General features: G+C 43.4%; 4 protein-coding genes across 13 annotated transcripts; 3 read left to right on the forward strand and 1 right to left on the reverse strand.

Annotated features, from left to right (window-relative positions):
• The first annotated feature begins 15,732 nt into the window (after nucleotides 1–15,732).
• LOC137325355 (retinoid isomerohydrolase-like) lies at nucleotides 15,733–48,040 on the forward strand. Its single transcript, XM_067990349.1, has 14 exons — nucleotides 15,733–15,743; nucleotides 15,882–15,964; nucleotides 19,979–20,129; nucleotides 22,778–22,885; nucleotides 25,663–25,804; nucleotides 31,470–31,617; nucleotides 33,227–33,308; nucleotides 35,733–35,869; nucleotides 36,676–36,823; nucleotides 37,477–37,606; nucleotides 38,450–38,564; nucleotides 38,657–38,751; nucleotides 38,842–38,953; nucleotides 43,267–48,040. Exons 1-14 carry the CDS (start codon nucleotides 15,733–15,735, stop codon nucleotides 43,413–43,415), a joined length of 1,611 nt encoding a protein of 536 aa, XP_067846450.1. The 3' UTR covers nucleotides 43,416–48,040.
• Nucleotides 47,502–103,792, reverse strand: si:ch211-198n5.11 (methylcrotonoyl-coenzyme A carboxylase 2). 2 transcript variants are annotated; one of them, XM_067990341.1, is made up of 13 exons: nucleotides 103,688–103,792; nucleotides 98,482–98,835; nucleotides 88,034–88,230; nucleotides 81,253–81,431; nucleotides 80,470–80,550; nucleotides 77,956–78,134; nucleotides 76,450–76,642; nucleotides 73,101–73,192; nucleotides 61,891–62,047; nucleotides 59,645–59,728; nucleotides 54,711–54,853; nucleotides 52,482–52,563; nucleotides 47,502–51,631 (listed from the first exon to the last, which is right to left on the reverse strand). In XM_067990341.1, the coding sequence occupies exons 1-13, from the start codon at nucleotides 103,705–103,707 to the stop codon at nucleotides 51,548–51,550; spliced, it is 1,845 nt and encodes a 614-aa protein (XP_067846442.1). In that variant the 5' UTR covers nucleotides 103,708–103,792; the 3' UTR covers nucleotides 47,502–51,547. The 2 variants fall into 2 exon arrangements, with proteins under 2 accessions (XP_067846442.1, XP_067846441.1); XM_067990340.1 differs by having other exon boundaries at nucleotides 59,606–59,728.
• On the forward strand, nucleotides 103,213–211,778 carry wls (Wnt ligand secretion mediator). Of its 7 annotated transcripts, none has more exons than XM_067990344.1 (16): nucleotides 103,213–103,445; nucleotides 115,883–116,042; nucleotides 116,158–116,310; nucleotides 121,071–121,180; nucleotides 131,113–131,158; nucleotides 172,932–173,207; nucleotides 186,033–186,157; nucleotides 187,223–187,384; nucleotides 188,453–188,589; nucleotides 189,569–189,737; nucleotides 193,219–193,316; nucleotides 193,804–193,867; nucleotides 198,753–198,896; nucleotides 202,491–202,574; nucleotides 207,470–207,626; nucleotides 209,584–211,778. In XM_067990344.1, exons 6-16 carry the CDS (start codon nucleotides 173,015–173,017, stop codon nucleotides 209,691–209,693), a joined length of 1,443 nt encoding a protein of 480 aa, XP_067846445.1. In that variant the 5' UTR covers nucleotides 103,213–103,445; nucleotides 115,883–116,042; nucleotides 116,158–116,310; nucleotides 121,071–121,180; nucleotides 131,113–131,158; nucleotides 172,932–173,014; the 3' UTR covers nucleotides 209,694–211,778. The 7 variants fall into 7 exon arrangements, with proteins under 7 accessions (XP_067846445.1, XP_067846449.1, XP_067846448.1 ...); XM_067990345.1 differs by lacking the exon at nucleotides 103,213–103,445 and adding an exon at nucleotides 103,839–103,960; XM_067990348.1 differs by lacking the exon at nucleotides 131,113–131,158.
• A 35,573-nt stretch (nucleotides 211,779–247,351) lies between these two features.
• On the forward strand, nucleotides 247,352–255,969 carry LOC137325015 (GTP-binding protein Di-Ras2-like). 3 transcript variants are annotated; one of them, XM_067989717.1, is made up of 3 exons: nucleotides 247,352–247,538; nucleotides 249,333–249,397; nucleotides 254,956–255,969. In XM_067989717.1, exon 3 carries the CDS (start codon nucleotides 255,066–255,068, stop codon nucleotides 255,660–255,662), a length of 597 nt encoding a protein of 198 aa, XP_067845818.1. In that variant the 5' UTR covers nucleotides 247,352–247,538; nucleotides 249,333–249,397; nucleotides 254,956–255,065; the 3' UTR covers nucleotides 255,663–255,969. The 3 variants fall into 3 exon arrangements, with proteins under 3 accessions (XP_067845818.1, XP_067845819.1, XP_067845820.1); XM_067989718.1 differs by lacking the exons at nucleotides 247,352–247,538; nucleotides 249,333–249,397 and adding an exon at nucleotides 251,209–251,338; XM_067989719.1 differs by lacking the exons at nucleotides 247,352–247,538; nucleotides 249,333–249,397 and adding an exon at nucleotides 251,450–251,825.
• The last annotated feature ends 30,207 nt before the right edge of the window (nucleotides 255,970–286,176 follow it).

Consider the following 286,176-nt stretch of genomic DNA (forward strand, 5'->3'; position numbering starts at 1 on the left):
CTATTTACCACCCTACCAATCTTTGTATCATCAGCGAACTTACTGATCATACCTTTTGCATTCATATCCAAGTCATTAATGTAGACCACAAACAGCAAGGGACCCAGCACTGATCCCTGTGGTACCCCACTGGCCACAGGCTTCCAGTCACAAAAACAACCTTCGACCATCACTAAGCCAATTTTGTATCCAAAGTGCCAAGGCACCCTGGATTCCATGGGCTCGTACCTTCTTGACCAGTCTCCTGTGGGGGACTTTATCGAAGGCCTTACTGAAATCCATGTATACCACATCCACTGCGTTACCCTCATCCACACGCCTAGTCACCCCCTCAAAAAATTCAATCAAATTAGTCAGACATGATCTTCCCTTGACAAAGCCATGTTGACTATCCCTGATTAATCCTTGCTTCTCCAAGTGGAGACTAATTTTGTCCTTCAGAATTTTTTCCAATAATTTTCCTACCACTGATGTTAGGCTCACTGGCCTGTAGTTCCCCGGTTTTTCCCTACTCCCCTTCTTGAATAATGGTATTACATTAGCAGTTCTCCAGTCCTCTGGCACATCCCCTGTGGCCAGAGAGGTTCTGAATATGTGTGTTAGAGCCCCCGCAATCTCCTCCTTTGCCTCACACAGTAGCCTGGGATACATTTCGTCCGGGCCTGGGGATTTATCCATTTTTAGGCCTGCTAAAACTGCCAATACCTCCTCCTGCTCGATGTTAATATGTTCGAGTATATCACAGTCCCCCTGCCGTATTTCTATGTCTACATCGTCCTTCTCCATAGTGAAAACAGATGCAAAAAATTCATTTAGAACCCCTCCTACATCTGCTGGCTCCACACACACATTGCCATTTTTGTCCCTAATGGGCCCTATTTTTTCCCTAGTCATCCTCTTACCCTTAATATACTTATAAAACATCTTAGGATTTTCCTTTATTTTGCTCGCCAGTGTTATTTCATGGCCCCTCCTTGATCTCCTAATTTCTTTTTTAAGTATCCCCCTGCACTTTTTGTACTCCTCTAGGGCTTCCTCCATCTTTAGCCTTTTGTATCTGCCAAAAGCCCTCCTTTTTTTCCTAATCCATTCCCGTATATCCCCTGACATCCAAAGTTCCCTGGAGTTCTTGGAACCACCCTTGACCTTTACGGGAACATGTTGCCATTGTATGGTCTCAATCTCCCTTCTGAAAGACTCCCATTGCTCCGATGCGGATTTTCCTACAAGCAGCTGATCCCAGTCCATTTTGGCCAGATCCTGCCTTATCCTATTAAAATCGGCCTTCCCCCAATTTAGAACCTTTATTTCCGGCCCCTCCCTGTCCTTTTCCATGACCACCTTAAATCTCACCGAATAATGGTCACTGTCACCAAAGTGCTCACCTACTAGCACTTCTTCCACTTGGCCGGCCACATTCCCTAGAATTAGGTCCAGTACCGCCCCCTCTCTTGTCGGACTTTCTACATGCTGGCTCAAAAAGCTCTCCTGGATGCACGTTAAGAATTTTGTACCCTCTAAGCCTTTTACACTCTGAGTATCCCAGTTAATTTTGGGGAAGTTGAAATCCCCCACTATTATTACCCTATTATTTGCACAATTTTCTGAGATTTGCCTACATATCTGTTCCTCTATCTCCCCCTGACTGTTTGGGGGCCTATAGTACACTCCCATCAAAGTGCTTGCCCCCTTTTTGTTTTTAAGCTCCACCCATATGGCCTCATTAGAGGAACCTGCTAATATATCATCCCTCCTTATGGCAGTAATTGATTCTTTAATTAATATTGCGACCCCCCCTCCTCTTATACCTCCCCCTCTGTCTCGCCTGAAGATTCTGTACCCCGGAATATTGAGCTGCCAGTCTTGCCCCTCCCTCAACCATGTCTCTGTGACAGCAACAATATCATACTCCCATGTGTTTATCAACACCTTCAGTTCATCCACCTTATTCGCAAGACTCCTTGCATTAAAATAGATGCCATCCAGCCTTACCCTCACATATTTGCCCTGTCTTCCAAGCTGACTTGTTTTTTTCTCTATATTTGGCTGCACATCACCCCCTATTGTAGCTCCACTCTGTATCCCATCCCCCTGCCAAGTTAGTTTAAACCCCCCCCCAACAGTGCTAGCAAACCTCCCCGCAAGGATATTTGTCCCGCTCTGGTTCAGGTGCAACCCGTCCGACTTGTACAAGTCCCACCTTCCCCAGAAGCAGGCCCAGTGATCCAGGAAACTGAAACCCTCCCTCCTGCACCAACTCTTTAGCCACGCATTCATCTGTTCTATCCTCCTATTTCTATACTCACTAGCCCGTGGCACTGGGAGTAATCCAGAGATTACAACCTTTGAGGTCCTGCTCTTTAATCTGCTACCTAGCTCCCTAAATTCTTGATGCAGGACCTCATCTCCCTTCCTACCTATGTCGTTGGTCCCAATGTGGACCACAACCTCTGCCTGCTCACCCTCCCCTTTGAGAATGCCCTGCTCACCCTCCCCCTTGAGAATGCCTTAAGCCAAAAGAAACCAACAGAACTGATTTCCTGGCTGCTATTACCATTTGTTGCCTGAAATTGGGGTGGTAACAAAATAGCAATGAGCCCCATGGTGTTTAGCACGATGGGGATAATTGTCAGGTGTGTAAAATAAATTGACCATAGGAAAAGGTATTATAAAGAACAATTACCGCACTTCATACATATTGAAATCAAAACCACATTTTCACTTTTTGCTACATATGCCAGGAAATTCAAATGAGTTGATTTGTTTAAATGAGTTAATGGGTTACCCAGCCAGGATATCACTGACAGTGGCCATGTGAATTGCTTTGACTGAGTGCTGTTAGATAGCTCCAGGTTGTCTTATATCCCATCTTGCTGGATTAGTAATATAGCTAAGGGATCCTGTGTGCACAGTTGTGTAGTCTGTGAGGTACACTTTACTTACAGCTATTTTTGTTCATGTGTTAAATGTATGTTCCTTAACAACCACACTGAGGAACATGAGGTCTAAACTAACCAATTTTAAATGGTCCTGAAGTTCCACCTATTTAATCTACAAACCCAAATTTTTTGTATTGCTTTGATATCATAATGTGCGATATCACCTTAATTTTCAGTAAATCTACCTCCATTTAATTCAGTTGGCAGACCTAGTATAATGTACTTTTTTTTTAAAAGAGTTTGTGGGTTGTTCAACCAGTCTGGCCACTAAGTAAATTGTTACGTATTACAATTTGCTGATTTATGTAGTCTGCTGCCACAGGGTGAAATTATTGCTTTACGCTGCATTCTAACTGCTACACCTTCATTTTTAACTATACAGCAACTTTTAGCTCTTAGGCCTAAATTTTGTGCCAAGTCACTATTGTAAGTTTTGGGTCTGCCTTAGATATCCTCTTGGAAATTACCAACGCTGCTGTACCTGTTAGTGGTCCAAGCATCTTGCGTTCAGGAGTGTGCCCTCACACGCTACTCAAATCTTCCTGACGGTACACTGAAACACTTTAGTGAGATGAGGCCAGATAAGAATTGTTAAGTTGCTTTATTTTGCAGACAGTTGTAAATAAATCTCATTTACTTCACTCAATCTTCACTTCTCTTTGAAAATTGAGAAAAAAAATACAATAAACCACACATGTTTTGTTCTTGGTCTGGTTGCCTTATTTTTGGCATTACCTTTCTATCTAAACAAAGTCTAACTGTGAAAACTGACCTCTTCATCTTAGCTTCCAGCTGCAGGTTCAGGCCTGCCCTTCACAGTCTCGTCTAAAAACTGTCTCCCTTCTATTTACTTTGTGCTCACAGGAACTGAAAAGGTGGTTCCCCTCTTGACTTCTTCCCTGTTCATTGATTTACCAATAGTCCTGGTAATAAAACCAGCTACCTCCCAGGCCAGGAATGAACTCTCACAAGACACCCCTTGCTGCGCTCAAATGAATAGCTCCTAATGATGAAAGGTGCAAATGTTCACTGGAATCTCTAAACTAGCTTTTTGATTGGCTATAGTACTCTGGTTCATATGCTCTACCTGAATCCTAATCTATATTTTCCTGTTCTGCTCTGAAATGAACAGATTAAGAGCTATATTTAACTTAATAGTAGCATTTTTAACATTATACCAAGATCCTCCTCTAGTGGCATAGTAAGAAATTCCAAAATGTGACTTGCTTTTGTTAGTCTCTGGAGTGTAATGTTTAAAATCTGCGCAGTTTGCAGGGTTTGTGCAGCTTGCAGGGTCTATGAGTTGATTGTGATGTTTTGTAAGAGGTCGAAGGGAAGGCTATGAAGCGTCTGATTCAGTTCTGCTCATCGGGCAAGGAAGGGGAGATTGATCCACAAGCAAGAAAGTGCGAAATTACAGCACAAATCTTCCTATAGCACTGTCCATTCTTCTGTTGACTTAGGGGCATTTAAAAAAATCAGTGAAACTATCTAACAAATTTCCCGAAGTTGCTTGTGAAGCCATATTCTTCTTGAAAGGGTAGGTGACTGATACTGAATATCAAAACGGTCCATTTTTATCTGGTTATCAGCTATTTGGTGTACAAAGTTAAAACCAAGGTACACTGGGTTCCATAACCTGCTAACCTTCGCTGTTACAGAAAGCTTGATGCTATAGAGTGTTGAGTTACACTGAAGAGCGCAGAACATGGTCAAATGGTCACATTCAATTTAATGAGCTAACTTTATACGGCGGGTAAATTGATGAATATCAATTTCACAGCATAGCAATTTCTATCATGGAGAATTTCCAACAGATAACTAATCTTCCATTATAAGGGATAGGCATTTCCTCAATGATGTGTTTGCTGCCAGAAGGTTTTGGGGCTGCACTTTCACTTGCTGCTGTCACCCCCCACTGACAGTCACATTTTCCAGGATCAGCTTAATTTTAGTATTGTGGGTGGACTTCTAGTGCTATTGTGATCTTGATTCTGTGGAGGGGGAGGGAATTAGTATGGCTAACATATTGAGGTGTCTGTCCATCTTTTGTCGATGTTTCCAGATGCCTGCTTAAAAAGGACCCACTGTTTCTTGAACTGTCATCTACCCAGCATCTTAAGCAGCTAGGTCTTCCTCCTATAAAGGAGTTATCTTATAAGTGTTGGCCACACGTTCCAGAGGATAACAAATGATGGTATAGTAGTCTTTATTCTTTGATGAAATCATTCTCCATGTACACTTCCTACCCTCCAGGATATTTTGGGATTCTGGTATATGTGTGTGCATGCATGTGGACAGGTATGCTTTTTTCACTCTTAATTGTAATATATTAGCAAATTGTTTTCAGAAATGAGATTATCATGGCTGACTTTATTCTTTGAGTACTTTGGAAGAAAAATATTCCTTTTTATTATTATTGGCCCTCTAATGGACTGATGGTTTTGGGATCTGGATAAAAGAAGGTCTGTGGGCTGCAACCAAAATGCATCTTCACAGTTGTCCTTTTGGCTATCTAATTTATGGCATATGGAGTTAAGAATAAGGACTATTGTACCTGAATGTGAAAAGTCAACTTTTAGTTGCTAATAGCTGCATTTAATGTGAGGTTGAATAAATCGAAATTACCATTTGGTTACATTTAAGCATTTTATATATTTAGCTTACTGTTAAATATATATTCTGTATATGGAATGTGAAGAACAGCATATTCAAACAAGCGTGCTTTTTGAGTCTCTTGTGTCCTTGTCAGGAGGCCTTAGAAAATATATTTCCTATTATTTATATATTTAATAATGTTTTAAATCCATTTGCAGTATATGAAATTTAGCACTCTTCAGTAATAGATCCCTAGATTAAATTATAATCACTGTATTTTGCAGTATTAAGTGCAAAGATGGGTATAATTTTTTTGTGTACTAGAGTCTTCATAAACACTTACTGCACTGTTGTAAAGTTAATGCAAAATATTTTTGTGTACTTTAACCTTGATTGCTTATTAAATCATAGTGGTGTACTTTGTATTTTTCAGCAAATATGTATTCTTTTTCACTTCATCTCAGCCTAGTTTTAGAGCAGCATATTTTCCTTGTACAGATTGGGTTCAACAATGTGCCAAAGAATTCTAACCTATAGAGCAATTACAATAAATTTTCCTGTGATTTAAGACTTTTGTCTAGTTTAAATGTAATTGTCATGCCTCCATTGTACTGGTTTTCAAGTAAGAGAAAGCTAGCTAGCAATATAAAAACAGATGGTAAGAGCTTCTAAAGGTATTTAAAAAGGAAAAGAGTAAGTAAAGTGAGCGTTGGTCCTCCAGAGGGTGAGTCTGGGGAATTAATAACGGAGAATAAGGAAATGGCGGATGCATTCGTCTTCACTGTAGAGGATACAAATACCATACCAGAAATAATTGTGAATCAAGAGGTGAAAGGGAGGGAGGAACTTAAAACATTTACAATCACCAGGGAAAGGGTTCTGAAAAAATAATGCATGCATAGGTGGGGCCTTACTATCTCATCCAAAAGGCAACATCTCTGAAAAGGCAGCATCTCTGACAATGCAGCACTCCCTCCATACTAGCCTGAGGTATTGGCCTGAATTACATGCTCAAATCCGGGAGTGGCTTTGAATCCACAACTTTCTGACTTGGAGCCAAGAGTGTCATCAACTGAGCCAAGCTGACACTTCAATTTCTGCATATCTAGATTTTTCTTCATCTTGGAATGATGGATCAGTTCTAAGCTGAATCTAGAATTATTATGATGGAATTATCGGAACAAGACCAATTCTCAAGTAAATTTGAGAGGAGTTACTCAGTCTTCAAAAGCTGAAAAAGGACAAACTTTAAATAATCTATTGCCTTTTTTTTTAAATGGAGAAAGAAATTTCTTTGCTATTTTTAAATCAGTGCAGTCACTTTGCATCATTGCTGTTGTTTTCCTGAAGTCTCATTGTTTCTAGTGTGCATTGGCAATATGTGCCGAGATGAGGGATCTTAATGCTGGAGAATAGAGTGTAGTCGTTTTCAGGGATCTAGCCAAGTGGCCTTTTCTCATCATTAATAAAAAAACACAAAACACAAAAAGTCAATGTATGTTCTCCTTCACTGCATTTTTTTGTGCCACATACTATCTACAGACCTCATCTCTGCAGTTAGCTGCTAGGAAGTACACAAGTAGTCCAGATAACTGACCACCACTATGGAGTAAGGGCTGTCCCTGCTCCAACAAGTGCATAGCTGAATTCTAAAATTCAGTAATGGAGGATTCTAAGTGAATTCATAGACCACTAACCCCCCCCCCCCCCTCCCACCTTTACTAAGTACTGTGCACTGAATTTCCCTGGACCATTCACTTTGTTATAGGCTTATTGGAATTACTCCTGGGTCAAAATCCTGGAACTCCCTACCTAACAGCACTACCTTCACCACATGGACTGCAGCGGTTCAAGGTGGCTCATCACCACCACCTTCTTAAGGGCAATTAGGGATGGGCAATAAATGCTGGCCTCGCCAGCGACGCCCATATCCCAAGAACAAAAAAAATCATGATCTTCAACCTCAACTCAACTATCCCACCCCATCCCCCTATCCCTTGATTCCCCTAGAGTCCAAAAATCTATCTATCGCAGCCTTGAACATACTCAACGACTCAGTATCCACAGCCCTCTGGGGTAGAAAATTCCAAAGATTTACAACCCTCTGAGTGAAGAAATTCCTCATCTCAGTCTTAAATGGCCGACCCCTTATCCTGAGACTATGCCCCCCTAGTTATAGACTCTCAAGCCAGGGGAAACAACTTCTCAGCATCTAACCTATCAAGTCCCCTTAGAATCTTGTATGTTTCAATGAGATCACCTCTCATTCTTCAAAACTCTAGAGAGTATTGGCCCATTTTGCTCAATCTCTCCTCATAGGACAACCCTCTCATCCCAGGAATCAATCTATTGAACCTTTGTTGCACTGTTTCTAAGGCAAGTATATCCTTCCTTGGATATGGAGACCAAAACTGTACACAGTACTTCAGGTGAGGTCTCACCAAAGCCCTGTACAATTGTAGTAAGACTTCTTTACTCTTGTACTCTAACCCCCTTGCAATAAAGGCCATCATGCCATTTGCCTTCCTAATTGCTTGCTGAGCCTGCATGCTAACTTTTTGTGTTTCTTGTACAAGGACATCCAAATCTCTCTGAACACCAACATTTAATAGTCTCTCACCATTTAAAAAAATATTGTGTTTTTCTATTCTTCCTACCAAAGTGAATAACCTCACATTTCCCCACATTACACTGCATCTGCCACCTTCTTGCCCGTTCACTTAACATGTCTATATCCATTTGCAGACCCTTTGGGGGAAAAATTTGATAAGGGACATTTTTGGGCGGGGGTAGCATGATGAGCTAGTACCCCGCACCCGATGGCCCCTATGTAGGCAGCATGTGAACTACGTGCTGCCTGCTACTTACCATTATATCTCCGTGCAGCCAGCGCTACCTGCGCTGCTGAGAGGCTGCACGGCGAATGAGGAGGTTGTAAATAAGGCGTGCACAGCGCACGTCATCAGCAGCCTGCACCTTGGCCATGAGGATAGCTGGACTGGCACGAAAGGGCTCCACACTTCGATGATGCACTGGAGGCCCTGGTGGAAGGGGTGGACAAAAGGAGGGCCAACATGTACCCGCAGAGTTGGAGGAGACCAACCAGACTTCAGCTCTGCAGGCATTGGCAGGCTGTGGCGCAGGAAGTCAACACCAGGAGCATTGCACCACACATGTGGGTGCAGTGCCAAAAGAAGTTCAATGATTTGACATGAGTGGTCAAGGTGAGTGAATGCAAGTGTCAAGTGACACATCCTGCCAACTGCTCCACGCATCACACCCCCCCGTCACCCACCCACCAACAAACACTGCTCATCCATACGCAATGCTGCACTCGGCTTGCTGCATCTCACCCGCACATAGTACCACACTTGCAGGCCACACAACCACCACTCACAGGTCACACAAACTGACAGCTATTCGACCATGACAGGCACATCACCCACACATCTTGCAGGATACTCAATGACACACTGTCCTCTGTCTTGCAGGAGAAGGTGGCGCATAACAGCCGCAGCAGGAGAGACCTGAGGGTGGACGGGGACGTTTACACGTCCTCACCCCTCAGAGGAGTCAGTGCTTCAGATCATCGGGTGGGCCATCGCTGCAGTCATGAACACATGCTGTGCTGGCCGTCCCGATGAAGGGGGCCTCTGCATATCCAGTGCTCCTTCTCCTTTCCCACATCTCCCTCCTCCCATAATCTTTTCTGACTCACATGCTGCAGATGCTGTCGGCACGCATCATACTTGCTCCTCTCCCCACTCCACAATGCAACCTGTTTCCCTTTGTCATTGCAGATACGCAAGAACACGTGGCAGCACCATCCGAGGAGGAGGAGGAGGAGGAGGGGGACACTGAAGCTATACCATCACTCGATCTGACACTTGCTTCCACCAGCTCAGAGACTGAAACTGCGCGTCCTTTAGAGGCTAGTTTAGAGGAGGGATCTGCATGTGGTGAGACATCGAGCACGAGTGCGCAGGAGCCGGGGCAGGGGGGACGGATACCACAGGTGCCAGCTCTCCCAAGGATGAGGTCACTCACTAGTTCTGCTGCAGAGGAGTTAGATGAGGATTTCGATGGGCCAGGGTAAAGAAGATGGCTGATGGGCGTACACCACCAAATGCTTGGGGCACTGGAAAGCCTGCCAGAAAGCTTGCGCACAATGAGAAGGGGCATGGAGGAGTCCAGCTCCAACTTGGCACAGGGCTTTGTGCAGAGCTTGGAGCCCATCCTTTCCAACATGGAACAGGTGGTCACCTCCATCAGCACACCTGTGGAACACACCATGATGCAGCGTCTGATGACTGATGTCACAACTTCCATTGCAGCACAAACATCTGCCATCCAAAGCCTGACTGCTGCATTTGCAGCTTAGACTGCTGCCTTGGAAGCTCAGACTGCTGCTTTGTGGGTCTAGGGACCACTGAGGAACGGTGCTTCGAGGGCGTCACAACACTCCAGCAATCCGTTCTCCAGCTGATCACCAGGATTGCTGAGGCACCACCCCGTGCGAGTGGCAGTGGGGCCATGACAGTCGGACCTGCTGTCCTCTCTCAGGATGACAGCCTTCCTGCTCCCACCCATGCCATTCTGTCAGTGCCCCTGTTGTTGCCTATCGGCCAGCCAGGCCAGACTGCTGCAGCCCATGCTGAGATGGTGCAGTCTGGAGCCGGGCTCTCCCGGCCCAGAGCTGCTCGAGGTCGTCCTCCAAGGCCATCTGCACGCTCCTCCATTGAAGGCCAGCAGCCTTCCACCACCCATGCTCCAGCCACTGGGGAAGCACCTCATTGGAGCACTAGGATAGATAAAGGCACTCGAACAACAGGCACTAAGGGAATGCACAAGGGTGAATAGTTCTGTTCTGTTTGCATAATTTCATTTATTCATTGATAAATGAGACTTTGAATTTGCATTTGGTGGTGGCTTTTATTTATGCAATGAACTGAGGGGGAAACTAATGTCCAATCAGATGGAGAGCGATTTGATTGTCTTGTGGGAGTGGAAAGGTGGGGAGTGTAAGACTGTTGGTGAGTTGGGGGATGTAGTTGACATTATTGACAGTGGGCACAGATCAGGCGAGCACGCAGAGCCCTTGCAGACAAGGCGTGTGGTTCCTGTTGCACCCTTGCATTTTCCTCCACTTCCTCTTCCGGCTCCACCCTCTCCTCCTCCTCCTCCTCCTCCTCCTCAGCCTTTCCTCCTCAGCATCCTCCTCCTCCACCTCTGGTTCAGAGTTTTCTCCAATCATTGGTGGCAAAGGCTGATCCCTCATGATGGCAAGGTTGGGAGTACTGCAGGGCTCCTCCAGACCGGTCCAGGCAGCAGAAGCATTGTTTGAAGAGGCTTATAGTGTGCTCCACGATGTTGCGTGTGGCAGCATGGGTCTCATTATAGGCCTGCTGTGTACGTCCCAAGGTAGCGGGCATCGACCATGATTTGATGCGTGTGGTCACACACCAGCTGCATGTTCAGAGAGTGGAAGCACTTTCAGTTGACGAAGACGGCTGAGTTGATGTGCGGGGCACGCAGGGCAATATGCGTGCAGTCAATGGCACCCTGCATCATAGGGAAGCCAGTAATGCGAGCGAACCCCCGTGCTCGCTCATTCTGCTTGTCTCTGTGGAGAGGGAAGGTGATGAACCTGTTCCCCGTGTGGTACAGTGCGTCTGTGACCTCCCTTATGCAGCAGTGCACTGCATACTGCGAGATGTTGCACATGTCGCCAGCAGAGGCCTGAAATGATCCTGAGCCATAGAAATTCAGCGCCACGGTGACCTTCAGAGCCACAGGCAGTGCTGTCCTTGCCCTGCTCTGAGGCTGCAGTTGTGGCTGCAACAGTTGACAGATTTCAGTGACGGCTTCCTTGGTGAACCTCAGGCGTCGGATGCAATCCTCCTCGGTCATGTTGAGGTAAGAGAATTGGCCCCAAGGGCCCTCATTGAGTAGGGCCTCCTGCTCAGTGCCCTGTGCCTCCTCGTCCTCCGTCTCCTCACAGCTTGAACTGCTATGCTTGGCCTCTCTGCATGCTCCCAGTCATGCTCGATGTCCAGCGGGAGCCCTAGCAGACTGCCCATGGTTGGCAGGAATGTTGTTCAACCAGGGTTGTAACTTTCCAAACCGTAAGGCAGTACCTGCCAAACCACTCTCAAAAGTAGTGTAGGAACTCTCAGTAAAAATAGGGAGCTTCAAAAAACACTTCTTAATCCACCAGCAGCCAGAAGCAATAATCTAGCAACTAACCTGCAACACCGCATGGCCCCTTTAAATAACACTGCTGGGGAGTTCTCCAGGCACTGTAAGACATGTTCAGATGGTCGGGGTTAAGACTGTGCGTTGGGTTGAGCGTTAAGTCCCAAAATGGTGTCTATTACTTTAAATCAGCGATGCACACTGATTGCATGCATTTTCTCCCGACTTTACATGCTTCCAGCGTTCGGTATTTGTGCCTGCACCAACTCCTATACCAAGATGGCATCCGGCGCACGTCACGCTGGAAACGTGCGTGTGCATCCAAGACGCCATCTTGGATATCAGAGAGGCCGTGTAGCGCTGAAATAACGGCTTCTACACAGCCTAATTTAGCGCCCTTTGTGTCCTCCTCACAGCTTACTTTCCACCTAGCTTTGTATTGTCAGCAAACTTGGATACATTACACTCGGTCCCTTCATCTAAGTCATTAATATGGATTGTAAATAGCTACGGCCCAAGCAACGATCCTTGCATCACTCCACTAGTTACAGCCTGCCAACCTGAAAATGACCCGTTTATCCCTACTCTCTGTTTTCTGTTCATTAACCAATCCTCTATCCATGCTAATATATTACCCCAACCCCATGAGTCCTTATCTTGCATAACAACCTTTTATATGGCACCTTATCGAATGCCTTTTGAAATCCAAATATACCATATCCACTGGTTCCCCTTTATCTACCCTGCTAGTTACAGGCTCAAAAACTCTAATAAATTTGTCAAACACGATTTCCCTTTCATAAAACCGTGTTGACTCTGCCATTCATATTATGATGTTCTAAGTACCCAGTTACCACTTCCTTAATAATGGATTCCAGCATTTTCCCAATGACTGATGTCAGGCTAACTGGCCTGTAGTTCCCCGCTTTCTCTCTCCCTCCTTTCTTGAATAGCGGGGTCACATTTGCTACCTTCCAATCCGCTGGGACCGTTCTAGAATCTGGGGAATTTTGCAAGATCGTAACCAATGCACCCACTATCTCTGCAGCCACCTCTTTTAGAACCCTAGGATGTAGGCCATCGGGTCCAGGGGACTTATCAGCTTTTAGTCTCTCCAGTACTTAGTTTCTCCAGTATTTTTCTCTACTGGTATTAATTACTTTAAGTTCCTCACTCTCATGAGACCCTTGGTTCTCCATTATTTCTGGTATGCTTTTCGTGTGAAAACAGATACAAATTATTTGTTTAACATCTCTGCCATTTCCATATTCCCCATTAAAATTTCTCCTGGCTCAGCCTCTAAGGAATCAATGTTTACTTTTACTACTCTCTTCCTTTTACGTACTTGTAGAAGCTCGTACAATCTGTTTTTATATTTCTTGCTAGTTTACTTTCATATTCTATTTTCTCCCTTTTTATCAATTTTTTGGTCATCCTTTGTTGGTTTCTAAAACTCTCCCAATCTCAGGCTTATTACACTTCTTCGCAACATGATAAGCCTCTTTTAATGTAATATTATCCTTAACTTCTTTAGCTGGCCACGGGTGAATCACTTTTCCCATGGAGTTTTTATTTCTCAATGGAATGTATATTCGTTGAGAATATTGAAATATTTCTTTAAATGTTTGCCATTGCTTATCTATCATCATACCTTTTAATCTAATTTCCCAATCTACCTTAGCCAGCTCGCTCTTCATACCTATGTAATTGGCTTTATTTAAGTTTAAGACTCTAGTTTCAGACGTAAGTATGCAGCAAGACCTGGACAACATCCAGGATTGGGCTCATAAGTGGCAAGTAACATTTGTGCCAGGCAATGACCATCTCCAACAAAAGAGAGTCTAACCACCTCCCCTTGACATTCAACGGCATTACCATCGCCGAATCCCCCACCATCAACATCCTGGGGGTCACCATTGACCAGAAACTTAACTGGACCAGCCACATAAATACCGTGGCTACAAGAGCAGGTCAGAGGCTGGGTGTTCTGTGGCGAGTGACTCACCTCCTGACTCCACAAAGCCTTTCCACCATCTACAAGGCACAAGTCAGGAGTGTGATGGAATACTCTCCGCTTGCCTGGATGAGTGCAGCTCCAACAACACTCAAGAAGCTCGACACCATCCAGGACAAAGCAACCCGCTTGATTGGCACCCCATCCATCACCCTAAACATTCACTCCCTTCACTACCGGCGCACTGTGGCTGCAGTGTGTACCATCCACAGGATGCACTGCAGCAACTCGCCAAGGCTTCTTCGACAGCACCTCCCAAACCAACGACCTCTACCATCTAGAAGCTCAAGGGCAGCAGGCACATGGGAACAACACCACATGCACGTTCCCCTCCAAGTCACACACCATCTTGACTTGGAAATATATCGCCGTTCCTTCATCGTCGCTGGGTCAAAATCCTGGAACTCCCTTCCTAACAGCACTGTGGGAGAATCTTCACCACACGGACTGCAGCAGTTCAAGAAGGTGGCTCACACCACCTTCTCAAGGGCAATTAGGGATGGGCAATAAATGCTGGCCTCACCAGCGACGCCCACATCCCACATGAATGAATTAAAACAAAACTCTCAAGCTCAATGTGAAATTCTATCATATTATGATCATTCTTGCTCAGAGGATCCTTCACTGTGAGACTACTAATTAACCCTCTCTCATTACACATTACAAGATTTAAAATAGCCTGTTTCCTGGTTGGTTCCATGAAATATTGTTCTAGGAAACTGTCTCAAATGCATTCCATGAACCCGTCCTCCAGACTGCCTTTGCCAATTTGATTTGCCCGGTCTATATGAAGATTAAAGTCCCCCACGATTATTGCATTACTTTTGTTACAAGCTCCTTTTATTTCTTGATTAATACTCTGTCCAACAGTATAGCAACTGCTAGGGGGCCTATAATCTACTCCCATCAGTATTTTTGGCCCCTTGTTATTTCTTATTTCTATCCATACTGATTCTACTTCCTGATTCTCCAAGCCAAGATCCTTTCTCACCACTGTCCTTATCTCATCCTTTATTATCAGGGCTACCCCTCCTCCTTTTCAATTTTGCCTATCTTTTCGAAATGTCATGTACCCTGGAATATTTAGTTCACAACCTTGGTCACCCTGCAACCACGTCTCTGTAATGGCTATTAAATCAAACCCATTTATCTCTATTTGTGCCATTAATTTGTCTACCATGTTATGAATACTTCATGCATTCAGATAAAGAGCCTTTAATATGAACTTTTTACCATTTTTCCCTGCTTTGACCTTATTTGCTGATGCACTATTACTGTTAAACTCTCTGTCCCTTCCTGCCACACTCTGCTTATCTTTACCCAAATCACTATTCCTTGTGCATGGTATGTTTCTTTAATTGTTGGTTTTTGAGATGTGAAATTTGAGTTTCATTAACTCTTCAAGGAAATCATCAAAATAAGCAGGTAACAGTAATAGCAAGTAGACAAGTTATTGCTTGATTTTAAGTAACATAACATAAATATGCAAGTAATGAAATGCGATAGGAAATTTTTTAATGTTCACCTTTCTCATCTTTGCTAAAATGCTTTATTATCTACAGCATTTTACCATTAAAAGAATTTTTAGTACTAGTCTAGGAAAAGTAAAAAGTGAATCATTGCTGACACAGTTTTTGAGATTTTAGATCTGTTTAGGAGCACGGCTGTGTTGACTTTATTGTTGTGGGAATGTGAACTGCTTTGTGACAACATACTTTGTGTAACTTTAATCTGAATGTGAAAAAATAAAGAATAGGTCTTTCAAGAAAATTCACATGGCTTCTTGTAAATAGTGAAATGAAACTTGTGGATTTGCAAGCTGAAAGCAGCTATTGTTTTCCTAAGAGTCCGTGGTTGGCCAAAATACTTGTCTAAACCTCTTAACTTTGCAATCCGATTGAGCATTGTTCTATATAATTCTTGTGAAATGCAAAAAACCACACTTGGTTTGCTGAAAGTGGAGTTGTCATCAACTGAGTATCTTCAATGGCAAATCGGTAAGTAACAGTTTTTATTAATTGCATTATATTGAAAGATTTTTTAACGGGACAATCTTCAATGTATAATTAGTTAATTGTAGTACAATAATTCAGTAATTAAAATATTTAATGCATTCAAACGTATGAACCTTTCAGAATCGAACATCCAAGTGGTGGGTATAGGAAGTTGTTTGAAACAGTGGAAGAAACTGCTCAGCCGCTGCCAACCTGTATTACAGGTTTGTTATTTATTATTTAATGTTGGTTTTAAGAATCGAATTTGCAAATTTGAAGTCAGATCGAAGAATCTGCTGTGCCATTGTGCTATAGCAGTTGCTATCAAAGCTAATTTGTATATTCCTTACCATCAGCCTAATTAACATTCATCAGCAATGCAGAAAGAAACTTCATATCAGTGATTTCTAGAAAAAAAATCTGTTTGCTTTCTAATATTGGCGTGGATTTAATCCAACAGAAGATTGATTTCATTTTCTAAATGCTTTCTTCAAGTATTTCTATAGAAAGTAGTGATCACTAATCATTTTCTTAATTATTATTTACAAACATTGTAAGACAAATCATAGTCATGTCTAATCTACTGGTATTTCTAGTGCAAATAGTCATTTTGCTAACAAATGGCTGACTGAAAAGGATCACATGAAGATATAGGACTAGAAATTCAAATGCACCTGAAAACGGGTGGAGACTACGTGAAATCGGTTCTGCCAGCTCAATACAATGACTCGGGTGCAGTTAGTGCTACCCATGCTATTCATTGACTGCACAATTGTTTGGGGGGAGGTGGAAGTCATGCATCTTTGATGCCCCGCAATGGCAACCAGCATCTCTTAAAGGGGCGGTGCACTCTGGCTGTAGACAGCAAAGAACTCTTGTAAGGAGAGAAATGGCTGCAAGACCTGCAGATTGGGCCCCCAGGTTTTCCGATGCTGCTTTGGAGGCCCTGGTCCAGATGGTGGACAGAAGGAGGGAGATCCTGTTCTTCCCAGGGGGCATGTCGCCCTGAGCAACATCTTTGCTGCCAGTGGGAAGAGGTCGCTGAGGAGGTCAATTCCAGGCTCTTAGCTTCCAGAACATGGCTACAATGCCGAAAGAAGTTCAATGATCTCATCAGAGTTGTCAAGGTAATAATCCTGCTCTCTTACTCTCTGCTCACACCATCACCACCATCTCCAGCCTCACTACTCACAATACTCGCCTCCCCTGCTTCCCTTCCCTCTCCTACAATCACTGCACCACATTTCACTCAACCTCCTTCTCATTTGCACACTCAACATTATTGTAACTCTTACTTCCCCACACCTCACATCTTACACACTGCATACAAACTATTCAACCAGGACAGGTATAGTCTCTATACACCTCTCAAGACTCTCACTAACACACTCCCTTCTTTCATGCAGGAGAAGCTCACATACAACTGTTTTGCCTAGGGAGGACCCTAGGCAAGACAGAGGGTCAGAGGGATCTTGGTGTGCAAGTTCACAGATCCCTGAAGGCGGCGGAACAGGTAGATAAGGTGGTAAAGAAGGCATATGGGATACTTGCCTTTATTAGCCGAGGCATAGAATATAAGAGCAAGGAGGTTATGATGGAGCTGTATAAAACACTGGTTAGGCCACAGCTGGAGTACTGTGTGCAGTTCTGGTCGCCACACTACAGGAAGGATGTGATCGCTTTGGAGAGGGTGCAGAGGAGATTCACCAGGATGTTACCAGGGCTGGAGCGCTTCAGCTATGAAGAGAGACTGGGAAGATTGGGTTTGTTTTCCTTGGAGCAGAGGAGGCTGAGGGGGGACATGATTGAGGTGTACAAAATTATGAGGGGCACAGATAGGATGGATACTAAGGAGCTTTTTCCCTTCGTTGAGGGTACTATAACAAGGGGACATAGATTCAAGGTAAAAGGCGGGAGGTTTAGAGGGGATTTGAGAAAGAACTTTTTCACCCAGAGGGTGGTTGGAGTCTGGAACTCACTGCCTGAAAGGGTTGTGGAGGCAGGAACCCTCACAACATTCAAGAAGCATTTGGATGAGCACTTGAAATGCCATAGCATACAAGGCTACGGACCAAATGCTGGAATATGGGATTAGAGTAGACAGGGCTTGATGGCCGGCGCGGACACGATGGGCCGAAGGGCCTCTATCCGTGCTGTATAACTCTATGACTATGACTCTAACTACGCCAGGAGACTGCCATCGGAGGAAGCTGAGCTTGGATGAACACTCTCGCCCATGGAAGAAAACGTGTTGGCCTTCTTGGGCAAGGGGAGAGTCATGGCCTTGGCGAGTGTCAACGCTGGAGGAGAAATCATTAAGGGTTTCTTCATACCTTATCCTCTTTCCCCTTCCTACTTCTATCGTATCATACACACTCTGCATGACAAACTGCAGCTGTTTTCACCAGCCACTTCTGTTTCTGCTCTCCCTTCACAATAAAAGCTAACTCTTGTCCCTCTCTTTCATTTCAAGTGCTGAAAATGTGGAAATATCTCTGCCATTTCAGGAAGAGGAGGCCAGTCTTCCTGAAGATGCATCGTCACTCGATCTGACCCTAGCAAGCACCAGCTCAGATATTGGTATCACGCATACTTTTAGAGGCTAGCCAGAGGATGTATTTTCATGTGGTGAATCACCAAGCAGAAGTGTGCAGGAGCTAGGGCAGGGGGATAGGATGCCATATGTGCCAGCTCGTTGGAGGGCGAGATCACATACTAGCTCTATTGTAGAGGATTCAGATGCATACTTTGAGGGCCCAGGCTATTGAAGAAGGCTGATGGACATACATATGATGGGCACTGGGCTTGCGCACAATAGCTTGAGAAAATGGAGGAGTCCAGCTCCAACTTGTGTCAAAGCTTCGTGCAGAGCATGGAGACGATTCTGTCCAACCTGGACTGAGTGGTCAGCTCCATGAACACAACAGCTGCTCTCTGAGCTCTGGCAGCTAGGGACAATGATGGCTGATGCTGCTCCTCCTCTTCCTCCTGCTTCTGCGGCACTTCTTGCTCCCCAGGTAGTGGTAAGGGCTGGTCCCTCATGATAGCAATGTTAGACAGCATGCAGCAGAGGACCACAAATCTGGTTTCCTGATCAGGGTTGTAGTGCAAGGCTCCTCTCAATGGTTCAGGCAGTGGAAGTGTTGCTTGAACACGCCAACTGTCTACTCAATGATGATTCTGGTGGCAGCAAGGCTCTCGTAGGCCAGCTGTGCAGCTGTACCCGGGTTCCTAACAGGAGTTGTGAGCCAAGTCTGAAGGAGATATCCCTTGTCGCCCACTAGCCAGCCTGTAACCTGGCGGCTTGGTTGGAACAAAGGCAGCACAGAGGACTGGCACAGGATAAAAGAATCATGACTGCTGCTAGGAAACTAGACACAGACCTGCATGATGCATTGCCTGTGGTCGCAAACAAGTTGAACGTGTGGAATCCTTTTTTATTCAGGAAGATGCCAGGCTGGTGATGGGGAGCATACAAGGCACCATGCACCCTGGAGGAGCCTGCAATGTAAAGCATTATTTAGAAACTTTTCCTAATGCTATGCATTTGTTATCATTGTGTCCATTTAGGGAAACTTATACAATCTTGTGAGGTTTCCATACTTCCTGATCTTGTGCTATTTGTATTCTGTGGTTCTTAGGCATCCTTGTACTATGTATATTCTTGTTTTTCCAACTACTTAGTCTAGGTTTTGTTGGTGCTTTAGAGAAACAAAAGAAAGAATTCGCTTTATATGGTGTGTTTTCTGTTGTAAAGTGCTTCGCAGCCAAGTATAGTCATTATTGTAGACAAATGTGACAGCCAATTGGCACACAGCAAAGGTACCACAAATGGTAAATAAAATAAAGCTGTTCTTGGTGAAGGGATAAATGTTGGCTAAGACACTGGAAGAATTCCTTGCAATTCCAATAGTGCCATGAAATTTTCTACTTTCACCTAACTAGGCAGACAGAACCTTGGTTTAATATTGTATGCAAAAGACAACACATTCCAACACTGCAGCACTCCTCTGCACTGTTTTGAAGTGTTGGCCTAGGTTATGTGCTAAGGACAGGAGTGGGGGTTGAACCCATTGGCCTGCTGACTCATAGGTGAGAATGCTAACACTGAGCCAAGCTGGCACTTTAAATGCAAGTTGTGTATATATAGTTAGCGGTAAAGCAACTAGTCTAATAAAACCATATAGGCCACTACATTACATGTTGTCCAATTCACACCAATTGTTCTTTCCTTCTAGGTGCAATTCCTTCATGGTTAAAGGGTAGCCTGCTACGATGTGGTCCTGGGTTATTTGAGGTAGGCTCGGAGCCATTCTATCATCTATTTGACGGACAAGCTCTCCTTCACAAGTTTGATTTCAAGAATGGAGAAGTCACCTATTACAGACGGTATTGTGCAACTTGTGCAATTCATTTTTTCCTATTTTAAGTACCTCTCCAAACAGAATTTTAGAAAGAATTATCCCACAGTAGAATCTGAAGGATGAACATGAGACTATCAAATATCACAAAAGCATGGGCTCCATTTTTGAATAAACATAAAAAATTTAATTATGACCCGTTCTGTAGAACAAAGTTACATTATTTCCTCCCGGAAGGGACAATATGCAATATTATTCATATTATGGAAAACCTCACCCTTCATAATTTTGCTGAAGACTTTTTTTAGGTTTCATTACCATTCTCTGCTGCATTCGCTGACCTCAGCCAGGAAGCATTTGGGGTGATACCACAGTGGGGGATAAAAATCAGTCAAGTTTCCTGCTCCTGATTGTTTATCCAGTGACGCCTGCTGGAAAGTGCATGTGTCCTTCAAAAGAGAATGGGATCGGGCTCAGCTGTGAGGTTCTCCATGATCACATTTGAGCAATACATGAGCAACTACTTGGATGAGGTAATGGAAGGATACCTCTGCAGCCACTGATATGTTGAACCACTCACTCATTTCCACCTTCTATGCCCTAATCATGGCAAAACCTTCATTGTCAACCATCCCTCTTGTTCTCCTTGGTACAATGCCCATCTTCACTCCCTCAACTCCAAGGGGCACAAACTTGAGTGAACCTGGTGCACAATTCGTTTAGCCATCCATCTCCAGATCTGATTAGACCACATCAAACTACTGGCCCTTATTCTCCTCTCCCATGCCCTTTGCGAGCTCATGTTGTCCATGAGACTTGCCTCCTATTCCCTCGATTCTGTTTCCACTAAACACCCAACGTCCCTTCCTGGCCCCTATGCCAGTTGACCTTGTAAATGGATCCCCTCCCTTTCAAAATTGCTGGCATCACCTTCTTCTCAAAAAACCCACCCTCCACCTCCTCTGTCCTTGCAAAGTACCACACCGTCTACAACGTCCCATTCCTCTCAAGTCCTTGAATATGTTATTGTCTCCCAGATCTATGCCAATCTTTCCCACAATTCTCTGTTCGAATCGTTGTTTGAATCCATCTAATCAGGTTTCTGACCCTCCCATTGTACTAAAATGACCCTAATCAAAGTCACAAATGACATTGTCTGTGATTGTGACCATGGTCCATTATCCCTCCTCATCCTCTTAACTTCTCTACAGCCTTTGACATGGTCAACACACCATCCTCCTCCAACACTTCTCCATTTATCCAGCTCAGTGGGACTGCCCTTGCTTGGTTCCACTTTTATGTATTCAACTGTAGCCAGTGCATCTCTAACAATGGTTTCTCTTTCCAATCTCACACCATCACCTTGGGAAGCTCCCAAGGATCCATCCTTGGCCCTCTCCTCTTCCTCGTTACATCAGGCCCCTTGATGACATTATCTGCAAACATAGGGTCAGCTTCCACATGAATGCTGATGACATACAGCTCTATCTCTCCATACCTCTCTCTATCTTTCCACTGTTTCTAATTATTCGACATCCAGTCTTGGATGAGCCAATTTCCTCCAACTAATCATCAGGTAGACTGAAGCCATCATCTTCAGTCACCACCACAAACTTCACATCCTTACCACTCTGTCCACTGTCTTGGGCAGAACCAGGCTGTTTGCAACCTCGGCATTCTATTTGACCCTGAGCCGAGCTTCCAACTCCAAATCAATCCTCTCTATCACAAAGACAATCTACTTCCACCTCTACAGTATTGCCTGCCTCCAACCCTGCCACAGCCCATCTGCTGCTGAAGCCTTCAACCATGCCTTTGTCATCTCTGGACTCAATTGCTCCAAAGCTCTCCTGGACAGCTTCCCATTAACTATCCTCCATAAACTTCAGTGTATCCTAAACTCTGCTATACCACACCAAGTCCTGCTCACCCACCACTCCTGACTTTGCTGTCCTGCATTGCCTCCTGGTCTCCCAGCGCCTCAAATTTTAAATTCTCAGCCTTGTGTTTAAATCCTTCCATGGCCTTGCTTCTCTATTTCTCTGTAACCTCCTTCAGTGATACAACCACCCTCCACCCCCGCCCCCCCCCATACCCCATCCCCTGAATTTTCCATTCCTCTGACTCCATCCTCTTGTATAACCGCCCCCCCTGCCCCCCCCCCCCCCCCCCATCCCAGCATAGGTGACATCAGTCAACTACGTCCCACTCTCTGGAATTTCTTCCCTAAAACTCTTTGATTCTCCCCCTCCATCTCTTCCTTAAAGGCCCTCCTTAAAACCCAACTCTTCGTCCAAGCTTTTGGTCATGGCCTCCTCAGATCTCATTCTTTGGCCTGGGTTCCATATTTTTCTTATGCCTCTGTGTAGTGCCTTGAAACATTTTTCTACATTAAAGGTGCTATATAAATGCAAGCTTTTGTTAGTGACAGTGCACACACACTTATTCCATTCACATGACATTCTGCTATCATAATAGAGTTGTTAGTCCATTTAAAACAAATGAGTTAACATCTGCATTAGAAAAGCAGACAAGATTATCATATGTGTTAAGCATTTGTTCACCCATATCATTAACAGTAATTTCTAGACTATTGCATTTATGTTCTTACCAATTACATGATTTGATAAATTGTAATTATTTAGGCTTCAACAGAGACCTTTTATTTCTTTGTAGGTTTGTTCAAACTGATTCCTATGTAAGGGCACTGACTGAGAAAAGAATTGTGATCACTGAATTTGGTACTTTTGGTTACCCTGACCCATGCAAGAACATCTTTTCCAGGTTATGAAAATACTTTTGTTACCATTTAAATAAGAATGCTTCTTTGTTGTAGAAATTAAGTTTGTGTTTAATTCAGCTTTTGTTGTATGAAATTAGATTTTTTTTGAACACACAGCCATTTGAAAAGAAAACAAAAATTCAAACCTAAGCTAAAAGGCCACTTACTATGTGTTTTTTATTAGCATAGTATTGAATCTTAATCTGTTAACTGTCTAATAATTATAGTTATTGTGATTGAAGTGCATAACAACATAAACTATGGAATGAGAAAAGGGGCTTTGGTCCATCAAGCTTCTTCCATTTAGTGGACTCTATTTTTATCCTCTGATTTTTCTCCCTAAGCTATAATCCCATCTATCTTGTCTTTGATGGAATGTTATACCACTCCGTATGCTCCAGGAATAAAAATCTGTCCAGGTAGCCTCTGTTCAAACAATATTTGAATCTGTGACCAATGTGATAATTCACTAATGCATTTATATCACATATGATATTTTTCCTACTTCAAATTTCATGGAAATGACAGCATGCTACAGTAATTATTAGAATTGTTTTGCCTTTCAAAAATTTATTTGTAGGTGATATTAACCATCAAAGCTTATAGCACAGAAGGAAGTATTCAGCCCATCATGTCTGTGCTGGTTTTTTGCTAGAACAATCCAAAACTAATACCATTGTACTGCTCTTTCCCCATAGTCTTATATCTACTCTGCTTCAAATCTAATTTTCCCTTAAAGAATGAGGATAAGGAATGGGAGTATAAAACGACCTGTAGTCATACTTTCAAGGAAGTATGTATTTGAACCCCTAGGTCTCTCTCTTCATCCATGCCTTCCAAGGTCTTTCTATTAAGTACATACTCCCGTTCCTTGTTTTTCCTCCCAAAAGGTACTACCTCACACTTAGCCACATTAAATTTAATTTGGCACATTTCTACCCATTCTGCTAATCTGTCTACACCTTCCTGATGTCTTTTACAGTCCTCTCTGTTTGTCAATCCTGCTACTTTTGTTATCAACAAATTTCAATATTGTGTTACCTGAGACACCTTATCGAATGTCTTCTGAAAATCTACATACACTCCATCTACTGCATTTCTTTTAATTATTCAATTGATCATTTCAAAAAAAACTCTATTAAATTTGTCAAATACGATAAGCCATTAACAAATCTGTGTTGTCTGTTCTTAACCCGTCCATTTCTAAATGCTCACTAATCTCTAAATTATGGACTCTAAGAGTTTTCCCATAACTGATGTTAGACTAACTGGTATATACTTACCTGGTTTGTCCTTTTCTCCCTTCTTGAACAAGGTTGTTAAATCAACTACTGTACTCTCAAGTCCCATGGTACAATTTGAATATCTAAGGAGGATAAAATTGTGGATATGACCTCTGATATCTCCTCTCTAACTTCATTCAACAGCCTAGAGTGCATACCATTAGGGCCTGCAGACTTAACCAGTGCTGCTAAAAAAAAATTACAAATAAGTTAATACAGAAGCAGAAAGATACAGTAAACAAAATTTCAGAAGTAGTGGAGTAATTAACTTACACAATGCACAATTTGTTTCAAAAGAAGAGTCTGAAATCTTTTCGTTATTTTCAGTAGCTTTTGACTAAATCTCTGACGTAAAATGATTCCACGGAGCCCCTCTTAGCCACCTCACGGAAAGACATAGAAGTTACAACATGGCATCAAGCCTCCCTCCTCCCTAACTTATCACTGCTGGCTGCTTATTCCCCATTGTCCGCATGCAATTGCTGTCAAGGGGTAGGGCCCGGATTCCCAGTCCATTTCCGTCTTATCAGCCCCTGTTCCCCCACACCAGGTAAAGTCTGGTACTAGTATGTGGGGTAGTGGTGGGAAGGCCTGAAGTGTCCTGATGGAGGGAGAGGGTCATATGGTGGCCATTTTTCCCTCCATTTCATCACCATCACTTACCTAGAGAAGACCTCAGTCTCAGCTGAGGCCTTCAGCAGGAGATTTGCTGTAGACTTCGGAGCTCTTCTGCCTCTTTAATATAGTTCCCACCTCTTTTGGTGCTGCAATGGCCAACCCGTCAGGATTTTGCTCGGGGTCATTGGTGGACTCCCAATTGCTGGGACTCCCATCACCTGTGTTTTTTCCAAGCTCTACTGGATCACTGTTACAAATTTCACGTGTCTACATATATATTCTTTTGTGTTCAGCATCACTGGCCATTCTCATAAGCAGACTTTGCATTCCCTACGACCTGGAGAGCACCTTTATTGCCCAATATCCAGTTAAATGATAGCGTGATATGGGGATCATAACAATAAACCCCTTGTTGTATGTATTGGACATTTTGATCTCACATGTGCCATTATATGCTATCCTGTCTTTTCAAAAGACGGACAGAAAAACATTCTAGTGAGATGGAGCCGATTAGAAACTGACAAACTGGCGTATTTTATGTAGAGTGCATGCATGAATGAACTGTTTTCTGGGGACATACATATATCACCTACCACTCCTCGTACTACAAAATAACAAGCCACATGCATTCTTAAACTTGCAAACTGAGATAAAAATTCCACTCTAGTATTTTACAACCCACAAAAGAATTTTTAATCTTGCATTTACTCTAATTGGTTCTTGCTGACAGGGCAGACCAGAATTCTCTGTATACACTCAGAGTACCGTATTGCAACAAGGCATTCCTGAGGTAAATAGGGCTTAATTTATAACTTTCTAACTGTGATGTCTTCCTTTGACATAGTTTTTTTTTAACTGTTTATTTCTGTTTATTTCAGATTTTTCTCCTATTTCGACGGTATAGAAATTACTGATAATGCTCTAGTAAATGTGTATCCCATTGGAGAAGATTACTATGCCTGCACTGAAACCAACTACATTACAAAGATCAACCCAGAAACACTGGAAACAATACAAAAGGTTCCTAAGTTCTGTATACATTGTTCTGATTGGTTGGTGCAAAAAACCATTAATAATGAAAGCTATAAGCATGAAATTCTGTTGTAGTTCAAGTCTTGCCAAGTACAGTACTACAAATGAATTGAACAATCATCACATAATTTGAAAATGGAATGGTTTTACTCCATACCTCCTTAAGTCTTTCCAGCAACTGAAGAGATGAGATAAGGCTGACAATAATTTTTATTTTATCACTGCACAAAATGAGTGAACTGACTTCTTTTACCTCTGGAACCTCGGTTCAAATCCAGCTGAGATGGATAGGATGAAAAATGTCTATTTCACCTGGTTGTGAGGGCCATATGTGAAATTGCTTGTCCAAGCCTAAAGCAGTTACCAATATGCATTGATTCACAGTATAAAGCTGTGCACATAATTACAAAGAGCAGCATGATTCATAACATTGCTACATTGTTCTTTGTGGCACTCTGCTACTATCTTCATGAGAACAATAGCATTGAACGTGCATATTCACTTTGAAAAAGATGAATTATTATGTGTATTGCCGTTGAAGAACCAGTCATTTTCAACTGAACAGGCTTGCTGTGAGAGCCATCGCATTTCCTATCTCACTCATGGAAAACATACAGGGGCTTAAATTCAACATCGTTGTGTCCGTAAAACAGGCATAATGAAAACCAATTTAGCATTGCAGCGTCCCGCACCCGATCTGCACGGGCATTCAGGCCATTGCTAAATTGGTTGGTGCCTTTTTTTAGACAGCCCTGGTGGCTGCCTGAAATGTGTGCAGGACGCATTGAAATGAGGCTTCTGCCCCCATTTCAGACCCAGACTCCTAAATTATTCGTTAGGACTAGTTGAAGCTCGTAATACACAAGCTCCAACTGGTTTGTCTGGTGTTGAGCTGTCTAATCAGCGGTCCTTAAAGGGACCACTGTGGGCCACTCCATAAAAAAGACCCCAAAACTTCAGAAATACTGTTTTTTGTGGAGTTGAAATATAATGGCATGCAAAATAAGCTTTTGTCTTCACTATGACTTTCCCTTTTTAGTTAGACAGTTGGTCTATTTCAAACAAATCAGAATAATAGTCAGAGCATATGTAATAGTTTCTTCCATCCACTTCATGTAAATGACACTTTATTTTCACCCAAGGCCTTTCAGGCACTTGGTGGCTAATAAATGGATCCTTTAGTTGCGTGGCTTGAAACTGCTTGTATGAATCAATTTGAAGGTGTAGAATAACTTCTGACTTCATTTCCTTTGAGAACATCCTAACAAATGGGCACTACATCTTGTTTTGTGAGCTTTGATGCACCATTCATCATCATAATATTGAATTGATTCACTGTCACAAGTTGCATATATTGAACATCTCTAGTACCTGGAATTGATTTACATTCACTTGATACTATTTGGAACTCAATGCTGTACTTGTTATTCATGGGGATTTTAACATTAACTCTTCTATTCTGCAATGGTTTCATTTATTTTTTGTAGAATCCTGATGTTCTCTGCCACTTGGATCATCAAACAATCCTAAGTGTTCGTTTTCATGTAGAATATTGATAGCACCATAATTAGCTGAAATCTGACTAGCTTGTTGTTTGGAACATAGGAACAGGTCAGCCCTTCGAGCCTGATCTGCTATTCTATTAGATCATGGCTGATCTGTACCTCAACTCCATTTACCCGGCTTTGATCCATATTCCTTGATATCATTACCTAATAAAAATCTGTCAATTGCAGACTTGACAATGTCACCATCCACAGCCTTTTGAGGGAAGAGAGTTCCAGATTTCCACTACCGTTTTTGAAAAAGAGCTTCCTAATTTCATTCCTGAATGACCTCTAATTTTAAGATTGTATCCCTTGTTCTGGATTCTCCCACCAGACTAAATAGTTTCTCTGTAGGTAATCAACCAAATCCATTTAAAAGCCTTAATTAGATCCTCCCTCAACTTTCATGTTAGCATATGTTTGTATATAATCTGTTAACATATTCATTTTTTACAGATCCAACAACCTTAGGAAGAGAATTTAATCTTCATTTACATTATATAGCCACTCTTTCTTCCCATTTCTGGACATTAAACACTTGGCTGAAAAATAGTTCAGTTCCTACATGTATTACACTTCCAATCTCAAGCTTCTTTCTTTCTGACATGACGATTTCATGAAATTTGTATTTTATTTCAGAAGCTTTCCCAAATTTCTTGGGCTTCACATCTGGAGTCATTTCCTTTCCTTTTTCCATGCTAAGTATTGTACTACTTTCTAGGTACCTATTTCTTCTAGTTGCCCAAGGTCTCAATATCAAGGCTTCAGGGATGTCTGACCCCAAAATAGAACCATTCCGCAGGTCTCTCATAAACCAAACTACTGTTTTTTGTAAGATTCTTTGTGCCTGGATCACGACAGAACCCACAAATGCAAATTGTTAAAACCTAAGCTAAAACAGAACAAGCCTATAGGGTCCATCAAGACTCAGCTGAACCCTTGTATAATACACCTGTCACAGATTCAATAGTTGTACTTTGGGCTCTCCTCCAGCATAGAAAATCCTATACTGAGCCTCCCGACTGAGAATCCAAATAAATTGGTGCACTTGCCCACCACATTTAGTAACAAGAGTTTAATCAGCCTACAGTGGTATGTCACCGTGCTGATTGGGTCAGACTTTGTTCATCAAAGGGCTACACAGCTCCAGGCATTCATTAAAACTGATTGGGGCATCTTTTAAACTCAGTTGCTGCCCCTGATTAAAGACCAAAATCAGGCTGCCACAATGCAGCAGCCTATGCCCTAGACTTCACAGTGAGAACCTGGCTTTCAGCGTATTGCTCCTCAGAATGACATTATTATCCTCCCCAAGGAAGCAGTTATTACAACTACCTTTTGATGGGAAAAATATTTTTGGGAGACAGATAAAGGATCTGCTGTAATATTTTTAAAGAAAAACTCAGCGGAAAACGCATCCTATTATGGGATTCCTTTTAAAAGCCCACATTACTCAACTGATAGGCTATAGGCTATGCCAAAGCCTAGGCCAACCCTAGCCTTTTTGTCACACTACCCAGGGTCCCGAAGCATCATATCCTAGAGTCCACCTGAGAAAGTTGGTTTAACAGAACCCCTGACACTGCAGCCACTGAGCCACGGCTGATGCTGCCTCACGGTGGGGGTGGGGGGGGGGGGGGGGTGAGGGGGGGAAGAGATCAAAGACCACAACCATTACATCATGATTAGTTCCTGCAAGACACCCACTATTAAGTCTTATAACACAAAATGAGTATCTCCTGGATTTGTTCAATATCGGGTTAAAACCTAGCTCTATTTGAGTTCATGTTGCAGCTACTTCAGTCTTTCATGACTAATTTGTATTTAGATTTTTGGATATCACCAATTTTAATTTATTCAATCAAGCAAAATTTGTGGTCGGTTTGACTTCCCTTCCATGGAAATCCACTTTTTTTTAAACTTAGTTATGGCGAGCAGAGTTTGTGAACTACAAGTCCTTGTTGTACACTAGATGTATTTGATTGGGCATTGTAACAGGGTGGTCCTTGGGACTCGCACAGAGTTTTTATCTGATGTCATTTTCCTGTTTCGTTTGGGCAAAATATTATCTCCTCATTTTATCTGTCATCGTACAAGTCAGAGCTAGAATGTCTTTTGTACTATGTAAATACTTGTGTAACCTGGGACCCTGGTCTTTGTGATTGCCAGTAGGGTGAACTCAACGGCAACTGATGTGGCCAGTAATTTCCTTGCCTTTCAGCTGAAGTCATAACCAAAGTGTTGGTAGACCTTGCTAGCTGCTCATCTAGTAAGAGGGTTTTGTAGAGGAGAGCTGTTAGATGAAAGAAGGCCCATAAACTTGTATTTGAAGCTCTTCGGAGCAATCAAGAGCCGCTGCAAAAGCGGATTATGATGCAGCACGCGATGAGGCTGAGGGTTGTTGAAGTAAGATTAGTGGATTGTGTTTGTTTTTGAAGGGTGCTTAATTATGTAAAGACAATCACAGGTTGATTTTCCTGTAGCTAAAGTCTGTCACTAGTGGTCAAAGGGGTTTAGTGCCAATGGCTGACAAGTCTAGTGTTCTCCAATAGACTGGTGAGGATATCCTTGGATTCTGGAGTGAATATTATACCGAGTTTGCATCTGACCCAATGGGCAGTAGTTAGGACCCATCTGCATGGAGGTTGGATAAGTGGTGGAATGTGCTGCACAGATTGAAGGCCCTAATGAATGTGAGGAAGTGGACTCTGCACTGCACCACCTAACTAATGGTAGGGCAACCGGTGTAGATGTTATCCATATCAGATTTCTAAAAGCTACCCACGCAAAGGGGAGGAATGGCAATGGTCTTAGAGAACAGTGCCAGTAACCACCAATCCACCATGGCGTTGCCTTTGAGGATTGTGCTTGAGATATATATACTTAAAGTATTCCAAGCATAATTGTGATGTCTAACCACAAGATGGGGATCTTAGGGAGCCTGAAAACTGGTGAGGAATCCATATGCTGTTTTGTTTTGCAATCATTACACCAGTTTTGAAATTGTAAAGTTGATATAAAAACAGAAAATTCTGCAAATACTCAGCAGGTCTGTCAGCATTTGTGGAAAGAACAGACATGTTAATGTTTCAGGTGAGACCCTCCATTTGCAGTTTTTTTGCTTTTTATTTATATTGTAAATTTTACTGTGGCCTTAATTTTCCACCATCCACACTCTTAGACAGTGTTGAAGAGGGTAGGTAAACCTCAATCAGGAGAAAAATATTTTACAAAATTTATGGAGTTGGAGAGAGGGTATATGTGAACTAAAGATCTCGTTATACATGAAGACATTGGGCAGAACTTGTGCAGAGTGGCGTGGCAACGATCGCAGCAGCTCCTGCGAAATAAATTTACGAATGTACTTACTGCGGGCTCTGTGGCGTCGACTTGCGTGATTTTGAACTTTTAAAGAATTGTGTGCAATCAACTCGGCCTCTGAACAGCATAGGTTGATTTGCATGGAAATGTCTGTGAGAATAGAAGACACACCCACAAAATCTGTCAGGTAGAGAAGTTCACACCCACAAGCAAGCAAGTAGACTTCATTCATTTAAAGTTAGTATTCTGAAAGTCATTGTAAACAACAAAAACATTTTTATTATAAAAAGCCAAAGAAATAATTGAATTAAATTAAAGAGACAGAAGGAACAGTTTTTAAAAAAAATATTTTAAATTTTAATAAGGAGTAAAATGAGACTTCACATTTTTAAAATTTAATTTTTAGTTGTTTGACAGTCATAAAGAGTTCTCGCACTTTTAAAACTTAGTTTATACCTGGTATCTACTAGCGTACCTTTTGGTGGTGTAATTAGTTACAATCCAGCTGGGCAGATGAGCAAGTTTGCGATTTTTCAGTGATTTCTATGATTGTAATGTGCGATGGCCCTTTAATTCGCAGCTGTCAAATCGCCGCCAAACCAATAGGAGCAAGTTCCACGCATTTGCAAATTCGGCAACTTGCTCCTTCCATTCGCCATAAAAAAGAGAGCGCTGTTGAGCTGTCCGTTATTTCGGGAGCAAGTTCTGCCCCCCTTATAATTTGTACAAGCAACTGGTTCAAATTTTACTGTACATTTTGTAATACAATTTTCCTTTTGGTGCAGGTGGATCTTTGCAACTACTGTGTAATCAATGGTGCGACTGCCCACCCTCACATTGAATGTGATGGAACTGTCTACAATATCGGCAATTGCTTTGGGAAAAGATTTGCATTTGCTTACAATATTATCAAAATACCTCCGCTGCAGCCAGGTATATATATTTTTAGAACTATTCCAGCCATAGAGATTATTAAAAACTTGGAGTGGGGAGGGGTGGTGATGGAGCAGATGCGTACGATTGACTCATCATTGCTGAAGTCACTGCGCTGTATTTTCACAGGTTGGTTTTGAGCATTTTTGTGAGTCTCCACCAAGCAGTAGCTGAAAACCCATGATGGGTTTTTAAACAGATCAATCCTGTAAACAGATGATATTGAAATTAGTATCTAGAGTTCAAAAGGACACAGCATCTTTTAGACTGTTTATATAGCCAGTGCAAAAGGTTCCTCATTAGACAGACAATCACAACTGCTTTAAATGAAAGCAAGCAGTTGATCAAAACCTTTAACAAAATCTTCTTCAATTCTGTATTGATTCCAGTTCCTAAAACAATGCACCTGCAGTGCATGGGCAGCCCATTGCTGGTAATGCTGCCTTCAGTTGCAGGTGTGCATTTCTTCAATACTGGAAAATCTAGTTGACCCTTTTGCAAAGACTCTCTCTTTCCCTCAGTGGCAGCTCCATCCTGACTAAAAAAGCAATTGTTAAAACCCAGTACAATGCTTCATTTCCAGATTCTTGACGTTAAGTTGTTTGCCTCTCCAAAGCAGAGGCAAGGTTTTGTGCTCGATGACCAGTTACTGTTTTTATGGGTTTTGAAACGCATTGACTACATATGGTTACCAATCAGAAATGTCCCTTCTCTTAAAGGAACAGATGCAGTAAGGCTTACCTATCATCAAAAAGACAGTATTCCATTTATTGTATTTTATTCACAATTTCCAAACTGGTTTGAAGCTTCAGTGACAAAAATGATGGTTTATTGTCCTTTCTTGTCTTTATTATATTTTTGAAGTTCAAATAGATTCTCTGGAATTTGTACATTTAGTAAGCCGGCACATTTGTCCCTAGAGTTAAACTGACCAGTCTACTGCAATAAGCTAAAGTGCCTTAATATGCTAACATCTTAATTGCAAAACTGTTGGTGTTACTGCCTCACCAGAGCACTTCCTGATAACCATCGATAGTAGGTAGTGTAGTAAGTAGGTGGTGCATCTGGCAGATTGCAATCTGTGCTAGGTTAGAATCTTGGAATTCCCTACCTAATGCCATTATAGAAGCACCATCATCTCAAGGACCACAGCAAAAATCTTAGAGCCAACTCCGAGCAGCACTGTAGCATAGTGGGATTCTAACCTTTGGAGAAAGTGTGATCCCTGGGCTACTCTTGCACAGCATCCTAGCAGCTAGTTTTACAACAGTTTTTCCTGAATGCTGTCAGCAGATTATGCAAACTTAAAGAGAGACATTAGTGATGGACAGTAGCGAACCAGTGGGTTTTTATGACAATCCGGCAGCTTTCATGGTCACTTTCCTGATGCCAGCCCATAAATTACCATATTTATAGGGTAATTGCTTATCTTTATGAGCGCTTATGCTTACACTAAAATTTCCTATCAAACAGGTAAGTGATCCACAATAAGCATTGTAGACCTAATATAATCAAATAAATAGCCTGTGAGAATGCTCATATTACAAATGGAACTTTTAAGGGTTAATGATTCTGCTTTGGCTCAAAATGCAACTGTTTACTATTACAGATAGGCAAGACCCATTGAAGAAAACAGAGGTGGTTGTGCAGTTTCCATGCAGTGACAGATTCAAGCCGTCCTACGTACACAGGTTTGTATTGTTTCTTTTCAAAGGAGCAATTTTTAATGTTTTATTCAATAATCCTAGATGCTTTTCGAAATCAAAACTGCCAGCACAGTACATTTAAAAAAAGTTACTGCTAATCCAGTAAAATCATATGATAACTCAAATTTTGAGAGAAAAAAGCTTTCTCAACAAAGATTTTTGCAGTGATTTTATTAGATAGAAATAGTTTGGATAAATCTGAAACGTAGGGTGCTAGATTGGGCCTTGTAGTGCCCGTTGTTTTGGCTCTACTCGGCCTCTCCGACATCCAAGATGGCGTCTTGGATGCGCACGCACGTTTCCTGCGTGACGTGTGCCAGACACCATCTTGGTATAGGAGTTAGCGCAGGCGCAGTTAACGAACATTGGAATCATGTAAAGTAGGAAGAAAATGGCTTCAATCAGTGTGCAATGCTGATTTAAAGTGATAGACACCATTTTGGGACGTAACGCTCAACTCAGCGCACAGTCTTAACCCCGACCATCTGAACGTGTCTTAAAGTGCCTGGTGGACCCCCCACCGGCGCTATTTAAAGGGATCATGCAGAATTTACAGGTTAGTGGCTGGATTATTGCTTCTGGATGCTGAGAGATTTGTAACTGTTTTTGGAGATCTCCTAGACTTCAATACTAGGACGCGGGGACATAGCCTAACATTTAGAGCCAGGGCGTGCAGGAGGGAAGTTAGGGGAAATGCTACTACACGCAAAGGGCGGGAGATGTTTGGAACGCTCTTCTGCAGATGGCAGTTGAGCTAGCTCACTGGGTATATGGAGTTAGGTCACAGGTCCACCATGATCTCATTGAATGGCAGAACAGGCTTGAGGGGCTAAATGCCGCGGCCACTTGCTGCCTCTTGATTATGCGCCACCTTCTCCTGCCAGAAAGTGGGACGTGTGCCTGGGTGATGTGCCTGTCATGGTTGAATAGCTGCCAGTGTGTGTGGCCTGTGAGTTGTGGGTGGGTGGCTTGAAACAATGGTAATGTGTGAGGGTGAGAGGAAGCATCTGATTGGAAGAGTTGAGTACTGATGGAAAGAGTTTGTTGGTATGTGGGTGATGGTGGGTGTAGAGCCTGGTGCAGTTGGTAGGAGACGCCACTTGACAGTTGACCTCACTCACCTTGACCACTCATGTCAAAGTATTGAACTTCTTCCTGCACTGCATCCATGTTCATGATGCTGTGTGCCTGGTATTGTCTTCGTCCCCTGCTGCCTCCCACTGCCTTTTGAATATATGTCTGGAGGGCCTCTTGCCCGCCCCTCCCCCCCCCCCCCCCCCCGATATAGGATGTCCCTCCTTCTGTCCACCTCTTGCACCCAAGGTCTCTAGTGCATCAGCAGAGAGCCTTGGTGCATGCACTCTCGCAGGCCTGGTACCAACTCAGATCGGCAGATTGGTGAGGTCTGGGGTGCAGATTGGAGGATGTGGGATTTAGTAGTGCGCAACCTTTATTCAATGTTTTAACATAATTCATCAGTGTGTAAACATAGGGATGGGTTCTGCATCTGTGTTTTACGTGTGCGATGTCTGATCTCTGTTCAGACTTCATGCAGACAGTGGACTGTTATTTTCAGCAAATAACAGGTACGAGATACCTTTAAGAGATTTCTAAGAAACATCCTCCCTTTAAGAGATTGTGTTCCCTCTGGTGGTGGAAAGTGTGAATTGCATTCATTCCACATGCAAGGCCTGGAAAGGAACACCGATTGCAGGTAAGTGCTCCCTTGGGTCCAAACTTGTGTCTTGCCTGCCCAGAGTCCGTCGGGCGGGGGGGCGGGGGTGTTAGCGCATCGCGCTACCATCGCCCACAATGGACCCTTATCCACATTTCCCCCCATGGTGTTCCTGGGCTGGAAAAGGAAACTATCAACCATGTTTTCTATTGGTGACCATTATCCCCTTGTGAAAAGTGTGTATGGATGTCAGATGAGGACAGGATTGGACTCGGTACTGATGCTATCCCCCCCCCCCACTCCCTCCATGGTCGTACAATCTGCCGATACTCTGCCATGAAAATGGTCACTTGGTAAGCTACCAGAAGACTATCGCTTTAAAACCTTTCACCTTCATAGCTAAAGCACACACTCTCCAGGAAACATTTTAGCAGCTCCATTATTTTAAATGTGGTCAAGAAGCTTTAACAGGGGGTTGCTCAGGGTTAATTCTAATTTGGCTCAAATTGTAATTATTTTCAGTTTTTAATATTCAAAAGGAATAGGTAGCAATTCATCATGGTCATAAAATTAGATTGCTTACCCTTTTAATGTAAACATAATGAGAGAATTCATTTGGATTCCACCTCCATGACGCACCTTGCAATGTCTTTCTCTGTTAAAGGTTCGCTATAAATGCAAGTTGTTATTGAATTCACTGTTAGTTTTGACCTTAAATCATCTTATCTATACAGTTTTGGTTTGTGTGAAAACTACATTGTATTTGTGGAACAACCAGTCAAAATTAACCTGTGGAAGTTTCTCTCATCATGGAGTATGCGAAGTGCTACCTACATGGACTGCTTTGAGTCAAATGATTCCATGGGAGTGAGTAACTGTTCATTACACAGAAAGCATTAACATTTTATTCCTGTAAGGATGGTTCTGAGTGGCTCTTTTCTAGTTAAAACTTTAACTGTTTAATACAATTTTTAAAAAAGTTCAAATATGATGAAACATTAAAATATGTACTTATCATTAATGGTCACATATGCAATAATATGATGCCATGGCACAATTCTGAATATTAGTTACAAACTGATATAAAAGTATAGACCCACTCAATGTATCTGACATGGGTAGGTGCCTAAAAGAAGCAAACAATAAGTCCCAGTTTGTTTGACTTAAGTAGTGGTGTACTTATAGATCAGTATATATTACAGCTTTGACATCATTCCTATTGTTAATGTAGTTCTGGTTATAAGCAATTCTGTGTGTTAATAGAACCAAAGAAGTTTACAGCACAGAAGGAAGCCATTCAGTTCATTGCTGGATCTATGCTAGAGCAATCCGAATCTAATTCTACTGCCCTGCTATCTCACCATAGCCCTGTATCTTCCTCTGCTTAAAATATTTATTCATATTTTTCTTAAAAGGCGCAATGGCCTCTGTTTCAGCCACTCCCTCTGGCAAAGCATTTGATGCTCCGCAATCCTCTATGTAAAGAAATTTCTCCTAACCCAATCCTCCTCTCTTAGTGATCATTTTAAATTGATCCTATCCATCCCAACATGGTGCATGTACAATGCTTATAACCCTCCTAACAAATGTAGAACGGCATTTGCCCTGATGGTATAGTTAAGGTTATGGTTGGACAGAAACCTTGCAAGAGTTCCAGCTTGTCATAAAGGCATGTGTTTTTACAGACATGGTTCCATGTTGCAAACAAGAAGACTGGTGAATACCATAAAATCAATTACAGGACTTCAGCATTTAATATTTTCCATCATATTAATACTTATGAAGACAGCGGCTTTATTATTGTTGATGTATGCTCCTGGAAGGGGTAGGTGCATATAGTAATTAATTATCTGATGTGTGTAAAGAAACAACATGTTAATGTTTATTTAAAAAGAATTGTTAAACTCTTACCCCATAACATTTTTCACCAATACTCTCCTTAAGTGCTGATTCACACTGGAGGACGCAGTCATTGGAGGCCCTCTGATTTCTCATTCAAGTGGCCAATTTTCATGTGTGAGTCCAGGAAATGAGTGTCAGCAAGCTATCCAACTGCAGTGGCATCACATCCAGGCAATAGAGAGCTGACAAGAATAAACTAGGGGCTAACTCGCCATTTGATTTTTTTTCCCCTTTGCCCTCTTTCCCCCCCCCCCCTCAGTCTCCATGGGAAAGTGCCAACTTTTCTCTGACTGCTTCCCAACTCTAATAAAATTAGGAACTTGGTGGTGCGGGGAAATAAACTAATTCTCACCACGTGTATCATTTATTCGTGCTATTACAAGCTGTACCACCACATCCTCCAGTATTAACATTTCTGCTAATAATCTTAAATGCCCAAATGATTTGCTAATGTACAGTACAAGAATCTAAACTTTATTAGATCATCTTTAAAATTACATTATTTTAGCAACCTTTTTGCCCAATCTCTATCTCATGTGAACTGTTTTATTGAATTTGGTATTACTTCCAATACAGGTTTGAGTTTATATATAATTACCTGTGGCTTGCCAATTTGCGTGAAAACTGGGAAGAACTTAAAGTGAATGCAAGAAAAGCTCCTCAACCAGAAGTTAGGAGATACGTTCTACCATTGGATATAAACAATGTGAGTTTTAATTACTGCGGAATATTAAGGGGAAAAGTCATTTACCTGATGAGCTCTTAAGTCTGAAACCATCACAGATTGATGTATCTATAAAGGCCATAAGTAAAATGAATTTGTTGAAGGCTTAAATTGTAATAATGGTCAGTGGTCCAAGGCATAAATCCACCAGTACAGCAGTAACTGAACTAAAAAGGGATAAATAAAAACTGTAAATGCTGAAAAGTTGAAATAAAAACATAAAATTCTGGAAATGCACACCAGGCCCATCAGCATCTGGAGAAAAAAGATGGGTTAAGATTTTGATGAAGCATCTATACATAAAGCATAAACCCATCTTCTATGTTTTAGGCGCTGAAGGGCTTGGTGTATATTTCCAACATTTTCTGTTTATATTTTAGCAATAATTAATAATGCTGTGTGTGGAGGCCAACAAGCTAACATGCAAAATAGAAAGTTTAAAGGGACATAGATTCTTTTTTTAAAAAAAACAATATACACAAGTGCATAAAAGGTTGGCCAAAATAAAATACTTGAGGGAGAGAATTATGATTGATGTAAACTTCAGTTACTAGATCACCCAATGGCTGGTACTGAGTCATGTGAAAGAGGAAGGTTTAAAATTTAATCGCAGGTTATCTGATTTTAGCTCGGGTGACAATTTGGGTGCCACCAATTAGCCTCAACATCAATAAGATAGGGAGAAAACCAACCAGGTTTTCTGTGGAACTTCAGGCCCATAAACTTCATTAAGAAGCCTTGAAATAAAGGATTCTTGTCCTCTCAGTCAATATTATATCAGACAGTGCATTTCATACAATAGCTTATTTTTTGTGTCTCATCCAGGTTGAACATGGCAAAAATTTAGTGTCTCTCAACACCACAACCGCCACTGCTACAGTTCGGCAAGATGGGACAATTTGGCTGGAACCAGAAGTGCTCTTTTCAGGGTCTCGACAAGGTCACACATCCTTATAATACAGGGATCTTACAGTAAAAGTTATTTGGAAAGAATGCTTGAAACTTACACAAAACATGTTTTCTATGTTACAGCATTTGAATTTCCTCAGATTAACTATAACAAGTTCAGTGGAAAGGACTACACATATGCTTACGGACTGGGACTGAACCATTTTATTCCAGATAGGGTAAAAACTGGGGAGGGGAGGAAATTATATCTAGTGGGCTAATTAAAAAATGAATCTGCTTTCACTTATACCCATTTTTCTCTTGTGCAGATATACAAGTTAAATGTGAAAACCAAGGAGCACTGGATGTGGCAGGAACCAGATACGTATCCATCAGAACCCATTTTTGTTCCACATCCAGAAGCAATGGACGAAGATGATGGTATAAAATAAATGTCACTCCAGGCAATATGGTTATAATGATGTGAGATGTCTTACGGTCTATGATTAAAACTTTGAAAGGCAGCAGTAGATTCCATTCTACAACAAAAGCAAAATACTGTGGCTGCTGGAAGTCTGAAATAAAAACAGCAAATGCTGGAAACACTCAGCAGGTCAGGCAGCACCTGTGGAGAGAGAAACAGAGTTAATGTTTCAGGTTGCTGACTTTTTGTCAGAACTGGAAGAAGTTAGGCAAGTTCAGAGCTAGGGAAAGGAGTGGGGGGGGTGGAGAAGAACAAAGGAGGTCTGTGATAGGGTGGAGGGCAGGAGTGATTAAATGAAAACAGAGATGATGGTGCAAGGCAAAAGGGGGTGGTAATGGGACAAGTAGAGAAACAAAAGATGGGTCTAGAGGAGCTGTAAAAGGCAATAGCAGAACCATTACCAGCACATATTGTCCGAAAAAACGGAAGCAGTGGTTATGATCTGAAGTTGTTGAAATGAATGTGGAAGGCGACATATATTGCCCGTCCCTAGTATGAAAACATATGTAATTTATCCCAGGTTCAGTACCTCCCATGATGGGTTTGCAGAGGGATAAGCAGCTGTTGCTAATCCCCTCCCTCCCAGAACTACAATAGGATCCCCCTTGCCCTCACCCTCCACCCTCCACCAGCCTCCACATTCAACAGATCATCCTCCACCATTTCCGCCACCTCCAATGCGATGCCACCACCAAATACATCTTCCCCTCCCCTCCCCTTTCAGCATTCCGAAGGGACCGTTCCGTCTGCGGCACCCTGGTCCACTCTTCCATCACCCCCAACACCCGCTCTCCTCCCCACGGCACCATCCCGTGCGAGCACAGGAAATGCAACACCTGCCCTTTCACCTCCTCCCTTCCCACCATCCAGGGCCCCAAACACTCCTTCCAGGTGAAACAGCGATTTACTTCTACTTCTCTCAATTTAGTGTATTCGCTGCTCACAATGCGATCCCCTCTACGTTGGGGAGACCAAATGCAGATTGGGTGATCACTTTGCTGAACACCTCCGCTCAGTCTGCAAGGGTGACCCTGAGCCTCCGGTCACTTACTATTTTAATTCTCCGCCCCGCTCCCACTCTGACCTCGGACTCCTACAATGTTCCAATGAAGCTCAACAGAAGTTCAAGGAACAGCACCTCATCTTTTGATTAGGCACTTTACAACCTCTGGACTCAATATTGATTTCAACAATTTCAGATCATAACCATTGTTTCTGTTTTTTTGGACTGCATGTGCTGGTAATGGTTCTGATATTGCCATTTACAGCACCTCTAGACCCATCTTTTGTTTCTTTACTTGTCCCATTACTACCCCCTTTTGCCTTGCACCATCATCCCTTTTGTCATTTAATTCCTGCCCTCCACCCTATCACAGGCCTTCCCCTTTGTTTTTCTTCCTCCCCGCCCCCTTTTCTCTGGATCTGTACTTGCTTATAAACTGTTTAATCTCTAACTCCTTCCAGTTCTAACAAAAGGCCATCGACCTGAAACGTTAACTCTGTTTCTCTCTCCACAGATGCTGCCTGACCTGTTGAGTATTTCCAGCATTTTCTGTTTCCATTCTACTTTGTTTTCCCTACATGTCAAAACAAGTGAAAGCACTAGGCAGGTAAGCCTGATATGCAGTACTCCACTTGGCTATCTAGGGCCTCAAGGTGTGGACGTGTTTTAAATTGTCCTGCATAGGAACTTCCACCATGCTGAAAGTGAATGTCCATCTTATAGCTGATGAGCAAACTCCAGATTTGGGCTGATGGCCTCTGGATGGCTTTACTTGGAAGCTGGATTTTTAATGTTTTTTTTAATTGTTCCTGGGATGTGGGTGCTGCTGTCAAGGCAACATCTATTGCCTGTCACTAGTATGAAAACATATGTCATTTATCCAAGATTCAGCACCTCCCATTATTGGTTTGCAGAGGGATAAGCAGCTGTTGCTAATCTTCACCTCTCCAACTGGTGCACCCACAGTTTGTTAGGATATTATTGTGTGTGTCTGTGCTGTGGTCAGGTGGATAATGGCAATGCACTCACATCTTCTATGGCGAGTTGTGCTGTTCACCACACAGCTCCTGGTACGTTGTTTACCTATTGAAGACTCAAACCTGTGCTTATCAGTTACCTAATGATAAAGTAGTGACTGCCCTCCTTTGAGACAGGGTGGGGAATAAGCAGAATCTATTTGGGGTGGAGCTGGTTCCAGCTGACACACTTGGCAACAGAAGATTAAACTGAGTAAACCTCCATGGCAGACTCAATAATCTGATATCTGAACCATGCAGTACTTCACAGCACTGTTGATGATTGACCAGCAGCCTGGCTAAGATATCAGCCTATCATTAAAATTTACAGGATATATTTTCCTCTCTTCACTAATGTTTGGAAAAAAGAGAGGGGGGAAGGGGTGGATCTGTCATTGTGACTTGGGAAGCTTTCCTTTTGGGCCCAGATAACCCTGCAAGAGGCAAAGTGATTCTAGTTGGACAAGAAGAGGGAAGCTTATGAGGACTAGTAAACTGCGCAGTTTTAGCTGGTTAAAAGCCACAGTACCTCTGCACACACTTAGGAGGTCCTAAATCTTGGCTCTTAGAATCATAGAATGATACAGCACAGAAGGAGGCTATTCAGCCCATCATGCCTGTGTTGGCTCTTTGGAAGAGCTACCCAATTAGTACCACTCCCCTGCTCTTTCCCCATAACCCTGCAAATTTTTCCCCTTCAAGTATTTATCCAATTCTCTTTTGAAAGTTATTATTGAATCTGTCTCCACCACCCTTTCAGGCAGTACAGTCCTGATCATAACAACTCACAGCGCAAAACATTTTTTCCTCATGTCGCCTCTTTTTTTGCCAATTACCGTAAATCTGTGTCCTCTGGTTACCAACCTGTCTGCCACTGGAAATAGTTTCTCCTTATTTACTCTATCAAAACCCTTCATGATTTTGAACACCTCTCAAACCTCTCCTTAACCTTCTCTGCTCTAAAGGAGAACAACTCCAGTTTTCCTAGTCTCTCCATGTAACTGAAATCTTTCATCCCTGGTACCATTCTAGTAAATCTCCTCTGTACCCTCTGTAAGGCCTTGACATCCTTCCTAAAGTGTGGTGCCCAGAATTGGCCACAATATTCCAGCTGGCACATAGCCAGTGTTTTCTAAAGATTTAGCATAACTTCTTTGCTTTTGCACTCTATGCCTTATTTATAAAGCAAGGATTCAGTATGCCTTTTTAACAGCCTTCTCAACCTGTCCTGCCACCTTCAAAGATTTGTGTACATACACCCCCAGGTCTCTCTGTTCCTTCACCTCCTTTAAAATTATATCATTTAGTTTATATTGCCTCTCCTCATTTTTCCTACCAAAATGAATCATTTCACACTTCTGTGTTAAATTTCACCTGCCATGTGTGCCCATTTCACCTGTCCGTCTAGGTCCCTCTGAAGTCTGTTACTATCCTCCTCACTGTTTACTACATTTCAGAGTTTTGTGTCATCTGCAAACTTTGACATTATGCCCTGTATACCCAAGTTCAGGTCATTAATATATATCAAAAACTTTCCCAACACCGACCCCTGGGGGGCACCACTGCAAATTTCACTCCAGTCTGAAAAACAACCGTTCACCACTACTCTCTGCTTTCTGTCCCTTATCTAATTTTGTATCCACACAGTCACTGCCCCTTTAATCCCATGGGCTTTAATTTTGTTAACAACTTTTGCTCTTGTCAACCTGCACCTAAACTCTCTGGACTTGGGTAAGTGGAACGTGTCCTTAAGGGAAAAGTGTGTGCTCTCCCACATGCGGACAAACAGAACTCAGTGTAGAGGTCTTGGTAGCTTGGTTTGGTGACTCTTGAGCTTGATGATAGACTTCCACATGTCAAACACCTGGCTGATGGGGAAAAAAATCCTGTTTATGAAGAGTTGGCAGTTTGCATCCAGGCTCCTAGATCACTTGCCCTACCTGGAGTCTGCTGCTATGGAGTCTTATACTTTCCAAGTCTCTTTTTAAAAAAAAAGCCCAACAAATGATCAGTGAAAATTGAAAACAAGCTCCCCAGTGGCTCATTGTGTGTGTTTATTGCCTATTTCTTGACCGGACCAATGTGATTCTCTGCACGAGGGCTTAGATTTCACACATGCATGCATGCAGGCAGGTGGGTGAGTTGTGAAAGGCATTGTGTTAAACACTAGGCTGAGGCTCCATGAGGCACTTGGTTGAGTTAAGAGGAGGAAAGCTATTGTGTTTAATGATTGTTTACTTTTCGTTAACAGGAGTGTTACTGACGTCAGTTGTAAGCCCAGGTTCAGGACAAAGACCTGCCTTCCTTCTGATTCTTGACGCCAAGGATCTCAGTGAGATAGCTAGGGCAGAGGTGGAGACCAACATCCCTGTTACCTTCCACGGGATGTACAAACCATGATGACCTGCTACCCAGCAATAACTTTATTATTATAGGTCATTCAAATCTACTGCAATGGAGAATAGAGCAAAAAAATCATGCTAACTCAGCATCACTTACTTTATCTTGTATGTTAGTATATCTGAAAATATATATTAATGTTTTAGTTCTTAACTTGCACATGTAGAATAGTTTTGAAGTACACAATACATCCTGATTAGATAATGCCAATAGTGGGTTTCTGCGTGAAGCCAAGCATTCAGTGTTTGACATTACAGCTGTATGGAACCAAAAGTTAATGTCTAAGATAGAAATGGCTAAAAAGTCAAAGCTGCTTTATTTTTAAGTTGTGATTAGTAAAACATTTTGACACGAGGATTCTGCGCCTCTCAAGGTATAATCTGTGTGTAATTTGTGATCTTCAACCTGAGATAATAGTAAATTTATCAGCAAACTGATGGTGCACTTATAGCAGTGTGACATGACTGTCGGTCTTCCTCTATTACCAACCTCACAAACCCCAGGCAGATTGTGGCACACCATTCCCACTCCACTAGATTTCAGCAGAACTGTGCAAGCTATATATGTGTTCCAGCTCTTGTCTGCAACGTCAGGCCTAATGGAGGAGGGAATAATTTTGTGCAATTTAGAAAATGGTCTCATACACCTCCAGAAAGGAACTTTTTAATATGTATTCCCTGTCATGGTCTCCATGTGCCATACACAACCTGCAGGTGAGAGACCAAGCGGGTAAAATTCTGGGGGATAATTTCCATGGGGTTCTCTTGACCTCCTCCCATGATGTCAGCGTAAATGTGAAAGAAATGGTGTAAATGCTTGTTTATGCCTTTTCTCCAGGGTTTTTGCTAAAGTTATGGCAAGAGATCGGGAGAACCCATATGGAAATTCTAGCCGCTGATTTTTATCATTGAGTTTGGATCAGTTCAACAATGGAATTTTCTGCTAACCAACCCTACTAGTTAGGGGAAGGGCAGAAATCCGACTACTTAAGCTATTGGTCTGTCTTTAGCATAAAACAAAGGAAACAATATTTTTTCTTTTGAGTGCTAACATTATTAATTACAAAATAACTACAGAAGGCATCATAATAGGTTAAATACTACAAAACCCAATGCAGACTACTGCACATTAGAATGTAAGGAGTCTTACATTCTAATGACTCACCTGTTGAAGGAGGAAAGCTCCGAAAGCTTGTGATTTCAAATAAAGCTGTTGGACTATAACCTGGTGTTGTAAGACCCCTTACATTTGTCCACCCCAGTCCATCACCTGCATCTCCACATCACATTAGAATGAGCATACCAATACTACAGCCCATTCCTTCATGTAGAATACTTGTGAGTAATAAATCTATAAGCCTACCTCAATGACTGAAAGATGAGTTCAGTTGGTAATGGTAATTCTATATGAGCTGGGTTTGGTACTGGACTGTCCTTAGTTAGCTAATCTAAGCCAGGGTGGCAATAAGTATGTTACAGCTGGCCTTAATACCCTTGGACTAGGAAGGAAAAATCAGCCAGTTTTCACGCTTGCATGCCATCTGCAATGCTCCCTTCATGGTCAGTATCCTGTCAACATTCACTCTGAGGCTCATATATCACGAATATCCACTTAGCTGAGGTTCACCACTGATTTTCACAAACCACTTACAGAAGCAATAAGCCCTGTGGGTGCCAAATGGGAACAGAAATATTAGATGCAGGACTAATTCCGTTAGTACTAATGGGCTATAAGCTCACTGAACAGATGTAGGTAGAATCCGTGGTGTTTATTAGCGTTTCCTGTATGAACTACAATACATTAGTTTATGGCTATGTAAACATTGAAGAGAAAACAGTTCCAATTTTCCACACTGTTCCTTCCACCCTCAGCTCTAACACTAAGTACAAGAAACTTATGGACTTTTTTAATCTTCAAAATCTATGCTGTTGCCACCTCTTCAACTCACTTCGTGTCCCCAACCCTCAGCACCTCACCTTTGAACCCTCATCACTCTGAAGTTTCTCTCCCATTATCTCCACTACCCTCTCCAAGCTCAACTCTTCCATGACAGCCACCTCCTGCTCCCTTGATCTCTTCCCCACTGCCTTCCTGAACGCTCAGTTACCTTTCTGTGTGCTCACTGACACTGTAAACAATTCCCTGCTCAACTTTCTCCTTGCCTTCCAAACTGCCATTATCACCCACTTCTCAAAAGGTGCACCCTCGACCCTTCCAATCTCTGCAACCTCTGCCTATCTCCAGCCTCTCTAAGGCTTTTGAACTTGTCTTCAACTCATGCACAATTCCCTGTTTGAATCCCATCAATCTGGTTTCCACCCCACCCACAAAAGTGAGACCACCCTGGTCAGAATCATCAATGTCTGTGACTGCGGCCATGCTGCATTATTCCTCCTTGTCCTGCTTCACTTCTCTGTAACATTTGACAAGGTTGATCATATCATCCTCCTCCATCTCTGCTCCTCCATGGTTTACCTCCATGGCACTGCTTTCCCATGGTTTCACTCCTACCTGTCCCAATGCAGCCAGCACATCTTCAGCAATGGCTTTACCTCCTGCTCCCTCATGGTCACCTCCATTATACGCAAGATTTCATCCTCAGCTCCTCCTCTTCCTCATTTACATGTTGTCTCTTGGTGACATCATCTGTGGGCATGGGGTCAGTCTCCAAATGTATGCTGTTGACACCCAGCTCTACTTCTCCACCATCTCCCTCAATTCTAAAACCACCTCTGCAGTGTCAAACCACCTGTCTGACATTAAAATGTGGATGAGCGAGTATTTGCTCAAATTGATCATTGGGAAGACTGAAGTCATTATGTCCTGCGCTCACCAAAAATTTTGTACTTTTGCCACTAATTCCATCTCCCTCCCCGGCTGCTCACTTGAGCTGCTCTGACTGGGCAGAAACCTTGTTGTCCTGCTTAACTCAGATCACAGCTTCATCTCCACATCCGAGGCACCACCAAGACAATTTACTTCCATTGGAAAATATTGCCTGCTGCAACCCCTACCTCATTCCCACTGCTGCTGAATTCCTTAACCATGCTTTAATCGCCTTGATTTCACTAATGCCCTTCTCATCACCCTACTGACTTCCACCTCCATAAATTCCAACTCATCCAAAATTCCATTTACCTGTTGCTCCAACCATCACCAACCTACACTGACTCCCTATTCTCCCAACACATTGATTTCAAAATCCCTGTTCTCTTCTTACCATATCCTCACTCCGTGACCTCCTCTTATTTCCTGTCCCAAATCATTTATTTCTCCATCTCTGGCCTCCTGTGCATCCACCACTCCCCCCCACCCCCGACCCCTTACCACCCCAACGTTGAGCGTAGAGCTTTTGAGTTGTCTTAGTCCTATTCTGTGGAACTCCTTCCCTAAACCCTACACCACTTCCTCGCTTTCTGCTTTTAAACACCTTCTCAAAATCTACATATCTGACTATACTTTTGTTCAGTGTCCATTTCTCTCCTCTTTGAAGCACCTTGGGATGTTTTTCTACACCAAAGATGTTAAGTAAATACAAGGCAGTTGTTGAAACATTTCTTCCTGTACAGTTAAGAGGATAAATGTGAACAGTGAATTCAAAGATACAGGTCGGGAGGATAAACACTTGAAAGAAACACATTAAGCATGTGATTTTAGAAACTTGGTAGTGTGCCAGAACAACATTTCTACTAAATACAGCTTTGACCAAGAGCCGAATAACTTTTGAATACCGTATCGAGTTTTAACTGATGAGTATCACAAAGGTTAGACTCTTCTTATGCTGATAGCGTACTGCTGGTTTCCACTGACCTACTTTTTTCTTTGTGTGCTATTATCTTGGTGAACAATGTTGCTTGTTTTGTAATTTGTTGGACAATCATTCTTTTCCTAAGGCCCAGCAGTCTTAAGAGGTCTTACAAAAGAATGTACTTTTCTTGTGTATTATGGCTCAGTAAATCTGGTCTTAAAAATAAAACTACTGAACCCATGACTTCCACTTAAGTGAAAAAGATCAGTAAATAAATTAAGGTTCACAATATAGTTTCCTTTCTGATTTTGTGCTGAGAATGAACATCTTTAAATTCATTAAAGCTAATAACAAATTTAATCAAGAATACAGAGTAATAGTTTAATTTAAACAAAATTAACATCTTGTATCTGCTTAACTGTGTTCTTTAAATGCAAATAAATAACATTTAAATTTTAGTGCAGGCCAGTCAGGACAGCAGTCGGAATGCTACAATTCACCTCAGGTGACCCTGCATTGGGGGAAAAGAACTAGCCAGGGTTCCTGCTTCTGATTGCTAGCTAGTGAGTGACCCCTGCTAGAATGTATGTGCAGATGTCGGTTGAGCACATGGTTGGGCGGAGACATGATTCAACTCATGTTTGATTAGCCTGTTTTTAATCAGTTTCTAGGCAGAAACATTAAGAATGACCCTCAGCCAGTAGCTGTGTAATTATTCCCCCTGAGTAAGAATCAACACCTTCAGGGAAGGAGCAGAGAAAAAGAGAGAAAACTTTATATGATGTAACAAAATTGTATCGTAGTGTGGTGGTTCTACAGTATATGATGGAAGTAGAACTGTAACTTATAATGCAGAATCCAATTTAAAAAAAATAAATCTGTAGTCTTTTTATATTCCACGTGCCTATAAATTGTCGTCATTGCACAATATGCATAACACAAATGTTTAAGAAGATGCTTGCTTTCAGTATTTTCAATGATCATTTAATCCTGTAAATCAGTTTTCAGACTACTGTGGATCTACTGTTATTGACAAAAAAAATTAGACTAGGGTATAGGGATCTGCAGGCAACTAACATTAATATAGTGAAGGGTAAATGAGAGATAACTGTGCCTTTTGAACCATGAGATTGGATTATTGCTAGTAATCTTCTACTACCCACTGTCATTGAGTGAAGAATTGGAACTTCACTATAGGCTACCAGTATAACAAAAATACATCTGAACAATGTCACAAAGCAACTTAGTACGAAATATGATTATACCTTACCGTGATTTGGGAATAGAATTATGATTTAGAAACAAGGCACAATCTAATCGAGGGATCTGGACGATATTTAACTCGATAGCAAAATGACACCCATCTGTCATTTGAATCATGAAACTGGATTACTGTTTATAATCTTCTGCTACATACTATCAATGGGTGTAACCTGGGATTTTACAGGGAGAAGTTGGCAGCACAAAACAGGTACACTTTGCTACATAGCATAGAGAAGGAAGACAAGATGGTCCATAGCAGGTAGGTGAAGGAGCCCTAGGAAACATGGAACTAGGTTTAGCTGAATAGACAAGCTTGTCATCAACTTGACTTCACATAATCACAAAGTTAAGGACATTTTAGCCTGTGGATAGGTGCGAATGTGCAAAAGTCTGCAGGTCTCGTATAACTTTTTCAGCATTAATCAGGTCCCAAAGGATTTTTATTCATTGTACTGGTGTATGTTATGTGTCGAGCAGTATTTTCAATAGGCACCTCACTCAATCTATTACTCACTGATGATTTATGTATAGCAAATCATACTTTCCTATTTATCCTGTAATTGATTGACTTGTGTCCGTACCTGATTCAGTTGTTTGATTATTGTCCCTACCATTGCTTGGTCTCCCATGCCATTCAAGATCACAATCCAAGGTTAGGCAAGTGATCGGCTCCCAGGCCACTGCTAATTCTGCTTTCAAACAGTTGCTGAAGTAGCCCAACAGTAGCTCAGATTGTCTTTGCTCCTTATAAGGGTCCTGCCTTCTGCCAGTGGTGTATAACTGAAACCACATCTCACACAATGGAACATTCCTCAAATGAATTTTGCGCTTCATGTCGGGGAATGGAACATTATTCATTTTGGACATCCATGTCAGTATCAAATGCTCCCTGGTTGAGGTACAGCACAATTAGATACGGAATAAAGTTGTCTCTATACTGCCTCCAACCAGAACTGGATAAGAGCACCGTACCATACCAGCACTCAAATTCTCACAACAACTATCTTATGCCCTCTGATGAAGATTGCCAATTACCACAAAGTTGTTTTGTGCTGTGGGCAATGGCCACTAGTAGCTGAATTGAAATTGCCCAAACTCACTTTTATGTAGGATACTTGCAACCAAAATAGAGAAAAGACTTTCATTCCGTCATACTAGATTCAAACACAGGTCCCAGGTATGAAGGCAAACGTCTTAACACAATTCAAGAACCAGCCCCTATTAAAAATACACGTTTAATTCGGCTTTAATTTCTGTTGTCATGATATTTATGGTGTACCTTGTTTACTTAAGACAAGTGCTCTTTCATATCTCAATATATAAGAGGTTAAAGGTCTTTCAGTGACAGTACATTATAGTAATTTATCAATAACAAATATTCCATATTGCACGAAAGTGAAAACAAGATACAAAATTAGCAATTAAGCACCATGTCCAGATTGACACTATAATAATAGTTATAGAAGTGACCAGTCAGGGCAAGTTTCACTTAGTTATGTTTACATTCGTTTCTATGCACTTTTGTCCCCCTACAATTTTCTCCCTTCAGGCTGGGGTAATCATCCATATGTGCTGGCTGCCCTCTAACACTTCATCTAAGATGTCATTCTATACGTGTGAACCTGAAAAGTGAGTGTTGGCAGACTATTCAATTGTAACACACACATGAGGGATAGGGTAGTGTAGTGGGGTTATGGTTACTCACCCAGAGGTTGTGAATTCAAATCCCGCCATGGCAAGATGTGAAACTGAATTCAATAAATCTGATAATATTGAGGGTTGCCACCAGCAAATATGACCATGAAAGTTTCCAGACTGTAGTAAAATCCCAAATGGTTCACTAATAACTTTCGGAAAAGGGAACCTACAACCCCTCTACACAGTATGACCTAAATGTAACTCCATTCCCACGTTGTGTGATTGACTGCAAGCCACTCAATCGTCAGTGCAACTGAGGATGCCTTGCCCACATTCAGAGATTTAATTTTAAAAATGAATGTCCAGTTGTAAGAGGCAACGGCTGCTATGAAATGGTACACTGAGTCAGTGCCTTCAGCAGAGAATGGGAGAAAATTGGAGGGGAAAAATAGCATGGTGGTTTGGCTGAAGCATTAGCAACTCATCTTTTAGAGGAATATTAGCCTCTCATGGATTCTGGCATTGAGCATTCCTTCCTCATTCAGTTCATCGGTCTTCACAGTTTTGAACTATACTGAAAAAAATGACTTAATTGTGAATACTTCAGGATGACTTCATAACTCTTCACTTTTGCACTGAAACAATGCAGGGTTAGTTCAAACCTGCCCTGGAATACTGGGTAAGGCACTTTACTAGGGTGGTGATATCACTTAGCATAATTTTGGAATCTTCAATGTTTGTAGCAACATTACAAATAATTAATTTAATAAACAAAGATAAGAAACGTTTGGAAAATGTTTGAAGACATTCAGACTGATAACCCTTGGACTGGGTTGCTCCACTGGCCTTTCATTCCTGGGACCCTGGTTCAAACTCAGCTCAGGCAAGTGATTGAAGGTCTCGCTGTTGCAACTGTCCTATTTGAAAGAAATCTGAGGCAATCTCAACCCAGTTCTGTGTGCTATTGACCCGCAACACAAACTGCTCATTTCATTTCGATCAGCAACCAGTAATTTGGTATGGGGATTGGAAGTGCCACACTGTGCAGCAGCAGCTTTTCTTCTGAGGTTGAGAATAAGATACATTGCTAATGCACATTTGTTGCAGCTGGATGCAGTTGTGCTATACCTGACATTGGGGTGATTGTTACCAACACCGCGTAGTCAACGTGGAAAATTACTCCATTCGCCAGCACGGAAACCTTGAACAGTCTGGACCACCCAGTACTCTGGTTGTTGCTGCACACCAGGCACATCTTTTCCAGGAAACAAATAGGAACCCTGTAGGATCAAGATGATTCATTTATTTTTAATTAGGCACTTAAGAACTTATTAACTGGAGTAAGGCATTTCAGCATATCGAGCCTGCTCTGCCATACTTAACCAACAGAAATAAAATTTCAGTCCATTCATTTTTTTCTTATTTTTACAGCAGATGGGTGATCTTTGGTGGTCGCGTTGATGGACTGTGCCAATTTCTGAGTTTACATTCTCAGTACAGCATGTTTTTCTGGTTGAGAATGCAGCCGAGGTTTCTGTTTGATGATATTTAAACACTGACCTATTACCTGTAATATACAGACAGATTACAATTAGATTCAGTGATCACCAACACATTTCTACATGTGTTTTGAAATCCTGCATTTGGTGATTTAGTCATGTAACTATTCTTTTCAAACTTGGTAGTGTCCTGCAATTGGAGCCTAGGCTTTACAATAATATTTATTTTCAAATATATACGGAATTGCAGAAAAGTATACAGTTAAATAAAACAGCTAGAGATAAAAAAAATCTGCAAATGCTGGAAATACACAATAGCATCGGAAAAGTATTGTGACGGAGGATCTACATCAGATCCATCTTTTCTCTTTTCAAGGTGTTGATCGACTGCTGTGTATTTCCAGCATTTGCAAATTTTTTAAAAAATAAAACAGCTATCCAGAAATTCACTTTATCCAATTCACAAATATATATACTTATACATATAAAAACAGTAGCATTGGATGCATAATAGATGGACAATAACACTGCTGAATTATGAAGAACACAGTTGATTAAAAGTTTACTACTCTTTCTGTGGGCCTTCCGAAAGTAAATCCTGCACTCCATGTTAGAACTAGCACTGGTCAGCTGAATGAAGGGCAAGATTTTGAAGCTTCACCACAGCACTGACAAGTTAACAGAAAGGAGTTTTCAGTCTGTTGCATGGGTACGACAACCACTACTGGTTATCTCTTCCTGCCGGGAAGTGTACGTGTGGGCGTTAAGTGAGAACAGGATCAGACTCAGCTTTGATACCTCTTATAATTGAATAGCTAGTTGACACTCACTATCTAGGTTGACATATGAAGAATGGCTACTAATAAAAACTTATCTCGATTGTAGTGCAAACAGAACTAAAATGAAGTGTGAGTTTACCATCCGAGTGTCTTTAGGCAGTATTACACCGTCATCCCAAATCCTGGAAGAGGAGTGAAAAGCAGAGCTCTCATTCTCCAGCCTGAAGAGAAAAATATTTGCTTTAAAGCTGCGCAAGCATTTAAATCAGAAATTTCTATATTGATTTGAACATTTCAGAGGACGCTGTGCTAAATGGGAATGTACTTAATGTATCGGAACAGGAGAGAGATATTGGGGTTTTAGTGGACAGATCACTAAACTCTTCAGCACAATGTTCCCAGGCTGTTAAAAAGAAAGCAAACAGAATGTTGGAATGAATAGCAAGGGGTATAACATATAAATCCAGAGAGGTCATTTTAAAATTGTATTTGGCCCTGGTGAGACCACATCTGGAGTACTGCGTGCAGTTTTGGTCTCCCTATTTCAGAAAGGATATTTGGTTATTGGAGGGGATACAGAGAATGGCTACACGGTTGATCCCAGAACTTAAGGGAATGACACATGAGGAAAGATCGGTTACCCTAGGTCTTTTCTCTCTTGAATAGAGAAGACTGTGAGTGAATGATAGGTGTTTAAAATTATGAAAGGTTTGGACAAATTAGATCCAAGTACTGCCTATGTTCCTATGTACATCATTTAAGCATAAGAGGTCATATTTACAAATTAAGGACAACAAAGGAAAATAGGAAATGCAGTAGGAACTTTTGTACTAAAAAGGTGGTATTGACTTCAATGGAAATAAAGATCGTGAGAGATGTAAAATGGGCTGCCAACTCGCTATCACCCGTTTTACACAATCATACCAAGTCAAAATGAGCCCCATGTGTTATTCTTCAATGGGCCAACACTCACTTCTAAGTTCATACATGAAGAATGTGCCTTGGGCAAGGTACTGATGGGTGCTAATGCCTTTGCAATTGTACACCAGTATCAGCCACCATTTCCAGGAAGAAAATTTGCACAGAAAAAACTACATGAAATACAGTACAGAGTGCATATTTTTTATCTCATCTATTAAGGGCTGAACCATTATTTCTAAAAATCTACAAATGTAGGACAAGATTATAGCTTCCTTTATTGTCAACTTGCAACTAATAGATGTTCCATATAGTTCAGACTTTAAGACCATTTACATGAAACCAAAATATGGCTTGTTGATCAGGTTAAATTTAGTTGATTAAAAATAAAATTGTAAGACTATCTTGTTTTCATGTAATTATGAAATCTATGTTATTGTTTTTGATGGCAAAATATGTTGACAAATCGAATTCACTAATAAACTTTCAGTCGGTTCTGCCGACATTGTGTAAACCCAGTAAGCCATTTTCTGTTGATTCATTCATAGAGAGTGTAGCAACAGGTAAATTGGTCGATTAACTCCAGATGTTAGCTTTAGGATAACAAATGAGGTTCCCGTGATGACTTAGTGAGTTTATCCAGTGAGCAGCTGTAATTATAGACCAGTTAGGCCTCCTATTTGATCCCCGATCTGTACGGAGCTAGTTGATCACCAGAGTCAGTGGCAGGCGCACAACATTCAGCCATAATGTCCATTTCTGATTGCCATCAAGTCACCTCAGCTAGTTGTGCATGTGTGGACATTGGGTGACCGTGATGTTCTTGTGCTCAGGTTGGTTGCTGACAGTCACTGTCGAGACTTACATATGAATAATAGTCATTTGGATGAGTAACAGTGGGTTCCATGGGACCCTACTCCAGGGAGGAGTCAATGCTTACAGGAGAGGAGGAGAGGGCAGCACAATTGGCAAGAAAAGAAAAAAAGAAAACAAATAAAGCTGATTTAGGAACATGACAACTGAAAACTGTGGTGGGGAATACACTGACTGAATATGACATCATGTGGTGTGTCTAGCTGTTGAGCAGCCTGCCCGCGCTGCATGTTTACCATAGAGCAGTTTCACCAGTTACCCTCCAGTGCCTTGCCTAACTCACCGTGCCAGTGAAGGGAATCTATGAGTAGTGATCAGGCTGATCGTTCTTCTCTCTAGCCTAAGGACGCTGAGGCAAATTGCAGCACCACAGCAGCTGGCCTGGGTGAATCAACTACCTCAGCATACACCAGGATTGAAGCCGAGACTAGAGTTTATATGTCATTTACTTACAAGTAGCATTTAATTACTTTATATCCACATCGGCTTTTCCAGTAAAACTAACAGTCACAGCAATTTCATCCCCTAGATGGTTAAAGAACCATTTTTTCTTTACTCAAGCAGCGCAGATACTGACGTTTCTTTCATGATCTTCAGCTGTGCTTCATCTTGGAACTCTCCATCGGTTTCCAGGAACTCAGAGCAGTAATTTGGACCAACTAGTCCAATCCTGGCATTAGGCCACAGAAAAAGGAAGTTTGGATCAAATGATCTACCACACTGAAAAATAAAAAAACTTCCCTTAAACATTATCCACACGAGTCTGATGTCTCATTAGCCGATGGCACCAGTACTATTTTTTCAAATGTTAATTTCCATTAGTTAATCTTCAACTTACACTGCCACAAAAAGAAGTGTAAAACAAAAAGATATTCCTACTGTATGGAACTCTGAGGCAGATGCAATCACATTTTGTGAAATACTTAGTATTGAAATGATGACCTGAAGTTTCCCCAAGGTTTCTCCCAATCTACTGCCGTAAGTTCGATGGAAGTTCAGCAGAATCCCTGGGGAACCAGTGTCCGTTTCTCCAGGGTTGCTGCCGAATTTACAGCGGGAGATCGGGAGAATCTCTGTGGAAATTCTCTGTAAATGTATTTAGCCATGAGAATCAGACAAGGGGGTTAAATTGGAGAACCCCTGAAAACGGGATCACTGTCCGCAATTGAACCGCATCTGTTCATAGCGATGCAGGCATTATGTTAAATTTGTGCAGTCTGCTGTTTTAAATGATTGCTGCGTGCAGCCAGCACTACCTGTGCTGTTGATTGGCTGCACGCATCAGCAGGGGACCCCACTATCGCTAGAGGCTCGTGCTTCTTAAAGGCAGCCTGCACCTTTTAAAGGGGAGGTGCACTGTAGCCGCAAGAAGTGGTGGGAGTTGTTTCAAAACTGAATCTGTGCTGTGATACTTTGAAGAATGGCTGTGCCTGAGAGACAGCGTGCACCAAGGTTCTCTGATAATGCACTGGAGGCCTTGGTGCAAGAGGTGAAGAGAAGGAGGGGCATCCTGTATCCGCAGGGGTTCAGGAGGCCCTCTGGACATATGCTGAAGAGGCAGTGGGAGGAAGTAGGGGAGGAGGTAAATGCCAGGAGCATAACTCCAAGAACGTGGATGCAGTGCAGGAAGAAGTTCAATGATTTAAAATGAGTTGTCAAGGTGAGTGAGTTCAAGCTTCAAGTGGCATATCCTACCAATTACACCACTAGCCTCATCCACTACTCAATTCACTACACCCCCATCACCCACCTACCAACATTCTCTTTCAGTCATTACTCAACCATTCAAATCATAGGCTTTATCTCACCCTCACACACTTAGCACAGTTGCAATCCTCACACTCACAACTCACAGTTCACACACACTGGCAGCCATGCAACTATGACAGCCATAATCAATCAAACATCTTGTAGGACACTCACTGACACACTTCTCTCTTTCTTGCAGGAGAAGGTGGTGCATAACAGGAGGCAGCAAGTGGCAGTGGCACCACTGAACCACCTCTCTCAGGATGACAGCATTCCTGCTCCTACCTCTGCCACTCCGCCAGTGCCCTTGCTGTTGCCAGTCAGTCAGCCAGCTCACTCCCTGTAGTGTATTGAAATTTTATCCAAGTATAGGAAACCTCCAAAAACACGTACAAATGCACCAAGAGCCAGAAGAAATAATCCAGCAATTAACCTGTAACTCCTACATGATCCCTTTAAATAGCACTGGTGGGGTTTCCTTCATGCCCTTTAAGTCATGTTCAGCTGTGAGAGGTTAAGACAGTGTGTTGGATGGAGTGTGGAGTTCCAAAATAGCAGCGGTCCCTTTAAATCAGCGTTGCACACTGATTCGCATCATAATTTCCCTACTCTACACGCTGTAGCGCTCGTTGGGGGGGGGCGCGCAAACCCATTTACCAAGATGGCAACCTGCGCACTTTCTGTCGGAACTGTGCGCCCGCATCTCGGACCCCATCTTCAAGGCTTAGTTGGCTGTGTAGCGCGTAAAAAACGGGTGCCAAACTGCCCAACTTCACCCCCATGACTCCTGTAAGCCCTTTTAAAAGAACCCAATATCTAAGGCTGCCACAGCGGTGCTTCGTATTACACTTATTGTAATAGACTAGGAATATCGCTTCTATCCCACCCTCCCTTACCATTTGATTCCCCTGGAGCTGCACCAGGTGGGAAAATGCCAGACGAAGGCTGAGGTATCTACCCGCAAGGGAGAAGGAAAATCCATTGGAGATGTCCTATCTGGGCAGTACCTTACGTGGCTTAGCTCTCCGCCAAAGGGGAGGACTGGCAGAGGTGTAGGGGCAATCTGCTCAGAGAAAATCAGAAAATAAAGAGACCCAACTGGAGGGAGCATGGTCAAAATCTGCACACCTTTAATTCAAAGATAAACCTCTACTTTTTCCTCATTCCCTGGACTGCATGATCAACTTAGCCAAGATGGCAAGTTGGCAACTCCACCCCCAGGCCCACAACGGTGTTCTGATCTGTCCACCAGGAGGTTCATCACAGCAGCCCAATTAGGTTTGTCCTACAGCTTCGCCTCCCTCCCCCCACTCCCTATGCAGGTGCCTGTCCAGTGGACAGTACATCCCTATAGTGACAAGGCCAAGATCAAGAACTCATCAGAGTGAGGGATTGTAGATGTAAGCACATTTCAACACTCTGTGGTATCACGTGTTGGTGCTCCAATGTGCTGCATCAATGACCCCCTCCCCAACCTAACATTGTTAACTGAATGAATTGCTCAACAGCTAGTCAATGCCTATAGGAGAGAAGGGAGGGCAGCACAGCTGGTGAGAGAATTTTAAAAAAATAAATCAGACTTTACCACAGCAGATTTGAAAATGTCACAACAGAAAACCATGGTGGCGAATACTTTCACTGAATGTATAATTATGTGGTGTCACTGGCAATCACGCAGCCTGACACCACTGCTTGTTTACTGTGGTACAGTTCCAGTAGCACCAGGTTTAAAAGCAGTAAACCAGTACAAGCAGCAATGAGTATCTACAGTTTGACTTTGGACCGTGTCCGCCGGGACACGATGTACAAATCTCCGGAGAAAGGGGGGAAAGGCGTGCCCAACATGGCCCTAATCCTGATGGCCACTTTCGTGTGTGGCTGCATCAAGCTTTGCGTAGACCCGTGGTACGCAAACACAAAGTGTCACTACGTGCTGAAGTTCTACCTATCCATGGTGTTGCGAAGGAGGGGTCTGGCCACGCTGCCAATGAACGCTCCGTCCAGTTGGACCGTTCTGCCCCACCTGTCCTTCGTCGAAAAGTTTATGCAAAAAAACACCTTCGATCACAAGGCGATCAGTGGCCCGCACGTAACGTCCTCGAGATGATGGATCCTGTCGGTTGGTTCCCCGAGCAGACTGTCAATGTCATTTGGCAGAATGCCTCCTCGCCAGAGCTTTCAAACAAGCACCAAGACATAGCTTGGCTGGTGGTGAGAAGGGCCCTTCCCGTCAGATCCTTCATGCACTCCCGGACTCTCAGCACCACCGCGTGCTGTCCCCGAGGAGGCTGCGGTGGAGACAAGACCCTCACCCATCTCCTTCTGGAATGTGCCTTTGCAAGGAAGGTCTGGAGAGAGATGCAGTGGTATCTGTCCAGGTTCGTCCTGAGCAGTTCCGTAACACAGGACTCTGTGCTCTGCGGGCTGTTCCCGGGGACGCACACCGAGACAGACATCAACTGCTGCTGGAAGACCATCAACTCGGTGAAAGACGCCCTTTGGTCTGCCCAAAACTTGCTGGTCTTCCAGTGCAAGGAGCTGTACTCGACCGAGTGTTGCAGATTGGCACATTCCAAGGTCCAGGACTACGTGCTCAGGGACGCACTGAGGCTGGGTGCGGCCGCTGCAAAGGCTCTGTGGGGAAAGGCAACCATTTAGAGCCTTCCCGCAATCAGGGAAAAACTCCCCCGGGCAGAATGTAAAATTCAAATTAATGTAATGTACCTGTAATGAATCTGTAATCAATAATCTATATTGAGTGTAATGCAATGAGGCACCCTAGAGTGTCATGAACTGTAATTATGTACAATGTGTTCAATGAACTGCACTTGATGTAACCTGCAAATTGTATAATCTGTATTGTGTACGTTTGGAATGTGATATGACAACTTATTGTATGTAATGCTGCAAATTTTATGAATAAAGTATATTTTATGAAAAAAAAAGTAAGCCGGCATGGGGGCCAGAAAGGGACATTGGGTGGTCAGCGGTATATTGTGAGTATTGATTTCCTCTTTGAGGCTCTTCCGCCCCTTTAAATGGCCAGCTGCCTTTTTGGGTGCTAAAGTGGCGGTCCCACTACAGTACCAGCAGCGGCAGGCTTCCTCCTGGTGGCAGGGATCCCACTAGAGCCCACCCTGCATACCAAATGACCCCTGATCCAGGACAATGGGCCTGTGTTATGGTGGGGCCACTGTGGTGGACAGTAGTCTTACCTCACCAATACCCTACCCAGAAGGGAAAAGTCCTGCCCTGAGAATGTTAGACTACCCAACCATCAAGGCATCACAGACAAGTCCAATCATTTTATCTGACATCTATACGTGTGCACTTTCCAGCAGGAATCACTGGATAATGATCAGGAACAAGAGCTCTGGCTCATTTTTACCTTCCTAGCCTAGGGGCACTGAGGCCAACTAAAGCAACCATACCACCACCAAAGAGCAGCTAACTGAGCACAGACCAGGCTTTGAACCTGAGATCTTTCTGTCCTGTAAAGCTCAGCCGTACATTGTGCACTGCCGTTCATCAATTGAGCCATTGGGGCACTAACTCCTATCTGACCAGCAACAGATAGAATTAATATATTAAACTAATTAGATTGTGCTATGTCTCTGCTTACTATTACAAGACAAAATAACTTAAAAAAAACAAGCAATTACTTTCATACAATAATTATCTTCAACAGTACAACGGTCATACAGTGAAATTTCTAGAATGTACCATAGCAAAACTTTCACCACCATAGCAGCCTCCAATTACCATGGTTATCTTGGGAACAGTGGCACATGCCACAGCCGACATCATGGAGGCCTGGGCCTTAAGTTGGTTCGAAACTTCTTCAGCCTACAAAGAAAACCATAGAGAGATTTGCTGTGTTATATTGTATACAAAAATCAATAGCACTCTTAAAACATGAAACAGGAGATGACATGTATATCATTTATTGTAAACCTGCAACAGGACACCAAGAACATGTATATTTTCCATACTGTGCAAAGGATCAAACCCTTTATCATTTTATTGATTAAATTATCCCTCAATTCAAAGGAAAACAAGCCTTGAAAATGTTGATTAAATTGATGCTTGAAATATGGCTATTCATTCCTTACATGCTGAAATGCTACCACGGAGCATACAACGAGCCCAGGTTTCTGCTGGCTTCCGACTGACCAGAAACTCAGTGCAGTCAGCCAAACACATGTTCACAATCAGAAGCTGCTGGTCACAGAGCTGTCCATCAAAGGGACTACAAAGAAATAATGGCCCAAGGTTCCACCTCCGACACAGCTGCCAATCAAACCAATTATCCCAAAAAGATCTCCAGCTCATTAATCACATAAGATCTTGATTCTCTCTTTGATCTGTGCCATATTTTCTGAATGATCTGCTAGACAGGTCCACATTAAGTCCAATGGCAGTGATCAAGCCATGCAAACTAAGGCCTTATCTGCTTTTGTACTGAGCTGGGAGAATTAGCCAGTCTGTAATGTATATTCTATGCAATTTGCAGGAACAGCTTCATAATTTGGCCTAAGCATTGTTGGGCAATGAAGGGGAGAAAAATGAGCCAGGATTCCCATTCCTGACTGATACATAAAGGGCAATTTTAATCCTACACGCTTGGCAGAAACAGAGCAGATAGGCAGTTAAAATCAACTGGATGACTTACCCGCTAATGTCCTACCTGAATCGTGCTGACTTGAATTTTAACCTGCTCTTTTGGGCAGGTGGAAAAGGCATCCACCTGCAGCCAGCGAGGTCCTCCTTTAAATATGTAGCTCAGGTTCTGATGACGTCATTGAGCCCGACTGTAATTTTAACTCTAGTCTGATTAAGGAAGCCGCTGCGGGTTTCCCACCAGGTGAAGACAGCAAGAAGAGGATCTGGGACCAGAAGAGGCTATTTTTTACTTTCTTTGTGGGCCCAGGAGGAGCAGGAAAGTTTAGTCCTCCCAAGCTTCGGGCTCCTCCTGTGAGACCCTCCAAAACCCCCTCTCTGTGACTTATGTTCTTGTTGGCGAGTCTCTCGCTGGCCAAATGCTGCTCTCTGCCCATTTCGCTGCTGAGGTTGGACGTGTTTGGCGCTCACTCCTCCCCAGCCCACTGGAAACCCACTCTCAGTTAAAATTCTCCCTATAGTGATGCTTGCTAGAAAGTGTATGCATGAACAGCATCTTCCTCATTTGTGATGCACTCCACTGTTGAATAGACCGCCAACACTCACAGTCTAGGGGCACGCATGAACACTAAAGGAGGGTTGCTGCCACACTTAAATTCATACCTAAGAAACCAATCTTAATTCTGCGTGTGCCATGTTCAGCAAGAAAGAATGATACTCGACATTGTCTATGATAAAGGAAAAATAGCTTCATTTTTCCCACCTAAAACACAAACCTGCCTTTCTCTTTCAGATACTATGCATTTTCTGCATTTATTCAAGTATTCTGCACCTGACAGAGGTGCAAGAAGATTATTTATAGAAAAGAAACAGAAGAGTGAGATGGAGGAAAAGTTACAACATTTTCAAGCTTGCACACAAACAGTAATACTTTTCATTACTTTACATTTTCTCCACCCAATTTTCTTCCCTCCTCTCCTGAAGGCACTGACTCCTGTAAAGTGCGGTTTGACAAGCACTGGCAGATCTCTGATACTTTGCCGAAGTGGCCATTGTTCAATTGTGAGCTTAGACAGTAAAGGTTGTCAGGTTATTCAACTGTGGAGGGAATTGCAACTACTCACACGAGTGCAATTTCCAGCAGGAGTCACTGAACGGCGAATTGGAGTAGGAAGCTCTACCCAGCCCAGAGACCAATTCTAGTGCTCTAATGTCACCCTAGCTGAGATCAGCTAAGTCAGTACAGACCAGTGATCAATCTGGGACCTTCCTGGTCTGTATGGTTCAGTTCTACACTGGGCTGTACATTTGAGTCATTGCAGCACATTATTTAGGATTTAATTCAGTGATGACATTGAACTACAATCCAGTTACATCAAACCTATTACCTTGGATAATGTTCCTGTCACAGTTACATTTGGTCTTGTGTTCTGAAGAAATACGATGGGAATGTCTCTCTGGTCACAAAGCTGCACAAAATGGCTGCCTTTTAGTGAGGCATTATGAGTGAGTTCTCCATTGTTAGCCACAATTCCAATAAGGTGACTGCAAAATAATTTTTTTTTAAAGTTAGATCATGTTTACAGTCTGTTGTCACATGTACAAGAGTTCAGCATAAGCAGTAATACCAATTAATACCCAGTTGTAAAATTTTAGAAATTAATTTCAGTGACATAATTACACCCCCTCCCAAACAACTGAGATATTCAGTGGTATAATCCCTGTTTATAGACATTATTAGCCTGATTTCTTTTCTCCTATTCAATAATCTCTCATATCTTCCCCTCCTATCATGAAGGCTGGCTCTTAGGTTTGATTCCAAGTGTGGCAGCAGCACTCCCCAAGTGGCCATTGTTCATGCATGTCCCTAGACAGTGAGTGTTGACAGCCGCTTTGACTGTGGAATGCATCACAAATAAGGAAGATACAGTTTGCACAAACATTTTCCAGCTAGCATCATTTTATATCAATCAGGAGTGGGAACCCTGGCTGATTTTACTCCCCTACTTAGACCATGGGTGCTTAGGCCAAATTATAAAGCCTCAGCTATTCACCAGCTGTGATCAGTTAGCTCAGTACAAATTGACGGGGGATCAAACCTCCGGTCTGTGCGGCTGAGTACCATACCATGCAGTACTTGTTCCTGCTGCTCCTCTTCGTCCTTCTCCTGGACTAGGATTCCTAGAAGGACCTCCATCAAGAAACAACGACATTGCCAGATGCCCCTCAACAGTTCAGAACCTACAATAGTGACTACAAACACTTTCAAATCCTTTAAGGTCAAAAAACCCACAAGCTACGGCAAGAAAAATGTTTCCAAAAGCTCTATGTAGTTTTACTTGAGAGCAGATGAAAATTAGAGCACAGAAACAAGCTATGCCTTCAAGTCTGCGCTGGTGTTTTGCTCCACAAGGGACCTAGTCTAATCCCACTCTCTTGTTCACTCCCCATAGCCTTTAACGTTCTTTTTTCAAGCAACTAGTTAATTTCCTTTTAAAAGAACTTACGGATTCTGCTTCAACAACTGTTTGAAGCTGAGGAATCAGAATGTACTGTCATGGACCAAGCCAGCAAATGTGGACATAAATCTACTATCACAAGTATGGCAGCAAGAAAAATCAGATAGTTTTTGTATTACATTTCACGTATAGAGCAGACCATAATTATATAAAATAGTGTGCAGCGGAATTTGCTTGTTCTAGTTTGGCACAAAAATAATTCAAAATGTTTTCTTCAGGGATTAATGGATTTACTTTACATGGTTTTTGGACTAAATACTTTGCCCGTTTTACTAGTTTCTTTCAATGGATATCTCTGCATTCTTATGCAAGCAAATTATGACTATCAGTAAGCAGCTCACCCAACAGCTGAGAAGAATGTTGTTACACATTAAGAATTAAGTTTCCACTAAATCACCTGGCGCCTGAAACAAGAAAGCATGTTCACTTGTGTTCATTTTTGGGAAACAGCTTCAACAGGCAAAAAAATACACAGACTTTTACAGCCATATAAGAAACTCTAGTAAAACACTTCCATCCAAAAGGATTGGGCTTTGCAGATGCAAAACACTGAGTAAAATACTACTCATACACACTTAATTGTGAGGTAGCTATGACTAAAAATGACAAAGGAATTCAAATCTCCTGGCACCTTTATATCAATAGTGCAATACTCTGGCCATTCGTGGCCCACAATAATATTAGAGATGAACTCTGCACTTCCAACAATGTCTGGGGCACTACTTTTCGAAGATCCTGAGTATGGTCATTTGAGGTGTGGTAAACGTATTGAAGTTCCAATAGGGATCGGTGGCCCACAGGTAAAAAGGGGATAGTTGGACTTGGAAGTTGCTGGTCTCCACTTGAGTGTCACTCTCCCAGAGAACCAGCACCAATATAAAAGTGCCTCCAGTGTTGTCTTGCATTGCAAACCTTTCACTACAAGGAAAAGTTTGCCTGAGCCTGCTCATCTGGAGGAGGATGGGCAAAAGATCCATCAACTGAGCTACTGTCATATTAAATAAAGAGTGGAACAGCAGATCATCCTGTTTGTCCCCATTGAAGAGTATAGTGTTGATGTGTAGAGCTAAATTGGGGCAAAAACAGGTACAAACATTAGATTCACTAAGGCTTAGGCCTAAAAGGACTTGTAGCCACCAGCCACATGTGTCAATGAAATCTCAGAGGCAATTAAATAATAATGTTTTATAGCTCGCTCATATAAAATATCACCAGCAGAGCTAACCTGCTGGCCTACTGGGTAACAACACTGTACCATACAAACAACATAACACCATTGTATTTATGTGTTTACTAATACAAAGAATTCCAGAGTGATTAAACAAAGCTTCTATCAGAAAATGGAGACTGAACTCAACACATGGTTGCTCTACACTGTAAACTTATCACCCACACAATAATTCCAGTGCTGTTAAGTCTGCACAAAATGTGGTTCTCATATTTTTGCCTTCAGAATCGCATGCTCCCAAAAATAGTGCACTGGGTGAAGAGAGGGCTGTGACAAATTGCTGGGAGTGCGTAGAGGGAGGTTTGCTTTACATCTGGCCATGCTATTCCTGGCCTGACTCGATAGCAATACTGGGTGACCAAAACAGAAAAATGTTCCTTATCCCAACTTTGACATCCCTCACCTCAACGAGCATAATAAATGAGAATTAACAAAAAAGCAAACAGAAAACTAAATTATTTGTCTAAGTTTAAGCAGTGACATAAACTGAGCTGAACCCAGAAGCATCAAGGAACAGCTGACATAAGGAGCACCTCTTGTAAAATCTAATTGAAATATCAGCTTTTCTGATCCTCATATATCTGCAAATCACCCTTTAAACTTGATTTTTCTAAAGAACATTTTGTTTGTTCACTTTTTGTACATAACAAGGACTTTAAAATATGAAATTATATTTTGTGGCTCTCCAGGGACTTTGTTCATTCTAGGTAGGATTAATTTCAGATGCATGCTTATTCCATACCTTCCTCCAGTGTACAGATTTAGGAAATTCTCCATTAAACCTAAAATCTTTAGCACTAAAATTTCAACACACTGAATGTTGAAAAAATGTTTCCTCTTTATACTTTTATATGCCTGCCAACTGTGATATCCTACATTTGGAAAGAAAGAACTTGCATTCAAATAGCACCTTTCACCCCCTCAGGTCATCCCTAAGTGCTTTACAGCCAATTGACCTCCTAATCCTGGGGAATCTTTATATTCATTTCACAGGCAGAAAAAAATACCAGCATTTCCAGAGTTAGTTCGCCTACTAGATAAACATATATTGTTCTCATTTTATCTCCATGTTAAAAAAATTACACAGATGTGTCATTAGTCCATTACTGCATTGTAGATTGTTTGGGAGCCACCATATGCTATCTATCAAGAAGCCTCAAGTCTCAAAATAATGGAACATACAGTAATTTTTTGTTCTACCGCACAAAGGTGCCCAGGACTTAGCATAAATTGGCACTCACATTCAGAGAGGCCTTAAGGGTCGCTGCAATGGGAATTGGAAAAAAATTGTAATCGTGCACTGGGTGAAAAGAGGGTTGCGGCAAATTCCTTACCCCAACTTTGACATCGGTCACCTCAATAAGCATAATAAATGAGCATTAACAAAAAACAAACAGAAAGCTAAATTATTTGTTCCTAAACTTCAAAAAACTCTCCTCTATTCCAATAGTTTGAAAGCTTCCATTTCTCAAAGCTGCTCTTGTAGTCTCACACTCTTAATTTGAGTTAAATTATAGCATTTTTGTTCTACACACTATAGAAACAGTATTTAGATTGTCCCAACTTCAATTCACTTGGGATCTGAGTCAGGTCAGAAAGATGATGATTAGTCCATCATTCTGCACTGAACTCAAGGCAAGGAACTAGAGGTGAAAGGTCAATGTGCCACCTCATCCCTTGATTTTTTTTCTCTTTTAAAATAATATTGATTAATGCACTGCCAAGAGTGCTACAAGCCAAGTTCTATTTCTGGTCTGTGTTGGTTTAGCTGATTTGGAGTGACAGTGTGGCCATTGTAATTACCTTCGTGCTTCAGAGCAAGGGAGGTGCAATATCAGATAGAGTCCTCTCTCCTGACAATGACCCACGCTGAAAAGTGAGCATATGTCGATGCAGAGTGAAGATGTAATCAGATTCTGCCGTAAAGCCCTCTCTGATTGAATAGCCTCCAGATGCTTATTATCTCAATTCACACTTGGTAAGGTACTGGAGGACGGTTATTGGATTGTACTCCAGCAAGAGTCAGCACTTTCAGGAGAGCATGGAAGAAAACAAACAAAATAATTGTCCTCATTGTTGATGTTAATGCATCCACCATGCACGAGGAGGTGAGGAATATTGTATTTTCTCACCACTAGAGCACTAATGAAATCGTATAATTAGCGTACAGCTTATACTACAAAAAAAATCAACGAGAAAAGGGATAAAACTTAAAATCAGAGATTTCCCTGTTGGTTGACCCATACAGGTAAGGAAGGACCCAGGCTTGATCCCCAGGCTCTCTTGAATCATATGTTCTAGGCTGAGCAATAGTAGATGTGCAAAAAGAAGTTAGGAAGGAGGAAATTAGCTAGTGTTCCCACTCCTGATCAGCATACATTGATTCCGGCTAAACGTGGTCATGTGGGGCCATCCGGTGAGGACAGGATTGAACTCAGCTCTGGTACCCCCCCCCATGATAGAATAACCTGCCGGCTCTCACTGCCAAGACTTGTGTGAATAATGGTGTGGCACTGGAGAGCGTTGTAGAATTATACCCTAGCAAGAAGTCAACACCTTAAGGAGGGAGGAAAATTGCTGTGGAAAAATATTTTTTATGACAAATATTTTAAAATGGTGACAGATTATGGTTGCTGATTATGCCATCAACACCTTTTAAGGAATATCCTCCATGAAGACTTGAATGACATTAATCACTGGAAATACCTAATATGAATTTAAATTAGGTGACAGATGTGCTCAAATTTACATCAGCTTTATCCAGTTCTATTTGTTTTCACCAAGGAAGCATTGTATTTGCTGTATACTTTGCTGTTAAAAGCCACCACAAAGAAAAGATAATGTAACACTAGAAGAAAGGTATTTGTTTGGGCATAATCCTATTCATCCACTTTGGAATTTTTTTCGATCTGTGCTTGTTTGCAACTGGAAACCATAATCAGTTTAAATTAATTAAATAAGGTTCATGGATTTTGGACTTAACTCTGGCGGCTAGATTCTCTGCTGGTTCTCAAAGGTCTAGTACCTTGGCATACATTTTCTTCTTATGGAACACATAATCCCAAACTATTACATAAGCTTTCAATTTACTGAGAAATCAAGGTGAAGGATCAAGCCCCACAGTGCATAAAAATGACAAGGTAAATAGAAAAAAGTGACCAGGTGATGCCAAACTTGAGTTTTAAAAGCCTGAGATTTAGAAAGAAAAAATGAGGGAAGTAAGGAGTTCCAGTTTTGAAATCCTTGAAAAAAAATTAGTCGCAGTAGGAGTCTGTGTAATGAGTCTGAAATTCAACCCAGGAAGGAGGAAGTGAGTGTAGCATGGTGTATTTTAAACTTACAGCAAGAAAAGAGGAATGGTCAAAGGAGCACTGACTATAGTAATACAGTAAAATAGGGAAAGACAATAACAGCTGCAACAAAAAGTGGGAGGTTGAGAGGGATGATTTTTCTGATAAGTTTTTTCTTGTATCCTGTCCAAAAGTGTATGACAGTGTTCCCAGGTAGGGGAATAATATTGAAGTTGTGGATGGAAACAAAGACCCCGATATTTATGGGGAGGTGGGGACGGTGCAGGGGATGCCGAAAACGGCCAAAGAACCTGGCAAGGCCAGGGACACGGAGGTTCTGCTGAACTTAACAGCAGGATCTCATTACCAATTTTTTGTTCTGTTTCCCGCCCGGCAGCCGGTCAAATTAACAGCCTGACCAGTGACCGGGAGGGGAAACCAGCAACAGGAGGCCACAGCCAGGGACTCTTGGGGACAGTCCCCAGCAATTGGGAGGGAGAAAGGTTGGCCATCAGGGCTTGGGTGGGGGGGAAGATCTGCCGTTGCGGCGGGGGAAAGAGTTCAGCCATCGCAGCAGAGGGGAGAGATCAGGGCTGGAGGGAGAGAGAGAGAGAGAGGCCCCGATCGGCAGGGGGGAGGCTGAAGGCTTCCTAGCAGGGCCGGGGTGGGTGGGGGGGGGAGGCGGGGGAGCACTCCTGCTCCTCCTGGCCCATAAGGAGTGCTGGCAAAGGCACTTACTTTGTGGAGCAGACAGCTTCCACCTCCCTTGCACTGCCAGGTTTCCCAACCCCTGAGAAACCCGTGCAGCAGCAGCAGTGATTTTTAAATCGGGCTCCCAATTGCACTGTGGAAGCCCAATTTAAAGGGGGACACTCAGACGCCACGATATCCGCCACCATAAAAATGGCGGTGGGCGCATGTGTGGCATGTGGGGGGCATGTTCCCCATATTTAAAACTTTAACCAACACCCCGCCCTGGACCTGTCGTGGGGGGGGTTAATATTGAAGCCAAAGTGTTTGGTGCAAAGGAGGAAATTAGGTTTCTTGGAACTCTTGTAACTCCTCCATTGTTAAAGCTTCCTCTATTTGAGGACCGAGAAGATAGTGTGGCTACAAGAGCAGGTCAGAGGCTGGGTATTCTGTGACTCATCTCCTGACTCCCCAAAGCCTTTCCACCATCTACAAGGCACAAGTCAGGAGTGTGATGGAATACTCTCCACTTGCCTGGATGAGTGCAGCTCCAGCAACACTCAAGAAGCTCCACACCATCCAGGACAAAGCAGCCCACTTGATTGGCACCCCATCCACCACCCTAAACAGCGCACCGTGGCTGCAGTGTGTACCATCCACAGGATGCACTGCAGCAACTCGCCAAGGCTTCTTCGACAGCACCTCCCAAACCCAAGACCTCTACCACCTAGAAGGACAAGGGCAGCAGGCATATGAGAACAACACCACCTGCATGTTCCTCTCCAAGTCATGCACCGTCCCGGCTTGGAAATATATTGCCGTTCCTTCATCGTCACTGGGTCAAAATCCTGGAACTCCCTACCTAACAACACTGTGAGAGAATCTTCACCAACTGCAGTGGTTCAAGAAGGCGGCTCACCATCACCTTCTCAAGGGCAATAAATGCTGGCCTTGCCAGCGACGCCCACATCCCATGAACGAATAAAAAAAAAGATAGGTGAAGAAGGACTAAGGCTGAAGCCGTTAAAGATAACATGTGAGCTGTTGGTTAGACTTGCAAGAGACATGAAGAAACTATGGTGTAGATTTTTAACTCCCAGCATGGAACGGACAGGCAGTGGGCGGAACATTCACCCGTTCCTGCCAGCAAGAGGCCCGGTCCATTTCGAGGGCCAGCGACCTGCACGGCCCGAACAGGTGTCTCGCTGGCTCCGGGCTGGCACAATATCGGGCGGCCCAGAGGCTGAGCCAGACGGCACCAAGGTAGGTTGGGGGAGGGAGGGGGGTTGATCACGGAGGGGAGGGTTGCCGGAGCGGCAGCCGCCCACATTATTCTTGTGAAGCCTGGAGCAGCACTCCTGCTCCTCCTGACCCTACAAATATAATTATTTATATATGTTTTTGGGAAGTCTTCTTCTTCATCTTCCCCACCAGGTTCAACTGAGCAGAGTGTGCATGGCATGCCCAGTTGTCCCTCTAAATTGAAATGAGGTCCTATGTACGTTGTAGGACCCCATAGTAGAGGCTCCCACCTGATTCAGGCAGGTGCTTGGGCTGCCCAGCAGAAGGCCCCAGTAAATATGGCAGCGGAGCGGGAAGGGAGCGTTAAGTAGTGCCCAGCGTTTTTATTTCCACTATTGCCCTATTCCCACCAGGCGGGCTGAGTTAAAATCGACCCTTGTGTCTTTGAACAATTGAAAGAAACAAGATTATCGCTGCTTCATTTAAGTGATAATCTTGTTTCTTTCAATTGTAGTGGCTCAGCCGTTGCACTGAGAGGAGTGGAAGTCTTGACCACTAAAAGTGATTTATTTAACGGAATGTGATGAATGTGGACTGAAATCATCAACAAAATAGTGGATAAGGTCAGATGATAAGAAGATATAATGAAAGAACAAAAAGAGACCCAGAGCCGTCGGACACCTCTGAGTTAATAGAAAAAGAATCAGAGGATGAGCCATCAATTACAACACAGATGGAACTTTTGAAAAGGAACCAGACAGTCATGAACATGGCTTTGTGGGAGCCTGTTTGATGGTAAGTGCATAATGTCAAAGGCTTTGTAGATGTCCAAAGCAATGATAGATGATTCAGCAAACTGTTCAAGAGCAGCGTTACAATGGAGAATGACACAGGCAACAGGATCAGCAGTGGAGTGGCGATGCTGAAAACCATACTGACAATCATGGATTACACTAGAACTTTACAGGTGATGAACAATTTGAAAGTTATCAGCATTTTTCATAACTTTGGAAAATACCAATGTAAAGGCAATAGGGTGGTAGTTGAAGATGTCAGCATTTGGAAGATTAAAGCAGGAACTCATGAAAATACAATGAGTAAACTAACATCTATACATGCTCACAGAAAAACATAAACGTAGACTATGCTATTTAGTTATTTTCAGTCATTTCCTTTTTCTGATCTCCCCATGCCATATATATACAAAAACCCACACATGCTGGCATTCGCAGCTTTGTTACAGAAGACTTCAAATGATTTTAATGCTGCTTGATTAATAAGAGCCCTGTGCCATGAGGTGGTGGGTTGCAGCTGAATTCCCAATCTCATACCACCACCTGAGGGAGACACAAAGCAAATTATCTTTGGTAGGGACAGAAAGCAACTGCAGAGAGACTTCAACATCTTCAGCTGAGCGCGTGAGCAGGCATTCAGCTCCTTGCTGTCCACCAATGCTGCTCTGGAACCAGCCACCAGGAGACAACTCAGAATGACTCTCTCTCTCTTTCTTAGTCCCTTTTTCCCTCTGATGTTCTCGGGGAGTGTCTGGCTTTGCTATGCGTCTCCTTCAGGTGCAGGCATGAGATTGGGAATTCAGCTGCATCCCTCCACCTCATGGCACAGGGCTCTTATTAATCATGCAGCATTAAAATAATTTCAAGTTTTCTGTTAGAAAGCTCCATATCCCGCCAATAGAATTTTTAAAAATTCGTTCCTGGGATGTGGGCGTCACTGGCGAGGCCAGCATTTATTGCCCATCCCTAATTGCCCTTGAGAAGGTGGTGGTGAACCTCTGCAGTCCGTGCGGTGAAGATTCTCCCACAGTGCTGCTAGGAAGGGAGTTCCAGGATTCTGACCCAGTGACGATGAAGGAACGGCGATATATTTCCAAGTCAGGATGGTGTGTGACTTGGAGAGGAACGTGCAGGTGGTGGTGTTCCCATGCGCCTGCTGCCCTTGTCCTTCTAGGTGGTAGAGGTCTTGGGTTTGGGAGATGCTGTCGAAGAAGCCTTGGCGAGTTGCTCCTTGGGGATTGTGCAGAGAAGCGGGAACTTGAGTCTTGCCTATACAACATTGCCACCAAACCCCATATTGGCAACACTTTAGTGTTCTTTATGTATGGAAGGATGAAGGTCTGGGGAAATATTCCTCACCAGTAAGATCCTTCGCTTCCATGAGGGTAAAATTTCTCGATAAATTTTTAGCTAAAAGGAGTTACAAAAGCAATTAGGAACATAGGAACAGGAGTAGGCCATTCAGCCCCTCGTGCCTGCTCCGCCATTTGATAAGATCATGGCTGATCTGTGACCTAGTGAGATTGTGCCCACCAGCGCTGACCCCGCAGGAGTTTGCGGGTTTAGTAGAAGGATATCTAATTTACATAGATCTGATTGGTGTCCGCACCACTACAGGGCTGCCTGCCATCGGGAGGGAGCAGAGTTGCCCAGATCCCTCAAAACCCCCATAGTGCCCACCAACCCCACAGTGCCCATCTGGAAGCTGGTACACTTCACCACACTAACTATCCAACCTCCAGCCAGGTCCCTACTGAGCTGGGGATATGGGAATTCCCAGCATAGGGAGCCCCCACCTCTGGGGCCACCCTCTGTCATCACTGGCCTTGTAAGGGGTGGGTGAAGGTTCTGCCCCTTACAAGGCTGACTGGGAAATCCCGGAATTGGTGGGGATCTAATGCAGCCGCGCTCTTGCTGATTTTCCGTCAGTTCTGCCGAACTCCCTCTGGAACTACAGAGGAAAGTTGGTGGAACACCTGAAGAAATTCAATTTCTCATCTACTCTGGTGAAGACGCTGACTCTAGTGGTTACATGGGCACCAGTGCCTCATCGAAGTAGTCATTTCCAAACCCACGACCTCCACCACCTAGAGCAGCCAACACATGGGAACACCATCACCTCCAAGTTCCTCTTCAAGTCACACACCATCCTGACTTGCATACATATTGCCATTTCTTCATTGTCGCTGGGTCAAAATCCTGGAACTCCCGACTTAACAGCACTGTGGGAGCACAATCACCACACAGACTGCAACAGTTCAAGAAGAAGGCTCACCACCACTTTCTCAAGGGCAACTAGAGATGGGCAATAAATGTTGGCCTTGCTAGCGATGCCCATAACCCAAGAACGATTTTTTAAAAAATCCTCCACTGTGAGCCCAGGCAGTGAGTGCTGGCAGCCTATTTCATATTTAGCTGTGTGAGGCAACCCTGCTGAACCCAATCCTGTGCTCACTCAACATCTACACATACATACTTTCCAGTGGGAATCACTGGATGAATCCCCCCACCACCCCTCCTCTCCGTCTGTGGTGATAAGTTCAACTGTACTGACCCTAAACACTGGCCAGGCTGACATTAGCTAACTGAGCACGCACCTTGGATCAAACCTCATACCTTCCTGGTCTGTGTGGCTCAGTAGAAGGGGCGATGCATTTACCCAAAAAGACATTTATTGTTAATAAAATAATTAGAAAGAGGAATACAAAATACAAGTAAAATCACAGTGTTTATCAAGTTTCAATATCACTTATTAGAATATAAGTAAACTGATTTAGTTAAATTCTGTCATATTTTTAAAAAAAGGAAAATAATGTGAAATCCACTATTTCTCACCCTTTAATCTGAGCAAAGCCAGTTACCAGCGTGGTCCCATATAAAGCTTTGAACTCCAGGAACCTACTTCCATCTGTCAATCGACTCAGAACCTGTAAAATATTAAATATATTTAAGATGTAATGTTTAATTCTACAAAGACACGGGATGGCAAAGTTGAAAGTACAAGGGACTAGATTTTAACTGATCAAAATTAATAGTAGAAAACTAGACCATTTTATTGTATTAATTAGTTTTAAGATGCAGAAGACAAATCAAAAATGGTGGTAATACGTAATTAGCAAAATTTCAGCATTTTTCAAGAAATCACTGACCCCTGCTGGATAAAGTGTGTGCATGTAGATGTCAGATGAGGAGATCCCTATGAATAAAAAACAGAATGGCCACATTGTTTCAAGGCTCAATACTCAGTATTTTTCCACTTAGTTCCGGCACACTAGAACACAACTTTGTTTTCAGCGCACCAAAAGTTCACAGAAGAACTTAAAACTGTTGCCAACCTTTTCAGGATGTGCATCTTGAGCAAAAAATGTCAACACATGCTTCCCGGAATGGCTAATGTCCTTTTGCTGTTCCTAAAAAAAGAAATCCCTGACCCCTGCTGGATAAAGTGTGTATATGTAGCTGTCAGATGAGGACAAGATCAACCTCAGCTACGATGGCTTCCATGGTTAAAAAGTCTGCCGACACTCAATTTTTAGGCTCGCTCACAAGTTAAGAATGAGCACTTAAGCAAGATACTAGTCTATTCTAGGTTTACTCAACTTTGCAGGTCAGATTGCCAGGGCTCGGGCTGCAGGTTGGACACCCCTCCTCTACTGTTCTACCTATAAAAGAGACTTGGATTTATCTGGTGGACCAATTACTTGTCAAAACATTTTAAAAGTGTTTCACACAAAGAACTATTTTTTTACTTGTCGTAATTTAAATAGGCAAATTTATATACCAAACATTCTATTTGCTTTTATAAATATTTCCCTACATGATCCAGACATTGAAAGTATTGACTCGAAAACTCCCAGTTCCCCTTCTAAATTTTCCTGTACTGATTCAATGCCCCCCCACCCCCACCCCACCGCCACTGCATACTTACTTTTTGTCAGCTCTGTACATTTAAAAAGGTTTGCAATTTGCCTCATTCTTGCACCCTGGTTGGTTTAAGCTAAGTGTTTCCACGGGTCCTTTGTTTGTTTCCCTTCCTGCAGTATTTTATGACATCAGGACTAAAAGCTGACTGACTAACACTGCCTAGGAGTGCAGGTGAATTCAGTTAGTGGTAGGACTGGCAATACAGTTATAGACCTGGGATGCAAGCTTCAATATGCTAAATTTAGATTTATGTATTATGTATAACCTGCTATTCTCATTGGGGACTGTTTGTGTTTTGGTTAGAAGCCAAACATTACTACCTGCATTAGATTCCTTGATGTTTTTTTTATTCGTTCATGGGATGTGGGCATCGCTGGCAAGGCCAGCATTTTATTGCCCATCCCTAATTGCCCTTGAGAAGGTGGTGGTAAGCCGCCTTCTTGAACCGCTGCAGACCATATGATGAAGGCTCTCCCAAAGTGCTGTTAGGTAGGGAGTTCCAGGGATATTGTCTCATTCTAGGAAGGAATATATTAGAAATAGAAACCATTTGTGTTAAGGAACACTAAATAACAGGATGTACATACATAGAGTAAAAAAACAAGAAAAGTTTTTTCCAATTTAAGATAAGAATTTCTACGTGTACTTTTGCTTAACGTTAAAAGATGACCAAACAAACAGGACCCCATGCAGTAAATGGGGTGGGTCTGTGCCCCAGCAGTGATCTCAGTCCATGACTGCACCAAGTGAAGTGGAAGCAGCCGAAAGGTTAGCAGCTCCACGAGAAGCCTGGATGCCGAGTGGCTGTGCTCAGTGAATGACTGACTGATTCAAACCCACCATTTCTGCTCACAGTCCCCGCTCCTCGAATCCTATATGCAATGGGGGCCGGGCCTCTTGTCACCTGTGAGCAGAAAAAGGAGTACTGAATGCTAGACTTGATGCAGGTGGGACACTGAATCGTGCCTCTTTGTTACAGCCATCGGTCTTGCATGTGCGCCTCACTACTTCCCTGCCTGCCACCATGATGGTGAGCAAAGGGTCATTAAAATCGTGAAATCAGCTAATCTTGATGTCTCTGCACAGATAGCATGAACGTAAGGAGAACTGCTGATTCTTCTTTCAGAATGCAAACAGTTGGCAACTATGGTTAATGATTATATCCTACATTACAACAGTGACTACACTTCAAAAAAAGTACTTCTTTGGCTGCAAAGTGCTTTGGATGTCCTGAGGTTTTCAAAAGCGCTATATAGGTGCAAGTCTTTCTTCATCTATCTGTCTTTTTTTCCATATTTTTCTTCCCCCCTTCCTTCCCCTACCTGTTGTGGTGAAAATGAAGCACTGCTTACAGGATTTTCTCCTGTAGTCAAGTAGCAACAAATGAAAGAAAAGAAGATAGTATCAAGGTGTTAATCTTAATTCTTTGTAACAGTTTGATTATTAAAGCGATCTCTCATCGGATGGCTCCCTTTGTAACTCACCCTGTTGACACTGTTTTTTAATCTTTGCTGAGTACGTTTCCAGTTTATCCAGGTGAAGACAACTGAAGAAAAAAATCATGAACTGGACTCATTTGCAGTCTTGAAAATATCACTGGAAGATTTTTTAAAAAGAACCAAAAACGAAACAATTTACTTATCCTAATGTACACTTCTTTCAAGCCGTAGAAGACTTTTCCATTATCTCCTCCCTTCCTCTCCTAAAGTTGGTGACTCATGCTAAGTTACAGTTTTGTAGGCACTGGCAGCCTTTTTGAGACTTAGACATCAGGAGGATGAATTTCCATGGGGGTTCTCCCACTGGTCTGCCATTTTTCTGGGGTTTTTGCGGCTCTTGTGCTGGAGTTACGATGGGACAACCCCTGTGGAAATGCAACCCCTGATGTCAGCAGGCTATTCAACTGCAGAGAGCATCACCATCATGACGAATTCTGTTCTCACCAACCATCTATGCACATACTTTTCAGCAGAGGGTCACTAAATACTAATCAGGAGCACAAACTCTTGCTGATTTTTCCACTTCCTAGTCCAGGGCATTGATGCCAATTGAAGTGTTCAAAGTGTTAATCTAGCCTAGTTCAACTAACTCAGCACAGACCAGGAATTGAACCTGGCACCCTCTAGTCTTTGTGTATCAGTACACATCATGTAGTGCAGTATCTATGACAACAGGGGAAGACACCTCTCACCCTCCTCCACTAGGGCTTTGAAGTCTTATGTGACTGAGCATTTGGACATTACAGGTATTAAAAACTAACCAGTTTGATATTTAAGGTATGTGCATAATCCCTTGGGGCAAGACCACTCAGTTCTTCAGCCGTGTAGAGAGGCTCTTCAAAGTCAGTCATCTTGTTTGATGGAAGCTCAAGGTTTAAAGTGGCTATGATATTCCTGGCACATACATATGCTTCTTCCTCTGTAGCAGCAAAATGATCAATGCATCCGCTAACCCTGAAAAACAGAAAACTCACCAGTTGTACAATATGCTATATAAACGTTGGGGGGAGGGGGAAGAAGTACTTGGATCCAAAATACTGCACCAGAAAGCACAGGGGAAAGGGAGGGGGATAGATTGTAAAATAAACTTCTCTGCCATGATATAAAATAATCTCCATTTTGTAAGTCAAAATACAATTTCACCCAGACCTCTACAATTTTTTAATCATGATTTTATACCAGAGTGTGTTTAATCTCGTGCTATTACAATTTATATACATATATAAAACACACAAATACACACACAGTATTAAAGTTAATGGTCACTTCTTTATGTTATTTTCTCCTATTTCGTTAATTAGGTTCCACCATGACACGAATCTTGAAAAGTTGCCAGGGTGGGCAGGTGATCTTCTTCCAGCCTCCTCTGATAACACCCCAAAACCAATCGCAGGGAGACAGCCAAATGCAGCCTCGCAGTAACACAGTCTCCTTCCATTTAGGGGAGTACCTGGGCTCTGCACATGGCCTCCCCACAGGGAGGTAACCAACCCATTGTTTGGGCTGCATTCAAACCCTGCGACAGTGGTGAAAGTAATGCACACCAGCCAGTCCCCTTGCGGAGTCAGACTTTAGTAAAATTGCACAGACAATTCTAAAGTGCAGAGAAAACACAGATCAGCAAACAAAGTACTGCAGGATTTAATTATTAAAATCATTACCATTGGGTCAGTAGTTCTTCCAAATTATTTGTTCACCTGAATAATATTTATCAATAGATTTTTTTTTTAGCAGGTACAACTAGATGTGTTAATTTTTGTTTCAATTTTCTCCCATCTCTCCTGAAGACCCTCCGGCCCCTCGTGTGAGTTGACTGTTCTTCATGTGTGAACTTCAACACTAATTGTCAGATCAGGAATTGAACCTGGGACTCAAGTATCTCTTTATGCATTTCCACAGGACCTTCAGGTCTGTGTGGTTTATTACCATAATTACCTGGTGCGCTGGGAAGTTGCAAACAGATGTTACTGAAATTAAGACATTATTTTGTCAGGGTGATTGAACTGAGAAATCTCGCAGTTCACCACAAAATCACCTAGCAATTTCCCTGGAAATTATGACCACTCTGTGTGTGGTTTTGTAATATGATTTTGACAAGAAATTGATATTTGAAAATCTGGTGTATAGTGAACACTTGAATTAGCAATTAAAGTTATCGACCCAAACCTCAAAGAATGCCTGCAGACTCATAAATAATTGTTCATTTTTAGAGCCATTTAGAATAACTACTCCTACCCCACATGATAAAATACATTTCCAGTACTCACTTAGCATGTAGCATTGCACCTCCCAGCTCTTCAGGGCTAACATCTTCCCCTGTTGCTGCTTTAACAAGTGGGGGTCCAGCAAGGAATATTGTCCCAATCCTGTCCACTATCACTGTCTCATCTGCCATTGTTGGGATATATGCCCCACCAGCTGTGCATGAACCACACACAACTGCCACCTATAGGGTACATTGAGACATTGAAATTACAGCATTGATTCTCCAGTACATTCAATGAATACCTAATACAGCAAATAAATACTTCTCAATTTTCCCCTTTTACTTCCTTCTTTTCTGAATATGTTTTCTTCCTTCCTTTCCTGAGGGGGTGAAATTGATTTTTGGCAGTAGCTCAAAGTAGGCGATAGCGATTCGGCAGCCCATTTAACACGCAGCCTGATTTTTTTTTCCATTGAGGTCAGTGAAAAAGAAAATCAGAAGGGGTGTAAAAAGGGCTGCCGATTCGTTATTGCCCACTTTGCGCTACTACCAAAGATCAATTTCACCCCCACAGAGTCTTACTGCAATATTGGCCTCGATTTTAACTCCAACCCCAACCTCCCCCCGACAGGCAGGAAAGGATCAGGTGAGGGGTTAAAATCTTGATAATTGTGATCTGGCCGCATTCCTGGCAGCCGTAATATTAACACCGGCGATTCAAGCCATCGATAAGTCTCCCGCTAAAGGCAGACAGGCGCCTACTTAACATGGAAAAGTCGTGGCCCGATGACGTCATCGGCGCCACAATGTAATATTAAAGTCAAGCCCGGGGGAGTCAAGCACTGTTTGCTGCCTGGCAGCAGAACCATGGTGGGAGGAGCCAACTGGCCAGAAAAGGCCATGCTAATTGTAAGAAATTTCCTTCCGTTTGAACTCCTTGTGGGCCAGGAAGAGCTGGAGTGCTCTCCTCAAGTTCCTCAACTTCCCAGCCCCGGCCTTCCCCTGATCTCGAGGGAATCCCTGGCCCTTGATCTTGAAAGAACCCCCACCAAATGATTGCCGATCCACGATCGCCCTGGATCCCCTCTTCCCACTGACTGCTTGGGACCGTTCCCACGGGTCCCCGGCAGCGGCCTCCTATTGCCAAATTCCCGCTCCGTCCTCTGGCCAGGTAGCGAATCTGGCCGGGTGTCGGGCAGGACTCTGGAAACTTTTATCTAAATGAGGCCCTGCCAGTAAGATCGGCAGAGCTTCTATATCCCCGCTACCATGTTCCTGGCCCCAATGATCATTCCTCATGTTTGACCCCAGTAAGTTTTGGCTGGTTATTCAATCATAGAGAACGTCAAGCTCGATCCTGCACTCACTCAACAGTCCTACAGGTGCACTCTGCAGTAACAGTCACTGCATTGTGATCAGGAGTGGGAGGGGGCGGGTGGGGAGGGAGGCAAGAATAAAAGATCAGCCAGGCTCAAACTGCAGTGACCTCTGCTGGAAATGCATATGTGGATATCAGTAAAGAACAACATTTGGCTCAGCTTCCCAATAAAATAGCCTCTGATGTGCACTGTTCAGCCTTGCACATGAAGAATGGCAAATTGGATAGGGTACTGGAGGACTGCTGCTCATGGAACTGTGCTCAGGAGAAGACGGGCAAGGAGAGAAACTGTGGTAAAATTAGTGGGGAAAATATATGTAGCGTACTTCTTGCAGTACGGCAAACTCAAAATACTTGTTGGAGATGCACAGTAATGACACTATAATAGAGGACTGTATTCAACTACCTGGAGGTCCTCTAATGGCTCAATAGATTTAGCTAGATAGTAGCTGACCTATACAGACCAGCTTTGGAACAGAGGATTTAATTGAGGTGTATAAAATTATGAGGGGCCTAGACTGCGTGTATAGGAAGGACCTATTTCCCTTAGCAGAGAGGTCAATAACCAGGGGGCATGAATTTAAAGTAATTGGTAGAAGGATTGGAGAGGAGTAGAGGAGAATTTTTTCACCCAGAGGGTGGTGGGGGTCTGAAACTCACAGCCTGAAAGGGTGGTCGAAGCAGAAACCTTCATCGCATTTAAAAAGTACTTGGATATGCACTCTAAGTGCCATAACCTACAAGGTTACGGACCAAAAGCTGGAAAGTGGGATTAGGCTGGATAGCTCTTTTTCAGCTGGCACAGACATGATGGGCTGAATGGCCTCCTTCTGTGCCGTAAATTTCTATGTTTCTCTGATGGTCCAAAGTTCAATCCTTGGTCTGTGCTACGTTAGCGGATCTGAGTTAAAGAGATGAATATCAGCCACAGTTTCTGCTTCTGAACACTATACAGCAACTATTGATAGCTACATGTATGTAAACATTGGGTGAGTACAGGATCAGGATTGCTTTCACTTTAATGATCTCACAAGTGAACAGCCTGCAAATACTGTCAAGGCGCACACATGAACAGTGGGCACCTTGGTTGAAATATCGGAGGGTGAATGGTGCTTGTGGAATCATAGTTCAGCAAGGAGTCGACACCTTCAGAATAGAAGGACAGGGGAGATAAATGATAAGAAAAATATCAGTTACCTGAGGAATGCCCACTGCAGACATCATTGCCTCATTGTAGAACATTCTTCCTCCTTGGTTCTTGTCAGGAAATATCTCTGCCTGAAAGAGACGCAAATACAATTTTTTGAATATGTACATGCTCCAATGCACAGTTCTAATAAATGTCATCATACTTTCAATTCATTATAAAGAACACACTCCAGAACAGTGGAAGCTAAAATACAGCCCAAAGGCTATTTGTGGTCTGATTCATCTGTGGGCCTCAACAGGTTTGCTGATCTATGTGTCTCTGGACTTCCATCCAGCTGTGAGATGTTGCCAGAATTCAGCACTATTCCCTCTTCTCATCTTGCTGTTGAGGGAAAGCAAGGGGATGTCATTAGGGGCAGGATTATTTCTGAACCATAAAGTGAAAGTATTCTACTCAGACTTTATGACCAATAGTCTTAATGGAACTATCAGTTCTGAATGCATATCTTTCCTCTGTATAATAGTTACTTTTTTGCTAACGTTGGCACTATATCCCATTGTTTTTCCCCCCTGGTTAACTGTGAGGAATTGGCTGGCCTCCACTTGACAACTGCCAAGAGGGCACATTTGGGACTTATGGGTGCAGCACCACATCCTAGCACTCTGTGGTGCAGTGACCTATGACAAAAAAGTTAGTTCTTTAGAGTATGTTACAAAGAAGTAACAAGTCTTAGGTAACTTCAGTAAAGTGCACGAGATAGTATCTTAATCTTGTTACTGCCTTGCAAAGGCTGCTGACTGTGTGCTATCCATGAAGGACTCTGCTATTACCTGAAGTGGCAAAAATGCTCCCCCACTGTCCACTAAGTATATGCAAGGCAGTCCATTTTGAATCGCAATGTCCTGAGCTCTCAGCTGCTTCTTCACTGTAATTGGGTAAGCTGTCCCTCCTTTGACCGTTGCATCATTCGCAATGAATACACACCAAACTCCACTGATTTTCCCTATCCCTAAATGAAACAGAAACAGTATAAAAGATAACAAATAAAACTGAATTAGGCAATGAAGGTTTGTGGGCCAATCAGTTCAATCATGATCATTATTCTAAATTATTCACTAGTTCAATTCTAAAATCAATTTGCGATAATGAAATCCTGGGCTAAAGAAAGAGAAAATAAAATCAGCCAAGCGCCCAGTGCTGTTCGTTATTCAGCGACCCCCGGTACAAATGTAAGCGTGTGAATGTCAAATAAAGGCTGAATTGTGATGCCCCCACACTGCCCCCCACACTCCAAAAGTCTACTGATGCCCACTATCCAGGTTCACACATGAAGAATATCCTCTTAGACAAGGCATTTAATATGAATCAGCACCTTCAGGTGAGAAAATTGAGAGGAAAAAAGAAAAAAAAAGTCCTCTGGTTTTATGTTTAAGTTCAACACCACTACTGCAAAGTTCAAAGAGTTAAGAAGATTCAGTTAAACAATCACAGTGAATCATTTTGTTGCAACAGCGGAACTTGTCTGTACATGTAGTACATGTTTTAGTAAGAAGGACAGCGTCTCTTTTTAGTTTAACCTTCACAGATCAAATAGCAAGCAAATTTTTATTTTCAGAGAGATAAGCCTACTCATCGATCCACAGAGTACATTAGTTTCTCTCAAGATCACTCTGACATATACTGATTGCTCATAGCTTAGTAAGGACACTGGAAAGTTAGTTCTCTTTGAATTGTTAGACTTTGCACTTTGGTCCCAGGAGCAGCCCGATATATGTTGGCTCAGTCCAGCCCATTGGTTACTCCTATCTTCATGCGTTCCTGATGTACAGGAATCTAAAAACTATTGTTTATTTTGGAAAGATCTTGTGCTTTATCAGATTTTGTCTCTCATATTGATAATACCAAAACTGAATGTTTGTAATTGCACCTGTCAACACTGGGAATAGCTGAGGTTTTTTTTACCGTTTATTGTTCTGGTTTGCATCATCCCAACTTTATTTTGACATTCAAATCTTTAAAATTTAATTTAATTCTCAGCATTGTAAACTAAAGTTCTGTGAGTGCATTACTCTTACTATCTTTTGCCAAATTGATATCTTAAAGAGAGTCCCATTATCATGGGGGCATCATAGCTCAGCCCAGTCGTGTCCATATATGCACACTTTCCAGCAGGGGTCCATGGATAGGAAACAGAAGCAGGATTGCTGAATCTTTCTCCTCCTTAGTTTGAAGGTGCACAGGCCAACTGTAGCATCTCTAACACCGCCTGCCTAAGATCAGCTAACTCAGCACAGACCAGGAACTGAACAGGGGGCCTTCTTGGTCTAACAACTGAACACACTGAGCAATGCCCACTAAGGCACTGGAAAAGACGTATCACAGCCTTTTTTAAAAATATCAACAGTTACAAAGGATTACAAATATAATTTGTCCTGACAATTTTTGATTATTTTCTGTTTAAACAGCGAGTGATGATATCATCTGCGTACTGGCTTGACGAAGTTACTGAGGCCGTCTATTATTCAACTGAGCTAACCCCTGTGAGATAGCGATCATAAACCCAGAAATAATTCTGCATCAACTGCATGGTAATTCAATTCCCTCACACTGTCAGAGCTCAGTAACCTTTTCAGACCAGAACTCCCAGGTTACTATTAAACAAAAATGTTTTTTAGGTTGACAGAAATGGACAGAAGAAAATGGAAGTGTTAATATTTATTATTCTCTATAACGGAATTGTGAGACTCAACAATAACAACAACAACGTGTGTTTATATGGCGCCTCTATCATAGAAAATGTCCCAAGGTACTTCATGGAAGCGTAATCAGACAAAAAAGGATGCGAGCCAAAAGACGGAGATATTAGGACGAGTGACTAAAAACTCAGTCAAAGAAGTGGGTTTTAAAGAGTATAGAACCGAGACGGCTCAAGGCATGGTCACCAATGGTGTGGCATGGGGAAGGGGGAATGCACAAGAGACTAGAGTTGGGGGAATTCAAGAGTTTTTGGAGGGCTTAGGGCCATGAAATGATTTGAAAACAAAAATGAGAATTTTAAATTTGAGGTGTTGGGGGACCAAGAGCCAATATAAATCAGCGAGGATGGGGTGACGGGTGTGCAAGATTTGGTGGAGGATAGGATATGGACAGCAGAGTTTTGGATAAGTTGAAGTTTATCTGGGGGAGAATGGAAGGCTGGTCAGGAGAACATTGGAATAGTTGAGTTTGGAAGTGACAAAGGCATGGATGAGATTTTCAACAGCAGATGAGCTGAGGCAGGGGCGGAGATGGGCGGAGTTACAGAGCAGCAAGTGGGTGGTTTTTGTGATGGAGAAGATATGGGGTCAGAAGCTCAGCTCAAGTTCAAATAGGACGCCAAGATTCGAACAGTCTGGTTCAACCTGTCCACTTTAGCTGGTTGCAGGGGCAGGAAGAGAGGCCAAGAAAGACAAGGAAGGATAGTGCACTATGGTCATAGTCACAGAGGTTTCCTACATTACAACAGTGAATACACTGCAAAAATACTTAATTGGCTGTAAAGTGATTTGGGACATCCTGAGGTTGTGAAAGGTGCTATATAAATGCAAGTCTTTCTTTTTTTTTCTTTAGGATGTTATTTGTGACTTTGATTAGGTGCATTTCAGTGCTAAGGCAAAGGCGGAAAGCTGACTGGGGAGATTCAAACATAAAGTTGCAAGACACTTTGCATCTGTCTTCACTCTTGAAGACGATACTCGACTGTTAGAATTTAACAATGTCAATAATAAAACTAGTAATATTAACATAGATGAACACATTGTTTTAGACAGAATTAAGAAATTAGAACTAGGGGGCATAATCTTAGAATAAGGGGCTGCTCTTTCAAAACTGAGATGAGGAGAAACTTCTTCACTCAGAGGGTAGTAGGTCTGTGGAATTTGCTGCCCCAGGAAGCTGTGGAAGCTACATCATTAAATAAATTTAAAACAGAAATAGACAGTTTCCTAGAAGTAAAGGGAATTAGGGGTTACGGGGAGCGGGCAGGAAATTGGACATGAATTTAGATTTGAGGTTAGGATCAGATCAGCCATGATCTTATTGAATGGCGGAGCAGGCTCGAGGGGCCGATTGGCCTACTCCTGCTCCTATTTCTTATGTTCTTATGTTCTTAAATAGATAGAGCAGCCGGGCTGGATGATATCCACCCGAGGGTCCTCAGAGAGATGGGATACGTGATGTGTGGGCCCCTTGCCCAAATTTTTAACAGCTCACTGCATTCTGGGACTGTTCCCATAGACTGGAAGGAGGCTAATGTAGTCCTCATCTTTAAAAAAGGAAACAAGACAAGGCAAGGGCAATTAGGGATGGGCAATAAATGCTGGCCTTGCCAGCGACATCCACATCCCATGAATGAATTAAAAAAAAGACGGACCCGGGTAACTATAGGCCCATTAGTTTGACATCAGTAATAGGAAAGATGCTTGAGTGAATCATTAGAGATGCAATATATGATTACTTGGACAGAGAGGGACATATTAGGAACACCCAACATGGCTTCAAAAAAAGGTCATGTCTTACAAATTTGACTATATTTTTTGAAGAAGTCACCAAGATGGTGGATGAGGGAAGTCCAATAGACATTGTCTACTTAAGACTTCCAAAAAGCTTTTGACAAGGTACCGCACAAGAAGCTTTTCTACAAGATTGAAGCCTCCGATACTAGTGGTAATATATTGAGCTGGATTAAGAACTGGCTGGGAGACCGTAGGCAGAAAATAGTTATAGATGGATTTGGATCTGTTTGGAGATAGGTCACCCGTAGTGTCCTGCAGGGATCGGTGTTGCTTTTTACTATTTTTATTAATGATGTAGGTGTTAGGGGCACTATCTGCAAATTTGCAGATGAGAGTTAGAACTGTAGATGATGCTCAACTGCTTCAGGCGAATCTTGATGCGTTGGGGGATTGGGCTTGTGACTGGCAAATTGTTTAATTTGGAAAAGTGCACTGTTATGCATGTGGGCAGGGCGAATGTTCAACATACATACACCCTTCAGGGAAAAGCATTAAAGAAGGTGGAGAAAGAAAGAGATCTGGGTGTTCTAGTGCATGGATCTTTGAAGGTTCATGAGCAATGCCGTGAAGCGATTGCTACAGTGAATAGGGTGTTGGGTGTATTTATAGGACAATTGGCTATTAGACAAAGCACACTATTTGTTGTTGTACAAGACCTTGGTCAGGCCTCAGTTAGAATACTGTGTCCAGTTTTTGTCTCCTCACATGGTGGTTGATATTGAGGCTTTGGATAGGGTGCAGAGGAGAGGCACTAGACTAATTATTTTTTTTATTCGTTCACGGGATGTGGGCATCACTGGTGAGGCCGGCATTTATTGCCCATCCCTAATTGCCCTTGAGAAGTTGGTGGTGAGCCGCCTTCTTGAACCGCTGCAGTCCGTGTGGTGACGGTTCTCCCACAGTGTTGTTAGGAAGGGAGTTCCAGGATTTTGACCCAGCGACAATGAAGGAATGGCGATATATTTCCAAGTCGGGATGGTGCGTGACTTGGAGGGGAACATGCAGGTGGTGTTGTTCCCATGTGCCTGCTGCTCTTGTCCTTCTAGATGGTAGAGGTCGCGGGTTTGGGAGGTGCTGTCGAAGAAGCCTTGGCGAGTTGCTGCAGTGCATCCTGTGGATGGTACACACTGCAGCCACAGTGCGCCGGTGGTGAAGGGAGTGAACGTTTAGGGTGGTGGATGGGGTGCCAATCAAGCGGGCTGCTTTATCTTGGATGGTGTCGAGCTTCTTGAGTGTTGTTGGAGCTGCACTCATCCAAGCAAGTGGAGAGTATTCCATCATAAGCGGCATAGTTATCAAGGTAGGCTAAAAGAGCTTTCGAGAATCATAGACTTAGGGGTGATCTGATCGAGATTTATAAGATAATGAAGGGAATTGATTGTGTTCGATTGGAAAATTTGTTCCAATTAAATACATTAGGGAGGACCAGGGGTCACAATTTTAAGTTGTACAAGGCCAGATCTAGGTTAGATGTCAGGAGGTGGTTCTTTTCCCAGAGAATAGTGGACCTTTGGAACATGCTGCCAGCTCGTGCAGTGGACACCGATTCGCTGGAGAACTGGACCTGTTTCTTTCTGGGGCAGAGATCGCCTCTTACAAAAGGTAGGTAACGTAATGCACAGAATTCAGGGGCAGAGTGATCTTCTGGACTACTTTCCTTGGTGGGGGGGGGGGGCGGAAAGGAATTTCCCAGATATTTTCCCCCCAAATTAGCCTGGGTTTTTATCTTATTTTTCACCTCTCCCGGAGATCACATGTTTTGGGTGGGGTGGAGAGTGTATATATTGTGATACACAAGGTATCATAATTGTGTGGGGCAGGCTGGATGGACCAGAGGGTCTTTTCCTGTCCGTCTTTGTTCGTATGTACGTATGGAAGATGGATGCCGATTTGGGAGGCAACAACACGTTCAAGGACTTTGAAGAGGAAAAGGAGGTTGGAAATGAGATGGTAGTTTGCTGGACAGAGGATAGGAGGGTGGACTTTTTGAGGAGGAGGGTGATGACGGCAATTTTGAAAGGGTGGGGGACAGTACCTGCGAAGAGGGAACCATTTACAATGTCAGCTAGCATGGGGACAAGGAAGGGAAGTCAGGTAATTAGCAGTTTTGTGGGAATCAGGTCAAAGTAGCAGAAGGTGGGTTTCATGAAGAAGATGAGCTCAGAGAGGGCATAAGGAGAGACAGGAGAGAAACTAGAGAAAGAAATGGGTTCAGGGCTAGGGCAGGGGGGAACCTTGGGGAGATTTGGGCAAGGGAACCAGCAGAGGCAGTTGAGACTCTATTTCGGTAACAATGAAATCCATTAGTTCCTCACACTTGTTGTTGGAGGTAACGGTGGAAGGCCGGGGAAGAGGGGGTTAAGGAGATGGCTGTAAGTGGAGAAAAGAAGCCGGGGATTACCTTTGCTCTCCAGGATGATCCTGGAGAAGTGAGTGGTTTTGGCAGAGCAGAGCAAGGTCTGATAGTGCTTGATGTGGTCCAGCCAGATCTGGCGATGGCTGGCTAAACCAGATGTGTGCTAGATACATGCAAGTGTGGGCCCCTTGGACTTGAGGGAGCAAAGATGGGTCCCATAGCAGGGGAAAGGACCAGGTGCGGGAGAGAGTAAGAGTTTTACTAGGGACAAGGATATCAAAGATTGAGGTGAGGGAGTGGTTGAGCTGATGGACAGCTGCAGAAGTATCATGGTGAATTGAGTGACAAAGGCTACACAGTTGGGAGTTTAAAAGCGCAGTTGTAAGTAACTCGCCCTTTACGGTTAAACCAAATGCACAGTGATTGATGTTAATCTATAATGTATCCCTAAGAGTAAATATTATTTCTCAAAATCAATATAAAATAATTGGTGCACCATTAATACTGTAGAATTCATATTAAAGTTGGTAGAAATAAATGTTATGACAAAGCCAGAAATCAACAATACTAAATGTTATTGGTGGAGAAACTAATATTCTTTTAAAATCCATGACAAAGTGATTTCCAAGAGAGATGCCCTTTCAATATCTGACTAATATTTACAATACTCCTTTGAAAAAAAGTAGACCTGTACATTAATACCAGTTAAGCAGCCTGCAGCAGGAATATCGCCATATGGCATTCCCAGACCAGCAAAAGGAGACAGTTCCAGGATCTCCTCTTTGTCCAGAAGCAGCTGTAAACGCTCTCGGACCAACAGCTTTTTATTCCTCTGGGTGTGCCTCAGAATTCCTTGTTCACCTCCACCCTTCCGTACCTGTTCCATCAGCTCCAAATACCTGTTTCAAGAAACATATTAATGATGCAGAGATTCACCCAAAATCATTTATGTCAGAATAGATAGTGCAAGAGAGAAGGGGGGGGTTGGGGGGTGGGTGATTGGCCAGGGTTCCCATTCTTGATTTCTGTCCACTTTCCAGCAGAGTCATTGGATATCGAGTGTGGGTAAATTCAGACTCAACTGTGATGCCCCCATGTTTGAATAGCTTGCCAACACTCACTGTATAGACACGAGAATGAAGAATGGCCATTTTTTCAAGTTCTGAAGTGCTTCAGGCATCCATGAGAGAAAAGAAAATAAGGGTACAATTGCAAATGGCTCCGAGAAAAGAAATCAGTAAGACATTCATTGCAAATTAAGTTTTTTGAGTCTCCCAATGGCTAAGTTGCTTATGTCACCAAATAGCAAAACCACAGAGACCAAGAGGCCTCTGATTTGATCCCCTATCTGTGCCAAATTACCTAATGACGGCCAGGGTGGTCCTACTACTGGCTTTAACATCCTTGGGCTACAGAAGTAAAAACCAGCCAGGGTTCCTGCTCCTGTTCACTATCCAGTGATCCCTATTGGATGTGTGCGCATGCGGATGACAAGTAAGGAGAGGATGGAATACCTCCCAGCTGTGAATAACATCATTCACTGTCTGGGCGCCTACATGAAGAATGGCTACTTTGGTATGATCGCTGAGGGAGGTGAGCACTTGGGACCAGTACCTAGCAAGGAAAAATACCTTCAGGAGAGCAGGAGGGGAGGGAAGAAAGTATGGCAGGAGAAGGAGGAAAATCAATATTCAACATCAACAAATACATGGCCGTTTTTTGCTGATTAGTATCAACCATAGTGTCCTATTTCATCCGGAGTTCAAGCTCCATACCTCATCCATCACCAAAAACACCTATTTCCATTTCCACATAATTCTTCTATCCCACCACTGCTGAAGCCCTCAACCATGCATTCTTCACCATCAAACACGATTATCCAACATTCTCTTTGCTGTTCTCATACTATATTTATTATTTATTTAGCATATGCAGACTCAGCATATAATTCCAGCTATCTTAGAGTACTGTCATCACGTAGGTTGCCAGATAGTTTATTAGTGGGCATAATTCAGCAACGTGGGACATGGTTTATATTGTCCGCAAGGATATTTACCATCATTACGAAGGCCCCAATGGCAGGGAGCTGTAAAGGCAGGAATGAGTGCCAGAGGCCACAACCAGACTACAGGCCAGTGATAAATCATGAGGAGAAGGTTTGAGGGCAAACAGTGATGGTATTGGGAGCACGAGCTGTGGCAGAAGCCATGCTACTCACAAAAGAGCGGGGAGGAGGACAATAAAACAAACAAAGTTATGAAATATATTTTAAGACAAGTAACTGCAAGTGCCAGCCTTTGATGTTAAAAAGAATGTTTGTGCCTGCAGGTGCTGAAAAAAACTAAAATTCTTTTATTCTTCTACCTCAGATTTAGGTTGAGAAGTAATAATATTTAAAATCCTACCAGTACTAGGGTTCATTTCTAGACGGTTAGAATTGAAAACCAAAGAAGTTATGTTAAATTTGTACAGAACCTTGGTTAGACCATACGGAGTATTGTGCACAGTTCTGGTCTCCATATTATAGAAAGGATATAGAGGCATTGGAGAAGGTGCAAAAAAGATTCACAAGGATGATATCAGAACTGAGAGGATATACTTATCAGGAAAGGCTGAACAGGCTGGGGCTCTTTTCTCTAGAAAAGAGAAGGCTGAGGGGTGACCTGATAGAGATCTTTAAGATAATGATGGGGTAGACAGAGAAAATGCTTCCACTTGTGGGGAAGTCCAAAACTAGAGGTCATAAATATAAAATAGCAGCTAATAAATCCAATAGGGAATTCAGGAGAAACTTCTTTACCCAGAGAGTGCTAAGAATGTGGAACATGCTACCACAAGGAGTAGTTGAGGCAAATAGCATAGATACATTTAAAAGGAAGCTAGATAAGCACATGAGGGAGAAAGGAAATAGAAGGGTATCCTGATAGGGATACATGAAAAGGAGGAGGTAGTTGAGATACTGGATGGGCTAAAAATTGATAAAGAGGAGGTACTAGAAAGGTTGGCTTTACTTAAAGTAGATAAGTCACCAGGTCCGGATGGGTTGCATCCTAGGTTGCTGAGGGAAGTACGGGTGGAAATTGCGGAGGTACTGGCCATAATCTTCCAATCATCCTTAAATACTGGGGTGGTGCCGGAGGACTGGAGGACTGCAGGACTGCAAATGTTACACCCTTGTTCAAAAAAGGGCATATGGATAAACCCAGCAACTACAAGCCAGTCAGTTTAACCTCAGTGGGGAAGCTTTTAGAAACAATAATCTGGGACAAAATTAACAGTCACCTGGACAAGAATGGATTAATTAAGGAAAGCCAGCACAAGTTTTTTGATGAGGTAACAGAGTTGATGAGGGAAATGCGGTTGACATGGTATATATGGACTTCCAAAAGGCGTTTGATAAAGTACCACATAGTCGGCTTGTCAGCAAAGTTGAAGCCCATAGAATAAAAGGGGCAGTGGCAGCATGGATACGAAATTGGCTAAGTGACAGGAAAGAGAGAGTAGTGGTGAACGGTTGTTTTTCAGACTGGAGGGAGGTGTACAGTGGTTCCCCAGGGGTCGGTACTAGGACCACTGCTTTTCTTGATATATATTAATGACCTGGACTGGGGTGCACAGGGCAAAATTTCAAAATTTGCAGATGACACAAAACTTGGAAGAGTAGTGAACAATGAGGAGAATAGTGAGAGACTTTACGAGGACATAGACAGGCTGGTGGAACGGGAGGACATGTGGCAGATGAAATTTAGAATAGAGAAGTGCGAGTGATACATTTTGGTAGGATGAACGAGGAGAGGCAATATAAACTAAAGGGTACAAATCTAAAGGAGGTGCATGAACAGAGAGACCAGGGGTATGTGTGCACAGGTCGTTGAAGGTGGCAGGGCAGGTTGAGAAAGCGGTTTAAAAAGCATACGGGATCCTGGGCTTTATAAATAGAGGCATAGAGTACAAAAGCAAGGAGGTTATGATGAACTTTTATAAAACGCTGGTTTGGCCACAACTGGAGTATTGTGTCCAATTCTGGGCACTGCACTTTAGGAGGGATGTGAAGGCTTTGGACAGGGTGCAGAAAAGATTTACTAGACTGGTTCCAGGGATGAGGGACTTCAGTTACGTGGATAGACTGGAGAAGCTGGGGTTGTTCTCCTTAGAGCAGAGAATGTTGAGAGGAGATTTGATAGAGGTATTCAAAATTATGAGGGGGTCTAGGCAGAGTAGATAGAGAGAAACTGTTCCCATTAGCGGAAGGGTCGAGAACCAGAGGACACAGATTTAAGGTGATTGGCAAAAGAACCATAGGGGACATGAGGAAAAACTTTTTTACACAGCGTGTGGTTATGATCTGGAATGCACTGCCTGAAAGGGTGGTGGTGGTAGATTCAATTGTGGCTTTAAAAAGGGAATTGGATAAGTACTTGAAACAAAAAAATTTGCAGGGCTACAGGGAATGGGCGAGGGAGTGGGACCAGCTGGATTGCTCTTGCAGAAAGCTGGCACGGACTCGACGGGCTGAATGGCCTCCTTCTGTGCTGTAACCATTCTTTGATTCTAAATAGGGAGGGAGGAAGCTCGTGTGGGACATAAACACCGGCATAGACCTATTGGGCCGAATGGCCTGTTTCTGTGCTGTAGTTTCGATGAAACTTGATGATGTGAAGCGTATTCACTGATCTTGTGCGGGCGCAAGGCTGGGTGAGTGTGTGACAGGCAAGGTGTGACACCCTGCATACTCCTATCACAGCACCAGCTACAAGCGTAACTGATACTACAGACAGCATAATGGGTCTACACAGAAGGGCAAGGCTATCATGAAAGTTTTCAATGGAATGCCTGCTCCACATACCATATTTAATACATAATAGATATTACCAATAGATTATACAATCTGGACACTGCATTCCCATAAATCGTTCAAAATGCTTTCTGAAAATGTTTTCGGTAAATGTTTTCAGCCACTATATTTTTTTCAGTAACTGAAATTTCTAATATCCAAAATAAGGGTGTAAACAAAATTTTTACATTTACATATTTCAGAATAACATGCTTAAATTTATCCATTCAATTATCTTTGATGTCTTTCACTTGAAGGCCTCAGCCTATCTCAAAACCCTGGGCTTTGATTGAATATTTATACTCCACAACAGTTAAGAGAGAGCTTTCAATCACTTCTATGAATTCTGGGCATGTGCAGCTTGCCAAATTTCCCACCCTCCAATCTGTACATCAACAGGAGTTTAAAGGTAGAAAGGTCTGTCCCCTCATCCTGTGAGAATCTGAGTTTCTTAACTTTTTCCAAAAGAATATGAAAGAAACTGGAGATAGAATTTTATTTCAGGCAAGTAATGAATTTATATAACTATATTATCATTGTTTTCTATTACGAACACCTCGCCACGAAACAAAAGTAGCACTGTGAAGACAAACAGCTATCACGTGAGAGACAGCAGTAGGAGTAACAACAGCTCTTTTTGTTGATGCTGAGAAAGGATATTAAGATTGTTATAGAGAATAGACTTTTATGTCAAACATTGCTTTTGGTTTTATTTTTGAGGTTTAACTTTTTTTATGCATATAAACTTGAAAACTGCATAAACAATAAATTTTAAGTATTCAATGTGGTGATTTTCATTTGTTTATGGAAATTTTTGTTTATTAAAGACTGTATAAGTCAGCAAACTCACTAATAGTGTACTCCTGTGCATGCCAGGAGCGAATATCAGGATATTGAACACACCCAGTCCATGATTTTCTGTTCGTTAATTTTAACAAGCAGAAAATGTACACTTAAATGCTTAAGGAAAGAACATAATGATAGGAACCAGCTGACGATGGTAAAAGTGGTACTGGGGATCCTGACATGTGGGAACACATGGGGGTTGTGGCCTTACAGTTTGAAAGGCATTGTTTGGGTCCCATTCCCCTGTGCCCTCTCCCTCACAAGGGTGTTAGAATCCGTTCTACCCAAATCTCAGCAACCCTCAATACTCCAAAATCTCTTTTCATGTTCTCAGGATCACTCCTCAGACTTCTTCCCCTCCACATTCCTAGGTCTTGCAACCTTCTCAGTGCTCATAAACCCCTCGACCACATTACCAATGATCTCTAATCCCATAACCACTCCACTGCTTCTACACCTGTGGAGTCGAAGGCAATGATGCTGTCCGTTGGCCTCATACCTGACTGCCATCTTTCCCGCATCTCCATATTTGAACCCCTCCGATCAGGTTTCGGCCCTAATCAAAGTCAAAAGTGAAATCCTCTGTGACAGTGGCGCACCATCACTCCTCATCTTTATTTTAGTAGTTTTTAAACATGATTAACCACACCATCTTTCTCCAACGCCTCTCCAACATCTAGTCTTGGATGAACTGCAAATTCCTCCAATTAAACATTGGGAAGACCAAAGACAGTGGGCTCAATTTTGAAATGGTGGTGGGTTGGCAGCTGTGGGGGGGGGGGGGGGGGGAAGTGAAGGTGCGCGTGGCAAATCCGAATAAAAAAATTTACCGTTTCCGACGTGATCGCGATGTAATTGATCGTGATTAAAGTTCTTTCCGGGTTTCGCGCCTGGCAGCCCCTGATTGACAGGCTGGCTGCCGACAGGAGCTGCAATGCCGAGGGGGGGGGGGGGGGAGGGGAGAGAAAGAGAGAGAGAGCGAGACGTCATCCGGCGCTGGAATGGAAGATCGGGGGGGGGGGGGGGAGGGGGGGGGGGGGAAGAGTGGAAGATCGGGAGGGAGGGGGAAAGGGGAAGATCGGGTGGACATGGGGGGGGAAGAGGGCAAGATCGGGGGCGGAGAGGGGAAGATCGGGGGCGGAGAGGGGAAGATCGGGGGCGGAGAGGGGAAGATCGGGGGCGGAGAGGGGAAGATCGGGGGCGGAGAGGGGAAGATCGGGGGCGGAGAGGGGAAGATCGGGGGCGGAGAGGGGAAGATCGGGGGCGGAGAGGGGAAGATCGGGGGCGGAGAGGGGAAGATCGGGGGCGGAGAGGGGAAGATCGGGGGCGGAGAGGGGAAGATCGGGGGCGGAGAGGGGAAGATCGGGGGCGGAGAGGGGAAGATCGGGGGCGGAGAGGGGAAGATCGGGGGCGGAGAGGGGAAGATCGGGGGCGGAGAGGGGAAGATCAGGGCGCCATCGGGGTGGGGTGAAGACATCAGACATCGGAGCAGGGTGGAAAGATAGGTTGATTTTGTGTTTGTACTTTGTGCAATGGTTTGTTATTTAATTTATTGTGTTTCCTTTTGCCTGATCGGGCCTCTCATGCCTGGTTTCACCAGGAGTGAATACGAAGCCCTGGAAAGTTGCCCAGGTAAGTTAAAAATCGTTCTAACTACCTAATATGCCACAAGTAAAGTGCCTTAAGTACCTCAATGAGGTACATTTGGTTCTTTAACGATCATCCCGCCAGCTTTAATTGTGGGCAAGACTTCCGGATTCGCGACGCCCGCGCCCACACAGGTGTGTCTGTGGGAAACTCAGAAGTCGGCAGGTTGCAGCCGGCTTCCAAACCCGCTCTGCACTTCTGCAATTTTCGCAGCCCCCCCACCCCACCCCCGCAATTTAAGTTTAAAATTGAGCCCATCGTCTTTGGTCCCCGCCACAAACTCCATTCCCTTGCTACTGATTCCGCCCTCCTCCCTGGCTCAGGCTGAAATAGACTGCTCACAAACTCGGCATCCTAACTGACCCTGAGCTGAGCTTCCGACCCCATATTTTCTCCATCACAGGGACCACCTAATTCCACCTCCACAACATTGCCAGTCTCAGCCCCTGCCTCAGCCCATCTGCTGCTGAAAGCCTCATCCATGTCTTTGTTACCTCCAGACTCAACTATTCCAATGGTCTCCTGGCCGGCCTCCCATCTTCCACCCTCAATATATTTAAGCTCATCCAAAACACTGCTGCACGAATCCTAACTCACAACATGTCTCGTTCACCCATCACCCCTGTGCTCTCTGACCTACATTGGCTCCCAGTCCACTAACACCTTGATTTTAAAATTCTCATCCTCATGTTGAAATCCCTCCATGGCCTCACACCTTCCTACCTGAACTCGCTAATGTCAGCGCTGTGCATTCTCTGAACTCGGTAGTGTCAGCACTGTGCGTTCTCTGAAATCAGTAGTGTCAGCGCTGTGCGTTCTCTGAACCCGGTAGTGTGAGTGCTGTGCATTCCCTGAACTCGGTAGTGTGAGAGCTGTGCGTTCTCTGAACTCGGTAGTGTGAGAGCTGTGCGTTCTCTGAACTCGGTAGTGTAAGCACTGTCTGTTCTCTCAAATCAGTAGTGTTAGCACTGTGCCTTGTCTGAACTCTGTAGCCTGCCTGACAATGACTGGATCAAATTACACATTCCAGACAAACGGTTGGGTGAGTATTGTCTTCCCACATATTGTCAGTAGCAATAGCAGAATATGTTACTGCCACCATGGTGTTGGCAATAGACGTGCCCCTATTTTATAGTAAGAGTATATTATCCTATACTGTGCAATCTTTTCTTCATCCAGCACTTTTTACTAGTAATTAAAATATGTAATGCCCAAAATAAGGGTTTAAACAAAATGAAAAACTCAAAAAATTACATATTTCACAATAACGTGATTAAATTTATCAGTTGAATTGTCCTTTGTGTCTTTTAATGCCTTCATTCAAGTTTTTACTTGAAGGCCATGGCCTCTCCCAAAAGCCTGGGCTTGGATTTAATATTTTTGCCCTGAGCTTTGGAAGCTGAATTTGGATTGTGCATCTGAGCATGTGGCGTGTACCTAATTTCGCAGAATGAATTAATGAAACCAGAACACCTCCAAAAAAAGGACAGCTGCAAAAAAACGAGCACTCATTGATAGTCCCAAATAACTTACATTGTAAAATATACAAGCTGCACCTAGTAACAATGGACACTTGCAAATTACGAACTACAAACAGCTTTCGACATGCAGGTAACTGCGAGGCAGCAACGGGTGAAAAAAACAGCTTTTGCGTAATGGAGATCTCTTTACTCAACATTGTGGACGGGCGGGGGGGGTTGCTTGAAATTCCAGGGTGGGGGGGCCCTGAAATCGCAGGGGTGCCTGAAATCGTGAGTGGCTCAAGTGTTGGGGGAAAAGGAAGACTGGGAATGTGAGCCTGGGGGGGGGGGGGGGGGAAACCGGGGGCTGAGATGGAGAGAATGGTGGTATCCCCTTTTCCCGCTCTCAGTTTCCCCTTTTCCCTGCCTTCAGTTTCCCCTCTTTGCCTGCTGGTGGCCTCCTGATTCTTGAAACCTTTCACACAATGATCTCCCAGGCACTCGGACCCTACAGCAGCCTCCTCGCCCTGTGCAGGTTGCCAAAGTAGCAGATCCCAGGATCAGGATATCCCTCTCTCAATGGAAAAGGACCCCGGGACGGTAATGAACTGGGAAACCCAACGAACAGAAAATGAACTGAAATAGGCATGATCCCAGGTGAGGGCAAAAAAAAAGGAACGCTGCAGGAGATACAGCCATTCCCGGGATATATGGCTTATCCGGTTTACCATACATATAATGATCATTTTGAAAATAAGGACTCCTGCAAATAAAAGACACCTGATGCAAGTCCCTTAGGTTTCCCTAATTTACAGGGTTCACTGTAATACTATTCATTGAGCACTACTGATGGAATATTTTTATAAATATATTTATGTCCAAAAAAGGGCAAAATTCAAAAGCTTTACTAAGGTAATTTTTGTTTGAAGAAAAGAGAGAAGTTACTTGTGTATTTTTCTGTGGGTGAAAAGAATAACAGTATTATAACAATGCATCTGCTGTAGCTTTTGTCTTGTGCTCTGTAAACTTTAAAAAGTGTATTAAGCTTTGGGAAAGTGAATTTTTTTTCATTTTCAATACTTTAATTTTAAAAAAATCAATTGAATTTTGAAGCCAACCAAATCATCTGTGTTTTGCTAACAGTTAGAAAATGTTAATGCTAATTGCATACACCTGTGAGACAGAGATGAGACGGGGGGAGGGAGAGAGAGAGAGAGAGAGAGAGAGACAGCACCACAGTGCGTGTGCAAGTCAGTGTGAGGAAGGATGGATGAAGAAGCATGGATAATGTGAGTGATAGTAGAGCAAGGGAGAGAGGAGGATGTAGGGATTGAATAGGTGGTTTAAAGGGGAAATGTGGGAGGGAGGGAGGGAGGGAGGGAGGGAGGGAGGATGGATGTAATGGGAAGGTGAAGAGAGGATGTAATGGGAAGGTGAAGAGGTAGGGCTGCGATTGGAGTGAGGGGTGGAAGGAACTGAGGGTCACATTTTCCCCACAACGCCCAGCCCATATGCAGCCTATAGCCATTGGTGGCGTCTTTCCCTGCCACACCATTCAATACCACACGTCATCTTCCACCTGAAAGGAAAGTAGAAAAGGACAGAGGACAAAAGCAAAAAGAAGTGTTAAGGGAACAGAAGCAGCAGAAAAGAGACAGAAGCAGAAGAGAAAAGGTGAGACTGGGAGAAACAGCAACACGAAGACATCAGACCACATTCTCTGACTTACCGAGTGCAATGTTATAGGAGATCGACTAGTTATTACTGAAAGTTAAGAATATGTTTCACCATTTGAAATAGTACTTTCCAAAATAATGAACGTGAAATGTGATTTTCTCTGCTGAAGTATTCAATTATTATTGATTTACATCAAAGGGACCGATTCCTCCCCTGCCAGCCCATTTTCTCCCTGCTTCTTCTGAAGGCAGTGACTGATTTTGTTTAAACTGAGAAACCTAGGAGAACCAAAGCCCAAAAATGAGATAAAATTGCACAGGCACTGCCAGCCTTTATACAAATGGTCACGTGTGAGTCTAAATAAGTTACTTGACTATAAGGTTTTCATGGCAAAGGCTAATTATTTCACACACACTTACTCACTCACTTTCTAGCAGGGATCAATGGGTCGAGATCAGGAGTAGCAGCCCTGACTAATCTTTTCCCTTCTCTTGCCAAGAAATACAAAACCAATTGTAGTGAGACCACCGTTGCCCTGGTTAAGATCAGCTAATTTAGCACTGTTCAAGGAACAAGCCTGGGATCTCGTGGCCTGTATAGCTCAGTATAATACCATGGGGGATTTACCCATGGACCATCATTTGACATTTTCAATAAAACCTATGTTTAACAAAACGCAGCCTTACCTTTTACTATAGACCATACTGTTGCGTAAATTAGATTCAAAAACATGTTGATGAATTGGCTGAAGATTTCCATTTAAAACAGGATATGATTTCATAAGATAAGTTCTTACCAAACTGTTCCATATTAAACAGTAAGGTAAGCGAAGTACATTCTTCCATGGAATTATCTTCCCAAGAATTTGTTTCTTGCGATAACTGTGGTCTGTCCATAATGTTCTCACAGCATGAACACAATTGGGATGTTTTCTTTTGTAGCTGGTGCATGTCTTCTGCTGTCTCTCCAGATATTCTTGGAATATGAAGTTAGGGTTTAGTCTGGATCCTGAACCCAGTCGACCAGCAACCCACTTGGAACTATTAACAAGTAGAAAAGTCTTAATAAACTATACTTACATTTTTCAATTCAATAGTAAAAATAATACTGTTCAAGAAATCATTAGATTTATAAACATACAAAGTCTGTTACAAGCAATGTTTCTAATGCAGCACATGTCTTTTTATGCGGACTTTTGATTTTTGTGTTTAATTTTGTTTCATTGCCAGTTATCCCCCTGCCTAGCCTTTTTGCCTTTCTGCTGAGAGGATGATCCATGTCTTATCACTCAGTGAGAAACTGTAAGATTCTGGACAGTAAGAAGTCAATACAGAATAAACAATTAATACTGAATATTATTTTTCACCATTAGAAAAGTACTTTCCAAAATAACAAACATGAAATATGCCCTTTTCTGTTAAAGTATCCAATTGATTACTGCCAATACCTGTCAGTATTCTTCCAGTGCTATAATGCATAGCATTGAGAAAATTGGGCTTAAAGGTATTAATTGCTCAGGAATCATCTAGTATGTGTTCTGATAGAAAAGCTACTGGTTTACAGGAACAGTTTAGACTGGGGTTGCTACTTCATAATCAGGATCCTTAATTCATATTGTAAATGATTAGCTACCGGATGCACAAAATAACTATTAATATAAAAGCAACTGGAGACTGCATGATTCTTTCATTAGAGTCTGACCTTAAATCCAGCCCAGGCTGGCTTTAACAGTCCTATCTTAAATGAGTTTGACCATCTTAACCCAGTTCATAGTGGGGGTGGTCTCACTGTGCAAAATTAACATTAATTTGCAGTAGATTGACAATAGCAATTGGAGAGGTCATTAGGATGGTTAATGTGATAAATTATGTGTCATGCTTCCAGTAAGTGGTGAACTTCTGAGGCTGGGCTAAGGTACACTGGGAGTAGGACGGCTCTGGTTGCTATGTGTACAGATATTATAAATGCATTCAAATAGAACGTGCTTATGATAGTGACCAGAGCAATTCATTCTCCATTGCTGATGCAGGGTAGAGGGAGCTTTGCTCTGTACTGGCATGTGCTATACCCGATCTAGGAGTGCTCAATATTGACAATGGGAGATAAAAATGGAAAGTTGTTTTACTTCCCAGCTCTAACATCCTTCATCTTAATGAGCGAAACAAAAATCACCAAAAGTATAATGAAATATAACACTCAAGACTGAACTTGTGGTGTTCTCGTTACTTTTTTTCCTCTGTTGATGGGGTAGATCCAAAGAATGCATGTATGAAAAACTAATTTTCACAAAATGAAAATCATATTTCTGGCTAACCTCAAAAATAATATTACTAATGTGCAACGTGCAAATATTTGGATTTTGTAGAAGAGATTGAAGAGGTTTGTGTACTTACAGCACTGGCCCTGATTCTCAAACGCCTCAGGTGTTATACATTTTGCAAAATGCTTCACATTTCAGACATCAATTTCTTCCCTCTCCCACTACACAATGACATTACATATTCCATACATTGTTTCTATCAGATTATTTTATTTCCATTATTTAAAATTTTGCAAATTTTGGTCATGGAGATTGATTAAGAGGGGAAAAATAGGGTATGAGAGTAAACTTGCAAGGAACATAAAAGCGGACTGTAAAAGCTTCTACAAGCATGTAAAAAGAAAAAGATTAGTGAAGACAAATGTAGGTCCCTTACAGTCAGAAATGGGAGAATTTATAATGGGGAACAAGGAAATGGCAGAACAAATACTTTGGTTCTGTCTTCATGGAAGAGGACACAAATTACTTCCCAGAAATGCTAGGGAACTAAGGATCTAGTGAGAAAGAGGAATTAAAGGGAATTAGTATTAGTAAAAAAATAGTGCTGGAGAAATGAATGGGGCTGAAAGCTGATAAATCTTCAGGGCCTGATAATCTGCATCCCAGGGTACTAAAAGAGGTAGCCATGGAAATAGTGGATGCATTGGTTGTCGTCTTCCAAAATTCTATAGATTATGGAACAGTTCCTGCAGATTGGAGGGCGGCAAATGTAACCCCACTATTTAAAAAAAGGAGGGAGAGAAAACAGGGAACTGCAGACCAGTTAGCCTAACATCAGTAGTAGGGAAAATGCTAGAGTCTATTATAAAGGATGTGATAACAGGACACTTAGAAAATATCAACGGGATTAGACAAAGTCAACACGGATTTATGAAAGGGAAATCAAGTTTGACAAATCTACTGGAGTTTTTTGAGGATGTAACTGGTAGAATAGATAAGGGAGGACCAGTGGATGTGGTGTATTTAGATTTTCAGAAGGCCTTTGATAAAGTCCCACATAAGAGGTTAGTGTGCAAAATTAAAGCACATGGGATTGGGGGTAATAAACTGGCATAGATTGAAAATTGGTTAACAGGCAGGAAACAGAGAATAGGAATAAATGGGTCTTTTTCGGGGTGGCAGGCAATGACTGGTGGGGTACCGCAGGGATCAATGCTTGGGCCCCAGCTATTCACAATATATATCGATGATTTGAATGAGGGAACCAAATGTAATATTTCCAAGTTTGATGACAACACTAAACTAGGTGGGATTGTGAGTTGTGAGGAGGATGCAAAGAGGCTTCAAGGTGATTTAGACAAGTTGAGAGAGTGGGCAAATACTTGGCAGGTACAGTATAACGTGGATAAATGTGAAGTTATCCACTTCGGAAGGAAAAACAGAAAGGCAGAATATTATTTAAATGGTGATAGATTGGGAAATGTTGATGTACAAAGGGACCTGGGTACACTTGTACACCAGTCACTGAAAGCAAACATGCAGGTGCAGCAAGCAGTTAGGAAGGCAAATGGTATGTTGGACTTCACTGCAAGAGGATTTGAGTATAGGAGCAAGGATGTTTTACTGCAGTTATACAGGGCCTTGGTGCGACCACACCTGGAGTACTGTGTGCAGTTTTGGTCTCCTTACCTAAGAAAGGATATACTTGCCTTAGAGGGAGTGCAGCAAAGGTTCACCAGACTGATTCCTGGGATGGCAGGACTGTCGTATGAGGAGAGATTGGGTCGACTCAACCTGTAATTACTAGCATTTAGAAGAATGAGAGGGGATCTCATTGAAACGTATAAAATTCTGACACGGCTAGACAGACTGGATGCAGGGAGAATGTTTCCGCTGGCTGGGGGCTCTAGAACGAGGGACCACAGTCTCATGATACAGGGTAGGACATTTAGGACTGAGATGAGGAGAGATTTCTTCACTCAGAGGGTGGTGAACCTGTGGAATTCTCTACTACAGAAGGCTGTGGAGGCCAAGTCACTGAATATATTTAAGGAGATAGATAGATTTCTAGACACAGAAGACATCAAGGGGTATGGGGGGAGAGCGGGAATATGGTATTGAGATAGAGGATCAGCCATGATCATATTGAATGGCGGAGCAGGCTCGAAGGGCCAAATACTCCAGCTCCTATTTTCTATGTTTCTATGTGCTAGTTTTTGCAAGTCACAGAACCAGAAGTTAGGGCTAAGGAGTGACTGCGATACAAAATGCTTGCTTCTAGTGATTGGTGATGGCTACAAAATTCCACATGCATTTGTTACCAATAACACTGTGAATGTGATTCTCTCTTCTCACTTACTGATACAATCACACACATATATAAAAAATTCTTTAGGTCTCCTTTGTTTGCACAAAACAATTCTCGAACCCTTTTTTCCATTCTTCATTCTTTTTCTGCTAGCTTTCTCCCCTCTCCCTCAGGCATTGACTCATCCTGTGATACAGTACCAAGTGTCTGCCACCTTTCTATGCCTCACCCAAACAGCCATTCTTCATGTATGAGTCTGGGCAGTGAGCATTCAAGGCTATTGTGGAGGCAGCACATCCAGTCACAAACATGTACTTTCCAAGCAGTGTTCACTGGAGGGTAACCAAGGGCAAAAATTCTGGCAATTTTCCACTTCCAAACCCAGAGTTACTGGAGTCATTTGTAGTGGTGGGCTGTCATTCTGGCTGAGATCAACTAACTAACCATAAATCAAACTAGCACCTTCCTGATCTGTATGACTCAACTACTAACTGATTTAACCAACCAGCCATCATGGGCAAGTTTAAAAACAATCAGATTAACAGTAAGCAGATACCTCGCCTAACATTTGTGTGTATATATATATCTTCCCAGTTACTCTCCCACAATGGGCCAGTTTTTCATCCTCTTCTTAAAAATACTGTATATGTGATGTTTTTTGCAGTGCAGGCATCATCAATTGTATGTGGCATCAATGTGACAAACAGCTTTCCCAAAATGAAGAAGAAGAAATAATCCCATTTTTGTTTTCTCGCGTTGATAGTAAAGATTCACATTAAATCAACAGAATCACCACTGCAGTAAATGATTACATAGCCCAAACAGTACTGCTTCAAAAAATACATGGATGACAAGTCGAACAGAAAAAAATTAAGAAAACCTCGAGAAAAAAAAGGAATGTAAAAGCAAAAAAGAATTAAACTGACTGACTTTTCAAGTGTTTTGTTCCTTCACTTTGCACAAGACAGATGTTAAAAGCCAGGTTATATACAGGAGCTGACAGCGAGCTGGGAGAGACGATGATGAAAAAGTGACACTGACTGTAAAGACCAATTTAAACACGGAGCATTTTCAGAATTAAAGTAAGTTATATTTGTATTATATATATATATGTATGATCCTAGGATATTTTTAAATCGAATCGATTGGCAATGAGGAGGTTTTGTTGAACGTTTACAATCAGTCAGGCCGCTCTGCTCCGATTTAGGCCGATCTCCGTGGCCCGGTTACCCTAGCACAGCCCCCGGGCACAGACCCTGCCCTAGGCCGAGGTCTGAAGACTCAGTCAACGCGGAGACTGGGCTGGAGTCCACACGCCACTTACGCTGCGAATTCTCGGTACATTTCAACCGTCCTCCGACAGATTTCCGCCGCAATTACCGTCCGTCACAGGAAATTTCCCCGGAGCAGCGTGCGTGTAGCCGGAAGTAGGCTCGGGGCTTTGGGACACAGTTCAAAGCTCACCGTGTCAGAGCTGTCAACAGTCAATTGTTTCACTGATTCTTCCTGGTCAAATAACAATGTAAATGTCTGTACGTGCAGGATCATTATAAACTAATGGATACAATAACTCAGCAGGTCATTCTACAGAGAAGAGGTAAGTTGTCACAACAGGAGACAACTGCAGGGCTGCTGGACTCTGTTCCTCCATCTCTCAGCTTCTCCTATTTCCATTTCAAACCATTCCTATCCCCCCCCCCCAAAAAACGATTAACACATTCTCTTTGTCTCTTAAATGTCTTTAATTATACTTATTTCTATTATGTCAGTTGTGGCTCAGTTGGTAACGCTTTTCTCTGAGTCAGAAGGTTGTGGGTTCAAGTCCTACTCCAGAGATTTGAGCACATAATTCAGGCTGACACTCCAGTGAGGGAGTGCTGCACTGTCAGAGATGCCGTCTTTCGGATGAGATGTTAAACCCAAGGTCCGGTCTGCCCTCTCAAATTAACATAAAAGATCCCACAGCACTATTTCAAAGAAGAGCAGGGAGTTTTCCCTTGTGTCCTGGTCAATATTTATGGCCCAACCAACATCACTAAAACAAATTCATTACTCATTGAGTGTGATAATCACTCATTTTAGTTTTTAAAAAGTTACCTATGGTTGCCCTATGACTTAGTGGGTTAATGATTCTGGTACAGAACCACACTCCAGGTATGTCACAGGTTTGATTCCATTCAGTGTTGAGTTAGCTAAAGAAAGAACTTGCATTTGTCAAGTGCCTTTCACGACCTCAGGATATCACAAAATGCTTCATAGCCAATTAAGTACTTTTTTTTGAAGTGTAATCGCTGTAGTAGAGAAATTGCAGTATGTGAGCACAGCAGATACATGCTAATCTAGAAAACTAGCAAAAGCTGATACACCCCCAAAAAAGCTGACAACTTAAAAATGGCTCTGATTAATGTTATGATGTGAAAATAAATAGTTATACTTAAACTGTAGGTATGTGCAACATGGACAATTTTTGTCTTCAGGTTTAAGTCGGTCCTAATTTAGTTAGCACTGCTTTAAGACCATCTGAATCTCAAATGTAAATACCACTGAATTTTCTAGTGTAATATAATTTGCATAATTATTTGCAACTCATGGATCTAGTGATGACATCACTGGAAGAAGAGAAAAATGCTGTGATGTAAAGGGATGTGGACAATTAAAAGGAGTGTCACAAGGAAGGAAACAAATATTTAGAAGGCATCTTAACCCATCAGCAGCCTTTAGCAAGGCTGAAGAGGGAGGAGATTAGGAAGTAATAGGCCAAGATGAAGGAAAAGAGACCCCTAGGTGCAAAGAAAAGTCTGTAGACAAGTGATGGCGTAGCTCAGCACCCAGCCTCCTCTTTGATGGCTGCTGAACTTGAAGTGATGATGCACGAGATGCTTGCAATCCATCCCATAGGTTAGCACTGCAGCATGCCTGCAAGTAGGTGCAGCCAAGCTTCAGGCCATAGCTGACTGTTATTGTCCCTGCACATGTGCAGTCTCTATGCTGCAGGTGTACTTGCAGTAGATAGCACTGCTTGGAATCTGACCCAGACCCTCCAAAGGCAGGTTCCGAGGGTCATTCCCAGCTAGGTTTTCCGAGGCCTGCAAAAATGATTGGTGGCATCGTCCAGCTCCTTTTAATAGTTAGTTCATTTGATTTTATTACTCTACTCCATATCCCTCTTGTTGAATTGTTTTCTGCATGAATGTAATCCTCACATATTTCTCCCTTCTCTATTAGCTGATCCTGGTTGGTTTTATTTTCCCAGCCGGTAGTTTAAGTAGCTTGTCACTTCCTTATTTAACCATTTTTCCAGTACATTAGCATCCTGCCTGTTCAGATGTAGTGTGTCTTTAATGGAATAGCTTCCATCTGTCCTAGAACTGGTGCTAATACCCAACGACACAGAATCCCTCTTCTTGGTACCACACCTTTAGCCATACATTTATTTATCTAATCTTTCTGTTCTTCCCTATTCTAGCACATGACTGTGGAAGTAATCCTGAGATTACCACCCATGAAGTTCTGCTCGTAAACTTGTTTCCTAATCTCCTAAAATCATCTTGCACGATTTAAGGCCTTTATTGACATAATTGGCTCCCACAAGGACCATGACAACTGGTTCCTCTCTTTCCACTTGCACAATCTCTTCTATTGAAACAATTTTAGTAATGTCCCCATTTCCCCGCCCCGACACACACACACTGTAGCATCATCTTCAACAGTGAAAACTGATGCAAAGTATCCATGTAGCAGTTAAGCTATATCCTGATCCTCAAACCTCGCCTGGTCTGCTAAATCCTTCAAAGGATCAATAACATCTTTAATCATTTCCTGACATAACTGAAACAAACTTTACTCTCTCTTCCATAATTTTTTTTATGCCTTCTTAGCATTTCTAATAGCAGTTTTTGTTATCCTCAACTTTATCTCATACCTTTCCATAACTCTCTTGACAATTACTTGCTTAATACTTAGCAATGGAAAGGAAAATTGTGCGGGGTGTACAACCGGTGGCCGATCCGCTATTTTCCGCCCAGTGGTAAAAGTTAAAATCTACACTGAAGTTTTCCTGCCCATGAGTATCAATTTAAATAAACTCAACTTTTCTTCCGTATCACAGTTATTTCTACCTACAGCATACCCCAATCTATCTTCCCCAAATCTCCCCTCATACTTGAAAATTGAGCCCTGTGAAAACTAACATTAAATTATTTGCCGTAGTAGAAATCTGACGATACAGTGATCACTATTGACCAAAAGCTCCCCATCATGGGGTTCAGGTATCATCCCTGGGCCATTGCTATGGAATAGATTATTTTCCCAACATGTTGAGTAAGGAAGCAATCATTGACAGCAAATACATGTTAAAGTATATATACTAAAGTATATATGTGTCTTGGCAATGCAAGTGTGTAGATATTGGGTGAGAATTTTGCTCAGCTCTGATGCCACTTACCAGTTGACTGAGCAGAGACTGAGGTGTCTTCCCGAAATATGGAGAAAAAAATTGTCCCTGGGTGGTTTGCAGTGCCTTCTTGAAGCTACAATGTGTCGCAGAGGCAGCAGCCAGGGAGCAGGCTATGAATCTTCACTCTCAGCTACAGAGCTGTCAGGTCAGCCAGACAAATAAAGTGACAAGCTTATCAAAGAAATACCCACCTATAAAAATGTAAATTAAAGCGAGTCTCTTTACACCTGTACATGATAGTTGCTTTGGGCTTTTCTCATGTAACAAATGATTACATTGTTTGTGCCTCTGTCATAAAGTTGGTCAAAGTCTCTGGTCTGGAACTAAAACTTTACAATTGCTGAAGACTTTGTATAATTACATTTATTCAATAAGTTTTTTAATTTAGTGTTCCATAATATTTGCAAAACCTGTTGCCGGAACTTTCAACTTTGGAAAGGAAAGAAAAGGTGAATCGGGCGGGTTGTAGAACGGGTGGCCGATCTGATACTGCCCATTTTATGCATATGTGGAAGAGGTTGAAAATTTCGCCCTGTGGGATCGATTTTAAGTTTTGGACAGCCTACCAGTGGAGCGTGTGAGCAGCCCGCCCATTCTGGGGGCAGAGGCCACTGGGCTGCAGCAAGTTTAGTCCGGGGTGGGGGTGCACATTATTTTGTGGGGCCTAGAGGAGCACTCCTGATTCCTCCTCGACCCACAAAAATAATTAAAATAATAAGATATATAGGACCCTATATATATTAATTGTATATTGTAGGTGATTGGCTGGTAAGTATAATAGCTTTTTTTCCTCTGAGTTAGGGAAGGAGGTAAAATTAAATTAAAAGCTGGGAGCATAAAACTGTTTGTTTATTAAATTTAATAACAACCTAGTTTATTAACTAGATTAATGAAACTATCGATAATTGATTGAATAAAAACCATTTATCATCGGTTCGCTGGAGAGAATAAAGAGTGAGGTAAGAAAACCTAAAGTGAGGTCAGCACTAGGGAAGGAGCTGATTGGTTGGTATCTGGTGAGTGTTGCTTTTTCTGGTGAGTGCTTTTTTTAAGGCTTAGTTTATTTCTGTTAAGTTAGTAAATAATCTAATAAATCGAGGCATGGCAGGGCAGCTCAGACCCGTCGAATGCACGGCCTGTGCCATGTGGGAACTCCAGGACGCTTCCTGTGTCCTGAACAATCACAGGTGCAGGAAGTGTCGTCAGCTGGAGGAGCTCGAGCTCTGGGTTTTGGAGCTTGAGCAACAGCTGCCGTGACTGCAGTGCATCCGCGAGGCTGAGAGTTTTGTGGATAGCACGTTTCAGGAGATGGTCACCCCGCAGCTTAAGAAAGTGAAGGCAGAGAGGAACTGGGTGACCGCCAGATAGACAAGGAGGACCAGGCAAGTAGTGCAGGAGTCTCCTGGGGGCATCTTGCTCTCTAATCAGTACTGGTGAGGGAAAGGGTTCCTCTAGAGAGTGCAGCCAGAGCCCGGACCAAAGCACTGGCTCAGCTGTACGGGGGGGAGGAGAAAGGTCAGGAGATCAATAGTGATAGGGGATTCTACAGTTAGGGGAGCAGACAGGCGTTTCTGCAGACGCGATTCCAGGATGGTATGTTGCCTCCCTGGTACCAGGGTCAAGGATGTCACTGAGCGGCTGCACAACATTCTGGAGGGGAAGGGTGAACAGCCAGAGGTCATGGTCCATATCAGTACCAACGAAATAGGTAGAAAGAGGGATGAGGTCCTGCAGGCAGATTTTAGGGAGTTAGGAAAGAGATTAAAAAGCAGGACCTCAAAGGTAATAATCTCCGGATTACTCCCAGTGCCATGTGCTAGCGAGTATAGAAAAAGGAGGATACAGCAGATGAACGTGTGGCTGGAGAGATGGTGCAGGAGGGAGGGCTTTAGATTCCTGGGGCAATGGGACCAGTTCTGGGGGAGATGGGACCTGTACAGGCCAGACGGGTTGCACCTCAACGGAGCTGGGACCAATGTCCTTGTGGGGAGGTTTGCTAGTGCTGTGGGGGAGGGTTTAAACTAATTTGTCAGGGAGATAGGCACCAGGATGTAGCATTGGAAAAGAGAAACAAAGTGCACAAAGGATTGGGAGAGTATGATAGCACTAGAATAAGAAATAGTACAGTATTAAGTGGGATCAGACTAAGAGAGGGTTCAAGAAAGTCTAAGATTGGTTTACAGTGCATGTGTGTAAACGCACGAAGCGTGGTAAACAAGGTTGGTGAGCTGCAGATGCAAATAACCACATGGGAATATGATGTCAAGGAAGCATTTGACCGAGTGTGGCACGAAAAGAGCCCTAATAAAATTGAAGTCAATGGGAATCAGGGAGAAAACTCTTCAGTGGCTGGAGTCATACCTAGCACAAAGTAGATGGTAGTGGTTGTTGAAGGCCAATCATCTCAGCCCCAGGACATCGCTGCAGGAGTTCCTTAGGGCAGTGTCCTTGGCCCAACCATTTTCAGCTGCTTCACAATGACCTTCCCTCCATCATAAGGTCAGAAATGGGGATGTTCGCTTATGATTGCACTGTGTTCAGTTCCATTCGCAACCTCTCAGATAATGAAGTAGTCCGTGCCCGCATGCAGCAAGACCTGGACAACATCCAGGCTGATAAGTGGAAGTAACAATCGTGCCAGGCAATGACCGTCTCCACCAAGAGAGAGTCTAACCACCTCCCCTTGACATTCAATGGCATTACCATCGCCGAATCCCCCACCATCAACATCCTGGGGGTCGCCATTGACCAGAAACTTAACTGGACCAGCCATATAAATACTGTGGCTACAAGAGCAGGTCAGAGACTGGGTATTCTGCGGCGAGTGACTCACCTCCTGACTCCCCAAAGCCTTTCCACCATCTACAAGGCACAAGTCAGGAGTGTGATGGAATACTCTCCACTTGCCTGAATGAGTGCTGCTCCAACAACACTCAAGAAGCTCAACACTATCCAGGATAAAGCAGCCCACTTGATTAGTACTCCATTCATCACCCTGAACATTCACTCCCTTCACCACCGGCGCACCGTGGCTACAGTGTGTACTATCTACAGGATGCACTGCAGTAACTCGCCAAGGCTTCTTCGACAGCACCTCCCAAACCTGCGACCTCTACCACCTAGAAGGACAAGAGCAGCAGGCACAGGGGAACACCACCACCTGCATGTTCCCCTCCAAGTCACACACCATCCTGACTTGGAAATATATCGCCGTTCCTTCATTGTCGCTGGGTCAAAACCTGGAACTCCCGAACTAAAAGCACTGTGGGAGAACCTTCACCACACGGACTGCAGCGGTTCAAGAAGGCGGCTCACCACCACTTTCTCAAGGCCAATTAGGAATGGGCAATAAATGCTGGCCTTGCCAGGAAAGCCCACATCCCATGAATGAATAAAAAAAAGATAACAGAGACCTGGCTCAAAGAAGGGCAGGATTGAGTACTAAATATTCCTGGATACAAGGTGTTCAGGAAAGATAGGGAAGGAAAGAAAGGAGGGGGGGGAGGTGGCTGTTTTGATTAAGGAGAATATTGCATTGCTGGAGAGAGAGAATGTCCTGGAAGGGTCAAGGACAGAATCTATTTGGTTAGGGTTAAGAAAGGGTGTAAGGATAAACCCAGCAACTACAGGCCAATCAGTTTAACCTCAGTGTGGCAACTTTTAGAAACAATAATCCGGGACAGAATTAACAGTCACTTGGATGAGTGTGGATTGATTAGGGAAAGCCAGCAAGGATTTGTTAAAGGCAAATCGTGTCTAACTAACCTGATAGAGTTTTTTTGATGAGGTAACAGAGAGGGTAGATGAGGGCAATGCAGTTGATGTGGTGTATATGGACTTTCAAAAGGTGTTTGATAAAGTGCCACATGGTAGGCTTATCATCAAGATTGCAGCCTATGGAATAAAGGGGGCAGTAGCAACATGGATACAGAATTGGCTAAGAGAGAGGAAACAGAGAGTAGTGGTGAACGGTTGTTTTTCGGACTGGAGGGAGGTGTACAGTGGTGATCCCCAGGGGTCGGTGCTGGGACCACTGCTTTTCTTGATATATATTAATGACTTGGGTATACAGGGCACAATTTCAAAATTTGAAGATGACACAAAACTTGGAAGGGTAGTAAACAGTGAGAAGGATAGTGATGGACTTCAAGAGGATATAGACAGGCTGGTGGCAGGGGCGGACACGTGGCAGATGAAATTTAATGCAGAAAACTATGAAGTGATACATTTTGGTAGGAAGAAGGAAGAGAGGCAATATAAATTAGAGGGCACAACTCTAAAAGGGGTACAGGAACAGAGAGATCTGGGAGTATATGTACACAAATCATTGAAGGTGGCGGGGCAGGTTGAGAAAGCAGTTAAAAAAGCTTACTGGATCCCCTGGGCTTTATAATAGAGGCATAAGTACAAAAACAAGGAAGTGGTGATGAACCTTCATAAAACACTGGTTCGGCCACAGCTGGAGTATTGTATCCATTTCTGGGCACTGCACTTTAGGAAAGATGTGAAGGCCTTAGAGAGGGTGCAGAAGAGATTTACTAGAATGATTCCAGGGATGAGGGACTTTAATTATGTGGATAGTCTGGAGAAGCTGGGGTTGTTCTCCTTAGAACAGAGAAGGTTGAGAGGAGATTTAATAGAGGTACTCAAAATCATGAAGGGTCTAGACAGAAACTGTTCCCATCGGCTGAAGGGTCAAGAACCAGAGGACATAGGTTTAAGGTGATTGGCCAAAGAACCAAAGGTGACATGAGGAAAAGCTTTTTTACACAGCGAATGGTTAGGATCTGGAATGCATTGCCCGAGGGGGTGGTGGAGGCAGATTTAATCATGGCCTTCAAAAGGGAACTGGATAAGTACTTGAAAGGAAAAAATTTGCAGGGCTACGGGGATAGGGCGGGGGAGTGGGACTGGCTGGATTGCTCTTGCATAGAGCCGGCACAGACTCATTGGGCCGAATGGCCTCCTTCCATGCTGTAACCTTTCTATATTCTAAAAGGGGCCGACCACCTGAAACAGGCAGGAGATTCGGCTGCCCAGCGATAAGCCCCTGTAAAAATGGCAGCGGGCCGATAGTCGTCATTAACGGGGCGATCAGTCTATTGACCCCATTTGAGGCCGTTACCGATCCCATTTTGAATGCCAATTTTGGCAAGTTAAAATCGACCCCTATGTGTACCTTAAGTACAAGCCTCTATGATCTTTAGATGGCGCTATTTGTTTATTTAAAAAAAACAGACCAGCATTTACCAAGATTAACAAAGTTCTGAGCTGATTTAATTCACTGCAATTTTTAAATTATTTTCTTCATCCAGTTTTCTCCCTGAACTCTTCTCTTTCCTGTACTGTTCATGGGTGCTGGCAACCCTCCAATAGTTTGACTGGATAATTCATGTATGTGCAGACTATTCAACCAAAGACGGTGGAACCATTGACCCTGATCCTGTGTTCACCCGATAACAAAACACATGCAGTTTCAATTCACTACATAGCAATTAGGAGCATAAACCATGGCAGATTTGTCCCCCTCCCCAGTCTGGAGACGTCGAGGTCAGCTAACTCTGCACAGACCAGGCTGGAACTTCTTAGACTTTATGGGATCGGTACGATACTAATTCATTTATCAATGAGCCACCTGGGGGAGTTCAACATGTGTCTGTGCTGCTTTGCAACCGTGACATTATCTGAGTTCCCCGAATGGCTGAATTGGTAAGTGTACTCAGTACAAAACTGAAACCAGTAAAGTCCCACGTTTGATTCCCAGTAGTACTGAGTTGCCTGAACTCAACTGGGGGCTGGTTTAGGCAATAACATTAGCCTCATTGCCAATGAACTAGGGAGAGTAAATCTTCTGATTGCTATCCAGTGACTCCTGCCAGAAAGTATGGATGTCAAGTTATTAGGCTCAACTGTGATGGCATTCCCAGTTGAATAGTCCACCAACACTCCTGTCTTGGCTCACACATGAATGATGGGGAACTGTCGCCTAAGAAGTGCCAGCCCATCAGGGAAATAAAATAGAAAATTGAGGGGAAAAAAAGAGCAAGCAGTTTGTCTCCTGTCATAAGTACGCAGTGCACTGAAGGGATGTTAGCTAGAAAGTATAATTAGGGAAACTTTAATGATAACATGCATGCTAAACAGCGGAAGCAACATTCTGTAGACAGAGCTAAGCGATTCCACAACCAACGGCTCAGATCAAAGCTCTGCCGTCCTGCCACATCCAGTCATGAATGGTGGTGGACAATTAAACAACTAACGGGAGGAGGAGGCTCTGTAAACATCCCCATCCTCAATGTTGGCGGAGTCCAGCACGTGAGTTCAAAAGACAAGGCTGAAGCGTTTGCAACCATCTTCAGCCAGAAGTGCCAAGTGGATGATCCATCTCGGCCTCCCCCCCGATATCCCCACCATCACAGAAGCCAGTCTTCAGCCAATTCGATTCACTCCACGTGATAATCAAGAAACGGCTGAGTGCACTGGATACAGCAAAGACTATGGGCCCCGACAGCATCCCGGCTGTAGTGCTGAAGACTTGTGCTCCAGAACTAGCTACGCCTCTAGCCAAGCTGTTCCAGTGCAGCTACAACACTGGCATCTACCCGACAATGTGAAAAATTGCCCAGGTATGTCCTGTCCACAAAAAGCAGGACAAATCCAATCCGGCCAATTACCGTCCCATCAGCCTACTCTCAATTATCAGCAAAGTGATGGAAGGTGTCATCGAAAGTGCTATCAAGCGGCACTTACTCACCAATAACCTGCTCACTGATGCTTATTTTGGGTTCCGCCAGGACCACTCGGCTCCAGACCTCATTACAGCCTTGGTCCAAACATGGATGAAAGAGCTGAATTCCAGAGGTGAGGTGAGAGTGACTGCCCTTGACATCAAGGCAGCATTTGACCGAGTGTGGCACCAAGGAGCCCAAGTAAAATTTAAGTCAGTGGGAATTAAGGGGAAAACTCTCCAGTGGCTGGAGTCATACCTAGCACAAAGGAAGATGGTAGTGGTTGTTGGAGGCCAATCCTCTCAGCCCCAGGGCATTGCTGCAGGAGTTCCTCAGGGCAGTGTCCTAGGCCCAACCATCTTCAGCTGCTTCATCAATGACCTTCCCTCCATCATAAGGTCAGAAATGGAGATGTTCGCTAATGATCCCACAGTTTTCAGTTGCATTCGCGACCCCTCAGATAATGAAGCAGTCCGAGCCCGCATGCAGCAAGACCTGGACAATATCCAGGCTTGGGCTGATAAGTGGCAAGTAACATTCGTGCCAGACAAGTGCCAGGCAATGACCATCTCCACCAAGAGAGAGTCTAACCACCTCCCCTTGACATTCAACGGCATTACCATCGCCGAATCCCCCACCATCAACATCCTGGGGGTCACCATTGACCAGAAACTTAACTGGACCAGCCATTTAAATACTGTGGCTACAAGAGCAGGTCAGAGACTGGGTATTCTGTGGCGAGTGACTCATCTCCTGACTCCCCAAAGCCTTTCCACCATCTACAAGGCACAAGTCAGGAGTGTGATGGAATACTCTCCACTTGCCTGGATGATTGCAGCTCCAACAACACTGAAGAAGCTCAACACCATCCAGGACAAAGCAGCCCGCTTGATTGGCACCTCATCCACCACCTTAACATTCACTCCCTTCACCACCGGCGCACTGTGGCTGCAGTGTGTACCATCCACAGGATGCACTGCAGCAACTCGCCAAGGCTTCTGCGACAGCACCGCCCAAACCCGCGACCTCTACCACCTAGAAGGACAAGGGCAGCAGGCACATGGGAACAACACCACCTGCATGTTCCCCTTCAAGTCACACACCATCCCGACTTGGAAATATATCGCCCTTCCTTCATCGTCACTGGGTCAAAATCCTGGAACTCCCTTCCTAACAGCACCGTGGGAGAACCTTCACCACACGGACTGCAGCGGTTCAAGAAGGCGGCTCACCACCACCTTCTCAATGGCAATTAGGGATGGGCAATAAATGCTGGCCTACCAGCGATGCCCACATCCCATGAACGAATTTAAAAAAAAACAAGGAGTGATTTGTGGAGACCGAAATATGTCTAAATGGTGAGGGTGTTTCTGCCTATATGACACACCAGTAGCTGTAACCAGTGACGACCAAATCCGAGTTTGCACATCTGGACCACCCCAGAGTCTTGATGACAGGTGTTAAATATCAAACTTTATAATAACCCAGCAGAACGATTAAGAATCAAACCAACATAAATATATTGGCCTAGAAATTCCATGCAGTAAGTTACACCACTTTGAAACCAATGGCAAGATGTTTACACCAGTGTTTTCCAATAGGAAATTGCTGACTCGTCACAAATGTGCCTGCGACGACACCGCTTTATTCACATGCACTAATTTTAATAGAGAACACCTTACATACACTCATTGCCCTCGTAATTCGAGTCTGCCCATTTTTCATTGATCAATCCCTGCGCCTGAATGGATTGGCCCGAGGCGCACCCGATATTGGGCCTCGGGCCTCATTATCATCGAGCTGGCGAGCTGCAGACACTTAATAGGTGTCCCCAGGCAGTGAAGAAGAATGGAACATCGGGCTGCTGCCCTGCCAGAAGCAGCCATCAGGTGAGTGTTTAAAGGCAACCAGGAAGGAGTCGATCAGGAAGTGGAGCGAATGGGAAGGGGAGTGATCGAGAAATGTTGGGTGTGGGTGTACGTTGGGGTTGATGTTTAGTTCGGGAGGGTAGGTGATCAGATTGGTCAGGGGAGGCAGAAGCTTGGATCGGGTTGGGGGGGTTAGCGTTGGCCGGCACAGGCCTGCGTACCGGGTTTGGGAGGAGCACTCCTGATTTTTTTTTTCCTATACCAATATGGCAGGCGACACACTTCTGACTCATAATGGGTGTGCACTTCTGCCTGCCATATTGGAGGTACAAGAGGCCATTTAGAGCCTGAAAAACAGGTGCTACATTTGCATCTCCCTCACGGTCACCCCCACCCACATCAATGCATGCAACGGTTCACTATGCAACCATCACTCAATCACGCCTCTCTGTGTTTTGCCTTGATAGGAGAAGAGATGCCAGAATGCCTGGGAGAGGGCAAGGACCGGAGGGGGCCCGCCACACCAGGTGGTCTTAACAGATGCGGAGCATCAGGCATTGGAAGTAAGCCGGACGCTGGAGTGCCTGTCCGTGGCGGACGCCGAGACTAGGGGCGCACAAGCGGCTGGTGACAGAAATCTAACACTCAGCACTCATGATAGCGAACGATCTTAGCACCATTGGCATCTGCAGCACCTCAACATCTGTCCACCTGCTTAATATTGCTTTGTGTTCTCTTGCAGGGCTATCTGCGAGCGCCGTGACTGCGGAGGACGATTCCTCAGACGACCTGCCGGCCTCTAAGGGTGCATCGTCACATCTGAGCCAGCCATCCACCAGCGCAGATACACACACCTCGGTGCGTCCCCGTCCTCACTTAGTTGGGCTTGCACATGGTGAGTCACCACACACATGTGAGCACGAGCAGATCCTGGTGGCAGGGGCAGCCGCGGAGAGTCCACGTCGGTGGGAGCACTCTTCTCCAGGCTTTGCTCAGCTGGACCCAGATGCTGAACCCTGGGGGCCAGCCATGAAAAGGAGAGTCATCGAGGGCCAGCAGCACATTGCTGAGGTACTGGAACAGTTGCCACGCGCACTCTCCACAATCGCGCAGTGGATGGAGGAGTCCAACTCCTGCATGAGTGGAATACTGTCACACGGACGTGAAGGCATCTCTGAGATAGTGTCACGGGTAGGTGCGGGAATGTCTGCGATGGAGGAAAGACTAGCCTCCATCGAGCTTCAAGCATGGCTCAACAATGAGTCCATTCAGGGTGAGCAACATTCTGCCACCTTAAACAGGCTGACAGATACCTTACAACTGGCCTTCCAAGACTTCACACAAGTCCTCCAAACTGTCGTCCAGCAGGGTGGAAGGAGTGATGTGGGCCTGGGCCAGGAGAGGGATGATGGTGAAAGGGGACATGGAAGTGGGGACGCCACTCAAAGTGCTCCCACGTCTCACCTATTGACCCCCTCTCAACCAGTACCCGCAATGCTGCCCCCTCTCCAGGTGGCTGAGTCTGCCCCTGCACAGGTGCAGGTGGAGCAGTCTTTGGAAGGGCCCTCACGGTCACCGAAACCCAGAGGCCATCCACGCAAAGCATCTCATCGCTCAGAGCATGGACAAGAGCAATCTGCCACTACCTCTGCTGAAGCCACAGGGGTAACACCACGTAGGGGTTCCCGTAAACGTAAGGCGAAGGTTTTGTGAGCACAAAGGGGATGCACAAGGGTGTAAGACAAAATGTCATGTTTTTGATTTACTTTCGTTTGTTTTGCAAAAAAACATAAAAATTTGTTATCACCACAACTGCCAAACCGCAAATCTTGTCTGGCTTGTGCAATAATTCCCTTTCCAGAGGATCACCATGAAGACCCACACCTGATGCCACCCATTGTGTCACTGCAGAGTGGTGTAGGTGTATTTGCAGGGGTCTTTTATGCAGACGACTGAGAGACGCCAGCGATGTCCCCGGTGGCACCTTGGAAGGATCTGGAAGAGAAGTTGTTGAGGGCAGTGGTGACTTTGACAGGTAAGAAGATGGTGCTTGTGCCAGCCGGGAGCAGCTCGGCATCAAGGAGGCTGCAGATGTCCACGACTACACGTTGAGTGACTGTGAGCCTCCGTGTGCACTGCTCCTCAGAGAGGTCCAGGAAGCTGAGCCTCGGTCTGTGGATCCTGTCACAAGGGTATCACCTTCTGCGACGCATCTCTCTCTGTGGTTGCCCTCCCTCCTGCTGTGCAGGTGAATGTGTCACAGCACTGTGTTGTGCAGCTCCAGGTGTCAGAGGTGGACGGTGAGGCTGCTGATGCTGTTCGTCCTTCGAGGGAGGTCATGACTGCAGCTACGGCGGCCCCATCCGGAAGATGTACGTTTGAGGGGGTCCGCAAGGTAGGTAAATTTGTCTGCACACTGGGGTTGAGGTTGCAAGTTGATGATTTTTAGTGTTAGGAGGAGGGTGGTGGAGGCCAAACTTTGTCCAAAGTGACAGAGTGGCCTCCTGCAATGAGTGAGGGTCTCCCCACCCACCTGTCAAATGGACCTTTGCAGTTGCCAAAGGCTGGTGGCTGCAACACGTCCATTTCAACTGGGAGTGTTTCCCCCAGTATGGGAAACACACTCAGTTTGGATGAAAATCCCACCCCTCCTAAAATATCCTCCAGATCAGGTCTCCTGACAACCTGAAGTATCAAATTAATTGCTTTAAGTTGGATCCCGCCGGCTTTAATTGCCGGTGGGAGTCCCGTGTGCGGGAGCTGCGAGCGCATCTAAGCGCATCATTGGGGAACCCGGAAATGGGCGGGTTGGAGCTGGGCTCCGGACCCATCCCGGGAATCCCCAATTTTCGGAGCCCCCCCACCACGAATTCACCCGCTCGGTCATCCTAAAATCGACCCCCAAATGTTGTGACCCCATTGTTTACTTGGCTAAGATCGGTCAACTCAGCAGAGACCAGGGATCTTCCTGCTCTAAATGCTTGGTACCACACCAGACAGTGCATTTATCCATTGAACCATGAAAGAGCTCAACAATTGAATTTTATAATGTCGAAAAGAAGCAGATTCCAATCTTCAAATGATTGCAAAAAGCAAAACCAAAAGTAGTATGTCTTCTTGTATTCCTCATGCATTTCTAGGCAGAAAAAAAAAGCTTGTCACCTAATGGCAATCTTCTCTCACCTCTATCCTCCAGCCATTTTCTTCCCATTGCAACCTTTCTTGTTTCTATTTTAGTGATTATGGTAGTTGCTCCACTGAACTTTCTTCTCTTGTTCCACCTAAACTTCAAATTCTCCATTCTACATGCCCGTCTTCTATAACTCTGGTGGCAGTCCAGTGGAATTCGGAAAAAGGTCGGGGATCAGATACACCAGGTCCCGACCAAAACTGGGATTTCCCGTTTGACCTTGTAAGAGGCAGGATCTCCTTCCTCTCCTTACAAGGCCAGTGATGTGGAGGGGGTAAAGGATACCCTACATTGGGAGTTTCCACTTTTACAGCCCTTATGCGACTTAATATATGACTGCAAGCCAGTACATCCAGTGAAATGAAGCATACCAGCTTCCAAAAGGTTGCAGTGGGTCCCACCAGGGCGGCCAGGACACAGAAGTGGCCTGAATTCCAAAGATTAAAAAATGAAAAAAATTCTAGTACCAACCCCCTCTGTAAGGGGCAAAAGAAGGCTGTGATTCGGGTCTCCGGCAATGGGGGTCAGGGGGCAGATATCCCCAACTGGATATCAAATGGTCCTTGGAGTTTCCAGCAGTATTGGGCAGGTGGAGCTAAAGTTGTGCCGTACTGGCGCAAGGCCCTCTGGCCCCGTGCAAATCTGGTTCCACCCGACAGATCCTGCATTCTCCACTAGGGTCAGCACTGGAGGACTGCAGGAGCAATCCCTACCTAACTCCTGGGAGCGGATGTTGTGTATTTTCTGTGCCACCATCTCCTATTCAAGCTCATTTTTCAAGCCTTCAGACTGTGGGACTCCTTACGTCCATCAGTCTTCCTTTCTTCTACAAGCTTTCAAAACCTTAGATTGACATAATCTTCCCACTATTCCTTGATTTAACTCAACTTCTACTGTTTTCATCCAATGGATCTTGGGCTTCAACCTAGATCTTGCAAGGAAAAGCTATATATAACCAGACTTACAGATAATTTAACAGACTATAGTATCTCTGACTGAAAACTCAAACATAGAAACTACAGATCACAGCATTGCCAGCAGGATTGATTTGAGTATCAGTAATATACTGTATGGATCCAGAAGGCTGCAGTTTCCCGCATTTTTATTTTTCAACACTTTAAACCGACTCTTAAAATACTTTCTGTATAGAGCTAGTTCATACATGAAATACTTTCAGCAGAAATTAATAACACATTACCACAAAAAGCACCACGCAACGTTGGTGAATCTTGACTTTACGTTTGACCTGCTGCCTGCATATGTGAGAAACTACAGATCAATTTTTCGTTGGGTAATGGAACATGTAATTAATCTGACATCATCTCTCCACTAACAGGCAGGTGAGACTGACTCCTTTAGATGAGAGCTGACAGCTCATTTCTTTCAGTGAGTAGCTGCTCTGCTAGTTGTCTGGCTGTTGATTTACCTGCAATGGTACCACTTCTTTCCTGCTGACTTTGAATTCCCCAGAAGTATTTTTTCCCCTGTAATATTTTCTCGTCTCCTCTTCTAAAGATACTGACTCATATTAGGGTACAGTACCATGGCCGTCAATTACCTTTCTGGTAATTACCCAAGTAATCATTCTATGTGTATGAACCTACACAGTAAGGGATAGAGTTTACACGGGGGTTCCACCATCTCACACCGTAACATCGGCTAAAGACATCAATTCACTGGGGTTTCCGCTGAAGCTTCACTGGTTTGTGGGAGTTTGGGAGAATCTCTGTGGAAATTACTGGCATAAATGTTTGCAGTTTATTTGAGCGTGGGGTGCGGAGATATGACAGCCAATCCTTCTGGCTGTCACCCCCGCATCTCTTGCATACAACTTATATGCTCCCATATTGTAGCTTACCTGACTTCTACACACTTTCCAGTAGGGGTCACTGGATAGCAATTGGAAACAGGAACTCTAGCTGATATTTTAAATTTCACCAGCTCAAGCTGAGATCTATTAAATTGAGCTAACTCGGGGTTAGAATCTAGGACCTTCAGGGTCTGAATAGCTCAAGAACATATCAGATACTCCATTTACCCACTGAGTCATAGGAGGGGCTCATTTTCAAATAATTATCTTGACCACTAAGAACACTAACTTCTACAAAATAAAATAGTTTGTGATCAACTTGAAAGTGTTTTAGCAATGCCAAATAACTACAGCAGGAAATCAAGCACTGTAATACAGCTATACATCATATGTATTGCAAAGTTTGGATTGAATCTTGTCATCCAAAAGCAGACATTGTGGCTTTTTCATCACTTACATCTGTCTGGTAATTGGTTAGACAGACCCAGAATGGAATTAAGATTGTTTAAAAAAAAAACTCCACCAAAACCACCCGTATTCATGTGTGAATTATGAAAACCATCAGCCTGAGTATAAATAAATGTCTGACATTGATTTTATTTTCTCCCCTTTTGCTCTCCTAATGCATCAACTTTTCCTGGAATTTCATCCTCAGGCACTTCAGCCAAGTGGCCATTCTTGCTGCATCATTAGAAAGAGATCCCAGTCTTCATTACTACCGGTGTCCCCTTCTAGAATGTGCATGTGTGTGCACATGACTGCCAGGTGAGGACAGAGTCCGGTTTATCTATGATGATCTCCATGCTCAAAAGTCTTGCCAACACTAACTGTCAAGGCTTATGTATTAAGAACAGCTACTTTGAAGAGGCAATGGGAGGTGTCTGATGTCTGTATAACTGTACCCCAGCATAACATAACAACATAGGAACTTAGGAATTGTGAGACCAAAAAAGACCAAGGTCCATCTAGTTGGCCTTCTACCATCCTGGTAATTGCATGATGCAATGATGATGAGTCGCGTCTACTGCCACCACTATGGCGGCAGTAACACATTTTGGTATTGCCACCGACAGGATGTGGGAGGACAATACTTACCCAACCCTGTGTCAGGAATATGTAATTTGATCACTCCTGCTGCAGAGTAATTCAGGTTCTCTGGAATGTATAATTTGATCCAGTCATTGTCAGGCAGGCTATAGAGTTCAGACAAGGCACAGTGCTAACACTGCCGAGTTCAGGGAATAGACAGCGCTAACCCTAACGAGTTCAGAGAATGCACACCGCTGATTCTACCGAGTTCAGAGCACACACAGCGCTGATTCTACCGAGTTCAGAGCACACACAGCGCTGACACTACCGAGTTCAGAGAACACACAGCGCTGTCACTGCTGAGTTCAGAGAACACACAGCGCTAACACTACCGAGTTCAGAGAACGCACAGGGCTAACGCTACTGAGTTCAGAGAACACACAGGGCTAACGCTACTGAGTTCAGAGAACACACAGGGCTAACGCTACTGAGTTCAGAGAACACACAGGGCTAACGCTACTGAGTTCAGAGAACACACAGGGCTAACGCTACTGAGTTCAGAGAACACACAGGGCTAACGCTACTGAGTTCAGAGAACACACAGGGCTAACGCTACTGAGTTCAGAGAACACACAGGGCTAACGCTACTGAGTTCAGAGAACACACAGGGCTAACGCTACTGAATTCAGAGAACACACAGCGCTAACACTACAGAATTCAGAGCACGCACAGCGCTCATGCTACCGAGTTCAGAGAACACATAGGGCTAACGCTACTGAGTTCAGAGAATAACACAGAGCTAATACTACCGAGTTCAGAGCACGCACAGCGCTAATGCTACCGAGTTCAGAGAATGCACGTGCTGACACTACCGAGTTCAGAGCACGCACAGCGCTAACACTACCGAGTTCAGAGCACGCACAGCGCTGACGCTACCGAGTTCAGAGAATGCACGTGCTGACACTACCGAGTTCAGAGCACGCACAGCGCCGATGATACCGAGTTCAGAGAAAGCACAGAGAATGCACACGCTGACACTACTGAGTTGAGAGAACACACAGCGCTGACACAACCGAATTCAGAGAACACACAGCGCTAACACTACCGAGTTCAGAGAATGCACGGCGCTAGTGCTACCGAGTTCAGAGAACACACAGTGCTGACACTACCGAGTTCAGAGAACACACAGCGCTAACACTACCGAGTTCAGAGAATGCACGGCGCTGATGCTACCGAGTTCAGAGAATGCACACACTGACACTACCGAGTTCAGAGCACACACGTGCTGACAATACCGAGTTCAGAGAATGCACAGCGCTAATGCTACCGAGTTCAGAGAACACACAGGGCTAACAGCACCGATTTCAGAGAACGCAAGAGCTGACACTACCAATTTCAGAGAATGCACAGCACTGACACTACTAAGTTCAGACAAGGCATAACTCTAACATTCACAAGTTTAGAGAACGCACAGGGCTGACATTATCATGTTCAGATAGGAAGGTGTGAGGCCATGGTGGGATTTCATCATGAGAATGAGAATTTTAAAATCAAAGTGTTGGTGGACCGGGAGCCAATGTAGGTCAGAGAGCACAGGGGTGAAGGGTGAACAAGACTTGGTGCGAGTTAGGATACGGGCAGCAGATGGACGAGCTGAAGTATATTGAGGGTGGAAGATGAGAGGCCGGCCAGGAGAGCATTGGAATAATCAAGTCTAGAGGTAACAAAGGCATGGATGAGGATTTCAGCAGCAGATGAGCTGAGGCACGGGTGGAAATGCGTGATGTTGCGGAGGTGGAAGTAGGCGGTCTTGGTGATTGAACGTATATGTGGTCAGAAGCTCATCTCAGGGTCAAATAGGACGCCAAGGTTGCGAATGGTCTGATTCAGACAATAGTCGAGGGAGGGATGGAGTCAGTGGCTAGGGAACGGAGTTTGTGGTGGGGGCCGAAGACAATGGCTTGACAACAGGAGAGAGCAGCTTTGAAGGGGTAAAGAGACAAGAAGAAAAAAGGGGAAATAGAAGTGATGGGCTCGGGTCCAGTATGGCAGCCAAAACGTGCAAGTGAATGGACACGGAAACTCGAGTTACATAGGCATGGATACATAGCAAGATTGGGATAGATATGTCCTGGTAATAAACAGGGAATAGAGAGGAGACAATAGGAGGGAGTCCTAAGTTAAAGTCAGAGGTCCCATGGTGGGATAAGGTTGACGTAGATAGGGTGGAGTCAGCTTGGAGCTTCAACGAACTGATGTCCAGGTTTGGAGACAGGTGTGGAGGGCAAGCCTCCAATTTCACGTGTTTTCATTTTTGTTAACAGTCTCTTATGTGGAACCTTGTTGAATGCCATCAGCATGATCTGATAAAAACACCCACCAAACTCCCCTGTCTGCTGGAGGAGTGAGGCCTCCACATTGAGCAGCCCCCCACCTTGCTTTGACTCTGAAAACACTCCATGCCAGGCCAACCCAGCAATTGTCTAGTGGGTCCCATCAAATATGTGGCCCTTGAACAGGCACTGCAAGATCATGTGGGGGGCTGTAGCCATTTCTCTGTGAGGCTGAATTTGACAAATCCATGGCATTGATTATTTTACATAATTTGAGCTGCAAGGTTGGTTTAGTGAGGGCACATTTCATTTAACGAGAACGGATAAAGGTGACGTCATTGAAAGTGACTAGCAGAGCTGTAGGTTTTTAGCATGCGCTGGATGACCTGGCACATGCGCAGGACGAGGAGGTCACTGGTCAATCGAAAACTGGAAGTACCCACACTGTCACTAATCACTTCCAGCAAACTAAACACTCTGGGAGAGGGCTGCGGTGACTGATGGGGCATTGTGTGCGGGTCATGGATTGTTTTCAGGTTTATTGGGTAGAAATTGAGGGCGGGGGAGTCACCTTTTACATTACAAAGTGAATAGTGAACACTACGTCCGATGACATCACTTACCGCACATGCGCCGGGCTTTCCGAGAAATCAACTTGCTACCATTCATGCTCAGGAGTGTGATCCATCTTCCCATTTTTTTTTATTATTCATTCATGGGATGTGGGTGTCGCTGGCGAGGCCGGCATTTATTGCCCGTCCCTAATTGCCCTTGAGAAGGTGGTGGTGAGCCAACTTCTTGAACAGCTGCAGTCCGTGTGGTGAAGCTTCTCCCACAGTGCTGTTAGGAAGGGAGTTCCAGAATTTTGACCCAGTGACGATGAAGGAACGGCGATATATTTCCAAGTCGGGATGGTGTGTGACTTGGAGGGGAACGTGCAGGTGGTGTTGTTCCCATGTATCTGCTGCTCTTGTCCTTCTAGGTGGTAGAGGTCGCGGGTTTGGGAGGTGCTGTCGAAGGAGCCTTGGCGAGTTGCTGCAGTGCATCCTGTGAATGGTACACACTGCAGCCACTGTGCGCCGATGGGGAAGGGAGTGAATGTTTGGCGTGGTGGATGGGGTGCCAATCAAGCGGGCTGCTTTGTCCTGGATGGTGCCGAGCTTCTTGAGTGTTGTTGGAGCTGCACTCATCCAAGCAAGTGGAGAGTATTCCATCACACTCCTGACTTGTGCCTTGCAGAAAAGCTTTGGGGAGTCAGGAGGTGAGTCACTCGCCGCAGAATACCCAGCCCCTGACCTGCTCTTGTAGCCACAGTATTTATATGGCTGGTCCAGTTAAGTTTCTGGTCAATGTTGACCCCCCGGATGTTGATGGTGGGGGATTCAGTGATGGTAATGCCGTTGAATGTCAAGGGGAGGTGGTTAGACTCTCTCTTGTTGGAGATGGTCATTGCCTGGCACTTGTCTGGCGTGAATACTACTTGCCACTTATCAGCCCAAGCCTGGGTGTTGTCCAGGTCTTGCTGCATGTGGGCTCGGACTGCTTCATTATCTGGACTGCGTTCTCTCCCTTTTACCCCCCCCCCCTCCTTAGACCTGGATCACATTCTCTCCCCTCCCCTCCACCTTGCTCTACTCCCTCGGGGCTCCCCCCTTCCCCTGCTGCTTCTGCTTACCCTCACTGATTTTGCTTCCTCTTCCCCCCCACTTCTTCCCTTCCCCTCTGCTTCTCCCCACCCCTGCTTCTGCTCCCTGCTTCTCCCCCTCCGCCTTGCTTCTGCTTCTCCCCTTCTTCTGCTCTCCCCTTCCGCCCAGCTTCTCCCCTTCCTCCGGGCTCTGCTGTCCTCCTCTTTATGACTACCTGCATCAGCTGCATTTTTGGTGCTCGGCCTCTGGTCCGGGCTTTTAGTGAACGCCAGCGAGGACAGTTGGTGACCTACAATGCGCATGCACTGCCCAACACGCTCCAGGCCCAAGTGCGCAGGCACTAGTCCCTGGCACTAGTCACAGTGATGATAATGGAGTTGTTGACTAATCGTGGTAATCACTCTCTTTCAATTAGTCTACGACAGACCCAGACATGAGAGGAAAAATCTCAGTGGTGGAAAGCTTTGGGAACCATAGGTCCAAAGTAACATGTTGCTCCTAAGCATGCTACACTTACCATATGTCATGTCTTAAATTACTCACATACTGTAGCCCAAAATATTATTTTCTGAAAGAAATCAATCTAATTTGCATTTGAATAAATCAATTCTATCTCCTTGCACCGTCTCCCGAGGGAGCATGTTCCATAGATTTGCCATTCATTCACTGAACTAATCATAGAAAGTCATCATAGAAAGTTATGGCACAGAAGGAGACCATTCGGCCCATCATGTCCGTGCCGGTGGTAATGTGATAATGGTGGTAATTTTAACCCCCGCATGATGCACTTCCATTAGGGGTTGCTGTTTAATGGTCAGTAGTTAATGGTCATGTTATAAGCAATGATTATGTAAATTGGGCATGTTCTCACTGGAAAAGAGAAGGTTGAAAGTTAATATAATTGCTCTTTTTCGGTTTCTAAAGGGACTAGAATCATAGAATCATAGAATCATAGAAGTTACAACATGGAAACAGGCCCTTCGGCCCAACATGTCCATGTCGCCCAGTTTATACCACTAAGCTAGTCCCAATTGCCTGCACTTGGCCCATATCCCTCTATACCCATCTTACCCATGTAACTGTCCAAATGCTTTTTAAAAGACAAAATTGTACCCGCCTCTACTACTGCCTCTGGCAGCTCGTTCCAGACACTCACCACCCTTTGAGTGAAAAAATTGCCCCTCTGGACCCTTTTGTATCTCTCCCCTCTCACCTTAAATCTATGCCCCCTCGTTATAGACTCCCCTACCTTTGGGAAAAGATTTTGACTATCGACCTTATCTATGCCCCTCATTATTTTATAGACTTCTATAAGATCACCCCTTAACCTCCTACTCTCCAGGGAAACAAGTCCCAGTCTGTCTAACCTCTCCCTATAAGTCAAACCATCAAGTCCCGGTAGCATCCTAGTAAATCTTTTCTGCACTCTTTCTAGTTTAATAATATCCTTTCTATAATAGGGTGACCAGAACTGTACACAGTACTCCAATTGTGGCCTCACCAATGCCCTGTACAACTTCAACAAGACATCCCAACTCCTGCATTCAATGTTCTGACCAATGAAACCAAGCATGCCGAATGCCTTCTTCACCACCCTATCCACCTGTGACTCCACTTTCAAGGAGCTATGAATCTGTACTCCTAGATCTCTTTGTTCTATAACTCTCCCCAACGCCCTACCATTAACGGAGTAGGTCCTGGCCCAATTCGATCTACCAAAATGCATCACCTCACATTTATCTAAATTAAACTCCATCTGCCATTCATCGGCCCACTGGCCCAATTGATCAAGATCCCGTTGCAATCCCAGATAACCTTCTTCACTGTCCACAATGCCACCAATCTTGGTGTCATCTGCAAACTTACTAACCATGCCTCCTAAATTCTCATCCAAATCATTAATATAAATAACAAATAACAGCGGACCCAGCACCGATCTCTGAGGCACACCGCTGGACACAGGCATCCAGTTTGAAAAACAACCCTCTACAACCACCCTCTGTCTTCTGTCGTCAAGCCAATTTTGTATCCAATTGGCTACCTCACCTTGGATCCCATGAGATTTAACCTTATGTAACAACCTACCATGCGGTACCTTGTCAAATGCTTTGCTGAAGTCCATGTAGACCACGTCTACTGCACAGCCCTCATCTATCTTCTTGGTTACCCCTTCAAAAAACTCAATCAAATTCGTGAGACATGATTTTCCTCTCACAAAACCATGCTGACTGTTCCTAATTAGTCCCTGCCTCTCCAAATGCCTGTAGATCCTGTCCCTCAGAATACCCTCTAACAACTTACCCACTACAGATGTCAGGCTCACTGGTCTGTAGTTCCCAGGCTTTTCCCTGCCGCCCTTCTTAAACAAAGGCACAACATTTGCTACCCTCCAATCTTCAGGCACCTCACCTGTAGCGGTGGATGATTCAAATATCTCTGCTAGGGGACCCGCAATTTCCTCCCTAACCTCCCATAACGTCCTGGGATACATTTCATCAGGTCCCGGAGATTTATCTACCTTGATGCGCGTTAAGACTTCCAGCACCTCCCTCTCTGTAATATGTACACTCCTCAAGACATCACTATTTATTTCCCCAAGTTCCCTAACATCCATGCCTTTCTCAACCGTAAATACCGATGTGAAATATTCATTCAGGATCTCACCCATTTCTTGTGGTTCCGCACATAGATGACCTTGTTGATCCTTAAGAGGCCCTACTCTCTCCCTAGTTACCCTTTTGCCCTTTATGTATTTGTAGAAGCTCTTTGGATTCACCTTTGCCTGATCTGCCAAAGCAATCTCATATCCCCTTTTTGCCCTCCTGATTTCTCTCTTAACTCTACTCCGGCAATCTCTATACTCTTCAAGGGATCCACTTGATCCCAGCTGTCTATGCATGTCATATGCCTCCTTCTTCTTTTTGACAAGGGCCTCAATCTCCCGAGTCATCCAAGGTTCCCTACTTCTACCAGCCTTGCCCTTCACTTTATAAGGAATGTGCTTACCCTGAACCCTGGTTAACACACTTTTGAAAGCCTCCCACTTACCAGACGTCCCTTTGCCTGCCAACAGACTCTCCCAATCAACTTCTGAAAGTTCCTGTCTAATACCATCAAAATTGGCCTTTCCCCAATTTAGAATTTTAACTTTTGGGCCAGACCTATCATTCTCCATAGCTATCTTAAAACTAATGAAATTATGATCACTGGTCCCAAAGTGATCCCTCACCAACACTTCTGTCACCTGCCCTTCCTTATTTCCCAAGAGGAGGTCAAGTTTTGCCCCCTCTCTCGTCGGGCCATCCACATACTGAATGAGAAATTCCTCCTGAATACACTCAACAAATTTCTCTCCATCCAAGCCCCTAATGCTATGGCTGTCCCAGTCAATGTTGGGAAAGTTAAAGTCCCCTACTATTACCACCCTATTTTTCTTGCAGCTGTCTGTAATCTCCTTACATATTTGCTCCTCAATTTCCCGTTGACTATTTGGGGGTCTGTAGTACAATCCTATCAAAGTGATCTCTCCCTTCTTATTTTTCAGTTCTACCCATATAGACTCAGTGGGCGAACCCTCGGATATATCCCCTCTCACTACTGCCGTGATGTTCTCCCTAATCAAGAACGCAACTCCCCCTCCTCTCTTACCTCCTGCTCTATCTTTCCTATAGCATCTGTACCCTGGAACATTGAGCTGCTAGATAACATAGACCACAACAACAACAATTTGCATTTATATATCGCCTTTAACATAGTAAAATGTCCCAAGGCACCTCACAGGAGCATTATCAAAACAAAATTAACACTGAGCCACGTAAGGAGATATTAGGACAGGTGATCAAAAGCTTGGTCAAAGATGTAGGTTTTAAGGAGCACTTTAAACAGAAGTTGATGGATGGGAGGCTGACCTGGAGTGCATTGGAGTAATCGATTGGAGATCATAAAGGCCACAGTCATCACCTCTCCCCATTTAAAAAAAACACCTTTGACCCCTTTGTTTTTGTAAATTACCACCCCATCTCCAACCTTCCTTTCATCTCCAAAGTCCTTGAATGAGTTGTCACATATTGTCTAAGAGACATTCAAGCTTGGGATGGTGACAGAAGAGTGGGATGGCAGAGCAGTAATGATAGGATAGGGATGGGGGGGTGCAAAGTACCTGAGAGGGGAAAATGAAAGGAGGCACGGCTGGGTGATAGAAAGGGGAGGAAAGAGGAGGGACCGACTGGAGAGGGGCTGAGAGAGAAAAAGGGAGAAGTAATGGGCCAAGTATCAGCCAAGGCACCGATGGATGTTGTCCAGTGGAATTAGAAGGTCAAGGAGGAGTGGAGAGTCAACACGAGCCAGCAGAGGTTGATCCTGGGGCCCAGCAGAAGTGCATAGTGGCCTTAGGTGTCAACGGTATGCACCGATAGATCCAGTCAACCAGCAGAGGAATGAACAGTGCAAGGGAAACCCAAGGACCAAGAGCAGTGAAGACCAGGAGCCAGGGAAGTCACCCAAGGATGGTGATGACGAAGTTTGAGATATTGCAGGTATTATTTTGTGAGTACAATTATATCAAGCTATTGCTTAACTAATATGTGGGACTTTTCTCCTAACCTGGGCACGAGTTCCCAAATATTAGTGAGGAGGACTTTGCAGGTTGACTGAGCTGACATTGCCTAAGTTTTGTCCTGATATGATGCCTGGTAGTTGCTGATAGGTCTGTGCCATTTTTTCTTTATTTTTGAACTTTGCAGTATTTGTTTACAGCTTGCTAGGCCACATCAGAGGGCATTAACAGTCAACCTCATAGTGTGGAGCAGGAGTCACGTGTAGGCCAGAACAGGTAGGGGTGGCAGGTTTCCTTCCCTGAAGTATATCAGTAAACCAGATGGGTTTTTAACCAATACCAGCCCACAAATTCCTAGCTTTATTAAATTCAATTTCACAACTTACCATGGTGGGATTTGAACTCATAAATTCAGTAATGAACTGAAACCTGCCTACATCATAACCACTACACTACTATAACCTTTATACAAATAGGAGGGGATTGTCTGGCAAGATTAATAAGTCCCTTTAAATAAATGGTAAATGTTAAAATGGTGATGGACTTATCATTTATCATTGTAACTTCAATGACCGAGCTGAGTCTGCCTCAGTCAGGAATTATGCAAAGGCAGTGTCTGACAATCAGGTGACCAATGTGTTACTACTGTAGCTCTCCTGATGGTCTGTTGGGTAAATTCAATGTGTTACTAAGCCACACAGATCAGAGAAGGTCCAACATTCAATTCCTGATATCTGCTGAATAAACTGGTCACAGCTTGGATGCTTGTACGGGTGCTACAATTGAAACTGACCTCAGTATTACTGGGCTAGGGAAGGGTAAGATAAACTAGATATTGGCTCCTGCTTTAAAGTGAATGATTGTGAACTTTGGCTGAGGACGGGACTGCTTTTATGTCCCTGTGGCCAAATAGCCTTTCACAGCTCACATGGCGAATATATAAGACACAAAGTGCTATATGAGTCAGCACCTTCAGTGGGGGAGGGTGGGGGGGGGACAAAATAACTTTATCCTGCAGGTCAATAAAACTCTGGTTGTTAATGTTTAAGTGGCTAATCTATTTGTTATTTGAATACATTTTATATATATAAAGGAGCAGCCTAATTAATGTGATATGCCTTCCTTTTCTTCCAGTTTTCCCCACTGCTGTCCTGAAGCTGAAGGCGTGACTCTTGCTGGGGTATGTTCCTATGAGCATCAACAGATCTCTGGTCTCTTGCCCAAGTGATCATTTTTCATGCCTGAGCCTAAACAGTGAGTATTGCGAGGCGATTTGACCACTGGAACATCACAACCTAGCATGACTATGGCCTCAGCTGATGCTCACCAACACACAAACTTTAGGCAGGAGTTGCTGGATAAGAATCAGGAGCAGGAACCCTGGCAGAATTTTCTTCTCCCTGGGCCAGGGGACTGATTCCCACTGTATTGCTCCCTCCTGCCACCCTTGCTGAGATCAGCTATCTCAACACTGACCAGGGATCAAACCTGGGACTTTCCTGCTCTGTGTGCCTCAGTTGCAACTGCCTTCACCAACTGAGTTTAAGTTACAACAATCGTTTACAATATTTAAGAATTCTCAGATTGCATATAGTGATCATTTTGATGGTGCATATTGTGCACTAAACACTTAATGTACTTACCGCACATTTCTTTCTGAACCAAAAAGAGTTAAAACCCAATGATTACAAGCACTGCTGATAATTTGCAATTGGAAGAAAGGAGATTCCTCAAACAATGAATGTTTGGCATTAAGAAGCTGAGTTCTTTCCGAGCCTTAAAAGCTCACGGCAGGTCTCTCTTCACTACAACACTATATTTAACTGTGTAATGGTTGTTTGTCCTGTGTATCATGTGCCCTTAGGGGCTTCACAGAAATCAGCAAATTTCTCCCTCACCCCCAATCAAATCTACAAGTACCAAATACAATTAATTTACACACAACAGGAAAACTGTGGATTAATCAACTGAATGTTGTAAGTTCCAGAGGTTTTTTTTCTCTCAGGCCCACCCCATCCCCCCCCCCCTCCATCTCACAGCTGGTGCCAAGGGATATTGCCACATGAAAGCATCGCTGTCAGCATCAATCACCATTACTCGCATTGCTACATTCCAGACACTCCAATGGCCTCATTTAGTTACTTTGCTGCTGGAAGGTGCTCCCCTGTTTAGTCACACTTCTGGATAGGTCTTCTGATTTTATGGTAAGCCCGATTAAACACAATAATTACCTTGAAAGTTGAGTTCCAAAATTACGGTCAAACTGAATAAAATGGAAACATAAATATGGACATATTGCAGTTCTTGTATGACACACGCAGCCACTTTACCCGTTTGGGCAGAGACCACTACTGTGTTCTCTCCGTAGTGATGGGCAGCACTGACAAAGAGTGGATGGACCTTCAGTCGCCTGCATCATGTACAGATAGTTGAACAAAGTTCCATGGGGAGGAGGCATTGTGGATGTGTGCATGTCGATTCCTTTTAGCATTATACTTTGTGAAGACACTTTTAAGCATTTATTAGTTAAAAGTATTTTGTTTGGTTTTTTTTCTAAATTTCTTTTAGTTATTAAGCCTAAAGCTTTCTGATTACGTTAACTTTAACATTACCTTTGCTGGCTCTCCGATGGCTTAGTGTATGAATGCACTTATATGGCATGGTACTAAATCATTCAGACCAGCTTTGATCCCCTGTGTATGCTGAGTTACCTTACCTCAGTCAGGGCAATATTTAGCATCTACAGTTCACCGTAGCACTCTGGAGCAGGGGGCGATTCTCCCTCCATTCTAACTATGCAGAGACTCCTAGAAAGTCGATGTGTGTGTGAATGCTGGGTGAGGACAGGGTTAAAGAAAGACTTGCATTTATATAGCGCCTTTCACAATCTCAGGACTTCCCAAAGTGCTTTACAGCCAATTAAGTACTTTTGAAGTGTAGTCACTGTTGTAGTTTAGGATTAGGCTTGGTTCTGACACCCCGTGGTTGAATAGCCTGCTAACGCTCACTGTCTAGGCACACACATGAAGTATGGCTATTTGAGCAAGGTAATGGTGGACTGCCAGCTAACTTAGAATTATACCCAGTCAGTGCTTTTAAGAGAGAAAGTTGAAATAGCCTTTTCATCTCTGTTGCAACATTCATCTTTAACAGAAGGCATAAATGCAAATTTGGCAAGCTATTATTATCATGAAACTCATGCAAAGGTCCAAGGCTCATAATGCAGGACACCACTAAGGTGGAAAAATGTAAGATAGAAATCAAGGGAAATTAAGAAGTAGGGATTAGGTGACACAAAGTTTTGGTTTTAACATTTGTAGAATACAGGGGGATATAAGGAGTTCTACAGTTTTGAGGTCCTGGGAAAAAATGAGTTAGAATAAGTGAGAGTACAATCAATCTTCAGTTTTCACAGAGAGGATGCAGGAAGAAGAATGTGTAGAATGGCATATTTGGAGCTGAAGATAGAAGAAAGTTCAGAGGAAAAATGGCCATAATAGCATCAATAAACTGGACAGAGACAAGAAAGGTTTTGATGGAGAGTGAATTTATAAGCTAAAGTTGAAAGAATAATTGTCTATTAGATGAGAAACTTGAAACAGACTTCCATGAAAAGCGTGTTATGAACTGACTAGTTCGTCATTCTATGATTCAATTGGTAAAGATAGTAGGTAGCTATCCAGAGAGGCGTTAAAGGTTCCAGGTTTGTTTCCTGGTCTATGCTCAGTTGGTTGTAGTAGCAGGCGATGCTACAACTGGCCACAGCACCCATAGGCTAGGGAAGGGAAAATGAACCACAGTTCCCGCTCCTGATTGCTATCTAGTGACTTCTGGTGGAGGAGGGATAATGTGTCTATAACAGTCTACCCACTCCATTACTATTGTTCCAGGATTGAATCCCTCTTGAACAAGCTTTTGGCTTCCCTTTGCTCACTTCCCTTGGCATACGTGGTCCCTGAGCAGTCAATCTCTCCAACCTCCTCTCTATCCCACTCACTTCTTCTATTACTGTCCCCCGACCCTGCTGACAGATCAACAGTCACCAACCCTCTTCATATACCCCTCCAGAACATTCACTGATTCATGAACAAGGTTCTTGTCAATCATATGCTCATTGTGAATGATTCAATTGACATCTAACACTTACGGAAACATTGATCTTGAGTGGCAACTGTACCTTCCTTATAGAAACCTCCCTGCCTGGCTATACTTTCCACCATCAACCCTGCCAAAACCACTATCATTGCAGTGCAGCCCTTATCATCAAGTCTCACCTTGATCTCTCCTCTCACTCCTCTAGCACCTTTTCCTCATTTGAGCCATTCATCTTCTGCCATCCCTCATGTCTCTTTCTAAAAAAATATTAGACATTTACTGCTTCCTGAAGCGTCATGTTGGTCTCATTACTAAGGTTCCTCCCTTTTCTCTTTCCTCAGCCTCTGCACCGAGTAACCCTTCATCCTTGATGATTCCAACATACATCTAAACTTCCTCAACCCCCTTTCCTCTGACTGCACTGTCCTCCTGTTTTTCCCCAATCTCACCTTTCAAGGAAACTGCCCCACCCAGATATTTGGCCATCATCTCTCCTGGCATATCTACATTCAAGATCTCGATCACTGACAAGACAATTCCCACAATCTCCTCCAGCCCTACATCCCTTCACAAATGCTCCATTCCTCTGACTGCAGCCTTCTGTGCATTTCCCTTCCCTATGCCCTACTATTGGTAGCAGAGCCTTCAGCCATCTCAGTCCTACTACATGGAACCGCCTCCCTGGCTCAGCACCCATTTTTCTTACACTTGATTTTGAAGCACCAAGGCACATTTCTTTTCATTAAAGGGACTATTTAAAGCATGTAATAGTTGTAATAGGAGTAGCACTAGTAGTAGCAGCAGCAGCAGTAGTAGTTGTAGGTGTGGTAGTTGTAGTGTGCTCATGTGCGGATATCAGGTGATACTAGGGTCAGACTTGGCTGTGTTTCCTCCCACGGTCAAGTATTTATTGGTTGGGAATTTCTTTGGAGCTTCTCCCGCTCCGCTGCCATAACTTTACCAGAAGTGCGGCGATGGAAACCCCATTTACGTGCATAAATTGACTTTCTTCCAAAATGTTACCGTGGCAAAATTGGATCAGCTCCAAGGAAATTCCTGGCCATTATCTAGGCTCTCACATGAAGAACTTTGACAAGCTACTGAAGGGCATCAGGAGTGTGTGGAACCATACTGCAACATGAGTCAAATTCTTCAAGAGTGGAGGAAGGAATACAAGTGAAACTATTGGGGGAAAGAAATGAATGGGGTTGAAGGTTATTTCAATAGCAAAGACACAGTTGATAAAAAGGTCTACGGAATACTACGATTTCAACACTAAAGTGATAATGGGATGCACATTTGGAACCTCAACTAGTCAGGGTAAATAATTCAAGCTATAATATTAGATTGAGATACTGAATTCTTGGAGGATGATCTACAGTGCTCAGGAAGAAATTTCATGGTTTTAACTTCTTGTAAGTTTTACCTATGGATATTTAAGAAGAGTCCACAACAGTGCAAATTGCACATAGCATTTTCGAACAAACATATTTAGAATGACCTTTTCTAGTTCCATACATTTTTAAAATTATCTTTTTCTCCCTTACTGGCTCTCCTGTAGGCATTAACTCCTCACTGAGTACAATGCCATGGACTTCTGCTGTCCTCTGGTACCTCATTCAAGTGACCATTAGCCATGTGTGAACCTTGACAGTGAATGTTGGCAGGCTATTGATTGTTGGAATGCGGACGGATCATTCCTGACACCAATCATTAGCTCGAGTGTAGTGTCCTACCATCATCCCACCCGAGGACAGCAAACTCAGCATACACTAGGGACCAAACCTGGGATCTTCCTGATTTGCATGGCTTAGCTGTCATTGATGAATTGTTGATTCACTGGGGAACTGTTTGGTCTATAATTGGTGTACTTTTGGTAATATCATAGGAATAAATTAACACAACATTAGGTTGAACAGTTATCAGGAAAATTCTTTTTCAATTTATTGGCCTCCTCTCCTGAAGATATAGACTCATTTTAGAGTCATAGAGTCATAGAGTTATACAGCACGGATAGAGGCCCTTCGGCCCATCGTGTCTGCGCCGGCCATCAAGCCCAGTCTAATCTAATCCCATATTCCAGCATTTGGTCCGTAGCCTTGTATGCTATGGCATTTCAAGTGCTCATCCAAATGCTTCTTGAATGTTGTGAGGGTTCCTGCCTCCACAACCCTCTCAGGCAGTGAGTTCCAGACTCCAACCACCCTCTGGGTGAAAAAGTTCTTTCTCAAATCCCCTCTAAACCTCCCGCCTTTTACCTTGAATCTATGCCCCCTTGTTATAGAACCCTCAACAAAGGGAAAAAGCTCCTTAGTATCCATCCTATCTGTGCCCCTCATAATTTTGTACACCTCAATCATGTCCCCCCTCAGCCTCCTCTGCTCCAAGGAAAACAAACCCAATCTTCCCAGTCTCTCTTCATAACTGAAGCGCTCCAGCCCTGGTAACATCCTGGTGAATCTCCTCTGCACCCTCTCCAAAGCGATCACATCCTTCCTGTAGTGCGGCGACCAGAACTGCACACAGTACTCCAGCTGTGGCCTAACCAGTGTTTTATACAGCTCCATCATAACCTCCTTGCTCTTATATTCTATGCCTCGGCTAATAAAGGCAAGTATCCCATATGCCTTCTTTACCACCTTATCTACCTGTTCTGCCGCCTTCAGGGATCTGTGAACTTGCACACCAAGATCCCTCTGACCCTCTGTCTTGCCTAGGGTCTTCCCATTCATTGTGTATTCCCTTGCCTTGTTAGTCCCTCCAAAGTGCATCACCTTGCACTTTTCCGGGTTAAATTCCATTTGCCACTGTTCCGCCCATCTGACCAACCCATCTATATCGTCCTGCAGACTGAGGCTATCCTCCTCGCTATTTACCACCCTACATGGAACCATTTTGAGTATGGTTCCATGTACATTGGCATCTTGCCCAGGTGGCCATTCTTCATACGTGCAAAAGTGACCTAGCAATCTACAGACTAGTGAGTTTGGCATCCATTGTGAGTAAAATTTATTAAACCTTATTTAAATAAGATCATAAAGCATCTGGCTAGAAATAAAATCATAAAAGATAGCCAATATAGGGTTCATGATGGGGAGGTCTTACTAACCTAGTTTACTGGTTTTCTTTGAGGGTGTGACAAAGGAGCTTGATAGGGGTAGAGCAATGAATGTGGTGTACCTGAACCTCAGCAAGGCCTTTGATATAGTTTTTTCTGGAAAGCATGGCACTGAAAATAAAGGAAGTGGGAATCAGTGGAAATATTTTACAGTGGATTGGCTGATAGAATCCGGAGGGTGGTGGTACAGAGGTTGCAAAACTGAAGGATAAGCTACAGGAGGATTTGAATATAATTGGGAATTGGGCAGACAGGTGACAGATGAACATAGGAACAGGAGTAGGCCATTTAGCCCCTCGAGCCTGTTCTGCCATTCAATGAGATCATGGCTGATCTGTGACCTAACTCCGTGTTCATGAAATTCAAAACAGAAAAATGCTAAGTGTTTCAGATGGGGTCAAAAAATCCAGGAAAGGACTATTATTTAAATGGAAAGAAAATTATGTGCATGGAAAATGAAAGAGATCTGGGAGTCCTGATTGACAATAATTTGAAGCTATCGTGACAATGCTCGGTGGCAGTGAATAAAGAAAATCAGATGTTGTGAAGTATTAAAAGGTCAATATTGAGCCAAAATAGTGAGGTAATCCTGTTACTTTATAAAGCATTGGTGCGACTGCACTTAGAATACTGTGTACATTTCCAGTCGCCACTGTACGAAAAGGATATTGCAGCATTGAGAGGATACAGAAAAGAGTAACCAGAATGATTGAGGGGATGGAGGGATTGGATTATGAGGAGCGATTATATAAATTGGGCATGTTCTCACTGGAATAGAGAAGGTTGAGAGGTGCTATGATTGCATCTGTGGAGAGAGAAGCAGAGTTAACATTTCAGGTCGATGACCTTTGATCAGAACTGGAAGATGTTAGAGATTAACAGCTTTTAAGCAAGTACAGAGCCAGGGAAAAGGGAGGTGGGGGTGCGGGGCAGGAAACTATAACTAGATATAGTCCCTAACTATAAGCTTATGACATATGAAAACAAGTAGTTTCATTGGCCTTGTAACTTAAGCTATAGAGATAACTAACATTCATTCACTTGTAGTAAAGGAAAAAAACCTAAGTACATGAAAGCTTGAAGCGGAAATCCAGATGTTGACTGCATAAAATTGGTGATACGTAACTAGGAGGACAATAATATTGTCCCCTGGAAAAATTTGAATTTTAAAATTAAAATGATGCATGTGATTATACTTCTCATTTGATAGATTTTTAATCTAAACAAGAAAAACATAGTGATATTTGGATTTTCAACAGACCAACCAGATCTTCTCTTCCACAAAAATGACCTCGATAGTCACTCTCCTACGTTCACCCCCCATCCCAGTTCACAGAGGCACTCTACCCCCTCCAGACCCAGGTCACACCATCCACAACACGAAAGTCAGCACAGACCAAAGATTGAATCTAGGACCTTCCTGGTCTCTATGGCTCAATACCACCCCTAAAGCATCGCAAGGGCGTTTTGCTAAACATTTTGAAGTGTCGTCTGCTTCAGTTGATGACTTATGACCACATACTTGATTCATCAAAGACTTTTGCAACGTCAGTTGTCGCATAAGAGAAATCAGTCAAAAGGCTACGACAAATATCTCCTTTCATTTAAAAAAGACATTTTTTGTCCCTTAATAGTTAGGACTACTAAATGACAACAGTTAACGATGTGATTATTAAATTGGTATATGTTTTGCATGATGTTAATTCAGTGTTGAATTTAAATGAAAATTTCTGAGCCATTGAACATCATTGGGTATATCTTGGCCTGGCAGCTTTCCCAGTGTAGTTAATTTAACTTGAGTCACATTGTAGTTCTGAAATCAGATTAAACTGAACCTTTTGATGGAGCTGGACTCTGGCAGGTGCCAACCTGCCAACCACTCAGCCTGAGTGCAACCCAAGCTGCCTCCAGTAAGATTTAAAAATTGATAATGTATTTAATTTTAGATGAGCCTACATCACAAACCTTTTACATGCTGTATTTAAGATGGAGGAGACTCTAGATTAAAGACTTGAAATTGAAAGGCTCACCATGATTTTAAAGATAACAGAAGCATTGGGCACGTCTGAAGCTGTGGCATGGATCTGTAATTTTTTTTTAGAATTTTCTTTTAAAGGCTGTATATAGTGACACCATAAATCCTGGCCAAAATGGAGATGATTGGGTAATTCCCCCATCAATCACACCTGGATACCACGCTGCAATAAGTAACTGGATTGATTTTACACACATAATTTGTTTTATGTAACTATCCTCCACTCACTGCATTTTGCTGGAGAAATAATCCTGCTGTAATTGGGAGACTCTGTTTGCAGTAGTTTTGGTCATGAGTTCGGTAAATTAGAACCACAAGTCCCATCTCACATCCAACTCATTGGCTAACACAGTGGTGTCAATATTCACTCCATTTTTTTTTTTAATTCCAATTTTCTCCTCTGCTAAATATACTGATCCACAGGCATCAGCAGCCCTCCAGTAACTCATTACAATGCTCATTCTTCATGCTTGAGATTAGACAATGAGGGTGAATAGATTATTCGACCATGCAGGGACAGGGAGTTCACGGCTGACCTAATCATGTTCTTATGAACATCCACACATCTGCATTTGCAGCACAAGCCAATGAATAGTGATCAGATGGAGAATTAAGACTTGTTTTTTCACTCTCTCCAACTCATGGAAGCTGATGCTCCAGCTGAGATCATCTAACTCAGCACAGGCCACTTAGTGTTTTCTGGATGTTGGATGAGAATAGGATTGAACCCCACAGTCAAATAAACTCACTGTTACATTCAGAAATGAAGAATGACCATTTGGGAGGAGAATGGAAAGCCAGCTGACAACTGTAGAATCGTACCTTAGCATTAAACAGTGCATTCAGGACAGGAAATTGGAGGCAAAAATAAACCAATCTTAAAAGATATTGACTCCTGCTATAGTATTCTTTGATATCCTTCAGTTGGCCTCAGCTAACTGGCCCATATGCCTATTCTTGATGAGTGAACATGACAGTGTGTATTGACAGGCTATTTGACTATGGAACTGAGCCCGATCCTGTGTTCACTCAACATCCAAACACAGATTTTCCTGAAAGGGTTGCTGGATAATGATCAGGAGTGGGAATCCTGTCTGATTTTCTTCATCTATATCAAGAATGCTGAAGTGAATTGTAGCACCCCCCACTGACACCATGGCTGAGATCATCTGACTAAACATAGACCAGTAAGTGGGCCTGGAACCTTCTGGTCTGTACGGCCAAGTTACATTCTGCCTTTACCAACCGAGTCATGTTTTAATAATTATGAAGAGGACTAATAATGTTGACCCAGATAAATTGTTCACGTTGATGAATGGTTCAAAGACTAAGGACATGATATAAAAATCAGTAATTAAGAATAAATACAGGCAGAATAATTCAACACAAAATGTAATAGAAATATAGAAAACTGGAGAGATACAGGGCTGATTTTGTTTAGACTTTCACTCTTTCCTCAATGGCTAGGTGAACGAATTGCCCTGCGATAGTATTGAGCCAAACAGACCAAAAAGTTCACTCCCAGAGTGTGTTTAGTTAACTGAACTCAGCAAGTGCAGCAGTTGGGAGATATAATTCAGTACCTTGGGGGGAAAAGAATCAACCAGGGTTTCCACTCCTGATTGCTATCCAAGTTGGAAAGTGAATACCGGATGAGGACAGGATTGACCTTGATTGTGATGATTTCCTCAGTCGAATACCCTGCCAACAGTCACTGTCTGGGCTCATGCATGAAGAATGGCCACTTGGGAGAGTACCAGATGGCAGCTATGCCTATGAAACAGCATCTTGGCATGAGTCGAGTCAGTGCTCTAAAGGTAACAGGGTAGAAAATTGGAGGGAAAGAAAATAAAATCCTCATTCTTCCTATTCAGCGAACTGTGTACATGAATTGGACCATAAAGATAATGTCCTAAGAAATAGCAATCAAGTTCAAATCTTCAAACGCACCACAAATGTTTAAAAAGAGCATATGAGAATATTATTTTTTCTCTGCTTGAAATTTTCATGGTTTTCTCTGCTTAACCATTCTCTCCTGAAGGGTTATACCCAATAGCATGCTAGCTGATAGCAGTTAGCTCAGCATAGACTGCAAATTGAATCTGGGATCATGTCGGTCTGTTTGGCTCAGTACCATACGAGGTGGGCAATTAATCCACTAAGCAATCGGTGATAGAGCGAGGGTTTAAAAAAGAGTGAGATCTTTGTGGTCTGTATGGCTCACGTATTCACTTGATAAACTTGCTGGAGCCATCGGGGAACTTTTTCAGCGTTCCTTTAAATTTTGCTAGAACATAGTACACTTGGAGGATCTGAAAGCAAACTGATGACAGTGACTACAGTAATAAACAGATCTGAGATCTGTGCTCTGAGGTAATCTGCTTGGATCACATCACCTCAGTGTGTCCAGTCTAATGTTTTGCCTGATCTAATTGATCAATATGCAGCTTCCCAGAAGATGCTATTTTAAACATAATTGTTTGTTGCATGGAATTAATCCATTGATGAATTGCCATCCCCCTTTCTTTTGCAATGTACTGGGGACCCTGCCCCTTTGGTATCTGACCCATTTACGTTGTGAGATGGATTTCTGAACCCAAATGATAATGGGGAAACAACAGGGTTTTCCAAAGTCATAATTGCAACTTTCATTTTCCAGTTGTGTGTCAGCTGCGAACTCCTTTGTATTGGGGAAATCAATGGTGGCCATTGGCGGTTGTACACATTCACCACCAGTGGCGGTTGTACACATTCACCACCAGTGGCGGTTGTACACATTCACCACCAGTGGAAGTTGTACACATTCACCACCAGTGGAAGTTGTACACATTCACCACCAGTGGCGGTTGTACACATTCACCACCAGTGGCGGTTGTACACATTCACCACCAGTGGCGGTTGTACACATTCACCACCAGTGGAAGTTGTACACATTCACCACCAGTGGAAGTTGTACACATTCACCACCAGTGGCGGTTGTACACATTCACCACCAGTGGAAGTTGTACACATTCACCACCAGTGGCGGTTGTACACATTCACCACCAGTGGAGGTTGTACACGTTCACCACCAGTGGAGGTTGTACACGTTCACCACCAGTGGAGGTTGTACACGTTCACCACCAGTGGAGGTTGTACACGTTCACCACCAGTGGCGGTTGTACACGTTCACCACCAGTGGAGGTTGTACACGTTCACCACCAGTGGAGGTTGTACACGTTCACCACCAGTGGCGGTTGTACACGTTCACCACCAGTGGAGGTTGTACACGTTCACCACCAGTGGAGGTTGTACACGTTCACCACCAGTGGAGGTTGTACACGTTCACCACCAGTGGCGGTTGTACACGTTCACCACCAGTGGAGGTTGTACACGTTCACCACCAGTGGAGGTTGTACACGTTCACCACCAGTGGCGGTTGTACACGTTCACCACCAGTGGAGGTTGTACACGTTCACCACCAGTGGAGGTTGTACACGTTCACCACCAGTGGAGGTTGTACACGTTCACCACCAGTGGCGGTTGTACACGTTCACCACCAGTGGAGGTTGTACACGTTCACCACCAGTGGCGATTGTACACGTTCACCACCAGTGGCGGTTGTACACGTTCACCACCAGTGGCGGTTGTACACGTTCACCACCAGTGGCGGTTGTACACGTTCACCACCAGTGGCGATTGTACACGTTCACCACCAGTGGCGGTTGTAAATATTCACCACCAGTGGCGATTGTACGCATTCACCACCAGTGGCGGTTGTAAATATTCACCACCAGTGGCGATTGTACGCATTCACCACCAGTGGAGGTTGTACACATTCACCACCAGTGGCGGTTGTACACGTTCACCACCAGTGGCGGTTGTAAATATTCACCACCATTGGAGGTTGGACACATTCACCACCAGTGGCGGTTGTACACATTCACCACCAGTGGCGGTTGTACACATTCACCACCAGTGGCGGTTGTACACATTCACCACCATTGGAGGTTGTACACATTCACCACCAGTGGCGGTTGTACACATTCACCACCAGTGGCGATTGTAAATATTCACCACCAGTGGAGGTTGTACGCATTCACCACCAGTGGCGGTTGTACACATTCACCACCAGTGGCGATTGTAAATATTCACCACCAGTGGCGATTGTACACATTCACCACCATTGGAGGTTACACTCATCACCGCCAGTGGAGGTTGTACACATTCACCACCAGTGGCGGATGTAAATATTCACCACCAGTGGAGGTTGTACGCATTCACCACCAGTGGCGATTGTACACGTTCACCACCAGTGGAGGTTGTACACGTTCACCACCAGTGGAGGTTGTACACGTTCACCACCAGTGGAGGTTGTACACGTTCACCACCAGTGGAGGTTGTACACGTTCACCACCAGTGGCGGTTGTAAATATTCACCACCAGTGGCGGTTGTACACATTCACCACCAGTGGCGATTGTACACATTCACCACCAGTGGAGGTTGTAAATATTCACCACCAGTGGCGATTGTACGCATTCACCACCATTGGAGGTTACACTCATCACCGCCAGTGGCGGTTGTACACATTCACCGCCAGTGGCGGTTGTACACATTCACCACCAGTGGCGGTTGTACACATTCACCACCAGTGGCGGTTGTACACATTCACCACCAGTGGCGGTTGTACACATTCACCACCATTGGAGGTTACACTCATCACCGCCAGTGGCGGTTGTACACATTCACCACCAGTGGCGGTTGTACACATTCACCACCATTGGAGGTTACACTCATCACCACCAGTGGCGGTTGTACACATTCACCGCCAGTGGCGGTTGTACACATTCACCACCAGTGGCGGTTGTACACATTCACCACCAGTGCTGGTTGTACACATTCACCACCAATGGAGGTTGTAAACTTTCACCACCAGTGGAGGTTGTAAATATTCACCACCAGTGGCGGTTGTACACATTCACCACCAGTGGCGGTTGTAAATATTCACCACCAGTGGCGGTTGTACACATTCACCACCAGTGGCGGTTGTACACATTCACCACCAGTGGAGGTTGTAAATATTCACCACCAGTGGCGATTGTACGCATTCACCACCAGTGGAGGTTGTACACATTCACCACCAGTGGCGGTTGTACACGTTCACCACCAGTGGCGGTTGTAAATATTCACCACCATTGGAGGTTGGACACATTCACCACCAGTGGCGGTTGTACACATTCACCACCAGTGGCGGTTGTACACATTCACCACCAGTGGCGGTTGTACACATTCACCACCATTGGAGGTTGTACACATTCACCACCAGTGGCGGTTGTACACATTCACCACCAGTGGCGATTGTAAATATTCACCACCAGTGGAGGTTGTACGCATTCACCACCAGTGGCGGTTGTACACATTCACCACCAGTGGCGATTGTAAATATTCACCACCAGTGGCGATTGTACACATTCACCACCATTGGAGGTTACACTCATCACCGCCAGTGGAGGTTGTACACATTCACCACCAGTGGCGGATGTAAATATTCACCACCAGTGGAGGTTGTACGCATTCACCACCAGTGGCGATTGTACACGTTCACCACCAGTGGAGGTTGTACACGTTCACCACCAGTGGAGGTTGTACACGTTCACCACCAGTGGAGGTTGTACACGTTCACCACCAGTGGAGGTTGTACACGTTCACCACCAGTGGCGGTTGTAAATATTCACCACCAGTGGCGGTTGTACACATTCACCACCAGTGGCGATTGTACACATTCACCACCAGTGGAGGTTGTAAATATTCACCACCAGTGGCGATTGTACGCATTCACCACCATTGGAGGTTACACTCATCACCGCCAGTGGCGGTTGTACACATTCACCGCCAGTGGCGGTTGTACACATTCACCACCAGTGGCGGTTGTACACATTCACCACCAGTGGCGGTTGTACACATTCACCACCAGTGGCGGTTGTACACATTCACCACCATTGGAGGTTACACTCATCACCGCCAGTGGCGGTTGTACACATTCACCACCAGTGGCGGTTGTACACATTCACCACCATTGGAGGTTACACTCATCACCACCAGTGGCGGTTGTACACATTCACCGCCAGTGGCGGTTGTACACATTCACCACCAGTGGCGGTTGTACACATTCACCACCAGTGCTGGTTGTACACATTCACCACCAATGGAGGTTGTAAACTTTCACCACCAGTGGAGGTTGTAAATATTCACCACCAGTGGCGGTTGTACACATTCACCACCAGTGGCGGTTGTAAATATTCACCACCAGTGGCGGTTGTACACATTCACCACCAGTGGCGGTTGTACACATTCACCACCAGTGGAGGTTGTAAATATTCACCACCAGTGGCGATTGTACGCATTCACCACCAGTGGAGGTTGTACGCATTCACCACCATTGGAGGTTACACTCATCACCACCAGTGGCGGTTGTACACATTCACCGCCAGTGGCGGTTGTACACATTCACCGCCAGTGGCGGATGTAAATATTCACCACCAGTGGAGGTTGTACGCATTCACCACCAGTGGCGATTGTACACGTTCACCACCAGTGGAGGTTGTACACGTTCACCACCAGTGGAGGTTGTACACGTTCACCACCAGTGGAGGTTGTACACGTTCACCACCAGTGGCGGTTGTAAATATTCACCACCAGTGGCGGTTGTACACATTCACCACCAGTGGCGATTGTACACATTCACCACCAGTGGAGGTTGTAAATATTCACCACCAGTGGCGATTGTACGCATTCACCACCAGTGGAGGTTGTACGCATTCACCACCATTGGAGGTTACACTCATCACCGCCAGTGGCGGTTGTACACATTCACCGCCAGTGGCGGTTGTACACATTCACCACCAGTGGCGGTTGTACACATTCACCACCAGTGGCGGTTGTACACATTCACCACCAGTGGCGGTTGTACACATTCACCACCAGTGGCGGTTGTACACATTCACCACCAGTGGCGGTTGTACACATTCACCACCATTGGAGGTTACACTCATCACCGCCAGTGGCGGTTGTACACATTCACCGCCAGTGGCGGTTGTACACATTCACCACCAGTGGCGGTTGTACACATTCACCGCCAGTGGCGGTTGTACACATTCACCACCAGTGGCGGTTGTACACATTCACCACCAGTGGCGGTTGTACACATTCACCACCAGTGGAGGTTGTACACGTTCACCACCAGTGGCGGTTGTAAATATTCACCACCAGTGGCGGTTGTACACATTCACCACCAGTGGCGGTTGTACACATTCACCACCAGTGGAGGTTGTAAATATTCACCACCAGTGGCGATTGTACGCATTCACCACCAGTGGAGGTTGTACGCATTCACCACCATTGGAGGTTACACTCATCACCACCAGTGGCGGTTGTACACATTCACCGCCAGTGGCGGTTGTACACATTCACCACCAGTGGCGGTTGTACACATTCACCACCAGTGGCGGTTGTACACATTCACCACCAATGGAGGTTGTAAACTTTCACCACTAGTGGAGGTTGTACACGTTCACCACCAGTGGCGGTTGTAAATATTCACCACCAGTGGCGGTTGTACACATTCACCACCAGTGGCGGTTGTACACATTCACCACCATTGGAGGTTACACTCATCACCACCAGTGGCGGTTGTACACATTCACCACCATTGGAGGTTACACTCATCACCACCAGTGGCGGTTGTACACATTCACCACCAGTGGCGATTGTACGCATTCACCACCAGTGGAGGTTGTACACGTTCACCACCAGTGGAGGTTGTACACATTCACCACCAGTGGAGGTTGTACACGTTCACCACCAGTGGAGGTTGTACACGTTCACCACCAGTGGAGGTTGTACACGTTCACCACCAGTGGCGGTTGTAAATATTCACCACCAGTGGCGGTTGTACACATTCACCACCAGTGGAGGTTGTAAATATTCACCACCAGTGGCGATTGTACGCATTCACCACCAGTGGCGGTTGTACGCATTCACCACCAGTGGAGGTTGTACGCATTCACCACCAGTGGCGATTGTACAAATTCACCACCATTGGAGGTTACACTCATCACCGCCAGTGGCGGTTGTACACATTCACCACCAGTGGCGGTTGTACACATTCACCACCATTGGAGGTTACACTCATCACCGCCAGTGGAGGTTGTACACGTTCACCACCAGTGGAGGTTGTACACGTTCACCACCAGTGGCGGTTGTACACGTTCACCACCAGTGGCGGATGTAAATATTCACCACCAGTGGCGATTGTACGCATTCACCACCAGTGGAGGTTGTACGCATTCACCACCAGTGGCGATTGTACACGTTCACCACCAGTGGAGGTTGTACACGTTCACCACCAGTGGAGGTTGTACACGTTCACCACCAGTGGCGGTTGTAAATATTCACCACCAGTGGCGGTTGTACACATTCACCACCAGTGGAGGTTGTAAATATTCACCACCAGTGGCGATTGTACGCATTCACCACCAGTGGAGGTTGTACGCATTCACCACCAGTGGCGATTGTACACATTCACCACCATTGGAGGTTACACTCATCACCGCCAGTGGCGGTTGTACACGTTCACCACCAGTGGCGGATGTAAATATTCACCACCAGTGGCGGTTGTACACATTCACCACCTTTGGAGGTTACACTCATCACCGCCAGTGGCGGTTGTACACATTCACCACCAGTGGCGGTTGTACACATTCACCACAATTGGAGGTTACACTCATCACCGCCAGTGGCGGTTGTACACATTCACCACCAGTGGCGGTTGTACACATTCACCGCCAGTGGCGGTTGTACACATTCACCACCAGTGGCGGTTGTACACATTCACCACCAGTGGCGGTTGTACACATTCACCACCAGTGGCGGTTGTACACATTCACCACCAATGGAGATTGTAAACTTTCACCACCAGTGGAGGTTGTACACGTTCACCACCAGTGGCGGTTGTAAATATTCACCACCAGTGGCGGTTGTACACATTCACCACCAGTGGCGGTTGTACACATTCACCACCAGTGGAGGTTGTAAATATTCACCACCAGTGGCGATTGTACGCATTCACCACCAGTGGAGGTTGTACACATTCACCACCAGTGGCGGTTGTACGCATTCACCACCATTGGAGGTTACACTCATCACCACCAGTGGCGGTTGTACACGTTCACCGCCAGTGGCGGTTGTACACATTCACCACCAGTGGCGGTTGTACACATTCACCACCAGTGGCGGTTGTACACGTTCACCACCATTGGAGGTTACACTCATCACCACCAGTGGCGGTTGTACACATTCACCGCCAGTGGAGGTTGTACACGTTCACCACCAGTGGCGGTTGTAAATATTCACCACCAGTGGCGGTTGTACACATTCACCACCAGTGGCGGTTGTACACATTCACCACCATTGGAGGTTACACTCATCACCGCCAGTGGCGGTTGTACACATTCACCACCATTGGAGGTTACACTCATCACCACCAGTGGCGATTGTACGCATTCACCACCAGTGGAGGTTGTAAATATTCACCACCAGTGGCGGTTGTACACATTCACCACCAGTGGAGGTTGTACACATTCACCACCAGTGGCGATTGTACACATTCACCACCAGTGGCGATTGTACACATTCACCACCATTGGAGGTTACACTCATCACCGCCAGTGGCGGTTGTACACGTTCACCACCAGTGGCGGATGTAAATATTCACCACCAGTGGAGGTTGTACGCATTCACCACCAGTGGCGATTGTACACGTTCACCACCAGTGGAGGTTGTACACGTTCACCACCAGTGGAGGTTGTACACGTTCACCACCAGTGGAGGTTGTACACGTTCACCACCAGTGGAGGTTGTACACGTTCACCACCAGTGGCGGTTGTAAATATTCACCACCAGTGGCGGTTGTACACATTCACCACCAGTGGAGGTTGTAAATATTCACCACCAGTGGCGATTGTACGCATTCACCACCAGTGGAGGTTGTACGCATTCACCACCAGTGGCGATTGTACACATTCACCACCATTGGAGGTTACACTCATCACCGCCAGTGGCGGTTGTACACATTCACCACCAGTGGCGGTTGTACACATTCACCACCATTGGAGGTTACACTCATCACCGCCAGTGGAGGTTGTACACGTTCACCACCAGTGGAGGTTGTACACGTTCACCACCAGTGGCGGTTGTACACGTTCACCACCAGTGGCGGATGTAAATATTCACCACCAGTGGCGATTGTACGCATTCACCACCAGTGGAGGTTGTACGCATTCACCACCAGTGGCGATTGTACACATTCACCACCATTGGAGGTTACACTCATCACCGCCAGTGGCGCTTGTACACATTCACCACCAGTGGCGGTTGTACACATTCACCACCATTGGAGGTTACACTCATCACCGCCAGTGGAGGTTGTACACGTTCACCACCAGTGGCGGTTGTACACGTTCACCACCAGTGGCGGATGTAAATATTCACCACCAGTGGCGATTGTACGCATTCACCACCAGTGGAGGTTGTACGCATTCACCACCAGTGGCGATTGTACACGTTCACCGCCAGTGGAGGTTGTACACGTTCACCACCAGTGGAGGTTGTACACGTTCACCACCAGTGGAGGTTGTACACGTTCACCACCAGTGGTGGTTGTAAATATTCACCACCAGTGGCGGTTGTACACATTCACCACCAGTGGCGATTGTACACATTCACCACCAGTGGCGATTGTACACATTCACCACCAGTGGAGGTTGTAAATATTCACCACCAGTGGCGATTGTACGCATTCACCACCAGTGGAGGTTGTACGCATTCACCACCAGTGGCGATTGTACACGTTCACCACCAGTGGAGGTTGTACACGTTCACCACCAGTGGAGGTTGTACACGTTCACCACCAGTGGAGGTTGTACACGTTCACCACCAGTGGAGGTTGTACACGTTCACCACCAGTGGAGGTTGTACACGTTCACCACCAGTGGAGGTTGTACACGTTCACCACCAGTGGAGGTTGTACACGTTCACCACCAGTGGAGGTTGTACACGTTCACCACCAGTGGAGGTTGTACACGTTCACCACCAGTGGCGGTTGTATATATTCACCACCAGTGGCGGTTGTACACATTCACCACCAGTGGCGGTTGTAAATATTCACCACCAGTGGCGATTGTACGCATTCACCACCAGTGGCGGTTGTAAATATTCACCACCAGTGGAGGTTGTACACATTCACCACCAGTGGCGGTTGTACACATTCACCACCAGTGGAGGTTGTAAATATTCACCACCAGTGGCGATTGTACGCATTCACCACCAGTGGAGGTTGTAAATATTCACCACCAATGGCGATTGTACACATTCACCACCAGTGGAGGTTACACTCATCACCGCCAGTGGAGGTTGTACACATTCACCACCAGTGGCGGTTGTACGCATTCACCACCAGTGGAGGTTGTACGCATTCACCACCAGTGGCGATTGTACACATTCACCACCATTGGAGGTTACACTCATCACCACCAGTGGAGGTTGTACACATTCACCACCAGTGGCGGTTGTACACATTCACCACCAGTGGCGATTGTACACATTCACCACCAGTGGAGGTTGTAAATATTCACCACCAGTGGCGATTGTACACATTCACCACCAGTGGAGGTTACACTCATCACCGCCAGTGGAGGTTGTACACGTTCACCACCAGTGGAGGTTGTACACGTTCACCACCAGTGGAGGTTGTACACGTTCACCACCAGTGGCGGTTGTACACGTTCACCACCAGTGGCGGATGTAAATATTCACCACCAGTGGCGATTGTACGCATTCACCACCAGTGGCGATTGTACGCATTCACCACCAGTGGAGGTTGTACGCATTCACCACCAGTGGCGATTGTACACATTCACCACCATTGGAGGTTACACTCATCACCGCCAGTGGTGGTTGTACACGTTCACCACCAGTGGCGGATGTAAATATTCACCACCAGTGGAGGTTGTACGCATTCACCACCAGTGGCGATTGTACACGTTCACCACCAGTGGAGGTTGTACACGTTCACCACCAGTGGAGGTTGTACACGTTCACCACCAGTGGAGGTTGTACACGTTCACCACCAGTGGAGGTTGTACACGTTCACCACCAGTGGCGGTTGTAAATATTCACCACCAGTGGCGATTGTACGCATTCACCACCAGTGGAGGTTGTACGCATTCACCACCATTGGAGGTTACACTCATCACCACCAGTGGCGGTTGTACACATTCACCGCCAGTGGCGGTTGTACACATTCACCACCAGTGGCGGTTGTACACATTCACCACCAGTGGCGGTTGTACACATTCACCACCAATGGAGGTTGTAAACTTTCACCACTAGTGGAGGTTGTACACGTTCACCACCAGTGGCGGTTGTAAATATTCACCACCAGTGGCGGTTGTACACATTCACCACCAGTGGCGGTTGTACACATTCACCACCATTGGAGGTTGTACACGTTCACCACCAGTGGAGGTTGTAAATATTCACCACCAGTGGCGATTGTACACATTCACCACCATTGGAGGTTACACTCATCACCACCAGTGGCGGTTGTACACATTCACCACCAGTGGCGATTGTACGCATTCACCACCAGTGGAGGTTGTACACGTTCACCACCAGTGGAGGTTGTACACGTTCACCACCAGTGGAGGTTGTACACGTTCACCACCAGTGGCGGTTGTAAATATTCACCACCAGTGGCGGTTGTACACATTCACCACCAGTGGAGGTTGTAAATATTCACCACCAGTGGCGATTGTACGCATTCACCACCAGTGGAGGTTGTACGCATTCACCACCAGTGGCAATTGTACACATTCACCACCATTGGAGGTTGTACACATTCACCACCAGTGGAGGTTACACTCATCACCGCCAGTGGAGGTTGTACACGTTCACCACCAGTGGAGGTTGTACACGTTCACCACCAGTGGCGGTTGTACACGTTCACCACCAGTGGCGGTTGTACACGTTCACCACCAGTGGCGGTTGTAAATATTCACCACCAGTGGCGGTTGTACACATTCACCACCAGTGGCGGATGTAAATATTCACCACCAGTGGCGATTGTACGCATTCACCACCAGTGGAGGTTGTACGCATTCACCACCAGTGGCGATTGTACACGTTCACCACCAGTGGAGGTTGTACACGTTCACCACCAGTGGAGGTTGTACACGTTCACCACCAGTGGCGGTTGTAAATATTCACCACCAGTGGCGGTTGTACACATTCACCACCAGTGGAGGTTGTACACATTCACCACCAGTGGCGATTGTACACATTCACCACCAGTGGCGATTGTACACATTCACCACCATTGGAGGTTACACTCATCACCGCCAGTGGCGGTTGTACACGTTCACCACCAGTGGCGGATGTAAATATTCACCACCAGTGGAGGTTGTACGCATTCACCACCAGTGGCGATTGTACACGTTCACCACCAGTGGAGGTTGTACACGTTCACCACCAGTGGAGGTTGTACACGTTCACCACCAGTGGAGGTTGTACACGTTCACCACCAGTGGAGGTTGTACACGTTCACCACCAGTGGCGGTTGTAAATATTCACCACCAGTGGCGGTTGTACACATTCACCACCAGTGGCGATTGTACACATTCACCACCAGTGGCGATTGTATACATTCACCACCATTGGAGGTTACACTCATCACCGCCAGTGGCGGTTGTACACATTCACCACCAGTGGCGGTTGTACACATTCACCACCAGTGGCGGTTGTACACATTCACCACCAGTGGCGGTTGTACACATTCACCACCAGTGGCGGTTGTACACATTCACCACCATTGGAGGTTACACTCATCACCGCCAGTGGCGGTTGTACACATTCACCACCAGTGGCGGTTGTACACATTCACCACCATTGGAGGTTACACTCATCACCACCAGTGGCGGTTGTACACATTCACCGCCAGTGGCGGTTGTACACATTCACCACCAGTGGCGGTTGTACACATTCACCACCAGTGGCGGTTGTACACATTCACCACCAATGGAGGTTGTAAACTTTCACCACCAGTGGAGGTTGTACACGTTCACCACCAGTGGCGGTTGTAAATATTCACCACCAGTGGCGGTTGTACACATTCACCACCAGTGGCGGTTGTACACATTCACCACCAGTGGAGGTTGTAAATATTCACCACCAGTGGCGATTGTACGCATTCACCACCAGTGGAGGTTGTACACATTCACCACCAGTGGCGGTTGTACGCATTCACCACCATTGGAGGTTACACTCATCACCACCAGTGGCGGTTGTACACATTCACCGCCAGTGGCGGTTGTACACATTCACCACCAGTGGCGGTTGTACACATTCACCACCAGTGGCGGTTGTACACATTCACCACCAATGGAGGTTGTAAACTTTCACCACTAGTGGAGGTTGTACACGTTCACCACCAGTGGCGGTTGTAAATATTCACCACCAGTGGCGGTTGTACACATTCACCACCAGTGGCGGTTGTACACATTCACCACCATTGGAGGTTACACTCATCACCGCCAGTGGCGGTTGTACACATTCACCACCAGTGGCGATTGTACGCATTCACCACCAGTGGAGGTTGTACACGTTCACCACCAGTGGAGGTTGTACACGTTCACCACCAGTGGAGGTTGTATACGTTCACCACAAGTGGCGGTTGTAAATATTCACCACCACTGGCGGTTGTACACATTCACCACCAGTGGAGGTTGTAAATATTCACCACCAGTGGCGATTGTACGCATTCACCACCAGTGGAGGTTGTACGCATTCACCACCAGTGGCGATTGTACACATTCACCACCATTGGAGGTTACACTCATCACCGCCAGTGGAGGTTGTACACGTTCACCACCATTGGAGGTTACACTCATCACCGCCAGTGGAGGTTGTACACGTTCACCACCAGTGGAGGTTGTACACGTTCACCACCAGTGGCGGTTGTACACGTTCACCACCAGTGGCGGTTGTAAATATTCACCACCAGTGGCGATTGTACGCATTCACCACCAGTGGAGGTTGTACGCATTCACCACCAGTGGCGATTGTACACATTCACCACCATTGGAGGTTACACTCATCACCGCCAGTGGCGGTTGTACACATTCACCACCAGTGGCGGTTGTACACATTCACCACCATTGGAGGTTACACTCATCACCGCCAGTGGAGGTTGTACACGTTCACCACCAGTGGAGGTTGTACACGTTCACCACCAGTGGAGGTTGTACACGTTCACCACCAGTGGCGGTTGTACACGTTCACCACCAGTGGCGGATGTAAATATTCACCACCAGTGGCGATTGTACACATTCACCACCAGTGGAGGTTGTACGCATTCACCACCAGTGGCGATTGTACACGTTCACCGCCAGTGGAGGTTGTACACGTTCACCACCAGTGGAGGTTGTACACGTTCACCACCAGTGGAGGTTGTACACGTTCACCACCAGTGGAGGTTGTACACGTTCACCACCAGTGGCGGTTGTAAATATTCACCACCAGTGGCGGTTGTACACATTCACCACCAGTGGCGATTGTACACATTCACCACCAGTGGCGATTGTACACATTCACCACCAGTGGAGGTTGTAAATATTCACCACCAGTGGCGATTGTACGCATTCACCACCAGTGGAGGTTGTACGCATTCACCACCAGTGGCGATTGTACACGTTCACCACCATTGGAGGTTACACTCATCACCGCCAGTGGCGGTTGTACACATTCACCACCAGTGGCGGTTGTACACATTCACCACCATTGGAGGTTACACTCATCACCACCAGTGGCGGTTGTACACATTCACCACCAGTGGCGGTTGTACACGTTCACCACCATTGGAGGTTACACTCATCACCGCCAGTGGCGGTTGTACACATTCACCACCAGTGGCGGTTGTACACATTCACCACCAGTGGCGGTTGTACACATTCACCACCAGTGGCGGTTGTAAACTTTCACCACTAGTGGCGGTTGTATACATTCACCACCAGTGGCGGTTGTACACATTCACCACCAGTGGCGGTTGTACACATTCACCACCAGTGGCGGTTGTGCACATTCACCACCAGTGGCGGTTGTACACATTCACCACCAATGGAGGTTGTAAACTTTCACCACTAGTGGCGGTTGTACACATTCACCACCAGTGGCGGTTGTATGCATCCAGAGGAAGCAGCACCTATATTATGTTTATTATGTCACTGCCACCGAAGTTGGGGCAGTCAATGGTGACAGCATTGTAATGTAAAGGGGTCAGCAGTACTAGTCCACAAAGTCACCTTCACATTTAAATTACAAAGTCAATGTATTACTTCACTTTAATAACTTAACTACTGAATAATCATTAATCCTTAAATTCAATGTTTTCTTTGCCATTCACAACATGTCCTTGATCGATGTGTTTTAGCTTTATTATTTGAGGTATCATGTAGCATGGTATACTCTACTGTATCATCATAATCTAGAACTGTCAGCTCTCCCAGTGGCCCAGTATATAAAGATACCACTAATGTAGTCCCAAGCCATAGAGAACACAAAAGTCCCAGATTTGATCACCAGTCTGTGCTGAATTAGTTGATCTCAGCCAGGAGCAGCTGGGATGGCACATTTGGTATCCGTTCCCTTAGGCTAGGGAAGGAAGGCCTAATTGCTATTCAGTTATTCCTCCCTGGATAGTGTCTGTGTGTGTGGATTTCAAATCTGCTTGGTTGTGATGGCCTCCCTTGTCAAATAACCTGCCAATGTTGGCTGTTGACTGAGATTGAAGAGTTTATTGTATTGCATTTTACCTTTTGATCTAGAACAGTATGACATATTGCTGTGTCTCACTGATCTGAAACAGTACAACATACAGTATGCCATTGATCTAGAACAGTATGCTACATTGCAGCACCACATTGATCCAAGAAAGTGTGTTATACTGCATGGCAGGATATCCAAGGGTCGCCTGCAACCCCAACTCCAAGTCCTGGCAATCTGGCCCTCAAAGTCAGGCAACTCAGTTTTATTTGTTTTTATATTTATTATTTGCTGGTTTGTCCTGTTTGGTTTTTGTGTTCCTGGAGGTTTGGAAAGGGCTGTTTTTAACGCTGTTACCTCACTGGTGGATAAATCCTAAATCAGAACACCAAATTAGTTATCAGGAACCTGAGATATATGAAAATTAACGGGAACATGGATTTCAACTTTACATGTAGTCCTTAAGGCTGCATGGTGCAGAGCCATGTGAAGACAGAAGCTTGGACCTCCTGCAATATGGCATCATGTTGAATGAGAGCACCAAGTTAGGCCGCACTGTACTACAATGGCCTAAAACAATACGCTACATTGATTGCTTATTCTACATCCTCTTTTCCACATTTTCTCCATCATTTCCTAAAGGTACTGACTTATACTGGGAAACAGTTCATGTGTGTCAACAGTCTGTTTGTAGCTCACTCAAGTGGCCCTAGTTATTTATACATGATTGCATACAGTGAGCGTTGCCTAGCTGAGGGGGACATCATAGGTGAGCCTGATCTTTTGTTCCCCCACTCCCCAGCATTCACCCACATTCACTCTCCAGCAAGGGTCACTGGATAGCAAATAAGACAGGATCCCTACTTGAATTTCCCCCTTCCTAGCTCAAAAGTATACTGATGCCAATTATACCACACTGCTCTCCTGCCTAAGATCAGCTATGATGTGGAGATGCCGGTGATGGACTGGGGTTGACAATTGTAAACAATTTTACAACACCAAGTTATAGTCCAGCAATTTTATTTTAAATTCACAAGCTTTCGGAGGCTTCCCCCTTCGTCAGGTGAACGATGTGAAGGGGGAAGCCTCCGAAAGCTTGTGAATTTAAAATAAAATTGCTGGACTATAACTTGGTGTTGTAAAATTGTTTACAACTAAGATCAGCTACCTCAACCAGAATAATGATGAATCTTGGATCCTCATTGTCCATATGGCTCAGTCCTTTACTCTTACCATTTACTCATTGAGACATAGTGAGAGTCCCCAGACTGCATCTTCAAAATGCGTGTCAATACCACGTAGTAAATTAAAATGTTTACAAAGTAATTAAGTTAAGGAATAAGCAGTTATCTTGGCTCAATGGCAGCACCCTCAGCTCTGAGTCACAATGTTGTGGGTTCAAGTTCCACTCTAGGGACTTGAGCATATAATCTAGTCTGACACTACAGTGCAATACTGAGGGAGAGCTGCACTATTGGAGTTGTCATCCTTCAGATGAGACGTTAAACCGAGACCCCTTCTGCCCTCCCAAGTAGACTTAAAAAATCCCATGGCATTATTTCAAAGAGAAGGGAGTTCTCCCTAGTGTACTGGCCAATATTTATCACTCAACCAACATCACTAAAAAACAGATCTGGTCATTATCGATGTTTGTGGCACCTTGCTGTGCGAATATTGGCTGCCGCTTTTCCTACATTACAACAGTGACTACACTTTAAAAGTACTCCATTGGCTGTAAAGCGCTTTGGGACATTCTGCGGTCATGAAATGTGCTAAAGAAATGCAAGTTGTTCCTTTCTTTTATCTGGTTGAGAAATTCAAGTGGCAAGAATCTGACACTTATTAAATTACCCTCTACTAACAGTTTTAGGTAAGTTTTTTGAACAGTAGGTTTCCACCATTTTTCCTCTCCTGAAAGCACTGACTTAGTTTCAAATGTTGGCAACTTTCTTTGGGTAAGTGGCCTTTCCTCATGTGACACCTTAGACAGTGAGTGATGGCAGGTCACTCAACCATGAGGGATGGTAACCTGATCCTGCCCTCACCCAATACCACCAAATATGCACTTTACAGCAGAAATCTCTGGATAGAGATTAGGAGCAGGAACCCTGGTTGATTTTTCCCTTCCTTAATTCAGGACATTAACAGCTCTTAAAGTGTCTGGCAGCGCCACTTTTCCACGGACGTACAGCAAAAGGACACTTGACCACATTCTAACTTTTGCGGGGAGTGGGGGTGGCCCTTTAAATTGGCGATGAATGGAATGTTACCAATCGGCACATTAGCATGTGGTTGTTAAGATACTGTAGCAGTCATGTGATTGATTTTTTTGTATGTGTGTTGTCGGTTTCCCACAGCGCCCCTTTAAAAAAAGGCTTGAAGGAAGGGAGAGAGAGAGAGAGGGAGTGAGCTCGTTTGCAGAATTACAGCTTCCGACACTGGAGCTGCGGCAAGATCCTGAGTCCTTGCTTTGATTAAATTGACTCTAATTCAATTAGTTACTGTTACGGGGCGAAAAGAGTGAAAACAAGATAATAAAAGATGGCAGGCGCAATTATAGAAAATATGAGCACGAAGAAGCTCTGCATTGTTGGAGGGATTTTGCTGGTTTTCCAAGTAATTTCCTTTCTGGTGGGAGGGTTGATCGGTAAGTGGCTTCGGCTTGTCGTTTTTCTTTTGTTAGCTATTTATTACAGTATCGGTAGCAACGTACTATGATCTAATTAGTCCTGCTATTGTACTAGGGAGAGAAGAACTGCATGGGCTCTTTGTAGCGGTTCAGTCTAGTGCGTAAAGTGGAAGAAAACTTTTGGCCTACTTTCAGTATCACTACTTTTTAAAAAAAGGGGAAAGTGAAGCATGGCGACAGAACGTTGGAAAAAAAGGAAATTGCAGTTTTGTTAATTTCATGCAAATTTGTCTCTAGATGAGCATCTTTTGGAAGGAAAATAATTGCAGAAATAACAATTGATCTTTGAGGGGTGGCTGGAATTGCACTTTAGAAAGTTTTAAGCTTGTTTGGTGCGGCTCTAGCTTTTTTTTTGTGGTTACGCCTGTACGGTGAAAAAGGCTGAAATCGGCATGAGTGGATTGTACCGATTTTTGCTTTGTTTCTGTTTAAAGCTTTGTGCAAATTTATAGAGCGGATGTGATCGTGCTTATTAAAAATATTTTTAACTATTTACACCCTTTTAAGCCGGTTAAAGATATTTTTTTAAACATTACTTCAACTTTTAAACATCACTTCATTTTTAAACCTTTCTTTTGTTCTCTCTCACTCCAGTGGAGTTTCCGAACTTTTAGGCTGCTCCTCGATGCTTTCGGTTGCGATCGAGAGGAGATTGTGAACAGAGGCGAGAGTGTTTGTCTGGAGTTTTCAGGGACTGGGGATACAGGAGGGGAGAGATTTTCGGAAAGGATCGGACAGACCTTGTAGTATTGTCTCAATGGGAATGGGTGGAAGTTTGTATGGGGACTCTGCTGCCCCTCTATTTGCTCCTTTTTTTGAGGATTCGGTTGACGGCAGCACCGCAGGGTTGTGACACTCTAGGGATTAATTCCCCAACGAGTTCCCCGGGAAAAGTAGGAGCTGCCTTAATGAGTTCAGTGGAAGCTTAATTTCTGCCCTAATCTCTTGGAGGGGGGGGGGGGTTCAAATGCAGCGCATTCCTGCCGCAGGTGACTGACTGCGCCATTCCTAAACAGCGCAGGGTCTGATCGGGGTAGCGATGCCCCCCGATGGAGCAGCGTCTGAAAACACAAAGGGGGGCACAGATTACAGCTGTGAGCTCCTCCCGTGTTAGATATGGCAGGAAGGTCAGATTAATGGTGGAAGGAATACTTTTCCCTTACAAAAAATGGCCAACGATCTGACATGAAAATCACTGACTTGTTAGCATTTCTACTTTTAAATATTAATAGAGCCCGTTCTTCTTTGAAGTGTTTAAATGCCACCCTCTAATTCTCTCTCCCCTTTTTTATATCATAAAATCAGTGACGCCTGCAGGAGTAATGTCACTTGTGCAGTGTTTACAAACAAACGGGAGAGGGGGGAGAGTTTGCCAACCCTCTTTTTAATACGTGAAGTCAATGCTCATTTAAATGGGAAGGGGTAGTCTAGAGGGAGTTCAAAGTACTCCCTAAATGTATATGCAAAAAATTTCTGGAGAAAAAACTTTTTTTATTCTTGCTCCCTCTTCTGAAAGTGTTCACTTTTGTTGAGGTATAAATCCAAAGGTATTGGGTGGCCTCCGGTATCTCCCCTAAGTGGCCATTGTTCTTGTGTCAGTCTATTCACAAGCAGGAGGGTCAAGCAGATCTGGATCCTCACTCAGACCCACCCCAATAGTCATTGAAGTGAATAGAGCTCTGACAATAGAGCTCTGACAACCCTGCAGGGCAGCAGACTTATGAACACAAGAAATAGGAGCCGGGGTAGGCCACACGGCCTCTCGAGCCTACTCCGCCATTCAATAAGATCATGGCTGATCTTCAACCTCAACTCCACTTTCCCGCCTGTTTCCTTTAGTGTCCAAAAATCTATCGATCTCAGCCTTGAATATACTCCTTGAAAGTTACTGCATATATAGTCAGAGAACAATGCCTGGTGATTACAGATAATCTTTGATTATCTGTAATCACCAGGCATTGTTCTCTGACTATATATGCGGTAACTTTCAAGGAATGCCACACTCACCTGACGAAGGAGAAAGCCTCCGAAAGCTTGTGATTTTCAAATAAAACTGTTGGACTATAACCTGGTGTTGTAAGATTCCTTACATTTGTCCACCCCAGTCCATCACCGGCATCTCCACATCTTGAATATATTCAACAACTGAGCATCTCAGCCCTCTGGGGTAGAGAATTTCAAAGATTCACAACCCCGAGTGAAGAAATTCCTCCTCATCTCAGTCTTAAATGGCCAACCTCTTATTCTGAGACTATGCCCCCTAGTTCTAGACTCTCCAGCCAGGGGAAACAACCTCTCGGCATCTACCCTGTCAAGCCCCCTTATGACATCAGGACTACGCTGAAATGCAACATTTATTTTTTTAAACCACTACAAATATTTACATTGCCACTGGGGGTCTGCCTTGTGATCTTCTTAGACTTTCGCAACTGCTTAAACTGCATTGATAACTGCTGTTGTTTTCTTTTGGGTTCTGAGGGACTGTCATCTGTGAGTCATTTCTTGGTGTTTACGCCACTGGCATCTATGAGCCAGCTCTTGGGTTTTTTACCACTAAATTAAGCAGACTTGCAGACTCCAAAGGAAACTGGGCCTATGAGTCTGCTACTGGAATAAGGGAGCGGATTTAGTAGTGTGATCGTTGGGAGCTGACTCAAAGACACACGGGGGCCTCCTGAACTCCAAACTAAAACAGTCCTAATATAAAAATGGCATAAGACAGAAGAGATTGTTCTGCATGAGAATGCTTGGCTCCAAGTCTGGAAATTATAATATTTTATAATGTCGCGGGAAGTTTGTTTAAACTAATGTATGCCTTTGCTTGTGGGTTTTGCCTTACTGGACATTGATGACTTCATCTTTCTCATAATGAGCCTGAGGCGTCCGGAAGTCCTGGATAAGCAGCTGTTGCTGAAGTTCCTCACGTCCAACTGTTGGAATCACCGTTCAGTGGAATATGGTTTTTCATGCTTTGTTCCATGTTGGCAACCATTTTATAGTGAGTTGAGCTGCTCACCTTCCATTTCTGTGGAGCTCCTGCTACCTACTGCGTGTCTAGTGAGGGTCTGTAACCTCCTCCAATCCTACAGTCCACCAAGATCTCTGCGCTCCTCCAATTCTTGCCTGTTGCGTATCCCCAATTTTAATCGCTCCACCATTGGCAGCCGTGCCTTCAGCTGCCTAGGCCCTAAGCACTGGAATTCCCTCCCTAAACCTCTCAGCCTCTCTACCTCGCTCTCAGCCTCTCTACCTCGCTCTCCTTTAAGACGCTCCTTAAAACCTACTTCTTTGACCAAGCTTTTGGTCACCTGTCCTAAAATCTCCTTATATGGCTCGGAGTCAAATTTTGTTTGATCGCTCCTGAGAAGTGCCTTGGGACGTTTTACTATGTTAAGGCGCTGTATAAATGCAAGTTGTTGTTGGTTAAACTCACACTTGTTGGCTGTTAATGAGCAACTAGTGGCTATCCTCCTTGAGGGTGGGAAATGGGAAGTGAGTGTGGGTTCTTTTGGGGTCCAGGTAGTTTCAAGATGTCATAACAGGTGATGGAAGTTCAAAAACAAGTCATCCTCTTTTTTGTAGACTCAGTAATCTAATACCTGAGTCAGGCAGGTTGCAGTGCTACAGGGTATAGCTGCTGACCGACCAGCCAACCTTCTTCACTAATCAAAACTGCAGGAATCGATTGTCACAGAAAGCTAGGGTTCTTTCCACTTGGCTCCAGATTACCCTGCAAACCAATGCTGCAATGGTTAAGGTGGTCCTGTTTGGTCAAGCAGCAGGAAGCTTACCATTGCCCTCTGTTGGTAGACTGAGATTGAAGCTGGTAAAAGTCCAGTTGCACCCTTGCACACACTTAAGGTTCCTTAAGCCTTGGCTCTGCCAACCTGTGCCTAACTTTTCTCTATTTGGGTAAGTGGGGTGGGTCTGAACGGGGAGAGAATGAATGTGCACGTCACATCGGACAAACAGAACCCATCCCGTGTGGATCTCTCAGTAACTGGGTTTGGAGATTCTTAACGTGGTGATGGGTTTCCACATATGTCAGACACCTGGATGACCAAAAAAAAAATCTTTCCAATAATATGAAGAATTGGACCCATTTGTTCCAGTAGAGCTACCACTGCCTAAAACCACTGCATCTTTTTAGTGTTGTAAGACCGCAAATTATGAGCAAATGTAGTGTTTTTTTTAAAAAGTATGTCAAAATATGTTCAACATATGAGATTATTTGTGGTTAGGCCTTATTTCAGTTTGGGACATATGTGAGAGGTTTCTCTTGTATGCTGGGAGAAATGTTATGATCCCAGAGTATATTAGTTGTTTTTTGTTACTGGAGTTGCATTTGATTTAATTTTTATTCCTTGTGGCTTCAAATCTTCAAATAGTTCATTATATTAGAGTAAATGGTGAAGAAAATAAATTTATTTTCATGGAGATAAGATTCCAATCTTTCTATCCCCAAGCAATCGAATTGTAGCCAAGAAGGTGGACATACAGACTGCTCCCCAGACTGATGTCAACACCCCTCAAATGTGGGCATTGATAAATAAACCTGTTCAGACCTAGATGCTTTTCTCCTTTCTGCTTGGTGCTTTTATCCTTCTTTCCCTCTTGGGTTGGGACACTGTACTACTGGTACCTCATCCAATTTCGCATTCTTCATGTGTACTGGCAAGCTATTTGACTGTGAGGAACATCACAACCAAGCTGAATACTGACTCTTCATCTGATGTCCATACATGTACAATTTCTAGCAGGTGTCATTGGATAGTGAATAAAAGAGGGAATTCTAGCTTGATTTTTTTGGACCACTCCTGAGGCCAGTTGCCTGAGATCTGCAATTTCAACACACTGGAGATTAAAGCTGGTCCCTTCGTGGTTTGTGTTTTAGTTTCAAGCTCAGCAATGCAATTATCCTTTTGAGCCATTGGGGAAATCAAATTTTTTAAACCCTAAACCAGTAATTACAGATGAATGAACAGGAGCTAAAGGCATGTGTGTAATGTTTATCACACTTTGTCCCTGTGTTGCACACTTTCTTATTCACCGTTGTCTAATATTTACTATAACACACTTATCTAATTAATAGCTACAAGTCTAGTGAGGATAGAATTTTGCTTGGCTGTGATGCCCTTTGTGGTTGAGTAGCTTGCTGCCACTTCATTGTTTGGGCTGTTAAAGAAAGAACTGTCACTTGGGTGAACTACTGGAAGGTTATAACCCAGCAACAGTCCAAGCCTTCAAGAGAGATGGGGAGATAATTTAGAACAAAAAATTGAGCACTGGATGATCTTATTATTCATTTGATTACAGCGCCTGCATGTGACTGTTTCATTAGAGAAGCTGACTTTTTTAAAAAAAGCTTTTGCTTTGTTCAGATCATGATTGGCAAAGCCATATAAAACAGGTCTTGACTCATTTCTTGGCTGCTCTGCCATCTGCTGAGTTTATTTTATGTGTGATGCATTCTTTTCACATCAGTTATCTAACTGTGTTGAAGTTGCCTCTGTCTTGTAACTAAACCCTTTGTTCAGGGTACAGTTGGCAAAGTGTTATTTTTTGATATGGGTTAGATACGCTTGTGCCCATGACTGAATTTGTTTGTTGTTAATGTTTTTTAAAAAATTCTGAGATCAGGTTTTAATTCAAGGAATCTTACAACACCAGGTTATAGTCCAACTATAACCTGTTGTTGTAAGATTCCTTGCATTTGTCAACCCCAGTCCATCACCGGCATCTCCACATCAAGGTTTTAATTCGTGTTGTCTGTATGCTCCCTTGTTAAGTACTGGCAAAGTGGTTAAGTAGACATGTGGGCTCAGCCTCTTCCCAATTGCTCAGTGAGTTTATCCATCGAGCTATACAAATCCAGAATCCTAGGTTTGATATGCAGTCTCTGTTGAGTTAGCTGATCTCCGATGGTACAGCAGTTGGGTTGCTATAAGTGGCCTCAGCACCGTTGACTTAGTTGGAGGAAAACGGCCCAAGTTCCTGCTGCTGAATGCTATCCATGTACACCTTCCAGAAGTGTGTTTATGTAGACATCAAACAAGGTCAAAATTGGGTAGGACCATGATGATCGATTGGCCTGCTGGCACCCATACACAAATAATAGGTAGGGCAAGCGATTTGGTGTGGTTAAAAATTGCCGAGAAATTGTGGGGGATATTTCTCAACTCGTCCCAATCAGTTTTTCCCATCACCAAAGCTTTTATTTGAATCAACAGCATGTTTTGAAGTATCAGTGATTGTCTTCTATCAACCTGCTTATGAGTGAAGGAGGTTTCTGGTTAGCTACTGTAACAGCTGATCAACAGTCTCAGTGCTCAGCTCATCGGCACTGTTTTAAAATTAGACTTTGAGAGAAAGACTAGGACAATGAGTGTGTTGACTGTATGCTGGAAGCTTCAATGCAGGCTGAGGGAAGCAGAACACCAGCACTTTAAAACACTCCAGTGATTAATATGTAAGTGCTGTTGAGCAAAGACATTGAAATGAAAATTTACATTGTAGTGAAAATTGTGGAATGTTGTGCTGCTTGTTCCAACAATGGCCACTTTGGTGAGGTACTGTAGAATGACCAGTGGCTGTGGAACTGTCCCCAGCAAGCAATCAGCACAGAAAGGAGTGGAGAATTTTTTTTCTTAAAAAGGCTGTGATGGGCCTCCAGGGCTGGTAGAACCTGAAGGTCCTCGGCTTGATTCTCAGCCTGTGTTTTGTTCACTAATTTCAGCTGGGATGGTAGTAGGGGATTTACAATTGACCTTAAATGTTTTTCAGTGTTTTTTGCAGTACTGGGAAGGGAAGGGGGGAAATCTGCCAGGGTTCCCACACCTGATCGTTATGTGACCTGTTAGACATGCATGTGTAAAAATATTGGGCCAGAAAAGGAGCATGCTCAGCTATGATGTACTGCACAGTTGAATAGCCATCTAACACACAGTCTATCCTCACACATGAAGAATGGCTGCTTGGGCAAGGTATTTTAGAGCAGCCAATTGTAGAGACCCTGATGTGCTGGGAATCGAACATGAGACCTTCCTGATTTATATGGCTCAGTACCATACTGGGTGGTGCATTTAGCCACTGAGTCACTGGGGAAGCTATTGTTTTCTTTCTATATCCATTGAACTTTCAATTTCATGAACTTTGGTATGCAACATTTCAACAAAGGAACTTCAAACAAAACAATGTTCATTTATTACTAACAAACTCAGCAGAATGGTGGACGAAAGGTGATGTCTCTTTGCTATAGAAACCTCACTACAATTATTCTTTTAATAGCTTCTTCATCCAGAATTTGTGGGGAACACATGACTCTCTTACTCCATGTTTGAAGTGCTCGTAAGATTTTCTAAATGCTAAATTATCGTGTCTGTTCCTTTCCTGCAGTATGTTAGTGAAATTAAGCCGAAACATATTGTACTTGCTTGTTCCATAGTTATGTCCACTCAGCTGTGAGATTAATTGAGTAGAAAAATAGTTGGTCTAAAAGGTAAAACCATACAGGGCCACTAGGCCTAAGGCTTTAATCAATGTTGACATGCTGAGGATGTTGGTGTATTACTGAATTTTCACCTTTGCCAATTAATCACAGAGGTGGAATGATTATTTGAATACTTCTATAAAGCCTACATTTGAAAATCAGACCTACTTGCAAAAAACTTTTTTTTTTTAAAAATTGATGCCTACAGAACCATACCTCCACACAAGTTACTGCTTTCAGAAAAGATGGGAGGAAAAGGTGGGTGGGCCAGGAAGAAAAAATAATGCAGTGATGGTTACACAGGTGATGACTTATTGAGCCAATACAAACCATTAATTGGGGCTTCAGTAAAGCGGATGTGTGAGATTTTCATACTGTCTACTGGAACTATAGCAAAATATACTACAATAATACAATTCTGAGGCATTTTTACATTTGATGCCTCTGTAGTTTGGGTCGTGGGGGAGCCACGTGTGTGAACCACCACCCTGCATTTTATATATGCTAAATTTGCTGAAGCATTATCCTTACAGCAGAATTGTAGACCCATATACAAACTGGAGTGGAAATACAAGTGGTTACAGGCCTGTTAATGGTGGTTGCAGTGACAGTAGGAATTTGAGGTCACAAATTAGGAATCTTCCAAGTAGATTATTACACAGTATTAAAGTGCACTGGGCTAATTGTGATTTTTTTTTTTGTTATTGTATATTGGTATCATCACATAAAGCCTGGTGATAACAATATAATGTGTAACAATTTTTTATTGTAAATTATCCCCCATTTGTCTTTCAGCTCTGCTACTGAGGGTGAATGCACAGCCTGTTCTTAGACTGCTGCCAATGCTCCCAACACCCCATAGCCAACTTGCAAGAGGCAATAAATACCAGTCCTCCCTCCTGATTCCTTCCCCTAAACCCTGCCAGGGAGACACCACATCCTCCACTTGGGACTTTACTGTTTTACTACAGCTCAGATTGGGGACTGCACAGGACAGGGATCCCACTTATATTCATCCTCACTTATATTCATCCCCACTCACAGGCATTGAGTGTCCTTGCATGCAGTGTAATTGTGCATCTCCTAGTATGTTTTCTCCCCTTCCTCTCCTGAAGCCATTGACTTTTTGACACATAGTTCCATGTGAGTAAAGAAGGACTTGCACTGTTCACATCCTCAAGATGTCCCAACGCACTTCAAAGCCAATTAATTACTTTTACAGTGTAGTCACAAAACAGTTGCCTGAATCCTGTTCTGCACTGCCCTGCTAGCCTACCCTTCCTCCCTGTCCCCCCGAGGCATTAAATTGAAAACCTTCATTTATGTCTTCAAAACCCTTCACAACTTTACCACACCCTATTTCTGCAACCTCCTCCAGCCTTCCATCCCCTCTTGTACGTCACCTTGCATCCTCCAACTTTGATTTCTTGTGCATCCCTTCCCCTTTCCCCTGTCCCTTTGCCCCACCATTAGGGTAGAGCCTTCAGCCATCTTAGCAATACTCTCCCCAAGGACCCTCTGTCTGTCCACTTTTCTCTGCACCGATTTAAAAATCCTTTCAAAATCTTCTTTTCAAATAATCTTTTAGTTAGCTCTCTTCAACTCTCTCTCTCTCTCTCTCTCTCTCTCTCTCTGGCTCATCTCCATTGCCTTACTCTTTGTAATGTACTTTGAGAACTTTCTACATTAAAGGTGCTACGTAAATGGAATAAACAAATGTTTATTGCTTACCAGTTTCCCAGTAATATTCATCTTTGATTCTGCCTGCAGTGTAGTCAAATGTAAGGGGTCTTACAACACCAGGTTATAGGATCTCCAAGAAGATTGCGCATATCGACAGGGACTTTAACCTGGTGTTGTAAGACTCCTTACATTTGTCCACCCCAGTCCATCACCGGCATCTCCACATCATGCAGTGTAGTCAGTCTTTTTTTTTCAAAAAATATACTTTATTCATAAAATTTGCAGCAATACATACAATACAGTTGTCATATCACATTCGAAACCTACACAATACAGATCATACAATTTGCAGGTTACATCAACTACAGTTCAATGAACACATTGGACATAATTACAGTTCATGACACTCTCGGGTGCCAGTGTAGTCAGTCATAGTACTTGTTTCCACATCACTATTGCTAAGTGTGTGAATGGCTGAGGATGTTTCTAGCCTTGCTATTAAATCCATTTACACATCAGCTGATTACCTTAAGACAACCATTGTCTGTTCAGGAAATGTCCTCTTCGTTCACTGCAAGAGGAAATGAAGAGTATCAATCCTGTGTGAGACTATTGTCTGGTCTGTGTAGCAATTTTATTTTAAATTCACAAGCTTTCGGAGGCTACCTCCTTCCTCAGGTGAACGATCCGCATCGTTCACCTGAGGAAGGAGGTAGCCTCCGAAAGCTTGTGAATTTAAAATAAAATTGCTGGACTATAACTTGGTGTTGTAAAATTGTTTACAATTGTCAACCCCAGTCCATCACCGGCATCTCCACATCATGGTCTGTGTAGGGCAGACGACTATATTCAGATGTTAATTGAGTGAAGTTTTTTTGCTTCAGGTTGAATACCTTGAGGGCCAGTTTCAAAGTCGTTTCCTGTCTTTCTTTCATGTGATGTATTCTATGAAATGATTTCTGTAATATGCTTGTGCTCTAAACTTCCACACATTCTCCCTATGTAAACGCTAGTATTTCATCATTGGTTGTGTCCCCATCTAATAAGATAGGCATAAAGCTAGAGTTAGAATTATAGAAATTGCAGCACAGGTGGAGGCCATAAAGCCCATTGTTCCTGTGTCAGTGCTCGCTCTTAACTGGAACTATCTTCTCTAATCCCATTTCCCTGCTTTTTCCCTGTCTCTTATATTCTTCTCACTTCAAATACTTAACCTAATCTCCTTTTTAAATGAAAAGGAAAAAAATGCAAATACGAGAAATCTGAATTAAAAATAGGAAGTGCTGGAAATGCCCTGCAAGTAAAATATCTTCTGAAAGGAGGAAAGACATGCTATTGACTTTTTGGGAGTGGAACCCTTCACCCTCCCTTTTAAATTGTTTAATCTATCTCAACAGCCACTTGCAGTAATGTTTTCCATGTTCTAATAACAGTCTTGTGTGAAAAAATGTCCTCTAATGTTCTCGTCCATTTCCCTGTGTTTAATCCTCCATGTAGGGCCTCTTGTTACTGTTTCACCAACTAGTACAAACAATCTTTCACTATTTACCCCCTCAAATTTTCATAGTTTTGAAAACCTCTATCTGATCCTCCTCCCCCTTAGCTTTCTCTGTTCAGATGAAAAGTGCTGAATATTTTGCACCTTCATAACTATAACTCTGAAACCTGGCATCAAACTGTGAATTTTTGCTGTACTTTTTTTTTATGGGTTTAACAAAGTGTCAGCCTTGGCACAGCGGTCGCACACTCATCTGAGTCCAAAGGTTGTGGGTTCAAGCTTCACATAATGTAGGCTGACATTTCCGTATAGCACTGAGGGAATGTTGCACTGTCAGAGGTGCCATCTTTCAAATGAGACATTAATCCAAGGCCTCATCTGCCCCTCTTGGGTGGATGTAAAAAATCTCCTGACGCTATTTGAAGGAGCGCAAGAGAGGTATCCTGGCAAATATTTATCCCTTAATCAACATCACTGAAATAGATTATCTGGTTTTTTAATCTTATTGCTGCTTGCAAATTGGCTGCCACGTTTCCTACATTTCAAAAATACTTCATTGGCTGTGAAGTGCTTTGGGATGTCCTGAGGTCATGTGAAGCACTATATAAATGCAAGTTCTTTCTTTTTCTAATATCCTTCCTATAATGGGGTATAAAATCTAGAATCCCATTTAAGTTATTTATGATCTTTTCTACCTGTACTCCCAAAGATCTAAATATCTGCATGCAGCTTTTGATCTCTCTGGTCCTCCACTCTGTTAGGAAGTATGCCATAAATAGTAAAATCTTTTTTCAGTGTTCTTTTTCCCAAAACATACTGCTTCACCTTTCTCTACATTAAATTGCATCTGCCACCTATATGCCCACTCTGCTATCTATGTCCTTCTTCAATCTTCCTCAGAATTCTTCCTCATAGTTTACCAATTTAATGGTATCAGGAAACTTCAGTATCATTCCTTTTGCGCCTATGACTAAATCATTTATGTAAGTGGAAAACAGAAGCATTTATTTATATTTACATACTTCCCTTAAGTTATAGCAGTTGTAAACAATTTTACAACACCAAGATATAGTCCAACAATTTTATTTGAAATTCACAAGCTTTCGGAGGCTTCCTCCTTAGGTGAATGTTGTGGAAATGAAATCCTCGAACCCTTCGCATTTATAAATCACAGAACAATACCTGGTGATTACAGATGGTCTTTCCAACTGCCCGTTGCCAAGGCAATCACAGTGTGCAGACAGAGAGGTGTTACCTACAAGGCCACCGAATATACAAACAACCAAAAAAAAAAGAGAGAGAGAGGCAGAAACATAGAAACATCCGGAAGGAAGCGAAAGACAGCAAATGACCCGTTATATTAAAAACAGATAACATTTGTTCGCTGGTGGGGTTACGTGTAGCGTGACATGAACCCAAGATCCCGGTTGAGGCCGTCCTCATGGGTGCGGAACTTGGCTATCAATTTCTGCTCGACGATTTTGCGTTGTCGTGTGTCTCGAAGGCCGCCTTGGAGTACGCTTACCCGAAGGTCGGTGGCTGAATGTCCTTGACTGCTGAAGTGTTCCCCGACTGGGAGGGAACCCTCCTGTCTGGCGATTGTTGCGTGGTGTCCGTTCATCCGTTGTCGCAGCGTCTGCATGGTCTCGCCAATGTACCATGCTCTGGGGCATCCTTTCCTGCAACGTATGAGGTAGACAACGTTGGCCGAGTCACAGGAGTATGAACCATGCACCTGGTGGGTGGTGTCCTCTCGTGTGATGGTGGTATCTGTGTCGATGATCTGGCATGTCTTGCAGAGGTTACCGTGGCAGGGTTGTGTGGTGTCGTGGACGCTGTTCTCCTGAAAGCTGGGTAATTTGCTGCGAACGATGGTCTGTTTGAGGTTGGGTGGCTGTTTAAAGGCGAGTAGTGGAGGTGTGGAGATGGCCATAGTGAGGTGTTCGTTGTCATTGAACAGCCACCCAACCTCAAACAGACCATCGTTCGCAGCAAATTACCCAGCTTTCAGGAGAACAGCGTCCACGACACCACACAACCCTGCCACGTTAACCTCTGCAAGACATGCCAGATTATTGACACAGATACCACCATCACACGAGAGGACACCACCCACCAGGTGCATGGTTCATACTCCTGTGACTCGGCCAACGTTGTCTACCTCATACGTTGCAGGAAAGGATGCCCCAGAGCATGGTACATTGGTGAGACCATGCAGACGCTGCGACAACAGATGAACGGACACCGCGCAACAATCGCCAGACAGGAGGGTTCCCTCCCAGTCGGGGAACACTTCAGCAGTCAAGGACATTCAGCCACCGACCTTCGGGTAAGCATACCCCAAGGCGGCCTTCGAGACACACGACAATGCAAAATCGTCGAGCAGAAATTGATAGCCAAGTTCTGCACCCATGAGGACGGCCTCAACCGGGATCTTAGGTTCATGTCACGCTACACGTAACCCCACCAGCGAACAAATGTTATCTGTTTTTAATATAACTGGTCATTTGCTGTCTTTCTCTTCCTTCCGGATGTTTCTATGTTTCTGCCTCTCTCTCTTTTTTGGTTGTTTGTATATTCGGTGGCCTTGTAGGTAACACCTCTCTGTCTGCACACTGTGATTGCCTTGGCAACGGGCAGTTGGAAAGACTATCTGTAATCACCAGGTATTGTTCTGTGATTTATAAATGCGAAGGGTTTGAGGATTTAATTTCCACAACATTCACCTGAGGAAGGAGGAAGCCTCCGAACACTTGTGAATTTCAAATAAAATTGTTGGACTATAACTTGGTGTTGTAAAATTATTTACAATTGTCAACCCCAGTCCATCACCGGCATCTCCACATCATAAGTTATAGCAGGAGTGTGCTCGAAAGGTTGCAGATCTAAGCTATATTTCAAGTAAGGACAGAATATGTCTTGACTGTTGAAAAGCTGTCAAAGGAGCTTCAGTGTTTCTACATAGTGTTTGTTATTTAGGCAGTTTTATACTTGTTTTCTATTAGTTAAAGCACCATAAACTAACCACAATATTCAGAAATTGTATCACATTAGAATGGGTTTAAAGTTCCCCTGTTGCCTAGTGGTTAGACACCCTTGTAATATTAAGAAGTATAGACCAGGAGGTTTAACCTGTGCTGAGTTAGCTGTTCTTATTTGGAGTAGCAATTAGGGTGCTACTATTAGTCTCAGTAACCTCTGGTTTTGGTGGGGGAGGGAGAGGGAAAGGGAACTAAGCCAGAGTTGGTTGCTATCCAGTATTTTCTGGAAAATGGGCATTGGCTAAGAATTGGATGGTGCTTGGTAGCAATGCCTTTCATTAGTCAAATAGCTTGATATTAAATTTCTAGGCTCGCACATGAAGAATGGCCACTTGGGTGGGGCAGCAGAGGAAACTAGAGTTTGTGCAACCACATGCCAGGAAAGAAGAGGGAAACCAGTCAGTCCAAAATTGAAACATTTCTAATACTGTGCTTCTCATCCATATTTTTCAGCTCCAAGTCCAACTACAGGAATTCCATACCTTGCAACGAAATGTGTGGATGTAAGGAAACATCACCAAAAATCAAAGTGGTTCATGCCATGGGGCCCCAACCAATGTGAAAAGAAGATCCAGGAATTTTCCGAAGCCATGAAGCAACAGATTGGAGCCAATGACATTGTGTTTGTGATCCATGTTCCACACCAAAGTCGGGAGATGACTTCCTGGTTTCAGTTTCTGTTGGTTGTTCTGCAGTTTGAGATCGAGTTTCAAATTGACAACGAGATAAGTAAGTGGCGGCATGAGGAAAGAGAAACACTTAGCGTTTGTACATAGGGAGAATTGGTTGGTTAGATACTTTTGGGGGTGGGGGGGAAGGTTGCAGGGGTGGGTTGTAAGTAAGAAAGGGAGATTTTTTTCCAATCGGACTCTTGTGGTTTGACCCAGGGTCACTCATTGCAAATCTGATTGATTAATTGGGTAGGTCATTAAGCAGCGAAAGCATTGGAGAATCACTGTACATTTTTACTACTAAAGACCAGTATTGCTTGTCTGTAAGCACGGAAAAATTGATGTTTGAAAGAATTGTGCAGGGCTTTCTCCCAATTCATTTTCCCGCCTCTTCTGATGACATGGACCAATGGTGGAATAATTCTACAGGTTTTGGCAGTTCTCTACTATCGCAACCAAGTGGCCATGTTTCAAGTGTTGAGCCTTGACAATGAGTGTAAGCAGGCTGTTTGATTGTGAGGGACATGATGGCCAAGCCCAGCACTTTCCAGCACAGATCACTGGAGAATGATCAGGAATAGGAACCCTATCTGCTTATTACTACCCCCTTCCCTGCAATCTAGGAGCACTGAGGCCAATTGTAATATGGTATTGCCTCCTGGCTGAGATAAGTCAACTTATCAAAGACTGGGGGTTGCACATGGTATCTTTGCACTCCATTCAAGAGGTTTTTAAAATTATGAAGGGTTTTGATTGGGTAAATAGGGAAAGGCTATTTCCTCTAGTTGGGATGTCAATGATGAGGGGTAATCAAATTAAAATTGTCACTGAGAGTGAGGACAGAGGTTCGGGAAATTTCTTTATGCACATGTTAGAGCATGGAATGGGTTTGTCACATGGAGTGGTTGAAGCGGAGACCATTGCATCTTTTAAGGGAAAACTTGGATAAATATTTGAAGCAATAGGACAATTTGGGCTATGGGGAAAGAGCAGGACAATGGGATTAGTTTTGGTTTGCTCTGCTCTAGCAAAGAACAGGCACAGACACAAAAGTCTGAATGGGCTCTTTCTGTGATGTAAACTGTGATGGTTCTACATTTCCTTCCAGCAGGGGTTGCTGGATAGCAATCAGCCAGTTTTTTTCCCCCTCCTTCACCCAGGCATGTTGAGGTAAATTACTTCTGTTCCAGCTGAAATCAGATAATTCAGCACAGCTGGGGAATGAACTTGCAGCCTTCCAGACCTGTAACTCTCAAATATTCACTGTCTTAATCCGGGAAACCTGTGTCAAGTGTTCTCTGCATTATATAGCCCGTGTTTCTCTGCTGATGTTGCATAGCTGACCAACGTTTGCAGGCAAGGAAGGAAGTAAAGAAAATTCATGCCCAGTTCATCACACGCTGTCTATAGTTTGGTTCAAAAAATTGTATTGCCAGTGGAAAATCCAGTAATCAGTCCTTTCTCTTTGACTTTTACACTCCGATTTCTTTTATCTGATCCTAGTGTATTCATCCACTGATCCATCAGGGCAGTAACTCCAGCTGTTTTTAACTATGCTTCCTTTTGTTGTATGGTTTTCCCTTTCACGTTAACTGTAGAGGTGATATTTCACGGGGTCCTGGCATTGCTTCCTGGACCACTCTTCTGTTGGAGCCCAAGAGAGCCATGTGCAAAGCAAAAAAATTCTTTTGTGTAGCCAATTAGTAAAGTGATAGACCACAATCTCCACATGTCATAACAAGAGAAGTATTCATATTGAGTCTGTGGCTCACAAATGGGTGAAAATGGGGCCCAGTTCATTGGTTTATTTGTTATGTGCACTGCAACTGCCCAGCATGAAACAGAGTCACACAGACCTGGAGGGTCCCAGGTTTGAGCCCAGTGTGTGCTGGTGAAAAAAACACAGGCCCCCATTCCTGTTTACAATGTCGTGATTCCTGCTGGGTGGCTGCACATTTGGACATCAGGGGCTCAATTTTAATTTGGAAGTTTGGGGGCAGGGGGGCAGGGCCGGCTACGTAAATCAGGGAAATGAGGAGCGGGAAACGAACCCGGCTCCAACACGCCAACTTCCGCGTCTCACAAAGACGCATCTGGGTGCGTGCCGGCAATTAAAGCCGGTGGGACGATATTTAAAGAAGTAAATGTACCTCATTGAGGTACTCAAGGTACTTTATTTCTTACATGTTAATTGTAAACAATTTTACAACACCAAGTTATAGTCCAGCAGTTTTATTTTAAATTCACAAGCTTTCGGAGGCTTCCTCCTTCCTCAGGTGAATGTTGGTGGGATTGTTTTCAATTGTTTACAATTGTCAACCCCAGTCCATCACCGGCATCTCCACATCATCTTACATGTTAGGTAGTTAAAACGATTTTCAACTTACCTGGGTGGCTTTCCCACGGCCGGTCAAAAATAAAGTAAATAAAATAACATTTCACAACGTAAAAAAATAAATAAACCTACCTTTTTGAAACCATGTCACCTGCACCCCACTGCTCTGATATCCGATGTCCTTCCCCGCCCCCCCCCCCTGATGTCTCCTTCTCTTAGGTCTTTCCTCCCACCACACCCCCCCCCCCCCCTCGCTCTGATGTCCTCTCCCCCATCTTGCAGCGTGGGATGACATCTCTCTCTCTTTCTCTGCCCCACCTCTCCCCCCCCCCCCCCCCCCCCCCCACCCCCCTCGGTGTTGACAGGCTGGCTGCCGACAGGAGCTGCAATGAGGCTGGCTGCCGGGCGTGAAACCCGGAAACAAGATTAATGAGCATCAATTACCTCGCGATTGTGTGGGGGAAAAATTAAGTTTTTATTTTTCAGGTTTGCCGCGCGCCCATTGACCCCCCCCCCCCCCCCCCCCCCACCCTACCCGCTGCCATCCCGCCACCCTTTTAAAATTGAGCCCAGGTGAGGAAAGTGTCAGTCGAATAGGGATGGCCAATAAATGCAGGCCTCGCCAGTGACGCCCACCTCCCATGAACAAATAAAAAAAAAGAATAGCCAACCAGTTTGAGGGCTCAGACTTAAATAATGGCCCTTTGAGTGAGTTGCGGGAGGGTTGAAAGTGCTCAAGGAACTGCACTCCAGCAAGATTCATTACCTTTTGAGAGAACAAGGGAAGAAAATGAGAAACAAATAATTAAAATCATATCTGTTCTAATTGCATTCTTGTTTCCATCCACAATATTTGGTCATTGTTGGCTACATATAAGAGTGGGAGGGAGAGAAAAACCTAGTACCTGACTAAGTTGTACTGAATGGTCTTGTAAAACATTTAGATACAGCAGGCAGTTTGATGTAGAGCCTAGTCAGCTTGAGTCTTGATGGAGTCGGAAGGTAATTGATAAGAGCTAGAAAAAACTGCAAATATTAATCATATCCCGTGTGGGTGAAGTGAAGCTTATTCACGCAATCGGGATGAAATAAATACTCTACTTCAACATTTGGCTGCTCTCCAGCAATAACACAGCTGTTGAAGTGGATTAGTCGTCAGGGGTGACAGACATGGTGGAGTGACAGAATGTTAGATTGGCATGCGCCCCAGGCCTTGAGGACAACTCTTACTAATCTTGCGCATAACCATAAAAAGTGTCCTGTTCTGTTCTTGTATAAAGAAAAACTTCACAGAAGACTGTATGTTTCCAAAGTTGGAGTGTTTCTAAACTGTATTATTGAATTTCTTTTGTGCATTCGACTGTCTACAATTCTTCGTGTGAATAGAGAAAGGGGGAGGAGGAGTCTACATGAAATGGATTTGTCATTTGGCTGAAAGTCCACACAAAGAATTTTGGAAAAAATGTCTGTTTTATATTCTGGGATCAAGAAAAATTAACCACTGGTGTTTCTGTGACCTACTGCTCATGTTGACACAAGCACATTCCAGCTGGGGAACTGGATAGCAATCTGGAGTAGGAGCCCCGATTGATATTTATGTATAAATAAAATACATTCATTATTTGCTCCCTTCCATTACCCCAGGTGAGTTCAGCTAAATCAGCACAGGCTAGGAATTAAATCTGGGTCCATCCAGGTCTGTGTGGGTTGGTCCTACACCAGGCAGTGCATTCACCCTCCAGACCAATAGGGGACTCTTAACTATTTCCCCGCCCACCCCGTGCCCACCTTTATCCATTGCTAAGGTCCCACCTTCTTGGCTACTAGTGGTTACATTGACAATATCAATGTACTATTGTACTATAAATGGAATTTTCTTTAGTTCTATCATTATTGCACTCTGTGTGTAACATAAACATTTTTATATTAAAGAAACATTTTTTTTTGACTTAGTAGGTAAGTGTGGTGTGGAAAATGCACATCCGTGGGCCATGGGTGAGGATGGTACCAGGCGATGCCCTCCACAGTTTAATGTCTGCCATTCACTGGCCTCACATGATGAATTGCCATTTGTGAGTTATGGGAGGAGAACTGGTGCCTGCAGAGCCATACTCCAGCAAAAGTCAAACACTTCAGAACAGCAAAGGAAGATTGTTTTCTTAAATGCAGTACCATTGTTTGAAAATAGTTTATACTACTGATAAAGGCCTATAAATGGATAACAAAGATCGAGCAGTCTAAAAGCAGATAATGACTGGTGTGGTTCACTGGTAGATCTCTGTAACACGATCTGTACCATTGTAGTATGTGGACAATATTAACTGACCTTGTGCTACTGACTTCCCTCTTGTATTTCTCCTCAGTTATTTTTGTGTAGAACGGTTTCATTACAAAACAAGTATCCTGGTGTAATGTAAATAAGAATCCTGAGAGTAATTTATAGGTTGCAGATGCTGTTTTAATATCTTTTAAAAATAAGTTAACATAAATTTCTACTGTTTGTTTTTATAAGAGCCAGCACAGACATGATGGATTGAATGGTGACCTCCTGTGCTGTTCACTTCTGTGGTACCTCTATGGTTCTGTGAAGCCGCGGACACTTGAATACGGTTCCACAGGCGGCAGCAGCCTTCCAGAAACTCCTCCAAGTGACCATATTTCATGTGTGAGCTTGGACAGTCAGTGTTGGCAGATTAGTTGGCTGTCTGTGTCTTTACACAACACCCAGGAGGGGTTGCTTGATGGCAATCGAGAGCTGGAACTGAAGAAAGTAAATAATTCCACACTTTTGAGATCCTGGGAAAAAGCCTACTTTCTCAATTGGGACAATGAAATAATCCAGCTAGGGCTTGTCTGTGGATGATGTCATTGCCTTTTTGGGCAACATACTTCAGCCTCTTACAAGTGATTTCTTCCTCCAGCTATCTGCAGTTTGTTTTCGAAAAGTTGTGTAATAAGGAAAATAAATCTAATAAAAGTATTTACGATTGAACCCTTCCAAGTGACCTTTGCAAAAATATATTTTCCGTTTTGAAGTTAGTGAAGCAGGGGGCATGATGAACTGAAGGAGAGAGTGTCTGTAACAACTCTTTGATTTCTATACTTTGAAGTGGAAATAGCTGTTGCTTTTGTGCCAACAATGGTTCCCTAGTTGTTTTTTAAAAAAACACACCGTCACTCTAAATTAAATTGGGTCAGAATTTGCTGTCATAATAACAGTGAGGCTAATGGTGCTCACTGTTATTTATGCGCAAATGCTACAGCAACTTCAGGCGAGGGGCAGATGTGCGGAACTCAAAGTTGCTGTCCAAGATGCGTCGTTCTGCCATTAGCTTCATGAATATGGCATCTCGCTGTCTGCCTCACCATTGAAATGCATTGAACGGCATGAAGTTGCTGTATTTGCACGGTAGATACAAACTAAATTCGCCACAGAAAGTTAAATCTTGTCCATTTCAGTCTTCTAAGTACACTTTTAATGACATAAGTGTTATTCACTACCAGTCAACCTCTCGGCTGGCACTGAAAATTAACCATTACAAGTGTGGAGTCTCATTCCTTCAGGTTTTAATTGTTGGTGGAGATTTTAAAATTTTTATTTTACTTTTCCTTTCTCTCTCTCTCTCTCTCTTTCTGTACCTGATTTTACATTGAATTCACCCATTCTAATTTACATTTCCCTCTCAGTCCTTGTGCTATTTATTTCCTAATCCTTCAATCTGACTGGTTAAGGAGATACACAGTTGTTTGCCCTGTTCACTCAGGTCCCAGATGCCCTGTTTCCTTTGCTGCGACGTTATCAGCTCGCACTTTCAGCAACTTGCCACGCAAAAAATTTAAAAACCTATACATGTATGGGCAAGTCTAACTAACGGCAAATGCCATTAGAAGCCCTGCTACTGCAAATTATGGCCCAAAATGTGTAAGTCAGATAACGTGTGCTGCTTTGACATCATGCTCCATTAGGAATAGTTCATGAATGTGGCAGTTCCTAATCTTGCTGAATTCACATTGTTTATATGAACAGGCAGATTTGGGATTAGTGGAGCTACTGCACGTGTACAGGATTTGTACATGCACAGTACTAATGTCCTGTTTATGACTTTATCATTCCGGCTGGAACTTCCCAATATCAGAAGAAGAAGCATACAGGTCAGTCTATACAGATGGTGCTGTATAATAATACTTATATTTTGATGTTAAAACCTCAGAGCATTCAACAAAATGAATTACTTTCCAAGGACAATAATAAGTGTTACGTTTTTTTTTTATTCGTTCATAGGATGTGGGCTTCACTGGCAAGGCCAGCATTTATTTCCCATTCCTAATTGCCCTTGAGCAGGTGGTGGTGAGTCGCCTTCTTGAACCACTGCAGTCCGTGTGGTGAAGGTCTCCCGCAGTGCTGTTAGGATGGGAGTTCCAGGATTTTGACCCAGCGACGATGAAGGAACGGCGATATATTTCCAAGTCGGTATGGTGTGTGACTTGGAGGGGAACGTGCAGGTGGTGGTGTTCTCATAAGCTTGCTGCCCTTGGTAGAGGTCGCGGGTTTGGGAGTTGCTGTCGAAGAAGCCTTGGCGAGTTGCTGCAGTGCATCCTGTAGATGGTACACACTGCAGCCACAGTGCGCCGTTGATGAAGGGAGTGAATGTTTAGGGTGGTGGATGGGGTGCCAATCAAGCAGGCTGCTTTATCCTGGATGGTGTCGAGCTTCTTGAGTGCTGTTGGAGCTGCACTCATTCAGGCAAGTGGAGAGTATTCCATCACATTCCTGACTTGTGCCCTGTAGATGGTGGAAAGGCTCTGGGGAGTCAGGAGGTGAGTCATTCGCCACAGAATACCCAGCCTCTGACCTGCTCTTGTAGCCACAGTATTTATGTGGCTGGTCCAGTTAAGTTTCTGGTCAATGGTGAACCCCAGGATGTTGATGGTGGGGGATTCGACAATGGTAATGCCGTGGAATATCAAGGGGTGGTGGTTAGACTCTCTTGTTGGAGATGGTCCTTGTCTGGCGCGAATGTTACTTGCCACTTATCAGCCCAAGCCTGGATGTTGTCCAGGTCTTGCTGCATGTGGGCACGGACAGCTTCATTATCTGAGGAGTTGTGAATGAAACTGAACACAGTGTAATCATCAGCGAACATCCCCATTTCTGAACTTATGATGGAGGGAAGGTCATTGATGAAGCAGCTGAAGATGGTTGGGCCAAGGACACTGCCCTGAGGAACTCCTGCAGCAATGTCCTAGGGCTGAAATGAATGGCCTCCAACTACCGCTACCATCTTTGCGCTAGATATGACTTCAGCCACTGGACAGTTTTCCCCCTGATTCCCATTGACTTCAATTTTAGTAGGGCTCCTTGGTGCCACACTCTGTCAAATGCTGCCTTGATGACAAGGGCAGTCACTCTCACCTCACCTCTGGAATTTAGTTCTTTTGTCTATAGAAACATAGAAAATAGGAGCAAGAGTAGGCTATTTGGCCCTTCGGGCCTGCTCCGCCATTCAAAATGATCATGGCTGATCGTCTGACTCAGTACCCTTTTCCCGCTTTTTCCCCATATCCCTTGATCCCATTAGCATTAAGAAATATATCTGTCTCCTTCTTGAATATATTTAATGACTTGGCCTCCACTGCCTTCTGTGGTAGAGAATTCCACAGGTTCACCATCCTCTGAGTGAAGAAATTTCTCCTCCATCTCGGTTCTAAATGGCATACCCCATATCCTGAGACTGTGACCCCTGGTTCTGGACTCCCCAGCCATCGGGAACATCCTCCCTGCATCTAGTCTGTCTAGTCCTGTTAGAATTTTATATGTTTCGATGAGATCACCTCTCATTCTTCTAAACTCTAATGGATATAGGCCTAGTTGACCCATTCTCTCCTCATACGTCAGTCCTGCCATCCCAGGAATCAGTCTGGTAAACCTTCGTTGCACTCCCTCCATGGCAAGGACATCCTTCCTCAGATAAGGAGACCAAAACTGCAGACAATACTCCCAGATGTGGTCTCACCAAGGCCCTGTGTAACTGCAGTAAGACATCCCTGCTCCTGTACTCAAATCCTCTTGCAATGAAGGCCAACATACCATTCGCCTTCCTAACTGCTTACTGCACCTGAATGCTCGCTTTCAGCGACTAGTGTACAAGGACACCCAGGTCTCGTTGCACCTCCCATTTCCCCAATCTATCACCATTCAGATAATAATCTGCCTTTCTGTTTTTACAACCAAAGTGGATAACCTCACATTTATCCATGTTTTACTGCATCTGCCATGTTCTTGCCCACTCACCCAACTTGTCTAAATCACATTGGAGCCTCTTTGCATCCTCCTCATAGTTCACATTCCACCCCAGCTTTGTGTCGTCTGCAAACTTGGAAATGTTACATTTAGTTCCCTCATCCAAATCATTGATATATATTGTGAATAGCTGGGGCCCAAGCACTGATCCCTGCGGTACCCCACGAGTCACTGACTGCCACCCGGCCCATGTTTGGACCAAGGCTGTAATGAGGCCTGGAGCCGAGTGATCCTGGCAGAATCCAAACTGAGCATTGCTGAGCAGGTTATTGGTGAGTAAGTGCTGCTTGATGGCACTGTCGACGAAATCTTCCATCACTTTGGTGATGATTGAGAGTAGACTGATGGGGTGGTAATTGGCCAGATTCAATTTGTCCTGCTTTTGTGGACAGGACTTACCTGGGCAATTTTCCACATTGTCGGGTTGATGCCAGTGTTGTAGCTGTACTGGAACATTTGGCTAGAGGCGCGGCTAGTTCTGGAGCACAAGCCTTCAGCACTACAGCCAGATGTTGTCGGGGCCCATAGCCTTTGTTGTATCCAGTGCACTCAGCCGTTTCTTGATATCGTGGAGTGAATTGGCTGAAGACTGACTACTGTGATGATGGGGATATCGGGAGGAGGCCGAGATGGATCATCCACTCGACATTTCTGGCTGAAGATGGTTGCAAACGCTTCAGCCTTGTCTTTTGCACTCACGTGCTCACTCACTCACGTGTATGCAAATACTCAGAGCCAAGATGGCAGACGTGTTATTGGCAATAGCAGTCATTTAGCTTTGCTGTTGGCAGCACTCTTTAGTTGGAGGCACCCAGTGAAACTCACTCCCAAAGACCTCAAACTTAACACCCTCAAACTTTCAAAATATGTTTTGCAGAACAAAGTTATAACATCAGTGAAAGCATGTTAACATTGATGTGAATACATGTACTAAATAAAGCAGGAAGGGCATTTGGTACCTGTCGTTTTCAGTACAGAGGCAACTCTAGGATAAATGAAACTTTAAACATAGCAGAGTTCAGTGCTCTGAAATAAAAACAGACATAACAGACCTTGATGAAGAGTATACACCCAGCACATCACAACCAATCTCTTCACAATGTTGACTGACCTGCTCTGTGTTTCCAGATTTTCTGCTTTTATTTCAGATTTCCAGCATTAGAGATCTTTCCTTAATAGAATCCAGTACTCACTTCTCTGTGTGCACCCTTCGGTTTTCACTTTGCTGATCTGCACCTTGGAGTGAGGGTCGGGGGGTTTAGGAACATAGGAACAGAAGTAGGCCATTCAGCCTGTTATGCCATTCAATTAAATCATGGCTGACCTGTATCTTATCTCCATCTACCCGCCTTGGTTCCATAATCCTTAATAGCATTGCCTAACAAGAATCTATTGATCTCTGTTTCAATCTCGGTTGATGCCTTATTGGTCTTCCTGTTCCTGGACTGTAGAGTGGGAGAAAAATAGCAGTCAGGTTTCCTTCCCCTGCTCATTACTCAGTGAGCCTACTGAAAGTGGGGTGTGTGTGGATATTTGGGCGAAGATAGGACCAGGCCTTGTCATGATGCCCACCTAAGATGAAATAGTCCACTGATACCTGTTGTCTAGAATCAATGAAGAATAACCCCTTGGGTGAGATGCAAGAGGACTGTGGGTATAGTGGGACTGTGTTTCAGTATAGGTCACCACCTTCAGGCAAGGAGTGGTAAAGATATACTTAAATAATATGAATCCACTGTATCTTTAAATGGCATGTGTTTTCTCAGTTACTGTAATGGAAAGTATGTTTTTATTAGTTCTCAGCAGTCATCAACAAACTTTTGTAAAGAGTTTATAAATTTCTAGAATATTGGACATTGAATATTCTAGTAACTAATATATATCTGCAGTAATGATTCTGTAATGGCTAAAACATTTGTACGATTGTCTTCGTGCATCAAGGACACTATATGCATAAGTCACTATCAGCAGTGACACCTGCTAGTGGGGCAGGTGCTGAACAAAAATAGTACCCCTGCCCCCACCAACAACAGCTGATACCTGGGAATTCCTTTCCAGCCAGTAATCTCGTCTCAAGGTTGAGGTAACTGTTGCAAACCCCTATTAGAATCATCCTTCACAGGCATCCATTAATCGAGATTTCATTGCTCTGCCCCAAACTGCTCCAAGAATTTGAATTTAAATAATAGCTCAAGAGTCATTGTAATAGCAGCTTGAAATATTGTATTAGAAAGTTTTGGACAATACAAGTGGAAAGGTCACATCACTTTTTATCATTGATAAAGTGCCGCATAATAGGCTTGTCATCAAAATTGAAGCCTATGGAATAAAAGGGGCAGTAGTAGCATAGTTACAGAATTAGCTAAGTAACAGGAAGCAGAGAGTAGTGGTGAACGGTTGTTTTCGGACTGGAGGGAAGTGTACAGTGGTGTTCCTCAGGGATCGGTACTAGGACCACTGCTTTTTTGATATAAATTATTTGGACTTGGGTATACAGGGTACAATTTCCAAATTTGCAGATGACACAAAACTTGGAAGTGTAGTGAACAGTGAAGAGGATAGTGATAGACTTCAAGAGGATATAGACAGGTTGGTGAAATGGGCGGACACGTGGCAGATGAAAGTTAACACAGAAAAATGCGAAGCGATACATTTCGGTAGGAAGAATGAGGAGAGGCAATATAAACTAGAGGGCACAACTCTAAAAGGGCTACAGGAACAGAGAGATCTGGGGGTATATGTGCACAAATCGTTGAAGGTGGTAGGGCAGGTTGAGAAAGCGGTTAAAAAAGCATACTGGATCCTGAGCTTTATAAACAGAGGCATAGTGTACAAAAGCAAGGAAGTCATGATGAACCTTTATAAAACACTGGTTCGGCCATAACTGGAGTATTGTGTCCAGTTCTGGGCACCGTACTTTAGAAAAGATGTGAAGCCCTTAGAGAGGGTGCAGAAGAGATTTACTAGAATGATTCCAGGGATGAGGGACTTTAGTTACGTGGATAGACTAGAGAAGCTGGGGTTGTTCTCCTTGGAATAGAGAAGGTTGAGAGGAGATTTAATAGAGGTATTCAAAATCATGAAGGGCCTAGACAGAGTAGATAGAGAGAAACCGTTCCAATTGGCAGAAGGGTCAAGAACCAGAGGACATGGATTTAAAGTGATTGGCAAAAGAACCAAAGGTGACATGAGAAAAAACTTTTTTACACAGCGAGTGGTTAGGATCTGGAATGCACTGCCTGAGGGGGTGGTGGAGGCAGATTCGTTCATGGCTTTCAAAAGGAAACTGGATAAGGTCTTGGAAGGAAAAAAATTGGTGGGCTACAGGGATAGGGCAGGGGAGTGGGGCTAGCTGGATTGCTCTTGCATAGAGCCGGCTCGGACTCGATGGGCCGAATGGCCTCCTTCAGTGCTGTAACCTTTCTGTGATTCTTTTGAACTTGTTGCAAATTTTTGACTCTTTTAATTTCAGACAAATCCAACTTGATAACTACATCACTTATTTTAGTTTGGAAATATGATCTACATCTCACCCTGACAATTAGACACCATTCCATTTCTTGCTGTTCGATCTCTGAGGAAGTTTTGTACAGGCAAGGGATCAGGAAATCTCATTGTTGGTCTGTGTGGCTGGACAAAAAAACTGGTGGCCTCCGCCTTCAGAGGCAGCATTTTAAAAGCTGAGGTAATGGTGCCTCTGACGAAGCTGTCAAATATACCTTCAAGTGAGTCTTGAAGACGCTTGAGTCAGCAACGTCCCCATATTTAATTTTCACCGCCGTTGTAATGGGGCAGCTATTGACAGCAGTGCTGTAAGGGAAAAGGGGGCATTTGTTGCAAATTTTATTCCAGGGCATTGGTGGTGACATATTCTCCTATAGGCGTAGGTCTTTACAGCAATGGGAGCATCAAATACAAGATATTGCTCAACGCCCTTTTCTCCCTTTGGTTATGCTCTGAACGTAGCTAGAGGCTCCTCCACTCATACCTTTCTTGAGATGAGCAAGCAATCTTCAACCAACACTGGTGACCTTGAGACAAGTAAGCATTATTTAGCAATGCAATGCAAGGAAATCCCTGATGGAATAATGCACTCTGCTATTTAATTGGCAAGTGCCTGGACAAAAGATTTTTTTCCCCCTGAGAGATTTATTAGCTGTTGGAGCTGCCTCATAGTATGTAGAGAAGTGTTTGTTTCCAAGAATAACAACCATTGTACTAAAATTGAGCGTTGCTTTCTTGTGCAGGTGAGGGAGCCGTGGTGACATTGGATGTTTCGCTGGGCTATCGCGATGACCGCTTTGGTGAATGGACAGAAATGGCCCATTCAATTGAGAATCGGAAGCTAAATTGCAACTTCTCTTCTCCAAAAGTATGTACTACCTTATTTCTACAGCATTGCATTACTAGAGTGTGAATGGAAGATCCACTATAAAGTTCTCAGCAATATGATGCTGATTTAATAACTAACAAACTCCCAAGTGGAGTATAAATTGTATTCCATGAACTCCTCTGATATATCAGTTAGTAAATGCTCCCCTGGGGTTGTTCCGAGCCAGAAGATCAGCAGATTCCAGGTTTAATTCCTGGTCTGTGCTGAGTTAGCAGGCTTTGGTCAGGATCGCAGTCAGGCAATACAATTAGCCACAATGCAAAGAGCTAAGTATAGGAAAAAGGTATGGATGTTGGCTGAGACAGGACTGTGATACCTTCTATGGCCAAATGTCCCACTGACTCTTCTGAAAGTGCTCAGCCTTACTGAAGAATCAGCCACCTTCCCTTACTGTATCCAAGTGCCCATTCTTCATGTTTGATCCTAAAAGGTGACTATGAAAAGGCTATTTTACCATGGCAGGCGTCATAGCCAAGCCCGATGTAAAAGGATCATTAGAAACAATGAAGGGTGGGAGCTTTGGAGTATCTACATTTCCCCCCCCACCAAACTCCAAGCTCAGGGTCACTGGGGCCAATTGTTGCACTCAATCACCATTTTGAGTGAAATCAGCTAATTCAGCATAGACCTGGGATCGAACTTGGAAGCATCTTGGTCGGTATGGCTCAGTACCACACTGGGTAGTGCATTTACCAATAACGCTTGTTTATCTGACACATTTAAAAGATTTGAGATAGCAGCAGGTTGCATTTAGGATAAATCAACCAGGGTTCTTACTCCTAACTGCTGTACTCATGTGAACTTTGGGTGGGGTCAGCCGCCTTCTTGGCTATGATGCTCTCCAGTCAGAAAAACTGCTAATGCTTGTGTCTGGGCTCACATATGAAGAATTCCCTTTTTGGTGAAGAGGCTGCCTATGAAACTACATTACAGCGTGAGTCAGTGCCTCGGGGAGAGGAGGGATAAACATTATTGTGTAATAAACTATCCAGTCCCCTCATGGTGTGGAGTGTGATTAATTCTATTATTTCTGGTTTTGAACAGAATAATGACAATCAAGGTCAACTGTATGATTGTGATCTGCTTCCCTTCATGGAATTGGGGAGTGTGGCGCACAAATATTACCTGATTAACATTCGGCTTCCTGTCAATGAGAAGAAGAACATCAACATGAAAATTGGAAAACTCAAGGATATCAGGATGGTGGTAAATGTCATTGGTATCGCTGCTGCTCTGTTCCAATGTGAAAATCAAATGAGTTGATTTAACACTAGTCATTGACATTTAAATATTAATGAATTGGCTATTTGTACTCAGTAAAAAATTACTTTTAACTTGCTCCCTTCCTCTCCAGTAGATGCTAACTTGAGGTGGGGTAAGGTACCAAAGGTCCCAGCAGTCCTCCAGTGCCTTGTCAGACTGACTATTTAAGTGTAACCTAGAGAGTGACTGCCAGTAGGCTATTGGAAAGTAGAGGAATCACTGCTGAGCATAATTATTTCTTCCACTGATGTCTGTGCACAACCAGTTACCCAGAGGGAGAGTCCTGGCAGGAACCCTGGCTGTTTTTCCCAACCCCTCAGATCAGGCCATATTAACCTGGCTGGGATCATATACTGGGCACACCAGGGAGAAAGTCTACTTTTGAATTCAGTATAACCTGAAGCATTATTAGTATTTATTGACCTTAACAATGCTGTGGCGACTGAAATAGCCCTCCTTGCCTATAGGTAAAGGGAAGACAATGGCTTTGTCTTCTCTCGCAATGTCCTGAACAGAATTGACTCCAATTACCACTACTGACCATTCACCACCAGCAATATCAATATTTACCTCTGCAAAATAGCAAAGTGGCTCCCTCAATTGGAGCAACTTGGTGTCCCTCACAGTTTAAAGTTTTTAATAGGGACCATGTTCGACCTTAGGAGAAGTTGGAGAGGGGAAAGGAGGAAAGACCATTACATTGGCTGATGTCACTGCGTCAGTATGGGTGATCTCAATTTGACATTTGTTTTAACCCACCCTAGCTCAAGGCACTAAGGACCATTGTAATCCCCCTTTGAACCCTGGTGCCTCATCTGGGATCACCTAACTGAACACTAACCAGCAATTGGAACAAGGATATTCTTGGTCTGACTGGTTGCTTACTGTCACATGTAGTGCTAGGGGGAAGTTGTTCTGAAATGGTTAATTGAAATGCCACAATTTATTAATCTTTCATTTTAAAAGGATTTAAACTAATAGTAAAGCAACTATTTGTTTCTCTTTTCACAGGCAATCCATCAGAATGGGGGATTCACAAGGGTTTGGTTTGCGATGAAAACCTTCCTGACTCCAAGTATTCTCATTATTATGATCTGGTATTGGCGACGTATTACTATGATGACTCGCCCCCCTGTCCTTCTGGAGAAGTAAGTCCAATATTGAATGGAGTCTGGTGGCTGTACAAGATGTTTATCTGTAGCCTATGATTCACTGTTTTTCATGCTTTACTCCTCAATATACATGGCTATTGTTGTTCTACTGTAGTTGTTTTCCTATTATTGTCCAGTGGTTGTTTGTGGCTCACCTCCCCTTCACCTATGGCCCTTAAAAGACTGGCTACTCCACGTCTCTCTCTCTCTCTCTCTCTCTCCTCTCTCTCCTTATCTTTCTGGGATATTGTTAGGGCTGGGATTCAGTATCCACATAACAACTGAAAAAGGTACTATTGACATTTTTTATTTAAATTAAGAAAAGATTTTTGAAAATTGTTCCCCAATGGCTGTTTGTAAGTGTGGAACTGAATCGCACAGGCCAAGAAGGTCCCAGGTTGAAGTACAAATCTGTGATGCGTTAGCTGATGTCAGCTGGGTTAGTGGTCGCAGCGGCATAAGAAAAATTTTCAACCAAGATTCCTTGGGCTGATCAGAGTGACTGCTGTTGGAAATTAAGAGTGTGTGCGTACATCTGGTGGAAACAGGATCAAGCTCAGGTGTGATTCCCTTTACAGTCAAATAGTGCCTTACAGATGAGAAATGGCCAATTGAGGGAGGTGCCTGTAGAGTCCTACCCCATCATAACGTGGCATAGGGGAAGGGGATTTTTTTGAACCAAAATTAAAATAGTTCAAAGATAAACTGGTTTGCTGTAAAGTTGTGACGTATAGTTAAAGGAACATTTCTACAAACTGGTAAAATGAATAGTGGGGTCCTATAACCATCCATGATTTTCATAGTGAAATGCTGTAGATTTGAAACTGGCAGGGACTGAAGCATGTCTTGTGTTGGATACATATGCAGGCAAACTCACTCCAGCTGTAGAATTAGCAATACAAGCTTTTCTAAGCAACTTCATAAAATGTTTCTGCTGCAAGTAGAATTTCATAAGTTGTTAATATTTTATTTACAGAGTAATTTTTGCGCTTGGAATCTCAATGACCTTTATAAATATCCCAGTGGAATGGTTTTCCATTGGATTTGACTGGACGTGGATGCTGCTGTTTGGAGACATTCGACAGGGGATCTTCTATGCCATGTTGCTGTCATTTTGGATTATCTTCTGTGGAGAGCATCTCATGGTTAGTTTATTCTGGAGAATACTTAATCAGCTGTGGAAGTCACTTATTTTTAACTTTTTTAATGAAGACTGTCGTTGTTTAGATATTTGACCATTTTTCCAAGGGAAGGATCTTGTTGTTATTTATATTAAAAATGTTACCTTTTAAATTCAATCCAGCTGTCAAGGGATTAAAATGACCACAGCAGCCAGTCAATTGGAGGGGAGAAATTTGTGGGATGTTGCTGCTCACATACTACTTTGAACTGAGACAATAAGAGTCCAATCACTCATCCCAGACATGTTGGGGGTAATTTTAACCCCCAAGGACGGGTGGGTGGGAAGATAAAAATTGTAAAAATGTAAAATTCACCTCCAACCCGCCCACTTCCAGTTTTAACGGAGGCAGGTCATTCAGTAAAATCTTTTAAGGATGCTGTGGGCCTCCATTTTAATAGCTTTTTTCATTTTTAACTCCTGGGGGCCGAGATTCCCGGGCCTTCTGATTCACGCCACATAAGAGGAGGCGAGAAGGTCCAGATCAGCAGGTAAGTCCCTTTTATTGCACTGCTTGTGGGTCAGGAGGAGCGGGAGTGTTTTCTCCAGGCCCAACAAACTTACCTGCTTTGATCCGTCACGTGCGATCAGCCGTCCCCCACCCCCTGATGTCCGTCCGCCCCCCGTGTCTGGTCCCAAGCCCCTGATGTCAGATTTACCTGCTGGCATCTGCTCCCCGGCTGCTTTACTGTCCGACAGACAGACAGCCTGTCAATCTGTCCGGCCGTCACGCGGGAAACCTGCAGAAAAAATTTAAAAGACAACCCTACATCAAAATTGTAAGGATGCCGGGAAACCCATACTTCCGGGTTTCCCGGCAGAAATGCTTCCCCCCACCCCACCCCGGCTCTCTCCACAGCTTAGAGTGAAAATCCAGGCCATTATGTCAGGATAGTCACGTATCTATTTTCAGAAAATCAGGAGCTGGGTCTAGAGACCCACATCTGGGTGGGGGTGGGGGGGGGTGCTTCAGGAGCCAGTCTAATTGGCATCCATACAAGCCAATCGCTGGCTAAAGCAGAGGGAAAGAGGTTAGCTGCTAATTTCCAGTCTAAGAGGAAGTAGGAGAACAAAGACTCACATATGGCAGTCAGTTGCTGAGAAAGTCAGGAACGGTCTAGGCAATTTGTTGTAAGATAATGCCAACCAAGCCGGTGAGAGTCTTGGTGTGCTTCAGTGCTAAGACAGACTAAGAGCAAATGTAATTAGACCACTATCAAGGACAAGACTGCATGGTTCATTATTTTTCTTGGTTTTGATGTTAAGTGTTCACTTGCTGTCTATAAAATAAAGTAACTTAATGACTTGTACCTGGCCTCATTTCACTAAAATGATTTCAGTCAACCCAGTGAAAGATTGGAGAAGTGCATATCAGATCACGTGAAAGAAATGGGTTAGGCTTTGTATGATTAGATTTTGGACAGTGTGGGCACACTCCTGAATATAAGATACAGGGACCACTTACAGGAACGACCAATATCTCTGAACCCAAGACAATATCTAAGGGAGACCAAAAATTTGTAACAAAGGCATTTTTGAATTTTCCATCCCTTTTTATTTTCCTGTTTTCTCCTGAAAATTGTATTCCTTTTGGTCATCTAGCTTGACACCTCTGCAGCTGACAGGGCAAGTTCATGGCCTCCTCTCCGACCTCTGCAATGTCCCCTGTAGCCACTCACCACGGATGACTCGGGTGTTACTTTCCACTCCACTTTAGATTTAGTTCTTGATGCTGGATGTGTGAAATACAATTTTCAGAACCTATCTCTCTCCTGACAATCCAGAAATGTAGATTTCTGTAACATTAAATTAAAACCAAGGGCTCAAGTGCGTGAAGGCAACAAGTACACAACTTTAATAGAATGGAACCCTTGTAGGTTTTACTAATTGACAGTAGTATTATCTGTTAAAGGGCACTGATATTGGATTCTTATTAAATATTATTTGGCTTTTTAGTTTTCTTAAATGGGCTACAGTGGTATTGAATTTTATGAGCATAAATATCGTTTGAATCCACCTGTCTATACTGTTATTTACCACTATCTACCATTACTGCAATGAGAGGAGGATGAGAACTTCATCAACAACAAAATCAATAGTCTCCTCTCCTACTAGTTCTCTCTTTCCTGGTTTTCTTTTTGTTCTTTGACTCAGGAATAGCTTGTAATTTTTTTCCATCAAAAGAAAGTAAGTGAATATCACAGGTAAGCAGGATGTAAAGTCAGAAAGAGATGTGTTTTTGCCACTGAGGATGCTTTAGATTGAATATCACACCTAAAATTTGCCAAATTTTGATTAACTCTGCAAAACTGCCCCTAATTTGGCACTTACATTGGCACTATTAGAGAGCACAGATGCTTGAATTGGGAAATTGGGAGTAATCTGACATTGGGGCTGAAGCACATTGTTGGGCTAGAGAGGTTCATTCTGCATCTAACTGCTGTACCTGATCTCAGAATGCTTGAAACTGGGTGCCTGAAATAGAAAATGTTCCATTCCCCAGCATAAACAAACATCCCTTGCCTTGAGCACAAAATACACATTTTAAAAACCCCAAAGAAAATCAAAAAAGGAAATCATGTATCAGACTTTGGGTCTAGCAGCAGTGAGATATATTCGGTCAACTTCAATAATGGATCTTGCCAACATGCATATTAAATTAGAATAATCAGTGATCCAGAACCAAACCGCTTGGCCTTATATTTTAAAGGGTGATTAGTTGTTACAGAGCCTTTCCTTATAGTGACAACACCCTATGAGAATATTCCAGACGGTTCTGATTTATACTACTGTACAAGTTGTCGTGCCTATAAAAGCAGTTTCTTGGCTTTCATCCTACCCCTGTCTACCTGATGGCCCAGCGTAGCACTCGGCAAATAAGACCAAGTGGCTTTGTGTTGTGTTAGCTAATTTCAGCTGTGGGGAGTGATTATAAGGCTGGAGACTGACTGACTACAAAGTAGTAGTGAATTTTCTCCCCATCTCTTTCGAAGGACCTAACTCGTGCTAAGGTACAGTTCTATTGGCACCACCAGGCTTCCGGTACCTCGCCCAAGTGGTTATTTTTCAGGGGTGAGTCTTGACTGCAAGCTATTGGCTATTTGTCAATGGGAACCTTATAAGTACGCCAATGTGTATACTTCCCGAGAAGGACCTTGGATAGGGAGCGATCAGAATCCCTGACTGACTTTAAAAAAAAAAATCTCCCTAACCCTAAGGTTCCTGAGGTTAATTCGAACAGCACAGTTGCTGCCCCAGCAGAGTTTAGGTAACTCAGAACAGATTGGGAATCAAACCTAGGATCTTTTGGTCTGTGATTCAGTGCTACGTTGGCCCATTGGGAAAGTTTTTATTGTGAAAAACTGAGGCTTTTAAAATCAGTTTGATTAACTTCTGTTAATATCTTGTGCGTGTGTAATATGATTGCATCTTGTTTCTGTTCCTAGGACCAGAATGAAAGGAATCGTCTGTCCGTTTACCTGAAGCAGATTGTGCCGATTGGATTTGGTTCCTTCTGCCTCTTCATTTTCGACCTATGTGAGAGGTAAAGGCTTGTTACATATTTCATTGAGATTCAGGTTAGTCCTATCACTGACACCAATTCTATGACCCACCTCCTGAAAAGATCACTGAAGGGAGGCTTCAATCCGAACCTATATCTTATATGCTTGGATAGAGATGATAGAATGATGTGCCTTGTGCTGATCTGTGTAGTAAATCACTCCATAAATTGTAAACTTTCCTGACTGTCATTGTTAAAGAGACAATTATTGGTGAGTTAGGTCTTCTCACATTCCACTTTGTCAATGACTGGCTGAAGAGCAACATTGGCACAGGCTAGGAATCAAATTTCTCTCCCCTCAACTGGGGGAATGGTGGAGCTAAAGCCTAAAAGGTGAAATAATCTTTCACCCAAGAAGCATATTAAAACCATGCTCTCTGTTATTTTTAATGAAGTACAGTGGTCATGTTTTCAGTGCGAAGTTTATTTTCTTACTAAAACTTGACTTGCATTTCTTTTATCCCCTCAGGGGTGTACAACTGACCAACCCATTCTACAGTATTTGGGCCACTGATGTCGGCACTGAACTGGCTGTATCCTTTATTGTGCATTTCTTATTATCAACAAATTCATCTTCTCCATGCATGGCAGGAAATGGAAGTAATTTGTGATCAATGGCAAAATGTGTATAAAATATTAATATTTAGGCCACCTTGCAGATAAATGTGCTGCCCAAAAAGGTACCAAGTTTGATTCCTCCGTCAATACTAAGTTAGCTGATTGCACATGGGGTAATGGCAGGGGTGTTACAATTAGTCCCCAAGTCCATGATCTAGGGTGGGGGAGAAAATAATCCATTCATTGCTGATCACTGGATCTGTGATAGGCTGGGAAGGCCTGTATAGGCCAGTAATGGAAATCTGCGTCGCTGGCCTGTGTATCAAGGCTGGTCATTAAGTCTAAAACTAGAAAAGGTGATGATCTGTGCCATCAATGTCAATGTTTATGATGCAGCTGCTTCTGGAGATGCTGGTGAAAAGCACTTCAGGTCGGTCTCAAAAGAGGCTCTGAAAATAGCAGTGCCACTTGTTTATTTCACAGTACTGAGCTAAATGCACAATTAGAGTGTACCTCCTCGCTTCCAGCGCCACTGAGCTGCAGTTTGAAATGTATGTATTTGCTATTAAAGCATTTGGAAGGATATGCTTTAAATGGGTTATGTCTGCCTCTCTTATGTGCGGCAGAGATAAGCTGCTCTGATTAATTCCAGTTCCTTTGAACACAGGCAATATTCTCTGGAAATTTCCCAGCATGATTCACTGAGAAGAGTCAATTTCAGCTCAGCCCCAAAGCAATTAATTGCAATAGTTCATTTGTTGCAGCACTTTGACCAATGCACTTGATCGTTAGAAGAAAATTCAAGCTCTTTTCCTTCTGATTTCTCTCTCTCCTCCTCCTGTAGAAGTTGCTGACTCATGCTGGATTATGGTTCCGCAGTGCTACATTACCTTACTCCAAGTGGCCATTCTTCATGTGTGAACCTAGACAGTGTCTTGAATGCATCAAAACAGAGCTGAATCCTGGCTTGCACAATGTCTATGAAAGGACATTTTCCATCAGGGATCACTGGATAGTGATCAGGAGCAGGAACCATGGCTGGTTTTTGTTTTTACCTTCACCTGTGGGACACTGGGAAAAGATAATTTATTTTTGGCTGGTCAGATCTTTTGAATCTGGATTTCTTTTACATCTTTTGAAATTCAAGGATTATTAGGAAGAATATCTTTGCAACAAATTTGGTTGATATATGAAGTGACCAGTTGTAGGGTGTTTTGGGGTTGTTCTCACCCTATTGATCGGTGCAGATATCTGGTCCCCGGTCTAGCCAAGGAACATTTATACCTCACGGATCAGGGGTTCAGGAAAACGGGACTTATGCTAACACACCCGGTGATGGATCACATAGTCGAATAGCACAGAGAACACACAAACTCAGTGTTTGAATTGAATTGGAATGTTGGTTTTATTTTACCGTCAACACAAAGAAAATAACGATAAAAACGGTCCTACACAGTACATTGAGTTACACACACCCACTACAGTACTTTATCCCGCTAAACTAAGAGGTTGGCGGGGACCCATCACACACCCATCACACACACACACACACACACACACACACACACACGTATGGTCGAGGCTCACCAATCCTTTGCACTTGCAGGTCTGGCTGACCGGTTCTCTCGCTGGAAGCTGCTCTCCTCCCTGGAGAGGTCAGGTGAAAAAAAGAGCGAGCAGGAATTAAGAGAAAGAGAGAGAGAGAGCTGGAAAAGAAGCAAGAGAGCAAGAACCAGAGTCAGCAAACGAGCAAAAAAACAAGAGAACAAAAGCAAGAGAGCTAACAAGAGAGAGAGGGGTTTCGAGCTTCAACTTATATACCCCTCTCTTACAATAGTTTTCGTCGTTAAACTGCTTAAACAGTTCTTACAAAGTCCTTAAGAGTCCTTGATGGCTTTTGATGGTCTCTCATCACGTTGCAATTGCTACTCTCGATGGGCCATTGTTCTTCAAATTCATTCCAATCATCGAGCACTTGCCACACAAGGCTCCCTTTTCATCCCACGTCCTAGGTGTCGATTGGGTTTGCATCAGAACCGAGGCATGGCTCCGCCATGTCTGGAGCAGTTGCCTCTCTCAATGGCCTACTGCCTCTCGAATTAGTGCTGATCGTTGACCACCTGCTGTAGGTTTTGCATTAAAGCAGAGACATGTCTGAAGCAGTAATTCTCCCACATTCCACTGTGTGTGTTGTTGATTCGTCTAGTGACCTCTCACCTATCATTTATCTTAGGATTTTGGTCAATGGCCAAAGTTTTACATACTCAGGGAAAAGGTGGAATTCCCAGAATTCTTACAAGCGTATTACTGAGCCCCACAGAGCAGGAAAGCCCTAGGTTTGATTCCTGGTTTATGCTGAATTAGCTATAGCCTGCTGCAAAATTAGCTTAAATGGATTATTGGAGGGGAAAATCAGCTAGATTCCAGCACCTGATTCCTATCCAGTGACTCCTGTTGGGACATGTGTGAATGTCAGTTAGGAAGGGATTGGGCTCAGTATTAACACTCCACAGTCACGTTTCCTGCCAACATTCACGCATGAGGCATGGCCACTTGACGGTATCAGAATATCACTCGTATGAAGCTAAACCTCTGAAGCAGTCGGCACCTTCAGAAGAAGGGAAAAAATTGGAGGCATGTACAGGGCTACTGAATGTTTAGCAGTATTCTTTGAACAAAGTAAAAAAAAAAGAAGAAAAAAATTATCTGCAGTGCATCCTATGGGGTTAAACGTGTCTAGACTACTGAAATCTAATTCCAAATGCTTAGTAAATATTTCAATTGGGCGTTACACTGTAATTTGTCTTTGGTCTGTGCAAACTCTCAAGTGCCTTCACTTCCTTATTGATTCATCAGCAGCGACTAGTCTGCAAGAAAATTATTTGTAGATAGAATTGCTTTTAAAATATTTTTTACTGCACTCTGCAAAGTTTCACATTGTTTAATTCTAGTGCAGAGATCGCGGTCCTTTGGTAAACTTCTAAAGAGTGTTTTTCCTGGTTTTGTGAAAAGCCTGCTGGTTTGGATGAGTGCCCTCCTCCTCCTCCTCCTCCTCCTTCTTCTTGCAAATCTGGTTCTATTTCCCTCACAGCACATGGTGTAGGAACAGAAATAATGGGTATGTTACCATATCTGTCACTGTATAATGGCTAAAAGCGTTGCAGAAGCAAACGGAGGATCCACTATGCTAATAAATTACATTCTGGAGAGCTCAAGATGGCTGGCTGCATTAAAAAAAAAATTCTTGGACTTTAGCTCCCCTGATTACTCAGTTGGTAAAAGCAGTATGTAGCTGAACTGTGTAGATCAGAAGATTTCGGGTTTGATCCTTGGGTCTGTGTTGAGTTCGCTGACCTAAGCTAGCGTAGCAGCAGGATCAGTATAATTGGCCTCAATAGCCCTGGGCTAGGGAAGGGAAAAAGCAGCTGAGATTTTTGCTCACGATTGTTATCCAGTAACCTCTTTTTGGAGAGTGTGCACTTGTGGACATCAGATGAAAATAGGATCATACTGTCTTGTGGTGATCTTTGCAGTTGAACCATCTTTTGACAATTTGCTGTCTAGCCTCATCCCTGATTAGTAGGAACTTGAGCAAAGTACCGGCGGGCATCCAGCGCCCATGGAACCATGTCTCAGCAAGGAGTCAATCTCTTGAAGAGAGGAGAAAGAATAGCAGAAAATGTCTTTAACACTTTTTTAATTTAATTTTTAAAAAGCTTTCCTATTTTAAAGCTTTGCAAAGCTAAACTTCCCATCGTCCCTGCAGAATGTTTAGTTTAACTTTTTTTTTGTTTTCTAGTCCTACCATTTAATTACCCTTAATGGCTTAGTGGGTAAATATGGTACATGGTCTGGAACTGACCCTCCAGAACAGGAAGTTCAGTCCCTGGCCTGTGCTCAATTGCTTAATGTGAACCAGGACAGTATTTGGGATTAGAGATGGTACTGTTTGCCTCTGTATCCTCAGGCTAGGAAGGAAAAAATTAACCCACATCCGCACCCACACACACTGATTTCTATCAACAATATACAAAACTTACAAACAAAAATGAAAAGGGTTGGAAATACACACCAAGTTTGTCAGCACATACAAAGAGAAAAGATAAGTTTTCTTTTGGGTTTAGCCCAGGTCTAATGAGAGTGTGTGTCCATTTATCCTTTCACAGAGTATGGAGCTGCTGTGTATTTCCAGCCTTTTCTGTTTTTTATTCATTTAGATTTTGAAAATTTGCAGTTTTTTCTTATCTGTACATAAGTTACTAATACATACTGTTTAATCACTGATGTAGCAATTACTTTATTCAAATTAATTTTGAAATGTTCTTGAATGTGAAAGGTGACTAACGGTTCCCAATGGCTAAGTTGTTAAGTTAACTGTCCAGCATGGTCTGAGCCATACAGACCAGAAGGTACCAGTGTGCTATGTTAGCTGATCTCAGCCTGGGGTAAGGTGGGGGTGGGTGGTATAATTGGCCTTAGCACCAGGCTAAAAATCAGCCCTGGTTCCCATTCTGGATCACTTCAGTGAGGAGAGGGCTTGGGTGAGGATGGGGGTCAGCCCTGGATGCAGTGCTGATGCTGCTGTCACATGTGAAGAGTAGCCACTTGGGCTGCCAGTACTTGAGATGATACCCCTGTGTGAATCACCCCAATTTGGACCGGGGAGGGCATAAAAGCCTGGATATGTTTTATCATGTATTCCTTTATGTGCTGTCCATTCAGCAGGATTAATGGACAATGTTGTTGGAATGTGCTAATGAATATTTCAAAAAGAGGTCCCAGAAATGGTAGGGGCTACCATCTCTTCAAAAACAATTTAAACCACTAGTTCAGTGTTTACCTTGACAGCTGCACATCTAGATGGCCTTTATCATAGTCGCAGGTATCTGCGCCTGTCTGTACTTCTTTTTTCTGTGCTTCATGGTGTTCCAGGTCTTCCGAAACATAAGCGGCAAACGATGCTCTCTCCCAGCCATGTCCAAAGCGAGGAGACTACACTATGAGGTACAAATGTGCAATGTAGGATTTTACAGACCAGAAAGAAACTGGTCCATTATGTTTGCATGAACTCTCTGAAAGAGCTATCCATTTGTCCCATTCCCCATATCCTATTAAGTTTTTCTTTTTCAAATATTTATCTGCTTCCCTTTTAAAAGCTATCCATGAATTCAGCTTCCACCACTGTTTCTAGTCAGGCACTCCATATCTCAACAGTTCTGTATTTTTATTTTTAAAGAAAAAAACAGTCCTAATCTCTCCTTTTGGTTTTGGTGATCTTAAATTTTGTCCTCTAATTACTGACCAACTGACCAATGAAAGTAGTTTTTCTGAGAATTTACCTTATCAAAGCCCCTCATACTTCCAAACATCTCCATCAGATCTCCTCTTAACCTCTTCTGAGCTAGTGAAAACAACCCATTTTTCTATTCTCTCCTCATATTTATAATGTGGTACTCATCACTGGTAACTTAGTAAATCTTTTCTGCACCCTCTCGTGGCCTTGACATCTTTCCTAAAGTAGGATGCCCAAAACTGGACACAATATTCTAACTGCAGCTGAACTTTTTGATATTTGATTTGTATACGTTTAGCATTACTTCTTTCCATTTATACTCTAGCCCCTTTTTTTTTAATATAAAACCTCAGATCGCATATGCATTTTATCTGAAACCCTAAGCCTCTCTGCTCTTGTACTCCTTTTAGTTTTACCATATAATGTATATATTCTTTGTTCTTCCTCCTTAAATGTATGGTCTCACAATTATTTGCTTTAAACTTCATTCAACATCTATCCACCCAATTTACCAATCTGTCTCCATCCTCCTGAAATCATTTACAGTTTTCTTTACAGTTAACCACACTTCCTATTTTTGTGTCATCTGCAAATTTTGATATTATGCCTCCTATGCCCAAGTCCAGATCATTTAGCAGTGGTCCTAACACTGACCCCTGGGGACATTGCTGGTTACATCCCTCCAGTCTGAAAACATCCCTTAACCACTACTGCATTTTTTTATCCTTTATCTTTTGGCCAACTTCCCATCTATGCTGCCACATTCCCTTTAATATCATGTGCCTTAATTTTATCAAGCCTCATGTGGTACCTTATCAAATGCCTTTTGAAAATCTATATGGACAACATCCACTGCATTTCCTTCCTCAGTACACTCTTATTTACTCAAAGAACACTATTAAATTTGTCAGACATGACGTTCCTTTTACAAATCTATATCTGTTAATTAAAATTTTCTAGACGATTATTAATTTTATCCTGTGTTATGGTCTCTAGAAACTTACCAATTACCAATCTTGGGTTGACTAGTCTACAGTTACTTGGCTACTCCTTTCTCCCCTCTTGAACAGAGGTGTCATATTGCCAGCCCTCTTAGCCTTGTAAGGAATCTTACAACACCAGGTTATAGTCCAACAGTTTTATTTGAAAATCACAAGCTTTTGGAGCTTACCTCCTTCGTCACCTGACAAAGGAGGTAAACTCCGAAAGTTTGTGATTTTCAAATAAAACTGTTGGACTATAACCTGGTGTTGTAAGATTCCTTACATTTGTCCACCCCGGTCCATCACCGGCATCTCCACCTCTTAGCCTTGTGTTAGAGATTTGTTTGCAGCGGGCTTCTCATCTTGTTCTTCCACCTCCAGCTCCTGGAATGAATCCAACCTAAATAGATTGGGGTGGAATAGTTTTGACCCTTTGTAAACCCCATCTTTACTAAGAGGAATTTGTATGACCTTGGTCAGGAACTGTGGACACTTTGATTGGGCCAGTGTACTAAAACTGGGGCCAGAATTGATTTAATGTTAATAGGGATTGTGAGAGAATGTGCAACATAGAATCATAGATAGAATCATAGAAGTTACAACATGGAAACAGGCCCTTCGGCCCAACATGTCCATGTCGCCCAGTTTATACCACTAAGCTAGTCCCAATTGCCTGCACTTAACCCATATCCCTCTATACCCATCTTACCCATGTAACTGTCCAAATGTTTTTTAAAAGACAAAATTGTACCCGCCTCTACTACTGCCTCTGGCAGCTCGTTCCAGACACTCACCACCCTTTGAGTGAAAAAATTGCCCCTCTGGACCCTTTTGTATCTCTCCCCCCTCACCTTAAATCTATGCCCCCTCGTTATAGACTCCCCTACCTTTGGGAAAAGATTTTGACTATCGACCTTATCTATGCCCCTCATTATTTTATAGACTTCTATAAGATCACCCCTTAACCTCCTACTCTCCAGGGAAAAAAGTCCCAGTCTGTCTAACCTCTCCCTATAAGTCAAACCATCAAGTCCCGGTAGCATCCTAGTAAATCTTTTCTGCACTCTTTCTAGTTTAATAATATCCTTTCTATAATAGGGTGACCAGAACTGTACACAGTATTCCAAGTGTGGCCTCACCAATGCCCTGTACAACTTCAACAAGACATCCCAACAGGAACAGGAGGTAGAGACATGGGGGGGCCGTGTGGGTGAGAAGAATGCCAATGTAAGGTGAAGTGGGAGGAGGAAAGAGAATGTCGGCATAAACCATGGGGGATGGGGACAGAGGAAAGATCTGGGAGCCTTGGTAGATTCAGTGTTCAAAATGCCCAATCAATGCAGAACAACAACCCACAAAGCTAATGGAATATTGAGCTCTATAGTTGAAACAGTAAAATATAAATCGGAGGAAGTCATGATGAAATTATACAGTACTCTGGTCAGGCACAAGGGAGACATTCATACATTGGAGGCAATGCAGAGCTGAGCCACGAGGATGAACCCCAACAACAGCAACATTGGCAAGGGAGGAGGATGGAATCGGTGGAGAGGGCACAGAATTTGTGGCGGCGTCGAAGACTATAGCTTTGGTCTTCCCATTGTTTAGCTGGAGGAAAACTGGCTCATCCAAGACTGGAGTCGGACATGCAGGCTGATAGTACAGACAGCGGAGGGGTTGAGAAAGGTGGTCGAGAGCTAGAGCTGGGTCTCAAATGCGTACATGTGGAAGTTGACGCCATGTCTGTGGATGATGTTGCCAAGAGTCAGCACGTAGATGAGGAAGAGGAGGTGGGGGTCCAGGATGGAGAAGCCATTGCTGCAGATGCTCTGGCTATGCTTTGGATAGGTAAGACTAGAACCAGGCGAGGGAAGTCCCACCGAGGTAGAAAATGGAGCAGAGGCATTGGAGGAGGATGATGTGGTTAGCGGTGGCAAGGACTGCACAGAGGACAAGGAGGAATAATGCACCATGATCATAGTTACAGAAAACGTCATTTGTGACTTTGATTAGGACCGTTTCAGTGCTGTGGGAGGAGCAGAAAGCTGATTTGAGATTAAAGCAGGATGTTGTGGGAGAAATGTGCATGGATTTGTGAGAAACAATACACAAGGACTTTGGAGAGGAAAGGGAGGTTGGAGATGAGCAGAAGGTTCGAGAGTGGTTTTTTTGAGGGGGAGGGAGGGTGATAACTGCAGTTTTGAAAGGGAGGGAGAGCAGTACTTGAGGAGAGGAAACCATTTACAATGTCAGCTAGCAGGTAATCAGTTTACGATTTTTTTTTTAAAGGGGATTTTGTTGAATGTTGTCTCTTTTTTTCAGGGCCTGATCTTTCGTTTCAAGTTCCTGATGCTCGTCACATTGACCTGTGCAGCCATGACTATCATATTCTTCATTATAAGTCAGGTAAACAGTAACCCATAAAGTTAACCTGTCTTTCAGATACTGCCTGACCTGTGGTGTATTCCCAACACTCTTTTAATGTTGGATAAATGAAACCAGCATGGATGTCAACCACCCACGTGTTATGCACAGTCAGCATTTGTACCCAGTGACGGAAACCAGGCAGTTAAAATGGACTGGGGGACTTACCCACTCCTTTCCCAAGCCGATCTGACAGACTGCAATTTTAAATTGCAGGTGGCAAGGACACCTGCCCCAAGCCGGCGGGGTCCTCTTTAAATGTATAGGTCAGGCTCCGATGACGTTATCGGGGCCCAATCTACGATTTCAACCAGAGGCCTGATCGGGGGAGCAGTGACGGCTTCCCCACCAGGCCAAACCTGCAGGAAGCTGGATTGAGAGCCAGGAGTGCTCCACGGGGGCCCCAGAAGGAAATCTTGGGCCTCCCTTGCCTTTGATTTCCCCCTCCCCTGATCGAGACTGGAGACCTCTCTCTCTCTCTTCCCACCACCCCCCACCCCCACCTCACCACTTACCTGACTGCTGGGGGAGTATGTTGTTGAGTTGTCACCTTTTGGGGGCTGTTGATCAGCTTTTGCCAGTTTTCAAGGTTAGCCTGTATGTGATGGTCACAGTGCAGGCTAAATTGGATGAATCCTGAGTGACTCTGGAATCTGGAACTGGTTATAGCAGCTTTCAATAATCTGTACTGAGTCTCTCAACTCTCTACAGGATTTTACCAGGATGAAGAACTATTGTTCTAGCAAGAAACATGAGATACTGGGATTATTTCCACTGGAGCAGAGAAAGCTAAAAGTAGATTTAATAGAGATGTTTTAAATTTTGAGCGGTGACCAGGGGAAAACTATTTCCTCTTGTCAGGGACTTGGTGACAAGGGCTCAATAATTTAAAATTGCCATTGAGTGAGGAGAGAATTATGGAGAAAGTTCTTTATCAGCTTACCAGTTGTTACAGCATAGAATGCTTTGCCACATTTGAAGCAGAGGAAGATACAGAGCGGCAGAGAGGGCAGGACAATGGGATTAGTTTTGGATTACTGAAGCAAAAAGCCAGCATAGACAAGATGGGCCAAATGGCCTCCCTCTGCTGTAAGCACCTATGTTTCTATGGGCTGTCATCAGGATTTCAGTGAAGCTTAATAGTAAATGCTATTCCCATGTAATTGTTTCCTATTAACTTTTTTTTCTTGCTGTGTTTCCTGGATCTGTCACTCCTGCTACCTCTACAGCTGAAGAGTCACTTTCATACTAATGAAGTTAGGACTAACCCACATTACTCTGAGAGAGGAACCACTCTATAACTTACAGTGGTCATAGAGCAGTTTCACTCTTGCTGAACAGTATAGGTTAGCTGCGCCTCTAACAACATGAATAATTACAACTGTGGCAGGAGGCAGACAAGAAATGGTATAGTTCATCACTCTTGTGGTATGTTATGCCATGTGTGATGATGATTAGTGTGCCCAGTACTCTTAAAAAGCCTAGTGACAACTGTGTTATATATTGTGTTAAAGGAGGATTTTACTACCTGAACATTTTTAAAGCCAAATAATATGAAGAATTTATGACATTTTTAATTCTCCAACTCAAGAAAGAATCTTTTAAAGAGGCGGCATCAACATGAAACGTTAACCAACCGGTTTCTTTTTGTTTACTAGCTCACAACCTGGCCAATTGCAGTTTCCTTACTGCCACAGTGGCTGAGATGAGTAACTTGGCACAGACCAGGGATTGAATGTGGGCCCTTTCTAGTTTGCATGGCATGGTTCCACACTAAGCCATGCATTTACCAACCGAGCCATCAAGATGGATTGACGGCCACTGGATACTCAGCTTTACTTTGTATCGACTCGTGTTTGACCCCATTGCTGGTTGCTCCACATTACTTCTCTACCTTCAGTATGCAGACTCAAGAAAAAGGAGCTTAGGAAAAATATTGTAGCCTAATTCAGAGTCATTCCAATTCCAAAAATGTAATTATAACTATAATGAGAGCTTACCTTGGCCGTCAAAGTAGGAAACTGAAGAAATGCTTCATTAGTTCAGACTGCACTGATTACCTGGAGCTGCAAGGGCTGCTAACACGGAATCTAATTAAAGGCAGTCGGCATCATTCACTGTGGCCAGTGTATTTGCATTCCCACGATGAGTTGAAACAGTTCCATTTCAGCTGTACAAAAGACAGACACCCACTTGTTAAATGTCAGCTGTGACTACAGGCGAGGCCAACTGCATTTCCAACCTATTTTGATGCAAATTTCCTCCTTTGCAGCAGCAATTCAAGTTTAGAGACGGTTAATGTTACTAATTTGCTGTTTTCACGGAAAATGGGCAAACAGAACATGATCCCCAAAACATCAGTAAAAATCCTGGAATCGCGTGTACTGTAATAAAAACAGAATTTGACATATTTAGTCACCATAAACCTATTTGTGCCTTTGTGCCATCGAAGTGTGTCTGCTTGAAATCTTCACATATGTCCATTTGGGAGGAAGAAGTTACAGCTTATGAATTTCCAAGTAGCTTGTTTTATTGACCTAGGAGTTCCAAACGAGGGCCCTGGGTCACATGATCAATAAGCCCCAGCAATCTGATCCATAAAACTCCGGCAACTCAGTTTCATTTGTGCTTATATTTGTTACTCGCTGCCTTGTCTTATTTGAATTTCATGGGCCTGGAGATTTACAGAGAGCTGTTTTTTGGGCTGTTGCCTCATTGGTGAATAAATCCAAAATCGGAACATGAAGATCTGTTTGTTTAAGCAGCTTGAGATATTTGCAAAGTAATGGCGGCGTTAATTTAAATATCGTGAGGCCCACAAGTTTTTGTGGTATTCACCTAAGTGGCCCACAATAACACAAGGCTTGGACACTCCTGGAATGGAATGTTTGCTATGTTGCCTGAATTTTTTTTTAAGTTCTCTTCCCTTTTGACCTGAAGGCACTCATTTACTGGGCTGTCGTTCCCCTTTTGACCTGAAGGCACTCATTTACTGGGCTGTCGTTCCAAGGACTGGCTGCCCTCTGGCACTTCACCTGTGTGAGGTGAGCCTAAGTAGAGAGTTTCAGTAACCTAATTGACCGATGGCATTACAGTTGAGCCTGAACATGTCCTCGCCTGATATCAGTGCACATTTCATTTTCAACAGCAGTCACTGTAGATCAATAATCAGGATCAGGAATCTTGGCTAATTGATCCCTAGTTCAGGAGTACTGAGACTAATTATAACATCCGACTACTTACCTGAGATTATTAATTCAGTAAAGGACAGGGATTGAACCAGAAACCTATTGGTCTTTAATAGCTCAGATGTAAGCACTATTGGTTGTGTTATAAAGAGCCCATCTGTGACCAGAAAAAATTGCACCAGTTTAAATTTTGCTGGTGTGGGACTGATGTGTTCAGAGGAGCCTGAAGAAACCACCACCTGAATTAGTTTTCCATTCCTCCATCAGCAGCAGTGCTACTTCATTCATATTTCATTGTTGTCACCAAGTTGAAGCTGCTGTGGACAACGGTGCAATAATATAAAGAGGGCATAATACTAATGTTCTTCCTGGCTCATGAATTGCTCTTTACACCAGGGGCAGTTTTGTTTACTGGTAGGTGGGCAAAAACAACTGGCTGTATTTGTCTCTGATAACTACTGTCCTGCCACCCAGTGGGTTTCTCACTTACCTTGGCTGCTGTGCGCAGACCATGTGTTTAACAAGTTTGGACATTTGGGAAATGCTTGATTCTGATCACTCCAGCTTGTGAATTCAGTGTGGAAATTCTCTGTCAACCACTATCTTCCACAGTTGAATAGCCTGCCAACACTTGTGATCTTGGCTCATGCATGAACAAAAGGCACGTGAACAAGACACATAGAATTACATAGAAATTACAACAAGGAAACAGGGCCTTCAGCCCAACCTGTTGGTGTTTATTCTCCACACAAGCAGTAATCTTAATCCCACGTACCTGCGCTGTTCCCACATCCCTTTCTTCCCTTTCCTCCAACTACCTATCTAACCTATTCTTAAATGTTGACATGATCTCTGCTTCAATCACTAATTCTGGTAGTACTTTCCAGTCTCTCAATCCTTTGTGTAAAAATATTTCTCCTGCTCTTTGTCCGCCACTGTAATTTCAGAGGAAACTCCGTGTACACATGTAAAGCTGGTTTCCAACCGAGCTTCCGCTGAGGTTATACCATCGGAGTGACGGAAGTCCCGAGGAAATTCCTGACGTCAGTAATTTCATCTTTTTAATTAAAAATTGCAAAATTCTCCCCATCACAGATGTTAGGCTAATTGGCCTGTAATTACCCAGGTGAGCTCTGTCGCCATTTTTGAAAATGGGTACTACATTGACGCCTCCAGTCCTACAGCACACATCCACTCCTAACAGAGCCCTGAAATATAATTCCTAGGGCCTCTGTTATTTCTTCCCCCCCCCCCCCCCCCCCACAACTCCCATTCCCTTCAGGATCATAAGGATGGGCGACATGGACATGTTGGGCCGAAGGGCCTGTTTCCATGTTGTAACTTCTATGATGTTATCCCATCAGGTCCCAGCGCTTTGTCCACCTTCAGCTTAACTAACTTCTCTAATATGTTCCTTTTGATTTACAGCACAACTGTACTCTCGTACAGAGAGGAACTGCATGTATGACTTTATTAGAAATAAAAAGAAATAAATTACAAATGCTAGAAATCTGAAATGAAAACAGGAACTGCTGGAGATATACTGCAGTCCCATCAGCATCTGTGCGGAGATAAGAAGAGTTGAAGTTTCAGACCATTTCTTCCAGCATTTATAGTTTTTCTTCAGCTTTCTTATTATTTTGTGCTCCTTTACAAACTTCATATTAAATTCTGACATTCCCTCCTCAGGTAAATGAGGGACATTGGAAATGGGGAGAATACACCGTGCAGGTGAACAGCGCTTTCTTCACTGGCATTTATGGCATGTGGAACCTTTATGTCTTCGCTATCATGTTTCTGTATGCTCCATCCCACAAGTGTTACAGTGACGCTGATCAATCAAATGGTGGGTATCCTTTTTTTAAAAAATCAATTGCTGAATATCCAAGAGCTTTGTTTCTCTGGAGTTGGATTGCTGAAAGTGAGTGGGGATCTTCTATCTGTCGAGGCTAGTTTGTTTGTTTTTAAAACTGTAAGCCCCCCTGATGACTGATTTGGTAAGTTTATTATCCAATGCGGTACTGGCCATACAGGAAGATATCACTTTCTGTGCCAAGTTAGCTGATTTCAGCAAAGATTGCAGGGGTGCTGCAATTGACCTCTATCGCTGCATGGTTATTTTTTTTCTTCCATTTGCTATTTTTAAAGTGGGGAACACTGATTTATACTTGTCTACATTTTTGCTAAAATTAGTGAACAGAGGAAAGTGAACAACATTGTCTCAGCTTGCAAAGAATAATGGCCAGTTAACATCCGCCTCATTTTGAACTTGCCTAATATATTCCCCTCTACTGCCTGACCTGGATGATTGTTCCAAACGTGTATCATTCTTTGAATAAAAAAGATTCTTCCTAATATATTAGTCATGCATCTAGTGTACGACTGTCACACTTGAAAGTCATGATGTGGAGATGGACTGAGGTTGACAATTGTAAACAATTTCACAACACCAAGTCCAGCAATTTTATTTTAAATTCACAAGCTTTCGGAGGCTTCCTCCTTCCTCAGGTGAACGTTGTTGGAAATGAAATCCTCGAAATGAAATCGCATTTATAAATCACAGAACAATGCTTGGTGATTACAGACAGTTGCTGTCTTTTCTATGTTTCTACCTAGAAATCTGAAATGAAAACAGGAACTGCTGGAGATACACTGCAGTCCCATCAGCATCTGTGCAGAGATAAGAAGAGTTGAAGTTTCAGACCATTTCTTCCATTACTTTGTTACATGTGCAAACCATGTGTCGTACTTGCATCTGATTGGCGCAAATGTCGTTCATAAAACTGATTGTTGTAAAAATCCAAGTGGTTCATTAATATCTTTTAGGGAAGGAAACCTGCCGTCCTTACCCGGTCTGGCCTACATGTGACTCCAGTCCCACACCAACGTAGTTGACTCTTGAACTACCCTCTGAAATGGCCTTGCAAGCCACTTGGTTATATCAAACTGCTACAAACTACAGCGGTTCAAGAAGAAGGCCCACCACCACCTTCTCAGGGCAACTAGGGATGGGCAATAAAATGCCAGCCTTGCCAGTGTGCCAAATCCCAAGAATTTTTCTTAAAGCAGCAAATCACAAATTAACAGGCAGGGAATCTACCAGTGACCAAGTAGCAAAGAGGCACAAAATTACCAATTAAGAATCAACAGCAAACAACTAGCAATAAAACAACTAGCAAGGAGCAGAAGGGCAACCAATAAAATAACTTCAAATATTTTTTGAAAATCCTTTCAACCACCATCTTGATTTTTTTTCAGTAACCCAACGATTGAAAATAAGGTTCACGACATAAAAACATAAAATTACATTCCTTCGCTAAACCATTAAACATTTCCATATAGTTGTCATTTCTATGTTTGAAATTGCTTGAGCAATGTTTCCCACTGGAGGCCTGCTCCTTTTGCAGTCTCCTGGGACTTGAGTGCCTGGGGCTTCCCACAGCTATCACTGTGTCCGCTATCAACGATACTGAATAAAGGTGCTCAACCAGGTAGCAAACTACAACTCCCACAACACATCATTGTCAACCTGCACAAGTACTTTGTGGACTACAGCCCCCAGAATGCAGTTAAGGCCACATCCCTTCTGAGTCAAATGAACACTAAACCACATTTTGCAGTGACAAAGGTCACATAACACACCATGAAACCCACCTCAACCAGTCAGCGGTGCAACCTCATACACAGATCACACGCCCCATTACCACACTATCTCATGGGGGAGGCCAAACAAAAAGGACGTAAGCAAAATCCTTCTGTGGTGATCTAATAGTATTCTGGTTCTGTTTTCTTGCATTCCCTAGGTGATCTTGGAGTAAACGGTGGTGAGGAACTGCAGCTGACCACTACTATCACCCATGCTGATGGACCAACTGAAATTTACAGATTGGCTGGCAAGGAAGCACAAGAGTAATTGTTGGAAAGGAACTGGGAGAAACCAGACCAGCAGCACAAGTCCAACTGAACGTTTCCCCGTGGATGGGAAAAATGTATAAATCTGCTCAATTATATTTGGACTGACATGATGTGATAGGGACTTGGGCCTGTTGGAATTCCTGTTGCTGGTGAGAGAGGACTCCTGTTTTCTGATAATTTTACTACAACTTGTATAGTCTGTGGAAGATTCCAGAACTGTGCCTTTATAAAATGGGATTATTTCCATTTTTTTTTAGAAGTCTGAAAGAATTCAAGTGCACATTTACTTGTCAAGGCAAATTATCATCACTGTAGTTTATCTCACTGAACATTACACTCTATAAGTATAAAGTATTATAGTGTTGCAACTGTATGTAGGCAACCATCTCCAGTGCTCAAGGGATTGATCCTAAGTGAGACTGTGGAAGAGGTAAAGAAAGAACTTGCATTTATATAGCACCTCATCAAGTCCTCGGGATGCCCCAAAGCACTTTACACCCAGTGAATTACATCGAGGTAATGGATTTAGATCTTACAAGGAAAGGCATGAGTACAGATGCAACTCCTGACATCAACATTGCTGTCAGATAGTACACTTTTTTAATATACACTGTAAAAACATTTTAAAACTTTTATTATCTGTAAACTCAGACGTTTGTTTTTAGATGATTTTAAATACATAGTCCTATTGAAAGAGAAACCTAAAGGAAGTTGAATGTGTTGCTTAATTTGTTGAGATCCATACCAAATTATGCAAATGTTATAAAGGTTATGTTGTATACAGACAGACTGCAGACTATTGTGTATCCATAAACCAGTAGTGTTCATAATGCAGCACCACTTCACCTATAGGCCCTCATTACACCTGGTGCTCCACATTGTGTCTGGGCTTCCATTCACAGCTGTGAGATATTGCCAGAGCCGATGTTCAGTACAGTTCTCTTGGTGTCCAGTGAGAGGAAATAAAGAAAGGCTTTCAGATGGCAAGGTTATTCCAACACTATTAAACCAATAGAATGATCAGTTTGGTATTTGTTTTTTTTCCATTTTACTTTGGGAAAGTACCAGGCCTCCATTCCAATCAACAGCACAGGGTGCGAGGAATTGGAGGTGCAGCCCACCACTCTAATACAGTATGTTGGAGCATTCCTGAGAGTGACCCTTGAGCAAGGCACTGGTTGGGGTTATGACACTCTACAAAAATTTAGGAACATTGTCACAAAAGTTATTTGTTGCTTTTTTTTCCCCTTAATTTTTCTTTTCCTTTTCTTCCTCCCGAAGTTGCTGGGATACATTACCCCCAGGGCTCAGCAACCCTCCAGTATTGCACCCAAGTGACCATTCTTATTGTGAGTGTTGGCTGGCAATTTAGCAACGGGGAAAGGGCATAACACTGAGCCTGATCATATCCATAAACAAATGCTTCCCAGCAAAGCTCACTGGATAGTGATCATGGCTGATTTTTGTTCTTTAAATTTTCCCTCCCCTTCTTGGCCCAGGGGTGCCAAGGTCAATTGTAATGTGAAAGCTGCTGCCCCTGCTAAGATTAGCTAACGAAGCAAAAACCAGGGACCTTCCTGGCCTAGATGGCTCAGTACCACTCCACACAATATTTTTACTCTGATCAGGAGACCTGTGCCTGATGCTTTAAGGGGTGTCTCATTTGGTTGATCAAAAACATCTGTGGTGTCAACGAATAGATGTGCAGTAGAACTTTGACAATAGCAGGCATAAAAAAAAGGTATTGTTCAAAACATAGAGCTGTGACTTAATGCTGGCACCAGACATCTGTACCTTGTAGTAGGGATATATTGCACAACGCATAATATCAGAAAAATTATAGTTGGAAAAATATTCACCATTTACTGTAATGACCACTTTTTTTTTAAAAGAAAAGGGATATGGCATGTCCTTTCTTTGACTCGGAACACTGAGGTGAAAAATACTCCATCGAAGGTGTAGATATTTTATGATATAACAATGTAGAATTAATTTTTAGTTAGCGAGAGGTGGTTAGGATTTTTTAAAACTTGGTAGTAGATATGCTTGTATGTTAATTTTAAATAAAGTTTGTATACTGTGACTGTGTACTGCCTCAGTGACTGATCAGACTGTCTTAAACAAACTGCTAGGTCTATTAATCTCTACTCATCCACTTGCTGCAATCACCACACCTTCACTACTGAAGGTGCTGGGGTAGAGTTTCAACTTGCTGTCCAGGCGTAAAACTGGCAGATCAGCCGGCTGTTCTAGCAATGGACGGATTATCATTTTTGTTTAGATCAGGCAGTTCTGATGACGGTCGGCCAATCCGCAATGTCTTTTTTATGCCCAGGAGGCAAGTTGAAAATCTACACCAACTACTCTTGCTGGGAAACATTTCCATGAGAGCTAGCCAGGTAGCCACTCTCCAGTGCTTCACCCATGTGCCATGTGTATTCCTACACTTTAAAGCCCCAACTTTAACCAGAAGCAGGAATCGGGGGGTGAGGCGAGCGCCAAACCCCTCAGCTCCGTACTGAGAGGCCTGGGTGATTTTAACTACCGGGCTTCATCTGCATGCTGCCAGTCAGGTGCCGGCTCGAAATGGGTGGGACACAGCAGCTGGCTGGCAGGTGGGAGAGGAATTTTGGGGGTCAGGAGACACATGGCTGGGTCTCACGGTGGGGTGATGTCTGGGGTAGAGGTGGCCTGAACTTTCGTTGAAAAAGAAAGGTTTTAAAAAACTTACCCGTTTGGGAATCTTTTGGTCCCAGATTCTCTCTTCGTTGTCTGCACCTGGCAGGAAAGCCACAATGCTATCCTTGCTCAGGCCACCAGTTAAAATTGCAGTCTGTGCCCGATGACACAACTGGAACCTGATCTGTATATTTAAAGAAGGACTCCGCTGGCTTCAGGTGGTTGTCCTTGCCGCCTGCTCAGAAGTGTGGGTTAAAAGTTGCCTGATTTTTAACTGCTCGCCTACCTGTTTTCTGCCGAGTGAGTAGTGTTAAAATTACCCCTTAAGAGTTGACAGGTTATTGAACTATAGATCATCAATGCTGAGCCTGATTCAGCTCCCCCAGCCAGTCATCCATGAGCACTTTCCAACAGGAATCGCTGGATGGTGATCGGGAGTGGTAACACTAACTGGTTGTTATTTTGTTTACCTACAACACCCGCCCCCCCCCCCCCCACCCCGGCCACTAAGTCTAGCCCAAGGGTGCTGAAGCCAAACATAGTATCTACTGCTGCTCCGGCTAAAAAATCATCGAACTTCATACAGACCGGGGATCAAACTTGGGATTTTCTTGACATGTATGGCTCCATTTCACACCACCTTGCAATCAGTAGTCCATATAGTCCTATTAGCCACCCCCAATGGTAAAGTGACTGATTTCTCATTCAGAACTCAAGACAGACCAGTAGGCACACAAGTTTTTTTTATCCCCTTCCCCATTTCTCCCCTACTAAAGATAGTGCGTGCTGGAGATAGTTCCACAGTTACTGTCAGTGCTGAACCTAAAAAGTTGTAAACAATTTTACAACGCCAAGTTATAGTCCAACAAATTTATTTTAAATTCCACAAGCTTTCGGAGGCTTCCTCCTTCGTCAGGTGAACGGTGTCCCGTTCACCTGACGAAGGAGGAAGCCTCCGAAAGCTTGTGGAATTTAAAATAAATTTGTTGGACTATAACTTGGTGTTGTAAAATTGTTTACAATTGTCAACCCCAGTCCATCACCGGCATCTCCACATCATCGAACCTAAAAAGGGCATCTGGCATTGGGTGCTTTGCTGGTATGAGCTGTTTATGTTGCTGCGTCGGCTCTGCTATTCCTGGTGCGGTGGTAAACACTTCTTGTGGCATTTCTTTGCAATGCTGGAGGCATTGGTGCACCTCATTCATATGTTGCGGCTGTTGTTAACTGCGCCTCTGTAAGGCGACTGCAATATTAAAGGATCTTTAGCAGCAGCAGTGTTTGCTGAAACTCTAATGTATGGTGATTGGTGGGGTCACAGACTACGTTGGAATTCCTGATCTCGGCCATTTTGCTGTGGAGAACCCAGCACTTCCCCATAGCGAAGGAAGAAAAAATCTGAAGCTAAGTCATTTCTGTACCACTAGCACATAATTCCAGACAGGCAGATTAGGATGCTCTTGGCAGAGGTCTGGGATTAGCTAGCTTGACTGCTTGCTTATGACATACTTGTACTGCAGAACTGCTTCAAGAAGTAGTTCTGGGTAGCCAGCCAGCGTCTGTTGAGCAGGATGCAGGTTTATGAACGCTGTTTATTTACTAATTTAACTTGTTACTGTTTAGATTTTAAATTTTCTGTGGTGCCGGAGGATATAATTTCCTTTCCTGTGGATGTGAATGAGTGGGGCGGTGGGTCGTGGTGTGCCAGGGTCAGGGCACTGATGGTATAACATATAATGTTGGGATGACACTGATTTTTCTCTCGGTAGAGTCCGATCAAGATTTGAGCGTACGACTACCAGCTGTAGCATTGTGTGGGGCGCGTCTTCAAGGAACGAATCATACTGAAACAGCTCTGCCTGCTTTTGTACAATAGCAGAAAAAAACTTCAAGGATGTGCAGTTCAGTGTCTAAGTAAGAGTCAATATTTTTTTAAAAATTCTGTATCTTTATTCATGATTAAGGCCGATTAGGGACCATAAAGGAGATCTACTCATGGTGGCAGAGGGCATTGCTGAGGTACTAAATGAGTACTTTGCATCTTGTCTTTACCAGGGAAGAAGATGCTGCCAGAGTCTCAGTAAAAGAAGATATAGTTGAGATAATGGATGGGCTAAAAATTGATAAAGAAAAGATACTTGAAAGGCTAGCTGTACTTAAAGTAGATAAGTCACCTGGTCCTGATGGGATGCATCCTAGGTTGCTGAGGGAAGTAAGGGTGGAAATTGCAGCGATACTGGCCATAATCTTCCAAACATCTGTAGATACGTGGGTGGTGCCAGAGGGCTGGAGAATTACAAATGTTACACCCTTGTTCAAAAAATGGGGAGAGGGATAAACCCAGCAATTACAGGCCAGTCAGCCTAACGTCAGTGGTGGAGAAACTTTGAGACAATAATCCGGGACAGAATTAACAGTCACTTGGACAAGTATGGATTGATTAGGGAAAGCCAGCACAGATTTATTAAAGGCAAATTGTGTTTAACTAACCTGATAGAGTTTTTTGGTGAGATAACAGAGAGGGTAGATGAGGGCAATGCAGTTGATGTGGTGTATATGGACTTTCAAAAGGCGTTTGATAAAGTGCCACATGGTAGGCTTATCATCAAGATTTCGGCCCATGGAATAAAGGGGGCAGTAGCAACATGGATACAAAATTGGCTAAGTGACAGGAAACAGAGAGTAGTGGTGAACGGTTGTTTTTCGGACTGGAGGGAGGTGTACAGTGGTGTTCCCCATGAGTCGGTGCTGGGACCGCTGCTAATTTGCAGATGACACAAAACTTGGAAGGGTAGTAAACAGTGAGGAGGATAGTGATAGACTTCAAGAGGATATAGTCAGGCTGGTGGCATGGGCGGATACAAGGCAGATGAAATTTAACGCAGAAAAATGCGAAGTGATACATTTCGGTAGGAAGGACAAGGAGAGGCAATATAAACTAGAGGGCACAACTCTAAAAGGGGCCCAGGATGTACCAAGGCACCATGGTACAGGAGGCCATTCAAGTCGGGGGAGTAAAAAGGAACGTGGTAGTGGTAGGGGATAGTATAGTCAGGGGGATAGATACCGTTCTCTGCAACCATGACTGGGAATCCTGAAGGCTGTGTTGCCTGCCAGGGCTAAGGACATCATCTCGCAGCTGAAAAAGAACTTGGAGCATGAGGGGGAGGATCCAGTTGTCATGGTCCACATAGGGACCAACGAAATAGGTAGAACCAGGAATGAGGTTCTGCTGAGGGAGTTTGAGGAGCTAGGGTCCAATTAAAAAGCAGAACCTCAAAGGTAATAATCTCTGGATTACTGCCTGAGCCATGTGCAAATTGGCATAGGGACAAACAGATTAGATGGTTAAATGCATGGCTGAAAGAGTGGTGTGGGAGGCAGGGGTTTCAATTCATGGGGCACTGGCACCAGGACTGGGGAAAGAGGGAGCTGTTCTGTTGGGATGGGTCCACTGGCTGGGACCAGTATCCTGGCGAATCGAGTAAATAGGGCAATTGATAGGACTTTAAACTAATAAGAAGGGGGAGGGTTCAGGTAAGGGTAAATTTATAAGTCTAAAGAGAAAAGTCAAGGCTGTAGAGCAGAGTAGCGATTTTGGCAGAGTGTGTCAGTAGGAACAGAGAGTTTAATAAAGGTAAGAAGGCATTAGTGACTAAGGTCACATCAGGGAAATTAAGTAAAAAAGTTAAAATTATAGGTGCTGTATCTGAATGCATGAAGCATTCGTAACAAGATCAATGAATTAATGACACATATAGAGATAAATGAGTTTGATCTAGTAGCCATTACTGAGACATGGTTGCAGGGTGACCAAGGTTGGGAACTAAATATTCCAGGGTACTTGACTTTTAGAAAAGATAAGCAAAATGGAAAAGGAGGGGTTAGGACCATTAATGAAGAATGAGATAAAGACAGTAGTGAGAAAGGAACTTAGCTCAGAGAATCAGGATGTAGAATCAACATGGGTGGAGCTAAGAAATAACAAGGGCAGAAATCCTGGTGGGAATAGTTTATAGGTCTCCTAACGGTAGTTATAGTGTTGAACAGAGTATTAATCAGGAAATTAGAGGAGCATGTAACAAGGGTAATGCAATAATCATGGGGGACTTTAATCTTCATATAGGCTGGGCAAATCAAATTGACAAAAGTAGTTTGGAGGAAGAGTTCATGGAATGAATTCAAGAGAGTTTTCTAGAACAATATGCCGAGGAACCAACTGGGGAAAAGACTATTTTAGATCTAGTATTGTGTAAGGAGACAGGATTAATTAGAAATCTTATAATAAAGGATCCTTTGGGGAAGATCGATCATAATATGATAGAATTTCATATTGAGTTTGAGAGTGATGTAGTTAAGTCCAAAAACTAGGGTCTTAAATTTAAACATGGCCAATTATGTAGGTATGAGAGGCGAGTTGGCTAAGGTAGATTGGGAAATTAGATTAAAAGATATGATGGAAGATAAGCAATGGTGAACATTTAAAGAAATAATTAATAATTTCCAACGAATATACATACCTTTGAGGAATAAACTCCAGGGGAAAGGTGATTCAACTGTGGCTAACTGGGGAAGTTAAGGATGGTATTAGATTAAAAGAAGAGGTTTACAATGTTGCCAAAAAGAGTAGTAAGCCTGAGGATTGGGAGGGTTTTAGAAATCAGCAAAAGATAACCAAGAAATTGATAAAGAGGGAGAAAATTGAATGAGAGTAAACTAGCAAGAAATATAAAAACAGATTGTAAAAGCTTCTACAAGTATATAAAAAGGAAGAGAGTAGCAAAAGTAAACGTAAGTCCTTTAGAGGCAGAGACAGGAGAAATTATAATGGAGAATAAGGAAAAGGCAGAGACATTAAACAAATATTTTGTCTCTGTTTTCACAGTAGAAAACACAAAAAAAATACTGGAAATAGTGGGGAACCAAGGGTCTAATGAGAGGGAGGAACTTAAAGTAATTAAGATTAGTACAGAAAAAGTACTGGAGAAATTAATGGGACTAAAAGCCAACAAACCCCCTGGACCTGATGGCCTACATCCTATGGTTTTAAAAGAGGTGGCTGCAGAGATAGTTGATGCATTGGTTGTGATCTTCCAGAATTCCCTCGATTCTAGATCTATCCCCGTGGATTGGAACGTAGCAAATGTAACCCCACAATTCAAGAAAGGAGGCAGAGAGAAAGCAGGGAACTATAGGCCAGTTAACCTGACATCAGTAATAGGGAAAATACTGGAATGTATTATTAAGGACGTAGTTGCAGGGCACTTAGAAAATTGTAATATGATTAGGCAGATTCAACATGGTTTTATGAAAGGGAAATCGTGTTTGACAAATCTATTAGAGTTTTTTGAGGGTGTAATTAGCAGGGTAGATAAAGGGGGAACCAGTGGATGTAATATATTCGGATTTTCAAAAGACGTTCAATAAGGTGTCACACAAGAGATTGTTACACAAGATTAGGGCTCATGGGATTGGGAGTAATATATTAGAGTGGATTGAGGACTGATTAATGGACAGAAAACAGAGAATAAACGGGTCATGTTCAGGTTGGCAGGTTGTAACTAGTGGCGTACCGCAAGGATCAGTGCTTGGGCCTCAGCTATTTACAATCTATATTAATGACATGGATGAAGGGACCGAGTGCAATGTATCCAAGTTTGCTAACAATACATAGCTAGGTGGGGAAGTAAGCTGTGAGGAAGATGCAAAGAGTCTGCATAGGGATATAGACAGGTTAGGTGAATGGGAAATAAAGTGGCAGATGGAGTATAATGTGGGGAAATGTGAGGTTATTCACTTTGGTAGGGAAAATAGAAAAACAGAATATTTTTTAAATGGTGAGAAACTATTAAACGTTGATGTTCAGAGAGATTTGGGTGTCCTTGTACACGAAACATAGAAAGTTAACATGTAGGTACAGCAAACAATTAGGAAAGCAAATGGCATGTTGGCCTTTATTGCAAGGGGGTTGGAGTACAATAGTAAGGAAGTCTTGCTGCAATTGTACAGGGCTTTGGTGAGACCACACCTGGAGTATTGTGTACAGCTTTGGTCTCCTTGCCTAAGGAAGGATATACTTGCCTTAGAGATGGTGCAACGAAGGTTCACTCAATTAATTCCTGGGATGAGAAGGTTGTCCTATGAGGAAAGATTGAGTAGAATGGGCCTACACTCTCTGGAGTTTAGAAGAATGAGAGGTGATCTCATTGAAACATATAAGATTCTAAGAGGGGTTGACAGATGCTGAGAGGATGTTTCCTCTGGCTGGAGAGTCTAAAACTAGAGGTCATAGTCTCAGGATAAGGGGTTGGACATTTAGGACTGAGATGAGGAGGAATTTCTTCCCTCAGAGGTTTGGGAATCTTTGAAATTGTCTACCCCAGAGGGTTGTGAATGCTCAGTCGTTGAGTATATTCAAGGGATATGGGGATCGGACGGGAAAGTGGAGTTGAGGTCGAAGATCAGCCATGATCTTATTGAATGGCGGAGCAGATATGAGGGGCCGTATGGTCTACTCCTGCTCCTATTTCTCATGTTCTTATGTTTTTATGACCTACTGGATGTAAAGCAGTGGAAGAGATAGGTTTCCTCATGTGAAGAGAAGAAGATGATTAAGACCATCAGTGCAGCTGCCTCTGCCGTTACCTCCCCTTTCTCTCCGCCTCCCTCACTCCCAACCTCCCCCCAGTGTACAATCCTCTCTTGGTTTGATCCCCTATCACTCTGCAGTTTCTCACTCATCTCAACCCCCATCACCTTGAAGCTCATGAGATTTGCCTCCTCCTCCCTCAATTCTGTACCCACTCACTCCTGACTGTTGAACAATCCCTCCTGTTCCCATGTTAGCTGACACTGCTAATGGGTTCCTTTGCTCATACACTGTGCCTTTCCCTTTCAAAACTGTCATCATCAATTCCATTCTCAAAAATCCCACCTTTGAACCATCCATCCTCTCTACCTACCATCTCTAACTTCCATTTCCTCTCTAAGGTCTTCAAACATGGAGCCTCTACCCAGCTCCATCCCATCTCTTCTAAACTCTGTGTTTGAATACTTTCAGTCTAGCTTCCGCCCTGATTACAGCACCAAAACTGCCTGGCCTAAGTCATGAATGACCTCCTCTGTGATTGTGGTGCATTATCCCTCCTTGACTTCTCCACGGCATTTTGTAATGATAAATCACACCATCCTCCTTCATTGCCCCTTCTCTGGTCTCCCATTCACTCCTACCTGTCCAAACGCATATCCAATGATGGCTTCTTTTATCATTTGTGCAGTCACCCCCAGAATCCCCCAGGGATTCAGCCTTGACCCCTCCTGCTCCTCATCTAACATGCTGGGCTCAGTGACATCATCCTCAAGCAAGGGATCCGATTCAATATGTGGGTTGATGACACCCAGCTCTATTTCTGCACCAATTCTCTTGACCCCATAACTGCCTCTGTGCTGTCAGACTGCCTGTTCAACGTCAAGTCATGAATGAGTCAAAATTCTCTCCAACTGAATATTGGGAAGACTATTGCTTTCAGCCTCTGCCAGAAATTCCGCCCCCTTCCCAATGATTGCATCTCTTCCCTGGCTACTTACTCGGGCTGACCAGACCATGTGAATCCTTGCTATCCTGTTGGAATCAGAGCTGAGCTTCAAACCTATCATCCTATTCAACACTGAGATTGTTTACTTCCACCTTGCCGTTCTTGACCTTTACCTCACATGATGACCTTATCCACACATTTATCGCCTCTAGACTCAATTTCTCCAATGCTGATAAACAGGTTACATTTGTTAATCCTGCAGAAAAGCAGTGTTTGCACTGTAGAAGTAAAACAACTACATGTGGAGCTTGATAGAATGGGGGACTTATAGGTTATAAAGAAAATAGATGAACTAGTGGAATGGTAAACTCATTATAATTGTTGACAAAAGGAAAGGTAGATTTTGAATATGCTTGGACCCCATGGAAATATATAAGTACAAATGTGTTTGTTTTAAAGCTAGGAAGATATGAGGTGTCAGTTTGGGTATGAAAATTTAGAGATGTTCCCTTAACACAATAAATACTGTATCGATGTTGCAGTTAAGCAATCAGTTAGATCAAGGCTGGAGTGAGTTAGTCTACAAAATGGAACTTCTAAGCTGCTGTATGTACTGTTTTGCACAGATCAGTGATTGGTCTCATCAAAGCATCCACAAGCACTATTAATCACAAAAATAAACCAATGGTCTATACTAACTAAAATCAATATCAAGTAAATCAAATAGCAATCATCAAAACTGAATTAATAAAGCAATCAATTTATTGGTTGTTCTGTATGTTAAGTTGTTCTCTACTGTAAGAAATCTACTTGTTTTTCTTTTATCATTCAATACCGGATTTCTAGAAACATTAAGAATATAGCATTGGAACTATGCAGGATCAGCCTGCTTAGAGACAAGTTTTCTCAAGTGTGATATGGAACCCTTTTGGAAATCCAGCAGTCAACACTGAGACATGTGTCAAACCAGTGCAATCTGGGACTTTTGTTTTTGGCAAAATAAACAGCCTATTGTATTTGGCAGCCTCACTGGAGCCTGAAATAATTCCCACTGAAACCGAATTTATTTACAACTTTTTTTTCAAATACTCCTACTGTTCCATCTGTTTTATTCAAAATGAAAGCGCAAGAGTAGTATTGAAACAATATTTCAAAACCTGATTCCCAAACCTACCACTTGCCTAGCTTTGTATGTGAATATATGTAAGTATGAACATATGAATTAAGAGCAGGAGTAGGCCATTAGGCCCCTCGAGCCTGCTCTGCCATTTGATAAGATCATGGCTGATCTGATTGTGACCTCAACCCTACTTTCCCATCTACCTACTATAACCTTTGACTCCCTTGTTAATCAGGAATCTATCTAACTCAGCCTTAAAAATATTCAATGACCCTGCCTCCACCGCTCTCTGGGTAAGGAAGTTCCACAGGCTCACGACCCTCTGAGAGAAAAAATTTCTATTCATCTCTGTCTTAAATGGGAGACCCCTTATTTTTAAACTGTGGCCCCTAGTTCTAGTCTCTCCCACAAGGGGAAACATCCTCTCAGCATCTACTCCTTCTAGTCCCCTCAGGATCTTATATGTTTCAATAAGATCACCTCTCATTCTTGCCCACTCATTTAACCTATCTCTATCCCTTTGCAGACTCCTGATGTCCTCTTCACAACTTACTTTCCTACCTACCTTTGTGACATCAGCAAATTTAGCAACCATACATTCGGTCCCTTCATCTAAGTCATTGGTATAGATTGTAAATAGTTGAGGATATGTTGTTCCAATTTATATCTTTCCCTTACTGATGAGCGACTCATACAGCGGTACAATTCCACTGGCACTGGCAGTACTTCAGTATTTCACTAAGTGCTCATTTTTCATGTGTAAAACCAGAAAATGAGCCTCAGCAGGCTATTTAGCCTTGGGAAGCATCACGGCAGAACATGGCTTTGTATTCACCAGACACCTGATTTATGAACTTTTCAGCAGAGGCCACTGGATAGCGAGGAGGAATGGAATCCCTGCTACTCTTTTCTTCCTTTTGCCTGGCCCAGAAGTGCTGTAGTCAATTGTTGAACTCCAATGACTGCCCCAACTGAAATCAGCTAATTCACTACTGTAAGAAAAGCATTATACAGGTTTTTCACATAATATTGCGAACCTTGTTAGGGAAAAGCGTTGTCAGCTTTTCCCGTTAAACAAGTTTTGGGTTACTTTGTGAAGAGAGGCCCCCCTTGAGTAATGTGTCATTGTTCTCTCATGTGCATAAGATGGGTAAAAGAAGTTATCCATACTTTGGTGGAAGGGGGGGATGCTATGGGCAGACATAGTGTCCTTGATAATTGGAGACAACTAATCATAAAGGAGGCATGATGTCAGATGTCATCTGGAATTTAAGGAAGTAAAGCGGATGGCAGATTCATGAGGCAGGGAGAATGATTGATAGGAGGCCCCATTCAGAGCTAATGGGGTAAATTTTAACTGAGAGCTGGAAAGGGAGCTGGAGGATGATTCCTGGGTGTGAAACCTGGAAGGTAAGTGGGCGGTGATCGCAACCTTAATGAGGCCCATCAATTTCACTTCCGGTCTTTGTGCCTAGCAGCCAGCCTGATTGACAAGCTGGATGGCTGTTGGCCAGGAAGGACTGCTATAGTGGGCCACAGCTGGGGATCGGAGGGAGGGAGGGATCATTGACGGGGGAGAAGATCGGTGTGGGGGGGGGGTATGGAGATGATTGGGGCAGGGCCAGGAAGAAGATCGGGGGAGAGGGGGCCTGGGAGAAGATCGGGGTGGGGGGGCCAGGGAGAAGATCGAGGGGGGCCAGGGAGAAGATCGAGGGGGGCCAGGGAGAAGATAGGGGGGCTGATGAAGAGGTCAGGGGGCTGATGAAGAGATCGGAGGTTGCTGGAGGTCGGGTGAAAAGCCAGAGGTAGGTGGGATCCTCCATCGGTGGTGGAGGGAGGGTGGGTGTGGTGGTGGAGCATCGTCGGGGAGGTAGGGGAGTCGGCCAATTGAGGAGGTCCTGTCAGCTAGGTGAGCTTGTTGGGCCTGGATGAAGCACTCCTGCTCCTCCAGGTCCACAAGCAGTGCAATAAAGGCACACACCTCATGGATCCGGCCCTTCCTGTCTTCTTTCACCTGATGTGAATTGGAAGCGAGGGGATACCCGGACAGGTAAGGTTAAATTCATTTTAATGTTCCAATACACAAAATATTAAGTACCTCAAGTATCGCAATGAGGTACATTGCCCTTTTAAGTATTGGCTCGTCGGATTTAAGTGGGGGTGGGTCTTCAGGGTGTCTGTTGTGTGCATGTGTCCAAACTTGCCTGGGTCAAACCCAGAAGCAGGTGTGTTGGAGCCGGGATGCCGTCCTGATCTGAAAACCAAGTATTTTTACTCCCCACCTCCCCCCAACCCACCCGTTCTTGGGGGTTAAAATTTACCTCAATGTGTCTAAAAACGTATATAAGATGAGGATGAAATTGTATTTGTTAGAACGTTCTCGGAGCGAGGCTGGACCGCTCAAAGATCTTCGAGAGTTGCACCTCGAAACCTTGTCCGGTGGTAAATTTTGTTAAATTGTATATGTTTAATTGTATTTTTATATTTTAACATCTTTGCTACTTATTATAACTTCTTAATAAAGCTATTATACTTTGGAACAAAACACCTCGGAGCTTTTTTGATTAAAGACTGAACCTTGAAAATAGATAACTCACAAGCACCAACCAGGTACCAAAGCTGATCATTCCTGAGCTGTATAACTCAGCAAGACACTGGGCAGTGCATTTATCCACTGAACCACAGGAATTGCCATTTAATTTCTTGTACCCCAGAATCTATTATAATGTAAGTGTCAAAATGTTCCCTTGTTTGTATATCTATAAAATCTACAGATTCAATTCTGGGAAAATACATCTCCCAGCAAACCAGCCCTGAGCGGCTTCTTCACCCAAAAACAAAACTACATGAAACTAATTTCAGGCAGAGCCCAATGGGAAAATTTAATTTCCTGTGCAACTTTGAAATCTAAAATTTGAAATGGTAGAGCCAGCACAAGGGTAGGCTGGATTCCCACGGTGTCACAACAGTTCAAAAGGGAAACACATCGGGCCGTCAAACATGTCTCCCAGAATTCTGAGGCAAGCCAGAGAGGAAATAGCAGAGGCTCTGGCCACAATCTTTCAAAAATCCTTGAATATGGAAGTTGTTCCAGAAGACTGGAGGGATGCCAGTACAACTCTTCTGTTCAAAAGGAAGAAAGAGATAAACCAGGTAACTATAGATCAGCCAACCTAATATCGGTAACAGGTAAGCTTCTAGAGGCCATAATATAGGATAAAATTAATACAGACCTAGAAAGATGTTGGTTAATTAAGGATAGCCAGCATGGAATTGTAAAAGATGAGTTGCATTTGACAGATTTAATAAAGGAAATAAAAAAGTGTATTGATAAAGGAATCATGGTGGATATTGTGCATTTGGATTTTCAAAAGGTGTTTGATAAGATACCACATAGGAGGCTTGTTGATCAAATTAAAGCACGTGGTATTAAAGGGAATGCGGCAGCATAGTTAGGAAGTTGGTAAAGGACAGAAAACAGAGAGTAATGGTTAATGGATTTTTTTCAGATTGGAAGGATGTAAATAGTGGTGTCCCCCAGGGGTCGTGTTAATATTATTCTTCTCAATATACATAAATGATCTGGACTTATGTACGGGTTGCACAATATTAAAATATGCAGATAATACAAAAGAAAGGGATAGTGGTTCTCTGAACAGTTCTGTAAGGGACTTCAGGTGGACATAGACAAGTTACTAAATTGGGCAGATGGAGTTTAACTTGAGAGGAGAATAAGGAGAGGAAATATAGACTAAATATTAAAACTTTAAAAGGTAGAGGAGCAGAAAGAGTTATGGGTTCAAATATACAAATTAGTAGGACAAGTTAAAGCTAAAAAGAGTATATAAGGGAATCCTAGGTTTTATAAATAAGGGCTTAGAATACAAAAGCAAAGAGGTAATGCAGGTAGATTATTGTGTCCATTTTTCAGTGTTCTCCTTTATGAAGGATGTCAAGGCCATGGAGAGGGTGCAAAAGAAATTCACTATTATGATACCAGAGATGAGAGGCTTAGTTATGAAGAGACACTAGAGAAACTGTCTTTTCATTGGAGCAGAGAAGGTTAAGAGGAGATCTCATAGAGGTATTCAAGATTATGAAGAGCTTTGATAAGGTAAATGGGGAAAACCGATTTCCACTGGTTAGTGAGTCCATTTTCTTCTCATCCATGCCTAAAGACATATAAGGTAACACTGCGGGGAAATCGAGCTCTGCTGTGATTCCCCCTATATGTGAATAGCCCACCAACACTCATTGTTCAGGCTCACACGTTGTCATGGGGATGGAGGATTGATTGCACTCATGGAACTATACATCAGATTTAAGTCAGTGCCTTTAAGGGAGGAAAGGGAGAAATCAAGTTTCAAAGTCAGTGTTGCTCATTTTATCATGCTAATTTCAAACTGTAATTATCAAAGTAATTGTGGAAACCATGACCTTATGAAACCTGCTTTCAGAGGCTTTCCTTGTCTGAGTCATTGAGATGAATTGCAGCATTAATTAAACACAATGAGAATCAGCTGCTTAACATGATGTTGTTGAGCTCTTGAGCTATTTGAGGGTATTGCATTTAGACTTCTGTCCTCCCCCACCCCACCCCAGGCAGGGACAAAGCACCAGTAAACCAGTCTGTGGCACCATTTAATTAAGAGCAATGTGACAGGCTGCCTTCGTCATGCTACCATTCCTGAACAAGAATGGTTCTGAGTTCAGCCAAAATCTAGTTCTAAAGGTTTAATTACTCCAGTGCATTTCAAAACTAGAACAATTAAAACCATCTGTACCTGTCTGGTTCTGATTTTTTTGCGTCATGGCTGAATTAAAACAGCAAGCTAATTTGATCTCCGGATCAGTAATCTCAGCATCTGGTGAATATGCAATAGAGAGAGAAAGGCAGAATTTCAACATTACTGGAGTTTGAAGTTTGCCAATACCAGCACATCTATTAAAAAAAACTGCATAAAATAAACATCTGACATTTTTTCCTCCATTCATCTAAACATGCTGACTCTTTCTGAGATACAGTTCTATGGAAACAGGCGGTTTTTTTGATGCCTCATACAAATTACTGTTCTTAATGTGCAATCCCAGACAATGAGTTTTGGTTAACTAATCAACCACACGGGGCAATACAGCAATGCTCAATGTTGTCCTCACTTGATGTCAACATGTGTTCTTTTCAGCTGCAATAATGGTGTAGTACTCTGGCTGAAATAAGCTAACTCAGCATTGACTAGGAATCGAAACTTGACTGTTCTAGTCTGCGTGGGGGTGATTTTAATCCCACCTGCCTGATGGAAGCCAGGTGGGTGGGCAGTTAAAATCACCCAAGTGACTTACCTACCCCGGAGCCATCAGGAGCTGACACGTTCTGATTTTCACCTGCTCTCCTGAGCAGACGGCAAGTACACCCACCCAAAGCTAGCAGGGTCCTTTTCAACATAGGAATATTGGGTTACAATTATGTCATCAAGACCTGACTGCAATTTTAACTAAGTGGCCTGAGTGGGAAGCAGCAGTGAGTTTCCCACCAGGCCAACCCAATGATGAAGAGGACCAGGGCCAAAAGAGGCTCATAAAGGTAATTTTAATTTTTTTTTACTTACCTTGTGGGGTCAGGAGGAGCAGGAATGCATAGGCCTACCATGCCATGATCTCGCCACCCCATCCCAATCACGGGGACCTCTGCGGGACAGCCCAGCAGCCAATCCTGCCACTTACCTGCTGTCAGCAGGCGGCCACCAGACTCCGCAATTTTTCGCCAATTCCCACCACCTTCCTGCCCGGAGAACGAATAGGAAGTCGGTGGTATATAAATGAGGCCCTTGAGTTAAATACCCTGGGCCTCATTTTTGGAACAGCGGGTGAGTTTCTAACTCCCACCCAAAATTGGCCCAGAGTTAAAACCAGGGCCTAATGCTCAGTTCCACAGCGGGCGTGCATTTACCAACTGAGTCTTGGGGGAACACCAAACATTGTTCTTTCGTATTATGAAGCCATGAATTCCTGTTAAATTCAAGAATCAGAGCCAACCAAAATAAATAAAACTTACAGAAATTGTTTCTGTTGATACAAGGCCACAGTGCTTCTTTTTCTTGGCTATCTTTCCCATTTCCCCTGATGGCACTGCCTAATGTTGGCCTATGATTCCACAATTCTCACCTCATCCAGCATCCACTTTCTAGCAGAGGTCACTGAACTGTGACCAGGAGTGGGAACATGGGGAATTTTTTTCACTTCTCAAGTTAAGGGATGCTGAGGCCAATCATTGTGTCTCACTGCCACCACACCTAAGATCAGCTAATTCATCACAGACAAAGGATCTGACCTGGGATCTTCCCAGTGTGTATGATTCCATACCACACTAAAAGGTGCATTTACCCACTGAGCCACTAGTGCAGCCTTTCAGGTGTCTCTTTTGCAGAGGTTCGTTTGTGTCTCTGGGCAAATTTAAGAATGCTCAAACTTACAAACACAGTTACTTCAGAAATGAAGCAGAACTTCAGTTCTATAATTCCAAATCTTACAACAAATATGCCAAGTAATCTTGCAAATTTATTCATTTATTGCAAATGTTTCACCTCCTGTTTATGTGTTCTGTTACCACCTGCTGTAGTGTTTGGTATTCTGAATGAGTCTCAAAGGGGCATTGCTGGCCCATCAAATGAGTGGTACATCCTTGTGAAAAGAAAGACATGATGATGCTATTGGTGATACTTGTACGTGTACGTGCTAAAAAATAAATTGGCACTCACTTCCCCTGTTATGTCAGTGGGGCAGGAGTACCCAAGCTTTTGTCTTCATGGACTATTTAGGTGCGTACAGTAGGTTTTCATGGGCCACATATGAAATATAAATCAGTGGCTAGATCTCAAATCAGCTGATTCTAACAGATCTTGGTGTTCTGATATACGATTTATGCACCAAAGAGGCAAAAGTGCTAAGAACGGCATCTTCCACACCTCTAGCTCAATGGAATTAAAACAGGATAAGCAACAAATAAGAAATGTGACAGCAATTAGACCTGTGTTGCTTCAGCTTCATGGGCCATGGTCCAGGGGTTCGAAAGTAGCAAATGGCGGCTCACCACCACCTTCTTCAGGGCAATTAGGGATGGGCAATAAATGCCGGCCTCGCCAGCGACGCCCACATCCCATGAACGAATAAAAAAAAATGGCCCAAGGCCTATTGTTTGGACATCCCTGCAGTAGGCAAATGCACCACAGAGGACCATACATAAGAATGTACAAGACCGGAAAAGAACATTTGGCCAGTCCCAGTGTCTAAAAAATATTATATCCAATGTTACCAATTAAAACCCATGTGTGGAACTAACCCATAAACACCTGAAAAAGCCCAGCTTCAAATCCTACTCAATGCTGAGTCAGCTGATCTCAGATGAGGTGGCAGGGACAGCACTTCAATTGGCCTCAGTGCACTGAGTTAAGAACAGAAAGAAAACAGTTAGGATTCCTGCTCCTGATCGCAATCCAGTGATGTGTAAAGTTCACAAGTGAGGACATTCAGTGAGGGTAGAATCAGGCCCAGCTTTGATCCCTCTTTCCATGTTGATAGCCACAGTCTAGACCAATGTTACTCATTAGCTTTTTGCCAAGGGTCACAATCTCAACCACTGTCTTGTTTAAGAGCAATTCTTAGAAGTGCTCCAACCTGCTGCACCATGGAGTGGGGCAGAATGGGTCTGATCCTGTAATTCCTCATGATTTCAATTATGGCACTGTGAGTAGTTGCTGATTAGAGGCAAGTGCTTCTTGACAGGAGGAGAAAAAGCATAGGCCTAACAAAATGTATTAAAACTATCAAGCCCATAGCTTTAATAGGTCCCTTTTGCTTGCCCTATGCTGAGACAACTTTTCCTCTCCCAATAGCATTCCTTTGCTTTCTTTAACTAGACAGCAAGAAAAAAATGAGGCAACAGGACTGAATCCTAGCATTATTGACATCAGATACCCAGGGAGGCTGTGAATGGAAGCCCAAAGGTATGTGGAGCAGAACATTTGCTAAGATTCACAGGTGAAGGGGGAGTGGGCCACAAGTCCCTGGACTGAACACTACTTGGTACATACATGTAGAGTAACCACTTGGGCAATGTACCAAAAGGGATCAAGTGCCTCTGGAACCGTGCCCCAGCATGATTAAATGGCGGAATTATGAACAGGAAAGAGTGGTACTGGGAGGTCAATATAACGCCACTCTCCCAAAACCGGCACAGAGATATAAAAGCTTTTTATACGTTTTTGATCAAGGCACTTCTTTCTTTCAGTGGAATCTTTGAATTGACTTATTTCAGCAAGATCACCGTATTGAGCTGCGTGAATGCCCAGGCCTGGTTTTAATGTACATAATTATGAAGATGCTGACATTTCTCAGATTACAGTACAAGTTTCTGTATGTGCTAGGGATAGGGGGAGGGGTTTTTGTGTCCAGCGATATTAATGCCTCAGAACCTCAAAGGATGAGTTATAAAAATATGTTTGCTTTAAGCAATGAAAAACAAGCTATAAAAATACCATGAGTGTTGTGCCTGGAATGCTTCACAGTGCAGGTTATTATTTTACATGATTTACATAAAGAAAACTTTCTCCTCACTGTTGTGTAAACAAAAGGGTTATCTTCAGAACACTACCCTTTTATGCTTTGTCGCTACTGCAAACATTGAGGCTTAACACCGACTTTTTACTGGGGAAGGGGCAACTTGCCAAGGATCCAAGACTCTTGACTGAATTGCGTGTTTTGTTGTTATTACTTTTCTCCCCTTCCCTCCCGAAGCAGCTGACCATTTGCCAAGGTACAAATCCACGGGTGCCAGTTGTGTCCAGTATATCGCCTAAGTGTGAGCCTAGAACTGTGAGTGTTACCGGGTTATTTAAACTGAGGGGTATGTGGGGAGGAGGGAAGCAGCACAGCTAATCCCAATCCTGTCTTCATCTAACTTCCATGACACTTTTCCAGCAGCAAGTGCTGGATACCAATCTGAAGGATCTCCAGCTGATGCTTCCCTCACTAACTAGTATATCTTCGACAATTCTTTTCCTTCATTTTACATTATGGGAGAAAGCGTTACACACATAGCAACCGCTGAACCAATCCAGTATTAAAGGTCATGTCTCTCATGAGTTATCTGTTGTATTCTTGCTTTTACAACACACTGATGTACTTTATCTAGCAGAACTCCTGCCAGTAACAGAGAAAAAAAACCTATTTTGCTGTCTAAAGAAACAAACCTTTTCAGGTTTGCAATAATCCTGATGACCTTTTTGCTAATGTTGCTATGACATTGTTGCTATGCAGTATATACATTTGTTAAATGTCTAGTTTTTCACTCTGGTGAAAGAAACAGTACCAGACTGTTAGGTACATGCAACTAAGAAAAGTATTCTGTCAATGAGAGTAACTCTGAGACTAAATATTGCAGTAGAGTCCAGTTTCTGATAAAAAATAAAAATCCTATTTGGGATTAAAACAGCTCTTCCTCACTAAACTGTTATATTTCAGGATTAATTGACCAAGTCATACTGAAAGATAGAGACCTGGAAAGTCCCAGTTTCAATGCAAGGGCTGTGCTGAATTATCTGGTCTCAGCTGGGGCAGCAGTAAGATGCTGGGTCGGCTTTAGCGGACTCGGAAGGGGAAAATCAGCCAGGGTTTTCGCTCTTGATAGCTATTGAATGACCCCTGCTGGACAGTTTATTTTTGTGGCTGTTGGGTGGGCATAAGATCAGGCTCAAGCTGTGAAACAATCTGCCAGCAATCACTGTCTGGGACTACACATGGAGAATAATCACTTGGGTAAGGTGCTGGATGGCTCGCGGTATCCATGAAACAGAACCCAAGAATGAGTCAACACCTTCAAGAGAGTAGGGGGTGAAAAAATTGAAATTGCCTCCTGTTTTTCCTCTGCAATAGCAAGAAAATTTATGAAATCTGGAATGGATAGGAGAAGGATTTGTGGGTTCTGGTGGATAGATCACTGAAGCCTCAGCACATGGTATAGAAGCACGAAAGAGAGCAAATAAGATCTTACATGCGAGTTTTTCTTTTTTTTCCCATTCAAATAGGATCTTGGGCTGTAAAGGCACAGGAATATAAGAGTCCAAATCTCAGGAAGTGATTTGTACAGAGCAATGATCTGGCTCCACTTGGAAAACTGTACACATTTCTGGTCACCATGTTATGAAAAAGACACCCAAGTGTTGGAGAGAGTGTGACGAAGGGTAATTAAATTTATAGCTGGGGTTTGACACTGAGTTATGAGGGGAGACTTTAAAAGCGGGGTTGGTCGTGGGTGGGGGGGGGTGCTGGTGTTTTCACTGGAGAAGAGAAAGATCAGGAGTGATCTCATTAAAGTATTCAAGATCCTAAAGAGCTTAAAGAAGATAAAGATCAATATGTTCAACATAGTCACAGATTCTACAACAAAAAGGTATAGCCTAAAACTTAGAAGGAGACTGAAAAAACAGTTTTGATTTTGTTTTAAAGTGGTGAATGTATGTAACAGACTGCCCAGAGAGGCAAAGGTGACTGATTGTAAAAGAGAATTGGATAAGCACTGCAAGAAAAATTTGATAAAAAGATTTGAGATTTGGGATCAGATAAATGGAGAGCAATGATCTTTTCTATTCCTGAACATTCCTCTGTTCCTATGTGAAGTAGGAATTTTGATTTTACAATTTGTTCCCTCTATCCTGAAGGTGCTGACTCATACTGGGGTACAGTTCCACAGTCAGCAATGCCCTTCCTATATCGTGTACAAGTAGCTGTTTGTCACCTGTGAGCCTGGACAGTGAGTATGGTGGACATTTGACCAGGGGGAGCACCACAACCAAGCTTGATTATGTCCACACGTCCGCAGTTTCTAGCAGGGGTCATTGGAAGACAGGAACTCTGGCTGATTTCTCCCTTCCCTAGCCCAAAAGATGATGAGACCAATTGAGGCACCTTTCTGGTGCTCAGGCTGAAATCAGTACTGACCAAGATTGAGCCTGTGATTATATGGCTCAGTGCTACACTGTACAGTGCATTTACCCATGAGCTGTTAGCGAACCCACTAATTAAGAGTTTAGAACCAGAAAGCACAGTAATAATGTATGAATGAGAACCTTAAAGTTTTTAGGATTATGCTACAACTCAGTAGAACATACTTTCTCTGTAAGACCACCTGAGCCAAGCAAACAATCAGCAAAAGTTAAGGATACAAGCTTGTTTCAAGGGGGATTTTTTTAAATGACATTTTCTGACTGGTGCAGTATTAAAGTACTCAACCTCTATCATTGCATAAATTCTTAAAGCAGGAAGCAGGGATCCATCATTAATATAATACATTACCCATCCTAGGTGCACAAATGGCACACAAAGGGAGGCCAAACAGTACTGTCAATAAATCAACTGGTGTTAATAACACCCATCAGGTCCTGGCAGTGCACAGTAACTGTTTGTAAATTGCACCAGAATCCCTTTCATTTCACAATTATCTTGACCATCATTCTAGGTTATGTGTGCGCTTGTTTTATTTTCTGCAAATCTAATTTACTATGTACGCTTTGTCTCTGAAATGTATTCATAATAAATGTGACAAAAATGGAAATTTTGCCATTATGTTGCTGCACATTTCCTGATGTCTGGATTTTATCTTAATTGAAAAAAGGATGCTATTATCCAACATCACTACAACAGACTATCTGGTCATTTATTTCATTGCTGTTTGTAGGACCTTGTGTGTGCAAATTGGCTGCCATGTTTCCCTACATTACAACTGTTGTAATGTAGGGAAACAAAGTACTTCATTGGCTGTAAAGTGCTTTGGGACTTCCCGAGATCATGAAAGGTGCTATATAAACACTAGTTCTTTTTTGCTTGCATTTGTAACAAAACTGAATGAGCTGTAATGGCCATGCTGTGATATATAATTTTGTTTCTGTATATTTAATTTAAGTATAAATAAATACTGTAATGATTTTAGCCTGTATAATTTGGGTTTGACATGATGATTCCACTTTCCAATAGACTAAAGACTTAGTGGGAATCCTACATAATGTCAGTGTACAATTTGCCACAGTCAGGATTAATTGTTCAACCCAAACTATGTTATCCTGGCAAGGGCAGAATTATTAAGCACATTTCATGATTATAAATGGGATGAGTTCCACTCAAAGGAAACATTACAAAAAAATTTTAAAGGAGAAAACAGTGTTTTTAAATGCCCAAACTGTAATCCTACATGCCTGTTATATACATACTTTGAAGAATCCCCCAATGGGCTAGCAGGTAAATGCAGATCAGAAGGTAGCTTGATTCCCAGTGTAAGTTAGCTGATCTCAGCCAGGTCAGCAGTTGGAATGCTACAATTGGCCTCAGTGCCTCAGGGCTAGAGAGGGGGGAAAATAGGATTGGGTTCCCACTCCTGATTACTTGAAGAAAGCTGCATATATGAGAATGTATGTGTGTCAAATGAGGACATGGTTAGTATCAACTTTGGTGCTCTCATGGTAAATTGCCCATTTACACTTGCTGGCTAGGCTGACGTATAAAGAATGTCCAATTTGGCAAAGTATCAGAGTTGGTGCCTGTGGAACAATATACCAGCACATTTGGGCAAGAGGCGGCATTGAAGGGTGAAAATTGCCAAAAAAATAGATTTTGACTTGAAATTCTAAATGTATTTCGTAGCATTTGATTCTGAAACAAAGTAATGTTATGAAAATAGGACTGTCTAAAGAGCCCCTGGTATAATTTCACAATGTTTCTGCCTGCCCCTAACTCAACCCATCTGCGCTTAAACCCACATTCATGCCTTTGTCACCTCCAGACTCAACTATTCCAATCTTCTCCTGGCCGGCCTCCGATTCTCCACCCTCCATAAACTAAACCTCTCCACTTCCCTCTCTGCCTTTAAGGACCTCCTTCCAACCCAGCTCTTTGACAAAATGTTTGGTCATTCCATCTAATGCCTTTTCCTTTGACTTGACATCCATTTCCTTATGCCTCTGTGAAGATGTTTTTCGAGTTAAAGGCACTATACAAATACAAGTTATTGTTGAAAGTAGATGTACAATCTATGATTGTGATAAGTGTAGCATGCTTAGGAGGGAAAAGGTGACTTTGGACCTATAATTCCCAAAGCTCTCCACCACTGGGGATTTTCATGTGTCATTTCTGGATCTGTTGTAGACTAATTGATAGAGATTGATTTCTATGATTGGTCAACAACTCCATTATCATTGTATCATGCGACTACCTGGATGGTAAAAGCAAACTAGATGGACCTTAGTCTTTTTTCATCTAGAAATTCATGTGCTTCTATGATTATTCTGAACACTAAAACCTTGATTGCTGCTGTCAAATTATGCCATCCTGTGGTGAAAAGATGTATTACTGACTCAAATGAACACATTATATACTAAATACTCCATGTAAAAGATTTTTTTAACATTCAAATTATTTTGCCATATATCATCAAAGTAGTAAAGCTCTGTGTTTTATTTGTATTATATCCAATAGTTTGTTGCACTCTGAACACATATAACAGTAATTGAACAATGGGAGGCCTTCAAAGAGGAGTTGGTTCGGGTACAGACTAAACATATCCCTACGAGGTGGAAAGGAAGGGCATTCAGAGCTACAGCTCCCTGGATGACTAAAGATATAGAGATTAAAATAAAACAGAAAAAGGAAACTTATGACAAATGTAAGGTTCATAAGACAGTAGAGAACCAGGCTGAATACAGAAATACAGAGAAGATCTAAAAAAGGAATAAGAGTGGCAACGAGAGAGTATGAGACTAGATTAATGGCTAACATAAAAGGGAACCCAAAACATATAAATAGTAAAAGGATAGTCAAAGGAAGGGTGGAACCGATTAGGGACAAAAATGGAGGACCTCTTGTGAAGGCAGAGGGCATGGCTGAGGCACTAAACAAATACTCCACATCTGTCTTCACTAGAGATGAGGATGCTGCCTTGTAACAGTAAAGGAGGAGGTAGTAGCAATATTGAATAGGATAAAAATAGATAAAGAGGAGGTACTTAAAAGATTGGCGGTACTCAAAGTAGAAAAGTCACCCGGTCCAGATGGGATGCATCCTAGATTACTGAGGGAAGTAAGGGTAGAAATTGTAGAGTCTCCGGCCACAATCTTCCAATTCCCCCTTAGATGTGGGGATGGTGCCGGAGGACTGGAGGATTGCAGATGTTATACCCCTGTTCAAAAAAGGGGAGAGGGATAAACCCAGCAATTACAGGCGAGTCAGCCTAACGTCAGTGGCGGAGAAACTTTTAGAGACAATAAACCAGGACAAAATTAATTTACACATGGAAAAGTATGGACTAATAAATGAAAGTCAGCACAGATTTGTTAAAGGAAAATAGTGTTTGACTAACTTGATTGAGTTTTTTGATGAAGTAACAGAGAGGGTTGATGAGGGTAGTGCGGTTGATGTGTATATGGACTTTCAAAAGGTATTTGATAAAGCTCGAAATAATAGACTTTTAGCAAAATTAAAGCCCATGGGATTAAAGGGACAGTGGCAGCGTGGATACAAAATTGGCTGCGGGACAGAAAGCAGAATGTAGTGGTGAACGGTTGTTTTTCAGACTGGAGGACGTATACAGTGGTGTTCCCCAGGGGTCAGTATTAGGACCACTGCTGTTTTTGATATATATTAATAACCTGGACCTGGGTGTAGAGGATATAATTTCAAAGTTTACAGATGACACGAAACTCGGAAATGTAGTAAACAATGTGGAGAATAGTAATAGACTTCAGGAGGACATAGACTGATGAAATCGGCAGACACATGGCAGATGAAATTTAACACAGAGAAGTGTGATGTGGTGCATTTTGGTAGGAAGAATGAGGTGAGGTAATATAAACTAAATGGTACAATATTAAAGGGGGTGCGGGAACAGATAGACCTGGGGGTGCACTTACACAAATCTTTGAAGATGGCAGGACAAGTTGAGAAGGCTGTTAAAACAGCATATGGGATCCTGGGCATTATCAATAGAGGCATAGAGTACAAAAACAGGTAGTCATGCTAAACCTTTATAAAACACTGGTTAGGCCTCAGCTGGAGTATTGCATTCAATTCTGGGCACCACACTTTAGGAAGGATGTCAAGGCCTTAGAGAGCGAGCAGAAGAGATTTATTAGAATGATACCAGGGATAAGGGACTTCAGTTATGTGGAGAGACTGGAGAAGCTGGGGTTGTTCTCCATAGAACAGAGAAAGTTAAGGGGAGATTTGATGGAGGTGTTCAAGATCATGAACGGTTTTGATAGAGTAAACAAGGAGAAACTGTTTCCAGTGGCAGAAGGGTCGATAACCAGAGGACACAGATTTAAGGTGATCGGCAAAAGAGGCAGAGGTGACATGGGGAAACATTTTTTAGGCAGCGAGTTGTAATGATCTGGAATGCACTGCCTGAAAGGGTGGTGGAAGCAGATTCAATAGTAACTTTCAAAAGGGAATTAGATAAATATTTGAAGGGAAAAAAATTGCAGGGCTATGGGGAAAGAGCAGGTGAATGGGTCTAATTGGATAGCTCTTTCAAAGAGTCGGCATAGGCACGATGGGCTGAATGGCCTCCTCCTGTGCTGTACCTACCATGCTACTATGATATAACTGTGCTGTCGGACACTGTATTTGTTGGCAATGCCCTCAGTGTCAAACATTGTACCCTCTCCCAGTACCAGCCTGCATTTTTAATTTATCCAAAGCACATATTCAAGCAGAAAAATATTTGTTCAGCTTTGTGAGAATGAGCATTATAAGAAAACTAGATTTTGGGCATACAGCCAATTTTATTTTGAAATGCAATTTTTGTTGTGCTTCTTACATAAGAAATAGAGCAGGAGTAGGCCATATGGCCCCTCAAGCCTGCTCCGCCATTCAATAAGATCATGGCTGATCTACCTCAAGTCCACTTTCCCGCCCTACCCCATCTCCCTTGATTCCTTTAGTGTCCAAAAATCAATCGGTCTCAGTCTTGAATATATTCAATGACTGAGCATCCACAGCCCTCTAGGGTAGAGAATTCCAAAGATTCACAACCCTCTGAGGGAAGAAATCTTTCCTCATCTCGATCCTAAATGGCTAACCCCTCATCTCGAGACTATGATCCCCTCGTTCTAGACTCTCCAGCCAGGGGAAGCAGCCTCTCAGCATCCACCCTGTCAAGCCCTCTAAGAATTTTATACGTTTCAATGAGGTCACCTCTCATTCTTCTAAATTCCAGAGAATAAAGGCCCATTTTACTCAATCTCTCCTCATAGGACAACCCTCTCATCTCAGGATTCAATCTAGTAAACCTTTGTTGCACCCCCTCTAAGGCAAGTATATCCTTCCTTAGGTAAGGAGACCAAAACTGCACACAGTACTCCAGGTGTGGTCTCAGCAGAGCCCTATATAATTGCAGCAAGACCTCCTTATGCTTATACTCCAAACCCCTTGCAATAAAGGCTAACATACCATTTGCTTTCCTAATTGCTTGCTGTATCTGCATGTTAACTTTCTGTGATTCATGTACAAGGACATCCAAATCCCTCTGAATACCAACATTTCTTAGTCTCTCAACTTTTTACAAAAATTCTGCTTTTCTATTCTTCCTACCAAAGTGGATAATATCCCATTTCACCACATTATACTCCATCTGTCACCTTCTCGCCCACTCACTTAACCTGTCTATATCCCTTTGCAGACTCTTTGCATGCTCCTCACAGCTTACTTTTCCACCTAGCTTTGTATTGGCAGCAAACTTAGATACATTACACTCGGTCCCCTCATTTAAGTTATTGATATATCTTGTAAACAGCTGAGGCCCAAGCACTGATCCTTGCACCCCACTAGTTACAACTTGCCAACCCGAAAATGACCCGTTTACGCCTACTCTCTTTTCTGTCCGTTAACCAATCCTCAATCCATGCTAATATATTACCCCCAATCCCATGAACCCTAAACTTGTGTAACAACCTCTTGTGTGGCACCTTATCGAATGATTTTTGAAAATCCAAATATACTACATCCACTGCTTCCCTCTTAACTACCTTGCTAGTTACACCCTCAAAAAACTCTAATAGATTTATCAAGCACGATTTCCCTTTCATAAAACCGTGTTGACTCTGCCTAATCATATTACAATTTTCTAAGTGCCCTGTTACTACGTCCTTAATAATAGATTCTAGCATTTTTCTTAGTACTGATGTCAGGCTAACAGGCCTATAGTTCCCTGTTTTCTCTCTCCCTCCTTTCTTGAATAGCAGGGTTATATTTGCTACCTTCCAAACCATGGGGACCGTTCTAGAATCTAGGGAATTTTGGAAGCTTAATAGGCTCCACTGGCTCCTGGTGGAAAGCAATAGTCAGTCATTTAAAGTACTTCCTTCCCCTGAGGGAGCACTGAGACGTAGTAGACTAGGTTTGAAAGGGCGCACAAGTTCAGGCACCAAAAGGAAGCACGGTATCAAAAAACAAAAGAATAGCACAAATATTTCTGTTGATTAAAAAATTGTTAGTAGTGATGTTAAATATGCAGAATGATTTGGGGCAAGGTGTTGGGGGGGGGGGGTCGGGAGGCAGTGGGTGGCAGTTCCTGGGAGAATGTGTTGTGGAATGTTTCCACAATGGGAGCCTTGGTATTTGTGGAGGCGAGATAAATGCCAGCATGTGAATAGTTTGATGTATTTACAAAAAGACGCCATGATGATAGGACTAGTCTTGCAGTGGCCACAGGTACTTGTTGAAGATCTCCCTTACAAGATTTGCCCACAGATGTCTCTCAGGTGGCAAAGGGTTCTCCTGGGAGACCTCTCCCTGAAGCAGGGTCTTGGCAGCCTGTAAACAGGCTGGCCTTGTTCATCTTCCTCTTCTGGGCCATTAATCAGGAGCCTTTTGCAAAATACAATGTCATGTAATTCATTGCAAAGTGGTCAGACTTGCAGACAATACCAAACCAGGAGGGGCAGTGGAATTAGAACAGGCAGGCAAGAAATTACAGAATGAGTTGGACAAAATATGTAAGCGGGCTGAACAATGGCAGATAAAATTTAATGCAAAAAGTGTAAAGTGCTATTCATAGGAAGGAAAAATAGACAATATGGTTTCCCCACAAATGATGTTGAAATAGCTAAGGAAGAAGCTTAGTAGATTTAATGCTAAACATGTCCAACCAGTGCAGAGCAGCAATCATCAAGAAATAAGAGAGACATTCAAAGTCTGTGCAAGAAGAGGTACTGGCAAGTGTCAGGGACCTGAATTATAAAGAAAGACTGGAGGACCTTGGGCCTTTTAACCTAAAAAGATGGCATCCAAGAGGTGATTTTTTAGAGGTATATAAGATTATATAGAAAAAGTCAACCAAGAATACTACTTCAAATTAAATTGCAGAAGTAGAACTAACAAAATACTAAAAGGTAGCTTTAGGACTGATTTCAGGAAATTCTTTTTCATGCAATGGGGTAGATCTTGACTTTGTGTGATAGTGTAAAATGGGTGTTAGCGAGTCGGCAGTCCAATTTTTATCTCTCCCGATGTAAAAGGGGCTGCCAACTTGCTATCACCTGTTTTATACTGGTGCACAAAGTCCAGATCTACCCCAATGTGTGGTATAAACTTCTAGGTAAACTGCAGCAACACAGAGATGGCTGGGCAGCAGTGTCAATGCTATGACACTGTCACTCATTCTAACCCTCCCAAGCACCGGCCAGGAGACATCCCCTGATTATGAGGGGCGCAGGGCCACTTACAAGAAAGAACAGTAATGCTAACTGGGGAAAATATATAAAATTTCAGGAGCTTCAGGAGAAAACTGGGATGGGGAGGGGGGGTGGATACCTTCTCTGGCAACCATTAAGACTCATTTTGATTTAGTTATCATATTTTTTAAATCTGAGACACTGAGCTGTACTGACCATATCTGAGTCGAAAGTCATGACAGTAACAAATCCATTTACCTAAATCAGAGTGTAAATAACATAATTACATCATGCACCAGATACTTAACTCATTTTCCACTTCAGTACTGTTTCACAAATGTCATTTTGAGGTTGAGTCAATGCCTGAAGTAGCCACAGAACAGCTGGAATATCGATGTTCCATCTGACAGCTAGAAACAAATTATGATCATTGAGCACTCCATTTCTTAAAGCCCATGATTATGGATATGGAGCAGCTGGCAACATACCAGCAGTTGTATTAAATTGGTCTCTGGTTTGCTTCAAAGCTCTTCCATTGTATGGTGATAGGTTTGGATGGACATTTAAAGTGAGGTTCCCTCGATGGCTCAGCGGCTGGCTGAACCATGCCATGTGTTACTGAAACACACAGCTCAGGAAAGTCCAGGTTTGATTCTTGCTCTGTGCTGAGTTAGTTGACCTCAGCCAGTTGACAGCAGTTGCTTGCTACAACTGGCCTCAGTGTCCCTGGGCTAAGAAGGGGAAACGATCAGCCAGGGTTCCTTCTGCAGATCACTGTCCAGTGACCCTGGGTGTGGACAGGATTGAGCTCAGGTAATCTCCATTGTGCAAAAACCTGCCCACGGTCAATCTCTGGGCTCACACATGAAGAATGGTCACTCGGGCAAGAGACTGAAAAATTACTATAGTTTGTGGAAATTGCACCCCAGGTTGTCTACGTTACAATACTGCTCAGGTATCCTGGGGAATATACAGGTGTCATTACCCATGGCTGTAGAGGGTAGTTGATTCTTTTTCTGATCCACCCAGAATTGACCTTACTGGGTGAAAGAATCCATTCACAGGGAACTGCTGTAAAATGAATAAATTGTGGCAGTTTTCAGGAAAGCAAGCATGCGTGACCACGTGGATGCAATCTAGGACTCCTCGAACCTTGGCAAATCATTTAACTGTAAAATTGCAATGCCTTCTCATGCTGTCTCCATGGGGAAATGGACGAACTGGCTTGCTCTATCAAATAATGCATCTGCGACTTGTGTTATGCAGCTGTGCACAGCTGATGGGCTAATGTTACTGATGTCGCCAGTGGAATAACCCTGTTGCATTAAAGTTCAGTGTGCAACAGCTTTGACCTTTAAAGCCACTGGTAGTGCAATTCCATTGGTGGAGATGGGTATAGATTGGGTTGCAGCATGTGGCATGACTCATTGATGGCTCCCTTTATGAAGCACAGCCTCTGCAAACGGTGCCCCTGGGTCGGCCTTGCTCTGTATCTTCTGGAATAAGGCGTCAGCGGGTGGGTGTTATATACCTCCCATGGTGCCTGATTATCCTGGCCTCCCTCCTCAAAAAAAAAACAAATATACACAGATGTTCCCATTGTGTTTTTTTTAACATAGGGGGGCTGGGGAAAAATGGGAGCCTCACAGCAGAAGGCACAAAAGTAGATGATGAAACAGTTGTCAGCAACAAGAAAAGCAAAAGGAAAATTCAAACAAGTCTTTTATGAATCCTTTCATGAAGGCTGCTTGGCCCCTTTAAATCCAGTTCCGTCATTACATTGTTGCCTAGCAACACAGAGCGCCTGTTTAATGTGAGTGCGATTTATGTCCAGCAATGATCAAAAATAGGAGACTATGTTGCCACTGCATCACGGGCATTTCTGGTGTCGGACAGAAATGACATTGCAAAATTGGGCAAACAAAAATCGAGCGGTACACAGAGGAAAATCCAGGCTAAAGTCTTCAGGAGAGAAACAAAGAAAATCAAAGGAAAAACAACAAAAGTAAATAAAAGGCTTTTGCAAAGGTTCTGTGTCATAGTTTTACTGGACATATAAACTTATTTTGGAATTCCAGGCACATGCTGCTTGTCTCCTTCCATTTATATTGCACCATGTAGTAACAGCACAGATTTTTTTTCCAAAGAGCTAACCCAAAGAGCTGGGTGGAGCACCCAGTGAGAACACTCAACGTCAACCTTTGGCCACTCTGTTCAAATTCACCCAGACAGCTAGGAAAATATTCTCCTTTCACCAAGGGCTACTCAAAGCTTATGGTGACATCATTAAATCTACAACGTTCTGATCTGCAAACATAGTTTAGAAAGGTGTTCGTGGTTTAAAAGGGATTGGAAACAATGAGAAAAAGGTTGATGATCTTTAGGTAGCAGATGCGCCTGAAATGTTTAACCTATTATTAACTGTGATCTGTGAAGCGTTTTCCAGAAACCTTCAGAGAGAATTTTGTTTTTCTTTTACTTTGGAAAACCCTGGTCCCCAATATCTCAGCAGGTAAATGCACCGTGTGATGTGTTACTAAGCTGTATAGACCAGAAGCTCAGATTGGTTTCCTCGACTGTGCCGAGTTACCTGAAATGAGTGGCATTATGTGTATTAGAATTTGCCTTTAAAGTATTCAACTAGGGAGAGTGGAAATTAGCCAGGAAGTGGAGTGGGAGTCCCCTATGCTGGATTCCTGCCTAACTTTTTGCAGGACCCACATATGCTGCCATTCTGAGACAGCAGCATAATGCATGCATGTTCCTGCAATGGCACTAGTACCTCTCCATGGCCAATGATCTGCAGGACAATAGACCTGATGGTACCAATGATATCAGTATAGTCTCATGAGATACTTGTCTGCGACCCAGCCCCAGGCTAGAAGAGACCACTTTCTCCTATCTGGCATCTCAGGCCTCCACGGCATCCATGGAGGAAGCACAAACTGCCCTTAGGGCCTCTGCTTCAGATGCTCCTGGAGCTGCTACATAGTTCACGATGAGCTGCAGGGCTGTGAAGACATCCTCGCACTACTGCACATGTGGTTGTGGTAAGACTCCTCCACTCAGTCCACCATCTCCACACTGTCTGATACATTCCCCAGAACCTGCACCTACACTTGATGGTCTGTGGCCATCTTTCTTTGGTCCTCAGCTTCTTGAATCAAGAGAAATATCTTCCCACCCTCAGGTCAGCATTATCGTCCTCCTCATCTTCCACTCCCAACAACTCCTGCTCACTCATACTCTGCATTTCACCTAATGCAGTCCCCTCTGGCTCACCCTCTAATTCCCCTGGGCGAATGTCCTTGATGAGATTGAGAATATTGTGAAGTACTGGCATGGCTGCATGTAGCGGTTTTAATTTGGTCACACTTACAAGAATAAAAGAGGACTATAGGTTAGAATGTGTTACTGAGGAGCAGAGTTCACATGTGACTATCTGTCGGAATGACATAGTTCAGTGGCAGGTAATACAGGATATAGTAGGATGAGAAGGAAGAGAAACAGAAGTTCAAGGAGAACTTAAAGCTAGCACATCCCAACATATCTTCCCATCGCCAACTCATTGTACGGTCACCCTCCAAAAGATCTGAAGAGCTTTCTTGTTGTAGCGGGAGAGAGAGCACAGGTTTGGGGTTTGCCACTGTCACTTTCTTGTGTTATGGACTGTCATGTTGTTGAAAAAGAATGCAAAAACAGAGAATTACTTTTTGTACCCATGAAATGTAGTAAAACCCAGTTGTCAGCATAGGGAATGATGATAGGTGCATGCACCAAGTAATTAGAGGGAAGATTTACTACTTTGATGCTCCCAGTATTCCATCCATTAAAATGAATGGTTGGAAAATCATCGGCAGATGCACAGTTTCACAACATTCAAGCCGTGGAGCTTAGATTCTTCCAGATGATGTCAGGGGAAGGGAAACTATAGTTAAGAGGAGAGACTTGAGATGCCAGGGCCATGAATTTCCTCAGAGCTGCTCCCTCACCACTGCCGTAACTTCGCTGGAAATGCGTGCAAATGGTGTTTTCAGTGAGGTTACAGCATTGGAGTGGGAGCAGCGCCAAAGAAATTCCCGGCCTAGGATTATTTACAATGAAGAGGAGAAGGCTAAGAAGAGATTTAATAGAACTCTTTAAAATTATAAAGGGTTTTGTTAAGGAAATTTTCTCCAGTTGGAGAGTCAGTGATAAGGAGGACATCAATTTAAAATTGTCACTAAGACAATGAGGAGAAAGGTTAGGAGAAATTTCTTTACTGAGATGATTGTTGGAACATGGAACTGTTTTACTTCAACCAGTTTGGATTATATTAAGACTAACACCACCAACCCTCTATTTGGATACACATAAACTATTGAGTGAATAAATTAACCCATTATTACCAAATCATCAAGGAAGAAGTTCATAATAAATCATGAATTAATAATTCTTTATTAGCACCGCTTAATCGCAATTAGTAACATTTAAGTCTTAAACATTAAGTATGGTAGCACTCACACCTCTGAGTCAGAAGGCTGTGGGTTCAAGTCCCACTCCAGAGACTTGAGCACAAAATCTAGGCTGACATGCAGTGCAGTACTGAGAGAGTACTGCATTGTCTAAGGTTCCGTTTTTTGGATGAAATGTTAAACCGAAGCCCCATCTGCCCTCTCAGGTGGCCATAAAAGATCCCAAGGCACTATTTGATGAAGAGCAGGGGAGTTCTCCCTGGTATCCTGACAAATATTTATCCCTCAATCGACATTGCTTAAACAAATTATCTGGTCATTATCTCATTGCTGTTTGTGGGACCTTGCTGTGTGCAAATTGCTTGCTACGTTTCCTACATTACAACAGTGACTACACTTTAAAAAGTACTTCATTGGCTGTAAAGCGCGTTGGGACCATCCTATGTCATGAAAGGCGTTATATAAATACAAGTTCTTTTTTTCTTTCTGCATGCCAATTGTTTAGTAGATATGATTAACTGACATAATTAATAATGAAGGTCACAAAGGCAGTCCCTCTATGTTACAATAATTGCTGATTATAAATTGATATTAAGCTCAGTGCCCAAGATATAAATTGGTGAGATTAGTTTATGATTAGACTCCTTATATGGCTGACAAGTTAACAGCATTAGATAGTAAGACTACTGGATATATTAAAAGTCTAATTAGTTCATCTTATTACTGATATGCTCAGAGTTTTAGCAGTGACTCCAGGAACTTACATGGCCTCGTCCTTCTGATATGGCATGGTAGTGTTGGTTGTCTTACCTTCCTCTAGAATTCTGAGATATTAATGTGATGAACCTCCATCTGTAGATGTGTTGTCCATTCCTACCTGAACCATCACTTCCTAGGTACATCCACATTGTACGTGGGTAGCTGTATTTGTACTAGCTGGCTTAAATCTCACTTCCCTTAGTCTCAGGGAAACTTCTCATACATCTAAGTGGCACTCTTAAAGTCTGCCTGTAACTGGCTTGTAAATCTTTAAACTTCTGTACCCTCTGTTTCTGTTTCTCTATCTCTCTCCTGTTCTTTCAGAGAATGAGCGCTAACGTAGCCCAGTGATGCACTTTCTGTCCTTTTAACACAGTCACACATATACATACAAGTTTTCAGAGGACCCCAACACTATAACACTTAAGCTAAAAATTTTAATTATCTAATTAATAATTAGTGTCAAAATGCCATTTTATATATCCTTGATTCTCAAATAAGCCCCCTCAATGTTATCATTAACCAATCTGAGAGACACATGTATAACAAGATTTCATCTGTTTAGATGTCAGCCATGTTGGAGAATTGTAATAATCTCAGGTTAACTTATGAGAGAAAAAACACGTTATGTGGCAATTTTACTCTCATAACTTCTCAGCCTTCCTTTAACCAGAGGACTATATAGATCCAGATAAGCATGGCTCACAACTTGAGCCATCTCTCGGAAATTCCCTCCATGTCATTCCATTCTGCATGGAGGGATTTCCTGTATGGGCTGCTCCTGCACACGCTCCACTTCCTCACTCTTGTCTTTCGTCCAAACATGCCCTGGCATTCTAATCTTGCCACTCGGCGTAAGCGGTAGCCCCCAATGAAAGGCTTTCTACGTGGGGATCCTTCCCTGCACCATTGGGCATCTGGGGTAGAGGGTGTTGCACGGAGCAGTGGCATCAAATCTGGTGCTGAGCCATTTTATGGACACCCAGGCTGCGTGTAACTTCTGCAGCCTGGAGGAAAGCATGTACCATATATATGTGGAGTTTGAGAGGTTGCGGCCCATGTTTTACTCTCCAAGTGGGCTGCTCCACAACTTCTGGCTAATCAGCTCCTGATACTTGGCCACACAGTATGGGGTGGGGAGGGGGAGGCGAGCAAGTCGGAGAACCTTCTCGTGGGTCTGCTCCTGGACCTGGCTAAAACAGCTATTCACGGCTTCAGGATGAGCGCGGCCGGCAGGGAGGATCGTTCTGGCTGCCTGCCTCTCTTCCAGGATCTTGTCCGCACCCAGGTGGCCCTGGTGAGGATGCATATGGTGTCCACTGGTACGTTCGATGCCTTCCGCGACTGGTAGATACTGCAGGAAGAAAAAGAAAGATTTGCATTTATATAGCACCTTTCTTAACCTCAGGACGCCCCAAAGCGCTTTACAGCCAAAGATGTACTTTTGAAGTGTAGTCACTGTTGTAATGCAGGAAACCTGGCAGCCAATTTGCGCGCAGCAAGGTCCCACAAACAGCAATGAAAAAAATGATCAGATAATCTGTTTCAGTGATTTTGGTTGAAGGATAAATATTGACCAGGATATCGGGGAGAACTCCACCATTCTTCTTCAAATAGTGCCATGGGATCTTTAACTTCCACCTAAGAGAGAAGGCAGGGCCTCAGTTTAATGTCTCATCCTGAAGGCAGCACCTCCAACAGTGCAGTGCAGCATTGTGTACAAGTACCAGCATAATATATGCTCAAGCCTCTGGAGTAGGGTTTGAACCCAGGTCCTACAGACTCTAAGGCAAGAGTGCTACCATTGAGACAAGCCATACATACACTGTTTAATCAGCAGAGATAATAATGTTATGATTTAGTTTTAATGTAAGCTTCTTTAGTTTTGATTGGACTTCAAGTTCAGAATATTGTATTAGCGGTGCCTCCTCAGAATGAGGGGACACGTAGAGCTGTTTCTCCGTCAGTGTCACCTTCACTGGTTCAATCAAAAATAGGCATGGATGATTATACAGCGCAATTCGGGAAAAGTGCGATGTTTGTTGTTATTTTTATTTTAAATTTGTTACCTATTAATTAATTTGGAATAAAAACAGAAAATACTGGAGAAGCTCAGCATGTCATCAGGTGGGATGTCCGTTTGTCTTTTCACTTGCTGAGCTTCTCCAGCATTTTCTGTTTTTATTTCAGATTTTCAGCATCCGCAGTTTTTGCTTTTGCAACAACGTGGTTTCAATCGAATTGATTTCTCTGTTTCGCAGACTCCATTCGTTTTGACTGAAGATAACTATGGAACTGATTTAGCCAACCAAAACAACATAGTCAGGGATGGGATATATTATTTTGGTAGCAACGCGAACGTATGAGTAACTGTGTCTGCTACACAACATATGACTCTTATTTTGAAAGAGATTGCCATGTTTATGCTGATTTAATCTGGAGTGAACAGACTGGTCGTCCCACTGCCCACACTATGCAGCCCCTCCCCTGAGCTTTCAGGCTCTACACTTTATATAAGAGCAACCCATGTAGCTCTCCAGCCTTCACAGAGACGTATAAATGACGCGATTATTTCTAACAATCCAGGTAAGTTTCAGCAGAATTGCTACTAAAGGCTTGATCTTATGGTGACAGGAAAGAGTGCAATTGTGTTTTTATCTTGTCCTATTACGTTGCTATTTAAATCAGTGGGAGACTGACATCTGTCTTAATAAAAAGGCCATTAACATTGAAGTTACTGCCTTTGTGATCATGGTTTCTACTATTTTATATGTGTGTGTGTGTATGATGCTTTGCAGCAGTCATAACATTACGTCTAACGAGTCGCCTCAGTATATTTTGCCACAAATAGATCAGAGCTGGAATTTGTTGAGGAAAATCCCCAGAACTTTTCAAGTAGGTCGAATTCTCCAGCAATTAATTTAAAATGTTGTTCTTGTAGAACTCCCTCCCCGTCAACTTATTGATCTTCAAACATGTGACTAAATTCTGGTGTGTTGCCATTTATTGAATTTAATCAGTTCAAATCATGTTTTAAACTCTGGCGAATTTCCCTTAAAATCTTCTGATTATTTGCAGGATTTGTCGTTTATCTCACAAACTTCTCAATTGGTTGAATACCAGCTCACTGGATTGTTTTTTGAATAGTCCTTATTTACTGGAGATATTACCTTATGTTGAGGGAATAATACCGATCCTATTTATTCACTGCTACACTATTTCTGTGTTTTTTTTTGGTACATCTGTTTTTCTGAACTTTCAGCTAGGATTAGGTTTGAGCACATGTCCAGCCCAGATTATGCACTGGTACCATGTGCTTTTCCCTAATTGAACTCTAGGGAAAGTAAGCTGTGATGAGGATACAAAGAGTCTGCAAAGGGATATTGACAGGTTAAGTGAATGGGCAAGAAGGTGGCAGATGGAGTATAATTTGGGGAAATGTGAAGTTATTCACTTTGGTAGGAGGTATAGAAAAACAGAATTTTTTTTAAGTGGTGAGAAACTATTAAATGTTGGTGTTGAGAGAGACTTGGGTGTCCTCGTACAAGAAACACAAAAAGTTAGCATGCAGGTAGAGCAAGCAATTAGGAAAGCAAATGGCATGTTGGCCTTTATTGCAAGGGGGTTGAAGTACAAGAGTAGGGAAGCCTTGCTGTAATTGTACAGGGCTTTGGTGAGACCTCACCTGGAGTACTGCGTACAGTTTTTGTCTCCTTATCTAAGGAAGAACATACTTGCCTTAGAGGCGGTGCAATGAAGGTTCACTAGATTAATTCCTGGGATGAGAGGGTTGTCCTTTGAAGAGAGGTTGAGTAGAATGGGCCTATACTCTCTGGAGTTTAGAAGGATGAGAGGTGATCTCATTGAAACATATAAGATGCCGAGGGGGCTTGACAATGTAGATACTGAGAGGCTGTTTCCCCTGGCTGGAGAGTATAGAACTAGGGAGCATAGTTGCAGGATAAGGGGTCGGCCATTTAAGACTGAGATGAGGAGGAATTTCTTCACTCAGAGGGTTATGAATCTTTGGAATTCTCTACCCCAGAGGGCTGTGGATGCTCAGTGGTTGAGTATATTCAAGGCTGAGATAGATTGATTTTCGACCCTAGGGGAATCAAGGGATACGGGGATCGGGCAGGAATGTGGAGTTGAGGTCGAAGATCAGCCATGATCTGATTGAATGGCGGAGCAGGCTCGAGGGGCCATGTGGCCTACTCCTGCTCCTATTTCTTATGTTTTTATCTTATGTTCTGTAGGCAGTTTACAGTCCCGCTTTGGTCTCACCACAATTCTGTCTATAGATTGTAAATTAGTAGGGATTGAAATGTACAGCTTCGCCTCATTAATAAAACTAAACCGCATAATGTTTAAAATTTACAGATATATTTTATACGGCGAGAAAAATATTTGGTTTTGCGCTGACACGTGTCCTCTCTTTAAGTAAGGTAAGCAATTAGGTTTAATAAGTTATTAACCCTTACCTAGAAGTTAATCATTCGTTCCATACTGGGGCAACGCAAAGCGCAACTGTATACAAATATTTGAACAACGCAGATGAATTTACTAATATTTATTGTACACAATCTGTGACACGTTTCAAAAAGAGCTGTCAAGCGATGGACGAGGAATATAGTGAGAACGAAGTGATTAAAATTTACCAAGCACATTTAATATGACTCCATGAAATAGTCCAGTTTCAGATCTGGTTACTTCACCAGCAGTGAGTTGTTATATTCATATATAAATGCTCCGCTTCAAGCTTTACAAGACTTTATGAATTGACTTTTGGAAAGAAACTTCAAAATAAAGCGATTTACATATAAAACGGCAAAAACCGTCGAGAAGCGAAGGATAATGGCACTTCGTTATTTATGCAAACATCTAATATTTGTATTAAATATTTCGATCTTGCTTTTTCAATTTTGCACGTTCTTCACTATCCCAAATTTCTTTCTTTCATTGTGTTCAGCGTTTGTTTATCTTCGCGGTCAGCTTTATAATGTTTGTCCTTCACTTCTTCCGAGAACTAATATATTTGCTCACTAGATTAGTCAGCAATGACTGGAAATTTGCCATTCATGATAGTTTCCCATTCACGTAAGAATGAATCACATTTCTGTTTACTATATCTTGCTTACATATTTATATTAAACTTCTGCCCGATGTTCCCACACAACTAAAGATGGATTTAACTTCCTCATTTCCTTTTTCATTCAGCAGCTCAGTACAATACATTGAACAATATGTAGAATAGAGTTTGTGGGTTATATTCCTCATTAATGTTTATGGATCAGGAGTGAATTGGTGAATAAATTGGTACAGTTCCAAAGCTGTGTCCTGCAGTGTACTCATTTTTTTCTCTCCCATTTTCCCCACCCTTTCCCAAAGACCCTGACTCATTGGACTCTAGCTGAACTCATCCAACTAATCATTCTTCATGTGTGAGACTAGGCATGTAGTGTTGGCAGGCAATTCAACTGTGAGGGGCCATTACAAGATAGATTCAGATGACAGGCCACTCGATCCATCTCAGCTCATCCACATGGACAAAAGACTTGCATTCCTCCCATTGCACCATCTACTGACTCTTGAATAAGTCTAAGGGTAGTGGAGGGAAAACCTATCAAGAAGACCGTTCCAACTGTTGATCACTGTTCTTCCCGATATCTGTCTTAACCTTTCCTCTCACCAGTCTTAACCTATATCCCTTGTTTCCACATCCTGGTATATCTTGAATTCATGTTAACCTTAACTATGCCATTTACTATCTTGTATACTTCGATGAGGCCTCTTCTCAGTCCTGCTTCAAGGCTAAAGAATCCTTCACTCTTTCCTTGTAAAGCAATCATTTGACATAGGAATCAGCCTCATAGATTTTCTCTGCACCACCTCCATGGCTTAGGATCTATACAATCCATAGTATACTTGTGATACCCATTTCTCCTATCAACCTTGCCATTTGCGGAAGGGACTTCAAACACACCGGCAGCGGGCCGGATTATTTTTTGGGTCCAGAAGGAGCACTCATGTTTGTCCTGGGCCTACAAAAAATACAAGCTGAAAATTTGCTGTGCCTTTTTTAGTTGAGTGGTCTCCAGTAGTCCCTTTAAGGATTGCTGGTTAGGCCACTCAATGCCTGGTACAACAACTAAGCTGAGCATGCCCAGTGTAAGCACCACCCATTTGTACTTGAATTTCGCATTCAGGGTTCTACAACCAGTGTAGGATCCCGATTTGCATATTTAAGGGGCGGACACTTACGCCTGTTTCAAATGGGCGTTCTGGGCGACTAAAAGTCGCCCGAGCCAATGTGGAGTTATGCCGTAAAAACGGGTGGCCTTGAGTTGAATTTCTCCCTCTATGTCAACACTGAAGATTAGATGAAGGTGGGTGAAGGGATATGGAAACAGGCTAAATGTGATTGTGACTATTTGCTTGCGTGGAGGGTAATCGTTGACGCAGATTGGTTGGGTTGAATGGCCTGTTTCCTTCTTGTAACTTTTATGTCTTTCTACGTAACCACCATTAACATTCTTTTTCAGTTCCATGAATGGGCTGTTCCACATAGCCAAAAAAATGAATGAAAAACGGGGTTGTTATGTCTGAAAATCGATATGAAATCTTGCTTTTTCCTTTCACGCCTTGTTCAAAGAATTCGAATGTAGAGGGTGGAAAATAAATCAAACCGCTGAAAAGCTCGTCTTATTCTAGCTTAAATGGTATAACAGTTGCAGTTTTTTTTCCTTATTTCAAATGCATTCACTTCTCCCCTGTGTGGGAATGGACTTTCCCTGACCCTGCTTTCTATATGGCATATAGTGTACGCAGGAATTTCTATTTACATTTTAAAAATCTCCATGAAACATGCATGAGGTATGTACAATCAGAAAGGAAAAAAATGTTTTAAATTGGGACCTTTTGGTTGTTATGAAGAGATGTGGTGATGATGTTTTGTTCGATTAATCTTAGTTGTCAAATGATTGTAAATTGTGTCTAATTCTATCACTTCAGTTCTTGTATATTACTCGTTAAATAGCAATCATTGCCAGCTCGTCTGGTTCTGGGAGTGTCTGCCTTGCCGGAGGTAAACAGCTTGTGAGCGATTCTCTCTTGTGCCTTTCTTTTCTTTTTTAAATGTAAAAATACTGTTATTTATTAATCAAATTCCAGAGGTAATGTCTGATCGCCCGCCCGCCCGCCCGCGGTTGTCTATTGCAGGGTATATTTCACCCACTGCTCCGGGGATGTGTGCTGATGTACAACCGATGGCTTGTATTTGTTTGGAAGCTTGCAGTATATATTTGAGCAGTTTCACCGGTGCACTCATCTTAGTTAGAAATCCAACAGTCCCGTGCTTTGAAAAGCTCCTTCAAAGACAGGACAATTTAAATCTTTTTTTAAAGATGCACCGAGGAGAATTATTTGCATCAACCGCTATGTGTGCAGAATGCAATAATTAGCTGTCCACCCTAAAAGACGAAAATAACTGGAGGGATAGAGGAAAACAAGGTAATTAGGGGTGTAGAAGGTAACTCGAGGGATAGAGGAACATGGGAGGCGAGAGACGAGATGAAAGTGATGTGGAGGCTAATTTGGACTGTTGGATGTGGAAATGAGCCGAAAAGTGCATCGCAGGGAGGGAGGAGGCGGGATCGACCTCAGGACAGGATTCTGCAACTGACGTCAAACTGAGATCTCTCCAGTGGTCGTCTTCCCTCCTCCCGCACACATCGCTATTTATTTAGTCATTTCCAGGGAAATCCTTTCCCCGAGGGCGTTTAATCGCCCCTCCCTCCAATTTCAGAAAAAATGGGATATGTGGAACTGGTTGGCATTGTTGGTCCCGACATTCAGAAATGTTCCCACCTCTCCTGAAGGTGCGTTTTCCTGTTGTGGTTCCACTGGCACCAGACACGCGGGTACCTCGACATTCCTCCTGTTTGAGGTGCTCATCATATGTGAATCTAGACAGCGAGTGTAAGCAGACCACTTGTAACCACAGCTAAATCTGATTCTGTTCTCGCCCGACACCCAAACATGCATGCCTTCCATCAGGGGATCGCAGGATTGCGATCTGGAGCAGAGATACTGGCGGATTTTTGACCCATCTCTAATCAGGGGCACCGAGGCCAATTGTAACATTCCAACTGTTGCACAATTGCCATCAATGAACTTGGCACACCCAGAATGGTACCGCGAAACAAACCGTCTGTATGTGGAATGCATTAAAAAATGTCCCCAGCCTCCTAAATGTAGATTGACACTTTAATTTATCATGTGTAATGATCTCAGCGCAGTCTAAAGGAAGATGCTGTTTTTTTCCAGCAGAGGTGTTGATTGGAATATATTATAACTAAGGGCCACTGGTTTACAGTGATTGAAAATGTGAAATTACATTTCCGCTGCATGGGATTCTGTGATTTTTTTTTTGCCAGCATTTTGGCATCACAATCTGCGATTTTTATCCGCTTATAATTAGAGCCACTGGTTTATGATGAATTAAGATAAATTCATGTTTTTTCTTGAGATTACAGGATTTTCTGGGACTTGTACTGATGTTTTGGTAAATTTTGTGATTCTGTCTGTTTCTCTGAAACCCACAAACCAATTGACCTTGATTACAGCTAGGCTTACACTTTTTTCTCTAATGTCTTTGTTTTTTGGTCTACTTGCATTTTTTAACTGAGTGCCATTTTATTGAACTAGAGTTTACATTCACACATATTTAATGAAGCCATTGTATATTTTTGATTACATGGTGCATAGGGTAGGAGCACACTGATACCATCAAATCTCTTGACAGGGTTATGGTTTAGCGATTTGAGGCAATTTGTTTGTTGTTGTTTTCTGGGGACTCGTTGAGTTGTTGGAAGTTGGGGTGGCCTGCCATGGTGGCTGAGATTGTTGTCCTTCTCTCAGTGGATTGGTAGTTGTGCTAAGGAAGTGAGTATTTAACTCTGGCCTCTTGTGTATCCTCCCCACCACTGATGGCTGAGCCTTCAGCCATTCAGGCCCTTAGCTCTGGAATGCCCTCTCCAATCCTCTTCACCCCTCTCTCCTCCTTTAAGACGCTGCTTAAAACCTAACTCTTTGACCAAGCATTTGGACACTTGTTCTAATGTTTCCTTTTGGCTCGGTGTCAACTTTTGTCTGATTACAGTCCTCTGAAACACCTTGGGATGTTTTACTATGTTAAAGGTGCTATATAAATGCGGGTTGTTGTTGTTCAGACTAAATGAGCTTCCAAGAACAGCTCAGATAGCTTGGTATTTTTCCAGTTCTGAACATCATTCATTCTAATTGGGAATGTCCCACATGTGCTTCAAACATAGTTTGTCGTGGGGAGGGCTGTAATCTGCCACAGGAAGAATTGCACCTTCTTGCAGTTACTAGTGAGAATCATCCCAAGGTGTTTCACAGGAGTGTAATCAGACAAATGTTGTCACTGAGCCAAAGAGGGAGATATTAGGAGGGGTGATTAAAAGCTTGGTCAGAGAGGTAGGTTTTAAGTAGGGTCTTGAGAGGTTTAGCGCAGGAATTTCAGAGCTCAGAGCCTAGATGGCTGAAAACATGGCTGCCAGTGGTGTGTGGGGGATGCATAAGAGACCAGAAATGAAAGAATGTAGAGTTCTCAGAGGGCTGCATGGGGTTACAGAGATAGAGAGGGACGAGTCCATGGACGGATTTGAATACAAGGATGAGAATTTTAAATATGAGGCGTTGGTGGACCGGGAGCCAATGCAGGTCAACGAGCACAGGGGTGGTGGGTGATTGGACTTGGTACGGGTTAGGATACTGGCAGCAGAGATATGAATGAGCTCAAGAAAATGGGAGGCTGGTCAGGAGAGCATTGGAATAGTCAAATCTGGAGTTAACAAGAGTATGGATGAGGGTTTCAGCAGCAGATGTGCTGAGGCGGAGAGGGGCGATGTTATGGAGGTGGAAATAGATGGTCTTTGTGATAGAGAGGATGAGACTAATTACATGTTTGTTTTTTTTACAGCTCCACAACATCTGTGGGAATGTAAGGGGCTAGAATCACACATGACTAAAACAATTCTTAATTGCAAAGGATTTATTGTTTATTCATATATCTGCACATAATCTTCAGAAATGCCAGAGCAAAGCAATGATTACAGGGTGGTTGTGTTTGGAGCTGCAGGAGTTGGGAAAAGCTCTTTAGTCCTCCGCTTTGTTAGAGGGACTTTCAGAGAAACATACATTCCAACAATCGAAGATACATACAGGCAGGTAATCAGCTGTGATAAAAATATCTGTACACTTCAAATCACGGACACCACGGGGAGCCATCAGTTTCCTGCAATGCAGAGGCTGTCCATCTCCAAAGGGCACGCCTTCATTCTGGTGTACTCTGTGACCAGCAAACAATCCATGGAGGAACTGCAGCCCATCTATGAGCAGATCTGTCAAATCAAAGGGAACATTCAGAACATCCCCATTATGTTGGTGGGGAATAAGAGGGATGAGACTCAAAGGGAAGTGGAGGCCACTGAAGGAGAAGCTCTGGCCACGAAGTGGATGTGTTCGTTTATGGAGACCTCCGCCAAACTTAACTACAACGTGCAGGAACTCTTCCAAGAGTTACTCAATTTGGAAAAGAGGAGAGCGGTGAGCCTCCAAGTGGATGGAAAGAAATCCAAACAGCAAAAGAAAAAAGATAAACTGAAAGGGAAATGTATCCTGATGTGAAATGCCTGCTATTTAAATCATATCTACTGCATGGTGCAACCAGGCATGGATTTCATAGACTCCTGTGCAATGGGGGCCACTTTTACACAGAATTACTCATTTGAACCTTATAAAAGATTAATGGTTCCTGACAATCCATCAGACTTTTATCAAAGTTAAATATCAAATCCCACCAATGGACGCATTGCATCATCAGCTTTGGTTGTTGGTTGCTGGTTGCAAAAGACATGCTTCTTGCATTTTCATTTTTAAATCATCATTTGCATAAGCAGCTGGTTAATGCAACTGAAATAATAAAAGTTTATCTGCATGAATAATGGTTCGATTTTTGTTTTATTTTAAAGCAGATATTTTACATTTATGTAAACCAGTACATATACATCTGATTGTTGACAAATTAAATATATGTAATGAAATTTATTTTTCTCTACAATTATCTCCCTTCAAGACAGTTACTTGCCCTGGGGTACAACTTCACAGCACTGGCCGCCTTCCTTGCCTGGCCCAAGTGGCCATTCTTTATGCATCAGTTAGACAATGAGTATTGGCATGGTATTTGAACCTGTAAAGCAGCATAGTCCAGCCTGCTCCTGCCCTCACTCAATAGCCATAGATGTGCACTTATCAACAGGGACCACTGGATAGTGATCTCAACTGAGAACCTGGCTGATTGTTGCATTCTTTAGTCCAGAAGAAGTGGCCAAGTGTAGCACCCTAACTGCCGGGCCAGTTGGATTTATCTTTTTGAGGTTGTCTTCTCATCATTCTCCCTCCCTCTTTTTTCCCCCCCGCATCCCATTTCTCATATGATCTCCATACAAATGCAGCAAAAAGTTGGACAGGCAATTCATTCCAGGCTTCTGGCTGGCAGTGACTGAGAGATGACTCTTCCTCTGAATTTCCATCCCTGTTTGTGGAGAGACCCAGCCTCAGCTCAGCACTTCCCCACAGCGGAGATCAGGGGAGTGGGGTATTGAACTTTTGCCCCACCATTTTCATTGTGTCAATGCTCCATTAATAGAATTCTTTCACAAAAATCCAGATTATTTACAAAAAAACCCTAAATAACAACGTATCCATTAATGGCATGTTGATTCAGCACAAACCTGCAATAACATTAATTTTGTCAGATTAAGTGGTTCTGACAAGGATCAGCCTAGAGACACAGCTTATTGAAAGATATTTTGCAATATATTCATTGAAAAAGACCCATTCATTAGTTATATTTATTGCAAGCCTGATATTTATATTTTTTTCTGTAAATACATATTGTAACACCAGTTAAGATTTTAGACTGGTTGACATTTAATTTTTTTTCTTCTGTTGGATGTAGCTTTGTGCAAATCTGAAGTTTCAATTACATGAAAGCAAAATGTTACCAGTGTATTCTAAAATTTAGTTTCAGAAATTGGAATGTCACTGTTTAATAAATCTAGAATTTATTTAGATTTGGTAACATTTTACTTTCATATGTTAGGTAAATCATTTTCAGTTTTTCATAAAATTATCCCTAATATATATGTTTGGCAGCTCACCCTGCGATCAGCTGTTACATATACTATTGTGCAACTGAGCCGTACAGAGAAGAAGGTCTTAGATTTGATCCTCGCTCTGTGCTGAGTTGGCTGATCTTAGCCAGCGCAGTGATAGGACCACAAAAATTAACCTCAGCAGCTCTGGGATGGTGATAAAATTAGATCTGCAACTGAAAGTTATATTAGATTTATCTGTTAGTACTCCTCCTCTTTCCTCCCCCCGCTTTCTTTCTGAAGGTTGGGAGAGAAACTTTGTGTTTTTAGTTCTACCATTGATCACAATTTTTCCCCTCAATTTTCTACCCTCCGGCACTATATTGCGCTGGAGCACAGTACCACGGAGAGCAGCAGTCCTCCAGTACCTCACCCAGGTGGTCATGTGAGTGTTATCAAACGATTTGACTGTGGAGATTTCACAGTCAAGCTCACTCCTCTCCTTACCTAATGCCCACATACACATAGGAGCAAGAATCGTACATGTCTTTTCCCTCCCCAATCCAAGGACACTAAATCCAATTATAATACCTTTACTGCCGGCTTGACCAAGATCATCTAATTCAGCACAGACTTTGAACCCTCAAACTTCGTGGTCTTTATGGCTCAGTAGCACACCATACAGTGCATTCATTAACTGATCCATGAAACCCTAGGTTTCTTCCCCCCCCCCCGCCCCCCCTTATTTCTTCCCCCCCCCCCCCGCCCCCCTTATTTCTTCCCCCCCCCCCCCGCCCCCCTTATTTCTTCCCCCCCCCCGCCCCCCTTATTTCTTCATTAATATTTCTCTTCCTGCTCTTCAACCACAGAGGGCATCACAGCTGAGGTCACCTATGGTCCACACACATGCACTTGTAGGAGTTCCTCGATTACGATCAGGAGCAGGAACTCTGGCTAGTTTTTCTGCTTTCTATCCCAGGTAGGGTGAGTCCAGTTGTAGCACACTACTAGGTGTAATCAGCAAACTCAGCACAGACTGGGGTTTGAACTTGCAACCTTCCTGATCTATTGCAGTGCAGCAATTCACTTTCTTAACCAACTAAGCCATTGGAGCAACCTTGCAATTTTTTCTTTATAATTTTTACATTTATTTGTTTATTGAGCACATAAATATCACTTCAGCGAAGTATTGAAAGAGTACTGCATTGGCAGGGATGCCATCTTTCAGATGAGATTTTAAACCAATGCCCCATTTGCCTGTTCAGGTAGAAGTAAAAGATCCCAGGCACTTCCTTTTAAAGGAGAGCAGGGAGTCGTCTGGTGTCTTAGCCAACATTTGTTCCTCAACCAAAAACAATCTAACTGATCATTGCTGTTTGTGGGACCTTGTGCACAAATTGGCTGCTGTGTGTGCCTACATAACAAGTGGGTGCACTTCAAAAGTAATTAATTGTCTATGAAGTATTTTGGGATATTCTTTCTTTTATTATTTTCTTCCAATTTTCCTCATTCCCTTAAGGATGTCAATCTCCAGTCAGGAGAGCAATTATTTGAACAAAAAGCAAAATACTGCAGATGCTGAAAATCTCAAACAAAATGAGAAACCACAGGAGACACTCAGCAGGTCAGGCAACATCTAAAGAGAACCCACGAGCCAGCTGACATTTCAAGTATAAAACCTTTCGTCAGAACTCAGCAATGTGAGCAATTATTTGATTTTACTTCATTTAGCCTTCAGATTACCTTCCTCCCTGTGGAAGTGTTCTTGCATTTGGCTGCTCTCTGTGATGGTCAAGACCACCAGTTCACCTTGCAGGGACTGCAAGCACAAACTCATTGTTAGAATTTGGGCACTCAAAATACCTTCTCACATGCCTAGCACAAAGAACTGTTTCCACAGGCAAGCCCAGACTTATACAAACCGAAACATGAATTTATGCATGGGGTAATCTGGGAGGCAGCATGCCTGGAAGTGAAGAGTAAACTCCTTACATTGCTGATAAACACTAGACCAGAAAATCAAACGTCCTTGCTCTGCCAGCAAAAGTCTGGCAGTAGGAGGCTTCCAGCCGCCAGAAACCAAAGGCATGGAATTCTTCCAAAATCATGGGGAAGGCGTAATGTCCATAGTCGGGGTGGGCGGCCTACAATGTACAGATGCAACAGTGGTGCCCATCCAACTCCTGTCTGGAAAATCAGGTCTACATGATGCCACTGGGCCCCCTGCCCAACTTCTGCTCTGCCCCCACTGGAATTTTGGCCTTACTGAATTTAGTATGAGATACTTCATGCTCTCTGGAACTTAAACAGAAATAATAATCATCTATTTTAGCTTACAGCAAGAGTAAACTATCAATCAAGTTTATAACCAACTGTAACTAGCTGAAGCAAGAGCAAACACAGCAGATTTCATTGGAGTACAAAAACTAACAGGGCCGAAATTCTAGGGCTTGTGGGGGGTGAGGCTGAAATGTGGTGTGATCCCAGTTGGGGGCCGCAATTTGGGGCAGAACGCCAATCCCCGTGGAACTGTAGATGGAAATTCTGCTATTGGGTAGGGGGGGGTGGTGAGGAGTGGAGGGATCAAATATCTTAAGCCTGCCACCCAGACATTTCCTGTGAGGATTAAAATTTTAATGTTTGGCCTGATAAGGGCCTCGAGCTTGGTGCTACTCCAATTTTCTTGCACCTCATTAGGACAGGCATCTCTGTTGTACCTCTACAGGTGTGAGCTACTTGCCCGGAGTACATAAATGACCCCATCCTCACTATTTAGGATGAGGTCAACAGCTACACCTTCAGTCCCTTACAAGGGTCTGTGGAATTTTAGGCCCATAGTTCATGTTCCAAAACAACAAAATCGTCTCAAAGTCTTTGAGGATTGCTGTAATGAGACTGAATTGGTTCGGTATCGGTAATATGAAGTTCATCTGTTAAATTAAGTATTCACAGAGTATTCCTGCTAACCTCTGCTGGTCAATAACCTGGCAAAGCAGATATCCACTAAAGAACTAGATACAAGCAAGAACATAGGAACAGGAGTAGGCCATTCAGCCCCTCGTGCCTGCTCCGCCATTTGATAAGATCATGGCTGGTCTGTGATCTAACTCCATATACCTGCTTTTGGCCCATATACTCTCCCAAGTATACCCATTCTCTCCTTTGAATTCCAAACTGAGATAAAAGAATATCAAAAAGATGTCATTCACATTAGGGTTCATATTGGTTTCCCAGAAACCTGTTTCCAGCCACCCACCCCTTTAAATGAGGCCCCAAGCTGTATGATCCATGTTTGGAGGTCTGCCTGATGGGACAAATAATCACAAATGACTAAGTCTGCTCCTATCTCACAGACAAGTAATCAATAATAAGTGTTTCTGTTATCTACATGGATTTAGCAATTAATACTTGTTAAGCAGCCTACCTATTCAAAGATATCTCATCCGCCTCTTTAAAGTGACATTAATACTGTTAACAAATAAGTATATTCTGGTGATCCATCCAATCTGTTTCCAGTCAACAGTAAACAAATTAACACAATAGCAAAATACTGTGGATGCTGGAAATCTGAAATAAAAACAGAAAATGCTGGAAACACTCAGCAGGTCAGGTGCCAACAATGGAGAAACAAAGTTAACTTTTCAGATTGCTGACCTTTCATCAGAACTGCCATCATCAGTAAACAAATTAAAGTGATTACCAGCTGGTGAGCTACCAAATGCCATAAACAAATAAAAAAAATAACTATTTTATGATTAGAAACAAAACAGCGCCTTGATCCATCACGCCCATGTTCTAGTTGTTCAGAGACAAACTTCAAGTTTTGATTTTTTTTAAAAAGAAAATATTTTCTCTCCAGTTTCTCTGCCATTTTTCTCCCCTTCTCTTCCGAACATGTTGACTTCTTGCTCTGGTATGATTCCATTGGTGCCGGTTGTCCTCCAGCAATGGGCTATTCAACCTGGAGGTGGCCCTCGGCGGGACAATGCAACTGAGGTTCACACAGATAACTACATAACAATAAGGAAAGGCTGGCCATTTCCCCCACCCTAATCCACACAGTAAAGGTCACTTGTGATGCCCCTACCATTCCCCAGCTGAGATCAACTAACTCAGTGCAGATCAGGAATCTACTCTAGAAGTTTCTTGGTCTGTATGGCTTTGCTGCTCACTAGATACTTGTTGAGTCATCAGAGGGGCAAGCCCTATCATTCAAGGTGATGAATAATTTGAGAGTTAATAGAGACTTTCAGAACTTCAGACTGTTCTGATGTAAGGGATTAGGATAGAGTTTAAAGGGTAAGAAGGATCAGTTTTCTTCAAGACAGGAATGCATGAACAAAATTCTAAGGAGAAATAAAGGTGAACTGGAAGTAAGAATAAATCAGATGGTATTGGACAGAGAAGTTCAGAGGCATATACCTTGATGAGAATGGGAGGAATGTCATCAAGATGAGATCCTATATTTTCTGATATAGGTGCAAATTAGGCCTAAATGCTTAGAAGCCGGCTTAAATGGAATTGTGCTGAATTTTCTGAGGTCAGCTCATTAGCACAGTTCCAGGTGCAGATTAAGGTGGGTGCAGGGAGCACACTAGTGGTGGCAGCAGAAAATGCATATAAGTGAAACTCAGAAGAATAGGGACAATTAAAGAGGAGTGTCACACCAGGGGGAATGAAAGCACAGAGTGACAAAAAATCTGAGAGTCTTTCTAAAGGCTCAAAAGGCATCTCAGCCTTTCAAAAGTCTGAAGGGGGAGCAGACTAAGAAGCTACAGGAGAAAATGAAGGGAGAAGAAACCCAAGAAGCAATGTGAAGTGTTTAAGCCCAATTACCACCCAAGCAAATCACCCCCACTATAAAGGTGGTGGTGCTGAACCTGGACAGTGCCCCAGGTAGGACAAGATTGGGATGGTGAAAGGTCACACATGAGTGTTATTCTGCAACACTGTTTTGGCTGGGAATTACTTTCAATACTTTGAAGCTGCAGTATTTGAGCATTTTAAGGTACTTTGTGAAACTTGCTGAGAGTTTAAAAGAAGCAGTGCATAGTGAAATGATGGATTTCTCTCTGGGGATTTCATTGTTCCTTGGCTTTGAGGAGGAGGATGATAAGGACACGGAGGAAGAAAGGATGGAAGCCAAGAGAGCGCAGCAGCATACACTCAGGCAACATCCGACATACAGATATCCACCTAGCAGGATCTACATGAAGGTCCTATCTAAAATCCCCTCTTGGCCTCGCCACTCCCTATCTTTGTCACCTCCTCCAACTCTACAACACCCCTGAACTCTCTGTTCCTCTGACTCTGTCCTCTTGTGCATCCCCAACATCTTTCACCCCACCATTGCCTTCGGCCCCTGAGGTCCCACATTCTGGAATTTGCTCTCTAAATCCCTCTGCCTCACAATCCTCCTTAAAACCCATTTCTTTGACAAAGTTTTTGATCCCCCTCCTAATATCTTTGCCCATTTTTTCTGATTATACATATGAAGCACTTTGGGACTACTTTCTACGTTAAAGTTACCATATAAATGCAAGTAGTAGCATTTGTATTTTTCATGCAGGCAGTTTTTTTTAGAAAGCTATGGTTTCCCTGATATCAGAGATTTGTCAGCTGTTGGAAGCTGACTTGCAGCCTCTTTTCACCAGCCTTTTCTGCGACTGTGAAGTTGTGACATTAGTCACATCAGTCTGTTTTTTAGCAGGGCATTGCTGTCTTAGACAGTCAGGAATGCCTCTGAGTTTATTCAGTTCTATGTGGACCAAGCAAAGCAGAAATAGAGAAAATTGGATGTGGAGCTATTCCATCAGCTCCCCATCACTTAACACTTCAGGCATTTTCTACTGGAAGTGACGTTGGGCGTTTAATACCTACACCCAAAAATAGGCAGGTGTATTATAATCACAGGTAAATGAGGAAAATGCAATATATATCCCATCATTTTCATCCAAGCAATGCTGGTTGCAAAGAACACCTGTGTGTCCCTGAAGTCCAGCATTGCTAAGGGCCTCGGGAGACTCCAATTTTAAATGACTGGTTTTGACAATGCTATCGATCACAGAACAATCTATTGCATTGCAGAAATTTGGAGAAAGGGCAAATGACAAGTTTGTAATATTTTTCCCTGGGACCGTGGAGGCCCGCTGATACTGCAGTAAGGCACCACAGCTATTCCACATCTCTTCCCCACCCCCCCCCCCCCACATCAACTTGAGACAGGTGCCCCTGTGGCATCATAAGTGGTCCCTGTGCCAAACCAAAATATTTAAATGATCCTGACCAGGGAAATAAGCTGGGGTCAGGTGTGTGGTCAAGGGGAAGGCTAAAGTCCCCCATGTTAGATCTGCCCCCATTGTAGCAGACTAGAAATTCAGGGGCAGTGTATTTATTCACAGACATATCAGGGAGCTCCAGAAACAGTAGATTATAGGAAATCCTTTCTTCTGTCTTGGGATTCCTGTGAGTTGCTGGAATCTCCCAAAAGATGAAATCAGTGCAATATCTCAGCTTACACTATGAGTCAGAAATGCTGCATTTATTAACACTCAGTTTCAGTTTAGACCCTTTTATATGCAGAGAAAACTAACAAAAAAACCTCTAACATATAAAGAGACACATTTTTATTTTCATAAAGCAAAGGAAAATAGAGAGTAAAATAATCTATGCAAACATCTCAGAAAATAGTTCATTTTTAAAAAAGAAAAACAGCTTTAACATGGTTTAGCCTTTAAACATTAATAATTCTGACAGTGCCTCCGGGTCGTGATAGCTGTGAGTTTGTGTAGGCGTCTGAAAGTAGGCCAGGGAGCACTTTAATTATATGTGTTGTTTTCCTCCATACTAATGCCTGCTTGCCACCCACTTAGGAACAAGTGCCAGTATGTGCTATACATTCAATGAAGTTTCCAAATTACAATAAACCCTGCAATTAATATCTCTATGGAACAATGTGGCTATTACATGTATTTTGCTGTCTATTGAGTCAAATACTTTTTCAATAGTGATTGTTGCAGCCTTTTACAGTTGCATCAGTCATCATCAGTGATGGAATTCAATCCATTTTATTCATTTTTAAAATTTTATTCAGTATCCTTTATAAAAATTTTTGTTTCAGGTTTATTTATGTTAGTGCTGGGCAATGGAATAGTTCCCATCTCAGACATCTAAGCCTAGATTCTCTGATTGGTAACCCCAATTTCTAGGAACAAAGTAGGTGTTACTGATTGGAAAATGGGTCAGCGATCTTCTCCCAGTTTTTGTATTAAGTGCATTTCTGGTTGGGGAGGAGGGGGTTGATGGGTGCAGGAAGTTCCTGCTTGAAATAGGTTAGAGTATAATTTGAATATTTTAATGAGGTTCTGATGACATCACTTAGATGGCCATGCAATTTTCCTACATTACAACAGTGACTACACTTCAGAAGTACTTCAGAGGCTGTAAAGTGCTTTGGGACATCTTGAGGTTGTAGAGTCTTTCTTTATTCATGCATGACTAACACCATATAAAATAGGCATCCAGGATTGCTAGGGACTGAGCTGTATTTAGAAGTTCATTTAAGGAGCCCAGTAACAAGATTGTTTTTTGAATTTTCAAGCCACATCTCAACCATTTTTCTTTTTCCTCTTGTCACTTGGGTGTTGAGCCTTTGTGCCAATTGATGTGGTGTAGCCTTTTTCCCCCAACAGTACAACAATAGGCATCCCAATGGGAATCTCCCTAAATCTATGTTTTTTGGAGGAAGAAGAGGAGGATCAATGGAGGTTGGCAGGCAGGTCAGAATGTATCAGAGGCACCCTGCATCCACTGGACAGTACCCCTGCAGCAGAATCTACAGGCAGAGGTAAACTTATCTCCATCTGTCAGAGGAACATTGCCTGTGGAGGCTTCAATTTACTAGAGATGTTGTGATTGAGTTGTGTGGCATACTCCAAGCTGACCTGTAGCAAACTTCACTGTAGACATGGCACTGTCAGTGCCCCTCAACATCTCAACTGCCTTCAACTTTGATGCTTTGGATTTATTCCAGGCTATCACTGGGACTTCACCAACATAAGTCAAACAATTGTCCACAGATGAACAAAACAAGTATCTGATTTTTTGAGAAAGCAATTTTATCTCCTTCCCTATGAACAACCAACAGCAGCATGGGAGGTCTTTGCAATTTTACAGATTGGCAGGATTCTCAAAGATCCAAAGTGTAACAGATTGTACCCACATAGCCATACATGTTCCCTCGTACAATGCCACTATCTATGTGGATAAGAAAGGATTCCACTAAAGAAAGAACTTGTATTTCTTGCATGGGCCGCATTTTCTCCAGCAAAACATTGGGAAGATCAAAACCCTTGTCACCTATTCCATTCCCCTCCTCAGCCACTATCTCAAGCTGAAACAGACTCTTTGCAACCCCGGCATACTATTTGACGCTGAATTAAGCTTCCAACCATATATCCTCTCCTTCATGAAGACTGCCTACTTCCACCTACGTAGCATTGCCCGTTTCAACAGCAACAACTTACATTTATATAGCGCCTTTTACACAGTAAAACATCCCAAGATGCTTCACAACTTCCACCCCAACTTCAACCCGTTTACTGTTAAAATCCTTATCAATAGCTTGGTCACCTCCAGATTCAACTATTCTAATGCTCTCTTGGCTGACTTTGCATCCTCCGCCCTCTATAAACTTCAGCTCTTCCAAAACTCTGCTGCCCGTACTATAGCACATTATATTCGCATTGGCTCCTGTCCCCCAACCTTAAATTTAAAATTCTCATCCTTGTGTTTAAATCCCTTCATGGCCTTCCTCCTACCTGTCTCTGTAACCTCCTCCAGCCCTACAAATACCCCCATCACCCCCCAAATTCTCTGTTCCTCTGATGCTGACCTTTTGTACAAAACCCCCTCCCTTCGCCCCAAGGCTAGCTGCTGTAACTTCAGCCAGCTAGGTCCCACGCTCTGGAATTTCCCCCCAAAATCTTTCTGTCTCTCTTCTCCTTTAAGACCCTCTTTAAAACCCCCATCTTTGACTAAGCTTAACGTCACCCTTCCTAATATCTCCTTCTTTGGCTCAATATCCATTTTTCTTTTATTACACCTCTGTGAAGCACTTAGGGACATTTTTCTATGTTGAAGGCACTGCATAAATGCAGATTGTTGTTGTTGTGTTGTAAACATTTCCAAAATCAGGTTAACTAGCCATTTATGTGATTTGCTGTTTGTGGGACCTTGTGGTGCACAAATTGGCTACTGTGTTTACCTACAAAACTATGGTAACTACATTTCAAAAGCAAACTGATTGGCTGTGAAGCACTTTGGTAATGTCTTGAGTATGTGAAAGACACTTTATAAATGCAAGTTCTTTCTTATATCGATCGGTTCAATATTTAGGTGCAAGTCTCACTCAAAAACGCATTCATTAGCTATAGATCAATCAGGACTCCAGGTTCTAGATGAGATCAATACTAATAAGAACATAAGAAATAGGAGCAGGAGTAGGCCCTACGGCCCCTTGAGGCTTCTCTGCCATTCAATAAGATCATAGCTGATGATCTACCTCAACTCCACTTTCCCACCCTATCCCCATATCCCTTGATTCCCTTAGAGTCCAAAAAATCTTTCGATCTCAGTCTTGAATATACTCAATGACTAAGCATCTACAGCCCTCTGGGGTAGAGAATTCCAAAGATTCACAACACTCTGAGTGAAGAAATTTTTCCTAATCTCCATCTTAAATGCCTGACCCCTTATCTTGAGACTATGACCCCTAGTTCTGGACTCTCCAGCCAGGGGAAACAGCCTCTCAGCATCTATCCTGTCAAGCCCTCTAAGAATTTTATACGTTTCAATGAGATCACCTCTAATGGTTTGGTATTTCAATGAACTTTTTTCTGCTTTTAATTACATCGTTTTAATGGACTGTAAAACTATTCGATAAGGAGCCCCCCAATGGCTAACTGAGTAAATGTAGTGCCCAGTGTGGTACTAGTCATACAAAACAGGAAGACCCCAGGTTTCTACTCCTGATTGCTATCTGACTACTGGAAAGTACACCTGGTGTGAATGTTGGGTTAGGAAAGGATTGGACTTGTCGATTCATGTCCCCCACAGTTGAATAGCCCACTGACAATCACTATCAAGATTCACACATGACGAATGGCCAGTTGGATAAGATACTGGAGGGTGGCTGGGGCCTGTGCAGCCAAACCCCAACAAGACTCACCACGTTCAGGAGAAAAGGAGAGAAAATTGTGAAAATACAAAATGAATGTAAAAAGGGTTCAATATTATTTGTGCAGTTTTAGCACATTTATGCTTAAAGATGTATAGTGCATTCATATTAAAAACAAAAATGATTTTCAGAGTTTCTGACAGAGAGACTCAGGTTTTGACTGCTGTGACAGGCTGGGATAGTTTCAAATCTGCTGAATTATGTACAGTAGGAAGTGTGTGCAGTAACTATGTAGGAGGTCTATGAAATGCCTTTAGAAGTGCTTTTATAACTTTTGCACCATCACCTGGCAGAAGTAAGATTTTACAGCAACACCAGAAGAAAATATATTTTATAACTTCAGGAATCATCCTCATCTTCCCACCTCCCAGTTTTAATAATTTTGTCCCTCTGATAACTGGTGACCTTTTTAAAAAAAACACAACAGGGATCCAAAATTTGCTTTCCATTCTTTCATACTATGCAGCGGGACTTCTTGTGATGCAGAAGAGGCTGGATAAGGCACTTCTTAAATGCTGGAAATTTCCTCAGTGATTCTCCCAAATGGCTGCCATAACTTCGGCGGAAGATCCATCTTTGCTGCCGTTTTCTGCAGAGACAGTATTCTCTGCTGGACTGCTTCTGTTCTAGAACCTGCTTTGCTCCTGTGTCCTCACTTTTCTGCTCTTCTGCTATGAATTATTCACTTTATGCTGAGCTAGTTCTGATCTGTTCTTGCTGGTTCCCATCTTGCTCTGGATTCTGCTGCATTGCTGCTGAATGACCTTTGCTTTGCTGCTTTCTGCTTGTGTCCTACGGCCTCTGACTCCACTCATCCTTCAGAACTCCTCTGTCACCCTTCGCTGGACTGGGTTGATCCAGCTCCTCTAGCACTTATTGCTGCTCCCAATCTTGTGTTCTTCACCTTCCTACAGCTGTTCTTCAGAGCAGATCACTCATCTGCACTGATCCCATTGATTTACCTTCCACCATCCCCTGGCTTCCTGGGCTTCACTGCCTTTAGTCCACTACTCCTTGCTTCTCTGCTGGTGTATTAGATCCACTGGTGTGCACTACTAACACCGAGGTCACTTGGATCATCTCTGCTTGCTCAAGGTCAACTCTCCGTGCCTGCTGAGCTCTCCATTTTCCATTGGATAACCTCCAGCAATGAGCTCACTGATACTCTGCCTCTCAAACAGCTCCTGGATTCACTCCCTCTCCACAACTGTCTCCAAGCCTGGACACTGGTTCATTGATGCTCCAAGTTGGCTCTACCCTATCTACAAGTCAACTTCATCCTGCCACAGAGCCTCAGACTTGAATTTCGGACTCTCTCATATTAGCTCCTCTCTGTCCTCTGTTTATTCTTTGATCTTGGCAGGAAATCACTAAATTGTTATAGATTCAGGGACGGATTAATGCACGGGACTATGGGGCCCATGCCCAGGGGCCTGAGCCAAATATGAAACTCCTGGTAAAACTCACCATAATGCAGAAAAACTGTGTACAACTGCTGGATCAATTTCATTTAAGCGTAGTATATTGTGATGTGATTCACTTTATTAATAGTGTGTAAACTTCATGTTTTTTACTGCATGGTTTTGTTTTAATGGAGTGGGAGGGTTGTGTGGGAGGGAGAGCGGAGGGTCACCAAATGTTCTTGGTGCCAGGGCATCAAGAATTCTTAATCCAACTCTGATTAGTTTACAAGTTTTTGTCACTGCAGTTTCTCCCTGAGTGTTACTCATCCCTTCAGTAGCAGCAAGCTAGGCCACAGGTTTCGCATTCCTCTTAGGTGTATCCTGAGGTCAACTGTGTAATTGTTTTTCTATAGATTGGCTGATGCTTGTAAATCCCTGGTTCCTTCACAATGTCAGAAAAGATAGTGAGTACTGACTCAATTTCTTTCCCTATACATTTTTTTTGAAACTTTTTTTTGCAGCTACAACAAAGTATCCTGTTTGACACAATATTTTAGATAGATAGTATGGGATAACGTTCTACCAGGCAATCTAACTTCACAGCTCTTGTCTGTGCCAGATCCTCATCAGCTTAAAGAAGGCACAACTGAAATGGACCTAGTCGGCTTCTGCCAGTTCTTCCCTTCACTTTGCTTCCTCTTCCCTTTTATCCACCCACTCTCCATCATATCCTCTCTTCCCCCTTTCTTCTCATTCCTACCCCATTCCCAACTATTTTCTTCCCACTCCATTTCCTGTCCCACTCCACCCATCTTTTTTTTCTCTCTCTCTCATCTGCACACTCTCAATTTTGTTTTCAATAGTATCTCTCGGTTGTTTTCAATAGTATGGGAGGCTATAGGGTAGATTTTTTAAAATCACATTTTAATCATAACGCTTAACTCACTCATACCAAATTCCTCTGTTATTTTAACAGTAGAAATAAAGACATTACTGCATTAAAATGGTGAAGGGAGGAATTTGGTACAAGCCTGTTTAGCATTCCTACAATAGCATCACTAACAGTAATTTCTACTCTTTTATCTTTCTGGGTGAATTTCCTCAGAGCTGCTCCCACTCTGCCATCGTAACTTTTTTGCACACAATCTTATTCCCAATATTTTCCTAAATATTAACAGATCAGTCTGTTTGTCTTTGGCCCTCTCTCTGTCCCATTCCCCTGACTGTGTCTTTCTCCTCTCTCTCTCTCTTTTTCACTCAATCTCTTCCTCCCCCTCCTTTCATTCTCTGTCTCCTCTCTACCTCTGTCTCATTCTTCTCTCTGTGTATTGTTTCCTATGTCTTCATCTCTCCCTGTCACTTTCTTCTCTCCTCACTTTATTTCTCTATCCCCCTCTGCCATCTCTTCCTTCTTCCCTTCTCCTTTTCTTGTCTCCTTGACCTTTTTTTGTTTTTGTAGTATATTCCTAGTCCCATTAATGATTTTTTTTGCTCCAAACTGCAAGTTCTTTGCTTTTACAGATCAATATATTACATTTAATGTCTCTATGGTCTACAACACACAGCTATTTATTTCAGTGCAGGGGATAATATATTGTTCATTTTCAGCATGACACTTTCTAGGAATCCTGAGCTGCATTAAATAGCATTTTATCTAATTTTAGATTTTAATCTAGTTATGATAATCCAGTTAATTTGAAGAATAATATCAAAGCGAAGTCAACAGCCTTGTAGGGGTCTGGTTTATTATTTCTTGGAATATATTAGTAGTCACATTTTTGATATTCAATAATTCTTTTCTTTTTCACTACATCCAGAAATATATTATCTAGTGTGTTTTGTTTCTTTGGTTTGTAACCAATTACAGCAGCAGCTTGGATTGAAATACTGAGCAAGATTTCTTTGATTAAATTAACAGATTTTGGTATTATCATGGGTCGATTCCCAAATAATCCAATAATTCAATCCCAATTAAAAACGTTGAAGCTGGAGGCAACAAAGTAGAGAAGGCACTGTGTGTATTTCAACTTTCTATTTTCTCTTCTCCTTTCCAGAGATGTGCTGCGCCTGTCAGGGACAAGTGCTCCTGATTTCCTTGTCTTTGGCCATGTGCATGACCCAATAACCCTTGCTTTGCAGGCCCTACCTCTGGCAGGGCCTGGCGCTAGGATCGGGTGGTGGAACTGGAAGCACAGCCCCAAGCATGTCTGGAGCCATGCTCGGCCACTGGACAGACCATCTGAAGAGAGGGGGAGTGTGGGGGGGAGGGGGGGAGAAAGAGTGAAGTGCCTCAGAAGCATGACTTTTCATCTCTTTTTTTTCCACCTGCAGGCTTCACCCAGGACCTTTTTCAGATCCTCTGTTCTGTGGGGGTCCCAATGCAAATCAGGTTTCTCTGAATGGCCCTTCTTTTGGGTGTCCAATGGACTGATGGTGAGGGAAGTGAGATGAGAGACCCAAAACACACCCTCTGCCTCATTCTAATAAGTACGCTGGGCCAACACCTACAGCAGACACAGGCCCAATGATCTAAGTTTAGGAAAGGCCAGGAAATCCCAGAGTGGCAATGTTAGGGCAGAGATCGGCTGTAAAGGATCTCCACCCCCACTTCCTTCGCTGCACCTGGGAATGGAGTAGTGCCTAGACACAATGAAGAGGAAAATCTACCATGTCAGTCTTGCAATTGCATGAGCATCAGTCACCTCTGAATAGCCATTCTTTATTTGCGAGTGTCAGCAGATTAGTCAACCAACGGGTGCATCTCGATTAACAGCGGTCCGATGTTACAATGTCTAAACACTTACATTTCCAGCAGAGCTGATGAACAGTAATCAGGAGTGGGAACCCAGGTCTATTTCCCCCTCCCTAACCCAGGAGCACTGAGGCGAATAGTAAAAGTTCTACCATTGCCCTGGCTGAGATCAGCTACTTGTAAAAAAAATTTTCTTGAAAACAATGCCTCTTTTAAATGAACCAGTGACAGAAAAGTCAATATACCCCCTCACAACCAATCAAAAAATAAAGCAGTCATTTTCCTATTCATAAAACAGGTATGATGATATCATCATCACCTCAATGAAGCCTCAGAAATTTAGTCACTTCATAGCTGAGCAGAAAAAGTGAATTTTTTTCACAGAAAGAGAAGATTTTTGTATTACTGCCCACATACTGAGGATCCCTTCTGGCCAAAAACAAATTATCATTAAAAAAACGTCACAAAACTTTTTCTGAATTTACCTACATTTGCAATTCTGGTAAACTAGCCTCACTCAAGGAGCTTCACCTCCTCAGATATCTGATCTATTATTGAGCAATCAAAGGTGGCGGACTCACTTAACACCAGGGAAAAGTCACAGCAGCTGTACTTGGAATTTTCACCACAAAATATGATTAAAAATGCCTCATCAGTTTTTAAAATACTAAAAGTGATTCAGATAGTCAGCTTTTCAGAAAAGTTATCAGCACAATGTATTACTCCAGAGCTCATTCAGACTGTTTCACATCAGAGAAAACAACTGCCTGGCTTTGATTGTCTGTTCTAATCTGCTTTTTAGACAAAAATTCTCTAAAGGGTAGAAGAAGAAAATGTGAAATGGATTAAAAACGAAGCTTTAATCTGACTCAGTGGCTTGGGGATACGAGAGCAGTGACAGGCTGAGATTAAATGTGGAATGAAAGTATTTTTTCACACTCTTCTAGTCTTTCAAAGCTACATGCACCTAGTGCCAGTGCACTTTACACCTGTTTAAATTGAATACTAGTGAGAAAACATAAAGGCTTTCAGAACAAAAAAAAATCATAAAATAAATTACAACATCAGCACAGGTCATAAACCTTTTCAGTCCGAGGCAGTATTGGGTGTGATATACAGGGCTGCTGTGGGGCACTGAGGCATACTTTCTCAAGATGTGGAGATGCCGGTGATGGACTGGGGTGGACAAATGTAAGGAGTCGCACAACACCAGGTTATAGTCCAACAGTTTTATTTGAAATCACAAGCTTTCGGAGCTTTGCTCTTTCGTCAGGTGAGTGACGAAGGAGCAAAGCTCTGAAAGCTTGTGATTTCAAATAAAGCTGTTGGACTATAACCTGGTGTTGTGCGACTCCTATACTTTCTCAAGGCAGTGATGGATTTGTCTTTCAAAGGACTGACATGGATAAAAACAATTAAAACACTATTCCAGGAATTTAATTCTTCTAAATTTATGTAAAACAAAGACCAAACTTAATTTATGTTAAAACCTGCACCATGAGAATATAAAATCATGACTCATTGTTGGATTCTTTGTGCCTTTAGAAATACATTACTAAAATGTACTTAGAGGGCAATAGCTTGGTGTAAGGTTGGGAAGTGAGCAAAGGAGCTTTACTTTTTGCCCTAGTATTCTCCCCTTTCTCTCCTCTGCCCTGATTTTGCAGACTCGTGGTGGAGTCTGGTACCACAGGCACTGGCAATGCTCTGTTACCTCACCTAAGTAACCATTCTTCATCTATGTACCTAGAAAGTGAAAGTGACAGGCTATCTAATTATGGTGGGAGGTGGGGGAATCACAGCTCCTTTATAAGACAACCAATTTCACTAGGGCTGAAAGTTGTATTTTGGAATGCTCCAAGACGTGACCGCCGCCCCCCCCCCCCCCCCCCGCCCCGGCAAAACACACATGTGGGCCCCACTTTCACTGTTCCAGTCAACTAATTGCTGGTATCCTGCTGGGGCCTGGTTCATTTGGGACATAGGAAACAAGAGCAGCAGGAATTCCAATGGATGATGTCATCCCACCAGCTCTGCCTACTTTTTGAATGCCAGGCTTCCAGAGGGCAGATGAAACCTCGGCTGCAGATCCTGTGGAAATTCAAGGCTATTTTGTCCACTGCCACACTCCTTCCTCCTTGTTGGATCTGCACATACCATGTGCTGTTTCTGGCCAAGAAGCCTCGGCTGATGCTGTTCTGACACCAACTTGTGGGGAAAGCATCTGATCTCCTCTCAGCATCTCTGCACAGCAACAGTGCCAAATCAAGGATTCAGCAGAGCTGCAAATTGCAGGTTCAAATCCAGAAATGCCCCTCCTGGAGGGGTCAAGGACAGAATCTATTTGGTTAAAGTTAAGAAATAAAAGAGGTGCCATTACACTACTGGGTGTATTCTATTATACTCTATTCAATTAAACAACTAACGGGAGGAGGAGGCTCTGTAAACATCCCCATCCTCAATGATGGCGGAGTCCAGCACGTGAGTGCAAAAGACAAGCCTGAAGCGTTTGCAACCATCTTCAGCCAGAAGTGCTGAGTGGATGATCCATCTCGGCCTCCTCCAGATATCCCCACCATCACAGAAGCCAGTTTTCAGCCAATTCGATTCACTCCATGTGATATCAAGAAACGGCTGAGTGCATTGGATACAGCAAAGGCTATGGGCCCTGACAACATCCTGGCTGTAGTACTGAAGACTTGTGCTCTAGAACTAGCCGCGCCTCTAGCCAAGCTGTTCCAGTACAGCTACAACACTGGCATCTACCCGACAATGTGGAAAATTGCCCAGGTATGTCCTGTCCACAAAAAGCAGGACAAATCCAATCCGGCCAATTACCGTCCCATCAGTCTACTCTCAATCATCAGCAAAGTGATGGAAGATGTCGTCGACAGTGCTATCAAGTGGCACTTACTCACCAATAACCTGCTCACCGATGCTCAGTTTGGGTTCCACCAGGACCACTCAGTTCCAGACCTCATTACAGCCTTGGTCCAAACATGGACAAAAGAGCTGAATTCCTGAGGTGAGGTGAGAGTGACTGCCCTTGACATCAAGGCAGCATTTGACCAAGTGTGGCACCAAGGAGCCCTAATAAAATTGAAGTCAATGGGAATCAGGGGGAAAACTCTCCAGTGGCTGGAGTCATACCTAGCACAAAGGAAGATGGTAGTGGTTGCTGGAGGATAATCATCTCAGCCCCAGGACATTGCTGCAGGAATTCCTCAGGGCAGTGTCCTAGGCCCAACCATCTTCAGCTGCTTCATCAATGACCTTCCCTCCATCATAAGGTCAGAAATGGGGATGTTCGCAGATGATTGCACAGTGTTCAGTTCCATTCAACCCCTCAAATAATGAAGCAGTCCGAGCCTGCATGCAGCAAGACCTGGACAACATCCAGGCTTGGGCTCATAAGTGGCAAGTAACATTCGCGCCAGACAAGTGCCAGGCAATGACCATCTCCAACAAGAGAGAGTCTAACCATCTCCCTTGACATTCAACGGCATTACCATCGCCGAATCCCCCACCATCAACATCCTGGGGGTCACCATTGACCAGAAACTTAACTGGACCAGCCATATGAATACCGTGGCTACAAGAGCAGGTCTGAGGCTGGGTATTCTGTGGCGAGTGACTCACTCCTGACTCCCCAAAGCCTTTCCACCATCTACAAGGCACAAGTCAGGAGTGTGATGGAATACTCTCCACTTGCCTGGATGAGTGCAGCTCCAACAACACTCAAGAAGCTTGACACCATCCAGGACAAAGTAGCCCGCTTGATTGGCACCCCATCCACCACCCTAAACATTCACTCCCTTCACCACCGGCGTACAGTGGCTGCAGTGTGTACCATCCACAGGATGCACTGCAGCAACTGGCCAAGGCTTCTTCGACAGCACCTCCCAAACCAGCGACCTCTAACACCTAGAAGGACAAGAGCAGCAGGCACATGGGAACGACACCACCTGCACGTTCCCCTCCAAGTCACACACCATCCCGACTTGGAAATATATCGCCGTTCCTTCATCGTTGCTGGGTCAAAATCCTGGAACTCCCTACCTAACAGCACTGTGGGAGAACCTTCACCACATGGACGGCAGCGGTTCAAGAAGGCGGCTCACCACCACCTTCTCCAGGGCAATTAGGGATGGGCAATAAATGCTGGCCTCGCCAGCGACGCCCGCATCCCGTGAACGAATAAAAAAAAATAGGCCACCAACTAGTGGGAAGGATTTAGAGGAGCAAATTTGCAGGGAAATTACAAGAGAGGTGCAAAAGCTATAGAGTAGTGATAGGGACTTCAACTATCCTAATATAGACTGGGATAGTAATAATAATGAAGGGGAGGAATAGAAGGGGAGGAATTTTTGAAATGTGTTCAGGATAACTTTCTTAACCAGTACGTTTCCGGCCCAACAAGAAAGGAGGCATTGCTGGACTTGGTTCTAGGAAAAGGGGTGGGCCATGTGGAGCAAATGTCAGTGGGAGAGCATTTAGAAAACAGCGATGATAGTATCACAAGGTTTAGAATAGCTATGGAAAAGGACACGGACCACACTGAAGTAAAAATACTCAATTGGAGGAGGGCCAATTTCAATGGGATGAGAACAGATCTGGCTCAGGTAAACTGGAATCAAAGATTGGCAGGCAAAACTTTAAGGAGGAGATGGTTCGGGCACAGTCCAGACACATTCCCACGAGGCAAAAAGGTAGGGCAACTACAGCCAGAGCTCCCTGGTTGACAAAAGAGATAGTGAGTAAGATGAAATGGAAAAAAGGGGTGTCTGACAGATGTCAGGTTGATAACACAAGTGAGAACCATCAGAATATAGAAAGTTCAGAGAGTGAAAAAGGAAATAAGAGGGGCAAAGAAAGAGCATAGACTGGCGGCCAACATAAAAGGGAATCCAAAAGTCTTTTACAGGCATGTGAACAGTAAACGGGTAGTAAGAGGAGGGGTGGGGCCGATTGGGGACCGTAAAGGAGATCTACTCATGGAGGCAGAGGGGATGGCTGAGGTACTAAATGAGTACTTTGCATCTGTCTTTACCAAGGAAGAAGATGCTGCCACAGTCTCAGTAAAGGAAGATATAGTTGAGATACAGGATGGGCTAAAAATTGATAAAGAAGAGGTACTTGAAAGGCTAGTTGTATTTAAAGTACATCAGTCACCCGGTCCAGATGGGATGCATCCTAGGTTGCTGAGGGAAGTAAGGGTGGAAATTGCGGAGGTACTGGCCATAATCTTCCAAACATCCGTAGATAAGGGGGTGGTGCCAGAGGACTGGAGAATTGCAAATGTTATACCTTTGTTCAAAAAAGGGTGTAAGGATAAACCCAGCAACTATAGGCCAGTCAGTTCAACCTCAGTGGTGGGAAAACTTTTAGAAACGATAATCCGGGACAGAATTAGCAGTCACTTGGATGAGTGTGGATTGATTAGGGAAAGCCAGCACGGATTTATTAAAGACAAATCATGTTTAACTAACTTGAGAGAGTGTTTTGATGAGGTAACAGAGAGGATAGATGAGGGCAATGCAGTTGATGTGGTGTATATGGACTTTCAAAAGGTGTTTGATAAAGTGCTGCATGGTAGGCTTATCATCAAGATTGCGACCCATGGAATAAAGGGGCCAGTAGCAACATGGATACAGAATTGGCTAAGGGACAGGAAACAAAATAGTGGTGAAAATTGTTTTACGGACTGGAAGGAAGTGAGCAGTGGTGTTCCCCAGGGTTCAGTGCTGGGACCACTGCATTTCTTGATATATATTAATGACTTGGACTTGGGTGTACAGGGCACAATTTCAAAATTTGCAGATGACACACAACTTGGAAGGGTAGTAAACAGTGAGGAGGATAGTGATAGACTTCATGAGGATATAGACAGGCTGGTGGCAGATGAAATTTAATGCAGAAAAATGTAAGGTGATACATTTCGGTAGGAAAAACGAGGAGACGTAATATAAACTAGAGGGCACAACTCTAAAAGGGGTACAGGAACAGAGAGATCTGGGGGTATATGTGCACAAATCGTTGAAGGTGGCAGGGCAGGTTGAGAAAGTGGTTAAAAAAGCATACGGGATCCTGGGCTTTATAAATAGAGGGATAGAGTACACAAGTATGGAAGTCATGATGAACCTTTATAAAACGCTGGTTCAGCCACAACTCGAGTATTGTGTCCAGTTCTGGGCACTGCACTTCAGGAAAGATGAGAAGACCTTAGAAAGGGTGCAGAAGAGATTTACTAGAATGATTCCAGGGATGAGGGACTTTAGTTATGTGGATAGACTGGAGAAGCTGGGATTGTTTTCCTGGGAACAGAGACGGTTGCGACGAGATTTGATAGAGATAGTCAAAATCATGAAGGGAGTAGATAGAGAGAAACTGTTCCCATTGGAGGAAGGGTCAGGAACCAGAGGACATAGATTTAAGGTGATTGGCAAAAGAACCAAAGGTGACGTGAGGAAAAACATTTTTACACAGTGAGTGGTTAGGATCTGGAATGCACTGCCCGAGGGGGTGGTGGAGGCAGATTCAATCATGGCCTTCAAAAGGGAACTGGATAAGTACTTGAAAGGAAAACATTTGCTACAGGGAAAGGGCAGGGGAGTGGGACTAGCTGGATTGCTCTTGCATAGAGCCGGCGTGGACTCGGTTGGCCGAATGGCCTCCATCCATGCTGTAACCTTTGTATGATTCTATGATAGAAGAAATAAAGCTTTAAAGGTTTTACTGTTGTGAATGTCCTCCTATTAAACTGGGCTGTACATTTCTCTAAACTGTAGTTGCATTTGTTATGATGTGCCCGATTCTCTTTAGGCCATTATATCTTTTGCTCAGCTTTTACTTTTGCAAGATGTTTTATGAGTAAATAGAACAATGTAGTTAGAGCTGTAAACCGCTCATCTCTTCTTTTTGTGCTTTCCTGAGTGTGCTATAGCAACAAGCAGAGAATGAGCAACAAAGTCCACCTACTTCAGGGCCATCCAGCCCTCTTCACACATGTTGACATTCACTTCCATACTGGAGCGTGTACCACTAGGCCACTAGTGAAACGGTCACTCCTTTCTTCAATTCCTCCTGCACCATTTGCTGGCCAGTGTATGTGGAGAGACCTGCTCTTGGGCTTCTCCCAATACTGCTTGTGACCTTATTCGTGAAGAAGCAACTAGACAGCAGCAAAAACAGTCCTGGAGGCAGATAAGTAACAGAGAAAACAGGAGGAAATGCCAGAAGAGAGGGAGAATACATGAAGAAAATTGTTTTTTTTATTGTGCTGTTTTAATACAAATATCTATATTTCTTCTTTTCATCCCTTATCTGAATGAGTTTAGGCTAAATGTCCAGCTCCACTATGAGATTATGGTCTAAGTAAAACAAAAGCAAATTACTAATCACCAGAAGTAAAGCCTGGGTGATGGGATGCTTAAAGGGCAGTGTTTTCACAAAATAAAATTAAGAACATTCGCTTTTGCTTGGGAGAGAAGAGCTGTGTGGTATCACCCAGACAATACAATGATGTCACCTCAGCCTGGGTGACATTTGGATGCCATAATTGGCCTCAATGCTCCTGGAGGAGGAAGGGAAAAATGGTTCCTGCTGTTTGCTATCCAGTGACCCCTGGTGGATGTGTGAAAACAGGATCAGCCTGGGCTATGATGTGCCTCCCTCCCCAGTCGAACAGCCTGCTGTCATACACTGTCTAGCCTCTTCAGGTAGAAGAATCTTCACTTTGGCAAGGTACTGGTGGACAGCCAGCACTGATTGAACCATTTCCCAATGTGATACAGCACCATCAGGAGAGGAGGGGGAAAATTGGAGGGGAAAGAAAAAGCTTGTCAAATGCTTTTTCATGAAGACTACCCCTTTTTTAACAGCAGAAGGATTTACTCACCATGTACTTATTTAGCTGGTAAGCCACTTATTTTTCATTCACAAAGTGCCAGTTCATCTCCCTGTTGATGAAGCCTCTTCTGAATTAAATATCTCAGTGCTCAAAGCTAGAACTCTTCATTTACACTTCCAATTACTGCAGTAATTGCCCTGCCTATTCAGAAATATTTAACAGTCTCTGCCAGAAATCCCATACTATAGAGCACCAGCATTTCTATTTCAATTGGGTCTGATATTCAATTAAACTTCCATTAGTTATTTTTGATACTAACTCAGTCTGTTATGGAATTCAAATTAAATTTCCAACAAACACTTTCTGTGGTTTTGAAGAGAATGTGCTGTACCATGAAAAAGTGTTTTGCTAGCTTCTGTATATTTTAAAATATAATTATTTTCTTCCCATGCTGATTGCCGTTCCTTAGCAAAGAGAAGCAGCAGATAGCCTGCTCCCAGGGTTGTATCAGTGTTTGTCTGACCCAGCTGTTAGGACTTGAGGAGCGGCCTTATTCCCTGGTGTTTATTTTCCTCTCTCCCTCTGAGGAAGTGACTTTTCCAAATTACCCAGTTAAAATTGGGAACTCACTGTTGGAAGAATTGCTCGAGCTACTGTATGTTGTAAAAATTTAAGCAGAAAGTGTTTACAGTGTTGGTACACACAGTGACAGAGCAGTTCTACCCTTACTGTAATTCAGGAATGATATGGCACTAAAGTAGCTCAAAAATCGACTGAAATTTCAGCATGTAGATGGGCGGAAATACTATTAAATTTTGCTACATGATAGTTGCAGCTTGTAGAGAGTCGCCATGGTTATAGAGCACGGCCATTTAAGCTGTTAGGATTTACAGTGCTTATTAAATTAGACCTTCTCCATACTTGTTGATAGTTATAATTACATAGGGAGCGTCGTTCGATTGTACCTCAGTGTTATAGTCAGTCAAGTGCCATATGCATCACCGTAAGGAGTACATTATATATTACTATATTTGACCTGGGAGTGCTTCATGCTGACACTGAAATAGAAAATAGGAAAGCGTTCCATCCTCCAGCAATGATGTTCCTCACCTTGGTGGCCACACAAGAAAATTAAGAGTTGTTAGGTGAGATTTTTCCCACTGTTTTATAGAATACAAGAGCATAATTCATGTTATTCAGTTGTGATTCACCATGCTACTAAAATGGAGCAAATTACCTTGAACTTCTATGCCATTGAGTTCTTTCAAGCCACCTCAGCTACCATCTGTCAGATCAGCCTGTCTGCTGCATACAATATTTGATTATGCATTGTTTGCCTGGGTAAATTTTTCTAAATGATGACAACCAGCAGCAAGAGAATACTCTTCACTTTTTCAAAATGGCTGCCTTCCCAAGATTGCAGGGACACATTGGCGGAAAGCATGTGGCCATACTGACTCCTTACACCTAATTCAACAACATTTGCTGAAGAATAAAATGTGAAAACTGAAAATGCTGGAAATCTGAAACAAAAATAAAAATTGCTGGAGACCCTCAGCAGGTCAATAAGCACCTCTGGCGAGAACAAGTTAATGTTTCAGGTGTAGGTCATTCATCAGAACTGGGAAACTTTAAGTATGAATAGCATTTAAAAAGAAACAGAACAAAAGGAGGGAGGAGGAAAAGAAAACAAGTGCATACATACAATAGAAAGAATGAAGGTGTTCGGCAAAGTGGTCACCTAATCCGCATTTGGTATCATCAGTGTAGAGCAGAAACTGTGAGCAGCCGATACAGCATACTGGCTTGGACTAAGTACACATAAATCGGTGACTCGCATGGAAGGAGTGTTTGGGGCCCTGGCCAGTGGTGTGAAAGGATATTGGTGCCTCAAACTTCCCAGCTATAATCTAATCAGAATAATTTGGGAAAGGTGTGTTTTCATATGAAATAGGAACAGGAGTAAGCCATACGGCCCCTGGAGCCTGCTCTGGCATTCAATAAGACCACGGCTGATCTTCTACCTCAACTCCACTTTCCCGCCCTATCCCCATATCCCTTGATTCCCTTAGTGTCCAAAAATCTATTGATCTCAGTCTTGAATATACTCAATGACTGAGCAACCACAGCCCTCTGGGGTAGAGAATTCCAAAGATTCACAACCTTCTGAGTGAAGAAATTTTTCTTCATCTCGGTCCTAAATGGCCGACCCCTTATCTTGAGACAATGACCCCTAGTTCTAGACTGTCCAGCCAAGGGAAACAGCCTCTCAGCATCTACACTGTCAAGCCCTCTAAGAATTTTATACATTTCAATTAGATCACCTCTCATTCTTCTAAACTCCAGAGAATATAGGCCCATTCTACACAATTCCTTCCTAGGGGGATCTTCCCGTCATGCTTCTGCTGTACCATAAGATGAAACATTAAAGCTGCTTGTAGAGTATTCCAAAGTACCAACAGGCATAGGTACTAATATATCCCCAGTAGTAATCAAAGCCAAATATTTGGTGGCTTAAAGTAATTAAATAATTTAAATATCAAGGCCTCAGTTTTGGATCCTTCAGGACTGATTGTTTAGCTGTACATCTGGAGACTGTTGCTCAGGTGCAGGTGTTCACTCATTTGGTTTTCCACATTAGCTCTGTTTCCCCATTGTTGGTACCCAGGGAGAAATTATCACAGTAAATTAAGGCACAGTGATTACACTGGGAAATAACAAACACTGTCAGAGACCAGGTAGGTATGGAAGACAAATGTTTTAAAGGAGAGCTCTGAAGCAATTTCAGTTTCATTTCATACCACAATGATCCATAAGAAATTATATTGAATGAATGTTCAGTGTATAAGCAATTCAGCTTATTATGCGCTTGGTGCACTGTGATGTCAGTATATGCTAAAAATGTATTAATAAACTTCATACTATGTTATTTAAATGCTAACTAATTAAAGCCTGCATAGGGGGTTTGACATTTGGTATGAACAGTGTGTTCATTTTACAGGGATGGAAAATGTGATCTTAGACATTAAAATGATACGGGGGAAGCTCATTTATAGATGACTTGCTGTCTGCAGAGCTTCAGAAATTTTAGTCATCCCTTGATGGCTCAGTTGGTAATTGCACTGCTCAGCATGAAAGTCCCAGGTGTGATCCTCAGTCTGTGGTGAGGTAGCTGGTCTCAGCCGGGTAAGAGTGGAGGCAAGATAATTGGCCTCAGCTTTTCCAAACTGGGAAGAGGAAGTTATTAATGGCTTAGTTGATCATATATTGCCAATCTTAAAACTGAGCCATACAGAACATGAAAGTCCCAAGTTTGACCTGCGATTTGTGCTGGGTTAACCTATGTCAGACAGGGCAGCAATAGGGATACCTCAATTGATCTTACCACCTTTGCGTTAGGGAATGGTAATCAGCCGGGTAGCTGCATCTGATCACTATCTAGTGACCTCTGTTGTAAGTGGGTGTATGTAGGTATGAATGAGGACAGGATCAGGCTTGGCAGCGATGCAACTGCAGCTGAATGTCCTCCCAACACTCAACTGAGTCACTTCCTGTGGTTACATTCTTATCTATCCAGATGTAGCCAGAGAATCACCTGCAATGGCTTCTTTTCCTGCTCCCGCACCATCATAAGGATCTATCCTTGGCCCCTTCCTATTTTTCACCTACATGCTGTCCCTCGGTGACATCGGGTTGTGAATCTTTGGAATTCTCTACCCCAGACGACTGTGGATGCTGAGTCATGGAATATATTTAAGGCTGAGATGGATAGATTTTTGGACTCTGGGGGAACCAAGGGATATGGGGATCGGGCAGGAACGTGGAGTTGAAGTCAAAGATCAGCCGTGATCTGATTGAATGGCGGAGCAGGCTCGAGGGGCCGTATGGCCTACTCCTGCTCCTATTTCTTATGTTCTTACGATCATCCGAAAACACGTCAGGTTCCACGTGTATGCTGATGACATCCAGCTCATCCTCACCACCACCTCTCTCGACTCCTCCGCTTTCTCTCTGATTTGTCATGCTGCTTTTCCGACATCTAATACTGGATAAGCAGAAGTTTCCTCCAACTAAATATTGGGAAGACTGAAGCCATTGTCTTCAGTCCCCGCCACAAACTCCATTCCCTAGCCAATGACTCCATCCCTCTCCTTGGCCATTGTCTGAGGCTAAACCAGACCATTTGCAACCTTGGCGCGCCCTATCTGATCGAGATGAGTTTCTGACCACATATCGGCTCCATCACCAAGACTATCTACTTCCACCTCCATAACATTTCATCTGCTGCTGAAACCCTCATCCTGCCTTTGTTACATCTAGATTTGACTATTCCAATGCTCTCCTGGCCAGCTTCCCACCTTCCACCCTCCATAAACTTGAGCTCATCCAAAACTCTGCTGTCCATATCCTAACTCACACTAAGTCCCGTTCACCCATCACCCCTGTGCTCGTTGACCTACATTGGCTTGCAGTCCGGCAATGCCTCGATTTTAAAATTCTCATCCTTGTTTTCAAATCCCTCCATGGCCTCGCCCCTCCCTATCTCTGTAACCTCCTCCAGCCCTACAATCCCTCGAGATCTCTGTGCTCCTCTAATTCTGGCTTCTTGCGCATCCCCGATTTTCGTCGCTCCCACCGTCCCTTCAGCTGCCTAGGCCCTATGCTCTAGAATTCCCTCTCTATACATCTCCGCCTCGCTTCCTCTTTCTAATCCTTTAAGACGTTCCTTAAAACCTACTTCTTGTCCTAATATCTCCTTATGTGGCTCGGTGTCAAGTTTTGTTTGATAATGCTCCTGTGAAGCACCTTGGGACGTTTTACTACATTAAAGACGCTATATAAATGCAAGTTGTTGTTGTTATAAACCTCCAGCTTTGGTTTTTCACCTTGCAAAGTCATCTAAAACCATCAATGGGGTTGTTTTGATCTAACTCACTTCCAAGTTCTATACCTGTTTATGGTAGGTCTTGATTGTGTGAATAGGTGCAACTGGGTACCACTAGCATGACTGGACATGAAGGGGACAATTTTAAGCACCTCCACCCAGCTTGGGTCACTTACCACCCCATTTATGCTTGCACTCTTAAAACAAAAAATTGTGGAAAGACTCAGCAGGTCAGGCAGCGTCTGTGGAGAGAGGAAGGTAGGGTTAACGTTTCACGTCGATGACTTTTTGTCAAAACATTAATGTTTATACTTTCTTTTGATTTGTTGCTCAGTTTCACCCCAATTTCATAAAACAGGGTCAGCGTTTATCTTGATTTAAAAATAGGACCCTTTTTCCCTTGCTGCTGAACGCTTCCCAGTGCTGCCAAATCATAGCAGCAGCCCTCTGAACCACAAAGCACCAGGATCACCCCCTCTTAGACTTCAGGAGCTCCTCTGTACGCCAAATACCCCCACCACATATTGCTAGACCCAAAGAGCTTCACCCCCCATTGTTACCAAAGTCCACTCCCCCCACTGCAGCTAAACTCCACGATCTACCTCCTCTCTGGTATTGCTGAATGCCAGGTACCCACCTTGGACCTGGTATATCTTGCTTATTTTCATACTGTGCATTCTGAGCTTTAAAAAAGGGTAAGAGGTAAAATTGAATACATAGGTAAAGGAACATATAATGACTTACACAGAAAAAAATGGACAAAATAGCAGAATTCAATCCCAAAAATACCATTTAAAAAAAAACCCATAAAACCATATAATTAAAATGCAATTCAGTCACTGGAAATCAGTAATAATAACCCATTATGTCGCAGAGCATGACACCCTTATTATCATAAAACAGTGTATCTTCTGACTCACACTTTCCCTGTCACACTTTGGCATCACATGTACTTTACAAACTAGCAGATCTCCTGTGGCATTGCTCACAATGTGTGGAGGATTCATTGTTTTACAACAATAGGGGTTTATGCCACTAAGGGGCTCATATCACGGCCATTGATTTACAGTGACTGAGTAAGTCAAATTCCATTTTAATTAATTGGTATTCTGGGACTTTTGCTCATGCTTTGGGGATCAAATTGGGGTAGAGGGAGACTAGAAATGGGTGTCTGGTGAATGGGGGTTCGGAAGAGAGAGGGACACTCAGGAATGGGGATCGTGGTGGGGTTGTGGGGAGATGGGGACTCAGGGGAATGTTGGGTCAGAGAGAGGGAGACTGCGGAATGGGGGATGGCGGGTCAGGGGAGAGGAGACTGGGGAATAGGATCTCAGGCTGGGGGAGAGAGGGAGACTGGGGGTCAGGAGGATTGGAGCTTAGGCAGGTGGGGAATGGGATAGGCATGGGGACCAGCATTTCCTGCAGAACCGGGAGCAGCAGCAGCAGCAGCAACATGGTGAGTAGGAGTGGCATCAAGAGGAGTAGCCAGTAAAGGGGTGAGTGAAACCTTGTGACTTTACTGTGGGTAAATAGTGAAAGATTGTTTCTACTGGTGTGTGAATGGAGAACAAGCAGATGGAGATCAAGGATTCTCACTGGATGAACCAAGGTGGCAGGGAAAAGGAAGCTTTTTGAACTGAGGGCTATTATACCTTGGGATGCTTCGCTACACGTGGCTATTGAGGCAGAGACTAGAAGATCATTTAAAAGGGAATGGGATAAGTATTTGAAAAAGAGGAATATAAAAGGACCAGGGGGAGGGAATGGGGTTACTGGAGAGAGCCCTAGCATCGGCACAGACGTGAGGGCTGATTAACCTAATCTTGTGCAGTAAGCCAAGCTGACAGTGTTCTTGTTTTGGTCCAGTTGGCCAGTCAGCATGGAATTCAGCCTTGAAGGTTGGAGGGGGCCAAGGTTTG

Source organism: Heptranchias perlo, chromosome 9 (genome assembly GCF_035084215.1).
Source record: "Heptranchias perlo isolate sHepPer1 chromosome 9, sHepPer1.hap1, whole genome shotgun sequence".
In the NCBI taxonomy this organism is placed as follows: domain Eukaryota; kingdom Metazoa; phylum Chordata; class Chondrichthyes; order Hexanchiformes; family Hexanchidae; genus Heptranchias; species Heptranchias perlo.

Bases quoted from the DNA above. Each gene is read 5' to 3' on its own strand.
- LOC137325355 (XM_067990349.1), top strand. The intron at 15,965-19,978 runs GTTTGTTATTTA...CTTTCCTTCTAG, and splicing joins GCTGCCAACCTGTATTACAG to GTGCAATTCCTTCATGGTTA. The intron at 37,607-38,449 runs GTGAGTTTTAAT...TGTCTCATCCAG, and splicing joins TACCATTGGATATAAACAAT to GTTGAACATGGCAAAAATTT.
- si:ch211-198n5.11 (XM_067990340.1), bottom strand. From the start codon at position 103,707: ATGTACCGAGAATTCGCAGC. The intron at 81,432-88,033 runs GTATTAATGTAC...TGTTTCATTTAG, and splicing joins TGCTGCAGGCTGCTTAACTG to GGATAGGGAAAATCAGTGGA. The intron at 54,854-59,605 runs GTACATTCTAGA...TTTATTTTTCAG, and splicing joins GTGGTGAAAGTTTTGCTATG to TGTGGTAGATCATTTGATCC.
- wls (XM_067990342.1), top strand. From the start codon at position 158,620: ATGGCAGGCGCAATTATAGAAAATATGAGCACGAAGAAGCTCTGCATT. The intron at 187,385-188,452 runs GTAAATGTCATT...CTCTTTTCACAG, and splicing joins TCAAGGATATCAGGATGGTG to GCAATCCATCAGAATGGGGG. The intron at 198,897-202,490 runs GTACAAATGTGC...TCTTTTTTTCAG, and splicing joins CGAGGAGACTACACTATGAG to GGCCTGATCTTTCGTTTCAA.
- LOC137325015 (XM_067989717.1), top strand. From the start codon at position 255,066: ATGCCAGAGCAAAGCAATGATTACAGGGTGGTTGTGTTTGGAGCTGCA.